General features: G+C 36.7%; 8 protein-coding genes across 13 annotated transcripts in view; 5 read left to right on the plus strand and 3 right to left on the minus strand.

The window, feature by feature from the left end:
* The first annotated feature begins 252 nt into the window (after nucleotides 1–252).
* LOC135155957 (uncharacterized) lies at nucleotides 253–28,911 on the plus strand. Its single transcript, XM_064106568.1, has 28 exons — nucleotides 253–358; nucleotides 4,452–4,502; nucleotides 4,982–5,508; nucleotides 5,752–5,962; nucleotides 6,244–6,523; nucleotides 6,755–7,022; nucleotides 7,173–7,277; nucleotides 7,412–7,797; nucleotides 8,021–8,261; nucleotides 8,540–8,800; nucleotides 9,056–9,259; nucleotides 9,471–9,673; nucleotides 9,819–10,223; nucleotides 10,501–10,661; nucleotides 11,043–11,394; nucleotides 11,643–11,880; nucleotides 12,128–12,347; nucleotides 12,623–12,867; nucleotides 13,086–13,383; nucleotides 13,824–18,694; nucleotides 19,057–21,981; nucleotides 22,320–23,013; nucleotides 23,250–23,674; nucleotides 23,931–24,798; nucleotides 25,213–25,956; nucleotides 26,201–26,607; nucleotides 26,883–27,147; nucleotides 27,716–28,911. The coding sequence occupies exons 1-28, from the start codon at nucleotides 301–303 to the stop codon at nucleotides 27,907–27,909; spliced, it is 16,107 nt and encodes a 5,368-aa protein (XP_063962638.1). The 5' UTR covers nucleotides 253–300; the 3' UTR covers nucleotides 27,910–28,911.
* Nucleotides 28,912–34,164: 5,253 nt separating this feature from the next.
* LOC129270762 (uncharacterized) lies at nucleotides 34,165–62,735 on the plus strand. The gene is made up of 28 exons (XM_064106571.1): nucleotides 34,165–34,271; nucleotides 38,327–38,377; nucleotides 38,860–39,386; nucleotides 39,630–39,840; nucleotides 40,149–40,428; nucleotides 40,660–40,927; nucleotides 41,079–41,183; nucleotides 41,336–41,721; nucleotides 41,917–42,157; nucleotides 42,438–42,698; nucleotides 42,954–43,157; nucleotides 43,368–43,570; nucleotides 43,716–44,120; nucleotides 44,398–44,558; nucleotides 44,940–45,291; nucleotides 45,540–45,777; nucleotides 46,025–46,244; nucleotides 46,521–46,765; nucleotides 46,983–47,280; nucleotides 47,631–52,501; nucleotides 52,864–55,800; nucleotides 56,140–56,833; nucleotides 57,069–57,493; nucleotides 57,750–58,617; nucleotides 59,034–59,777; nucleotides 60,023–60,429; nucleotides 60,705–60,969; nucleotides 61,538–62,735. Exons 1-28 carry the CDS (start codon nucleotides 34,214–34,216, stop codon nucleotides 61,729–61,731), a joined length of 16,119 nt encoding a protein of 5,372 aa, XP_063962641.1. The 5' UTR covers nucleotides 34,165–34,213; the 3' UTR covers nucleotides 61,732–62,735.
* A 5,287-nt stretch (nucleotides 62,736–68,022) lies between these two features.
* On the plus strand, nucleotides 68,023–96,827 carry LOC129271363 (uncharacterized). Its single transcript, XM_064106573.1, has 28 exons — nucleotides 68,023–68,109; nucleotides 72,731–72,781; nucleotides 73,261–73,787; nucleotides 74,031–74,241; nucleotides 74,550–74,829; nucleotides 75,061–75,328; nucleotides 75,480–75,584; nucleotides 75,737–76,122; nucleotides 76,318–76,558; nucleotides 76,837–77,097; nucleotides 77,353–77,556; nucleotides 77,768–77,970; nucleotides 78,116–78,520; nucleotides 78,798–78,958; nucleotides 79,340–79,691; nucleotides 79,940–80,177; nucleotides 80,425–80,644; nucleotides 80,921–81,165; nucleotides 81,383–81,680; nucleotides 82,031–86,901; nucleotides 87,266–90,202; nucleotides 90,542–91,235; nucleotides 91,471–91,895; nucleotides 92,152–93,019; nucleotides 93,432–94,175; nucleotides 94,420–94,826; nucleotides 95,102–95,366; nucleotides 95,926–96,827. The coding sequence occupies exons 1-28, from the start codon at nucleotides 68,052–68,054 to the stop codon at nucleotides 96,117–96,119; spliced, it is 16,119 nt and encodes a 5,372-aa protein (XP_063962643.1). The 5' UTR covers nucleotides 68,023–68,051; the 3' UTR covers nucleotides 96,120–96,827.
* Nucleotides 96,828–106,183: 9,356 nt separating this feature from the next.
* Nucleotides 106,184–141,793, plus strand: LOC129270763 (uncharacterized). The gene is made up of 28 exons (XM_064106578.1): nucleotides 106,184–106,281; nucleotides 107,077–107,130; nucleotides 115,286–115,821; nucleotides 115,983–116,193; nucleotides 116,325–116,604; nucleotides 116,857–117,124; nucleotides 117,268–117,372; nucleotides 117,604–117,989; nucleotides 118,176–118,416; nucleotides 118,633–118,890; nucleotides 119,153–119,356; nucleotides 119,514–119,716; nucleotides 119,867–120,271; nucleotides 120,791–120,951; nucleotides 122,339–122,690; nucleotides 122,955–123,192; nucleotides 123,504–123,723; nucleotides 124,007–124,251; nucleotides 124,561–124,858; nucleotides 125,289–130,159; nucleotides 130,517–133,378; nucleotides 133,726–134,419; nucleotides 134,675–135,099; nucleotides 135,417–136,269; nucleotides 136,684–137,427; nucleotides 137,666–138,075; nucleotides 138,296–138,560; nucleotides 138,945–141,793. The coding sequence occupies exons 1-28, from the start codon at nucleotides 106,224–106,226 to the stop codon at nucleotides 139,130–139,132; spliced, it is 16,035 nt and encodes a 5,344-aa protein (XP_063962648.1). The 5' UTR covers nucleotides 106,184–106,223; the 3' UTR covers nucleotides 139,133–141,793.
* A 1,607-nt stretch (nucleotides 141,794–143,400) lies between these two features.
* LOC129270765 (uncharacterized) lies at nucleotides 143,401–181,452 on the minus strand. 6 transcript variants are annotated; one of them, XM_064106579.1, is made up of 25 exons: nucleotides 181,297–181,429; nucleotides 176,965–177,034; nucleotides 175,780–175,907; nucleotides 173,825–173,981; nucleotides 172,907–172,969; nucleotides 171,837–171,898; nucleotides 171,341–171,418; nucleotides 170,902–171,029; nucleotides 169,457–169,630; nucleotides 168,633–168,738; nucleotides 167,413–167,531; nucleotides 165,854–166,034; nucleotides 164,931–165,059; nucleotides 164,025–164,427; nucleotides 163,133–163,153; nucleotides 159,879–160,005; nucleotides 158,933–159,065; nucleotides 157,414–157,693; nucleotides 156,542–156,722; nucleotides 155,571–155,672; nucleotides 154,901–154,966; nucleotides 150,216–150,349; nucleotides 149,489–149,705; nucleotides 148,806–148,882; nucleotides 143,401–147,060 (listed from the first exon to the last, which is right to left on the minus strand). In XM_064106579.1, the coding sequence occupies exons 1-25, from the start codon at nucleotides 181,312–181,314 to the stop codon at nucleotides 146,837–146,839; spliced, it is 3,378 nt and encodes a 1,125-aa protein (XP_063962649.1). In that variant the 5' UTR covers nucleotides 181,315–181,429; the 3' UTR covers nucleotides 143,401–146,836. The 6 variants fall into 6 exon arrangements, with proteins under 6 accessions (XP_063962649.1, XP_063962650.1, XP_063962652.1 ...); XM_064106580.1 differs by having other exon boundaries at nucleotides 169,457–169,627; nucleotides 181,297–181,426; XM_064106582.1 differs by lacking the exon at nucleotides 172,907–172,969 and having other exon boundaries at nucleotides 181,297–181,452.
* LOC129271367 (mitochondrial ribosome-associated GTPase 1-like) lies at nucleotides 181,424–198,371 on the plus strand. Its single transcript, XM_064106585.1, has 11 exons — nucleotides 181,424–181,510; nucleotides 185,094–185,242; nucleotides 185,737–185,801; nucleotides 186,393–186,497; nucleotides 187,988–188,077; nucleotides 188,309–188,456; nucleotides 191,698–191,759; nucleotides 192,620–192,716; nucleotides 193,709–193,790; nucleotides 196,381–196,487; nucleotides 197,926–198,371. Exons 2-11 carry the CDS (start codon nucleotides 185,158–185,160, stop codon nucleotides 198,018–198,020), a joined length of 936 nt encoding a protein of 311 aa, XP_063962655.1. The 5' UTR covers nucleotides 181,424–181,510; nucleotides 185,094–185,157; the 3' UTR covers nucleotides 198,021–198,371.
* A 3,402-nt stretch (nucleotides 198,372–201,773) lies between these two features.
* On the minus strand, nucleotides 201,774–259,813 carry LOC129271369 (phosphatidylinositol 3-kinase regulatory subunit alpha-like). The gene is made up of 21 exons (XM_064106586.1): nucleotides 259,293–259,813; nucleotides 257,095–257,548; nucleotides 250,077–250,136; nucleotides 248,992–249,134; nucleotides 246,557–246,691; nucleotides 238,113–238,254; nucleotides 234,844–234,960; nucleotides 229,698–229,793; nucleotides 227,292–227,390; nucleotides 223,760–223,969; nucleotides 222,471–222,657; nucleotides 219,659–219,753; nucleotides 219,041–219,143; nucleotides 216,972–217,067; nucleotides 215,384–215,564; nucleotides 213,943–214,065; nucleotides 212,426–212,544; nucleotides 210,053–210,229; nucleotides 208,007–208,069; nucleotides 207,064–207,231; nucleotides 201,774–206,455 (listed from the first exon to the last, which is right to left on the minus strand). The coding sequence occupies exons 2-21, from the start codon at nucleotides 257,402–257,404 to the stop codon at nucleotides 206,260–206,262; spliced, it is 2,820 nt and encodes a 939-aa protein (XP_063962656.1). The 5' UTR covers nucleotides 257,405–257,548; nucleotides 259,293–259,813; the 3' UTR covers nucleotides 201,774–206,259.
* Nucleotides 259,814–279,367: 19,554 nt separating this feature from the next.
* The window catches only part of LOC129270767 (uncharacterized), a 13,630-nt gene continuing 4,639 nt past the window's right edge, over nucleotides 279,368–288,358 (minus strand). The window contains exons 3-5 of the mRNA XM_064106444.1: nucleotides 285,882–285,947; nucleotides 284,585–284,839; nucleotides 279,368–281,569 (exon numbers count right to left, since the gene is read on the minus strand). Of these exons, the coding sequence (XP_063962514.1) occupies nucleotides 281,325–281,569; nucleotides 284,585–284,839; nucleotides 285,882–285,947 (566 nt within the window). The 3' untranslated portion in view covers nucleotides 279,368–281,324. The remainder of the gene's footprint in view (nucleotides 281,570–284,584; nucleotides 284,840–285,881; nucleotides 285,948–288,358) is intronic.

Below are 288,358 nucleotides of genomic sequence, written 5' to 3' on the forward strand. Positions count from 1 at the left end.
CAGATAGCGACAGCTCGCTTATTGGTGTAAAAGTTCGGTCTAATTTGCATACAACGGCATCAAACCTCCAATTAGAAGGAGCTGAATGAACGGGAGCCTCATTGCATATTCAAGGTGCGTTGACCGCAGCGAATCGGGAAGCCTTGATATACTAATCAGCTGGTCCTCTATGAGCATGCGCACCTACCATCACATGGATATCGCAAAACCAGAGAACAAAATTGTATATAAAGAGGGATTCCTCGAGCAGTTAATTGAAACCAATCTTTAGAACCAGAAGAACACAGGAATACCTCCATCATGAAGGCGGTCTTTTTCTTACTGGTTGGCCTAATACTGGCCTCAGCAGTTGTTGCAGGTAAGAAAAACTTTTTCGTCATATTTGTTTTCAACCAATCTACCAAATTTGTCTTAGCGAGCTTGGAATATTTTACCTGATGCCGATTATAAGAATGTTGTAGTTGTTATTTTAATTAGGCAAACTAGTCAGTTTTGACTATTGTTGCCTTGTTAATTTGCTTTTTTTTTTCAAAAGGAATAATTTCTTTGTTCAATCTATATAAGTTAAAAAAGTAAAGGAAAGATAGGAAAGAAAAGTTCTTAGGAAATCGTGCAAGACCACCTCTGAATGAATGGAATCGACGCTTATATACCTGGACTCATATGATATATATACTTCTGACAAGTTAATAATATTCTTTATATTATATTTTAGTGAATAGTGATCATGGGATCATACAAGATTTATATACATGTATATATTATATTGCATATGTATATATGTTCACTAAGTCTGAAGTATCTTTGTTATATTTTTGATGTGTAACGATTGTATACACGCGGTGCACATGTTATGATATGCATTTTGATAGTAGACTTTGGAATAGTATGAATATGTTTGGTGTTTGCAAAGAGTTACGGTTACGTTGTAATATTTTATTTGTCAATGTATAACGTTACTACATCTGAATGTTATAGTATTGTAATTCTTATTTGGATGCATTGTATTTCACACTTGATGAAAATTCTCTGGCTGCTGGCATTCTGTTGATTTAAACTTTTGGAAGAACGTTACATGAACGAAATAATAACAATTAATACGTACAGTTTGTGTTTTATGTCACGATATCGACACAGTAATACAGGTGTAAATTTTCTTTTACAAATTGTATCATGACAGCATGTAGTATGTAAAGTTTTCTGAAGTATTTTAATCGCTGTATACAGTGCGTATCAAAAAAAAGTTTACACTTTGAAAAAGCCCTGGGAATTAAAAAATATACAACATGTAGGTAATTTTTTCACATATTATCTTCGGTTTGGGTCTCATCTATCTAATGAAAGTAAAAGTTTTTACAGAATGTTACACTTGAGTGAGCACTGTCCATTTTTGTAAAGCTCGCAGAAATCTGTTTGCGCAGAAATGCTTGTTTTCACGCTGTGTCAAGGGGAAAGGGCGAAATCAAACTTACCCTGCGAAACATTCTCATACATTTCCCTTGCACTTTTAGTCAATTGAAATAAAACGGATGCATTCAAACATTTTGTAACAATTTTTCCGCCCAAATTTAAATTTCAACACTTAGTAAGCACAACTTTTACCCTTTTTGTGCTAGCTGGATCTGAGGACATAACTGAATCTGAACAAAAAATTATATCAGACATCTCCAGCATTTTTTTTACTAAGTCTTTATCATTTAAAGTAGGTTTACATTTCATTTTTCATTTAATACTTGTTTCTCCACACTTTTTCCAAGCTTGACAATGATTAACAAAATGAAAATCAAGCCTAAGCCATTTCATGTAAATCACAGCTCAGTGTAGAGCAAATATCGTCACAATGGCCCCGAAGTGTGGGGGACTGTGGTGGGGCACAATGCACTCTTTGAAGTGTTTTGGGCAAGGAAACAAGTTAAAAAAGGTTAAAGATATCTTCAAATAATTTTACTAGCTAAATTCCACGTGTTCTTCATGATTAAGTTCTACTTTTATTCGCATAACTATTTCAAAGTTCTGCGCAAATCATTTTTCAACAACTTTTCAAAAGTAAGTGGTGCTCACTCAAGCGGAAATATTTTTGGACAGTTATATCTTCATTTTGCTTAAATGGATCTTTACCTATGTTAAAATGTGGAAAATCTTCAAGATATTACAAATGTATAATATTACAGGATTTTTTCTAAGTGTAAACTTTTTTTTGATACGCACTGTATAGTGTACTCAATGCCCATTGTATTGTGGGTCTTCAAACGTTTTCTTTGATATGGCTCAAAATAATTCAGAATTATAACCATAAACAGTGACAAACCCGTGGACACGTACATATCATTATGGATGACTCTCACACGACTGAAGATTAAGTTCTCATGCAAATTTACATTTTATGCATGTTTTTTAAAACAAAATTTGGTGATTGAGGCTTAATTGTTAGAGGCTGGCCAGGTACTGGGATTTGATTGTTTAAACTTGTACTTCCCTTTGAGATATGCTTTAAAAATACATTGCATCCACGCAAGGAAGGAACATAATTATAGCTTTTAAAGTTCAATGGTAGGCCTATATGATGATCCAAATAGAAGGGATGGAAGTAGTCAGGAGGTATACTGACAGTTAATGGTCCAGTTAAAAACATGTTTTAATGTGTTAAGAGAGTTTGAGAGTCTTCAACTCCGCCCTTACTTGGCATAGTATGTATAGTTCGTTATATACGCTACCTTTGTGGCCTCTGTTAGTACTGAGTCTCTGCACTTGAACTCGGTCTGGAGATTGACATTTCCAAAATATACAGCGTTTCGCTTTTGTTTTCAGCCAAATACACAAATTAATCCATCCCACATCTCTCCCACAACCCTGAAACGTGCGGTCAAACACTGATATAAGTGCGTGCATTGTATGTAAATGAGATTCCTTGTGGGGGCGGTCCTTACGCCCAGGAGCGCGCCTTTTTATGGCTGTTTGTTTACATTTCTTCCTTGTTATCGAGGAATCCCATTCAAGAGGGAACGGTCAGCTGACTGATTGTTACGTCACTCCTCAAGATGACTTTCACAATGGAAGACTTTGGATGAATGGGGCGATTAGGAATGATAAGTTTAGGCCCATCATTAATGATTATTAGCCGCAGTATTCTTTCCCAGCCCAATTCAAACTTGTTCATGCGCGGTTACATTTATCTATAAAAACTTACAAATAGCGTTTCAGTCTTGAAATGAATATGGATTTCAGTCATATGATTTATCATATTGCTTGTTAAAGAATAATATTGGTTTTATTTTCTCTAGACTTTACTGAAATGGATATGTACTCATCGCCACATTTTCCCCCATATAAATGTTAAAAGGGATTTCTTATTACCGCAATATAACAACAACAACCCCCTCCCCCAATAGAATTGAAATTTATATTTAAGACAGCTAGTATACAAATCGGATATATTGCCCAAAATAAACGCAATGTATTGTCAGCAACTTAACCTGCTGAAATTGTATTCTTTTGAAATGGAATTAACGTAATTGGAAATTTAGGAAGAAAATCGAAAGATACGAAATATAAAGCTTAAAAATGGATATCATGACACACAGGTAGTTTGACCAAAAATAGATATCGGTATCATTTGTTTCAGAAAAAGAGAAAAATAGGAGATGTATAATGTGTATAGGGTATACATATATCATCATATTACAATGTTTTTTTTGTTGAAAATATAGCAATGCAGATAGAATTCAATAAATCCAGGTTTAATATCCAGGCAATAGCAATTAACCTTTGTCTAATGAAATATTAACACTTGCAGTTTCATAATTAAATTATCCTTAAACAGAATTGGTCAATGATTTGATGGTAGAGTACCATAATTCTTCAAGGGGGAGTTATACTTTAAGAGAAATTAAGTTACTTTTGATCATAACAGATAAGAGAAAAGACAGAGAAATATTTTAAAGAATGTATTACGAATATCTAAACACGAATTAACTTCTTATGTTTATCTTTTCCAAGTTTGTAACATTTTTTCTCACACCATTCTAAGAAAAGAAAAACAGTGAGAAGAAAAACGGCCGAACTGTCTGCATGTGACATCAAAATATATACATATGTATATTTGAATATCCATAACTTTGTTATCCTTTCATGGATATTCGTCAAAATTCTGAAATATTTCTTTAATTTTATGCTTTATCAAAATCATCGCGATCAAATGATGGGGGATCTCATTTAATATGATATAGGGAAATGGTTGTGGGATGGGGCAGGCCGGGGGGGGGGGGGGTGGGTAGGTAGGGTGATAATAGACTGCAAAAATTCTTTAAGTTTAGTTAGCGTTTGTCTGGTTAAGATTAGCGGATGCACAACAGTTGGCCTAATGCGATCCCACTGAAATCGCACTCTTTTTGGTAGTTGAATGTAGTTCCCTTTTCATTCATTTATATTTTTAATTTCTTACTTTTTTGCAGGTCCTCTTTTTGGATCTCAGTCAACTGTAGATGAAGCGAATGAATGCTCCGGTAAGTTAGTAACCCAAATATAAATTCCAATATTAGCTGTTATGTTTTTTGGCAGAATACTAGCTTTCATATCTTATATCGTCCATTGACGTAGACATTTTAGTTATCTAGAATTGCATATCAGAATAATAATTTATAAAACAATAAAGACCATATATTGTTTTTCTATACTACATAACTGTTATTTAATTCAAGCCCAAAAGAAAAGAAAAAAGTCAATTAATATACTGTATTAGCCGAAATTGCATATCGGAATAATCATCATGAAACAATAAATTCCATATATTTTTTTAGACAAGGGATATGTCAACATTAGTGCTTTAATTCTGATCTTTGATTTGCAGTTACCCATTTTGAATAAAGCCTATCAAAACTAATCACATAATAAATGGACATAATAATAAGATTAATTGATCTTAATATATTTCATATCCCTTGGGGAAATTGCATAACAAAGTATTTCTTCTTATTTTTTTTAGAACTAACACGCTTCAAGGAAGGTTACAGCTACACCTTCAGGTATGAGGCAGAAACAGAAAGTGGAATAAGAGGCGCTGGGCCCGAATCGACAATGACCATGACATGTGACATCATAATAGACGCACCAGAAAGATGCAGGAACGTCCTCAAGGTTAGACAATGTCTTCTGGAAAACAGCAACATTGACGAGGAGATGAGTGCCCATGACCTGGTCTTCCGCACTGAGAACGGACGTATCATCGAGGTGCTGGCTCATCCCGATGAACCCCTTCACATCCTGAACGCCAAACGTGGTATCCTCAGCATGGTCCAGCTCGACCTTGAAGCCGATGATGTTGACCAGATCACCCTGAATGAAGTCTCCGTACACGGCAACTGCAGTAGCGAGATGTCTGTTACCAGGCGTGATGACAGGCAGAGGCCACGCAAGCTCGAGGTAGTGACTGATCTCAACAACTGTATGCTCAGGAAACAACCAGAGAACATGACCAGGTGGCAGAGCTTCAAAGACATTGTCTTCAACACGGTAGGTTATTCTCACTTTGATATAGCACCTCACATCAAGAATATGAATTTGCGTGTTGATTGTCCAACGCAAACGTAATTGCAAGAAATGTTCTGTGGCATGTTCACTAACCTGTCTTAAGGTTGAATCAATGAATATCTCTAATATACAGTACACCTTTTTATCGTAAAACGTACTCAAAGTCTAGATGATTTTTTTCATTTGAATATGTAATCATTTACATTCATCTTTTCATCTTACCAGACCGTCATGGACAAGGTTATCAACTCTTCAAAGATATGCAGATACGATCTGAAAGGAACAACTGGCGAGTTCAAGGGCATTCAGTGTGAAGAAACTCACTCCTTCTGGCCACTGAACTTCAACAGTGAAAGCGGTGTCCGTACTTTCATCAGGCAGAACCTCATCAGCACAAATATTGATTGGCTCAACTCCTTCAAGGTTGATCCAGCCAGTAAGTCTTATTTATCTATTAAAGAATCATGAATTTGATTGAAGAATTTTTCTGCATTTATGAAAACTTTGAATATCATCATAAATCATGATCAAAATAAAGTTTGTAAATACAAGACTTTGTTCATGGACATATTTGGATACCAATGCCCCAAATTTTGTTTACTCATTAAAATAGTTTAGTTATGTCTAAAAATACTAGAAAGCCTTGAATATGCAGACTGGGACATACCTAACATGCCAGTAACCATAACCTGTATCACATTTCTTTCCTATTTTTAGACTCCAGATCAACGTGCCTGAGGTACGAGCATGATCCTAAGGAAATTGGACAGAAGCCCGATGATGTAACTGCTGACCAAGCCATGGACATCCTGAAGGCCCTTGTCAAGGTCTCTCGTGAGGAGGTCAAGATGGAGAGTCCCCGTCTGTTTGGCAGATGGAGGGCTGCTCTGGAGGGAATGACAAACGAGACCATCCATGAAGTCTTTGATCGTGCTTACAACTGCAGTGAATACTCACAGACCTGCCGTGACAACCCAGACAAGGAGAAGATTGCCAGGTAAAAATAACTAGTTGAAACATATTTCAAATCTTTTAGCTAATTGCTGCTGATATTTGATGCTGAAACAAATAAATTTCGAATTTTGGGGTTTCTAGTATATAATGTTTTTAGGAACAATGTTTCAGTGGATTTCTGATGGAGAAACCTTTGCAATTTTATATTATGGACAAATATTTGCTTTTAGAGTGCATCAGAAGTAATATCCTATTTCTAATTTCCATTATACAGGGAATATCTTCTTGATGGCCTCCTTCCTTGTACAACCATGGCTTGCTTCAGTGTAAAGAACTATGCCATCGCTAAGGGAATCATCCCCAAGCCTCTTGCTAATGCATGGATGGTAACCATGGCTCTTCAGAACTACCCAACCTTGGAACTGATGAGTGAGATGCTACGTATGGCTCAGTATTCACCATCACAAATTACCATCTTCCCTCTCAGTATCATGGTACACAACTACTGGGTGAATAACGAGGAGATTCACACTGCTGACGCAGTAAGTAACTTTCAGATTATCACATAATGTAATTTGACGGGTTTTTTTTCTGTAAAACACTTCTTTCAATAACTGGGCTTTTGTAAATGACATAGTTCTTTACAAATATGAAGGTGACTGAAATCTTGATGTTTTTTGTCTTTCATTTAGCTTCCAGAACCAATCATCAAGACCATCAGGTACCTCAAATCTCTCATTGGCAATGACTGCACTGTATCAGCAGAAAACCAACGTCTTGCACTTGTTGCACTGAAGGTAAATTAAGTGTTCAATAACATTTCCTTTTGAATTAAGAATATATATATTAATAATTATGTAAAATCACTTACATATCAATAAAAACGATTTTTAGAATTTAGAAATTTTTTTCAACGTTCATATTCAAACAGGCTATTGGCAACATCGGAGAGCCAGTTGAGCGATATGACCAGCTGACTTTCATCTACTCTGAAAGAGTATCTCCAGTCCTTATTGAGTGCACCAAGAACATGCAGGTCCCAAATGACATCTCCAAGGCTGCCATTCAGTCCATGCGCCGATTTGTGATGAGTGACCAGCTCCGTAGCCAAGTCACCTCCGAGCTCTTCATGGATACCTCTCTCGATGTACCACAGAGAATCGCTTCCTACCTCATTATCATTAAGTCTAACCCAAGTACTTCTGAGCTAACTCAAATCTGGAACTTCTTGAAAACAGAGCCAGTTAACCAGATCAAGGCCTTCTGCTACTCTCACATCCAGAATGTCATTGAGTCGAGCGAGCCAACTCTGCAAGAGTAAGAATTTATTATCCTAGTTTCATTAAGCAAACAACATCTGCTTCAGCTCATTATATGCCCATAATTAATGTTCTGGTCTTCTTATTAAAGCAGTTCGAAAAGAAAAAAAACTTGCAACTATATATAGCTTATTTAGCTAATTTACCAGTACAATATATATTCACTGCATACAGCATTGTCGTTTCGTGTCCAAATAACAATGAATATTTTATTTTGACAGGCTCAAGGAAAATCTGAAGACTGCCATGAATGGTGAGCAACTTCCAGAATACCCTAAGGATATCCGCAAATATTCTCGCTTCTTTGAACTTTCAAAGAACCTGACTGAACCCTGGAGGAACAACACTGTCGCTGCCCAACTTGAGAGTGGCGTCATTTTCAACCCTGAAAGCTACTTGCCTCAAGAAGTCATGTTCCACTATGTATTGAATGCTCTTGGAAAGAGCTGGGATATCTTTGAGGTAGGAAAATACAACTTTTTAAAAAATACTGTCCTATAGCTTAAGGCACTGGCTGGTTGTTTGATTTCGTATTTCAAATTGTAAAGAGACATCACTCTCCCGGAAGGCAATACGTTAAGGTTTTAAATTCAAATAGTTTGATGAATATTGTGTGAAATCGTATTTAAAGTAGTTTTGAACTCCTTTGAATTTTAGCCATTCCGATTGTTTTTTTTTCCCGCCATGACAGTTTAAAGAATGTTATGAAATCTTTATCATGTTTTCATTCCTAATTTTAGACTGGCATTGAGATGAAAGGATTCGAACCAATTGTTGAATCTGTCTTTGGACCTGAGGGTATCTTTCCAGAGGTCAGCCTCCAGACTATGTTTGAAACCATCGATGAGAAATTCTTGTCCAAGGTTCGGGAGTTTGCTGAGGCTCAACTTGAAAAGTGGGTTCCACAGCCAGCAGAGACCGAAAATGAAGTCTTCAGCAGCAAGAAGAACAAATTCGGCAAGAAGATGAAGAAGAGGCAGTCTCAAATCGGAGAGGCTCAGGTATTTCATTTTTTATTGATTATTTGACTGATATCTAAATTTGATGATGAGTGTGATGATGATTTACAAATCTATTCTTCGGAATGCCTGAGGTGACAACAGCAATGAAAATAGAGTAAAAGTGAGAAATTACCAAACTGAAATCAAAAGATTTTAAAGGGACTGGTAATTCATTAGACAATATTTACGATCAGACCTCAAAACCTACTTTGGCATTGTGTTTAAATTTCTGTGATATGTCATTTATGATTTTAGGTCATTGATGTCATCCATGAAAACACCATGAACAAGCTCAACCAGCTACACTACCTTGTTGGCATGGAACCATCTGCTACTGATGCTACTGTCTTCCTTCGTCTCCTTGGAAATGAATTTGGTTTCGTCAGTGCTGGTGATGTTCTTTCTCTAATCCCTTACACCATGGGAATTTATGAAGAATTCATGAACAAGGCAAAACAGGTTAGCTTAATAAATATTGATTATCTCAAGCTGAGAGCTCCTTGATTCATTAAAGTGTTAACAGTTTATAGACATGGAAATTAATTCATGTCCTAGACATTCTCTGTCAGAAAAGAAAAAAAAATCACTTTTTATCTAAAGTTTGCCAGTATCAATTTTACATGAACTTTGAATGATTTTTATCGATCAATAAATCTTTTGAATATTACAGATTCCACAGCTTCTGTCTCAGGGACTCAACCTCAACACAACTCGCTCTTTCGTATTTATGGACAAGACCTTTGTTTTGCCAACTGGTATGGGTATGCCACTCAACTGCAGCATAAATGGTACTGCTGTTGTCAGCCTCCGCATGAAGAGTCAGTTCAGTTTCAATCTTCCCAAGATCATTGCCGCAGGACATATTGCTCCAAGGTAGGTCTACAAGTCATTGAGTTTTTTTATTGATTGATTTGATTTATTTACTCATAATGTACATCTTCTTTCCAGTTTTCTTCGACAATTTCTTTTTCTGTAGTTCTCAGTTTTCTCAATGCTTTCTCAATTCATATATTTGCAGTGGTGCTGTAGAGGTTTTTGCTACCATGGGTATTGGTATGCCAACCAAGGTATTCACCGGGGTTATGGCCAACGCAACTGTCTTCCATTCCTCCAAGATCGAAGGAAACATCACAATTGATGGCACTCACCTCAAGATAAACCTCAACAACACCGACCGTCCAATGAACCTCTTCAACTATTCAACAACCTACAACCTGATGAAGGCTAATGGAGACATTGAATACATCCCAGGTGTTCTTCAGGATGCTGTCCGAAATCAGAGGTGTACCAATGTCAGCAGGGTATTTGGAGTTGACCTGTGTGTTTCATGGGCCTATCCCAATGCAAGCTACGTTGATGAAGCACCACGTTTCCCCTTCACTGGACCAAACAGCTTCAATGTTACCCTTGTCAACACAGACCAGTAAGTATCAATTCTATATACTCATGAAATACACAAATTTAACAATTATTTACATGTAGTATCACGTATAACACACAAATAAATTAATCAAACAGCAATTAAACCAGAACTCTTAATATGTTTAATAAATCAAAATGTATAAACACTTGGAGTGATGTTTTACTTGGGATAAGAGGATATGAAGCTACCGATTGTCATTGATAGTTACTCTATTTTATTAACATGTCAAAACTCCGCAGCTTATTTAATTCACTCTTCTTGTTTTCCCAACTTTCAGAGCTTTGAAGGCATACACCATCGATGCCCAGTACAAGCAGATCAGGGAAGGTGGTGCACCATCACCAATCTCATTCAGCTCAATTGGAAGTAGGAACAACAGAAACACTCAGGTCGCTAGCAATATCATTGATACTGTCCGTGTATCCTTCTATGCACCAGGTAAAAAAGGCTTTTTTAAACAATGGATATGTACTAAACGGAGAGCAGAGTTTACATACCTGAAACGCCTGATCTTCTTTTTTTAAGAACTATCATCAATTAAGATAACTAACATTCCTTTTTATTATCCAAAGGAATATCGTCACAAATTTCTTGCTAGATACAAAGATGGTATTGTGTAAATCTTATATTTTTTTCCATACAACCACAACACTGCGATAAAGCTGTTCAAAGTCTAAAGAAGAGCATAAAATAGAATCATGTAATAAATTTATCTATGTGATAAGGTCACTAACTTAATTAGGTAGTTCGAACATATGATGTCTGCATATCTTTTTAAAATGGAAATGACCATTGTACCTCTTATCGGTGTCTTTTTAGGAGAGGAACTTACCCGCAACATTACTTCACTCATGAGTGTTGATCGACTTCGCAAGACTGCCAAGTGGACATTCACTGTTCCAGAGGTCAAGAACTTCATCATGTTTGCTGGACTCCTAAATGAGACCACAGATTCATCCTCCTCATACAGGGCTGTCTTCAATGTTTCTGCTGCTGAGAACACAGCATCAGTCGACTTCCTTGTTAGGAACGAGACATCTGTATCACAGAAGAATCTTACAGCAGTCGTCAATGCTTCCATCAACAATTTGTACTGGGCTGCTGTTGGACAGTTTGTCAAACAGGCAGAGAGTGGTGATTGGAACGCACATGTGACTGACACACACTATTGGTAAGTCACCTTATTTCTAGCGTTTTCATTCAATTCTGGAGAAATTTTGCAAAGTTAGATTTAAAACAGTTCCTTGTTTAGAAACCTGAAAACAGTTTTTTTAGAAGTAGGAAAGATCTTCGCGCCTTTTTTGTTCTCATATGTTTGTATTTATAAACCTATGTTATGACCATGTTTGATATCATTAATATTATTTCCTCACATAAAACTATATTCTATGGTAATATTTTGTTCTTTAATTTTTGCAGGGACGATGAGACTCCATTGTACAAGCAGCTTCTCTTCCCATGGACCGGATACCAGATCAACCATGCTAAATACCAGACCTCCACCATCGCTGCCAAGAGGATCACAAGAGGACCAGTCGTTGAGCGTGACCTCAAGATGTCAACACTTGGCTGGGCATTTGACTTTGATACTGTCCAGACTGTTACAGATGAAATGAAGGAGTTTACAGTCCACACCCAAATCTCAAATTCCACATGGGTAAGAAGCATTTGTGGAACTTGTTTGCCAATAGTGTTTATTTCCCCAGTCTACATAAAAATCATGATCTTTTCACTTTTCTTCAAACACAAACACTGATTTATCTATCATCAGGATATGACACTGCTTATATTAGTTTGATTACTTCTGCAACCTAATCAGAATTCAAATTAGTTTGATTACTTTTGCCTCCTACTTTCCATTGACCTGAAATTAATAACTTTATTGTTATGGCATTGATTTACAGGAATTCCCTCTGTTGGATTTCATTCTGAGGAATGAAACTAAAGTGAATGGCTATCGTCTTGAAGGACAGGTTGCACGTAATACTCACCATGTCTTTGCTGAGTATGATGTAACCAAAGAGGAAAGAGAAACCAACCGTAACTTCAGGATGGGACTCAGGACTGACGTTCTTGTGAACAACCCTGATGCTGCCATGTTCCTTAACTCTCCAGCTCTACTTAGTAAGTGATATTTTTATGTGAACTGCATGAAATACTTACATGATACATTAGCATTCGGGTTTAAGTGAAAATATTGATATTTCTGAATATCGCGTGACAAATAATATATCAAAGCATTTGCTCAATAATACATCCTTAATATTTACAATTACTTTTCTTAATTAATGTTACCCAATATGTACATGTAAGCTTTGGTAAATAAATCTACAATTGGTTACATCGATGAAATATATTAATTGATTAATGTATTAATTGATTTATGTTTCCTCTTGCAGAGCTTTTTGGCGAGACTGCACTCATTGATGAACCTGTTGTCATTGATGGTGGTATGAACTTCAGAATCCTTGATCAATCAAGTCTGACTGAGGAACATCTTATCCAGACCAGTATCTTTGTACCTAGCCCAAGGAATCCTCAGACTCATCTTACCTATGACTTTGATCTCCGATTTGAAAATGCTACCATCAGCAACCAGAAGGACTACTCCGTGGAACTGACAACACCAATTCCTCTTCTTAAGGTAAATATATGTTCAAAGCAAGAAAAATAACAAAACGTATGTTTCTATCATTCGAAGAAGAGGGGCATAAATTGTGTCTGATTTTTTTTCCACTGATAGTTACACGGAATAAAATATATAAAATGTACAACGATTCATATTCTGTTTATTGTTAACTATACGAAATCCATAATTCATAATATTTTCATATTTCCTTTTTTTATCCAATTTTGATACAGATGAACAATGTCAACCTTCTGCATCTTTTCATTGATATGGATTCCGGAGCATCATCTTTGGACCATACTTACACCCTCTACGACACCCGTTACAGCAAACCCCAGGTTACTGTGTCTAACATCATTGCCGCTGGATGGAAGAAGCCTTCAGCAAACTGGGTAATGGACATTGAAACACCCTCAATGGTCTACTACCAGAACTATACTGCTCTGTTCTCGCGTGAAAACGGTCTGCAATTCTTTTATGAGAATAGCCAGGACAGCAGTATCTCTGATCTCCTTGATTTTACTGAAATCAGTAAGTATCCATCACCAAATGCCCTGAAAGAAAATTCAGTTTCACAATTGTGATCATGTAATTTTGAAAGCTCGCATTATTTTTATCGGTTTGTTTTCTTCTTTTATCCCAGCATTATGTTTATTATTATACTTCTTCTGAAGTTTGTCAAAGCACTCACAAATCACGATTTTAAATACCTGTATTTCATTTTCCGAAACCTGATGTTGGATAAACGAGAAATTTAGTAATTTGATTCCATATTCTACTATTTTGTTTAATCAATATCCAGAAATACATAAATCATGACTTTATTTAATATACTTTTGTACAAACTGCAATAGTAAATTGATAAATACTAACTACAAATAAAATGTGAACAAACATTAAGAATTAAGCTCTGAAACAATGTATCAAAATTATAAATTATATGTTCTATATCTTTTGTTCTTTTTCTCCAGGTAACCTTTCTGTAAGACCTTCTGCTGTTTCAATGTACTGGTCCTACCTCCACCAACTTCTATCCACCAACGTTTCAAACAGTTTGGTTATTGAGGGTCCAATCACCGAAATGAGGCCACGTGTTGTACCGATGGTTGTGCGAGATATCCTTAATAAGACCTTCAACAAGGACTTCCAAAGTGTAAAGGATCTGATTCTAAACAAGTTCATCTTTAATGTTACTTCATCATCCCTCACTTTACGTCAAAGTGCCAATATTTCTAGTCCAATCTTTGCTAATATGTCAGCGTCGCATTACATCTTTTTGAGCCAAAGTCTCTTTGATCAGCAGCTGACATTTGCAGCTGAACAGAAGCGATTAAACATTTCAGCTGGTCTCAATCACTCTCTGCTCATTGAGGATCGTGAGGTTACACTGAAGACCGAGGGAGGTCTAACAGTAAGGACGGCATTACGTATGAACACCCTAACATCAGTCAATGTTACCATCTTGAAAGAAGATACACCCTTTGATTTGGCAGCTTTGCACCACACTGAGGTTGACTCTCCTCTCATCAAATTCTCAACCCGCTCTTCATCCAATGGTGACTTTCATGGTGTTTTGAATATGGTGGCAAATCACAACACATCCATGACATCAAGGTTGGGATCTTTTGATGCGATTGGTAACTTCAACATAAATGATATGTCTTCACCAATATATTTCAACGAGATGACAGGAATTTTGACATACAACCTTCAGTCTCGTATGATCAAGTCTTCATTTAACAGCTCAGTAAGCTTCCAAACCTTCCGAAAGCTCTTCAAATTCAACAAGGTCCTTGTCAAGGCTTCCCATGATATCAGCAGCAAATTGATCAGTTGGAATGCTCATGGTAAATCTCAACTGAAAGGCTTCAGTAGTATTTCTCAGTTTGATGAGGTCAGTAGCAACTTTGAAGCAAATCTCCTCAACAAATTTGTCAATGGAAGCCACAGCTCTGGTATGATTCTTCGGGATATGAATGGTCCTCTTGTCTTTGGCCAGTTTGCAACTCATCTTAGCAATAATATTACCAGCAGATTTGTCAACAGCACTTACCAGACCCAGATAAATCTTGAGAATTCTGATGTATCTTTCACAACTCTTGATGGTTCATCCAATTACATTCTGTCTTCTCGCCTTCTGAATGTTACGGCAAATAATACCCTATTGATGAATGGTTTCCGTCGCCTTTTTAACTTCGATAGTATTATAGGAAAGCAGATCTGGTTTGTAAAGACAGCTCTTCTGAATGCTACTATGGACAACCATATTGCCCTAACAGATTTCCAGAATGCCTCATACTTTGAGGAAATTGCTGGACATGTATCTGGAAATGTTGAACTTTGCCTGGCTAGGGGAAACACCAACACCACACTGCTTGTGCAAAATGTGCGCTCGTTTACTCAGGTATCTAAAGTGGCAGTTGACTCGTCATCCACTTTCACCAGTCGTCTGATGAATTCATCACTGATTGGAGGTATGGACATCACCAATCACAGGTCTCTTCTTAACTTTGATTCAATTTCATCAAGGATGAACTATACCTCCAAGGTCTTCAGCGTTTCTACATCAATGCAAAATGAAGTAAGCTTTAATGGAGTGCGATCATTTGTCAACTTTGACTCTATCGCTCATAATTTCGGCATGGTCGCAAAGAGCCCCTATTTTGAATCTAGTCTGACTGAGGTCATCTCTCTAGAAAACTTCAGGAAATTCAACCAATTTGACTTGGCATCCGCAGAGGTTATTGCTTCCTTCAACACAATCCTCCTCAACACATCCTACCATCAAATTCACAAGGTTCAAGACATGGCAGGCTGGTTCCAATATCCTCTTGCAGAGACTGTCATTATTGGAAACCTTACTACGTCAAAACTTAATGTATCAGGATTATATGAAGGTAGAATTGTTGATATGACTGCACCATTCCAATATGCCAGCAGCATTGCCAAGGTCGAATATGGAGTAAATAATAGGTTCCTGAATATTGAAGGTTTCCATGGAGTTGAAGTGGACAGCATGAGAGGTATCTTTGACTTTACAAGAATCAATGGCACAATTTCCCATGCAGTAACTACTCCTGTTACCCGCATGAGCGTTGGTGGACTCCTTGAAATGAACAACTTCCAGAGGCTCTTTACTTTTGATCTTATGAACGTCACAACCTCCAACATATTCATTATTACACCGCTAAGAACATCATTTGCTGCCTACAATGGAGGGTTGGCTCTGCAGGGCTTTGAAAAGTTTAACAAATTTGAATCCATCACTGGAAAGTCAAAGGGTGCTGTTCTTACAAAGTGGACCAACTGGACCATGCATGTGGATTCCACCTTTGCTGGTGTCCGTTCATTCTTGAACTTCGACCGATTGGAAATTTCTGGACAAAATGAATTCACAAGTCCCTTCTTAGTTATCACTTCTAACACTACCAACTTCGTCACTGGTTCAAATGGTTTCTTCAAGGCATCAAATGCAACAACCAAGAGCATGTTTGGCCTTATATCTCGCATTGGAAAGATTGACTCTGGCGCAGCTTGGTCTGTTAGAGATATTGCAGGTCCATTAACATTTGCAGCCAATGTCTTTTCTACAAATGTGAACATCAGCACACCTATCATGAAGACCGGCTCTAAATTCGATGTCGAAATGGAAAACTGGAAGAATATCACTACTTTCGGAAAGTATGAAGTTTCTGCTGTTAATGACATCCATTCCAGAATTGCAACATGGAATGTTCTTTCACATTTCAGACTGAACAACATGGCTGGTATCCTTACCTACTCTCGAATGGAAGGATGTGCATCATCCAACTTCTCTAGCATCATCTCATCTTTGTATACAAGCGTAAATGGCAACATCAACAATCAAGCTGGGCCTCTGAACTACGAGGAAATGGTCATTGTTACTCAAGGAAACTTTAGTTCTTGGCCTATTAAGATGCAAGGTGGTACCCAGTTCAATGTCCAGAACATGGACGGCTTCATGACATATGACAGCATTACTGGTTCTGCATCAGGAGACATTACAAGCAGGTTCTTGAACACTACAGCCCAAACTAGTCTGACTGCAAATATTGGGACTGGACTCTTCAAGGTGCAACTTGCTAATGTTTCGTCAGCTCTAACTGTGAACACACCATTCACACGGGAAATCAAAGCCTCCAGCTCCGTCCAGGTTACTGATTCAAGAAACCTGTTCAAGTTTGGAAATGCAGCTATCAAGGGCGAGTTTTCTTTCTTGACATCAAAGATCAACGTGACTGGCAATGCTGACTCAACCCTTACCAACTTTGAGAACATCACGACCTTTGAATCAGTAGAATCAACTGCTGTATTTGATGTAGCAAGTAGATTCCTGAACTCTTCCTCAAGAGGCGTCATGCAGATGCATGGTTTCGAGAGGTTATTCAGATTTTCTGATGTCAAAATCGGTGGATCCACTGAAATCAAGTCTATCTTGGCAAATCTAACAACAGAATCAGGAATCGACTTCAGCAACTTCCAGAGCATCTTTACTTTTGAACGTGTCAACAGTTCAGCTCTTGTTTCCTTAAAATCTAGACTAGCAACCATCGAAAGCAAAACTGGCATGGAGATGAACAACTTCAGGGGAGTAATGGCCTTTGATCGTGTTAACGGTAGCCTTATCACCGATTTCAATAGCAAGCTAGTCAATTCCTCTACACTTGCTGACTTCGCTCTAGAGGGATTTGAATCACTCTTCACTTTTACCCGTGTTGCAGCTTCAGCTGAATCTGTTGTGAACAACAAGCTCTTTAACTCATCTGTAGTGGCAGACTTCTCAGTAAGTGACTCTACATGCTTCTGCAAGTTTGAGAGACTTGTTGCTCAATCTACTGGATCATTGACTTCTAGATTTGCAACAGGACGTGCTCTTGGCATCGTTGAAGTAAAGAATGTACGTAACCTTACCAGCTTCGATCTCATCAATGTAACATCAGAAGCCCGCTTCATTAGCAGACCAATGACTGCTATGACAGAGACCATTTACACGATAAAGAATCATCGCAGCCTTTTCAACTTCGACCAAGTGCGAAGCCGTATTTACGGCAATATTCAGAGCAAGTGGGTAAACAGCAGCACTCTGTTTGAGTCTCAGATGAACAACTCTCAGTCACTCCTCGTTTTTGATAGTGCAACAAGCCGATTGTACAACAATATCTTCAGCAGATGGATAGAGAGCAATGCAGTGTTTGAATATCAGATGAATAATTCTCGCAACATCCTCAACTTTGATGCTGCCAAATCTAAAGTGATGTTCACACTTCTTACTCCGGTAAATGATGCCCACTTCAGTGGTCAGCTAAATTTCATCAACTTTGCTAACATCACGCACTATGGAGAAGTATCTGCTATGGCTGTTGGAAATATTACAAGTCCATTTATCAGAGCTGCAGGAATTACCAAGTTCAATGTTACAAACATGGCTGGAATTATGTCTTTTGAAAAGGCTGTTATAGATTCATATGCAAATGTTGAATCACGATTTATCAACACCACACTCCAAAACTCGGTTGTATTCAAAGGTTTCAAGGGAATCACATATTCTTACATTGGCCATCGCCTTGTATTCCTTTGGGTTGATCCTATTAATGATGTCACTGTCAAAAATGGTCTAGATCTGACAACATTGAAAGACATGTCTCAGCTCTTCAATATTACCTGGGCTAACCCTAAGGGAACAGTCGTCTTCAATCAGCGCCTCAATTATGAGAATCTTGTGGCTACCATCAAGCTTCCATCCATCGGTCTGATTTCTGCTGGAGCAAATCTCAACACGTTTGGAGACAGTATGACTTTCTACATTGACCATGAATTATTGGTGAGTTTTACTTATTTTATATTTCATAATTTTAGGGTTTACGAAACACCATGCTCAATATCACAATATGAAGGAGGGCGGAAAAGATTATATCTAAGATTTTATTGATTTGATTTTCTTATTTATATTCAAAGAAGACACTTGAGATTTCGTGATTTTCTTAATCAATGCAAAGAATTAATTACGAAGATCAATTAACACTAATTCTAGGTGCAAAGACGCGTTGTCGTCAGTCTCCTTTGCAAATCACTATTAATGATAGATTTATTGTGATTCAACATTATTGGGTACATTAAGAATGAATTGATGTACATATACACTACCCACATACTTACAATCCGATTCCATTTTTGTCTTTACAGAAGGACAATTTCAAGACAGTCAATGATATCACATGGCTATTGAGATTAAATGAGAGTAATGTGATCTACAGCAACTTCAGCTGGAACCCAGAGACAGTTGCAGAGATTGTGGACATCACTGTAGGAGCAATCAACAGCCACTACAATCGTACCATCACCATTGCCAAGAGCACCATCAACAGGGTCATGGAAGTTGCTAATCGCACCCTCACACACACCAGAAGGATGACCAACTGCACCAAGTGTTTCATGCGCTATACCATGATGTTGGCTAATGAGACTCTCACTTCCACATTTTCACAGCTCAACCAAACTGCCTTCACCCAAGCTCTCAAACTGAATGAAACTCTCTTCATCCAATTGAAGAAAATGAACGAGACCTTCTACACCCAGCTCAGGGCTCTGAACCAGACATTCTGCACCCAGATGCAGAAGCTCAAAGAGACCATCACCTACGCCCGTAGCAATCCCAGGGAATTTATCAGCCAGTATGTCAACCTAACAAAGTTGAATGAAACTGTAACAAGGATCAACGCTACCATTCGGGAGCTATATGCCAAGCTCCGATACAACATTACTCATCCTAGAGAAACCATTGAGAACATCAAGATACTCATCAAGTATGAAGAGCGCCGTGAACAAATAACGTGGGTGTTGGAGAATCGAGAAATCATCAAGACCCGGGCTAAGAATTACTTGATTGAAATGAGAGCTAACATTACCAAGAAGGCTAAAGCTGCTATTGATGACTTCAAGGAGCTTATCCAGTATGAAACAAGAATGGAGAAGCTTAACAACTACATCCAAACCAGATTCAATGTTCCCAAATTCCAAGAGAAAATTATGGAATTGAAGGTAAAGTTGGGCGAGATCAAGGAAAAAATGGCTGAACTCAAAATGAGGATCGGAGAAAGGCTCAGTGAGATGAAGATGAGCATTGCCTCCCTCGACAAGGAAATGGTCAAGGCAGAAATCAAGGCACAACTGATGAAGGCCAAGAAATTCATCGCCTTCTACCTTAACAGCACCACCATTGATTCCATTTCAAGCTCTATCTTCATTAATTACAAAGATGATGCCCAAGTCCAGGAACTAATGCGCAAGGTTATCCGCATCAGACCACGCAATGTCATTGATATCATCAACCAGACAAGTGTAATGGAAACAAAGGACCTGGCCATGGAAGCGAAAGAAAATATGATCACCCAACTTGAACTGCTGAATCAAACTACTTTCCGCTATGTCAATAAGACCTACCTGAACGAAACCATCAAACAGGCTATTGAAATGCTGAAAGAATGGAATTCCATCCTCAATGAGTACGTCTACGTTGATGTCATCAAGGAAGACATGAAGCTCGTTTTCAATATCACAAAGGAAAAGGTAGTTAACATGACCAGAGCAGCAACTCTCTTTGTCAAGGCAAAGGCTGACCTTATCAAAGCATTCCTTAAGGAACAGTGGGAGGCACGCCCAAGATCTCTTGAGGAGCTCAAAGAACGTCTGATGGAAATAAAAACCATTGCAGCTGATTACATCAGAGAAAGGTACAACATTGACGTTGATCAAATAATTGAAAGGGTCATTGATGAATACAGGAACAGGAAACAACAGGTAGATGAAATCATTGTCCGTATGGGCAACGAATACATGAAGAGGAAAGAGCAGATTGATGAGGTCGTTACCAAGATCATCGCTATCTCCAAGAATGAAACCCATCCAGTGAACATGCTTCCTCTCTGCTACTTCAACAGAACCATCTATCAGATCGTTCAACCTCCTGTCGATATAACACGGAACCTAACAGTCCTCTACAGCAAGATGGCAGCAAACCTCACTAAGGTTTATAACAAGAAAGTAGCCGACAACATTGAGGTCTACAGCAAGATGGCAGTCAACCAAACCAAAGTGTATTCTCGTATCGCTCTGGACAAAATGAAGGCTCTAAGAAAGAAATATACTCCTATTGTGATGACAGAAATGCAGAAATACAAAGTGAAAGCACTTGAGAAGGGCAAGATCGTAAAGGATACATCAATCATGTATTTCAACATGGCTAAGGGAAATGCAACCCTGTTCTATGAGAAGTACGCTCCAATCGTCAATGAGACCATTCGTACCTTCATTTGTGATGCCAAGCAACGTCTCTTCAACTTTACCCTGCAGATTCGCTCTAAGACTGACCACTTTATCAACATGTCCATTGAGCTCCTTGAACCTCACGTGCAACCTTATCGTGAGAGAATAATGCAGAAAGTTGAAATGATGAGGCTCCGTGCTGCCAATTTGAAGGAACGAGTTCGTCAACTTCCTGCCCAGACTGAGGCTTACTTGATGGAGGCAGCTGAATACCACATCGAAAGATATCCAGAATATAAGCAGAAAACCATCCAAAACATTGCTGAAATGAGGATAAAGCTTGAGGAATTAAAGGTCAACCTCACAAGGTTCTACCAAGAATTGAAAGCCAACATGACAAGAATGGCTGCAGAATTGAAGGAAAATACTAGAGAGTTGTACAACAAAACCAAAGAGTTGTACGCAACCTACAAGCAGAAAGCTCATGAAATGTACAATATACGAAAAGACCAATTTAACGCACTCAAAATGCAGGCTCAGGATAAATGGGAAACATGGAGACCAATCGTCTTGAGGAAGTCTGGAAAGTACCTCAAAGCTACCAAGATGGGTATCAACAGGACAGTGGAAGCCATAATTTCTGCAACAAAAGATGAATACTCACTGATCAACGAGCTACCAATGAGATCGATGGAAAAGACCATCTTTGAACTCAGTCAAGACCTGAAAGCATACATTCAACAACTTACAGAAGATCTGGTGGAAACGGCCAAGATGAGCATCAAGGACCGAACAAGTCTGCTCAACAAGTACCCTGTGAAGTATCTCGATATGACCATCTTTGAGGTGAGTTATCATGTGAACATAATAAAAAAGAAAATATATTTCCTCAAAGCAAGTCGTAAAAACAGAAAATCAAGTAAATGCTGAAATGACAATCGAATTTGTATATATATTCAATAATAAAAATAATCCTTGTGAGAAATATTTGTGGCTATCTTGCAATCCTCTTCATTTCTAAAAAACATTAAATGTTGCATAGATATATAAAGTTACCTTTACATTCATCATACTAAGACGATCTAATCTTTTAATATGAGATACAATTTGTGTCCCTTTGATATTATTCTTTTCCGGTTAACTATATATCTCTTTTTATTTTTTTCATCCGATTTCTCAACTAGGCTGGAAACTTTTCATACGGAAAGATCCTTGTAGCTTCAAATCTGACCAGATTCTATGCAAACATGACACTGACAAGGATCAATTCTTCTTTGGTGATGGTAAACAAGACCTTCTATGATGTCTTGAATGTATCCAACACCAAACTAAGAGAGGTTGTTCTTCCCATCCTGAACCAAACTGCCAGGGACATCATGATCTTCATCAACCGCACCCGTTCTCAGCCATGGAGGGTTACCATCAATGAGACAATGTGCTTCCTCAACAGGACATCTGTCATCCTAAGGAACAAGGCCAATGAGACCTTCATCATTTTCCAAGCTAAAGCCATCGAAGCATGGCAGAATCTTACATCAGAAGAGAGCATTGCCAAAATGAAGATGTACCTAAACAACACCAAAGATCAGATCATCAGGAGTCTGAAAGTTGCCAATGAAACCATCTACATGATCCGCAACAAGAGCATCAATCTAGTCATCTATGTCAGGGATGAGACCCGTCTCCTCAATCTCTCCAAAGAATATGCACTTCTTGCCAAGGATCTGACCAAGAATTCCATCTACCAAGCCAGGAACATGACAGTACAGACAATCAACTATGCCCGTAACATGACCAACACCATCGTGACTTATATCCAGGGTCCTGCCAAGGATTTCACCATGGAATATGTGACATATGTGAACAACACAATGGCAGGTTAGAAATCTAAATTACTTGTTTACAAGGATCTCAAGTATTCTAACATATTTGCAAGCAATATAATATTTTTCACCACTTTTAATTTGACAGTTTTCCTATACAGGTTCCCCTTATGTAAATCCAATCCATTCATTTGTTTAAAAATAATTGTATTATGTTTACAGATGTATCTGAACCGTTTTTATTTCTAGAATTTCGTTAAAATATTCGTTAACTTTATCTTTTTTTTACAGGATGGGCCATTCGCTACTATGAAGTGGATCAATTCCCATCAAAGGCCAGTGCTTACATTGCTGCCATCAAGCCTGTTGAGAGGACAATCAATCTGACCATGATTGCCTTCAACCAGACCCGTCTCCTGACTGAATTGGCCTTCAACCGAAGTAAAGATATGACCCGCTATGCTCTTAACGAGACCATCGTCATGACTCAGTATGCGCTCAACCAGACTCGCATCATTACTGGCCAGGCAATTAGGAATGCTAGTATTCTTACCAGGCAGGCAATCAACCGTACCCGCACTCTCATCAGGGATACTCTCAACTCCATTGGTCGTCTTGATGACCACAGCTTTGCCATGAACATCTCTCATCCCTTCAACTGGACAAGCTTCCGGAGTTTACCAAGACTCAGCAACAACCAGATCCAGTACATCAAGGTATGTTGTCACTTCTAAACTTCATTCTCCTGTCAATAGAAAGAATCATAAAATTACTACGATGGGAATAATTCATGAAATTTATGAGAATAGCAAAAAGCATGCTGTGTAGGACATTAAACACATTATCTAAATAATACCTGAAACTGAATCTAATCAATTTTTTTCATCTGCCCTGAATAAACATATCCATATGGTGAAAAAATTGTACCTTTGAACTTCAGATTTTTGTTCTTTTGCAAATCTTCCAATTCAGGATAAGATGGCACAGCTCAACGTCACTCTACAAGAGATTCGTGTGAACATGACAGAGCGGTATTACAATTACTCAAGGATGGTGAACGATTACTATCAGCTTCAGAAGCCAATGATTGATGAGAAGATTGAGCTTTTCCGTACCAAACTCCAACAATACAGAGCCATTATCCAGGAGAAGATCGATGAGTACCAGGTCATCTTTGATGAAATCTACAATGAATACAAGCAAAAATTCAATGAGCAGAAAGACATTTACCAGCAAAAGTGGGAAACCGAATGGAAGCCTCGCCTAATGGAAAAGAAAGACCAAATCTTGACCAGTTGGAGGGAGGAGATCAAGCCTAAAATCAACGAGATGATCACCAATTTGACCAATTTCATCAAGGACCCCGAGTTGCTGACCAATCTGAAACAAATGGCCCTCCAGTTCAAGACGGAGACTCTACCTGAATGGAAGAGAGTGATCCTTGAAGAGAAATACCCCGAGCTCAAGAGGATAATCGTGGAGGAGAAGTATCCTGAAATCAAAATGGAAGTTATCGCTCAGTATGAGATTGCAAAGGAAATCTTTGAGGAGCTCAAGAACAATGCTTCTATCTTCCGACAGAAGGCAATGACCAAGGTGGAGTCTCTGAAGACAAAAGCTCTGGAGAAGTGGAATGAACTGCTTCAGAAGATCGAGGACATCAAACAAGACTGGCCAGAGACCTACAAAAAGATCAAGGCTGATATTGAGGCTATCAGGGTTGATCTCCAAACCAAACTGTCTGGATACATCAACAAGATCCTTACGCTTCTCCAAGATCTCCGCATCCCTGTTGAGCTTCTTCCTCTTGAACACATTAAGATCTACAGCCCCTGGAAATGTAAGTATTCACTTATAAGGGAAGGCTCTAGTACTATAAAGTGTATGCAAAAACATAATATATTGAATTTCGAATAGGGTACTTCATCAAGATTTTTTTTTTGGAGATTGCACCAATCAATTTGCTATGATCCAATCACATACAATGATTTGCAGTAGTTTATAGCATCTGTCGGTGAAAATAATGACAAATTTCTTTCTGAAATGATCCCAGGAATAAATTAGATATTCAAAAATTAATTTTAGATAATTCCAAGGACCGTAAAATTTGAAGAAAACTTGTAAAATCAGTTTTAAGAAAACAAGAAATTAAAACGGTATATGACGAAGTCGTATTTTGAATGGTGAGAAAACAATCTCTTCGTATGAAAACTTGATAGCTCACAATTGATTTTTTTTTCTTTTCATGTTTTAGACACTGCTATGATCTTTGGAGAGAACCATGTCATGACATTTGATGGCAAAGTATACAGCGTGCCTGCATATGCTGATGAGGTACAAACATACGTACTTGCTCATGACTACGTAGACCGAAACTTCACTCTTTTGGTACAGAAGAAGCGTGTCACCCTCGTTATCCGCAACACAAGTGTCGCAATTGATGATGAGAATGTTGTCCATGTCAATGGATTACCAAACCTACAAGAACTGCCCTACCAGACACCAATCAGCAAGGAGGTGACCATAATGGCAAAGGGTCCATGGGTAAATGTCACATCAACCAAGGGAATCGCTCTCTCCTGCCACGTTGATCACTTCTTATGTATCTTCCATTTGAGTGGTTGGTACCATGGTAAATCTCGAGGACTATTTGGCAACCTTGATACAGAGCACCACAACGACTTCATCCTGCCAGAAGGTGGTATAACAACCGATGTGGCAGAGTTCATTTCAGCTTATGATGTCTCACCATATACATCACGAAATGTTGTTCCATCTCGATTCGGAGCTTGCCGATCAAATGCCGATGAGTGCCGCAACAGGTTCCTTGCTGAAGAATCACCATTAAATGCTACCTTCAGGGACATCAACCAAGTTGAGTTCTACAATTTCTGTGTTGAAGAGACATCGAAGTGCCATACCGTATGTGAAGCCAGCAATCCTGTTGCCACCTTGGGAATGCACCTGCTTCGCGATGTCACCTATGAACAGAACTGCTGTAAGTTTTTGATATTTTGGAAGATAATTTGATATATCCAGTAGATTTGTAAAGCATTAACATTACGAAATATACAATTCTTCATAATATATCCATTGTCATGCATGGGATGCAACAGATCATTCTATCTAAGATGAATTAGTAATGAATTGTATTACATTATTTACGTATAGACGAGCAGAAACTGTAGAAGAAAACCCTTTTTTCTAAATGTTATTATTTCTTCTTAATATATTATGTATAGTGGACTGCACCCCAGGGGAAATCAGCCAAGAGAACGGACGATCTACAAGCACTGCAGACATTATCTTTGTGGTTTCTGAAACTGCTGCAATGGAGGAAGGCAATGTGATCAAGTCCAGTATGAAGACCATCATTAGCAGATTGAGCAGGAAGCTGAACGTGGATGACATAAAGTACGGAATTTCCGCATATGGTGGAGCTGACATCCATGGACGTCCACATGTCCATACACTCTGTGGTCATTTGATGGACAGCAGCCCTGACTGTGCTTCCAGTGGTGTTGACAGTTTAGTCTTTGAAGGAGCAATGCCTGGTGATGCTATGGGTGCTATCCAGCTTGCTGCCAGCTATCCATTCCGCAAGGAGGCTGCCAAGATCATCATCTTGATTGCTGATGAAGATATTATGGTATGTAAGATTTTGATGTAGAATAGATGGTCAATTTTCTAATCAGAGACGGATCAGTATGTTTCACATTTTACCACAATGCAGAGATACCCTAAATTGCAGAATAATTTGTGTATTATCCCATTAGAATTGAAAGATGAAAACAACTTGACGAGATTAAATGAAAAGAATTCATTCATTAAAATATAAATTAAGTATGTATACATTTTGACATAAGTTATATCATTGTCCTCTTCATGGTTGGGTAATGTCTGATTTTGATTATTTTTTAACAGGAGGAGAGTACCAACTATGTTGACTACCTCTTTAACATCAACAACAGCAGAACAGCTATTCAGAAGCGCCTGGAGCGTCAAGGAATCACCTTCAATGTCTTCTCATCTTACCCCACCCTGAACAAGAAGAGTACAGATTCTCCAATCTTGGGTGTCAACTACCTTGGCACACAGATCATCAACAAGAAGAACAGTGCTGAAGAGGGTACAGGTCGTCTTGCCATCCCATCCGGACAGTATGCCAAACTTGCAAAGGCCACTCGCGGTAAGTATCATTTGATGGATGATATACAGTTTGGTGAATAGTCGATGATCAAAGGATGGATGGGTGGACCACATTGTTGACATTAACATTAAATTGAAATGTTGGTTCCACTTTCCGATAGTATGCAGAAAGATTCATCTAATCTGTACCAGTTAAGAATGTCTTTGTTATTTACTATTTCTGTGTATCACTACGATGAGTCTTAAACACAGAAGACATGTCTATTGTAAAGTAATACAACAGTGTCGGCATTCAGCAATTCCCAATATTAGAGAAATAATGATAAAATAAATATTGAAATCATTAAGAGCGCTCTTTATATGGGCGTTAGAACCATAGAATATCTCTTCATAGTAAAACAAAACTAAACTATGGGGGGAAATAAGCGAGGGTGTGCTGTGCACCTTACATATGGACATTTCACACCATCTATATTCATAACAAGGCATATACTGTCGTAAATAGATCCCTTTCTTGAGAGAAAGAGATAAATGATTTCTTTCTGTTAAGGTGACGGTCAGACCGTACATGACAATCATTTCTACTTCTATATAAATTTCCGCTCCAGGTTCTGTACTTGGTCTCCGATGGATCCAGGATGGACATCGCGACCTGAACACCATGCTACCTAGACTCCTCTGGAAACAAATCCAACCCCAGGCTACCGGCCAGGTTGACTTCCTCTGCCGCTGTCAGACCGGCTGGTATGGAGAGACACGACAGGAATGCCAGATCACCCGATTTGTCGATGACGTGTATTAAGCTAACATACCTCTCCCGAAACTTTTTAAATTAATAGTCTTGGATAGGATGGACATTACAACAATATGAGGGCTGCATATTTACTCCAAACTTTTTGCCAGAAATGTTTTTAAATGCAATAGGCGATGTTGCCAAGGCTTGATAACTTCGCCTAAGACATCGATATGATGTAAATGACCAATCTTATATGTTTATCTCTTTGAACAAATCATATTTTATATATGTGTGTATTGTCCTTAACGATGAGGCGTTCAAAATATCCGAGCTATTTTCTCCTGTTGGACTATGCATTTTCCCTGACGACGACTTGTTTAACAACTAGTAGTTTGAAATGAATTTCAAAATGAAATTAGGAAAAAATAATTGCTTTGTATTCTTCAGCATGTATTTTATTAATATCCAGATCTCCGAACAACTCTTCCTGAAACATGACAATGATGATTTGAATACTCGCAGAAGTGTTACAAATAATCAAGCCTTATTCACGAAACAAGAATGTTTTCAGTTTGAATACAACTTTCGAATTCAGATTTTATTAAAGTTATTCAAATTGAGATTTTGCCTAATCTAAGCCGTAAATACTCGGTGAATTTTCGGTCCTTCTAAATGGGGATATGTGACGAATAATGTGTTTAAATGTTCCCTTTTGTTATAACCTGTGTATTTATGTATTTGAAGTGAGGTTTAATAAAAACCGAACAAAGAAAACTTATTTTCCTTTGCATTTATTCGATATCTCCAGTAATTCTTTAAAGAATCGTAGTATATTTCTTTGGTTGTGAAGCAGAGTTGTCATAACAGTTTTCACACGAGGATGTGTTTATTGTGAACTCTCTGGCACCAAAGATATTGTATTTTATATAGGCTAAGGAACCCGGGTTATGAGTTCCATTTTGACCTCCCAAACTCAAGAAGTGTGTCGTGGGGATCCCATCAAAATATAAAACCGAAAGTAAGTCAAAATCGAGACTTATAAATATAAATAATTGATTCTGGCAATAATTAATGGTGTTCTTACCTGTATCATTTATCATGTCAGAAATATGTTTGTGCAAAAATGAGAGTGAGTGATATGGTTTTAATAAATTTATTGTATAAATTGCAACTAGAAAATATCTATATATACATACATTATGGGATACATTATTAGTTTAATCACAAACTTTTAATGCATTCTACAGGGTAGTACATCGTATGGAATAATGGTTTTATAAGCATCATAATTAACGAAAAAATATAATACCGAAAATATTCTAGGATTCGCGAGTATAGAAAGGAGAGCAGGTATAAGGTAAAGCTAGGGTTACACCAGAACCGAATCCTCCCGAATAAATTCGGACCGATTCTGCCTGAATACGGCCTGATTCGGATGGTTTCGGTGGATTCGAAGTTCTCGAATTTTCTCGCATTCGCGGAGGGAGAACAGAATAGCCTACTCCCGAAACCACCCGAATACGTGTATCCGGATGAATTCGCAGTTGATTCTGTTCCGGTGTAACCCTAGCTTAAGGCTGATCGTAAAGTTACGCACGAATTTACGTACGACAAGAAGATGTTTTTAGGGGCTAGGTCAGCTACGTGATGATATATCATTTAGCACAAGAAAGGGTCAACCAGACGTACGTAAAAGCCATTCGTAACTTTATACGAACAACTTATAAAATACCCACCTGGAATGTCATACATTTTGAAGGAGGAATAGCAGAGAAGAGAGAGAGAGAAAAGAAACTCGAAAGATTATTCAGCACAATAAAAGGGAGAGTTGGTGAGATTGATCAACAGAACAAGCCCACTCTAAATTACATGGATTTAGAACGAATCCAGATCGGCTGGTAGTACTGACCAGTCAATGCTTGGATTTAGTTTGAATCCAATCTCAAATGATTTCAATCAAAATCAAAATTCAAATCTTTACAGATTTCATCCTAATCAAGAGTTCATCCGATCTGGATTCATTCAAAATCCGTGAAATTTATAGTGTGCACTGGAAACAAAAAGAAATGTGAAAGTACTTTTAAGACACTCTACTTAAATTCAGATAGATACCTAACTAGAGAGATACAGAATTTATCTTTAAAATGAAATGTTTCTTGTATAAAAAGAGTATATTTTCATCTAAACGAAGAAATTCTATCTATTTTAAAAAGAATATATTATCTTATATTCTACCATGGAGGTCTCTATTCAATACCTCCATGATTCTACTAAGTGCTCTTTGAAAAAAAGCATCTATCAAATTGTGAATAGATTGCATACAGAATGTATATAGAGACGAATGAAAAGGAGGGTATGTAAAGAAACGTTTTTTTAATACATAAAACTACTAAGAGAAAATAGAATATGTACATCTAAAAAGAACGAAAATGTACATTGGGCGAATTAGAGGGGGGAAATATTAGGAAATAGAGGGAAGGAGAAGAAGGAGTGTGAAGGAACTGTGAGTTGTGAAACTGTGAGTGGAAAATGAATGAAAAGAAATTTAAAGGTGAAATATAAGATCATAGACAATATAGGAAAGGCAAACGAGATGGATGGGGGATGAGATGAGAGTACAGAGAGAAAAGCATCGATCTGTAGTGAGGATAAGAGAGACGTGAATAAAAAGTGAGAGTAAGAAGGAGGAACAAAGACGGATCTGGAATTATATTTAGGAGTTGCGATTTCATAAAAAAATCATCAGAAAACAAAAACTGGAGGGCAATTCCATAAGAAATGATCAACCTTTTGTACCCCCATTTTTCTTAAGCCTTACTTCTCTTCATAAACTGACCAAGTCATGCGGGTCCATTGAGAACATTACAGACTGTCGAAAGAACAAGAAATCAAAGACAGAAAACTTCATGAGGGTCCCACAAATAGGGGTCGGACGTACATAATATTTGTCATGGAATTGCCCTGGAGTTTGTATGTGCATTAGAAGAAATAAGAGGGAGAGAAAGCTAACAAGAGGATGATCTGTACAAGGTCCCCTGAATAATTAAAGGACAAGTCCACCCCGACCAAAAAGTTGGTTTCAATAAAAAGAGAAAAATCCATCAAGAATAAAAATTGGAAATTTCATCAAAATCAGATGTAAAATAAGAAAGTTATGACATTTTTAAGTTTTGCTTACTTTCACAAAACAGTTATATACACATCCTGGTCGGTATGCAAATGAGGGGACTGATGATGATATCCATTCATGATTTCTTTTGTATTTTGTTATATGAAATATGATATATTCTAATTTTCTCCTCAATGTCATGTGAAACAACGAACAACTCCTCACTGAACGTGTGAAATTAGCATTGTTTAATACTATAATGGTTCAGTCAAGTCAGTCCTTATTGTCAATATGTAAAAAATGAAATATTGTTTAATTCAAACAATAAAAAACAAAGAAATAGTGAGTGAAGGACATCATCCACTGGATGATTTGCATGTCACTGAATTGTGCATATCACTATTTTGTGAAAAATAAGTGAAACTTTAAATTACATAACTTTCTTAATTTACATCTGATTTTGATGAAATTTTCAGCGTTATGCCAAATTTGATTTTTATTTATTTATTCAAATCAAGATTTTTCTGGGGTGGACTTGACCTTTAAATAAGCTGAATGCATATAAATGTATATGGGCAGAAGGAAAGGGAGGAGAGGATATTAAATGTGAGAGAAGAGAAAAAGGGAGTGAACTTCTGAAAGGTGGAAAGATGAATATGAGATATGAAAACGACAAGGGATGGGTGGATGGTAGCAGGAACAAGTACATGAATAGGGTAGACCTACGAAAGGTCGTGAGGTAATTAGAAATGAAAGAGAAATAGAATCGAAGACAAACAAGAATATGAGTCTCTCCTGCACCTGCTACTATACTCTATTCGCCGACTCAAGCCAGCCTTCTCTCTCTTATATACTCAAGCCTTCTCAAAGCCTGTTTACTACTCAGCTTTCCACTCCTTTTGGTGTACAGTTCTTTTAAGGACTACACCCATTTTGAAAATAATACTCTACTTTAAGGTATCCACTTTCTCGCCTTTCCAATTCACCTTCAATTATATCCTCTTATTATCTCAGTCCCTCCAGGACTTTACACATGGTGTACCGTAAACCTCTTCCGCCATTGCTCGTACAACCATGCAAACCTTGAAACACCATCCCAAACAAGAATATGTATAGGATTAGGGCAGAAAGTAGGAAATTAATTGAATGTGTAAGAGGGCAGATATTGAAAATGACAGTAAAATTATCATCACGCCATAGTAAAACTGGAGAACATGAAGAAATGAAGGGGAATTAAGACTACAAAGACATGTACCAGATATATATTTGATTTATTTGATTTATTTGATTTGATTTATTTATTTCCGTTTCACAATTGTACATAATATGATAAACATAACATAACAAGGTCGAAAATACTATACAAGACAAAATATAAGATATATAACATAATCATAGATTTAAGGAACACATTTCAGTAAATAAAGATATCTCAAATGACATTTGTATTTAAAAGTAAAACGGATGGACTTGCCGAAAAAAAAGCAAAGCTTGTACAAGAGACAAGCCCCTATCTTAGTTACATTAATACAAAATTACAACAAATAAATATTGGGTCTCAATAATAATTTTGTTTAAAAATAAAATATAGGAACATGTTCATGTGAAGGGGAAAAGATAGCGGGTTTTCACAAAGGGGCGCAGAGCGAATCCTAGAACACACTAAATCTATTGAAAATGCCCGTCAAATGACAATGAACAGCTGCGAGGGCTTTGTCGAAAGGAGATGAACCGAAACAGCGGTTTCATCCTGAGTTTCGGAGCTGACAAAAAATTGCAAATAATTGTCCAGAGTAAAGGACTCATGCTGTTTTGATTTACCAATTTTCGACAAAGACTTCTTAGTTGTTCTTTGTCATGATGTGCATTTAGCAATATATTTTCTCTGTCCTTGAATCCTCCTTACGTCGCTGTGCAAAAACTACCAACTACAGAATCTGAGATACCCTTCATAAAGCTATACGATTATGATCGCTTTGCATTTGGCCTATATATAACTACCAACGACATCTTGATATTCATTTTCTACGGAGTCTTGTTACCATGGTAATTTTCATAGTGGTACAGTTAATACAATCGTAAAATCTGACCAAATTGGGTAATAAATTTGCTCAATTGGATAAAAATTGCCCAAAATGTATTTTTTTACCAACATACATTACCCAACACAGTGGAAAGTATATTACCCAACATTTTTTTGCAATAATGGATAAAATGTGAATTTTGTATAGGGGGCGGAGCCCTATAATCTACATGGTGTCACTCGTCTGCCTATACACGTATCTGCGCGATTCAAAAATCAAAATGGTGAAATAATAATGTCAGGACTGTTATTTTACAACCCCTTCTGGTCAAAATCCGCGAATCGTGTGTAAAGGAAATGGGTGAGCAGATATGCAGCTCATTTTTAATGTCAACATGATAGGCCGGGTTTTTTTGTGTAGTAAACCTACCATTTCAAGCAGAATTTATTATTTAGGTTTCTCCAAAGAAAATACATTGAGACGCTTTGATGGAACATATTCAAAATTGCTTCTTACTATTCTCTCTTGTCCTTAAAATTAACATTTTGCTTTTTTTAAAGTGAAAAGACGTAAACATCGGAGTTAATTTAGCACCAGCCTAGTATATATATCGGTCCACACCAGAGAGGTGTTGAAACAACACCAGTTCAGAATCAAACCGATATTGGTTAAATAAAAGAAGTTCCTGCAGCAGAGTCTCGAGAACACCTGTAATCTTACCAGATTGCGTAATCTTACAGGAAATTGGTATTTGGTATATGTAACCTTACAAACTTCCTTTTATAAAACACCCTTTTCGATCCCCTTTTTAAACAGACCTGTTCTATGATAAAGCTATGATAAAGGGAACATATGATCGCAAATCCATGGCACAAATGGGTCATACACGTTTATTTCGGTCAGAAAACGAGCAACGACTACACCACAGCCAAATCGCTCAGATAGCGACAGCTCGCTTATTGGTGTAAAAGTTCGGTCTAATTTGCATACAACGGCATCAAACCTCCAATTAGAAGGAGCTGAATGAACGGGAGCCTCATTGCATATTCAAGGTGCGTTGACCGCAGCGAATCGGGAAGCCTTGATATACTAATCAGCTGGTCCTCTATGAGCATGCGCACTACCATCACATGGATATCGCAAAACCAGAGAACAAAATTGTATATAAAGAGGGATTCCTCGAGCAGTTAATTGAAACCAATCTTTAGAACCAGAAGAACACAGGAATACCTCCATCATGAAGGCGGTCTTTTTCTTACTGGTTGGCCTAATACTGGCCTCAGCAGTTGTTGCAGGTAAGAAAAACTTTTTCGTCATATTTGTTTTCAACCAATCTACCAAATTTGTCTTAGCGAGCTTGGAATATTTTACCTGATGCCGATTATAAGAATGTTGTAGTTGTTATTTTAATTAGGCAAACTAGTCAGTTTTGACTATTGTTGCCTTGTTAATTTGCTTTTTTTTTTTCAAAAGGAATAATTTCTTTGTTCAATCTATATAAGTTAAAAAAGTAAAGGAAAGATAGGAAAGAAAAGTTCTTAGGAAATCGTGCAAGACCACCTCTGAATGAATGGAATCGACGCTTATATACCTGGACTCATATGATATATATACTTCTGACAAGTTAATAATATTCTTTATATTATATTTTAGTGAATAGTGATCATGGGATCATACAAGATTTATATACATGTATATATTATATTGCATATGTATATATGTTCACTAAGTCTGAAGTATCTTTGTTATATTTTTGATGTGTAACGATTGTATACACGCGGTGCACATGTTATGATATGCATTTTGATAGTAGACTTTGGAATAGTATGAATATGTTTGGTGTTTGCAAAGAGTTACGGTTACGTTGTAATATTTTATTTGTCAATGTATAACGTTACTACATCTGAATGTTATAGTATTGTAATTCTTATTTGGATGCATTGTATTTCACACTTGATGAAAATTCTCTGGCTGCTGGCATTCTGTTGATTTAAACTTTTGGAAGAACGTTACATGAACGAAATAATAACAATTAATACGTACAGTTTGTGTTTTATGTCACGATATCGACACAGTAATACAGGTGTAAATTTTCTTTTACAAATTGTATCATGACAGCATGTAGTATGTAAAGTTTTCTGAAGTATTTTAATCGCTGTATACAGTGCGTATCAAAAAAAAGTTTACACTTTGAAAAAGCCCTGGGAATTAAAAAATATACAACATGTAGGTAATTTTTTCACATATTATCTTCGGTTTGGGTCTCATCTATCTAATGAAAGTAAAAGTTTTGACAGAATGTTACACTTGAGTGAGCACTGTCCATTTTTGTAAAGCTCGCAGAAATCTGTTTGCGCAGAAATGCTTGTTTTCACGCTGTGTCAAGGGGAAAGGGCGAAATCAAACTTACCCTGCGAAACATTCTCATACATTTCCCTTGCACTTTTAGTCAATTGAAATAAAACGGATGCATTCAAACATTTTGTAACAATTTTTCCGCCCAAATTTAAATTTCAACACTTAGTAAGCACAACTTTTACCCTTTTTGTGCTAGCTGGATCTGAGGACATAACTGAATCTGAACAAAAAATTATATCAGACATCTCCAGCATTTTTTTACTAAGTCTTTATCATTTAAAGTAGGTTTACATTTCATTTTTCATTTAATACTTGTTTCTCCACACTTTTTCCAAGCTTGACAATGATTAACAAAATGAAAATCAAGCCTAAGCCATTTCATGTAAATCACAGCTCAGTGTAGAGCAAATATCGTCACAATGGCCCCGAAGTGTGGGGGACTGTGGTGGGGCACAATGCACTCTTTGAAGTGTTTTGGGCAAGGAAACAAGTTAAAAAAGGTTAAAGATATCTTCAAATAATTTTACTAGCTAAATTCCACGTGTTCTTCATGATTAAGTTCTACTTTTATTCGCATAACTATTTCAAAGTTCTGCGCAAATCATTTTTCAACAACTTTTCAAAAGTAAGTGGTGCTCACTCAAGCGGAAATATTTTTGGACAGTTATATCTTCATTTTGCTTAAATGGATCTTTACCTATGTTAAAATGTGGAAAATCTTCAAGATATTACAAATGTATAATATTACAGGATTTTTTCTAAGTGTAAACTTTTTTTTGATACGCACTGTATAGTGTACTCAATGCCCATTGTATTGTGGGTCTTCAAACGTTTTCTTTGATATGGCTCAAAATAATTCAGAATTATAACCATAAACAGTGACAAACCCGTGGACACGTACATATCATTATGGATGACTCTCACACGACTGAAGATAAAGTTCTCATGCAAATTTACATTTTATGCATGTTTTTTAAAACAAAATTTGGTGATTGAGGCTTAATTGTTAGAGGCTGGCCAGGTACTGGGATTTGATTGTTTAAACTTGTACTTCCCTTTGAGATATGCTTTAAAAATACATTGCATCCACGCAAGGAAGGAACATAATTATAGCTTTTAAAGTTAAATGGTAGGCCTATATGATGATCCAAATAGAAGGGATGGAAGTAGTCAGGAGGTATACTGACAGTTAATGGTCCAGTTAATAACATGTTTTAATGTGTTAAGAGAGTTTGAGAGTCTTCCACTCCGCCCTTACTTGCCCTAGTATGTATAGTTCGTTATATACGCTACCTTTGTGGCCTCTGTTAGTACTGAGTCTCTGCACTTGAACTCGGTCTGGAGATTGACACTTCCAAAATATACAGCGTTTCGCTTTTGTTTTCAACCAAATACACAAATTAATCCATCCCACATCTCTCCCCACAACCCTGGAACGTGCGGTCAAACACTGATATAAGTGCGTGCATTGTATGTAAATGAGATTCCTTGTGGGGGCGGTCCTTACGCCCAGGAGCGCGCCTTTTTTTATGGCTACATTTCTTCCTTGTTATCGAGGAATCCCATTCAAGAGGGAACAGTCAGCTGACTGATTGTTACGTCACTCCTCAAGATGACTTTCACAATGGAAGACTTTGGATGAATGGGACGATTACGAATGATAAGTTTAGGCCCATCATTAATTATTATTAGCTGCAGTATTCCTTACCAGCCCAATTCAAACTTGTTCATGCGCGGTTACATTTATCTATAAAAAAAACTTACAAATAGCGTTTCAGTCTTGAAATGAATATGGATTTCAGTCATATGATTTATCATATTGCATGTTAAATAATAATATTGGTTTTATTTTCTCTAGACTTTACTGAAATGGATATGTACTCATCGCCACATTTTCCCTCATATAAATGTTAAAAGGGATTTCTTATTACCGCAATATAACAACAACAACCCCTCCCCCAATAGAATTGAAATTTATATTTAAGACAGCTAGTATGCAATTTGGATATATTGCCCGGTATAAACGCAATGTATTGTCAGCAACTTAACTTGCTGAAATTGTAATCTTTTGAAATGGAATTAACGTACTTGGAAATTTAGGAAGAAAATCGGAAGATACGAAAATACGAAATATAACGCTTGAAAATGGATATCATGACACACAGGTAGTTTGACCAAAAATAGATATCGGTATCATTTGTTTCAGAAAAAGAGAAAAATAGGAGATGTATAATGTGTATAGGGTATACATATATCATCATATTACGATGCTTTTTTTGTTGAAAATATAGCAATGCAGATAGAATTCAATAAATCCAGGTTTAATATCCAGGCAATAGCAATTAACTTCTGTCTAATGAAATATTAACACTTGCAGTTTCATAATTAAATTATCCTTGAACAGAATTGGCCAATGATTTGATGGTAGAGTACCATAATTCTTCAAGGGGGAGTTATACTTTGACAGAAATTAAGTTACTTTTGATCATAACAGATAAGAGAAAAGACAGAGAAATATTTTAAAGAATGTATTACGAATATTTAAACACGAATTAACTTCTTATGTTTATCTTTTCCAAGTTTGTAACATTTTTTCTCACACCATTCTAAGAAAAGAAAAACAGTGAGAAGAAAAACGGCCGAACTGTCTGCATGTGACATCAAAATATATACATATGTATATTTGAATATCCATAACTTTGTAATCCTTTCATGGATATTCGTCAAAATTCTGAAATGTTTCTTTAATTTTATGCTTTATCAAAATCATCGCGATCATATGATGGGGGATCTCATTTAATATGATATAGGGAAATGGTTGTGGGATGGGGCAGGCCGGGGGGGGGGGGGGTAGGTAGGGTGATAATAGACTGCAAAAATTCTTTAAGTTTAGTTAGCGTTTGTCTGGTTAAGATTAGCGGATGCACAACAGTTGGCCTAATGCGATCCCTTTTCATTCATTTATATTTTTAATTTCTAACTTTTTTTGCAGGTCCTCTTTTTGGATCTCAGTCAACTGTAGATGAAGCGAATGAATGCTCCGGTAAGTTAGTAACCCAAATATAAATTCCAATATTAGCTGTTATGTTTTTTGGCAGAATACTAGCTTTCATATCTTATATCGTCCATTGACGTAGACATTTTAGTTATCTAGAATTGCATATCAGAATAATAATTTATGAAACAAAAAAGACCATATATTGTTTTTTTATACTACATAACTGTTATTTAATTCAAGCCCAAAAGAAAAGAAAAAAGTCAATTAATATACTGTATTAGCCGAAATTGCATATCGGAATAATCATTCATAAAACAATAAATTCCATATATTTTTTTAAACAAGGGATATGTCAACATTAGTGCTTTAATTCTGATCTTAGATTTGCAGTTACCCATTTTGAATAAAGCCTATCAAAACTAATCACATAATAAATTGACATAATAATAAGATTAATTGATCTTAATATATTTCATATCCCTTGGGGAAATTGCATAACAAAGTATTTCTTCTTATTTTTTTTTCAGAACTAACACGCTTCAAGGAAGGTTACAGCTACACCTTCAGGTATGAGGCAGAAACAGAAAGTGGAATAAGAGGCGCTGGACCCGAGTCGACAATGACCATGACATGTGACATCATAATAGACGCACCAGAAAGATGCAGGAACGTCCTCAAGGTTAGACAATGTCTTCTGGAAAACAGCGACATTGACGAGGAGATGAGTGCCCATGACCTGGTCTTCCGCACTGAGAACGGACGTATCATCGAGGTGCTGGCTCATCCCGATGAACCCCTTCACATCCTGAACGCCAAACGTGGTATCCTCAGCATGGTCCAGCTCGACCTTGAAGCCGATGATGTTGACCAGATCACCCTGAATGAAGTCTCCGTACACGGCAACTGCAGTAGCGAGATGTCTGTTACCAGGCGTGATGACAGGCAGAGGCCACGCAAGCTCGAGGTAGTGACTGATCTCAACAACTGTATGCTCAGGAAACAACCAGAGAACATGACCAGGTGGCAGAGCTTCAAAGACATTGTCTTCAACACGGTAGGTTATTCTCACTTTGATATAGCACCTCACATCAAGAATATGAATTTGCGTGTTGATTGTCCAACGCAAACGTAATTGCAAGAAATGTTCTGTGGCATGTTCACTAACCTGTCTTAAGGTTGAATCAATGAATATCTCTAATATACAGTACACCTTTTTATCGTAAAACGTACTCAAAGTCTAGATGATTTTTTTCATTTGAATATGTAATCATTTACATTCATCTTTTCATCTCACCAGACCGTCATGGACAAGGTTATCAACTCTTCAAAGATATGCAGATACGATCTGAAAGGAACAACTGGCGAGTTCAAGGGCATTCAGTGTGAAGAAACTCACTCCTTCTGGCCACTGAACTTCAACAGTGAAAGCGGTGTCCGTACTTTCATCAGGCAGAACCTCATCAGCACAAATATTGATTGGCTCAACTCCTTCAAGGTTGATCCAGCCAGTAAGTCTTATTTATCTATTAAAGAATCATGAATTTGATTGAAGAATTTTTCTGCATTTATGAAAACTTTGAATATCATCATAAATCATGATAAAAATGAAGTTTGTAAATACAAGACTTTGTTCATGGACATATTTGGATACCAATGCCCCAAATTTTGTTCACTCATTACAATAGTTTAGTTATGTCTAAAAAGCGTTTGAACGATATCTAATTTCCAAATACTAGAAAGCCTTGAATATGCAGACTGGGACATACCTAACATGCCAGTAACCATAACCTGTATCACATTTCTTTCCTATTTTTAGACTCCAGATCAACGTGCCTAAGGTACGAGCATGATCCTAAGGAAATTGGACAGAAGCCCGATGATGTAACTGCTGACCAAGCCATGGACATCCTGAAGGCCCTTGTCAAGATCTCTCGTGAGGAGGTCAAGATGGAGAGTCCCCGTCTGTTTGGCAGATGGAGGGCTGCTCTGGAGGGAATGACAAACGAGACCATCCATGAAGTCTTTGATCGTGCTTACAACTGCAGTGAATACTCAGAGACCTGCCGTGACAACCCAGACAAGGAGAAGATTGCCAGGTAAAAATAACTAGTTGAAACATATTTCAAATCTTTTAGCTAATTGCTGCTGATATTTGATGCTGAAACAAATAAATTTTGAATTTTGGGGTTTCTAGTATATAATGTTTTTAGGAACAATGTTTCAGTGGATTTCTGATGGAGAAACCTTTGCAATTTTATATTATGGACAAATATTTGCTTTTAGAGTGCATCAGAAGTAATATCCTATTTCTAATTTCCATTATACAGGGAATATCTTCTTGATGGCCTCCTTCCTTGTACAACCATGGCTTGCTTCAGTGTAAAGAACTATGCCATCGCTAAGGGAATCATCCCCAAGCCTCTTGCTAATGCATGGATGGTAACCATGGCTCTTCAGAACTACCCAACCTTGGAACTGATGAGTGAGATGCTACGTATGGCTCAGTATTCACCATCACAAATTACCATCTTCCCTCTCAGTATCATGGTACACAACTACTGGGTGAATAACGAGGAGATTCACACTGCTGACGCAGTAAGTAACTTTCAGATTATCGCATAATGTAATTTGATGTTTTTTTCTGTAAAACACTGATTTCAATAACTGGGACTTTGTAAATGACATAATTCTTTAGAAATATGAAGGTGACTCAAGTCTTGATATTTTTGTTTTGTCTTTCATTTAGCTTCCAGAACCAATCATCAAGACCATCAGGTACCTCAAATCTCTCATTGGCAATGACTGCACTGTATCAGCAGAAAACCAACGTCTTGCACTTGTTGCACTTAAGGTAAATTAAGTATTTAATAACATTTCCTTTGAATTAATAATATATATATTAATAATTGTGTAACATCACTTACATATCAATAAAAACAATTTTTAGAATACAGTGATGGCATATTTTCAAATAATTTTTTGTTAACGTTCATATTCAAACAGGCTATTGGCAACATCGGAGAGCCAGTTGAGCGATATGACCAGCTGACTTTCATCTACTCTGAAAGAGTATCTCCAGTCCTTATTGAGTGCACCAAGAACATGCAGATCCCAAATGATATCTCCAAGGCTGCCATTCAGTCCATGCGTCGATTTGTGATGAGTGACCAGCTCCGTAGCCAAGTCACCTCCGAGCTCTTCATGGATACCTCTCTCGATGTACCACAGAGAATCGCTTCCTACCTCATTATCATTAAGTCTAACCCAAGTGCTTCTGAGCTGACTCAAATCTGGAACTTCTTAAAAACAGAGCCAGTTAACCAGATCAAGGCCTTCTGCTACTCTCACATCCAGAATGTCATTGAGTCGAGCGAGCCAACTCTGCAAGAGTAAGAATTTATTATCCTAGTTTCATTACGCAAACAACATCTGCTTCAGCTCATTATATGCCCATAATTAATTTCCTGGTCTTCTTATTAAAGCATTTCCAAAAGACAAAAAAACTTTACCAGTACAATATATATTCACTGCATACAGCATTGTCGTTTCGTGTCCAAATAACAATGAATATTTTATTTTGACAGGCTCAAGGAAAATCTGAAGACTGCCATGAATGGTGAGCAACTTCCAGAATACCCTAAGGATATCCGCAAATATTCTCGCTTCTTTGAACTTTCAAAGAACCTGACTGAACCCTGGAGGAACAACACTGTCGCTGCCCAACTTGAGAGTGGCGTCATTTTCAACCCTGAGAGCTACTTGCCTCAAGAAGTCATGTTCCACTATGTATTGAATGCTCTTGGAAAGAGCTGGGATATCTTTGAGGTAGGAAAATACAACTTTTTAAAAAATACTGTCCTATAGCTTATAAGGCACTGGCTGGTTGTTTGATTTCGTATTTCAAATTGTAAAGAGACATCACTCTCCCGGAAGGCAATACGTTAATGTTTTAAATTCAAATAGTTTGATGAATATTGTGTGAAATCGTATTTAAAGTAGTTTTGAACTCCTTTGAATTTTAGCCATTGCGATTGTTTTTTTTCCCGCGATGACAAGTTTAAAGAATGTTATGAAATCTTTATCATGTTTTCATTCCTAATTTTAGACTGGCATTGAGATGAAAGGATTCGAACCAATTGTTGAATCTGTCTTTGGACCTGAGGGTATCTTTCCAGAGGTCAGCCTCCAGACTATGTTTGAAACCATCGATGAGAAATTCTTATCCAAGGTTCGGGAGTTTGCTGAGGCTCAACTTGAAAAGTGGGATCCACAGCCAGCAGAGACCGAAAATGAAGTCTTCAGCAGCAAGAAGAACAAATTCGGCAAGAAGATGAAGAAGAGGCAGTCTCAAATCGGAGAGGCTCAGGTATTTCATTTTTTATTGATTATTTGACTGATATCTAAATTTGATGATGAGTGTGATGATGATTTACAAATCTATTCTTCGGAATGCCTGAGGTGACAACAGCAATGAAAATAGAGTAAAAGTGAGAAATGACCAAACTGAAATCAAAAGATTTTAAAGGGACTGGTAATTCATTAGACAATATTTATGATCAGACCTCAAAACTTACTTTGGCATTGTGTTTAAATTTCTGTGATATGTCATTTATGATTTCAGGTCATTGATGTCATCCATGAAAACACCATGAACAAGCTCAACCAGCTACACTACCTTGTTGGCATGGAACCATCTGCTACTGATGCGACTGTCTTCCTTCGTCTCCTTGGAAATGAATTTGGTTTCGTCAGTGCTGGTGATGTTCTTTCTCTAATCCCTTACACCATGGGAATTTATGAAGAATTCATGAACAAGGCAAAACAGGTTAGCTTTATAAATATTGATTATCGCAAGCTGAGAGCTCCTTGATTCATTAGAGTGTTAACAGTTTATAGACATGGAAATTAATTCATGTCCTAAACATTCTCTGTCAGAAAAGAAAAAAAATCACTTTTTATCTAAAGTTTGCCAGTATCAATTTTACATGAACTTTGAATGATTTTTATCGATCAATAAATCTTTTGAATATTACAGATTCCACAGCTTCTGTCTCAGGGACTCAACCTCAACACAACTCGCTCTTTCGTATTTATGGACAAGACCTTTGTTTTGCCAACTGGTATGGGTATGCCACTCAACTGCAGCATAAATGGTACTGCTGTGGTCAGCCTCCGCATGAAGAGTCAGTTCAGTTTCAATCTTCCCAAGATCATTGCCGCAGGACATATTGCTCCAAGGTAGGTCTACAAGTCATTGAGTTTTTTTATTGATTGATTTGATTTATTTACTCATAATGTACATCTTCTTTCCAGTTTTCTTCGACAATTTCTTTTTCTGTAGTTCTCAGTTTTCTCAATGCTTTCTCAATTCATATATTTGCAGTGGTGCTGTAGAGGTTCTTGCTACCATGGGTATTGGTATGCCAACCAAGGTATTCACCGGGGTTATGGCCAACGCAACTGTCTACCATTCCTCCAAGATCGAAGGAAACATCACAATTGATGGCACTCACCTCAAGATAAACCTCAACAACACCGACCGTCCAATGAACCTCTTCAACTATTCAACAACATACAACCTGATGAAGGCTAATGGAGACATTGAATACATCCCAGGTGTTCTTCAGGATGCTGTCCGAAATCAGAGGTGTACCAATGTCAGCAGGGTATTTGGAGTTGACCTGTGTGTTTCATGGGCCTATCCCAATGCAAGCTACGTTGATGAAGCACCACGTTTCCCCTTCACTGGACCAAACAGCTTCAATGTTACCCTTGTCAACACAGACCAGTAAGTATCAATTCTATATACTCATGAAATACACAAATTTAAAAATTATTTACATGTAGTATCACGTATAACACACAAATGAATTAATCAAACAGCAATTAAACCAGAACTCTTAATATGTTTAATAAATCAAAATGTATAAACACTTGGAGTGATGTTTTACTTGGGATAAGACGATATGAAGCTACCGATTGTCATTGATAGTTACTCTATTTTATTAACATGTCAAAACTCCGCAGATTATTTAATTCACTCTTCTTGTTTTCCCAACTTTCAGAGCTTTGAAGGCATACACCATCGATGCCCAGTACAAGCAGATCAGGGAAGGTGGTGCACCATCACCAATCTCATTCAGCTCAATTGGAAGTAGGAACAACAGAAACACTCAGGCCGCTAGCAATATCATTGATACTGTCCGTGTATCCTTCTATGCACCAGGTAAAAAAGGCTTTTTTAAACAATGGATATGTACTAAACGGAGAGCAGAGTTTACATACCTGAAACGTCTGATCTTCTTTTTTTAAGAACTATCATCAATTAAGATAACTAACATTCCTTTTTATTATCCAAAGGAATATCGTCACAAATTTCTTGCTAGATACAAAGATGATATTGTGTAAATCTTATATTTTTTTCCATACAACCACAACACTGCGATAAAGCTGTTCAAAGTCTAAAGAAGAGCATAAAATAGAATCATGTAATAAATTTATCTATGTGATAAGGTCACTAACTTAATTAGGTAGTTCGAACATATGATGTCTGCATATCTTTTTAAAATGGAAATGACCATTGTACCTCTTATCGGTGTCTTTTTAGGAGAGGAACTTACCCGCAACATTACTTCACTCATGAGTGTTGATCGTCTTCGCAAGACTGCCAAGTGGACATTCACTGTTCCAGAGGTCAAGAACTTCATCATGTTTGCTGGACTCCTAAATGAGACCACAGATTCATCCTCCTCATACAGGGCTGTCTTCAATGTTTCTGCTGCTGAGAACACAGCATCAGTCGACTTCCTTGTTAGGAACGAGACATCTGTATCACAGAAGAATCTTACAGCAGTCGTCAATGCTTCCATCAACAATTTGTACTGGGCTGCTGTTGGACAGTTTGTCAAACAGGCAGAGAGTGGTGATTGGAACGCACATGTTACTGACACAAACTATTGGTAAGTCACCTTATTTCTAGCGTTTTCATTCAATTCTGGAGAAATTTTGCAAAGTTAGATTTAAAACAGTTCCTTGTTTCGAAACCTGAAAACAGTTTTTTTAGAAGTAGGAAAGATCTTCGCGCCTTTTTTGTTCTCATATGTTTGTATTTATAAAGCTATGTTATGACCATGTTTGATATCATTAATATTATTTCCTCACATAAAACTATAATTTATGGTAATATTTTGTTCTTTAATTTTTGCAGGGACGATGAGACTCCATTGTACAAGCAGCTTCTCTTCCCATGGACCGGATACCAGATCAACCATGCTAAATACCAGACCTCCACCATCGCTGCCAAGAGGATCACAAGAGGACCAGTCGTTGAGCGTGACCTCAAGATGTCAACACTTGGCTGGGCATTTGACTTTGATACTGTCCAGACTGTTACAGATGAAATGAAGGAGTTTACAGTCCACACCCAAATCTCAAATTCCACTTGGGTAAGAAGCATTTGTGGAACTTGTTTGCCAATAGTGTTTATTTTCCCAGTCTACATAAAAATCATGATCTTTTCACTTTTCTTCAAACAAAAACACTGATTTATCTATCATCAGGATATGACACTGCTTATATTAGTTTGATTACTTCTGCAACCTAATCAGAATTCAAATTAGTTTGATTATTTTTGCCTCCTACTTTCCATTGACCTGAAATTAATAACTTTATTGTTATGGCATTGATTTACAGGAATTCCCTCTGTTGGATTTCATTCTGAGGAATGAAACTAAAGTGAATGGCTATCGTCTTGAAGGACAGGTTGCACGTAATACTCACCATGTCTTTGCTGAGTATGATGTAACCAAAGAGGAAAGAGAAACCAACCGTAACTTCAGGATGGGACTCAGGACTGACGTTCTTGTGAACAACCCTGATGCTGCCATGTTTCTTAACTCTCCAGCTCTACTTAGTAAGTTATATTTTTTATGTGAACTGCATGAAATACTTACATGATACATTAGCATTCGGGTTTAAGTGAAAATATTGACATTTCTGAATATCGCGTGACAAATAATATATCAAAGCATCTGCTCAATAATACATCCTTAATATTTACAATTACTTTTCTTAATTAATGTTACCCAAGATGTACATGTAAGCTTTGGTAAATAAATCTACAATTGGTTACATCGATGAAATTTATTAATTAATTAATGTATTAATTGATTTATGTTTCCTCTTGCAGAGCTTTTTGGCGAGACTGCACTCATTGATGAACCTGTTGTCATTGATGGTGGTATGAACTTCAGAATCCTTGATCAATCAAGCCTGACTGAGGAACATCTTATCCAGACCAGCATCTTTGTACCTAGCCCAAGGAATCCTCAGACTCATCTTACCTATGACTTTGATCTCCGATTTGAAAATGCTACCATCAGCAACCAGAAGGACTACTCCGTGGAACTGACAACACCAATTCCTCTTCTTAAGGTAAATATCTGTTCAAGGCAAGAAAAACAACAAAACGTATGTTTCTATCATTCGAAGAAGAGGGGCATAAATTGTGTCTGAATTTTTTCCACTGATAGTTACACGGAATAAAATATATAAAATGTACAACGATTCATATTCTGTTTATTGTTAACTATACGAAATCCATAATTCATAATCTTTTCATATTTCCTTTTTTGATCCAATTTTGATACAGATGAACAATGTCAACCTTCTGCATCTTTTCATTGATATGGATTCCGGAGCATCATCTTTGGACCATACTTACACCCTCTACGACACCCGTTACAGCAAGCCCCAGGTTACTGTGTCTAACATCATTGCCGCTGGATGGAAGAAGCCTTCAGCAAACTGGGTAATGGACATTGAAACACCCTCAATGGTCTACTACCAGAACTATACTGCTCTGTTCTCGCGTGAAAACGGTCTGCAATTCTTTTATGAGAATAGCCAGGACAGCAGTATCTCTGATCTCCTTGATTTTACTGAAATCAGTAAGTATCCATCACCAAATGCCCTGAAAGAAAATTCAGTTTCACAATTGTGATCATGTAATTTTGAAAGCTTGCATGATTTTAAATACCTGTATTTCATTTTCCGAAACCTGATGTTGGTTAAACGAGAAATTTAGTAATTTGTTTCCATATTCTACAATTTTGTTTAATCAATATCCAGAAATACATAAATCATGACTCTATATAATATACTTTTGTATAAACTGCAATAGTAAATTGATAAATACTAACTACAAATAAAATGTGAACAAACATTAAGAATTAAGCTCTGAAACATTGTATCAAAATGATAAATTATATGTTTTATATCTTTTGTTCTTTTTCTCCAGGTAACCTTTCTGTAAGACCTTCTGCTGTGTCAATGTACTGGTCCTACCTCCACCAACTTCTATCCACCAACGTTTCAAACAGTTTGGTTATTGAGGGTCCAATCACCGAAATGAGGCCACGTGTTGTACCAATGGTTGTGCGAGATATCCTTAATAAGACCTTCAACAAGGACTTCCAGAGTGTAAAGGATCTGATTCTAAACAAGTTCATCTTTAATGTTACTTCATCATCCCTCACTTTACGTCAAAGTGCCAATATCTCTAGTCCAATCTTTGCTAATATGTCAGCGTCGCATAACATCTTTTTGAGCCAAAGTATCTTTGATCAGCAGCTGACATTTGCAGCTGAACAGAAGCGATTAAACATCTCAGCTGGTCTCAATCACTCTCTGCTCATTGAGGATCGTGAGGTTACACTGAAGACCGAGGGAGGTCTAACAGTAAGGACGGCACTACGTATGAACACCCTAACATCAGTCAATGTTACCATCTTGAAAGAAGATACACCCTTTGATTTGGCAGCTTTGTACCACACTGAGGTTGACTCTCCTCTCATCAAGTTCTCAACCCGCTCTTCATCCAATGGTGACTTTCATGGTGTTTTGAATATGGTGGCAAATCACAACACATCCATGACATCAAGGTTGGGATCTTTTGATGCGATTGGTAACTTCAACATAAATGATATGTCTTCACCAATATATTTCAACGAGATAACAGGAATTTTGACATACAACCTTCAGTCTCGTATGATCAAGTCTTCATTTAACAGCTCAGTAAGCTTCCAAACCTTCCGAAAGCTCTTCAAATTCAACAAGGTCCTTGTCAAGGCTTCTCATGACATCAGCAGCAAATTGATCAGTTGGAATGCTCATGGTAAATCTCAACTGAAAGGCTTCAGTAGTATTTCTCAGTTTGATGAGGTCAGTAGCAACTTTGAAGCAAATCTCCTCAACAAATTTGTCAATGGAAGCCACAGCTCTGGTATGATTCTTCGGGATATGAATGGTCCTCTTGTCTTTGGCCAGTTTGCAACTCATCTTAGCAATAATATTACCAGCAGATTTGTCAACAGCACTTACCAGACCCAGATAAATCTTGAGAATTCTGATGTATCTTTCACAACTCTTGATGGTTCATCCAATTACATTCTGTCGTCTCGCCTTCTGAATGTTACGGCAAATAATACCCTATTGATGAATGGTTTCCGTCGCCTTTTTAACTTCGATAGTATTACAGGAAAGCAGATCTGGTTTGTAAAGACAGCTGTTCTGAATGCTACTATGGACAACCATATTGCCCTGACAGATTTCCAGAATGCCTCATACTTTGAGGAAATTGCTGGACATGTATCTGGAAATGTAGAGGTTAGCTTGGCTAGGGGAAACACCAACACCACACTGCTTGTTCAAAATGTGCGCTCGTTTACTCAGGTTTCTAAAGTGGCAGTTGACTCGTCATCCACTTTCACCAGTCGTCTGATGAATTCATCACTGATTGGAGGTATGGACATCACCAATCACAGGTCTCTTCTTAACTTTGATTCAATTTCATCAAGGATGAACTTTACCTCCAAGGTCTTCAGCGTTTCTACATCAATGCAAAATGAAGTAAGCTTTAATGGAGTGCGATCATTTGTCAACTTTGACTCTATCGCTCATAATTTCGGCATGGTCGCAAAGAGCCCCTATTTTGATTCTAGTCTGACTGAGGTCATCTCTCTAGAAAACTTCAGGAAATTCAACCAATTTGACTTGGCATCCGCAGAGGTTATTGCTTCCTTCAACACAATCCTCCTCAACACATCCTACCATCAAATTCACAAGGTTCAAGACATGGCAGGCTGGTTCCAATATCCTCTTGCAGAAACTGTCATTATTGGAAACCTTACTACGTCAAAACTGAATGTATCAGGATTATATGAAGGTAGAATTGTTGATATGACTGCACCATTCCAATATGCCAGCAGCATTGCCAAGGTCGAATATGGAGTAAATAATAGGTTCCTCAATATTGAAGGTTTCCATGGAGTTGAAGTGGACAGCATGAGAGGTATCTTTGACTTTACAAGAATCAATGGCACAATTTCCCATGCAGTAACTACTCCTGTTACCCGCATGAGCGTTGGTGGACTCCTTGAAATGAACAACTTCCAGAGGCTCTTTACTTTTGATCTTATGAACGTCACAACCTCCAACATATTCATTATTACACCGCTAAGAACAACATTTGCTGCCTACAATGGAGGGTTGGCTCTGCAGGGCTTTGAAAAGTTTAACAAATTTGAATCCATCACTGGAAAGTCAAAGGGTGCTGTTCTTACAAAGTGGACCAACTGGACCATGAATGTGGATTCCACCTTTGCTGGTGTCCGTTCATTCTTGAACTTCGACCGATTGGACATTTCTGGACAAAATGAATTCACAAGTCCCTTCTTAGTTATCACTTCTAACACTACCAATTTCGTCACTGGTTCAAATGGTTTCTTCAAGGCATCAAATGCAACAACCAAGAGCATGTTTGGCCTTATATCTCGCATTGGAAAGATTGACTCTGGCGCAGCTTGGTCTGTTAGAGATATTGCAGGTCCATTAACATTTGCAGCCAATGTCTTTTCTTCAAATGTAAATATCAGCACACCTATCATGAAGACCGGCTCTAAATTCGATGTCGAAATGGAAAACTGGAAGAATATCACTACTTTTGGAAAGTATGAAGTTTCTGCTGTTAATGACATCCATTCCAGAATTGCAACATGGAATGTTCTTTCACATTTCAGACTGAACAACATGGCTGGTATCCTTACCTACTCTCGAATGGAAGGTTGTGCATCATCCAACTTCTCTAGCATCATCTCATCTTTGTATACAAGCGTAAATGGCCACATCAACAATCAAGCTGGGCCTCTGAACTACGAAGAAATGGTCATAGTTACTCAAGGAAACTTTAGTTCTTGGCCTATTAAGATGCAAGGTGGTACCCAGTTCAATGTCCAGAACATGGCCGGCTTCATGACATATGACAGCATTACTGGTTCTGCATCAGGAGACATTACAAGCAGGTTCTTGAACACTACAGCCCAAACTAGTCTGACTGCAAATATTGGGACTGGACTCTTCAAGATGCAACTTGCTAATGTTTCGTCAGCTCTAACTGTGAACACACCATTCACACGGGAAATCAAAGCCTCCAGCTCCGTTCAGGTTACTGATTCAAGAAACCTGTTCAAGTTTGGAAATGCAGCTATCAAGGGCGAGTTTTCTTTCTTGACATCAAAGATCAACGTGACTGGCAATGCTGACTCAACCCTTACCAACTTTGAGAACATCACGACCTTTGAATCAGTAGAATCAACTGCTGTATTTGATGTAGCAAGTAGATTCCTGAACTCTTCCTCAAGAGGCGTCATGCAGATGCATGGTTTCGAGAGGTTGTTCAGATTTTCTGATGTCAAAATCGGTGGATCCACTGAAATCAAGTCTATCTTGGCAAATCTAACAACAGAATCAGGAATCGACTTCAGCAACTTCCAGAGCATCTTTACTTTTGAACGTGTCAACAGTTCAGCTCTTGTTTCCTTCAAATCTAGACTAGCAACCATCGAAAGCAAAACTGGCATGGAGATGAACAACTTCAGGGGAGTAATGGCCTTTGATCGTGTTAACGGTAGCCTTATCACCGATTTCAATAGCAAGCTAGTCAATTCCTCTACACTTGCTGACTTCGCTCTAGAGGGATTTGAATCACTCTTCACTTTTACCCGTGTTGCAGCTTCAGCTGAATCTGTTGTCAACAACAAGCTCTTTAACTCATCTGTAGTGGCAGACTTCTCAGTAAGTGACTCTACATGCTTCTGCAAGTTTGAGAGACTTGTTGCTCAATCTACTGGATCATTGACTTCTAGATTTGCAACAGGACGTGCTCTTGGCATCGTTGAAGTAAAGAATGTACGTAACCTTACCAGCTTTGATCTCTTCAATGTAACATCAGAAGCCCGCTTCATCAGCAGACCAATGACTGCTATGACAGAGACCATTTACACGATAAAGAATCATCGCAGCCTTTTCAACTTCGACCAAGTGCGAAGCCGTATTTACGGCAATATTCAGAGCAAGTGGGTAAACAGCAGCACTCTGTTTGAGTCTCAGATGAACAACTCACAGTCACTCCTCGTTTTTGATAGTGCAACAAGCCGATTGTACAGCAATGTCTTCAGCAGATGGATAGAGAGCAATGCAGTGTTTGAATATCAGATGAATAATTCTCGCAACATCCTCAACTTTGATGCTGCCAAATCTAAAGTGATGTTCACACTTCTTACTCCGGTAAATGATGCCCACTTCAGTGGTCAGCTAAATTTCATCAACTTTGCTAACATCACACACTATGGAGAAGTATCTGCTATGGCTGTTGGAAATATTACAAGTCCATTTATCAGAGCTGCAGGAATTACCAAGTTCAATGTTACAAACATGGCTGGAATTATGTCTTTTGAAAAGGCTGTTATAGATTCATATGCAAATGTTGAATCACGATTTATCAACACCACACTCCAAAACTCGGTTGTATTCAAAGGTTTCAAGGGAATCACATATTCTTACATTGGCCATCGCCTTGTATTCCTTTGGGTTGATCCTATTAATGATGTCACTGTCAAAAATGGTCTAGATCTGACAACATTGAAAGACATGTCTCAGCTCTTCAATATTACCTGGGCTAACCCTAAGGGAACAGTCGTCTTCAACCAGCGCCTCAATTATGAGAATCTTGTGGCTACCATCAAGCTTCCATCCATCGGTCTGATTTCTGCTGGAGCAAATCTCAACACGTTTGGAGACAGCTTGACTTTCTACATTGACCATGAATTATTGGTGAGTTTTACTTATTTTATATTTCATAATTTTATGGTTTACGAAACACCATGCTCAATATCATAATATGAAGGAGGGCGGAAAAGATTATATCTAAGATTTTATTGATTTGATTTTCTTATTTATATTCAAAGAAGACACTTGAGATTTCGTGATTTTCTTAATCAATGCAAAAAATTAATTACAAAGATCAATTAACACTAATTCTAGGTACAAAGACGCGTTGTCGTCAGTCTCCTTTGCAAATCACTATTAATGATAGATTTATTGTGATTCAACATTATTGGGTACATTAAGAATGAATTGATGTACATATACACTACCCACATACTTACAATCCGATTCCATTTTTGTCTTTACAGAAGGACAACTTCAAGTCAGTCAATGATATCACATGGCTATTGAGATTAAATGAGAGTAATGTGATCTACAGCAACTTCAGCTGGAACCCAGAGACAGTTGCAGAGATTGTGGACATCACTGTAGGAGCAATCAACAGCCACTACAATCGTACCATCACCATTGCCAAGAGCACCATCAACAGGGTCATGGAAGTTGCTAATCGCACCCTCACACACACCAGAAGGATGACCAACTGCACCAAGTGTTTCATGCGCTATACCATGATGTTGGCTAATGAGACTCTCACTTCCACATTTTCACAGCTCAACCAAACTGCCTTCACCCAAGCTCTCAAACTGAATGAAACTCTCTTCATCCAATTGCAGAAAATGAACGAGACCTTCTACACCCAGCTCAGGGCTCTGAACCAGACATTCTGCACCCAGATGCAGAAGCTCAAAGAGACCATCACCTACGCCCGTAGCAATCCCAGGGAATTTATCAGCCAGTATGTCAACCTAACAAAGTTGAATGAAACTGTAACAAGGATCAACGCTACCATTCGGGAGCTGTATGCCAAGCTCCGATACAACATTACTCATCCTAGAGAAACCATTGAGAACATCAAGATACTCATCAAGTATGAAGAGCGCCGTGAACAAATAATGTGGGTGTTGGAGAATCGAGAAATCATCAAGACCCGGGCTAAGAATTACTTGATTGAAATGAGAGCTAACATTACCAAGAAGGCTAAAGCTGCTATTGATGACTTCAAGGAGCTTATCCAGTATGAAGCAAGAATGGAGAAGCTTAACAACTACATCCAAACCAGATTCAATGTTCCCAAATTCCAAGAGAAAATTATGGAATTGAAGGTAAAGTTGGGCGAGATCAAGGAAAAAATGGCTGAACTCAAAATGAGGATCGGAGAAAGGCTCAGTGAGATGAAGATGAGCATTGCCTCTCTCGACAAGGAAATGATCAAGGCAGAAATCAAGGCACAACTCAATGCACAACTGATGAAGGCCAAGAAATTCATCGCCTTCTACCTTAACAGCACCACCATTGATTCCATTTCAAGCTCTATCTTCATTAATTACAAAGATGATACCCAAGTCCAGGAACTAATGCGCAAGGTTATCCGCATCAGACCACGCAATGTCATTGATATCATCAACAAGACAAGTGTAATGGAAACAAAGGACCTGGCCATGGAAGCGAAAGAAAATATGATCACCCAACTTGAACTGCTGAATCAAACTACTTTCCGCTATGTCAATAAGACCTACCTGAACGAAACCATCAAACAGGCTATTGAAATGCTGAAAGAATGGAATTCCATCCTCAATGAGTACGTCTACGTTGATGTCATCAAGGAAGACATGAAGCTCGTTTTCAATATCACAAAGGAAAAGGTAGTTAACATGACCAGAGCAGCAACTCTCTTTGTCAAGGCAAAGGCTGACCTTATCAAAGCATTCCTTAAGGAACAGTGGGAGGCACGCCCAAGATCTCTTGAGGAGCTCAAAGAACGTCTGATGGAAATAAAAACCATTGCAGCTGATTACATCAGAGAAAGGTACAACATTGACGTTGATCAAATAATTGAAAGGGTCATTGATGAATACAGGAACAGGAAACAACAGGTAGATGAAATCATTGTCCGTATGGGCAACGAGTTCATGAAGAGGAAAGAGCAGATTGATGAGGTCGTTACCAAGATCATCGCTATCTCCAAGAATGAAACCCATCCAGTGAACATGCTTCCTCTCTGCTACTTCAACAGAACCATCTATCAGATCGTTCAACCTCCTGTCGATATAACACGGAACCTAACAGTCCTCTACAGCAAGATGGCAGCAAACCTCACTAAGGTTTATAGCAAGAAAGTAGCCGACAACATTGAGGTCTACAGCAAGATGGCAGTCAACCAAACCAAAGTGTATTCTCGTATAGCTCTGGACAAAATGAAGGCTCTAAGAAAGAAATATACTCCTATTGTGATGACAGAAATGCAGAAATACAAAGTGAAAGCACTTGAGAAGGGCAAGATCGTAAAGGATACATCAATCATGTATTTCAACATGGCTAAGGGAAATGCAACCCTGTTCTATGAGAAGTACGCTCCAATCGTCAATGAGACCATTCGTACCTTCATTTGTGATGCCAAGCAACGTCTCTTCAACTTTACCCTGCAGATTCGCTCTAAGACTGACCACTTTATCAACATGTCCATTGAGCTCCTTGAACCTCACGTGCAACCTTATCGTGAGAGAATAATGCAGAAGGTTGAAATGATGAGGCTCCGTGCTGCCAATTTGAAGGAACGAGTTCGTCAACTTCCTGCCCAGACTGAGGCTTACTTGATGGAGGCAGCTGAATACCACATCGAAAGATATCCAGAATATAAGCAGAAAACCATCCAAAACATTGCTGAAATGAAGATAAAGCTTGAGGAATTAAAGGTCAACCTCACAAGGTTCTACCAAGAATTGAAAGCCAACATGACAAGAATGGCTGCAGAATTGAAGGAAAATACTAGAGAGTTGTACAACAAAACCAAAGAGTTGTACGCAACCTACAAGCAGAAAGCTCATGAAATGTACAATATACGAAAAGACCAATTTAACGCACTCAAAATGCAGGCTCAGGATAAATGGGAAACGTGGAGACCAATCATCTTGAGGAAGTCTGGAAAGTACCTCAAAGCTACCAAGATGGGTATCAACAGGACAGTGGAAGCCATAATTTCTGCAACAAAAGATGAATACTCACTGATCAACGAGCTACCAATGAGATCGATGGAAAAGACCATCTTTGAACTCAGTCAAGACCTGAAAGCATACATTCAACAACTTACAGAAGATCTGGTTGAAACGGCCAAGATGAGCATCAAGGACCGAACAAGTCTGCTCAACAAGTACCCTGTGAAGTATATCGATATGACCATCTTTGAGGTGAGTTATCATGTGAACATAATAAAAAAGAAAATATATTTCCTCAAAGCAAGTCGTAAAAACAGAAAATCAAGTAAATGCTGAAATGACAATCGAATTTGTATATATATTCAATAATAAAAAATAATCCTTGTGAGAAATATTTGTGGCTATCTTGCAATCCTCTTCATTTCTAAAAAACATTAAATGTTGCATAAATATATAAAGTTACCTTTACATTCATCATACTAAGACGATCTAATCTTTTAATATGAGATACAATTTGTGTCCCTTTGATATTATTCTTTTCCGGTTTACTATATATCTCTTTTTATTTTTTTCATCCGATTTCTAAACTAGGCTGGAAACTTTTCATACGGAAAGATCCTTGTAGCTTCAAATCTGACCAGATTCTATGCAAACATGACACTGACAAGGATCAATTCTTCTTTGGTGATGGTAAACAAGACCTTCTATGATGTCTTGAATGTATCCAACACCAAACTAAGAGAGGTTGTTCTTCCCATCCTGAACCAAACTGCCAGGGACATCATGATCTTCATCAACCGCACCCGTTCTCAGCCATGGAGGGTTACCATCAATGAGACAATGTGCTTCCTCAACAGGACATCTGTTATCCTAAGGAACAAGGCCAATGAGACCTTCATCATTTTCCAAGCTAAAGCCATCGAAGCATGGCAGAATCTTACATCAGAAGAGAGCATTGCCAAAATGAAGATGTACCTAAACAACACCAAAGATCAGATCATCAGGAGTCTGAAAGTTGCCAATGAAACCATCTACATGATCCGCAACAAGAGCATCAATCTAGTCATCTATGTCAGGGATGAGACCCGTCTCCTCAATCTCTCCAAAGAATATGCACTTATTGCCAAGGATCTGACCAAGAATTCCATCTACCAAGCCAGAAACATGTCAGTACAGACAATCAACTATGCCCGTAACATGACCAACACCATCGTGACTTATATCCAGGGTCCTGCCAAGGATTTCACCATGGAATATGTGACATATGTGAACAACACAATGGCAGGTTAGAAATCTAAATTAATTGTTTACAAGGATCTCAACTATTCTAACATATTTACAAGCAATATCATCTTTCTCACCACATTTAATTTGACAGTTTTCCTTGACGGGTCCCCTTATGTAAATCCAATCCATTCATTTGTTTAAAAATAATTGTATTATGTTTACAGATGTATCTGAACCGTTTTTATTTCTAGAATTTCGTTAAAATATTCGTTAACTTTATCTTTTTCTTACAGGATGGGCCATTCGCTACTATGAAGTGGATCAATTCCCATCAAAGGCCAGTGCTTACATTGCTGCCATCAAGCCTGTTGAGAGGACAATCAATCTGACCATGATTGCCTTCAACCAGACCCGTCTCCTGACTGAATTGGCCTTCAACCGAAGTAAAGATATGACCCGCTATGCTCTTAACGAGACCATCGTCATGACTCAGTATGCGCTCAACCAGACTCGCATCATTACTGGCCAGGCAATTAGGAATGCTAGTATTCTTACCAGGCAGGCAATCAACCGTACCCGCACTCTCATCAGGGATACTCTCAACTCCATTGGTCGTCTTGATGACCACAGCTTTGCCATGAACATCTCTCATCCCTTCAACTGGACAAGCTTCCGGAGTTTACCAAGACTCAGCAACAACCAGATCCAGTACATCAAGGTATGTTGTCACTTCTAAACTTCATTCTCCTGTCAATAGAAAGAATCATAAACTTACTACGATGGGAATAATTCATGAAATTTATGAGAATAGCAAAAAGCATGCTGTGTAGGACATTAAACACATTATCTAAATAATACCTGAAACTGAATCTAATCAATTTTTTTCATCTGCCCTGAATAAACATATCCATATGGTGAAAAAATTGTACCTTTGAACTTATGATTTTTGTTCTTTTGCAAATCTTCCAATTCAGGATAAGATGGCACAGCTCAACGTCACTCTACAAGAGATTCGTGTGAACATGACAGAGCGGTATTACAATTACTCAAGGATGGTGAACGATTACTATCAGCTTCAGAAGCCAATGATTGATGAGAAGATTGAGCTTTTCCGTACCAAACTCCAACAATACAGAGCCATTATCCAGGAGAAGATCGATGAGTACCAGGTCATCTTTGATGAAATCTACAATGAATACAAGCAAAAATTCAATGAGCAGAAAGACATTTACCAGCAAAAGTGGGAAACCGAATGGAAGCCTCGCCTAATGGAAAAGAAAGACCAAATCTTGACCAGTTGGAGGGAGGAGATCAAGCCTAAAATCAACGAGATGATCACCAATTTGACCAATTTCATCAAGGACCCCGAGTTGCTGACCAATCTGAAACAAATGGCCCTCCAGTTCAAGACGGAGACTCTACCTGAATGGAAGAGAGTGATCCTTGAAGAGAAATACCCCGAGCTCAAGAGGATAATCGTGGAGGAGAAGTATCCTGAAATCAAAATGGAAGTTATCGCTCAGTATGAGATTGCAAAGGAAATCTTTGAGGAGCTCAAGAACAATGCTTCTATCTTCCGACAGAAGGCAATGACCAAGGTGGAGTCTCTGAAGACAAAAGCTCTGGAGAAGTGGAATGAACTGCTTCAGAAGATCGAGGACATCAAACAAGACTGGCCAGAGACCTACAAAAAGATCAAGGCTGATATTGAGGCTATCAGGGTTGACCTCCAGACCAAACTGTCTGGATACATCAACAAGATCCTTACGCTTCTCCAAGATCTCCGCATCCCTGTTGAGCTTCTTCCTCTTGAACACATTAAGATCTACAGCCCCTGGAAATGTAAGTATTCACTTATAAGGGAAGGCTCTAGTACTATAAAGTGTATGCAAAAACATAATATATTGAATTTCGAATAGGGTACTTCATCAAGATTTTTTTTTTTTGAGATTGCACCAATCAATTTGCTATGATCCAATCACATACAATGATTTGCAGTAGTTTATAGCATCTGTCGGTGAAAATAATGACAAATTTCTTTCTGAAATGATCCCAGGAATAAATTAGATATTCAAAAATTAATTTTAGATAATTGCAAGGACCGTAAAATTTGAAGAAAACTTGTAAAATCAGTTTTAAGAAAACAAGAAATTAAAACGGTATATGACGAAGTCGTATTTTGAATGGTGAGAAAACAATCTCTACGTATGAAAACTTGATAGCTCACAATTGATTTTTTTTTTCTTTTCATGTTTTAGACACTGCTATGATCTTTGGAGAGAACCATGTCATGACATTTGATGGCAAAGTATACAGCGTGCCTGCATATGCTGATGAGGTACAAACATACGTACTTGCTCATGACTACGTAGACCGAAACTTCACTCTTTTGGTACAGAAGAAGCGTGTCACCCTCGTTATCCGCAACACAAGTGTCGCAATTGATGATGAGAATGTTGTCCATGTCAATGGATTACCAAACCTACAGGAACTGCCCTACCAGACACCAATCAGCAAGGAGGTGACCATAATGGCAAAGGGTCCATGGGTAAATGTCACATCAACCAAGGGAATCGCTATCTCCTGCCACGTTGATCACTTCTTATGTATCTTCCATTTGAGTGGTTGGTACCATGGTAAATCTCGAGGACTATTTGGCAACCTTGATACAGAGCACCACAACGACTTCATCCTGCCAGAAGGTGGTATAACAACCGATGTGGCAGAGTTCATTTCAGCATATGATGTCTCACCATATACATCACGAAATGTTGTTCCATCTCGATTCGGAGCTTGCCGATCAAATGCCGATGAGTGCCGCAACAGGTTCCTTGCTGAAGAATCACCATTAAATGCTACCTTCAGGGACATCAACCAAGTTGAGTTCTACAATTTCTGTGTTGAAGAGACATCGAAGTGCCATACCGTATGTGAAGCCAGCAATCCTGTTGCCACCTTGGGAATGCACCTGCTTCGCGATGTCACCTATGAACAGAACTGCTGTAAGTTTTTGATATTTTGGAAGATAATTTGATATATCCACTAGATTTGTCAAGCATTAACATTACGAAATATACAATTCTTCATAATATCTCCATTGTCATGCATGGGATGCAACAGATCATTCTATCTAAGATGAATTAGTAATGAATTGTATTACATTATTTACGTATAGACGAGCAGAAACTGTAGAAGAAAACCCTTTTTTTCTAAATGTTATTATTTCTTCTTAATATATTATGTACAGTGGACTGCACCCCAGGGGAAATCAGCCAAGAGAACGGACGATCTACAAGCACTGCAGACATTATCTTTGTGGTTTCTGAAACTGCTGCAATGGAGGAAGGCAATGTGATCAAGTCCAGTATGAAGACCATCATTAGCAGATTGAGCAGGAAGCTGAACGTGGATGACATAAAGTACGGAATTTCCGCATATGGTGGAGCTGACATCCATGGACGTCCACATGTCCATACACTCTGTGGTCATTTGATGGACAGCGGCCCTGACTGTGCTTCCAGTGGTGTTGACAGTTTAGTCTTTGAAGGAGCAATGCCTGGTGATGCTATGGGTGCTATCCAGCTTGCTGCCAGCTATCCATTCCGCAAGGAGGCTGCCAAGATCATCATCTTGATTGCTGATGAAGATATTATGGTATGTAAGATTTTGATGTAGAATAGATGGTCAATTTTCTAATCAGAGACGGATCAGTATGTTTCACATTTTACCACAATGCAGAGATACCCTAAATTGCAGAATAATTTGTGTATTATCCCATTAGAATTGAAAGATGAAAACAACTTGACGAGATTAGATGAAAAGAATTCATTCATTGAAATATTAATTAAGTATGTATACATTTTGACATAAGTTATATCATTGTCCTCTTCATGGTTGGGTAATGTCTGATTTTGATTATTTTTTAACAGGAGGAGAGTACCAACTATGTTGACTACCTCTTTAACATCAACAACAGCAGAACAGCTATTCAGAAGCGCCTGGAGCGTCAAGGAATCACCTTCAATGTCTTCTCATCTTACCCCACCCTGAACAAGAAGAGCACAGATTCTCCAATCTTGGGTGTCAACTACCTTGGCACACAGATCATCAACAAGAAGAACAGTGCTGAAGAGGGTACAGGTCGTCTTGCCATCCCATCCGGACAGTATGCCAAACTTGCAAAGGCCACTCGCGGTAGGTATCATTTGATGGATGATATACAGTTTGGTGAATAGTCGATGATCAAAGGATGGATGGGTGGACCACATTGTTGACATTAACATTAAATTGAAATGTTGGTTCCACTTTCCGATAGTATGCAGAAAGATTCATCTAATCTGTACCAGTTAAGAATGTCTTTGTTATTTACTATTACTGTGTATCACTACGATGAGTCTTAAACACAGAAGACATGTCTATTGTAAAGTAATACAACAGTGTCGGCATTCAGCAATTCCCAATATTAGAGAAATAATGATAAAATAAATATTGAAATCATTAAGAGCGCTCTTTATATGGGCGTTAGAACCATAGAATATCTCTTCATAGTAAAACAAAACTAAACTATGGGGGGAAATAAGCGAGGGTGTGCTGTGCACCTTACATATGGAAATTTCACACCATCTATATTCATAACAAGGCATATACTGTCGTAAATAGATCCCTTTCTTGAGAGAAAGATATAAATGATTTCTTTCTGTTAAGGTGACGGTCAGACCGTACATGACAATCATTTCTACTTCTATATAAATTTCCGCTCCAGGTTCTGTACTTGGTCTCCGATGGATCCAGGATGGACATCGCGACCTGAACACCATGCTACCTAGACTCCTCTGGAAACAAATCCAACCCCAGGCTACCGGCCAGGTTGACTTCCTCTGCCGCTGTCAGACCGGCTGGTATGGAGAGACACGACAGGAATGCCAGATCACCCGATTTGTCGATGACGTGTATTAAGCTAACATACCTCTCCCGAAACTTTTTAAATTAATAGTCTTGGATAGGATGGACATTACAACAATATGAGGGCTGCATATTTACTCCAAACTTTTTGCCAGAAATGTTTTTAAATGCAATAGGCGATGTTGCCAAGGCTTGATAACTTCGCCTAAGACATCGATATGATGTAAATGACCAATCTTATATGTTTATCTCTTTGAACAAATCATATTTTATATATGTGTGTATTGTCCTTAACGATGAGGCGTTCAAAATATCCGAGCTATTTTCTCCTGTTGGACTATGCATTTTCCCTGACGACGACTTGTTTAACAACTAGTAGTTTGAAATGAATTTCAAAATGAAATTAGGAAAAAATAATTGCTTTGTATTCTTCAGCATGTATTTTATTAATATCCAGATCTCCGAACAACTCTTCCTGAAACATGACAATGATGATTTGAATACTCGCAGAAGTGTTACAAATAATCAAGCCTTATTCACGAAACAAGAATGTTTTCAGTTTGAATACAACTTTCGAATTCAGATCTTATTAAAGTTATTCAAATTGAGATTTTGCCTAATCTAAGCCGTAAATACTCGGTGAATTTTCGGTCCTTCTAAATGGGGATATATGTGACGAATAATGTGTTTAAATGTTCCCTTTTGTTATAACCTGTGTATTTATGTATTTGAAGTGAGGTTTAATAAAAACCGAACAAAGAAAACTTATTTTCCTTTGCATTTATTCGATATGTCCAGTAATTCTTTAAAGAATCGTAGTATATTTCTTTGGTTGTGAAGCAGAGTTGTCATAACAGTTTTCACACGAGGATGTGTTTATTGTGAATTCTCTGGCACCAAAGATATTGTATTTTATATAGGCTAAGGAACCCGGGTTATGAGTTCCATTTTGACCTCCCAAACTCAAGAAGTGTGTCGTGGGGATCCCATCAAAATATAAAACCGAAAGTAAGTCAAAATCGAGACTTATAAATATAAATAATTGATTCTGGCAATAATTAATGGTGTTCTTACCTGTATCATTTATCATGTCAGAAATATGTTTGTGCAAAAATGAGAGTGAGTGATATGGTTTTAATAAATTTATTGTATAAATTGCAACTAGAAAATATCTATATATACATACATTATGGGATACATTATTAGTTTAATCACAAACTTTTAATGCATTCTACAGGGTAGTACATCGTATGGAATAATGGTTTTATAAGCATCATAATTAACGAAAAAATATAATACCGAAAATATTCTAGGATTCGCGAGTATAGAAAGGAGAGCAGGTATAAGGTAAAGCTAGGGTTACACCAAAACCGAATCCTCTTGAAGAAATTCGGACCGATTCTGCCTGAATACGGCCTGATTCGGATGGTTTCGGTGGATTCGAAGTTCTCGAATTTTCTCGCATTCGCGGAGGGAGAACAGAATAGCCTACTCCCGAAACCACCCGAATACGTGTATCCGGATGAATTCGCAGTTGATTCTGTTCCGGTGTAACCCTAGCTTAAGGCTGATCGTAAAGTTACGCACGAATTTACGTACGACAAGAAGATGTTTTTAGGGGCTAGGCCAGCTACGTGATGATATATCATTTAGCACAAGAAAGGGTCACCAGACGTACGTAAAAGCCATTCGTAACTTTATACGAACAACTTTATAAAATACCCACCTGGAATGTCATAAATTTTGAAGGAGGAATAGCAGAGAAGAGAGAGAGAGAGAGAAAAGAAACTCGAAAGATTATTCAGCACAATAAAAGGGAGAGTTGGTGAGATTGATCAAGAGAACAAGCCCACTCTAAATTACATGGATTTAGAACGAATCCAGATCGGCTGGTAGTACTGACCAGTCAATGCTTGGATTTAGTTTGAATCCAATCTCAAATGATTTCAATCAAAATCTTATCGGTTAAAATTCAAATCTTTACAGATTTCATCCTAATCAAGAGTTCATCCGATCTGGATTCATTCAAAATCCGTGAAATTTATAGTGTGCACTGGAAACAAAAAGAAATGTGAAAGTACTTTTAAGACACTCTACTTAAATTCAGATAGATACCTAACTAGAGAGATACAGAATTTATCTTTAAAATGAAACGTTTCTTGTATAAAAAGAGTATATTTTCATCTAAACGAAGAAATTCTATCTATTTTAAAAAGAATATATTATCTTATATTCTACCATGGAGGTCTCTATTCAATACCTCCATGATTCTACTAAGTGCTCTTTGAAAAAAAGCATCTATCAAATTGTGAATAGATTGCATACAGAATGTATATAGAGACGAATGAAAAGGAGGGTATGTAAAGAAACGTTTTTTTAATACATAAAACTACTAAGAGAAAATAGAATATGTACATCTAAAAAGAACGAAAATGTACATTGGGCGAATTAGAGGGGGGAAATATTAGGAAATAGAGGGAAGGAGAAGAAGGAGTGTGAAGGAACTGTGAGTTGTGAAACTGTGAGTGGAAAATGAATGAAAAGAAATTTAAAGGTGAAATATAAGATCATAGACGATATAGGAAAGGCAAACGAGATGGATGGGGGATGAGATGAGAGTACAGAGAGAAAAGCATCGATCTGTAGTGAGGATAAGAGAGACGTGAATAAAAAGTGAGAGTAAGAAGGAGGAACAAAGACGGATCTGGAATTATATTTAGGAGTTGCGATTTCATAAAAAAATCATCAGAAAACAAAAACTGGAGGGCAATTCCATAAGAAATGATCAACCTTTTGTACCCCCATTTTTCTTAAGCCTTACTTCTCTTCATAAACTGACCAAGTCATGCGGGTCCATTGAGAACATTACAGACTGTCGAAAGAACAAGAAATCAAAGACAGAAAACTTCATGAGGGTCCCACAAATAGGGGTCGGACGTACATAATATTTGTCATGGAATTGCCCTGGAGTTTGTATGTGCATTAGAAGAAATAAGAGGGAGAGAAAGCTAACAAGAGGATGATCTGTACAAGGTCCCCTGAATAATTAAAGGACAAGTCCACCCCGACCAAAAAGTTGGTTTCAATAAAAAGAGAAAAATCCATCAAGAATAAAAATTGGAAATTTCATCAAAATCAGATGTAAAATAAGAAAGTTATGACATTTTTAAGTTTTGCTTACTTTCACAAAACAGTTATATACACATCCTGGTCGGTATGCAAATGAGGGGACTGATGATGATATCCATTCATGATTTCTTTTGTATTTTGTTATATGAAATATGATATATTCTAATTTTCTCCTCAATGTCATGTGAAACAACGAACAACTCCTCACTGAACGTGTGAAATTAGCATTGTTTAATACTATAATGGTTCAGTCAAGTCAGTCCTTATTGTCAATATGTAAAAAATGAAATATTGTTTAATTCAAACAATAAAAAACAAAGAAATAGTGAGTGAAGGACATCATCCACTGGATGATTTGCATGTCACTGAATTGTGCATATCACTATTTTGTGAAAAATAAGTGAAACTTTAAATTACATAACTTTCTTAATTTACATCTGATTTTGATGAAATTTTCAGCGTTATGCCAAATTTGATTTTTATTTATTTATTCAAATCAAGATTTTTCTGGGGTGGACTTGACCTTTAAATAAGCTGAATGCATATAAATGTATATGGGCAGAAGGAAAGGGAGGAGAGGATATTAAATGTGAGAGAAGAGAAAAAGGGAGTGAACTTCTGAAAGGTGGAAAGATGAATATGAGATATGAAAACGACAAGGGATGGGTGGATGGTAGCAGGAACAAGTACATGAATAGGGTAGACCTACGAAAGGTCGTGAGGTAATTAGAAATGAAAGAGAAATAGAATCGAAGACAAACAAGAATATGAGTCTCTCCTGCACCTGCTACTATACTCTATTCGCCGACTCAAGCCAGCCTTCTCTCTCTTATATACTCAAGCCTTCTCAAAGCCTGTTTACTACTCAGCTTTCCACTCCTTTTGGTGTACAGTTCTTTTAAGGACTACACCCATTTCGAAAATAATACTCTACTTTAAGGTATCCACTTTCTCGCCTTTCCAATTCACCTTCAATTATATCCTCTTATTATCTCAGTCCCTCCAGGACTTTACACATGGTGTACCGTAAACCTCTTCCGCCATTGCTCGTACAACCATGCAAACCTTGAAACACCATCCCAAACAAGAATATGTATAGGATTAGGGCAGAAAGTAGGAAATTAATTGAATGTGTAAGAGGGCAGATATTGAAAATGACAGTAAAATTATCATCACGCCATAGTAAAACTGGAGAACATGAAGAAATGAAGGGGAATTAAGACTACAAAGACATGTACCAGATATATATTTGATTTATTTGATTTATTTGATTTGATTTATTTATTTCCGTTTCACAATTGTACATAATATGATAAACATAACATAACAAGGTCGAAAATACTATACAAGACAAAATATAAGATATATAACATAATCATAGATTTAAGGAACACATTTCAGTAAATAAAGATATCTCAAATGACATTTGTATTTAAAAGTAAAACGGATGGACTTGCCGAAAAAAAAAGCAAAGCTTGTACAAGAGACAAGCCCCTATCTTAGTTACATTAATACAAAATTACAACAAATAAATATTGGGTCTCAATAATAATTTTGTTTAAAAATAAAATATAGGAACATGTTCATGTGAAGGGGAAAAGATAGCGGGTTTTCACAAAGGGGCGCAGAGCGAATCCTAGAACACACTAAATCTATTGAAAATGCCCGTCAAATGACAATGAACAGCTGCGAGGGCTTTGTCGAAAGGAGATGAACCGAAACAGCGGTTTCATCCTGAGTTTCGGAGCTGACAAAAAATTGCAAATAATTGTCCAGAGTAAAGGACTCATGCTGTTTTGATTTACCAATTTTCGACAAAGACTTCTTAGTTGTTCTTTGTCATGATGTGCATTTAGCAATATATTTTCTCTGTCCTTGAATCCTCCTTACGTCGCTGTGCAAAAACTACCAACTACAGAATCTGAGATACCCTTCATAAAGCTATACGATTATGATCGCTTTGCATTTGGCCTATATATAACTACCAACGACATCTTGATATTCATTTTCTACGGAGTCTTGTTACCATGGTAATTTTCATAGTGGTACAGTTAATACAATCGTAAAATCTGACCAAATTGGGTAATAAATTTGCTCAATTGGATAAAAATTGCCCAAAATGTATTTTTTTACCAACATACATTACCCAACACAGTGGAAAGTATATTACCCAACATTTTTTTGCAATAATGGATAAAATGTGAATTTTGTATAGGGGGCGGAGCCCTATAATCTACATGGTGTCACTCGTCTGCCTATACACGTATCTGCGCGATTCAAAAATCAAAATGGTGAAATAATAATGTCAGGACTGTTATTTTACAACCCCTTCTGGTCAAAATCCGCGAATCGTGTGTAAAGGAAATGGGTGAGCAGATATGCAGCTCATTTTTAATGTCAACATGATAGGCCGGGTTTTTTTGTGTAGTAAACCTACCATTTCAAGCAGAATTTATTATTTAGGTTTCTCCAAAGAAAATACATTGAGACGCTTTGATGGAACATATTCAAAATTGCTTCTTACTATTCTCTCTTGTCCTTAAAATTAACATTTTGCTTTTTTTTAAGTGAAAAGACGTAAACATCGGAGTTAATTTAGCACCAGCCTAGTATATATATCGGTCCACACCAGAGAGGTGTTGAAACAACACCAGTTCAGAATCAAACCGATATTGGTTAAATAAAAGAAGTTCCTGCAGCAGAGTCTCGAGAACACCTGTAATCTTACCAGATTGCGTAATCTTACAGGAAATTGGTATTTGGTATATGTAACCTTACAAACTTCCTTTTATAAAACACCCTTTTCGATCCCCTTTTTAAACAGACCTGTTCTATGATAAAGCTATGATAAAGGGAACATATGATCGCAAATCCATGGCACAAATGGGTCATACACGTTTATTTCGGTCAGAAAACGAGCAACGACTACACCACAGCCAAATCGCTCAGATAGCGACAGCTCGCTTATTGGTGTAAAAGTTCGGTCTAATTTGCATACAACGGCATCAAACCTCCAATTAGAAGGAGCTGAATGAACGGGAGCCTCATTGCATATTCAAGGTGCGTTGACCGCAGCGAATCGGGAAGCCTTGATATACTAATCAGCTGGTCCTCTATGAGCATGCGCACTACCATCACATGGATATCGCAAAACCAGAGAACAAAATTGTATATAAAGAGGGATTCCTCGAGCAGTTAATTGAAACCAATCTTTAGAACCAGAAGAACACAGGAATACCTCCATCATGAAGGCGGTCTTTTTCTTACTGGTTGGCCTAATACTGGCCTCAGCAGTTGTTGCAGGTAAGAAAAACTTTTTCGTCATATTTGTTTTCAACCAATCTACCAAATTTGTCTTAGCGAGCTTGGAATATTTTACCTGATGCCGATTATAAGAATGTTGTAGTTGTTATTTTAATTAGGCAAACTAGTCAGTTTTGACTATTGTTGCCTTGTTAATTTGCTTTTTTTTTTTCAAAAGGAATAATTTCTTTGTTCAATCTATATAAGTTAAAAAAGTAAAGGAAAGATAGGAAAGAAAAGTTCTTAGGAAATCGTGCAAGACCACCTCTGAATGAATGGAATCGACGCTTATATACCTGGACTCATATGATATATATACTTCTGACAAGTTAATAATATTCTTTATATTATATTTTAGTGAATAGTGATCATGGGATCATACAAGATTTATATACATGTATATATTATATTGCATATGTATATATGTTCACTAAGTCTGAAGTATCTTTGTTATATTTTCGATGTGTAACGATTGTATACACGCGGTGCACATGTTATGATATGCATTTTGATAGTAGACTTTGGAATAGTATGAATATGTTTGGTGTTTGCAAAGAGTTACGGTTACGTTGTAATATTTTATTTGTCAATGTATAACGTTACTACATCTGAATGTTATAGTATTGTAATTCTTATTTGGATGCATTGTATTTCACACTTGATGAAAATTCTCTGGCTGCTGGCATTCTGTTGATTTAAACTTTTGGAAGAACGTTACATGAACGAAATAATAACAATTAATACGTACAGTTTGTGTTTTATGTCACGATATCGACACAGTAATACAGGTGTAAATTTTCTTTTACAAATTGTATCATGACAGCATGTAGTATGTAAAGTTTTCTGAAGTATTTTAATCGCTGTATACAGTGCGTATCAAAAAAAAGTTTACACTTTGAAAAAGCCCTGGGAATTAAAAAATATACAACATGTAGGTAATTTTTTCACATATTATCTTCGGTTTGGGTCTCATCTATCTAATGAAAGTAAAAGTTTTGACAGAATGTTACACTTGAGTGAGCACTGTCCATTTTTGTAAAGCTCGCAGAAATCTGTTTGCGCAGAAATGCTTGTTTTCACGCTGTGTCAAGGGGAAAGGGCGAAATCAAACTTACCCTGCGAAACATTCTCATACATTTCCCTTGCACTTTTAGTCAATTGAAATAAAACGGATGCATTCAAACATTTTGTAACAATTTTTCCGCCCAAATTTAAATTTCAACACTTAGTAAGCACAACTTTTACCCTTTTTGTGCTAGCTGGATCTGAGGACATAACTGAATCTGAACAAAAAATTATATCAGACATCTCCAGCATTTTTTTTACTAAGTCTTTATCATTTAAAGTAGGTTTACATTTCATTTTTCATTTAATACTTGTTTCTCCACACTTTTTCCAAGCTTGACAATGATTAACAAAATGAAAATCAAGCCTAAGCCATTTCATGTAAATCACAGCTCAGTGTAGAGCAAATATCGTCACAATGGCCCCGAAGTGTGGGGGACTGTGGTGGGGCACAATGCACTCTTTGAAGTGTTTTGGGCAAGGAAACAAGTTAAAAAAGGTTAAAGATATCTTCAAATAATTTTACTAGCTAAATTCCACGTGTTCTTCATGATTAAGTTCTACTTTTATTCGCATAACTATTTCAAAGTTCTGCGCAAATCATTTTTCAACAACTTTTCAAAAGTAAGTGGTGCTCACTCAAGCGGAAATATTTTTGGACAGTTATATCTTCATTTTGCTTAAATGGATCTTTACCTATGTTAAAATGTGGAAAATCTTCAAGATATTACAAATGTATAATATTACAGGATTTTTTCTAAGTGTAAACTTTTTTTTGATACGCACTGTATAGTGTACTCAATGCCCATTGTATTGTGGGTCTTCAAACGTTTTCTTTGATATGGCTCAAAATAATTCAGAATTATAACCATAAACAGTGACAAACCCGTGGACACGTACATATCATTATGGATGACTCTCACACGACTGAAGATTAAGTTCTCATGCAAATTTACATTTTATGCATGTTTTTTTAAACAAAATTTGGTGATTGAGGCTTAATTGTTAGAGGCTGGCCAGGTACTGGGATTTGATTGTTTAAACTTGTACTTCCCTTTGAGATATGCTTTAAAAATACATTGCATCCACGCAAGGAAGGAACATAATTATAGCTTTTAAAGTTAAATGGTAGGCCTATATGATGATCCAAATAGAAGGGATGGAAGTAGTCGGGAGGTATACTGACAGTTAATGGTCCAGTTAAAAACATGGTTTAATGTGTTAAGAGAGTTTGAGAGTCTTCCACTCCGCCCTTACTTGGCATAGTATGTATAGTTCGTTATATACGCTACCCCCGGGGGGGGGGGCACTCGACCAAAAAAGTGGTAGGGGTGTGCCGTGGGCGAGACAAAAAACGGGGGCCTTGGAGCGGGCTCATTGTAAAAAGGAGGGTCCTCGGAACGGGCTTCGGAACTACAAATGTTTGTGAAAACGGGGGTCCTTGGAACGGGTCGCCTCCGTGCGAGTGCGTATGCATCCCTATTAACGTACATGCAGCTCGCCCGGCGGCCCGACTGACGGGCGCGCTAGCGCAGAGACGATGTTCGGACAGCGAGCTGCGGCCGCTTTTCACCAAAATTGCGACCGGAACGGCGTATCGGAAAATATGCGAAGCCCTGGAGCGGATTTGTTTCTTCTTTTTTTCTCGAGAAGAAGAAAATGCTATGCTCTGGAGCGGCTTTCTTTGTTCTTTTTCTCAATAAGACAAAAATGCTATGCCTCGGAACGGAAATTTGAGTGTAAAAATGGGGGTCCCCTCCGCGGCACATACCCACTATGCAATATATACTGAGTGCCCCCCCCCCCCCCGGGACGCTACCTTTGTGGCCTCTGTTAGTACTGAGTCTCTGCACTTGAACTCGGTCTGGAGATTGACACTTCCAAAATATACAGCGTTTCGCTTTTGTTTTCAACCAAATACACAACTTAATCCATCCCACATCTCTCCCACAACCCTGGAACGTGCGGTCAAACACTGATATAAGTGCGTGCATTGTATGTAAATGAGATTCCTTGTGGGGGCGGTCCTTACGCCCAGGAGCGCGCCTTTTTCATGGCTGTTTGTTTACATTTCTTCCTTGTTATCGAGGAATCCCATTCAAGAGGGAACGGTCAGCTAACTGATTGTTACGTCACTCCTCAAGATGACTTTCACAATGGAAGACTTTGGATGAATGGGGCGATTACGAATGATAAGTTTAGGCCCATCATTAATGATTATTAGCTGCAGTATTCTTTACCAGCCCAATTCAAACTTGTTCATGCGCGGTTACATTTATCTATAAAAATACTTACAAATAGCGTTTCAGTCTTGAAATGAATATGGATTTCAGTCATATGATTTATCATATTGCTTGTTAAAGAATAATATTGGTTTTATTTTCTCTAGACTTTACTGAAATGGATATGTACTCATCGCCACATTTCCCCCCATATAAATGTTAAAAGGGATTTCTTATTACCGCAATATAACAACAACAACCCCTCCCCCAATAGAATTGAAATTTATATTTAAGACAGCTAGTATACAAATCGGATATATTGCCCGATATAAACGCAATGTATTGTCAGCAACTTAACCTGCTGAAATTGTATTCTTTTGAAATGGAATTAACGTACTTGGAAATTTAGGAAGAAAATCGGAAGATACGAAATATAACGCTTAAAAATGGATATCATGGCACACAGGTAGTTTGACCAAAAATAGATATCGGTATCATTTTTTTCAGAAAAAGAATAAAATAGGAGATGTATAATGTGTATTGGGTATACATATATCATCATATTACAATGCTTTTTTTGTTGTTGAAAATATAGCAATGCAGATAGAATTCAATAAATCCAGGTTTAATATCCAGGCAATAGCAATTAACCTTTGTCTAATGAAATATTAACACTTGCAGTTTCAGAATTAAATTATCCTTAAACAGAATTGGTCAATAATTTGATGGTAGAGTACCATAATTCTTCAAGGGGGAGTTATACTTTAAGAGAAATTAAGTTACTTTTGATCATAACAGATAAGATAAAAGACGAGAAATATTTTAAAGAATGTATTACGAATATTTAAACACGAATTAACTTCTTATGTTTATCTTTTCCAAGTTTGTAACATTTTTTCTCACACCAATCTAAGAAAAGAAAAACAGTGAGAAGAAAAACGGCCGAACTGTCTGCATGTGACATCAAAATATATACATATGTATATTTGAATATCCATAACTTTGTAATCCTTTCATGGATATTCGTCAAAATTCTGAAATGTTTCTTTAAGTTTATGCTTTATCAAAATCATCGCGATCATATAATGGGGGATCTCATTTAATATGATATAGGGAAATGGTTGTGGGATGGGGCAGGCCGGGGGGGGGGGGGTAGGTAGGGTGATAATAGACTGCACAAATTCTTTAAGTTTAGTTAGCGTTTGTCTGGTTAAGATTAGCGGATGCACAACAGTTGGCCTAATGCGATCCCACTGAAATCGCACTCTTTTTGGTAGTTGAATGTAGTTCCCTTTTCATTCATTTATATTTTTAATTCCTAACTTTTTTGGCAGGTCCTCTTTTTGGATCTCAGTCAACTGTAGATGAAGCGAATGAATGTTCCGGTAAGTTAGTAACCCAAATATAAATTCCAATATTAGCTGTTATGTTTTTTGGCAGAATACTAGCTTTCATATCTTATATCGTCCATTGACGTAGACATTTTAGTTATCTAGAATTGCATATCAGAATAATAATTTATAAAACAAAAAAGACCATATATTGTTTTTTTATACTACATAACTGTTATTTAATTCAAGCCCAAAAGAAAAGAAAAAAGTCAATTAATATACTGTATTAGCCGAAATTGCATATCGGAATAATCATTCATAAAACAATAAATTCCATATATTTTTTTAAACAAGGGATATGTCAACATTAGTGCTTTAATTCTGATCTTAGATTTGCAGTTACCCTTTTTTAATAAAGCCTATCAGAACTAATCACATAATAAATTGACATAATTATAAGATTAATTGATCTTAATATATTTCATATCCCTTGGGGAAATTGCATAACAAAGTATTTCTTCTTTTTTTTTCAGAACTAACACGCTTCAAGGAAGGTTACAGCTACACCTTCAGGTATGAGGCAGAAACAGAAAGTGGAATAAGAGGCGCTGGACCCGAATCGACAATAACCATGACATGTGACATCATAATAGACGCACCAGAAAGATGCAGGAACGTCCTCAAGGTTAGACGGTGTCTTCTGGAAAACAGCGACATTGACGAGGAGATGAGTGCCCATGACCTGGTCTTCCGCACTGAGAACGGACGTATCATCGAGGTGCTGGCTCATCCCGATGAACCCCTTCACATCCTGAACGCCAAACGTGGTATCCTCAGCATGGTCCAGCTTGACCTTGAAGCCGATGATGTTGACCAGATCACCCTGAATGAAGTCTCCGTACACGGCAACTGCAGTAGCGAGATGTCTGTTACTAGGCGTGATGACAGGCAGAGGCCACGCAAGCTCGAGGTAGTGACTGATCTCAACAACTGTATGCTCAGGAAACAACCAGAGAACATGACCAGGTGGCAGAGCTTCAAAGACATTGTCTTCAACACGGTAGGTTATTCTCACTTTGATATAGCACCTCACATCAAGAATATGAATTTGCGTGTTGATTGTCCAACGCAAACGTAATTGCAAGAAATGTTCTGTGGCATGTTCACTAACCTGTCTTAAGGTTAAATCAATGAATATCTCTAATATACAGTACACCTTTTTATCGTAAAACGTACTCAAAGTCTAGATGATTTTTTTCATTTGAATATGTAATCATTTACATTCATCTTTTCATCTCACCAGACCGTCATGGACAAGGTTATCAACTCTTCAAAGATATGCAGATACGATCTGAAAGGAACAACTGGCGAGTTCAAGGGCATTCAGTGTGAAGAAACTCACTCCTTCTGGCCACTGAACTTCAACAGTGAAAGCGGTGTCCGTACTTTCATCAGGCAGAACCTCATCAGCACAAATATTGATTGGCTCAACTCCTTCAAGGTTGATCCAGCCAGTAAGTCTTATTTATCTATTAAAGAATCATGAATTTGATTGAAGAATTTTTCTGCATTTATGAAAACTTTGAATATCATCATAAATCATGATAAAAATGAAGTTTGTAAATACAAGACTTTGTTCATGGACATATTTGGATACCAATGCCCCAAATTTTGTTCACTCATTACAATAGTTTAGTTATGTCTAAAAAGCGTTTGAACGATATCTAATTTCCAAATACTAGAAAGCCTTGAATATGAAGACTGGGACATACCTAACATGCCAGTAACCATAACCTGTATCACATTTCTTTCCTATTTTTAGACTCCAGATCAACGTGCCTGAGGTACGAGCATGATCCTAAGGAAATTGGACAGAAGCCCGATGATGTAACTGCTGACCAAGCCATGGACATCCTGAAGGCCCTTGTCAAGATCTCTCGTGAGGAGGTCAAGATGGAGAGTCCCCGTCTGTTTGGCAGATGGAGGGCTGCTCTGGAGGGAATGACAAACGAGACCATCCATGAAGTCTTTGATCGTGCTTACAACTGCAGTGAATACTCACAGACCTGCCGTGACAACCCAGACAAGGAGAAGATTGCCAGGTAAAAATAACTAGTTGAAACATATTTCAAATCTTTTAGCTAATTGCTGCTGATATTTGATGCTGAAACAAATAAATTTCGAATTTTGGGGTTTCTAGTATATAATGTTTTTAGGAACAATGTTTCAGTGGATTTCTGATGGAGAAACCTTTGCAATTTTATATTATGGACAAATATTTGCTTTTAGAGTGCATCAGAAGTAATATCCTATTTCTAATTTCCATTATACAGGGAATATCTTCTTGATGGCCTCCTTCCTTGTACAACCATGGCTTGCTTCAGTGTAAAGAACTATGCCATCGCTAAGGGAATCATCCCCAAGCCTCTTGCTAATGCATGGATGGTAACCATGGCTCTTCAGAACTACCCAACCTTGGAACTGATGAGTGAGATGCTACGTATGGCTCAGTATTCACCATCACAAATTACCATCTTCCCTCTCAGTATCATGGTACACAACTACTGGGTGAATAACGAGGAGATTCACACTGCTGACGCAGTAAGTAACTTTCAGATTATCGCATAATGTAATTTGATGTTTTTTTCTGTAAAACACTGATTTCAATAACTGGGACTTTGTAAATGACATAATTCTTTAGAAATATGAAGGTGACTCAAGTCTTGATATTTTTGTTTTGTCTTTCATTTAGCTTCCAGAACCAATCATCAAGACCATCAGGTACCTCAAATCTCTCATTGGCAATGACTGCACTGTATCAGCAGAAAACCAACGTCTTGCACTTGTTGCACTTAAGGTAAATTAAGTATATAATAACATTTCCTTTGAATTAATAATATATATATTAATAATTGTGTAACATCACTTACATATCAATAAAAACAATTTTTAGAATACAGTGATGGCATATTTTCAAATAATTTTTTGTTAACGTTCATATTCAAACAGGCTATTGGCAACATCGGAGAGCCAGTTGAGCGATATGACCAGCTGACTTTCATCTACTCTGAAAGAGTATCTCCAGTCCTTATTGAGTGCACCAAGAACATGCAGATCCCAAATGATATCTCCAAGGCTGCCATTCAGTCCATGCGTCGATTTGTGATGAGTGACCAGCTCCGTAGCCAAGTCACCTCCGAGCTCTTCATGGATACCTCTCTCGATGTACCACAGAGAATCGCTTCCTACCTCATTATCATTAAGTCTAACCCAAGTGCTTCTGAGCTGACTCAAATCTGGAACTTCTTAAAAACAGAGCCAGTTAACCAGATCAAGGCCTTCTGCTACTCTCACATCCAGAATGTCATTGAGTCGAGCGAGCCAACTCTGCAAGAGTAAGAATTTATTATCCTAGTTTCATTAAGCAAACAACATCTGCTTCAGCTCATTATATGCCCATAATTAATTTCCTGGTCTTCTTATTAAAGCATTTCCAAAAGACAAAAAAACTTTACCAGTACAATATATATTCACTGCATACAGCATTGTCGTTTCGTGTCCAAATAACAATGAATATTTTATTTTGACAGGCTCAAGGAAAATCTGAAGACTGCCATGAATGGTGAGCAACTTCCAGAATACCCTAAGGATATCCGCAAATATTCTCGCTTCTTTGAACTTTCAAAGAACCTGACTGAACCCTGGAGGAACAACACTGTCGCTGCCCAACTTGAGAGTGGCGTCATTTTCAACCCTGAGAGCTACTTGCCTCAAGAAGTCATGTTCCACTATGTATTGAATGCTCTTGGAAAGAGCTGGGATATCTTTGAGGTAGGAAAATACAACTTTTTAAAAAATACTGTCCTATAGCTTAAGGCACTGGCTGGTTGTTTGATTTCGTATTTCAAATTGTAAAGAGACATCACTCTCCCGGAAGGCAATACGTTAATGTTTTAAATTCAAATAGTTTGATGAATATTGTGTGAAATCGTATTTAAAGTAGTTTTGAACTCCTTTGAATTTTAGCCATTGCGATTGTTTTTTTTCCCGCGATGACAAGTTTAGAGAATGTTATGAAATCTTTATCATGTTTTCATTCCTAATTTTAGACTGGCATTGAGATGAAAGGATTCGAACCAATTGTTGAATCTGTCTTTGGACCTGAGGGTATCTTTCCAGAGGTCAGCCTCCAGACTATGTTTGAAACCATCGATGAGAAATTCTTGTCCAAGGTTCGGGAGTTTGCTGAGGCTCAACTTGAAAAGTGGAATCCACAGCCAGCAGAGACCGAAAATGAAGTCTTCAGCAGCAAGAAGAACAAATTCGGCAAGAAGATGAAGAAGAGGCAGTCTCAAATCGGAGAGGCTCAGGTATTTCATTTTTTATTGATTATTTGACTGATATCTAAATTTGATGATGAGTGTGATGATGATTTACAAATCTATTCTTCGGAATGCCTGAGGTGACAACAGCAATGAAAATAGAGTAAAAGTGAGAAATGACCAAACTGAAATCAAAAGATTTTAAAGGGACTGGTAATTCATTAGACAATATTTATGATCAGACCTCAAAGCTTACTTTGGCATTGTGTTTAAATTTCTGTGATATGTCATTTATGATTTCAGGTCATTGATGTCATCCATGAAAACACCATGAACAAGCTCAACCAGCTACACTACCTTGTTGGCATGGAACCATCTGCTACTGATGCTACTGTCTTCCTTCGTCTCCTTGGAAATGAATTTGGTTTCGTCAGTGCTGGTGATGTTCTTTCTCTAATCCCTTACACCATGGGAATTTATGAAGAATTCATGAACAAGGCAAAACAGGTTAGCTTAATAAATATTGATTATCTCAAGCTGAGAGCTCCTTGATTCATTAGAGTGTTAACAGTTTATAGACATGGAAATTAATTCATGTCCTAAACATTCTCTGTCAGAAAAGAAAAAAAAATCACTTTTTATCTAAAGTTTGCCAGTATCAATTTTACATGAACTTTGAATGATTTTTATCGATCAATAAATCTTTTGAATATTACAGATTCCACAGCTTCTGTCTCAGGGACTCAACCTCAACACAACTCGCTCTTTCGTATTTATGGACAAGACCTTTGTTTTGCCAACTGGTATGGGTATGCCACTCAACTGCAGCATAAATGGTACTGCTGTTGTCAGCCTCCGCATGAAGAGTCAGTTCAGTTTCAATCTTCCCAAGATCATTGCCGCAGGACATATTGCTCCAAGGTAGGTCTACAAGTCATTGAGTTTTTTTATTGATTGATTTGATTTATTTACTCATAATGTACATCTTCTTTCCAGTTTTCTTCGACAATTTCTTTTTCTGTAGTTCTCAGTTTTCTCAATGCTTTCTCAATTCATATATTTGCAGTGGTGCTGTAGAGGTTCTTGCTACCATGGGTATTGGTATGCCAACCAAGGTATTCACCGGGGTTATGGCCAACGCAACTGTCTACCATTCCTCCAAGATCGAAGGAAACATCACAATTGATGGCACTCACCTCAAGATAAACCTCAACAACACCGACCGTCCAATGAACCTCTTCAACTATTCAACAACATACAACCTGATGAAGGCTAATGGAGACATTGAATACATCCCAGGTGTTCTTCAGGATGCTGTCCGAAATCAGAGGTGTACCAATGTCAGCAGGGTATTTGGAGTTGACCTGTGTGTTTCATGGGCCTATCCCAATGCAAGCTACGTTGATGAAGCACCACGTTTCCCCTTCACTGGACCAAACAGCTTCAATGTTACCCTTGTCAACACAGACCAGTAAGTATCAATTCTATATACTCATGAAATACACAAATTTAACAATTATTTACATGTAGTATCACGTATAACACACAAATAAATTAATCAAACAGCAATTAAACCAGAACTCTTAATATGTTTAATAAATCAAAATGTATAAACACTTGGAGTGATGTTTTACTTGGGATAAGAGGATATGAAGCTACCGATTGTCATTGATAGTTACTCTATTTTATTAACATGTCAAAACTCCGCAGATTATTTAATTCACTCTTCTTGTTTTCCCAACTTTCAGAGCTTTGATGGCATACACCATCGATGCCCAGTACAAGCAGATCAGGGAAGGTGGTGCACCATCACCAATCTCATTCAGCTCTATTGGAAGGAGGAACAACAGAAACACTCAGGCCGCTAGCAATATCATTGATACTGTCCGTGTATCCTTCTATGCACCAGGTAAAAAAGGCTTTTTTAAACAATGGATATGTACTAAACGGAGAGCAGAGTTTACATACCTGAAACGCCTGATCTTCTTTTTTTAAGAACTATCATCAATTAAGATAACTAACATTCCTTTTTATTATCCAAAGGAATATCGTCACAAATTTCTTGCTAGATACAAAGATGATATTGTGTAAATCTTATATTTTTTTCCATACAACCACAACACTGCGATAAAGCTGTTCAAAGTCTAAAGAAGAGCATAAAATAGAATCATGTAATAAATGTATCTATGTGATAAGGTCACTAACTTAATTAGGTAGTTCGAACATATGATGTCTGCATATCTTTTGAAAATGGAAATGACCATTGTACCTCTTATCGGTGTCTTTTTAGGAGAGGAACTTACCCGCAACATTACTTCACTCATGAGTGTTGATCGACTTCGCAAGACTGCCAAGTGGACATTCACTGTTCCAGAGGTCAAGAACTTCATCATGTTTGCTGGACTCCTAAATGAGACCACAGATTCATCCTCCTCATACAGGGCTGTCTTCAATGTTTCTGCTGCTGAGAACACAGCATCAGTCGACTTCCTTGTTAGGAACGAGACATCTGTATCACAGAAGAATCTTACAGCAGTCGTCAATGCTTCCATCAACAATTTGTACTGGGCTGCTGTTGGACAGTTTGTCAAACAGGCAGAGAGTGGTGATTGGAACGCACATGTTACTGACACACACTATTGGTAAGTCACCTTATTTTTAGCGTTTTCATTCAATTCTGGAGAAATTTTGCAAAGTTAGATTTAAAACAGTTCCTTGTTTCGAAACCTGAAAACAGTTTTTTTAGAAGTAGGAAAGATCTTCGCGCCTTTTTTGTTCTCATATGTTTGTATTTATAAAGCTATGTTATGACCATGTTTGATATCATTAATATTATTTCCTCACATAAAACTATAATTTATGGTAATATTTTGTTCTTTAATTTTTGCAGGGACGATGAGACTCCATTGTACAAGCAGCTTCTCTTCCCATGGACCGGATACCAGATCAACCATGCTAAATACCAGACCTCCACCATCGCTGCCAAGAGGGTCACAAGAGGACCAGTCGTTGAGCGTGACCTCAAGATGTCAACACTTGGTTGGGCATTTGACTTTGATACTGTCCAGACTGTTACAGATGAAATGAAGGAGTTTACAGTCCACACCCAAATCTCAAATTCCACATGGGTAAGAAGCATTTGTGGAACTTGTTTGCCAATAGTGTTTATTTCCCCAGTCTACATAAAAATCATGATCTTTTCACTTTTCTTCAAACCAAAACACTGATTTATCTATCATCAGGATATGACACTGCTTATATTAGTTTGATTACTTCTGCAACCTAATCAGAATTCAAATTAGTTTGATTACTTTTGCCTCCTACTTTCCATTGACCTGAAATTAATAACTTTATTGTTATGGCATTGATTTACAGGAATTCCCTCTGTTGGATTTCATTCTGAGGAATGAAACTAAAGTGAATGGCTATCGTCTTGAAGGACAGGTTGCACGTAATACTCACCATGTCTTTGCTGAGTATGATGTAACCAAAGAGGAAAGAGAAACCAACCGTAACTTCAGGATGGGACTCAGGACTGACGTTCTTGTGAACAACCCCGATGCTGCCATGTTCCTTAACTCTCCAGCTCTACTTAGTAAGTTATATTTTTTATGTGAACTGCATGAAATACTTACATGATACATTAGCATTCGGGTTTAAGTGAAAATATTGACATTTCTGAATATCGCGTGACAAATAATATATCAAAGCATCTGCTCAATAATACATCCTTAATATTTACAATTACTTTTCTTAATTAATGTTACCCAAGATGTACATGTAAGCTTTGGTAAATAAATCTACAATTGGTTACATCGATGAAATTTATTAATTAATTAATGTATTAATTGATTTATGTTTCCTCTTGCAGAGCTTTTTGGCGAGACTGCACTCATTGATGAACCTGTTGTCATTGATGGTGGTATGAACTTCAGAATCCTTGATCAATCAAGCCTGACTGAGGAACATCTTATCCAGACCAGCATCTTTGTACCTAGCCCAAGGAATCCTCAGACTCATCTTACCTACGACTTTGATCTCCGATTTGAAAATGCTACCATCAGCAACCAGAAGGACTACTCCGTGGAACTGACAACACCAATTCCTCTTCTTAAGGTAAATATCTGTTCAAGGCAAGAAAAACAACAAAACGTATGTTTCTATCATTCGAAGAAGAGGGGCATAAATTGTGTCTGAATTTTTTCCACTGATAGTTACACGGAATAAAATATATAAAATGTACAACGATTCATATTCTGTTTATTGTTAATTATACGAAATCCATAATTCATAATCTTTTCATATTTCCTTTTTTGATCCAATTTTGATACAGATGAACAATGTCAACCTTCTGCATCTTTTCATTGATATGGATTCCGGAGCATCATCTTTGGACCATACTTACACCCTCTACGACACCCGTTACAGCAAGCCCCAGGTTACTGTGTCTAACATCATTGCCGCTGGATGGAAGAAGCCTTCAGCAAACTGGGTAATGGACATTGAAACACCCTCAATGGTCTACTACCAGAACTATACTGCTCTGTTCTCGCGTGAAAACGGTCTGCAATTCTTTTATGAGAATAGCCAGGACAGCAGTATCTCTGATCTCCTTGATTTTACTGAAATCAGTAAGTATCCATCACCAAATGCCCTGAAAGAAAATTCAGTTTCACAATTGTGATCATGTAATTTTGAAAGCTTGCATGATTTTAAATACCTGTATTTCATTTTCCGAAACCTGATGTTGGTTAAACGAGAAATTTAGTAATTTGTTTCCATATTCTACAATTTTGTTTAATCAATATCCAGAAATACATAAATCATGACTCTATATAATATACTTTTGTATAAACTGCAATAGTAAATTGATAAATACTAACTACAAATAAAATGTGAACAAACATTAAGAATTAAGCTCTGAAACAATGTATCAAAATGATAAATTATATGTTTTATATCTTTTGTTCTTTTTCTCCAGGTAACCTTTCTGTAAGACCTTCTGCTGTGTCAATGTACTGGTCCTACCTCCACCAACTTCTATCCACCAACGTTTCAAACAGTTTGGTTATTGAGGGTCCAATCACCGAAATGAGGCCACGTGTTGTACCAATGGTTGTGCGAGATATCCTTAATAAGACCTTCAACAAGGACTTCCAGAGTGTAAAGGATCTGATTCTAAACAAGTTCATCTTTAATGTTACTTCATCATCCCTCACTTTACGTCAAAGTGCCAATATCTCTAGTCCAATCTTTGCTAATATGTCAGCGTCGCATTACATCTTTTTGAGCCAAAGTCTCTTTGATCAGCAGCTGACATTTGCAGCTGAACAGAAGCGATTAAACATCTCAGCTGGTCTCAATCACTCTCTGCTCATTGAGGATCGTGAGGTTACACTGAAGACCGAGGGAGGTCTAACAGTAAGGACGGCACTACGTATGAACACCCTAACATCAGTCAATGTTACCATCTTGAAAGAAGATACACCCTTTGATTTGGCAGCTTTGTACCACACTGAGGTTGACTCTCCTCTCATCAAGTTCTCAACCCGCTCTTCATCCAATGGTGACTTTCATGGTGTTTTGAATATGGTGGCAAATCACAACACATCCATGACATCAAGGTTGGGATCTTTTGATGCGATTGGTAACTTCAACATAAATGATATGTCTTCACCAATATATTTCAACGAGATAACAGGAATTTTGACATACAACCTTCAGTCTCGTATGATCAAGTCTTCATTTAACAGCTCAGTAAGCTTCCAAACCTTCCGAAAGCTCTTCAAATTCAACAAGGTCCTTGTCAAGGCTTCTCATGACATCAGCAGCAAATTGATCAGTTGGAATGCTCATGGTAAATCTCAACTGAAAGGCTTCAGTAGTATTTCTCAGTTTGATGAGGTCAGTAGCAACTTTGAAGCAAATCTCCTCAACAAATTTGTCAATGGAAGCCACAGCTCTGGTATGATTCTTCGGGATATGAATGGTCCTCTTGTCTTTGGCCAGTTTGCAACTCATCTTAGCAATAATATTACCAGCAGATTTGTCAACAGCACTTACCAGACCCAGATAAATCTTGAGAATTCTGATGTATCTTTCACAACTCTTGATGGTTCATCCAATTACATTCTGTCGTCTCGCCTTCTGAATGTTACGGCAAATAATACCCTATTGATGAATGGTTTCCGTCGCCCTTTTAACTTCGATAGTATTACAGGAAAGCAGATCTGGTTTGTAAAGACAGCTCTTCTGAATGCTACTATGGACAACCATATTGCCCTGACAGATTTCCAGAATGCCTCATACTTTGAGGATATTGCTGGACATGTATCTGGAAATGTAGAGGTTAGCTTGGCTAGGGGAAACACCAACACCACACTGCTTGTTCAAAATGTGCGCTCGTTTACTCAGGTTTCTAAAGTGGCAGTTGACTCGTCATCCACTTTCACCAGTCGTCTGATGAATTCATCACTGATTGGAGGTATGGACATCACCAATCACAGGTCTCTTCTTAACTTTGATTCAATTTCATCAAGGATGAACTTTACCTCCAAGGTCTTCAGCGTTTCTACATCAATGCAAAATGAAGTAAGCTTTAATGGAGTGCGATCATTTGTCAACTTTGACTCTATCGCTCATAATTTCGGCATGGTCGCAAAGAGCCCCTATTTTGATTCTAGTCTGACTGAGGTCATCTCTCTAGAAAACTTCAGGAAATTCAACCAATTTGATTTGGCATCCGCAGAGGTTATTGCTTCCTTCAACACAATCCTCCTCAACACATCCTACCATCAAATTCACAAGGTTCAAGACATGGCAGGCTGGTTCCAATATCCTCTTGCAGAAACTGTCATTATTGGAAACCTTACTACGTCAAAACTGAATGTATCAGGATTATATGAAGGTAGAATTGTTGATATGACTGCACCATTCCAATATGCCAGCAGCATTGCCAAGGTCGAATATGGAGTAAATAATAGGTTCCTCAATATTGAAGGTTTCCATGGAGTTGAAGTGGACAGCATGAGAGGTATCTTTGACTTTACAAGAATCAATGGCACAATTTCCCATGCAGTAACTACTCCTGTTACCCGCATGAGCGTTGGTGGACTCCTTGAAATGAACAACTTCCAGAGGCTCTTTACTTTTGATCTTATGAACGTCACAACCTCCAACATATTCATTATTACACCGCTAAGAACAACATTTGCTGCCTACAATGGAGGGTTGGCTCTGCAGGGCTTTGAAAAGTTTAACAAATTTGAATCCATCACTGGAAAGTCAAAGAGTGCTGTTCTTACAAAGTGGACCAACTGGACCATGAATGTGGATTCCACCTTTGCTGGTGTCCGTTCATTCTTGAACTTCGACCGATTGGACATTTCTGGACAAAATGAATTCACAAGTCCCTTCTTAGTTATCACTTCTAACACTACCAATTTCGTCACTGGTTCAAATGGTTTCTTCAAGGCATCAAATGCAACAACCAAGAGCATGTTTGGCCTTATATCTCGCATTGGAAAGATTGACTCTGGCGCAGCTTGGTCTGTTAGAGATATTGCAGGTCCATTAACATTTGCAGCCAATGTCTTTTCTACAAATGTAAATATCAGCACACCTATCATGAAGACCGGCTCTAAATTCGATGTCGAAATGGAAAACTGGAAGAATATCACTACTTTTGGAAAGTATGAAGTTTCTGCTGTTAATGACATCCATTCCAGAATTGCAACATGGAATGTTCTTTCACATTTCAGACTGAACAACATGGCTGGTATCCTTACCTACTCTCGAATGGAAGGTTGTGCATCATCCAACTTCTCTAGCATCATCTCATCTTTGTATACAAGCGTAAATGGCCACATCAACAATCAAGCTGGGCCTCTGAACTACGAGGAAATGGTCATAGTTACTCAAGGAAACTTTAGTTCTTGGCCTATTAAGATGCAAGGTGGTACCCAGTTCAATGTCCAGAACATGGCCGGCTTCATGACATATGACAGCATTACTGGTTCTGCATCAGGAGACATTACAAGCAGGTTCTTGAACACTACAGCCCAAACTAGTCTGACTGCAAATATTGGGACTGGACTCTTCAAGATGCAACTTGCTAATGTTTCGTCAGCTCTAACTGTGAACACACCATTCACACGGGAAATCAAAGCCTCCAGCTCCGTTCAGGTTACTGATTCAAGAAACCTGTTCAAGTTTGGAAATGCAGCTATCAAGGGCGAGTTTTCTTTCTTGACATCAAAGATCAACGTGACTGGCAATGCTGACTCAACCCTTACCAACTTTGAGAACATCACGACCTTTGAATCAGTAGAATCAACTGCTGTATTTGATGTAGCAAGTAGATTCCTGAACTCTTCCTCAAGAGGCGTCATGCAGATGCATGGTTTCGAGAGGTTGTTCAGATTTTCTGATGTCAAAATCGGTGGATCCACTGAAATCAAGTCTATCTTGGCAAATCTAACAACAGAATCAGGAATCGACTTCAGCAACTTCCAGAGCATCTTTACTTTTGAACGTGTCAACAGTTCAGCTCTTGTTTCCTTCAAATCTAGACTAGCAACCATCGAAAGCAAAACTGGCATGGAGATGAACAACTTCAGGGGAGTAATGGCCTTTGATCGTGTTAACGGTAGCCTTATCACCGATTTCAATAGCAAGCTAGTCAATTCCTCTACACTTGCTGACTTCGCTCTAGAGGGATTTGAATCACTCTTCACTTTTACCCGTGTTGCAGCTTCAGCTGAATCTGTTGTGAACAACAAGCTCTTTAACTCATCTGTAGTGGCAGACTTCTCAGTAAGTGACTCTACATGCTTCTGCAAGTTTGAGAGACTTGTTGCTCAATCTACTGGATCATTGACTTCTAGATTTGCAACAGGACGTGCTCTTGGCATCGTTGAAGTAAAGAATGTACGTAACCTTACCAGCTTTGATCTCTTCAATGTAACATCAGAAGCCCGCTTCATTAGCAGACCAATGACTGCTATGACAGAGACCATTTACACGATAAAGAATCATCGCAGCCTTTTCAACTTCGACCAAGTGCGAAGCCGTATTTACGGCAATATTCAGAGCAAGTGGGTAAACAGCACCACTCTGTTTGAGTCTCAGATGAACAACTCTCAGTCACTCCTCGTTTTTGATAGTGCAACAAGCCGATTGTACAGCAATGTCTTCAGCAGATGGATCGAGAGCAATGCAGTGTTTGAATATCAGATGAATAATTCTCGCAACATCCTCAACTTTGATGCTGCCAAATCTAAAGTGATGTTCACACTTCTTACTCCGGTAAATGATGCCCACTTCAGTGGTCAGCTAAATTTCATCAACTTTGCTAACATCACGCACTATGGAGAAGTATCTGCTATGGCTGTTGGAAATATTACAAGTCCATTTATCAGAGCTGCAGGAATTACCAAGTTCAATGTTACAAACATGGCTGGAATTATGTCTTTTGAAAAGGCTGTTATAGATTCATATGCAAATGTTGAATCACGATTTATCAACACCACACTCCAAAACTCGGTTGTATTCAAAGATTTCAAGGGAATCACATATTCTTACATTGGCCATCGCCTTGTATTCCTTTGGGTTGATCCTATTAATGATGTCACTGTCAAAAATGGTCTAGATCTGACAACATTGAAAGACATGTCTCAGCTCTTCAATATTACCTGGGCTAACCCTAAGGGAACAGTCGTCTTCAACCAGCGCCTCAATTATGAGAATCTTGTGGCTACCATCAAGCTTCCATCCATCGGTCTGATTTCTGCTGGAGCAAATCTCAACACGTTTGGAGACAGCTTGACTTTCTACATTGACCATGAATTATTGGTGAGTTTTACTTATTTTATATTTCATAATTTTAGGGTTTACGAAACACCATGCTCAATATCATAATATGAAGGAGGGCGGAAAAGATTATATCTAAGATTTTATTGATTTGATTTTCTTATTTATATTCAAAGAAGACACTTGAGATTTCGTGATGTTCTTAATCAATGCAAAAAATTAATTACGAAGATCAATTAACACTAATTCTAGGTACAAAGCCGCGTTGTCGTCAGTCTCCTTTGCAAATCACTATTAATGATAGATTTATTGTGATTCAACATTATTGGGTACATTAAGAATGAATTGATGTACATATATACACTACCCACATACTTACAATCCGATTCCATTTTTGTCTTTACAGAAGGACAATTTCAAGACAGTCAATGATATCACATGGCTATTGAGATTAAATGAGAGTAATGTGATCTACAGCAACTTCAGCTGGAACCCAGAGACAGTTGCAGAGATTGTGGACATCACTGTAGGAGCAATCAACAGCCACTACAATCGTACCATCACCATTGCCAAGAGCACCATCAACAGGGTCATGGAAGTTGCTAATCGCACCCTCACACACACCAGAAGAATGACCAACTGCACCAAGTGTTTCATGCGCTATACCATGATGTTGGCTAATGAGACTCTCACTTCCACATTTTCACAGCTCAACCAAACTGCCTTCACCCAAGCTCTCAAACTGAATGAAACTCTCTTCATCCAATTGAAGAAAATAAACGAGACCTTCTACACCCAGCTCAGGGCTCTGAACCAGACATTCTGCACCCAGATGCAGAAACTCAAAGAGACCATCACCTACGCCCGTAGCAATCCCAGGGAATTTATCAGCCAGTATGTCAACCTAACAAAGTTGAATGAAACTGTAACAAGGATCAACGCTACCATTCGGGAGCTATATGCCAAGCTCCGATACAACATTACTCATCCTAGAGAAACCATTGATAACATCAAGATACTCATCAAGTATGAAGAGCGTCGTGAACAAATCATGTGGGTGTTGGAGAATCGAGAAATCATCAAGACCCGGGCTAAGAATTACTTGATTGAAATGAGAGCTAACATTACCAAGAAGGCTAAAGCTGCTATTGATGACTTCAAGGTGCTTATCCAGTATGAAGCAAGAATGGAGAAGCTTAACAACTACATCCAAACTAGATTCAATATTCCCAAATTCCAAGAGAAAATTATGGAATTGAAGGTACAGTTGGGCGAGATCAAGGAAAAAATGGCTGAACTCAAAATGAGGATCGGAGAAAGGCTCAGTGAGATGAAGATGAGCATTGCCTCACTCGACAAGGAAATGGTCAAGGCAGAAATCAAGGCACAACTCAATGCACAACTGATGAAGGCCAAGAAATTCATCGCCTACTACCTTAACAGCACCACCATTGATTCCATTTCAAGCTCTATCTTCATTAATTACAAAGATGATGCCCAAGTCCAGGAACTAATGCGCAAGGTTATCCGCATCAGACCACGCAATGTCATTGATATCATCAACAAGACAAGTGTAATGGAAACAAAGGACCTGGCCATGGAAGCGAAAGAAAATATGATCACCCAACTTGAACTGCTGAATCAAACTACTTTCCGCTATGTCAATAAGACCTACCTGAATGAAACCATCAAACAGGCTATTGAAATGCTGAAAGAATGGAATTCCATCCTCAATGAGTACGTCTACGTTGATGTCATCAAGGAAGACATGAAGCTCGTTTTCAATATCACAAAGGAAAAGGTAGTTAACATGACCAGAGCAGCAACTCTCTTTGTCAAGGCAAAGGCTGACCTTATCAAAGCATTCCTTAAGGAACAGTGGGAGGCACGCCCAAGATCTCTTGAGGAGCTCAAAGAACGTCTGATGGAAATAAAAACCATTGCAGCTGATTACATCAGAGAAAGGTACAACATTGACGTTGATCAAATAATTGAAAGGGTCATTGATGAATACAGGAACAGGAAACAACAGGTAGATGAAATCATTGTCCGTATGGGCAACGAATACATGAAGAGGAAAGAGCAGATTGATGAGGTCGTTACCAAGATCATCGCTATCTCCAAGAATGAAACCCATCCAGTGAACATGCTTCCTCTCTGCTACTTCAACAGAACCATCTATCAGATCGTTCAACCTTCTGTCGATATAACACGGAACCTAACAGTCCTCTACAGCAAGATGGCAGCAAACCTCACTAAGGTTTATAGCAAGAAAGTAGCCGACAACATTGAGGTCTACAGCAAGATGGCAGTCAACCAAACCAAAGTGTATTCTCGTATAGCTCTGGACAAAATGAAGGCTCTAAGAAAGAAATATACTCCTATTGTGATGACAGAAATGCAGAAATACAAAGTGAAAGCACTTGAGAAGGGCAAGATCGTAAAGGATACATCAATCATGTATTTCAACATGGCTAAGGGAAATGCAACCCTGTTCTATGAGAAGTACGCTCCAATCGTCAATGAGACCATTCGTACCTTCATTTGTGATGCCAAGCAACGTCTCTTCAACTTTACCCTGCAGATTCGCTCTAAGACTGACCACTTTATCAACATGTCCATTGAGCTCCTTGAACCTCACGTGCAACCTTATCGTGAGAGAATAATGCAGAAGGTTGAAATGATGAGGCTCCGTGCTGCCAATTTGAAGGAACGAGTTCGTCAACTTCCTGCCCAGACTGAGGCTTACTTGATGGAGGCAGCTGAATACCACATCGAAAGATATCCAGAATATAAGCAGAAAACCATCCAGAACATTGCTGAAATGAAGATAAAGCTTGAGGAATTAAAGGTCAACCTCACAAGGTTCTACCAAGAATTGAAAGCCAACATGACAAGAATGGCTGCAGAATTGAAGGAAAATACTAGAGAGTTGTACAACAAAACCAAAGAGTTGTACGCAACCTACAAGCAGAAAGCTCATGAAATGTACAATATACGAAAAGACCAATTTAACGCACTCAAAATGCAGGCTCAGGATAAATGGGAAACGTGGAGACCAATCATCTTGAGGAAGTCTGGAAAGTACCTCAAAGCTACCAAGATGGGTATCAACAGGACAGTGGAAGCCATAATTTCTGCAACAAAAGATGAATACTCACTGATCAACGAGCTACCAATGAGATCGATGGAAAAGACCATCTTTGAACTCAGTCAAGACCTGAAAGCATACATTCAACAACTTACAGAAGATCTGGTTGAAACGGCCAAGATGAGCATCAAGGACCGAACAAGTCTGCTCAACAAGTACCCTGTGAAGTATCTCGATATGACCATCTTTGAGGTGAGTTATCATGTGAACATAATAAAAAAGAAAATATATTTCCTCAAAGCAAGTCGTAAAAACAGAAAATCAAGTAAATGCTGAAATGACAATCGAATTTGTATATATATTCAATAATAAAAAATAATCCTTGTGAGAAATATTTGTGGCTATCTTGCAATCCTCTTCATTTCTAAAAAACATTAAATGTTGCATAAATATATAAAGTTACCTTTACATTCATCATACTAAGACGATCTAATCTTTTAATATGAGATACAATTTGTGTGCCTTTGATATTATTCTTTTCCGGTTTACTATATATCTCTTTTTATTTTTTTCATCCGATTTCTCAACTAGGCTGGAAACTTTTCATACGGAAAGATCCTTGTAGCTTCAAATCTGACCAGATTCTATGCAAACATGACACTGACAAGGATCAATTCTTCTTTGGTGATGGTAAACAAGACCTTCTATGATGTCTTGAATGTATCCAACACCAAACTAAGAGAGGTTGTTCTTCCCATCCTGAACCAAACTGCCAGGGACATCATGATCTTCATCAACCGCACCCGTTCTCAGCCATGGAGGGTTACCATCAATGAGACAATGTGCTTCCTCAACAGGACATCTGTCATCCTAAGGAACAAGGCCAATGAGACCTTCATCATTTTCCAAGCTAAAGCCATCGAAGCATGGCAGAATCTTACATCAGAAGAGAGCATTGCCAAAATGAAGATGTACCTAAACAACACCAAAGATCAGATCATCAGGAGTCTGAAAGTTGCCAATGAAACCATCTACATGATCCGCAACAAGAGCATCAATCTAGTCATCTATGTCAGGGATGAGACCCGTCTCCTCAATCTCTCCAAAGAATATGCACTTCTTGCCAAGGATCTGACCAAGAATTCCATCTACCAAGCCAGGAACATGACAGTACAGACAATCAACTATGCCCGTAACATGACCAACACCATCGTGACTTATATCCAGGGTCCTGCCAAGGATTTCACCATGGAATATGTGACATATGTGAACAACACAATGGCAGGTTAGAAATCTAAATTAATTGTTTACAAGGATCTCAACTATTCTAACATATTTACAAGCAATATAATCTTTCTCACCACATTTAATTTGACAGTTTTCCTTGACGGGTCCCCTTATGTAAATCCAATCCATTCATTTGTTTAAAAATAATTGTATTATGTTTACAGATGTATCTGAACCGTTTTTATTTTTAGAATTTCGTTAAAATATTCGTTAACTTTATCTTTTTCTTACAGGATGGGCCATTCGCTACTATGAAGTGGATCAATTCCCATCAAAGGCCAGTGCTTACATTGCTGCCATCAAGCCTGTTGAGAGGACAATCAATCTGACCATGATTGCCTTCAACCAGACCCGTCTCCTGACTGAATTGGCCTTCAACCGAAGTAAAGATATGACCCGCTATGCTCTTAACGAGACCATCGTCATGACTCAGTATGCGCTCAACCAGACTCGCATCATTACTGGCCAGGCAATTAGGAATGCTAGTATTCTTACCAGGCAGGCAATCAACCGTACCCGCACTCTCATCAGGGATACTCTCAACTCCATTGGTCGTCTTGATGACCACAGCTTTGCCATGAACATCTCTCATCCCTTCAACTGGACAAGCTTCCGGAGTTTACCAAGACTCAGCAACAACCAGATCCAGTACATCAAGGTATGTTGTCACTTCTAAACTTCATTCTCCTGTCAATAGAAAGAATCATAAAATTACTACGATGGGAATAATTCATGAAATTTATGAGAATAGCAAAAAGCATGCTGTGTAGGACATTAAACACATTATCTAAATAATACCTGAAACTGAATCTAATCAATTTTTTTCATCTGCCCTGAATAAACATATCCATATGGTGAAAAAATTGTACCTTTGAACTTCAGATTTTTGTTCTTTTGCAAATCTTCCAATTCAGGATAAGATGGCACAGCTCAACGTCACTCTACAAGAGATTCGTGTGAACATGACAGAGCGGTATTACAATTACTCAAGGATGGTGAACGATTACTATCAGCTTCAGAAGCCAATGATTGATGAGAAGATTGAGCTTTTCCGTACCAAACTCCAACAATACAGAGCCATTATCCAGGAGAAGATCGATGAGTACCAGGTCATCTTTGATGAAATCTACAATGAATACAAGCAAAAATTCAATGAGCAGAAAGACATTTACCAGCAAAAGTGGGAAACCGAATGGAAGCCTCGCCTAATGGAAAAGAAAGACCAAATCTTGACCAGTTGGAGGGAGGAGATCAAGCCTAAAATCAACGAGATGATCACCAATTTGACCAATTTCATCAAGGACCCCGAGTTGCTGACCAATCTGAAACAAATGGCCCTCCAGTTCAAGACGGAGACTCTACCTGAATGGAAGAGAGTGATCCTTGAAGAGAAATACCCCGAGCTCAAGAGGATAATCGTGGAGGAGAAGTATCCTGAAATCAAAATGGAAGTTATCGCTCAGTATGAGATTGCAAAGGAAATCTTTGAGGAGCTCAAGAACAATGCTTCTATCTTCCGACAGAAGGCAATGACCAAGGTGGAGTCTCTGAAGACAAAAGCTCTGGAGAAGTGGAATGAACTGCTTCAGAAGATCGAGGACATCAAACAAGACTGGCCAGAGACCTACAAAAAGATCAAGGCTGATATTGAGGCTATCAGGGTTGATCTCCAGACCAAACTGTCTGGATACATCAACAAGATCCTTACGCTTCTTCAAGATCTCCGCATCCCTGTTGAGCTTCTTCCTCTTGAACACATTAAGATCTACAGCCCCTGGAAATGTAAGTATTCACTTATAAGGGAAGGCTCTAGTACTATAAAGTGTATGCAAAAACATAATCTATTGAATTTCGAATAGGGTACTTCATCAAGATTTTTTTTTTGAGATTGCACCAATCAATTTGTTATGATCCAATCACATACAGTGATTTGCAGTAGTTTATAGCATCTGTCGGTGAAAATAATGACAAATTTCTTTCTGAAATGATCCCAGGAATTAATTAGATATTCAAAAATTAATTTTAGATAATTGGAAGGACCGTAAAATTTGAAGAGAACTTGTGAAATCAGTTTTAAGAAAACAAGAAATTAAAACGGTATATGACGAAGTCGTATTTTGAATGGTGAGAAAACAATCTCTCCGTATGAAAACTTGATAGCTCACAATTGATTTTTTTTCTTTTCATGTTTTAGACACTGCTATGATCTTTGGAGAGAACCATGTCATGACATTTGATGGCAAAGTATACAGCGTGCCTGCATATGCTGATGAGGTACAAACATACGTACTTGCTCATGACTACGTAGACCGAAACTTCACTCTTTTGGTACAGAAGAAGCGTGTCACCCTCGTTATCCGCAACACAAGTGTCGCAATTGATGATGAGAATGTTGTCCATGTCAATGGATTACCAAACCTACAGGAACTGCCCTACCAGACACCAATCAGCAAGGAGGTGACCATAATGGCAAAGGGTCCATGGGTAAATGTCACATCAACCAAGGGAATCGCTCTCTCCTGCCACGTTGATCACTTCTTATGTATCTTCCATTTGAGTGGTTGGTACCATGGTAAATCTCGAGGACTATTTGGCAACCTTGATACAGAGCACCACAACGACTTCATCCTGCCAGAAGGTGGTATAACAACCGATGTGGCAGAGTTCATTTCAGCATATGATGTCTCACCATATACATCACGAAATGTTGTTCCATCTCGATTCGGAGCTTGCCGATCAAATGCCGATGAGTGCCGCAACAGGTTCCTTGCTGAAGAATCACCATTAAATGCTACCTTCAGGGACATCAACCAAGTTGAGTTCTACAATTTCTGTGTTGAAGAGACATCGAAGTGCCATACCGTATGTGAAGCCAGCAATCCTGTTGCCACCTTGGGAATGCACCTGCTTCGCGATGTCACCTATGAACAGAACTGCTGTAAGTTTTTGATATTTTGGAAGATAATTTGATATATCCACTAGATTTGTAAAGCATTAACATTACGAAATATACATTTCTTCATAATATCTCCATTGTCATGCATGGGATGCAACAGATCATTCTATCTAAGATGAATTAGTAATGAATTGTATCACATTATTTACGTATAGACGAGCAGAAACTGTAGAAGAAAACCCTTTTTTCTAAATGTTATTATTTCTTCTTAATATATTATGTACAGTGGACTGCACCCCAGGGGAAATCAGCCAAGAGAACGGACGATCTACAAGCACTGCAGACATTATCTTTGTGGTTTCTGAAACTGCTGCAATGGAGGAAGGCAATGTGATCAAGTCCAGTATGAAGACCATCATTAGCAGATTGAGCAGGAAGCTGAACGTGGATGACATAAAGTACGGAATTTCCGCATATGGTGGAGCTGACATCCATGGACGTCCACATGTCCATACACTCTGTGGTCATTTGATGGACAGCAGCCCTGACTGTGCTTCCAGTGGTGTTGACAGTTTAGTCTTTGAAGGAGCAATGCCTGGTGATGCTATGGGTGCTATCCAGCTTGCTGCCAGCTATCCATTCCGCAAGGAGGCTGCCAAGATCATCATCTTGATTGCTGATGAAGATATTATGGTATGTAAGATTTTGATGTAGAATAGATGGTCAATTTTCTAATCAGAGACGGATCAGTATGTTTCACATTTTACCACAATGCAGAGATACCCTAAATTGCAGAATAATTTGTGTATTATCCCATTAGAATTGAAAGATGAAAACAACTTGACGAGATTAAATGAAAAGAATTCATTCATTAAAATATAAATTAAGTATGTATACATTTTGACATAAGTTATATCATTGTCCTCTTCATGGTTGGGTAATGTCTGATTTTGATTATTTTTTAACAGGAGGAGAGTACCAACTATGTTGACTACCTCTTTAACATCAACAACAGCAGAACAGCTATTCAGAAGCGCCTGGAGCGTCAAGGAATCACCTTCAATGTCTTCTCATCTTACCCCACCCTGAACAAGAAGAGTACAGATTCTCCAATCTTGGGTGTCAACTACCTTGGCACACAGATCATCAACAAGAAGAACAGTGCTGAAGAGGGTACAGGTCGTCTTGCCATCCCATCCGGACAGTATGCCAAACTTGCAAAGGCCACTCGCGGTAAGTATCATTTGATGGATGATATACAGTTTGGTGAATAGTCGATGATCAAAGGATGGATGGGTGGACCACATTGTTGACATTAACATTAAATTGAAATGTTGGTTCCACTTTCCGATAGTATGCAGAAAGATTCATCTAATCTGTACCAGTTAAGAATGTCTTTGTTATCTACTATTTCTGTGTATCACTACGATGAGTCTTAAACACAGAAGACATGTCTATTTTAAAGTAATACAACGGTGTCGGCATTCAGCAATTCCCAATATTAGAGAAATAATGATAAAATAAATATTGAAATCATTAAGAGCGCTCTTTATATGGGCGTTAGAACCATATAATATCTCTTCATTGTAAAACAAAACTAAACTATTGGGGGAAATAAGCGAGGGTGTGCTGTGCACCTTACATATGGAAATTTCACACCATCTATATTCATAACAAGGCATATACTGTCGTAAATAGATCCCTTTCTTGAGAGAAAGAGATAAATGATTTATTTCTGTTAAGGTGACGGTCAGACCGTACATTTCTACTTCTATATAAATTTCCGCTCCAGGTTCTGTACTTGGTCTCCGATGGATCCAGGATGGACATCGCGACCTGAACACCATGCTACCTAGACTCCTCTGGAAACAAATCCAACCCCAGGCTACCGGCCAGGTTGACTTCCTCTGCCGCTGTCAGACCGGCTGGTATGGAGAGACACGACAGGAATGCCAGATCACCCGATTTGTCGATGACGTGTATTAAGCTAACATACCTCTCCCGAAACTTTTTAAATTAATAGTCTTGGATAGGATGGACATTACAACAATATGAGGGCTGCATATTTACTCCAAACTTTTTGCCAGAAATGTTTTTAAATGCAATAGGCGATGTTGCCAAGGCTTGATAACTTCGCCTAAGACATCGTTATGATGTAAATGACCAATCTTATATGTTTATCTCTTTGAACAAATCATATTTTATATATGTGTGTATTGTCCTTAACGATGAGGCGTTCAAAATATCCGAGCTATTTTCTCCTGTTGGACTATGCATTTTCCCTGACGACGACTTGTTTAACAACTAGTAGTTTGAAATGAATTTCAAAATGAAATTAGGAAAAAATAATTGCTTTGTATTCTTCAGCATGTATTTTATTAATATCCAGATCTCCGAACAACTCTTCCTGAAACATGACAATTATGATTTGAATACTCGCAGAAGTGTTACAAATAGTCAAGCCTTATTCACGAAACAAGAATGTTTTCACTTTGAATACAACTTTCGAATTCAGATCTTATTAAAGTTATTCAAATTGAGATTTTGCCTAATCTAAGCCGTAAATACTCGGTGAATTTTCGGTCCTTCTAAATGGGGATATGTGACGAATAATGTGTTTAAGTGTTCCCTTTTGTTATAACCTGTGTATTTATGTATTTGAAGTGAGGTTTAATAAAAACCGAACAAAGAAAACTTATTTTCCTTTGCATTTATTCGATATCTCCAGTAATTCTTTAAAGAATCGTAGTATATTTCTTTGGTTGTGAAGCAGAGTTGTCATAACAGTTTTCACACGAGGATGTGTTTATTGTGAATTCTCTGGCACCAAAGATATTGTATTTTATATAGGCTAAGGAACCCGGGTTATGAGTTCCATTTTGACCTCCCAAACTCAAGAAGTCTGTCGTGGGGGATCCCATCAAAATATAAAACGAAAGTAAGTCAAAATCGAGACTTATAAATATAAATAATTGATTCTGGCAATAATTAATGGTGTTCTTACCTGTATCATTTATCATGTCAGAAATATGTTTGTGCAAAAATGAGAGTGAGTGATATGGTTTTAATAAATTTATTGTATAAATTGGAACTAGAAAATTATATATACATACATTATGGAATACATTATTAGTTTAATCACAAACTTTTAATGCATTCTACAGGGTAGTACATCGTATGGAATAATGGTTTTATAAGCATCATAATTAACGAAAAAATATAATACCGAAAATATTCTAGGATTCGTGAGTATAGAAAGGAGAGCAGGTATAAGGTAAAGCTAGGGTTACACCAAAACCGAATCCTCCCGAATAAATTCGGACCGATTCTGCCTGAATACGGCCTGATTCGGATGGTTTCGGTGGATTCGAAGTTCTCGAATTTTCTCGCATTCGCGGAGGGAGAACAGAATAGCCTACTCCCGAAACCACCCGAATACGTGTATCCGGATGAATTCGCAGCTGATTCTGTTCCGGTGTAACCCTAGCTTAGGCTGATCGTAAAGTTACGCACGAATTTACGTACGACAAGAAGATGTTTTTAGGGGCTAGGTCAGCTACGTGATGATATATCATTTAGCACAAGAAAGGGTCACCAGACGTACGTAAAAGCCATTCGTAACTTTATACGAACAACTTTATAAAATACCCACCTGGAATGTCATAAATTTTGAAGGAGGAATAGCAGAGAAGAGAGAGAGAGAAAAGAAACTCGAAAGATTATTCAGCACAATAAAAGGGAGAGTTGGTGAGATGGATCAACAGAACAAGCCCACTCTAAATTACATGGATTTAGAACGAATCCAGATCGGCTGGTAGTACTGACCAGTCAATGCTTGGATTTAGTTTGAATCCTGAAGATTTTATTTACAATCTCGAATGATTTCAATCAAAATCTTATCGGTTTAAATTCAAATCTTTACAGATTTCATCCTAATCAAGAGTTCATCCGATCTGGATTCATTCAAAATCCGTAAAATTTATAGTGTGCACTGGAAACAAAAAGAGATGTGAAAGTACTTTCAAGACACTCTACTTAAATTCAGATAGATACCTAACTAGAGGGATACAGAATTTCTCTTTAAAATGAAATGTTTCTTGTATAAAAAGAGTATATTTTCATCTAAACGGAGAAATTCTATCTATTTTAAAAAGAATATATTATCTTATATTCTACCATGGAGGTCTCTATTCAATAAATCCATGATTCTACTAAGTGCCCCTTTGAAAAAAAGGCATCTATCAAAATGTGAATAGATTGCATACAGAATGTATATAGAGACGAATGAAAAGGAGGGTATGTAAAGAAACGTTTTTTTTAATACATAAAACTACTAAGAGAAAATAGAATATGTACATCTAAAAAGAACGAAAATGTACATTGGGCGAATTAGAGGGGGGAAATATTAGGAAATAGAGGGAAGGAGTGTGAAGGAACTGTGAGTTGTGAAACTGTGAGTGGAAAATGAATGAAAAGAAATTTAAAGGTGAAATATAAGATCATAGACAATATAGGAAAGGCAAAGGAGATGGATGGGGGATGAGATGAGAGTACAGAGAGAAAAGCATCGATCTGTAGTGAGGATAAGAGAGACGAGAATAAAAAGTGAGAGTATGAAGGAGGAACAAAGACGGATCTGGAATTATATTTAGGAGTTGCGATTTCATTAAAAAATAATCAGAAAACAAAAACTGGAGGGCAATTCCATAAAAAATGATCAACCTTTTGTACCCCCATTTTTCTTAAGCCTTACTTCTCTTCATAAACTGACCAAGTCATGCGGGTCCATTGAGAACATTACAGACTGTCGAAAGAACAAGAAATCAGAGACAGAAAACTTCATGAGGGTCCCACAAATAAGGGGTCGGACGTACATAATATTTTTCATGAAATTGCCCTGGAGTTTGTATGTGCATTAGAAGAAATAAGAGGGAGAGAAAGCTAACAAGAGGATGCTCTGTACAAGGTCCCCTGAATACTTAAAGGACAAGTCCACCCCGACCAAAAGTTGGTTTCAATAAAAAGAGAAAAATCCATCAAGAATAACACTGGAAATTTCATCAAAATCAGATGTAAAATAAGAAAGTTATGACATTTTAAAGTTTTGCTTAATTTCACAAAACAGTTATATACACATCCTGGTCGGTATGCAAATGAGGGGACCGATGACGTCATCCATTCATGATTTCTTTTGTATTTTGTTATATGAAATATGATATATTCTAATTTTCTCCTCAATGTCATGTGAAACAACGAACAACTCCTCACTGAACGTGTGAAATTAGCATTGTTTAATACTATAATGGTTCAGTCAAGTCAGTCCTTATTGTCAATATGTAAAAAATGAAATATTGTTTAATTCAAACAATAAAAACAAATAAATAGTGAGTGAAGGACATCACCCACTGGATGATTTGCATGTCACTGAATTGTGCATATCACTATTTTGTGAAAAATAAGTGAAACTTTAAATTACATAACTTTCTTAATTTACATCTGATTTTGATGAAATTTTCAGCGTTATGCCAAATTAGATTTTTATTTATTTATTCAAATCAAGATTTTTCTGGGGTGGACTTGACCTTTAAATAAGCTGAATGCATATAAATGTATATGGGCAGAAGGAAAGGGAGGAGAGGATATTAAATGTGAGAGAAGAGAAAAAGAGAGTGAACTTCTGAAAGGTGGAAAGATGAAAAGGAGATATGAAAACGACAAGGGATGGGTGGATGGTAGCAGGAACAAGTACATGAATAGGGTAGACCTACGAAAGGTCGTGAGGTAATGAGAAATGAAAGAGAAATAGAATCGAAGACAAACAAGAATATGAGTCTCTCCTGCACCTGCTACTATACTCTATTCGCCGACTCAAGCCAGCCTTCTCTCTCTTATATACTCAAGCCTTCTCAAAGCCTGTTTACTACTCAGCTGTCCACTCCTTTTGGTGTACAGTTCTTTTAAGGACTACACTCATTTCGAAAATAATACTTTACTTTAAGGTCTCCACTTTCTCGCCTTTCCAATTCACCTTCAATTATATCCTCTTTTATTATCTCAGTCCCTCCAGGACTTTACACATGGTGTAACGTAAGCCTTGAAACACTATCCCAAACAAGAATATGTATAGGATTAGGGCAGAAAGTAGGAAATTAATTGAATGTGTAAGAGGGCAGATATTGAAAGATGACAGTAAAATTATCATCACGCCATAGTATAACTGGAGAACAGAAAGAAATTAAGGGAAATTAAGACTACAAAGATATGTACCAGAGATAGTGGAACATGTTCATGTGAAGGGGGAAAAGATAGCGGGTTTTCACAAAGGGGCGCAGAGCGAATCCTAGAACACACTAAATGTATTGAAAATGGCCGTCAAATGACAATGAACAGCTGCGAGGGCTTTGTCGAAGGAGATGAACCGGAACAGCGGTTTCATCCTGAGTTTCGGAGCTGACAAAAAATTGTAAATAATTGTCCAGAGTAAAGGACTCATGCTGTTTTGATTTACCAATTTTCGACAAAGACTTCTTGGTTCTTCTTTGTCATGATGTGCATTTAGCAATATATTTTCTCTGTCCTTGAATCCTCCTTACGTCGCTGTGCAAAAACTACCAACTACAGAATCTGAGATACCCTTCATAAAGCTATACGATTATGATCGCTTTGCATTTGGCCTATATAACTACCAACGACATCTTGATATTCATTTTCTACGGAGTCTTGTTACCATGGTAATTTTCATAGTGGTACAGTTAATACAATCGTAAGATCTTTTTGAGAAAGAATTCTGATCACGTTTTGATTTGTGGACGCTTTTTTCGTAAGAAAATGAAATTGTTTTGGAAAGTAGAACAATTAAGTCAGGAACAGTTATGAAATTTTTCAGTCAATCTTCCGGCCATCTAAAACCAAAATAATTCAAAATTCAAGTGGATATATAAAAAAAGGAAAATATGAGAATAAATAGAAGAGGGAGGTGTGGATTTGTTTGTAGTTTTATTTTATTTCACACAGGAGCCGGACAACAGTTTTGAAAGTAAATGTGTGTGGGGGGGGCAGAGCCAAATGCGGGGGTGGCTCTCATTGCCCCAAAATTACAAAAAGATTCTATTTTTTAACGTATTCTTTACGTTTCCTGCAAAAGTTGAAATGAAGTCCCTTCAGCCCCCCCCCCCCCCACGATTCCGCTGTCCCAGCAGCCCAGTAACATGCATTCAGCCATTTAGGTTCAGAGCCCAGGTCATGTGAATGATGCGTCTTCCTGAACAAATATTGGACATTTTTATAATACATTATTTCATACATCCTTCTCTGAACGAAAAAAAAAATGGTAACAAAATTGGACAATTTGAAAAAGAAAAGCATGGGAAAATCTTTTTTAATCAAAGTGAAAAAAAATAGAACAAAAAGCAATTAAGAAATTTTCATCCTAATCGGTAATACAAAATGGAAATCATGAAAGTTTGAAAGGCGGCATTTACTTTCTATGGTGATTCTTAAATTCGTTATGTTGCTTCAAAGTGTCAAATTTATTAGTTCAAATCTCTTTGTGTATTGTTGGTCTACATAAAAATACATAGGTTGCTCCATTATCTATTTCATGTTATTTTTTGTCACTTTCTTAGCTGAAAATAAAGTATGGAAAGCATTATTAACACAACATATGTTGAGTTTATTCACTCTTAAAATGGTTTTAACCAACCTTTTAACCAACTCTAGCCAACATACTATTCACACAACTATTAGTTAAAATCTGACCAAATTTGGTAATAAAGATCAATAATTGGGTAATAAATTTGCTCAATTTGATAAAAATTTCCCAAAATATTTTTTACCAACATACATTACCCAACACAGTGGAAAGTATGTTACCCAACATTTTTTTGCAATAATGGATAAAATGTGAACTTTGTTTAGGGGGCGGAGCCCTAATATCTACACAGTGTCACTTGTCTGCCTATACACGTATCTGCGCGATTCAAAAATCAAAATGGTGAAATAATAATGTCAGGAATGTTATTTTACAACCCCTTCTGCTCAAAATCCGCGAATCGTGTGTAAAGGAAATGGGTAAGCAGATATGCAGCTCATTTTAATGTCAACATGATAGGCCGGGTTTTTTGTATAATAAACCTACCATTTAAAGCAGAATTTATTATTTAAGTCTCTCCAAAGAAAGTAAATTGAGACGCTTTGATGGAACATATTCAAAATTGCTTCTTACTATTCTCTCTTGTCCTTAAAATTAACATTTTGCTTTTTTTTTAAAGTGAAAAGACGTAAAAATAGGAGTTAATTTAGCACCAGCCTAGTATATATATCGGTCCACACCAGACATGCCAGAGAGGTGTTGAAACAACACCAGTTCAGAATCAAACCGATATTGGTTAAACAGTAATTGGTGTTGGTTAAATGCCAAAATTGGTGTAGGTCTAACGCCAAACCGTCAACCGATGTTGTTTAAACACCTCGCTGGTGTGGACCAGATACCAGACTTGTGTTAAATTAACACCGATGTTTTTGCTCCAAACGTCCACATGCCGGATATATTTATATATATTATCAACAAAAAATAACTGACCGATTACACAATCATCTATTGCATCTGTTGAAACAAGGAGTTTTACCTCCATGATTGACATGTTATACAGAAAATATATATATATTAGAAAATATATCCTTAAATTTAAAGAAGTTCCTGAAGCAGAGTCTCGAGAACACCTGTAATCTTACCAGATTGCGTAATCTTACAGGAAATTGGTATTTGGTGTATGGAACCTTACAAATTTCCTTTAATAAAACACCCTTTTCCCCTTTTTAAACATACCTGTTCTGTTAAATTGCAGAAAAATTCCTGTTTTATGAATTTACAGAATGGTTCTGTTTTTCCGTAAAATCACGGTTTTTTAACAGTGTATGATACCTAGGCAACAATCGATGCCAGGAGAGTTACCAATTTATCTCGAATATTATTAAGAAAACTTTTGAGTGCCTATCTCAATACTCCTTAAACATTAGCTCCAATTTTAAACAAATACTTGACATAGATATCATATCGTTTGATCCTCGGCTTTGATGTTTGAAAAGCGTGTACGTGTGGGAGGAATCACGTTTAATATGGTAAACAAAATATATGTTCTGTGACTGGGGCCGCAGAAACGGGGTGGGGGTGGGCTTCAGCCCCCTTCCAAAAAAGGGTACAAAAACGTGAAAAATTGCCAGTTCATTGTAATTGTTTTGCATGGTCAGCCCCCACTTTCGGCTCAGCCCCCCCCCCCCCCCACTTTCAAAACTTTTCAGCGGCCCCAGCTGTTTCAAACAATCAATATTGATCCAGTGAATTTCGAACACACAGGTCAACATTTTACCTTTGATATTTTTGTCATTTGCATTTTCCCTTCCCAACTCATCCTCTGCCGGTTTACGCAGCACAAAAGCAATCCAATATATATCTTTTAGTAGAACATTTCAATTCAATTTAAAATTCAATGTTCACCACCCATTATATTATACTGACCTTTTATACTGTCTCTATTTGATTAATTCCAAACTATTCCAATTGTAAGCTTGTTATTAATAAACAGAGATCATCTCCACATATATTTTTCTTCACTGGAAATTACCTGGCCTACATAAATTTTCACCATAAAATATTAATTTTTTTCACGTTTTTTTTTTCTTTTCATGTTGACCCATGTTTTGTTCCTAATCCCATTTTAATTTCTTCTTCTCATGTACATTGATTTTAAAATGTTATTTCTATCTGATATATTATTCTGTGATATGAAGTTTATGTATATCTTTTATTCTTAGATGTTACCTTACAAGCCCAAGTTGGTGAGGAAAGCCTGCCATGCCTGCGGGCGAAACTAAGTTATAATTACTTTTTCCTATTCCAGGCAACCTGAACTTTACTGCAGACATCATTTTTCCTTTTCTCCTTATATGTTCTCATGTAAATTGATTTTTGTTGAAATTCTGAACAAAATAATTATAAAAGTCACTACTTCAAAAGTTTAAAAACGAAATTATTTTAAAGGAAAGTCATCACTGAGGTACAAATTGGCAACGAATTCGTGGAAATAGGGAGCTAAACCGCCCTGACTTTATCATAAAAACAAATGTAGGTCTGTCTTTATGAATTTACTCGAAAGGTATTATGTATACATGTATGGACATAAATAATCACGCCGAAAATGCAAAGATGAGGTGAACGCACAAATACAATGTTTGAAATGTATCATGCAGAGGGAAATCTGATGCGAATTCCTTGCCCGTATATATGGCAAGCAATTTGTCCCATAAAGGCGATAAACTCAGTTTATCGCCGAAAAACCTACTTTTTCGATTGAAAAACTAGGTTTTTCTTGATAAACTAAGTTTTTCAATGAAAAACTAGGTTTTTCAATGAAAAACTAGGTTTTTCAATGAAAAACTAGGTTTTTCAATGAAAAACTAGGTTTTTCAATGAAAAACTAGGTTTTTCGAGTGATAAACTTAGTTTTTCAAGCGATAAACTGAGTTTTTCATTTGATAAACAGAGTTATTTGATAAACTAAGTTTTTCAAGTGATAAACTAAGTTTTTCGAATTGAAAAACCTAGTTTATCGAAATTGAAAAACTTAGTTTATCGGCAATAAACTAGGTTTTTCAAGTGATAAACTTAGTTTTTCGCCGATAAACTAAGTTTATCACTTGAAAAACTTAGTTTTTTAAGAAACTCTGCTTTTCACTTGAAAAACCTAGTTTTTCATTGAAAAACTTAGTTTTTCGTTGAAAAACTTAGTTTTTCGCCGAAAAACTTAGTTTTTCAATTGAAAAACTAAGTTTATCAAAAAAAACCTCTCTATCAAATGAAGAACTTAGTTTTTCGGCGATAAACTTAGTTTTTCTTGATAAACTTAGTTTTTCAAGTGATAAACTTAGTTTATCGGCGAAAAACTAAGTTTATCGGCGAAGAACTTAGTTTTTCGATTGAAAGACAAGGTTTTTCGATTGATAAACTAGGTTTTTCGGCGATAAACTGAGTTTATCGTCTTTATGAAACAAATGGCTTGCCATACGTGTACGCATCGAATCTGATCGTGTAGATAGTGGAAGTACGTATGTCCAAGTTTCACATTGATGGTAATTGTAGCACAATCGTATCTTCAATATTTGTATAAAATAAGCTCGATAACTCGATGAGAACAGCTTAACCTAAGGGTGATTTTGTGACATTGTCACAGACCCACTTCTGTAAGCAGGGCCCTGGGAACGATTTTTTTTTACATTGGGAGGTGCTGATGTAAATTTGACAAGCAAAAAAAAAAGGATTTCGGTCCCGAGAAATTTGATAAGCAAATAAAAGGGGGTTCCTACAAAATGAAGGTCATTTCGGTCCGAGAAATTTGACAAGCCCCCCAAGAAAGGGGGGGGGGTGGTTTACTACAAAATGTAGGTTATTTTGGTTACATTTGTCCATTTTGCCACACCTACCAGAATGTTAGGGGGTGCTGCCTATGGAGAATAATACACGCAGCAACCCCGCTTCCCAGGGCCAGGTCTGTGAGTTATTGATTTCAAAAGAATATTCCAGAATATTCCCTTTAAGTGTGCGAAATATTAGTCACGTCGTGATGAAATTATGAGTGAAGTACTTATTGTCTCATTGAATTGTTTTTAATTCTAGTATATACAGTAGTCTAGATATGGAAAATACATTGTTCTACTAATCTGATTATAAACGAAAAGGGCAAAAGTGTTATTGCTATCTGATATATTTACCATCATGTTTTTAATAACAGGTTCAGACATTGATAAATATTTCGTTTGTTGCGAAAGTCGGATTGTATTATTACGCCATAAAGTACACATCGTCACCAAACATTCCCTTGGTATTCGGCGAATCATGTTACTGCATCCACGTCCGGACAACTCCTAAGATAACTTCATCCAATAAGGTGAGTAATTGGAGGCATGCGCAGTAAGATTCGACGGCATGACGCCGATGCTGCCCTGTTGTTTTCCCCGTATATATCCCGGGTAGATCACAGGAGTTGTCTGTTCCGAACCAAATTTCTTAACTCGTGGAATCGTACTACCTCCATCATGAAGGCGGTTAGTTTTCTGCTAGTCAGCCTTCTTCTGGCCACCGCTGTGGTCGCTGGTAAGCTATAGATTTAACCATCTCCAGTTACAGGTATTGTGGCTCAGTGGATAAGTCTCCCGACTTTGAACCACAAGGATCGGGGTTCAATTCCCACCGCAGCGCTCGCGTCCTTTGGCTAGGCGTTTATCTACATGTGCCACTCTCAACCCAGGTTTTGTCAACGGTACCCGGTAGGAAGATATTCCTTGAATGCTCGAGCGCCCGATCAGGGTAGCTGTGCTAAAGCCGAGTAATAGTATGCAGCGCTTAGGAACATTTGTATCAAGCGCTATAAATTATTATCATTAGTATTATTATTATTATTATTACAATCATAAAGTATACAATTTGAATTCAATTCTATTTTCAATTACTTTATATAACTTTGACTTTTCCGTCGTTCATTCCATTTAAGTTACATATGTTATTTTTTATCTAAAAGAAAAATACATCTTTTGTAAAATATCCACTTTACATTTGAATTAAATAGTGAATCTGTAGACAGGTATAAAAAATAACGTCGATTTAGATATCATTAAATAGCTAAGAATCACAAAGACTAATTGTTAGTGCATAGCTGAGGCATTCTGAATAAATTTCCTCGAGCCCTATATTATATGTGATACTTTTCTAATCACAATCATCAAAAGCTGACATCCGAGCTCTCAATGGGTGCATCTGGCAATATCTGGTCCTATCGAATTTTATCCACCAGGGTGCATTATAAGGATTACACAATCACTCGTAGAACATTTTAATATTCTCAGGCTGAATTACTTCACATCGGCTCATTTTCAATAATTTTTTTTCCAGGACCATTTGGATCCAGACGTGGTGAGGAGGTTGAACCCGAGTCTGAATGTTCAGGTAAGTTTTGATTGTTCTTTAATAAAAGCCATTCATTATACATAGAACACTCATGCCATAACAATTATTTATCATTGTGACTCTTGCGTTCTACGATGAAAAAAAATCCTTGGCATTATTTTATTTTCTAATACAATTTTTTTCAATTAATTAAATTTCGATTAATGTTCAATCTTTAATTCACTAGACCAAGTAGTAAAGTCGCACATACCTTGACAGACAGGCGATGAATGGTACAAAGAAAGGTGAAAGATAGGAAAGTTTGAAATCGTCGAAATTGCTCACGGAATGAATAAAAAGATATAGAACACTAATGTTGATATGAATCACTAAATAAAAAGACATATTACGTTCATAGAGCCGTATATATTACTCTGTAATCTTCCAGCTATGGTTAATTGATCGAAGCAATATCAAACACCATTTTCTTCAGATTTTTGTCAAATGAATAAACACACAAACATAAAATGCAATTGATATGGATGGTGGCTTGATTCGGATGGATGTGCAGTGTGAAAGTTTATACGAAGAATTTGACTCAGTGAAATTCAAAATTGTCGGTAATTTATTGCATCCCCTTTTATACAGAGATTTGCAATTAAAAAGGAGAATTAGATTAATCTATAGTTATAGACTAATAGTGAAGTGAGAGTATATATATGTACAGTAATAAAGTGTGAAAACCTATGACAGGAAATTCTGAACATTAAAAAAAAAGTAATCAAAAATAGTATATAAATTTCATTTGAAATTTAAGAATTCTGAAGATCAATTTTTATAACATGAAAAAATTGGAAACAAAAATATTGCATTATTTTCTAACGGTTGAGTAAGCTAAAAAAAGAAGAAATGTTTATCAGTTTTTAAATTATAAAATTGTTAAAATAATCAAATTTATTGAAAGAAAATGTTAAAATAAGATATTTTCTGCAAATTGTATTTCCATTATGTATGGACAAAGAGGTTGTAACTATATAGTCATGGTTGAGTGAGAATATTGTATAAATAGAAAAGGTCTGTTGTTTTATTGTAACCTTTTCGGGGCTCTTAATTTTGAATAAGAAATCACTCCTTTGACTATTAAAAGCAAGAGTTTAGGGTTTAATGAAGCTAGTCAATAAGGAAGTTGTTGCAACCACTACTTAATAATAATAATAATGAAACGTTTTTGTATAGCGCAAAATACATAAGCAAAGTTGCATGTCTCTAAGCGCTTTTTACAGAAGGAGTGGAGATGGAGGGGAGAGCACTGGGTTCTTACATTGTTTACAAAATGGTGAATAAATGTGTTTTCAAGCTATTTCTAAACTTTTCGTATGGTTGTATATTTCTAAGATATTCTGGCAGATTATTCCATAAAATAGCAGCTGCATGTGAAAATGATCTTTCCCCATATGACTTTGTCACCGTATGTGGGACCTGTACTAATGACTTTTTACTTGAACGTAGCATTCTGTCAGGTTTATATGGTGTTAACAATTTCAATGAGATACAATGGAGCAAACTGATGGAAACATTGGTAGGCGAATAGAAGTGCTTTGTAGTGTATGCAGGATTGGATAGGTAGCCAATGTAAGTTTTTTAAGACTGGGGAAATTGATTCATGTTTCTTTGTTCGTGTTACGAGTCGCGCTGCTGAATTTTGAACGAGCTGTAATCTTTGAATTTGACGAGACGGAAGACCAAAAAGCAAGCTATTACAAAAATCAAAATGGCACATCACAAAAGCATGAATTAAGTGCTCAGTAGTTGTCTTATTAAAAAAAGTGCGAATTTTGCCTATTTATGCAGTCCATAAGATGCTGACCGACATTTTTGTGAAACAAAATGTTCAAAGGTGAATTTATCGTCAAAAGTAACCCCTAAGTTTGTACATGTTTTGGTTGCGTGAACAAGAGTGCCATCGAGATCTAGTGTCAGTATTACGTAGACGCTTTATTGAACGTTATAAATCTATTGCTAAAAGCCCTTCATTGCAATGCAGCCTTTGTCTCTGTCTCGCCCTGGACTCTGGACAAACGACATAATTTGCAATTTTTCGTCAGTTCCGAGTCTTACGACGATCATCTGCTGTCCCGGTTGTTCACCCAATTTCGATAATGACCTCTTAATCTGCTAATTGTGATTTTTACGGGCATTTTCAATAGATTCTCAACTCTCTAGAATGCGTCTGTGTAGTGGTTGCGAAAACTCGCTAAGCCTAATGGCCCGTATTCTGAAGTCGGATTTAACTTAAACTCAGGTTTAAAGTTGTGGTTTAAGTATGGGAAGCCATGAGTATCAAAATTTTTATCAAGTTGTATGTTTGTTATGTTTACTGTGCTCTTTCCTGATTCTTCGATGGTGAAGACAATCATCTATCTATACTTCCTAGACAATTATGAATGATTTGAGAGCCAAATGAGCTGAATTATGATATCTCTACTGTTAGTGATTTATGTAACAATTGGCTATCCATACTTAAACCACAACTTTAAACCTGAGATTAAGTTAAACCCGACTTCAGAATACGGGCCAATGAGTGTAGAACCTCCCCTGTCATTTAGCTAAAACCCGTTTGATAAAAACAAATGGTAAACTGAAGAGGGGTGCGGGATGTGCGTTTTTTACATATTGGAATTTTTTATGTAGTGAGTAAATGAAAAGGGGAGAGCGGGGCTAATTCGCCCCCGGGGGCAAGTCCGCCCACCACGTGATTTTTCACTTTGCTGTGACTGGATGTAGGTTTTTTTTATGGTGTTACATTAACATTCCCAAAGGTAGCAACATACCCTGTCGAGAGGTCATCTGCTTGGAATTCCAGAAAAATTACGGCGACTCGTCTATTTCGAGGCCATTTTGTAAAAACTATTTTTTTCGAATTTCTTGTATTTTTTACAGACACTCATGAATGCAGTTATAATTTTTTTTTTGGTTAAAAAGGTATGATATTTGCTTACTGAAATATGCATTTTTTACTTCAAAATATGTTATATATTTTGCGAAAACAATATAAAAGAAAATGGCTGCCCGGGGAGCTAGTTCGCTCCTTTTGCGACGGGGCAGGCAGGTCCGCCCCTTTTATTTATCTACATATAGACCCATAGGCCTTCAAAAATATCCTTATAAACATGACATGCAAGTATGTCGGTATATGTGCTAAGTCATGATAACTTTTCATAGATTATCGAACTAGAAGTCGTAGTTGTTCCAATATAAAAAAAAAGGTTTGGTGTCTTTGAACACATCATTTTGTTTCATATATCACCGTTCGCCCTGCAGTGAAAATTTTCTTTAATGCCCATTTTTGCCAAAACCGTATGCATGTCCTCGCCGAACATAAGGTTTTAGGTAGATATAACCTAGACTTTTATACATACTAAAGCACGACCAACCTGCTAAAGAAATTACGATTCTAGAAGAGCGTGAAAAAAGGGGGCGGACTCGCCCCGCTCCCCCCTAAATATCATGTAAACGAAAATTACCACTGTACAACGATTATTCATTATCTATTATATACAGTAAACATAGGAAGTCATGGAGGTATTTTCAAATTGGGGAAAACACGATTTGACATTCTGTTATAGTGCATTAGCCGTTTCTTTACTCAAAATCTAATTTTTCTACCACGAAAATCGAATTGAAAAAAAAATGAGTTCTAAGTATCAATCTGATATTCTGATATAATTGTAATATACACTTAAGATAATGAATAAACCGAGTGAGTATATATAAAGACGAAGTCTTGAAATACCTTACGACTAATTTTTGTACAATTTTGGCAAATAATTTAGATTGATCCCCTTTTGAGGAAGCAAACGAAAGCCCTACGTATTGTTTTAAAAAGTGCTCTATCATTGAATTCATTTATTGATTAATTTACATGTCAGTGTTTTTGAGTAGATATAAAGCTACCCAACCTTTTCACTTTAATTTGGATTTTCTTGACATTATTGTGAATGTTTACATAATCTTATGTCTATGACTATTTATGATTATTGAAGCTCGATATGACAGCTGCTGTCATTGTGAATATCTAAGGTATATTATTTTGATATACATGCTTATCTGTAAGGGATTAATTTAATCGGTGTCAATTAGTCAACATGAATTGCGTCAAGTAGTTCGAATTTTAAAAAAATCCCCAAATATATGAAAGATTTTTTGATATAGAACATTTACATTTGCGTGGAATAATAACCAAGATGTCTGATAATTATTACACTCACTTATCGAAAAGTATTTAAAGGTCAAGTCCACCACAGAAAAATGTGTGAGAAAAATCCAACAAGCACAACACTGAAAATTTCATCAAAATCGGATGTAAAATAAGAAGGTTGTGACATTTTAAAGTGCCACTTATTTTTCAAAAAATAGTTAATCACATCTCAATATGATATGTAAATGAAAGAGTCGATGATGTCCCTCATTATTTCTCTTTTTTATTGTTTGAATTATACAATATTTCATTGCTTACAGATTTGACAATGATGACCAACTTTACTGAACCACAAAATGTTAAACAATATTAATTCCACATGTTACGGGGAATAAAATTTTATTACTCATGACAATGAGGAGAAAATTAGAATATTTCATATTTCGTATAACAAAATACAAAAGAAATAGTGAGTTGATGATATCATCAGTCCCCTCATTTGTATACCGATCAGGATGTGCATATAACTGTTTGTGAAATTAAGCGAAACTTTTAATGTCATAACTTTCTAATTTACATCCGATTTAGATAACCTTTAAGCGTTATGCTTGTTGGATTTTTCTCTTTTATTCAAATCAACTTTTTGTTGGGTTGGACTTGTCCTTCAAGCACTCTATATTGGATTTCAAAATCATCCCATTATTTCTTGATATGGACTGTTTTGATAGCGAACCAAAGAAGGGCGAGCGTGGATAAAAGTTGAAATTTGATTCAAAATTTTAACTGATATATCACGGGAGGTTTCTTTTGATATGATACAAAAAATGGTGATATGTAGTTAACGTGACTAAATCATCGAACAATAATTTCTTGAAACTCATTGACTCAAGAATTATTTAGTTTCCCATGAACTTGTAATCTAATTAGGCCGAATCAAAAATTAGGTTTGATTTTAACCTACAAACATGCATATACATGTACATTAAGATTTAGATATCTCATCTACTTCCTGATATGTCCCTGTGTGTATAATAATTTTCCATACGTGTATCAATCATATATGTTTACGTTTGGGACCGACCTCTAACGTCACCATTCGAAAGACGTGACAAGGGCTCGAACCTCGAACCTCTGCATCAAATTTTAAATTATCGCAATCTTTCAAATCATGTTGAAATATGCCTTTCCGAAAACAGTCTTTCTGAATAATTAAAATTACTCCAACATGTGTGGTAATTAGGGTCAAAATTAATAAATTTGACAATAATTAAGAAACTAAGACACCCAGACATATACTATATTACTAATCAATGAATGAAAGTTAATATATCAAAACCCGCAGTGGTCGACTCAACATCTTTACATAAATTCCACTGCTTTTTTATTGTTATTTTTATTTTATCTCTCGGGCCTAATTTTACTAAATGATATCATGAGATATTTGTCAATATTGACCAAATTAATATTGTCAAAAGAGATGAAAAATCTTAAGTTACACTGTCATCATAATACGGATGAATTACACCTTTTGACATTCAATGATCTCCTACCATCTGTATATACAAGCATATGTTCGCAGGAACTGCAAGTTTGACTTGAATTCAAACCACTATATCGGCGGTCATATGTGAAAAAAAATGAAATTTGGCCAAAAACCCCAATAACAAACCTAACACCATTTACTCATTAATGTGTGAGATTTGTTTTACAGGCGCGAGTGTGTGATGGGATGCCAGAGGGATAACTGTGACTATTTATGTGCATTATTTTTTTAGAAAACCAAAAGGGATGCTTTCACGCTCGCGCGTGTGTGTGTTTCGGCAAATCGGGGTGTAGGTAGTGCCCGGGGGGGGGGGGGGGCACTCGACCAAAAAAGTGGTAGGGGTGTGCCGCGGGCGAGACAAAAAACGGGGGCCTTGGAGCGGGCTCATTGTAAAAAGGAGGGTCCTCGGAACGGGCTTCAGAACTACAAATGTTTGTGAAAAAGGGGGTCCTTGGAACGGGTCGCCTGCGTGCGAGTGCGTATGCATCCCTATGGAACGTACATGCAGCTAGCCCGGCGGCACGACTGACGGGCGCGCTAGCGCAGAGGCGATGGTCGGACAGCGAGCTGCCGCCGCTTTTCACCAAAATTGCGACCGGAACGGCGTAACGGAAAATATGCGAAGCCCTGGAGCGGATTTTTTATTCTTTTTTTCTCGAGAAGAAGAAAATGCTATGCTCTGGAGCGGCTTTCTTTGTTCTTTTTCTAAATAAGACAAAAATGCTATGCCTCGGAACGGAAATTTGAGTGTAAAAATGGGGGTCCCCTCCGCGGCACATACCCACTATGCAATATATACTGAGTGCCCCCCCCCCGGGAGGTAGTGTACACGCATGGAGCTACTATACATGAAAAATAACTCCAAGATAGTTGTATCTGCTTGAGTATGAAGTCTGCGTGCGTGACAAGATGTGTACCATGCAGTTCCTCAAGCTTGTTTACCAAATTATTTCTCCCTAGATCGCAATAATTCATCGCTTTCATCTCAGTCTTATCATTACAAGAACAATCATTAATGAAGTTAATCGTCCATCCGATTATTTGTTCTGTGATTACTTTGTATGACTTATCAATCATTTTTATCAAACAATGACAGAATACAAGATCAAAACTGACATAACTAGTAAACACTTAAAAACATTAATTAGCAAAAGAAGATATGAAAATGATCTTCTCAATTAAGTGTACCTGACCTAGGTAATCGTTGAACTGTAAACCAGTTCTACACGGAACACAGATTTATATCTATGCAAATAACAATTTTTATAAATCTAATCAAAGTTGTTTTTCAAAGTATCTCTCATTTTCCCCAAAGACCACGTTCCCTTAAAGGAGAAGTACACACAAGCAATAACTGCTGATTTTAAAAGAGGAAAATTACATTCAATGGTGAAAATTTGTATCTAAGCTGGATGTCAAAGAAGAAAGTTATAACATTTCAAAGGTTCACTTAATTTCACACAACAGTTATATACACACCCTTATCAGCATGCAAATGAAGGAGCCAGTGACGTCACCCATTCTCTTCTTCTTTTGTTATCTTATTATATTAAATACGAAATGTTTTGATTTGCTCATTATATGAAACAAAATGTGATACATTCATTAAAAGGGTGGAGTTGCAACTGTTATGACCTATTTAAAAGCGACTTGATGAAAAGTCTCGACATTGTTAAATCTGCACAAATGAAATACTGTTTAATTCAAACATAACAATACAAGAGAAATATTGAGTGAGGGACATCACCAAATCTCAAATTTGCATATCAGTGTGGTGTGAATATACTGTTTTGGGTGAAAAGTGAAATTATAAAATGTTGTAAATTGTATATGGCTTTGTTTAAAGGGGATGTGCTATTAAAGTTGCCAATCCCCTTGGTAATGTCAAACTATATGCTATGCTATTTCTAAGGTCTAAAGTGCGAAGTGCCCTTATTGCAAATCGTACAATTCCATTCCGTTTAAACAGCTTACATGGATTATATTATCATTTCCCCACGGCAAACATATTTTAGTGTTGAGGAATGTTATATGGAAGATCTAATACACAAGATTTGATGGTTCCTTAATATGCAAGGACTTTGTCAGATATAGGTCTCGAATGAGGATGAAGAAGATTAAAACAAATGTTATTATAGGATAGATTGCATTTATTTATTCATTCATTTATTTATTTATTTCTAATAAAAAATGAACGTCTCTTCATGAAATATGTTATTATACAAGATTCATGAGTAATTATAGTTATGATGATGATGATTATTATTTTTGAATTTATCTTTCTTTTCAATATCACCTTGAAATACTTGTTACATGTTATAATTTGCTTTTAATATCACCTGTAATTTGCTTTCTCCTCGATGACGAATAATCTTTATCAAAATAGAAGTAAGAACTCAAAGTAGAGACATATATTATGATGAAACAGGTGTATCTTTTAATACCCATAGTAATTCCCTCATTCTTTCACACAGAGCTAACAAGATTCCGAGAAGGGTTCCGATATGAATTTGATTACACAACCGAAACCATCACTGGCATAGAAGGCGCTGGACCTGGATCAACAACCACCATGACAATGGCATGCAATGTTGCTATCGAATCACCAGAAAGGTGCAAGAATGTCCTCAAGGTCACCTCCTGTCATCTTAATGGGAACAACCGGCTTGGTGAGGAGATGAGTGCCCATGACCTGGTCTTCCGCACTAAGAATGGACGAATCATCGAGGTGCTGGCTCATCCCGATGAACCACTTCACATCCTGAACGCCAAACGTGGTATCCTCAGCATGGTCCAGCTCGACTTTGAAGCCGATGATGTTGACCAGATCACCCTGAATGAAGTCTCCGTACACGGCAACTGCAGTAGCGAGATGAATGTTACTCAGCGTGATGGAAGACAGAGGCCACGCAAGCTCGAGGTAGTGACTGATCTCAACAACTGTATGCTCAGGAAACGACCAGAGAATATGAGCAGATGGCAGAGCTTCAAGGATATTGTCTTCAACACGGTAAAAAGCTTTTCATGACACCTAACAATTTGCACGATTAACTAATTGATGTATTCAAGCATGTAATACAGATCATAATTATAAATTTTAGTAAAATCAATAAACTAAAGACTGTTCCTCCTTTCATTTATTTCACCTCTTAACATATTGATCCTCTCTAGACTGTCATGGACAAGTTCCTCAACTCTTCAAGGACATGCAGCTATGATCTGAAAGGAACTACTGCAGAATTCAAACAGATAGTATGTGAAGAAGTTCACTCCTTCTGGCCAATGAATTTCAACAGTGAGAATGGTGTTCGTACGTTCATCCGTCAGAATATGCTAAGCACAGCCATTGATAATTTGAACACAATCAAGGTTGACCCAGCAAGTAAGTTACCTTGATATCAATAATCTATAACACTGGCTAAACTACTACATACTTAATAATGATCCCTGAAATAGACCCTTTAGAGAATCAAGTGTTCTGTCATGCTAAATAACATTTTGATCTTTTCGTAGATACCAGATCAACATGCCTGAGGTATGAGCATGACCCTAAGGAAGTTGGTCAGAAGCCTAGTGATGTAACTGCTGACCAAGCCATGGATATCCTGAAGGCACTTGTCAAGATCTCTCGTGAGGAGATTAAGATGGAAAGTCCTCGACTTTTTGGCAGATGGCGGACTGCTCTGGAGGGAATGACAAACGAGACCATCCATGAAGTCTTTGATCGTGCTTACAACTGCAGTGAATACTCACAAACCTGCCGTGACAACCCAGATAAGGAGAAAATTGCCAGGTAAAATACTTATCTAAGAGAAATTTATTTTAAAATTCTTTAACCTCATTGCTCCTGATATTTGATGAACAATACTAAAAGTTTTTAAAAAACCAATTGAATTTCTAATGAGGCTATTTCTTATATTTTAGATTATCTTTATGTACAGCAAGCATGAGACTTTTTTTAATTAGAGGAAATGGAAATTTATGTTCTGTACGAACATTTGCTTTTGATTGTTAGAATATCTAGTATTACTTTTTCATCACACAGGGAATATCTTCTTGATGGCCTCCTTCCTTGTACAACCATGGCTTGCTTCAGTGTAAAGAACTATGCCATCGCTAAGGGAATCATCTCCAAGCCTCTTGCTAATGCTTGGATGGTAACCATGGCTCTTCAGAACTACCCAACATTGGAACTAATGAGCGAGATGCTACGTATGGCTCAGTATTCACCATCACAAATCACCATCTTCCCCCTTAGTATCATGGTACACAACTACTGGGTGAATAACGAGGAGATTCACACTGCTGAAGAAGTAAGTAACTTTCAAACTATCGCATAATGTAATTTGATGTTTTTTTCTGAAAAACCCTTATTTCAATAACAGGGATTTTGTGAACATTTTTGTAAAAAAATTGAAGATGACTCACATCTTTATATTTTTTGTCTTTCATTTAGCTTCCAGAATCAATCATCAAGACCATCAGATACCTGAAGTCTCTCATTGGTAATGACTGCACTGTATCAGCAGAAAACCAACGTCTTGCACTTGTTGCTCTGAAGGTAAATTAAATGTAATAATAAGCTTCCCTTGACATATCTGAAATTGACTTACATATACTGTACTTAAAATCATAACTGTAAAAAAGAGAGAGAGAGAGAGAGAGAGAAATGCCACAAAAATATATTTTGGTCCATTGTAATTATAACATCGCTCATTTCATTATTACTAATCAATCAAGATATAATAACATTTATCAAGATAGTTTATTTGTAATGTCAATCTTCATACAGGCCATAGGCAACATCGGTGGGCCAGTTGAGCGATATGACCAGCTGGCTTTCATATACTCTGAGAGAGTATCTCCAGTTCTTATTGAGTGCACCAAGAACAGGCAGATCCCAAGTGACATCTCCAAGGCTGCCATTCAGTCCATGCGCCGATTTGTGATGAGTGACCAGCTCCGTGGCCAAGTCATTTCTGAGCTATTCAAGGATACTTCTCTTGGGGTACCAGAAAGGATCGCTTCCTATCTCATCACAATGAAAGCTAATCCTAGTATCTCTGAGCTGACTGAAATCTGGAACTTCTTGAAAACAGAACCAGTTAACCAGATGAAAGCTTTCTGCTACTCTCACATCCAGAATGTCATAGAGTCAAGCGAACCAACCTTACAACGGTACGTATTTTTCTTAAAATCTTAGCAACTAAATGGAAACTTTCGACAATTAACTTCACATTGGTTTTCTGGCAACATAATAACAATTGCCAAGTTTTTCATACTTTCATCTCATTTCATGTCTGAAAACATAAACATTGAAAGATTGGATTACAAATTGTAACAAGTATTAAATATGTCTGACAGGCTCAAGGAAAATCTGAAGACTGCAATGAATGGTGAGCAACTACCAGAATATCCCAAGGATATCCGCAAGTACTCTCGCTTCTTTGAACTTTCAAAGAACCTGACTGAACCCTGGAGGAACAACACTGTCGCTGCCCAACTTGAGAGCGGCATCATTTTCAACCCTGAGAGCTACTTGCCTCAAGAAGTTATGTTTCACTATGTCCTAAATGCTCTTGGAAAGAGCTGGGATATCTTTGAGGTAAGAAAGTAAATAAACAGTGCCTCGTAACTGCCTTTAAGCTTAACCTTTTAGATAGGTAATTTGATAGTTATTTGAAATTATACAATATCTTTTTAGAAATGTAAGTAGTTTTGTGCAATAATTATACAGAAGTTGACTTTCTATGGACTTTATTTAATATCAAGTATATGGTATACTAACAGTATTACGGTACATTCTTAAATCCCTCAACAGACTGGCATTGAGATGAAAGGGTTCGAACCAATCGTTGAATCTGTCTTTGGACCTGAGGGTATCTTCCCAGAGGTCAGCCTCCAGGCTATGTTTGAAACCATCGATGAGAAATTCTTGTCCAAGGTTCGGGAGTTTGCTGAGGCTCAACTTGAAAAGTGGGTTCCACAGCCAGCAGAGACCGAAAATGAAGTCTTCAGCAAGAAGGGCAAATTCGGCAAGAAGATGAAGAAGAGGCAGTCTCAAATTGGAGAGGCTCAGGTATTTCATTTTTTTATCGATTACTTGACTGATGATATCTAAATTTGATGATAAGGATGATGATGATGATTTACAAATCTATTCTTCGGAATGCCTGAGGTGACAACAGCAATGAAAATAGAGTAAATGTGAGAAATGGCCAAACTGAAATCAAAAGATTTTAAAGGGTCGTAATTTATTAGACATAATATTTATTATCAGACCTCAAAACTTACTTTGGCATTGTGTTTAAATTTCTGTGATATGTCATTTATGATTTCAGGTCATTGATGTCATCCATGAAAACACCATGAACAAGCTCAACCAGCTACACTACCTTGTTGGCATGGAACCATCCGCTACTGATGCTACTGTCTTCCTTCGTCTCCTTGGAAATGAATTTGGTTTCGTCAGTGCTGGTGATGTTCTTTCTCTAATCCCTTACACCATGGGAATTTACGAAGAATTCATGAACAAGACAAAACAGGTCGGTTCTTATAAGGACATTAAAAAAAAAAATTGTTTAAGAAAAGTGAAAAAATTGCTCGTCTATTAAAAAACTGATTTTGTTATCAGATTTAAAACTTCATAAAAAAGATCAGAAATTGCCAATATTTCACCAGGGAATATATTGAATTTTACAGATTCCACAGCTTCTGTCACAGGGGCTCAACCTAAACACAACTCGCTCTTTTGTATTTATGGACAAGACCTTTGTTTTGCCAACTGGTATGGGTATGCCACTCAACTGCAGCATAAATGGTACTGCTGTTGTCAGCCTCCGTATGAAGAGTCAGTTCAGTTTGAATCTTCCAAGGATCATTGCCGCAGGACATATTGCTCCAAGGTAGGTCTAAAAGTCAAATTACTTTTTGTATTCATTGATTGATTTGATTTATTTACTCATAATGTACATCTTCTTTTCATATTTCTTCGATAAATCTTTTTTCTGTAGTTCTCAATTTTCTCAATGTTTTCTCAATTCATGTATTTGCAGTGGTGCAGTAGAGGTTCTTGCTACCATGGGTATTGGTATGCCAACCAAGGTATTCACTGGGGTTATGGCCAACGCAACAGTCTACCATTCCTCCAAGATCGAAGGAAACATCACAATTGATGGCACTCACCTCAAGATAAACCTTAACAACACCGACCGCCCAATGAACCTCTTCAACTATTCAACAACCTACAACCTGATGAAGGCTAATGGAGCCATTGAATACATCCCAGGTGTTCTTCAAGATGCTGTCCGAAATCAGAGGTGTACCAATGTCAGCAGGGTATTTGGAGTTGACCTGTGTGTTTCATGGGCCTATCCCAATGCAAGCTACGTTGCTGAAGCACCACGTTTCCCCTTTACTGGACCAAACAGCTTCAATGTAACCCTTGTCAACACAGACCAGTAAGTATATCACTTCTGTTCAAACAAGACATGCACAATGATATTGGAAACGACCTGAACCACACAAATGGTATGAGTGGTGCCAAAGGAAGAATAAGATCACTAATGTAGTATTATATTGAATGCACAGGTAATCGAATCAAACAATAAAACAGTGGTTCAGAGTGACAATGAATTATATGATTTATAAACATTTTTAAGAAGATAGGAAAGAAGCTTCCAGTTGCCAATGATACTTCCTACATTTTTATAAAAATGTCGACATTTGTTTCCTTCAGCAATAAATTTATCCTCACTGTGCTGCACTCAACCCAGGTGAGGTAAATGGGTACCGGCAGGAAATAATTCCTCAAAAAGCTGTTTGCAACTGAATCGGTAGCGTAGCTTAGCCGGGTGATAATAATAGCAAAGCCCGCTGGGAGAAGTTTTCAGAACTGAAGTGTCTACCCTGGGTTAGTATACCGTAATTATTATCATTATTAATGTCATTTAATTTACAGTATTTTTTTCAATTTCTAGAGCTTTGAAGGCATACACCATCGATGCCCAGTACAAGCAGATCAGGGAAGGTGGTGCACCACCACCAATCTCATTCAGCTCAATTGGAAGGAGGAACAACAGAAACACTCAGGCAGCTAGCAACATCATTGATACTGTCCGTGTATCCTTCTATGCACCAGGTAACAAAGACTTTTAAACAGATGATATCTATCTATATTGATATTTCAATGCAATTGTATTTATTTCTGTTTATTTGATTCCATTAAAGTACAAGTCTATGACCACAACAAATCTATTCAAAGTTGAGAGCAACACTTAAAACCCGGACCAAAATCCAATTGGTTTCGATTGGTTTCAATTTGTTTTAACTGGAATATAACAATTTCCAATTGAAACCGATTGGAACCAAGTCGGTAATTGAAAATCCTAACTGGAACCAGTTAGGTAACTGGAAATGTCTTTCAACTGGAAGTGACTTCTAACTGGAACCATGCAGTTGGATAACTGGTAATCCTAACTGCATGGAACCAGTTGAGTAACTGGAAATGACTTCTAACTGGAAAGTTTGGTAACTGGAAATGACTTCGATAACTGGAACCAGTTGGGTAACTGGAAATCCTAATTGGATCCAGTTGGGTAACTGGAAAAGACTTTCAATTGATTTCCAATTGGAAATATTTCTAGTTACCCAATTGGATCCAATTGAAACCAGTTGATTTGCATATATCATTTGCCAATGTGTATAGATAAATGTTTTATGTAATTTATAATCATTTTACAATGTATCTATTCCTTTTCAAGTGCCACACTTGTTTAAGATATATGTTTAGAATACTTAGTAGTGAAAACCATGTTTATAAATGTTATAGATTATAATTACAACAGATGAAAAATAATTAGTGCACCACTAGCTGTTACCAAATAACATCAAATACAAATACATATATTCGAAGCTCCTCCATGTAAAGATATATATGAAAGTTAATATTTTATCAATGCCATTTACATTGGTATTAATAGACATATAACAATGCTTCTGTGTTGGCATGAGCAATGGTTAGTGCAAATACTAACTAATTAGTAACTAATTAACTTTATTCCAACTGGATTTCCAATTAGATCCAGTTGAACAGTTGAAACAAATTGGTTTCAACTGAAACCATTTGCCTCCAATTGGTTTCAACTGGAACCAATTGAAACCAGTTGCCTCCATTTTGATTCAACTAGTTTAATAAGGAAATTGGAACAACTGGAACCAATTAAAATGCAGTTGCCTAATAACTGGAACCAATTGCCAACTGGTTCCAGTTGCCGAATTGGTTTTAGCTGGAACCAATTTGCAACTGGTTTCAATTGGAACCAGTTGTTCCAATTTCCCTATTGAAACCAGTTGGCTAACAGGTTTCAATTGGTTTTGCTCTAATTGGTTTCAACTGGATTTTGGTCCATATAAATTCATTTAAGTGAATATAAATCCAAGCGATATTGATGAATTTACTACTTTGTTTACTAACTAAAAGAGAAGATTTCTGCTCATGTTAGTTTATTGTATCAATGTCTTTCTAGGAGAGGAACATACCCGCAACATTACTTCACTCATGAGTGTTGATCGACTTCGCAAGACTGCCAAGTGGACATTCACTGTTCCAGAGGTCAAGAACTTCATCATGTTTGCTGGACTCCTAAATGAGACCACAGATTCATCCTCCTCGTACAGGGCTGTCTTCAATGTTTCTGCTGCTGAGAACACAGCATCAGTCGACTTTCTTGTTAGGAACGAGACATCTGTATCACAGAAGAATCTTACAGCAGTCTTCAATGCTTCCATCAACAATTTGTACTGGGCTGCTGTTGGACAGTTTGTCAAGCAGGAAGAGAGTGGTGATTGGAACGCACATGTGACTGACACATACTATTGGTAAGCCACATTATTCCTGGCGCCGAACGTTTTCATTCATTTCTGGAGAAAATTTACATAAGCTAGTTTTAATACGGTTCCTTGATTAGAAACGTGAAAGCAGAGTTTTAGAAATAGGATAGATCTTTGTGCCTAACAAATATGGTCTTGTGTGCTTGAATTTATGAGGCTATGTTATGACCATGTTTTAATAATCAAGATTATTTCTTCACATAAAGCTATATTTCATATATTTATGGTGGTACTTGTTCGTTAATTCTTCAGGGACGATGAAACTCCATTGTACAAGCAGTTTCTCTTCCCATGGACCGGATACCAGATCGACCATGCTAAATACCAGACCTCCACCATCACTGCCAAGAGGAGAACAAGAGGACCAGTGGTTGAGCGTGACCTCAAGATGTCAACTCTTGGCTGGGCATTGGACTTTGATACTGTCCAGACTGTTACAGATGAAATGAAGGAGTTTACAGTCCACACCCAAATCTCAAATTCAACATGGGTAAGAAACATTTGGAGGACTTATCTGAAAATAGTCTGAGACTTAAGATATTTCTGCAACATGCTTAATTTTAATTGCCCAGTCTACACTATTACGATCTTTTTATTTTTTTTCTTAATTTTTTTAATGAAAAAAATTAAGGAACATAGATTTTTGGTGTTCAATACTTACTTTATACCTAGTCTTATTGCACCTTCAGACATATCAGAAAATAACTGATTTATCTATCATTTGCTAGTTTGAGTACTTTTGCCTTCTACTTTCCATTGACTTGCAATTCATAAGTTCATTATCATGGCATTGATTTACAGGAATTTCCACTTTTGGATTTCATTATGAGGAATGAAACTAAAGTGAATGGCTATCGTCTTGAAGGACAGATTGCACGTAATACTCACCATGTCTTTGCTGAGTATGATGTTACCAAAGAGCAAAGAGAAACCAACCATAACTACAGGATGGGACTCAGGACTGATGTTCTTGTGAACAACCCTGATGCTGCCATGTTCCTTAACTCTCCAGCTCTACTTAGTAAGTACTAAGTGTTTATCATTTAAAAATATTTGTCCACTGCATGAATGATATACATGATAGATTAGCATTCAGGTTTAAGTGAAAAGCATATGAATATTCCTGAACATCTTGTGACAAATAATAAGATGTCATAACATTTGCTCAATCTTTAATATCCTTAATATTTACAATCAATTTTCTTCATTATTGTTACCTAATATGTGCTTGTAACTTTGGTAAATGAATATACAATTTATAAAATTGATAAAATGTATTAATTGATCTATGTTTCTTTTTGCAGGGCTTTTTGGCGAGACTGCACTCATTGATGAACCTGTTGTCATTGATGGTGGTATGAACTTCAGGATTCTTGATCAATCAAGCCTGACTGAGGAACATCTTATCCAGACCAGCATATTCGTACCTAGCCCAAGAAATCCTCAAAGTCATCTTACATATGACTTTAATCTCAGATTTGAAAATGCTACCATCAGCAACCAGAAGGACTACTCTGTCGAATTGACAACACCAATTCCTCTTCTTAAGGTAAATATCATCAGTTCAACTAAAACGTGTGTGTCTATCCATAGTAGGAGGGGGGGGGGGAATTTTTTGTCTGAAAATTTTAATAGTTACACAGGTCATTGCTCCTGGTAATCAGAAAATATATCAAAAGTACAATAATTGACTATGTGGAACCATACTTCATAATATTTCGTGTATCTCTGAGTAATAAAAAAATTCCTGCTGTAAGTACACATTTTCTCACTCATGACATACGACTATGAACATTTCGTTTTACCTTTTGTGGTTATTTGATTTCATATTTCTTCTTTCAATCCTATTTTAATTCAGCTCCAAAATGTCAACCTTCTGCATCTTGTTATTGATATGGAGTCCGGAGCATCGTCTTTGGACCATACTTACACCCTCTACGACACCCGTTACAACAAACCCCAGGTTACTGTGTCTAACATAATTGCCGCTGGATGGAAGAAGCCTTCTGCAAACTGGGTAATGGAAATTGAAACACCGTCAATCGTCTACTACCAGAACTATACTGCTCTGTACTCACGTGAAAACGGACTGCAATTCTATTATGAGAATAGCCAGGACAGCAGTTTCTCTGATCTCCTTGATTTTACTGAAATCAGTAAGTCTCCTTCACCAGACACTTAAGAAAATTAAGGTTCGCATTCATGATCATGTAAGTTTTTTAAGCTAACATAATTCATCTGTTTAGTTCTTTTATCTCAGCATATTTGATAATTATTCTGAAGTCTGTCAAACATCCACAAATCATGAATTTAAATAGTTTCCTTTTCAAATTTGATGTTGGTTCAAATCCAAATTGAGTAATCGATGTTTTCTTATCCTAGCATCTTGTTTGATCAATATCCAGAGGCTTTATGAAATATCCTTAAGTCATGACTCTATATATTATCATTTTATATTAATTGAAACAGTAAAATGATAAACGCTAACTACAAATAAAATTTGAACAAACATTAAGAAATAAGCTCTGAAACAATGTACTAAAGTGATAAATAACATGTATTATATCCTTTGGTCTTTTTATTCAGGTAACCTTTCTGTAAGACCATCTGCTGTGTCCTTGTACTGGTCCTACCTGCACCAACTTATATCCACCAACGTTTCAAACAGTTTGGTTATTGAGGGTCCAATCACCGAAATGAGGCTACGTGTTGTACCAATGGTTGTGCGGGATATCCTTAATAGGACCTACAACAGGGACTTCCAAATTGTAAAGGATCTGATTCTAAATAAGTTCATCTGTAATGTTACTTCATCATCTCTCACTTTACGTCAAAGTGCCAATATTTCTAGTCCAATCATTGCTAATATGTCAGCGTCGCATTACATCTTTTTGAGCCAAAGTCTCTTTGATCAGAAGCTGACATTTGCAGCTGAACAGAAGCGATTAAACATCTCAGCTGGTCTCAATCACTCTCTGCTCATTGAGGGTCGTGAGGTCACATTGAAGACCGAGGGAGGCCTAACAGTAAGGACAGTACTGCGTATGAACACCCTAACATCAGTCAATGTTACCGTCTTGAAAGAAGGTACACCTTTTGATTTGGCAGCTTTGCACCATACTGAGGTTGACTCACCTCTCATCAAATTCTCAACCCGCTCTTCATCCAATGGTGACTTTCACGGTGTTTTGAATATGGTGGCTAATCATAACACATCCATGACATCGCGGTTGGGATCTTTTGATGTAATTGGTAACTTTGACATCCATGACATGACTTCGCCAACTCAATTCAGCGAAATGACTGGAATTTTGACATACAACCTTCAGTCTCGTATGATAAATTCTTCACTGAACAGCTCAGTAAGCTTCCAAACCTTCCGAAAGCTCTTCAAATTCAGCAAGATCCTTGTTAAGGCTTCCCAGGACATCAGAAGCAACTGGGTCAATTGGAACGTTCATGGTAAATCTCAACTAAAAGGCTTCAGTAGTATTTTTGAATTTGATGAGGTCAGTAGCAGTGTTGAAGCAAATCTCCTCAACAAATTTGTCAATGGAAGCCACAGCTCTGGTATTGCTCTTCGGGATATGAATGGTCTTCTTGTCTTTAGGCAATTTGCAACTTATCTTAGCAATAATATTACCAGCAGATTTGTCAACAGCACTTACCAGACCCAGATGAATCTTGAGAATTCTGATGTATCTTTCACAACTCTTGATGGTTCATCCAATTACATTCTGTCTTCTCGCCTTCTAAATGTTACAGCAAATAATACTCTATTGATGAATGGTTTCCGTCGCCTTTTTAACTTCGATAGTATTACAGGAAAGCAGATCTGGTTTGTGAAGACAGCTTTTCTGAATGCTACGATGGACAACCATATTGCCCTGACAGATTTCCAAAATGCCTCATACTTTGAGGAAATTGCTGGCCATGTATCTGGAAATGTAGAGGTTAGCTTGGCCAGGGGAAACACCAACACCACACTGCTTGTGCAAAATGTGCGCTCGTTTACTCAGGTTTCTAAAGTGGCAGTTGACTCGTCATCCACTTTCACCAGTCGTCTGATGAATTCATCGCTAATTGGAGGTATGGACATTACCAATCACAGGTCTCTCCTTAACTTCGATTCAATTTCATCAGGTATGAACTTCACCTCCAAGATCTTCAGCATTTCTACATCAATGCAAAATGAAGTAAGCTTTAATGGAGTGCGGTCATTGGCCAACTTTGACTCCATTGCTCATAATTTCAGCATGGCTGCAAACAGCCCTTTTTTTAATTCAAGTCTGACTGAGGCCATCTCTCTAGAAAACTTCAGGAAAGTCAACCAATTTGACTTGGCATCCGCAGAGGTTATTGCTTCCTTCAACACAATCCTCCTCAACACCTCCTACCATCAAATTCACAAGGTTCAAGACATGGCAGGTTGGTTCCAATATCCTCTTGCAGAAACTGTCATTATTGGAAACCTTACTACGTCAAAGCTGAATGTATCTGGATTATATGAAGGTAGAATTGTTGATATGAATGCACCATTCCAATATGCCAGCAGCATTGCCAAGGTCGAATATGTAGTAAATAATAGGTTCCTCAATATCGAAGGTTTCCATGGAGTTGAAGTGGACAACATGAGAGGTATCTTTGACTTTACAAGAATCAATGGCACAATTTCCCATGCTGTATCTACCCCTGTTACCCGCATGAGCGTTGGTGGACTCCTTGAAATGAACAACTTCCAGAGGCTCTTTACTTTTGATCTTATGAACGTCACAACCTCGAATGAATTCATTATTACTCCGCTAAGGACAACATTTGCTGCCTACAATGGAGGGTTGTCTCTGCAGGGCTTTGAAAAGTTTAATAAATTTGAATCCATTATTGGAAAGTCAAAGGGTGCTGTTCTTACGAGGTGGACCAACTGGACCATGAATGTGGAATCTACCTTTTCTGGTGTCCGTTCATTCTTGAACTTCGACCGATTGGACATTTCTGGACAAAATGAATTCACAGGTCCCTTCTTAGTAATCACTTCTAACACTACCAACTTTGTCACTGGATCAAATGGTTTCTTCAAGGCATCAAATGCAACAACCAAGAGCATGTTTGGACTTATATCTCGCATTGGAAAGGTTGACTCCGGCGCAACTTGGTCTGTTAGAGATATCGCAGGTCCATTAACATTTGCAGCCAATGTCTTTTCTACAAATGTGAACATCAGCACACCTTTCATGAAGACTGGCTCTAAATTCGATGTTGAAATGGAAAACTGGATGAATGTCACTACTTTTGGAAAGTATGAAGCTTCTGCTGTTAATGACATCCATACCAGAATTGCAACATGGAATGTTCTTTCACATTTCAGACTGGACAACATGGCTGGTATCCTTACCTACTCTCGAATGGAAGGATGTGCATCATCCAACTTCTCTAGCATCATCTCATCTTTGTATACAAGCGTAAATGGCCACATCAACAATCAAGCTGGGCCCCTGAACTACGGGGAAATGGTCATAGTTACTCAAGGAAATTTTAGTTCTTGGCCTATTAAGATGCAAGGTGGTACCCAGTTAAATGTCCAGAACATGGCCGGCTTCATGACATATGACAGCATTACTGGTTCTGCCTCAGGAGACATTACAAACAGGTTCTTGAACACTACAGCCCAAACTAGTCTGACTGCAAATATTGGGACTGGGCTCTTCAAGGTGCAACTTGCTAATGTTTCGTCAGCTCTAACTGTGAACACATCATTCACACGGGAAATCAAAGCCTCCAGCTCCGCTCAGGTTACTGATTCAAGAAACCTGTTCAAGTTTGAAAATGCAGCTATCAAGGGCGAGTTTTCTTTCTTGACATCAAAGATCAACATGACTGGCAATGCTTACTCAACCCTTACCAACTTTGAGAACATCACGACCTTTGAATCAGTAGAATCAACTGCTGTATTTGATGTAGCAAGTAGATTCCTGAACTCTTCATCAAGAGGCGTCATGGAGATGCATGGTTTCGAGAGGTTGTTCAGATTTTCTGATGTCAAAATCGGTGGATCCACTGAAATCAAGTCTATCTTGGCAAATCTAACAACCGAAGCAGGAATCGACTTCAGCAACTTCCAGAGTGTCTTTACTTTTGAACGTGTCAACAGCTCAGCTCTTGTTTCCTTCAGATCTAGACTAGCAACCATCGAAAGCAAAACTGGCATGGAGATGAACAACTTCAGGGGAGTAATGGCCTTTGATCGTGTTAACGGTAGCCTTATCACTGATTTCAATAGCAAGCTTATCAATTCCACTACACTTGCTGACTTTGCTTTAGAGGGATTCGAATCACTCTTCATTTTTACCCGTGTTGCAGCATCAGCTGAATCTGTTGTAAACAACAAGATTTTCAACTCGTCTGTTGTGGCAGACTTCTCAGTAAGTGACTCTACATGCTTCTGCAAATTTGACAAACTTGTTGCTCGATCTACTGGATCATTGACTTCTAGATTTGCAACAGGACGTGCTATTGGCATCGTTGAAGTAAAGAATGTACGTAACCTTACCAGCTTTGATCTCTTCAATGTAACATCAGAAGCCCGCTTCACTAGCAGACCAATGACTGCTATGACAGAGGCCATTTACACCATAAAGAATCATCGCAGCCTTTTCAACTTTGACCAAGTGCGAAGCCGTATTTACGGCAATATTCAGAGCAAGTTGGTAAACAGCAGCACTCTTTTTGAGTCTCAGATGAACAACTCTCAGTCACTCCTCGTTTTTGATAGTGCAACAAGCCGATTGTACAGCAATGTCTTCAACAGATGGATAGAGAGCAGTGCAGTGTTTGAATATCAGATGAATAATTCTCGCAACATCCTCAACTTTGATGCTGCCAAATCTAAAGTGATGTTCACACTTCGTACTCCGGTAAATGATGCCCACTTTAGTGGCCAACTAAATTTCATAAACTTTGCTAACATAACGCACTATGGAGAAGTATCTGCTATGGCTATTGGAAATATTACAAGTCCACTTATCAGAGCTGCAGGAATTACCAAGGTCAATGTTACAAACATGGCTGGAATTATGTCTTTTGAAAAGGCTCTTATAGATTCATATGCAAATGTTGAATCACGACTTATCAACACCACACTCGAAAACTCGGTTGTATTAAAAGGTTTCGAGGGAATCACATATTCCTACATTGGCCATCGCCTTGTATTCCTTTGGGTTGATCCTATTAATGATGTCATTGTAAAAAATGGTCTAGATCTGACAACATTGAAAGACATATCTCAGCTCTTCAATATCACTTGGGCTACCCCTAAGGGAACAGTTGTCTTCAATCAGCGCCTCAATTATGAAACTCTGGTGGCTACCATCAAGCTTCCATCCATCGGTCTGATTTCTGCTGGAGCAAATCTCAACACGTTTGGAGACATCTTGACTTTTTACATTGACCATGAATTATTGGTGAGTTTTACCTATTTTATAATTTGGGGGTTTGCAAAACACTCTGCTCAATGTCATAATATGAAGAAGGGTGGAAAAGATTATGTCACAGATTTCAATGATTTGAATTTTTGGCTTCATTCAAAGAAGACACTTTACTATAGATTTCATGTGTTTTTTATACATGCAAAACATCAATAATCAAGATCAATTAACATTAATTCTAGGTACAAGGACACTTAGTCTTCAGTCTCCTTTGCAAATCACCATTAATGTTAGATTCATTGTGATTCATTATTACTAGGTACAATAACAATGAATTGATGTATATCAACCCTACACGCATACTTACTATCCGATTCCATTTTTGTTCTACAGAAGGACAACTTCAAGTCAGTCAATGACATCACATGGCTATTGAGATTAAATGAGAGTAATGTGATCTACAGCAACTTCAGCTGGAACCCAGAGACAGTTGCAGAGATTGTGGACATCACTGTAGGAGCAATTAACAGTAACTACAATCATACCATCTTCATTGCCAATAGCACCATCAACAGGGTCATGGAAGTTGCTAATCGCACCCTCACACACACCAGAAGGATGACCAACTGCACCAAGTGTTTCATGCACTACACCATGATGTTGGCGAATGAGACTCTCACTTCCACATTTTCACAGCTCAACCAATCTGTCTTCACCCAAGCTCTGAAACTGAATGAAACTCTCTACACCCAATTGAAGAAAATGAACCAGACCTTCTACACCCAGCTCAGAGCTCTGAACCAGACATTATGCACCCAGATGCAGAAACTCAAAGAGACCATCACCTACGCTCGAAGCAACCCCAGGGAATTTATCAGCCAGTATGTCAACCTAACAAAGTTGAATGAAACTGTAACAAGGATCAATGCTACCATTCGGGAGCTATATTCCAAGCTCCGATACAACATTACTCATCCTAAAGAAACCATTGAGAACATCAAGATACTCATCAAGTATGAAGAGCGCTGTGAACAAATCATGTGGGTGTTGGAGAATCGAGAAACCATCAAGACCCGGGCTAAGAATTACTTGAATGAAATGAGAGCTAACATTACCAAGAAGGCTAAAGCAGCTGTTGATGACTTCAAGGAGCGTATCAAGTATGACGCAAGATTGGAGAAGCTTAACAACTATATCCAAACCAGATTCAATGTTCCCAAATTCGAAGAGAAAATTATGGAATTGATGGCAAAGTTGGGCGAGATCAAGGAAAAAATAGCTGAACTCAAAACGAGGATTGGAGAAAGGCTCAGTGAGATGAAGATGAGCATTGCCTCCCTCGACAAGGAAATGGTCAAGGGAAAAATCAACGAACAACTCAATGCACGACTGATGAAGGCCAACAAATTCATCGTCTACTACCTTAACAGCACCACCACTGATTCCATTTCAAGCTCTATCTTCATTAATTACAAGGATGATGCCCAAGTCCAGGAACTAATGCGCAAGGTTATCCGCATCAGACCACGCAATGTTATTGATATCATCAACAAGACAAGTGTAATGGAAACAAAGAACCTGGCCATGGAAGTGAAAGAAAATATGATCACCCAACTTGAACTGCTGAATCAAACTACTTTCCGCTATGTCAATAAGACCTACCTGAATGAAACCATCAAACAGGCTATTGAAATACTTAAAGAATGGAATTCCACCCTCAATGAGTATGTCTATGTTGATGTTATCAAGGGAGACATGGAGCTTGTCTTCAATATCTCAAAGGAAAAGTTAGTTAACATGACCAGAGCAACAACTCTCTTTGTCAAGTCAAAGGCTGACCTTATCAAAGCATTCCTTAAGGAACAGTGGGATGCACGCCCAAGATCTCTTGAGGAGCTCAAAGAACGTCTGATGGCAATACAAACCATTGCAGCTGATTACATCAGAGGAAGGTACAACATTGACGTTGATCAAATAATTGAAAGGGTCATTGATGAATACAGGAACAGGAAACAACAGGTAGATGAAATCATTGTCCGTATGGTCAACGAGTACATGAAGAGGAAAGAGCAGATTGATGAGGTCGTAACCAAGATCATCGCTATCTCCAAGAATGAAACCCATCCAGTGAACATGCTTCCTCTCTGCTACTTCAACAGAACCATCTATCAGATCGTTCAACCTCCTGTCGATATAACACGGAACCTAACAGTCCTCTACAGCAAGATGGCAGCAAACCTCACTAAGGTTTATAGCAAGAAAGTAGCCGACAACATTGAGGTCTACAGCAAGATGGCAGTCAACCAAACCAAAGTGTATTCTCGTATCGCTCTGGACAAAATGAAGGCTCTAAGAAAGAAATATACTCCTATTGTGATGACAGAAATGCAGAAATACAAAGTGAAAGCACTTCAGAAGGGCAAGATCGTAAAGGATACATCAATCATGTATTTCAACATGGCTAAGGGAAATGCAACCCTGTTCTATGAGAAGTACGCTCCAATCGTCAATGAGACCATTCGTACCTTCATTTGTGATGCCAAGCAACGTCTCTTCAACTTTACCCTGCAGATTCGCTTTAAGACTGACCACTTTATCAACATGTCCATACAGTTCCTTGAACCTCACGTGCAACTTTATCGTGAGAGAATCTATACTGCAAATATGATGGAACGAGTTCGTCAACTTCCTGCCAAGACCGAGGCTTACTTAATGGAAGCAGCTGAATACCACATCGAAAGATATCCAGAGTATAAGCAGAAAACCATCCAAAACATTGATGAAATGAAGATAAAGCTTGAGGAATTGAAGGTCAATCTCACAAGGTTTTACCAAGAAGTGAAAGCCAACATGACAAGAATGCTTGAAGAATTGAAGGAGAATACAAAAGAGTTGTACAACAAAACCAAAGAGAAAGCTCTCGATATGTACAATATACGAAAAGACCAATTCAAAGCCCTCAAACTGCAGGCTCAGGATAAATGGCATGAATGGCAACCAATCATCTTGAAGAACATGAATATCTACTGGACAGTACAAGCCATAATTTCTGCAACAAAAGATGAATACTCACTGATCAACGAGTTACCAATGAGATTAATGGAAACAACCATCTTTGAACTCGGTCAAGACCTCAAAGCATACATCCATCAACTTGCAGAAGAACTGGTTGAAACGGCTAAGATGAGCATCAAGGACCGAACAAGTCTTCTCAACAAGTACCCTGTGAGGTACCTGGATATGACTATCTTTGAGGTGAGTTATCATGCAAACATATTTGAAAAAGACAAGATAGCATAATTTCCTCAGAGCAAGTCGTAGACAGAGAAAATCAAGTAACATGCTGAAATGGCAATCAACTGTGTATGTACATTTGAAAAAAAATTAATAATTCTTGAGAGATATATGTGGTTATCTTGCAATTCTTGTCATTTTCAAAAAATAATTAAATGTTACATAAATATATAAATTTACCTTCACATTCATCATACTAAAACCATCAAATCTTTTAAATATGAGCTAACATTTTTATCCCTTGGGCATAATTTTCTGGTTTAATATACATCTTTTTTATATTTTTTTTCATCCGATTACTCAAATAGGTTGGTAACATCTCATATGGAAAGATCCTTGTAGCTTCAAATCTGACCAGATTCTATGCAAACATGACACTGACAAGGATCAATTCTTCTTTGGTGATGGTAAACAAGACCTTCTATGATGTCTTGAATGTATCCAACACCAAACTAAGAGAGGTTGTTCTTCCCATCCTGAACCAAACTGCCAGGGACATCATTTTCTTCATCAACCGCACCCGTTCTCAGCCATGGAGGGTTACCATCAATGAGACAATGTGCTTCCTCAACAGGACATCTGCCATCCTAAGGAACAAGGCCAATGAGACCTTCATCATTTTCCAAGCTAAAGCCATCGAAGCATGGCAGAATCTTACATCAGAAGAGAGCATTGCCAAAATGAAGATGTACCTAAACAACACCAAAGATCAGATTATCAGGAGTCTGAAAGTTGCCAATGAAACCATCTACATGATACGCAACAAGAGCATCAATCTAGTCATCTATGTCAGAGATGAGACCCGTCTCCTCAATCTCTCCAAAGAGTATGCACTTCTTGCCAAGGACCTGACCAAGAATTCCATCTACCAAGCCAGGAACATGACATTGCAGACAATCAACTATGCCCGTAACATGACCAACACCATCATGACTTATATCCAGGGACCTGCCAAAGATTTCACCATGGAATATGTGACATATGTGAACAACACAATAGCAGGTTAGAAATCTAAATTCATTGTTTACACGGATCTCAACTATTCTAACATATTTTCAAGCAATAGAATTTTTATCAACACTTTTGGTTGCCTAATCTTAAATTGCCAGTTTTCCTAGAAGAGTCCCTTTATGTAAATCCAATCCATTCATTTCTTTAAAAACCATTTTCTTAAGTACATGTATACAAATGTATCTGAACAGTATTTATCTCTAGAGTTTTGTTGAAAATATATATAAATTTTATCTTCTTTTACAGGATGGGCCATTCGCTACTATGAAGTAGACCAATTCCCATCAAAGGCCAGTGCTTACATTGCTGCCATTAAGCCTGTTGAGAGGACAATCAATCTGACCATGATTGCCCTCAACCAGACCCGTCACCTGACTGAATTGGCCTTCAACCGAAGTAAAGATATGACCCGCTATGCTCTTAACGAGACCATCGTCATGACGCAGTATGCGCTCAACCAGACTCGCATCATTACTGGCCAGGCAATTAAGAATGCCAGTATTCTGACTTGGCAGGCAATCAACCGTACCCGCACTCTCATCAGAGATACTCTCAACTCCATTGGTCGTCTTGATGACCACAGCTTTGCCATGAACATCTCTCATCCATTCAACTGGACAAGCTTCCGGAGTTTACCAAGACCCAGCAACAACCAGATCCAGTACATCAAGGTGTGTTGTCACTTCTAAACTTCATTCTCCTGTCAATAGAAAGAATCATAAAATTACTACGATGGGAATAATTCATAAAATTTATGAGAATAGCAAAAAGCATGCTGTGTAGGACATTAAACACATCTAAATAATACCTGAAACTGAATCTAATCATTTTTTTTCATTTGCCCTGAATAAACATATCCATATGGTGAAAAAAATGTACCTTTGAAAGATTACAAACGACTGCGACATAATTCATCTTATATGATCATTATATTGATAATGATGTATCAGCTTCAGATATGTGTTCTTTTGCAAATCTTCCAATTCAGGATAAGATGGCACAGCTCAACGTCACTCTACAAAAGATTTGTGTGAACATGACAGAGCGATATTACAATTACTCAAGGATGGTGAACGATTACTATCAGCTTCAGAAGCCAATGATTGATGAGAAGATTGAGCTTTTCCGTACCAAACTCCAACAATACAGAGCCATTCTTGAGGAGAAGATTGATCAGTACCAGGTAATCTTTGATGAATACAAGCAAAAGTTCAAGGAGCAGAAAAACGTTTACCAGCAAAAGTGGGAAACCGAATGGAAGCCTCGCCTAATGGAAAAGAAGAACCAAATCTTGACCTGTTGGAGGGAGGAAATCAAGCCTAAAATCAACGAGATGATCACCAATTTGACCAATTTCATCAAGGACCCTGAATTGCTGACCAATCTCAAACAAATTGCTCTCCAATTCAAGACGGAGACTCTACCTGAATGGAAGAGAGTAATCCTTGAAGAGAAATACCCCGAGCTCAAGATGATAATTGTGGAGAAGTATTCTGAAATCAAAATGGAAGTCATCACTCAATATGAGATTGCTAAGGAAATCTTTGAGGAGCTCAAACTCAATGCTACTATCTTCCGACAGAAGGCAATGACCAAGGTGGAGTCTCTGAAGACAAAAGCTCTGGAGAAGTGGAATGAACTACTTCAGAAGATCGAGGATATCAAGCAGGACTGGCCAGAAACTTATAAAAAGATCAAGGCTGATATTGAGGCAGTCAGGGTTGATCTCAAGACCAAACTGTCTGGATATATCAACAAGATCCTTACACTTCTTCAAGATCTCCGCATCCCTGTTGAGCTTCTTCCCCTCGAACACATTAAGATCTACAGCCCCTGGAAATGTAAGTACTCACTTATAAGGGAAGACTCTAGTACTATAAAGTGTATGCAAAAATATAATCTATTGAATTTAAAATAGGGTAATTCAAGAATATTTCTTTGGAAGATTGCACCAACCATTTTGATATGAGCCAATCAGTTACAAAAATTTGCAGTAGCTTATAACATATGTTGGTGAAAACAATGACAAAACCCCCCTGAAGTGCTCCTAAAAATAAAATCATCTTTCAAAAAAATTAATGAGATAATTGCAAGGACCATAAAATTTTTAGAAAACTTCTGAAATAAGTTTTTAAGAAAACAAGAAATTAAAATGGAATATCATGAAATCATATATTGAATGGCGAGAACTCAATCTCTTTGTTTGAAAACTTAATAGCTCACAATTGATATTTGTTTTTCATTTCATGTTTTAGACACTGCTATGATCTTCGGGGAGAACCATGTCATGACATTTGATGGCAAGGTATACAGCCTGCCTGCATATGCTGATGAGGTACAGACCTACGTCCTTGCTCATGACTACGTAGACCGAAACTTCACTCTTTTGGTACAGAAGAAGCGTGTCACCCTCGTTATCCGCAACACAAGTGTTGCAATTGATGATGAGAATGTTGTCCATGTCAATGGATTACCAACCCTACAGGAATTGCCCTACCAGACACCAATCAGCAAGGAGGTGACCATAATGGCCAAGGGTCCATGGGTAAATGTCACATCAACAAAGGGAATCGCTCTCTCCTGCCACGTTGATCACTTCTTATGTATCTTCCATTTGAGTGGTTGGTACCATGGAAAATCTCGAGGACTATTTGGCAACATTGATACAGAGCACCACAATGACTTCATCCTGCCAGAAGGTGGTATAACAACCGATGTGGCAGAGTTCATTTCAGCATATGATGTCTCACCATATACATCACGAAATGTTGTTCCATCTCGATTCGGAGCTTGCCGATCAAATGCCGATGAGTGCCGCAACAGGTTCCTTGCTGAAGAATCACCATTGAATGCTACCTTCAGGGACATCAACCAAGTTGAGTTCTACAACTTCTGTGTTGAAGAGACATCGAAGTGCCATACCGTATGTGAAGCCACCAATCCTGTTGCCACCTTGGGAATGCACCTGCTTTGCGATGTCACCTATGAACAGAACTGCTGTAAGTTTGTTTTTTTTGGCAGATAATGGGGTATATCCACCAGATTTGTAAAGCATTAACATTAAGAAATCTACACATTCTTCATAATTTCTCCATGATTGTCATGCATGCAATGGAACAGAATATCTTAGATGAATTAGGAACGAATTGTATTCGTTTTACAAATTAATGAGCGGAAATTGTAAAAGAAAAAAAATTATCTGAATGTTATTATTTCTTCTCATTATTTTAGGCACAGTGGACTGCACCCCAGGGGAAGTTAGCCAAGAGAACATGCGATCAACAAGCACTGCAGACATTATCTTTGTGGTGTCTGAAACTGTAGCAATGGCTGAAGACAATATCATCAAGTCCAGTATGAAGAATATCATTAATGAAATGGACAGGAAGCTTCAAAACATAAATGATGTAAGGTATGGAATTTCGGCATATGGTGGAGCTGACATCCATGGACGACCACATGTCCATACACTCTGTGGCCATTTGATGGACAGCAGCCTTGACTGTGCTTCCCGTGGTGTTGACAGCTTGGTCTTCGCAGGAGCAGTGCCTGGTGATGCTATGGGTGCTATCCAGCTTGCTGTTAGCTATCCATTCCGCAAGGAGGCTGCCAAGATCATAATCTTGATTGCTGATGAAGATATTATGGTAAGATTTTGCAGTGTATAAAACATAACACTGAAAATGTCTTCACCATGCATACAGTCCAACATTAAACAACCAAATCAAAAGTACCTTTAGTGTTAAAATGAAAAAGAAATTGTTTATTTTGATACTTTCTTTCAATGATATCAACATTAACACTTTTGTTGTACTTGAATAAGATGATTTAAAAAACATTTTTATGTTTAATATTCTTTCTTGACAGGAGGAGAGTACTAACTATATTGAATACCTATTAAAGATCAACAACAGCAGAACAGCTATTCAGAAGCGCCTTGAGCGTCAAGGAATCACTTTCAACGTCTTCTCATCTTACCCCACTCTGAACAAGAAGAGTACAGATTCTCCAATCTTGGGAGTTGACTACCTTGGCACACAGATCATCGACAAGAAGAACAGTGCTGAAGAGGGTACAAGTCGTCTTGCCATCCCAACAGGACAGTATGCCAAGCTTGCTAAGGCTACTCGTGGTAAGTATTGCTTAACTATATAATCATAACACTTTATCCAGTCTAGCTAATCCGTACAAAATAAAGAACATTATATTCTAAAAGCAATAGTAGTATTGATGTATTCATTAAGGGCCCAACATTAGAAACCAGATTGGGCACAAGCTTTATGGTAGAAATTTACTATGAAATCATAGTGAAGTAAGCATGAGGTGCTTTATAAAGCAAGTAAGTATTAATGTTATTATTTTTGGTGTAGTATTGCACTGTGGATCCTTTAATGTTGGTGAGCCACATCATTGATCTTGCAAACAACACTCAGCAATGGTATAATCACTACAATAATCATTGCAATGGAGACATTTTTCTTTCCTTCCCTCAACGTCTGATGTCTTTCTATCATAGGTTCTGTACTTGGTCTCCGATGGCTACAGACAGGGCATCGTGACCTGAACACCATGCTTCCGAAACTGATTTTGTCACAGATCGAACCCCAAGCAAGTGGGCAGGTCGACTTCACCTGTCGCTGTGTGATCGGCATGTATGGAGAGTCACGCAATGAATGCCAGATCAGTCGACATGCCGACCCTTAGTTCTCAACACGACATCCCTGTAACACCAGCTGAACATTCTTGGCAATTGCATATTAACTATAATGAATGGATTATGAATATTGAATACATTTTTGTATTGGTTCTAAATCAATATCATTTTTAGATACTACTACAAAATAGATTGTGAATTACAGGGATAGGAAAAATCTCTAATGCCTCTGGGTTACCTCTTATAGTGCCCAGGCTGTATATAAGTGAAAACGGACTATATGTATTTTAAATCAAGCAATTTCTTCACTGAGAAAGATATACTTATATATATGTTGATGAAAACATATCAATGTTTATAGCATAACAGTATAATATCTCTCAATCATTGTATGCTAACAAATGATTTTTGAGAAGGAACTTACAGATCTGGGCCCCATCTTACAACGAGCTGCGATTGATCTGATCAATCTTAACTATGGAAAGCCAGCAACGCCCACATTTAAAGTGCATGTTTGTTAAAAATATTTTATAGATATGATGTGTAATTGTTTTCTTGACAATTTGGTGAGTTCGCCTTTGATTACAAAGGACATTTAGCAAATTTCATGTTGACAAAAAATTGACACTGATGGATTTCTCTAGAGTTACGATGGAATGGATCAATTGTAACTCTTTGTAAGACGGGGCCCTGGTATTGGATCATTTTTTTAGAATAAAACAGCTGCAATCGGAAACGACAGAGGACTAGCTCAGTTCTGTTTCATAACAATTTTCATGCACGAAATTTAATCAAGTACGCCTCTTTGGAATTATTTTAAAGGGCAATTTGGTTTCTGCAACTCTATGTCTAATCCATGATTTGGTAAAAACTTCTACCTAACAAAACGCCTTGGCACCACATGAGTTACAGTAAATTTGACATAAAATTGAAGATTACTATCAAAAGTGGACACCTTTGTAATTGTATTTCTTTTATCAACATCTACAGCCCTCTAGTGTCATGAGAAAAGAAGCTACCATATCAAATATCTGAAGCACTATCATTATGGTTGATTCCCCAATACCAACAATACAAAACATAGTGTAAAAATACAGAATTTCACAAATTTGGCTACAATCATTTCTTGAACGGAATTTAAGGAGTAAGCCATGTTACATTGGCACTGTCAGAAATCTCATCATAAAAGTGTCTGAAGCAATCCTACTCTTTTTAATCACTTCATATCCTATAAAATGTTTATAAAAGAAATTGCCTAGAAAAAATGGATAATAAACTGCTGCAAGTATAAAACCAAACTTTGTTGTATATCTTTATTCGGATGGTTTTACTTATGTACACACAGGCTGTGCTTACAATAAATGAACAGAACCACTGCAACTTCTTATACAATTGATGCAATTTTATCATATTAAATTACTATTTCAAGCATGGCACTGTTTCTGGATTATAGTCACTTTTTACGTAATGTAATTACCATGGAAACATTATGATTGGTTGTTGAGCCCTTTTAATGTTGATGTTTCAAAATAGCAAAATCAACCCTGAAAAAAGTTTGTTGTCAAAATAGCATAAAATATAATAAAAGACATTGGTGAATGTTTGAGGAAAATCTGTTAAAGATTTAGAAAGTTATCAGAATTTTAAGTTTTGGATTTGTGACGTCGTATAAGAGTACCTGCCGCATATGTTATGTCATATAAAATGCATAAATTTCTATTGGTTTGTGATGACTTATTTTTGTTTTCTTTTTAGGAAAAGTTGTGAAATGATTTGTCTATTGATATACTGAATGTACAGTAAAAACCATATTTTAGATTTTCTGAGAAAATGACATTTTCATTGATTTTTATCACACAATATGTAGGAAAGGTGCTCACATATGACATCACAAATCAAATGATTAAAATTCTAAGAACTTTTTAATTTTTCTCAAACCTTTTTCATTACTTTTTCTGCTAATTTTACAATAAATGTTTTGTTGTGGTAAACTTCCCTTTAATCATAAGTTCTTTATGAAATGGGCCTTTAACTTTTGGGACGAATCTGTGCCCAGTTACTTCGCGACTTTGTTTCATTGAAACTGCAATATAATGATTAAATTCATTTAAAAAAAATTGAAACGGTGGGACATGTCACTGGCTTACAGTAATCTTGTAAAAGAAATTTGGCATTCTATTTTATCTGACAAGTTATTTTTTTTAATGGCAGCAATGACCTCTTTTAAATCTCTCAGTTTTGCATTGGTGCATTTTGTCTTACAACCCTACAGTTGTAGGGGATTTCTTAAGTGTGTTGTTTGATTTGGTATTTGACCCCTTGGCTAAAAAATAAAAATGAAAATCCATATGTTATTGTTCGAAATATGAAAATTAAAAATATTCAAAAAATTCATATTGCCCTATTGATCGTGGGCCCGGCAGCCACTGTTAAGCGCCAGATCAACGAGGCTCTATCCCTTCAATGTTGAACGCATTGTGTAATCATCATATGGCTATTTTTTTTTTTCTTTCAGTGATGGTTTGCTGTACAGTCATAACTAGAAATTGTTAGAACAAAAAAGAACATAATCATTCAAGGTAGTAATGTTTGATTTGGAGCAATTCACACTTTATTCAAGTTTACGAAATGTGAAATTAAATATGTGCACATGAAGCAAACCAACATTTTCAGGGTTTCATGTACACTGACTGAATACTGGGTTGTTGATTCCATACACATATTGTATAAATAGTTATTCATATTTTCTTCACATGGTGGACGGAATACTGGAACACTTTATGTCAATTATGTACATGAGAATTTCCAAAATTTAATCTTCATTTTTCTTGTTATCACAGAACTAATGAAATCTTAAATCAAATCTGACATTCACTCTAATACAGAAATATATTTTGTAAAGATTTTAAATATAAAAAAAACTATATGATGTAAAAATCTAACCACATTTTATGGAATAGCAAAGGTTTATCACCAGAAATTGAAATACATGTATATCATTGTCCTTTAAAAGATTTTTTGTAAAAACATAAATAATCAAATAATTGTGGGCAGAAAATGAACCTATTTACAAGAAAAGGTCCTGTTGAAAATTTGATAAATCGTTTTACTTATACATGTACTAACACATTATAAATTACTAATACACGTTCTTTTACATTGCACCTTCAAATTAACTTCATAGACAAAAAAAAGGGACAATATATGGGCATTTTCATGGTAACTGACATTACACGGCACAATGTTTTCACACCTTTCATTGTGTGTATCTCTAAAACAACAAATAATGGGAGTTTGTTTTTGATAGAGTTAATAAAGTGAACCTTGCTGTATACTCTGATACTAAGTTTTCCTATGTAACCACATTTTTTAACGCATCAGCAAGCAAAAATGTGTCGGTAACTGACATTACGCAAAAGGACATGCAATTTCAGGGTGTTCATTAAAATTAAAATATCTCAGGTCCCTGAGTAGATAGAGTAATAATTTGAATATGTAAATATACCTCCGTTACTAGGTTAAGATGTGTCAAAATATTAAACAATTCGTTTTTGTCTTTTGGGGGCTATGATAGTTTTTCCACAACCATGCTGGTAACTGACATTACGGTAACTGACATTACACTTAATTTGCCATAGAGATAACACATGGAAGTCAAATGTGTGGAATCATTGCATTGTATCTTCTGTGCAGGGCTTCACATGAAAGTGAGCTTGATGTGGAAGTATACCCGAGTTTCTAGGAACATTTCAATGAAAAAACTTTTTCTTTTTCTTAATTCCTTTCTTTGATTTGAACATTTTTATCATTACTTGTCGGTAACTGACTATACACATTAACATTTACCAGTGCTATATGATTTTAAAAGGCATAATTTTCTTGGTACTTATATGTAAGGCTTTTTAAAATCATAAAAGTTTCATAATACCTCACATTTTTAATTATCAAAAGATAAGAAATGTATGTTTTACTTACTCGGGGGGGGGGGGGTGGGGTCATAGCAGCTACATGTTTTCCTATAGTAATTTAATATTGCATTGACTGTATACATGGATTTTTATGACTATACACCCATAATATATTCATCAGTTTTATATTGACTTTTTAAACCTTTTCCTTCTCCAACCTCCCCTCAAAAAAGGCAAAATGAATAAGGGTCTCCTCCCCTAGGCTACACGTACCCCTCCCCGAATGTCATGCAGCCATGTAGTTTTATTGATTTCTATTCTGGTCAGTGCAAGCAATGCTTGTTCATATCTGTCGGATTTCAATTCTCTTCATAATTTGTTTAATCATTTTTTTTGCTAATTTCTTTTTTAAGCTGTCAACAAAAAATAAACTCCAGCTTCTAAACTGAAACTGAACTATTTGTAAATTAGAAAAAAAAAACAGTTTTAGTAGATCCATGCAACATTGATCAGAACTGTCAAATTTCACTTTTCATCTATACTTGTAAACACAAAACAAAATTGTATCACACATCCACACTACTAACAGACCGTGTATAAAAACCAGGAATTTACTTTTAGCAAGGCAATGCTCAAAAGAATCCTAGAAACTAAAAAATGGACCCTGGAAATCCCCTTCATCACAATGTTAAGCTTAAAAAATGTTGCAGATTTAGGCAATAGGTTGGGAAAAGTACCCCCTACCCCCCCCCCCCCCCCCCCCGAAAACCAAACAAAGAATTGTCTGATACAAACAATTAGGTACTTGGTAAGTGCATGTACAAAACAATTTCATAGTAATTTTTTTGCACGATGGGAATGCAACTTCCTTCATAATTTCATATAGTATTCCTTGTGAACTATACCTTTTAAAAGTCAATAGCAAGCTCCTTCTGGTGTGACTTTTAAAGTGAAAGACTTAAATAACAAGTATACAATATTTCTTCACCATAAAATTGACCACATATTTGCATTTCAATATTGGTAACCAACGTTTTATCATGGTAACTGACATTACATCTCGGTAACTGACATTACATTTTCCACTTGGTAACTGACATTACATATATTTAATGGTACCCTATGGCTTCATTGTTAATTGGTAATCTTTGATTTTGGTGTAGAAGGGAGGGGTGTTACCTAGAGAGGAAATCTACCAAGTTTCATATAATATATCCTCTTTTCCAGGAAATGATAAAAAAAAGTTCATGTTTTCGGTAACTGACATTACATACCATATCACATACTTCATCAATGTTTTTTTATCAGATGAATGAATTACTGGTGTTTCTTTCTGTGGGATTTTAAAAAGTGTTATAATAGCAAGCTAAATCACAGGCAAAAACAACATGATCAAACCTGTTCTTTAAAAATCTGTCAAAACAAAATATGTATCAATATACTATTTTCAACACTAATTTGTATCCATACTTTGGCAGCCATTTTGAAATAAAAAATGGCTGCCAGAGTCGGAAAAAAATTTTGTCTCAGAAACTTCAGGTCTTGTTTTATTAAAAAACATAAAGCATTTGACATGAATATCAACTTGATTTTTTTGCCTCTGTGTCCATCTGTGGTGAAAATGCCCATATGTACATAAATTTCATAATACATGCACGCAGGCTGTACTATTCTTGTGATGTCACTCATATGCATTGTGAGAGTGTGGCCGACCAAAGTGTAATCAACACCATACATTAATCACAGTGATTACAGTGTATAAACCACATTCAAACACTTTTTCTTAATGGGATCTCGCAAATATAGTTCTACAAAGTAATCCTTGTGATTGGTATTCATCATTTAGTTAAATATTTCTTTACTTTATCAAATTCTTGCCTCCAGCCCGTCTTAGCTTTAATAGAAGAATTGGTTGACCCCAAACGGAAACCTTTCATAATAATCTATGTTGTTGGTGAATTTTATGAAAATGCATGCATCGTGTGAACTGTCTCGGTACATGTTATAGAGGTAAACTGAAGATTAAACATTAAATGTGGGTGTGATCATTAGAAAGATAAACATAAGCCTAAAATAATATAAAATCAAAATTTATCTATTGCACACAGAGATAAACGGAGAGGATCTTCCAAATTTATAAATTTACTTTTGTGTGTGATGTTATCAAAATATTTTTTCATATGATGAAAAGAAAAATTGTTATAAAAACAAACTAACAATGGCCTTTGCCCTTTGGTCTAAAAACCCTGCCATACAGTAGCAGACAATAAACATCCTAAGCTGTAACACTTGGACATAATTTATATTATACACATGTCTTAAAACAGCATACTTATACACTCAAATTAATTAAAGAGTCATTGCATTAATAGATTTTGATGAAATATTGACCAGCATTGACTCTTCCCAAAGGTGACAAAATTTGAAGGAACATATCCCAAGAAAAAAAATTTTCTCATAAAATACAGTATGCATAGAGATAATGGAATTCTTGAAGTGCACTGTTTGACAAATGAATATTTACAGTTAAAAAGTTTTGAAACAGATGTAATTTTGTAGAAATATTAGAGGAACAAATGTGTATCACAATCTAACTACAGCTCAAAATGAATAAAGACACACATATTCAGCCACAGTGGTGTTATATGAAAATGAGAATACACAGCCACTACATTCATCCTAAAATAAAATGTCAACCATAAAGAACTTTATAATTTAATCTTTAATCAAATCTAATGATCACAAAATATACAGATTATAAATATATTGCTTACAGAGAGAAACTGAACATCGGGATTAAGGTGTTAGGTATGTTATTTATACCTCACATTAAAGTCAAGATTGAAAAAAAATGAAAAATTCTGGAAAAAAATCGGGACATCTCTGCAGACAATCTTAATAGATTTAAGACTGCTTTGTGATCATACTCTCTATAAGATAGGTTTTTATTATTTACTTAACTGGAAGTAAAAAGACCCAAGAAACAAATTAAAAATAACTAAGGCAAGAAAAGTTAGGAAAGTCATAAGTGTAGGAAATGCTCTATTTCTGCAAATTACTAAGTAATCCCTTAGACATGTAAATAAAACTCATATTTTGTAAAATAAAATAGAATGATAACATGGATGCCAAAAATATTGCTGACAGTGCATTAAATGAATGACAAAATCTACTTTTGAAATGGCTGGAGAGTCAATCTGACTAACTTTTTTATCTAGTGACCAGTTGGCCCCACAGGGTACATTTCAGTTTGCAATCTTCTAAGAAGCTGAAACCATGATTTCAATGTGGCCAACACACACACAATACAAACCCACTGATATTGCTCCAGTGGTGACAAAACCATGCATCTAAAAACAGCTCAGGGTCTAGAGAAAGAAAAACATTCGCCACAGCCCTCTCCTTCAAAATGACATAAAGGTTTCATTCCTTAAAGAGAGATATGAAGTTGGATAGGATATCATATCACTTACTAGATTATTGAGTCGTATCCAGTCAAAACTCTGAAATAAAAGTTTTGTGTCGCAGTGATGATATACTGTACACTCTTCATGATTCAGTCTTCCGTAAGTAGAATTAACGGCTAAGTCACAAGACAAGAACATGCTCAAAACGTGTTCTTTACAGATTTTTGCGGTCCAACAAGATTTGACATATGCAGAACCTACTACGCCTTCTAGTTCAAAATATGAAATGGTACAAATCATTAAGTCTTGACATTCATAAGATGTGAAACCGGTTCTTTAACACTCGGGGGGAGGGGGGGGTATAATGTCTCTTGAACCTGCTGAGCACAATGAAAGGAATGATGATGTGAAGTTATGTTGCAAGCTCGAATTTAACAAATCACATAAACTTGACCGTCATCTGAAGAGGTGAAGCAGGTTTCTTTGGGCCCCCGAAGGGTGGCGTTGCAGATCTTTGGACACCTGATGGTGGGCGCGATGAGGGTGATGATGACGTGAAGTTATGTTGATGAGCTTGGTGGAGGTAGTTAGGATCAGGATCATCTTCTATATCAGCTTGAGTGAAATCAGTGGATGCAGGGGATGGAGGGGGGTGTGATGATTCTAAATGGAAGGAATGGAGATTGAAGTTTGAATATATTTGATCGCATGCAGAAAGACAAAATATTGATTTATAATCTGTCGCCAAGCCAGTTTCACAAAACAATCCTGATTGTAGAAATTATAACAATCTTTCATTTGAGTTTTACTCTGATTTTAGATGTTCATAATGATATTTCTCAGTTGTGGTATTTTGAGAACATAAGTGAAGATCACTAGGTCATCAATGGAATGTACAGGATAACAAAAACAATTGGAGCACATTGGTGATTTTAATTTCACGAACTTGTCCTTTTGAACCGATTTTAGCTGCATGATAGATTAATCTACTGTCCATATTTACGGATTAACAGATTATGATCTGGTGTCCATACTACCCCCTCATTATCCTGGGTTGGCCCCTTCATAAAAACCTAAAACCCCATGAGCTGCATGAAAGTTTGCAACTTCTTTCGCATGCGGTAACAAATCATATGTTAACATCTAAATGATTTTAACTTTAAATGGCACTTAATAACATTTTTTTTTCTTTGTTTCAAACCGATATTCATTGTGCTGCACTAAATCCATATAAAATTAAACGGGACCTTGTCAGAATTTGTTCCTCTAACTTCATGAGTCGGGATACCATAATTATTTGAAAACGGACAGATATCTACTCATAATGGGTAGGTACCTTATGTACACTTCCATTTCTTTATTAGAATCTTTACACAAAAAAGTACTGGTAAGTTCAGTTCAACACTGGATTTAGAACATTACTAGTAGTTAAGATAGGAGTTTAAATGGTACAGTTACTGTAACTTATATTCATATTGCAACATGCATTATGCTGATGAACATCATTCAAATAGCACTATCCATTGATAATATTCTTTACCTTTAGGTACCAGTATTTAAAAATGTCAGCGCTAATTTTTTTTTATGGTAAATGTATGTATACTAAGAGATTAAGGTGCAACCAAATTCAACCCCATATATCAATACCTAGTGAAAATGAAGTGAATCATGATTTCAAATAAGTGAATTTCATAATGACATGGTGCATGGATGAATACATGCATAAATATATGACAACAAGCAAAACAATGTTTTACAGCAAGCAGAGTGCCCAATCCATCTGGCAATGAGCCTAGTAATGGCAAAGAATTACTGGAATGACACTGCATACCCTAGGCTCGTAACATGCAGACTATATTTTCTATCAGCTCGGGTATAAATTGGTTGATGGATCGATCTATTTTTTGGTTGACTTTCATATTAGAATTTTCACACCGTCAGTAAAGTGAACTGTACTTAGTTGTTCCAATTGGGAAGGTTGGTTGAAATTATTTCATATACATGTAAGTCAACACATCATGTGACCAAACATGCTTGAAGTGTTCAAAATCATTCTCTTTGCTTTGTAATTTTCCTTTGGAGGTACCATTCTGCTATAAACTGCTGCAATTTGTCTTTGCCAGATGGCTTTGAGTTTCTTCCATACTTTTCATGTGATCTTTGTAATCTGAAAAATATGTTTGCAATGTAGTGCTTCCATTAGAACAATCTTGTCAATCTCCTACAGGATGGAACAAATTGTAACCTGTTTAGACAATTCTTATAACACATACAAAGAAATGACAATAAAACATTTGAAGTACACAGTTCTATTACTATAAATCTTTACAAGGTATGTTTGTTGCCTGTCGAAATTGACTTTCAAGATAATGGTAGAAGAGTAAAAGGCGAATAAGAAAAGTCTTTACCTTCATAAAAATTATGTTTTTCTCGTGGGCCTACTGCAGACTTGGCACGACGTTGCACAGTTACTGCACCTCTTGGTCTAAAACAGAAATAATAAAAAAAAATTAAAGATACAAGCACATCAAGCAACTCAATATTTTCAAGAATCAACCCTGCAAAAAATCATCAACATCTTTAAAATTTCAGGACTGACAAAACAAACAGGTTGAACCATTCTGGACATTGTATCTACAGACCAAAGCCGTCTTATTTCTTGTGACATATATGATATGATCCACACTTGTTATTTTCTGTAATTGTGGCTAGACTAATTGTTATCTGTAATAAGAATTGAAAATGGGTATCTTAGAGCATCAAACAGTGAAAACTATACATGTACAGTAAAGGGTTTAAATGCTACTCAGATTGATATGTTCTAGGGAGAGTGTTTAAGTGTTTAAGACATGTGGGTATGCCTTTACACTGCAAACCACACAGCAAAGTGTTGAGATACTACTCGGATTGACGTGTTTTGGTAAAAGTGTTTCACATTCGCTCAGCGTATACCTACTAGACAACCTCCCCGAAAAGCCAAATTCAAAGCCATCACAAGGCCAGGTAATAATTAGTGTAAAAGGTGAGAAATACATGTAAGACAGATGCAAGAATTCGCTCTAATCATCCTCATCACGTGTGCATGACTTACTTGTACTTGTGTGGTCCCACCGACTTTGGTCTCCTTGATGTCGGAGATCCCTCTATCCATCCTGGGGCATGAAAGGTCTTCATCCGATTGGTGATGCGCTCCCATGAGGCAACATCTCGTCCCCCTGCCAACCAGTGGTTACCCATTTGAATAAGGACTGGTTGGGTGGGTGTGCTAGACCTACTTTTAGCAGAGGATGCTCGTGACAATGGGCGCTCTAAACAGAATTGAATTTGAAATACAAAACTTGTAGACGTGTTGTGGCTCATTAGATAAGTTTCCAGAATTTGAACCATGGGGTCCAGGATTCAAATCCCACCACAGCACTTGTGTCCTTTGGCAGGGTATTTATCTACATTTGCCACTCTTCACGAAAGTATAACAAAGGGGTTGCCAGAAGGAAGAATTCCTGGAATGCTTGTGCTCTTGATCAGGGTAGTCATGCTAAAGCCTGGGTAATAATAGGTCAGTGTTGTCCTGGACCCTGGACTAACCTTTCTACTGTGATTTGACGGCATTTTCAATAGCTTTTGAACGTTGCAGAAAGCGTCTGCAAAGTGAATGCTTAAATACGCCAGCATGCAATAATTAGAAACATTGTATAAAATTCTGTATAAATATTGCATATTATTATTATTCATATAATGTTGGCCAATTGGCAATAATTACTGACAAGACTTGACAGCTATGAGGAAAATGTCTACCATGAGTATCTATAATCACTGACCTTTACTTCGAATTGAAGAAGACGACTTTGGTCTTTTCAGAGTGCTTCCCCAAGCTTTAGTCCTTTCCTTCTGGTACTCCGTATAAACGCCTGAATCTGGCCACACATTGAGATCCAATACATTCACTTCAGCTCTACATGAGATTAGAAAGGAATTAAGATTAGGTTAATTCCATCCATTCCACCATAAATCTACAACAGCGATTGCTCAAAGTCTAAAATTCATATGTGGGGTACATGTATATTAAATGTATAACCTTCGTTATTTCATTTATCATCACTATTGAAGAAGAAATAGTCCATTCTAAATCATATATGACACACACATATCTTTTACCACATATTGACACTATCACCTGACATGCACATGCAGCCACATGGACCTTCAAGGTCCTTCCACCCACACCCTCATGAAGCACACATTCACGATCCCCAACTGACACCTCCCATCACCCTCTAGAATACAGACCTTCACAAACACATCATTCAAAATACCCCACCCACACCCACCAAATACATCCTCTTGAATACATACCTTTAAGATCCCCTTCACACACATCCTCAAAAAGGCGATTCTTCAAATTTTATCCACCAATGTTATCAATCCCCACCTCCATGATCCCCATCACATCCATCACCCACACCCTAATGTGTGCACACCTTTAAGATTTCCTCCTCCCAAACCCTTATGAATGCACAACTTCAAGATTCCTATCACCCACACCCTCATGAATGCACACCTTCAAGATCCCCTTCACCCACACTCATGACTAACACCCTCATGAATCCCCATCTCCACACCACCCACACCCTCATAAATGTACATCTTCAAGATCCCTTCCAACTACACCCACCCACCTCACCCTCATGAATGTACACTTTTAAAGTTCCCTCTATCAACATCCTCTTCTGTACACACCTTCATGATCCCCTCCACCCATATCTACTACCCACACACTCATGAATGTATAACTACCAGATTCCCTCTACCCACACCCTCTAGAATGTACACCTGCAAGATCCCTTCCACCCACACTCACCCACCACGCCCTCATGAATGTACACCTTTAAAGTTCCCTTTACCAACATCCTTATCTATACACACCTTCATGATCCCCTCCACACACATCCAACACCCACACCTACATTAATATACTTCCTGCTACCCACACCCTCTTGAACGCACACCCTCATGATGCTCTCCTTCCACACTCACAACCCACACACCTAATGAATGCACAACTCCATGATCCCCTCCTCCCACACCCACTACCCAAACCGTCATAGACGCATAACTACCAGATTTCCTCTACCCACACCCTCATGAATGCACAATTACATGATCCCCTCCTCCCACACCCACTACCCACACCCTCATGGATGCATAACTATCAGACTCCCTGTACCCACACCCTCTTGAATGCAAACCTTCATGTTCCCTCCTCCCACACTCTCTTGAACACACACCACCATGATCCCCTCCTCCCAAACCCTCATAAATGCTTAAAGGTCAAGTCCACCCCAGAAAAATGCTGACTTAAATAAATAGAAAAAAATCAAACTAACATAGTGCTAAAAATTTCATCAAAATTGGATGTAAAATAAGAAAGTTATGACATTTTAAAGTTTCGCTTATTTTTCACAAAACAGTGATATGCACAACTAGGTGAGTCAGTCGATGATGTCCATCACTCACTATTTCTTTTGTTTTTTATTGTTTGAATTATACAATATTTCACTTTTTACAGATTTGACAATATAAGGACCAACTTGACTGAGCCATATAGTATTAAACAATGCTAATTCCACATGTTCAGGGAGGAATTAATCGTTGTATCACCTGACAATGAGGAGAAAAATAGAATATTCCCTATTTCATATAATAAAATACAAAAGAAATTGTGAGTGGATGACGTCATCAGTCTCCTCATTTGCAACCGACCAGGATGTGCATATAACTGTTTTGTGAATTTAAGCGAAACTTTAAAATGTCATAACTTTTTTATTTTACATCCGATTTTGATGAAATTTTCAGTGTTATGCTTGTTGGATTTTTCTCTTTTTATTCAAATCAACTTTTTGATGGGGTGGACTTGTCCTTTAACTACCAGATTCCCTCTACCCACGCCCTCAAGAATGCATACCTTAAAGATCCTCTTCGCCCACACTCACGACCCACATTATCATAAATCCCTTCTCATGATCCCCTCTACCCACATCCACCACCGACACCCTCATGGATACGCACCTTAGAAATTCCTCTACCTTCACCCCAATGAATGCATACATTCAGATCTCTTCCACCCACACTCACCCACCACACCCTCATGAAGTACACCTTCAAGATCCCTTCCACCTACACCCATCCATTACACCCTCATGAATATACAACTTTAAAGTTTCCTCTACCAACATCCCCTTCTATGCACACTTTCATGGTCCCCTCCACCCACGTCCAACACCCACACCCTCATGAATATACACCAAATTTCCCACTACCCACCCACACCCTCATGAATGCACACCTTCATGATCCCTCCCCACATCCACTACCCACACCCTCTTGAACACATATCTTCATGATCCCTTCCTCCCAAACCCACCATCCACACCCTCATAAATGTACATCTTCAAGATCCCTTCCAACTACACCCACCCACCTCACCCTCATGAATGTACACTTAAAGTTCCCTTTATCAACATCCTCTTCTGTACACACCTTCATGATCCCCTCCACGCATATCTACTACCCACACCCTCTAGAATGCTCATCTTCATGTTCCCCTCCACCCACACCCTCATAAATGTACACCTCCAAGATCCCTTCCACCCACCCACCACGCCCTCATGAATGTACACCTTTAAAGTTCCCTCTACCAACATCCTCATCTATACACACCTTCATGATCCCCTCCACACACATCCAACACCCACACCTACATTAATATACTTCCTGCTACCCACACCCTCTTGAACGCACACACTCATGATGCTCTCCTTCCACACTCACAACCCACACACCTTACGAATGCACAACTCCATGATCCCCTCCTCTCACACCCACTACCCACACCCTCATAAATGCTTAACTACCAGATTCCCTCTACCCACACCCTCCCATACACACGACCCACACCCTCATGAATATACACGTAAAGTTTCATCTACCATCACCCTCATCAATGCACACCTTCATGATCCCCTACACCCATATCCAACACCCTCATAATGCATAATTAACGAATGAACACCTTTAAGATCCCCTTTGTACATACTCACAACCCACACCCTCATGAATGCACACCTTCATGTTCCCCTCCTCCTACAATCACGACCCACACCCTCATGGACACACACCTCCATGATCACCTCCATGATCCCCTCCACCCACATCCACCACCCACACTCATAAATGTACACCTTCAAGATCCCCTCCTCCCACACCCAACCACCACACCCTCATGAATGTACACCTTTAAAGTTCTAAAGTTTTAAAGTTCCCTATACCAACATCCTCATCTATTCACACCTTCATGATCCCCTCCACCCACATCCACTACCCACACACTCATGAATGTATAACTACCAGATTACCTCTACCCACAACTTCATGAATGCACACATTCATGTACCCCTCCTCCCACACTCACGATCCACACCCTCTTGAATGCACACCTTCATGATCACCTTCTCCCACACCCTCTTGTATGCACACCTTTAAAATCACCATCGCCCACACTCATGACCCACACCCTCATTAATCCCCATCTTCATGATCCCCCTCCACTCATATCCACCACCCACACCCTCATGGATGTACACCTTCAAAAATTCCCTCTACCCAAACCCTCATGAATGTACACCTTAAAAATCATCCTCAACCCACAACCGCATGAATGCTCATCTTCAAGATTCCCTCCACCAACCACCTCTTGGAAGCACAACTTCAAGATTCCCTCTATCCACACCTTCATGAATGCACACCTTCATGAGCCCTCCGCCCACACCCATCACCTACAACCTCATCACCCTCAAACTGTTCTACTCCCCCAAACACACACCTTCAAAAATCTATCTGTTCATGAACTCCTTCACCCACTCACTCAAACACACAAGATGGATTCATTGTTTCATGAACACCTCCACCCGAATCATCATACATGCACACACACCCTCAAATATGTCCTTCAAGTGCCCCTTCACACATACACATACACATTTATTTTAAAAATTTAGCTTTTTTTTCAGAACAGTAGGTCCGAAAAAGAAGAAGAATTAAAAACATTTATATAGTACTCATCACAAAACATGTCTCTAAGCACTCAAGAAAAATAGGACGAAAGTAGGAAGAAAAAAAAAGAAAAAAAAGTCATTGCATAACAGAGTACTTTTGTGTTGAACGGAATATCATATATCAAGAATCATTATGAAATGTTACTATAAAACTGAGGACCTCTTACATCATTGCATATCAAGGATTTTAAAACTGTATAAAATGTATACAAGAGCATATAATTTGGGACCGTTTGCAATGGTACAGGTTCAAAGGATGTCCATGATATTGAAAATAAGTGTTGTTTTCTTTTTTTTTAATGTATAAGTGAACACATACACATTATCACACAACCATTATCTAAAACATATCCTCAGCACCCTGCCCCACAGAGTATCTAATAAATACTCACTGTGACCTGTACGAATCTGGCGCACTCTTGGCCGTGTTCGGTCTACTGGGAGCTCTCTTGGATTGGCTACAATTAATATCAAAATAATGAAATAAATAGATGCTATATGATGATGAAAAAACTTTTTTTTAATAATAAATTCACTCATAGGACATAACATGTTGAGTTGAAAACTTGGTCACCTCTTTAGAATTTTATAAGCTCTCAAACACACTAGAATTATTGAAATGAGAATCTTGTACTACAGCAAAACTCAATGCTCTACCATTTAATACACGTTTCATAAGCATAGGGTTTTAAGATTATGGTTGAGGGCATGCGAAAAGGAGTAGTGCAATATTGCCTGAAATATGTATAGTTCACAATTAACTATACTCGAAGGAATAAACATTCACTTTCATTTATGTCAAATGCGAATTCAAAAATAGTTCTCAGTTAAAATCCTTGAGAGAGCTTTCATCACATTATCAGTTCCAAGATTTTTTACTTAAATAAGTAGAAATTCACGATATTCTATTTTTCTAATAAATATTCCCTTTTGAATTGAGAGAGTTTTCTTATATACACCAATGTCAAAATTTGTATTATAGTACTACTTTTTGTGATTACTTACTTCAAGGACAAGCCTAAAATAATTTGGTTTAAAATCTTTTAAGCATATCAGTTTTACCTAAGGAGAGCCTCTGATATATCCAGGTCATCTGTAGATGCTGTATTTGCTTCCGCAACTTGATTCACCATAGATCCAGTCCTCTCTCTTTCTGTTTGATATCTGCATTTAAATTTGAGAACATAATGAGATATAAAATTCTTGCAAAATCTTGAAGACAATCTACAAAGATATGTCAAAGGTGTTCACAAAACATATCTACAAGATTATCAATAGAGATTTAGTAATTCCTGCCAATTTCTTGTCAAAGACAAAACTATTCCGTTACTCCCAGTTGACAGGACTAAGCAGGGTTTGAGTGTATATAAAAATTTGATGCCAAAATGTTCTTGGGCTGTATATGCACTTGAAAATTTAAATCTCATTTCATTGATTATTTTGTAGCAAGAGGCCTATTTTTTGTGCTTTCAAATGTTGGGTGTCAAAAAAGGTCATGGGGTCAAATGCTGGTAGAATGGTAATGTAGGAAAATTGGCACAAGCCGCATTTCCAAAACTGACATAAAGCTAGTGTCAGGATCAATAACACTTGGTGTTTAGCCATAAAATAATGTGAGTTATCATCTTTAGACAGTTCCAAAAAATTGATAAACCTTTTGAGACATCCTAACCCGTTTTTCTGTTTTTACTTCATTTCATGAGCTACTCAACTCATGATAATTTGCCAGCATTACAACTTATCATATGAACTACAAAACAATGACAACTATTTTGAGGAAGGGCATGCGTATATATAAAGTTGGAGATATACTTATTGCATTGCCCATTTATAACCCACATAAGAAGATGGTGTGACAATCAATAGCTAATTTTCACTATCAACACCAACACCGAATTTGGAATCATTCTGTGTGGTACATCATGTTAATATGGCAAACATTTTTTTTAGGGGGGTTCTCTGAAAGTGCCATCAGTTTTGACATGCATGTAAAAGCATAGACACAAACTTTGTTAAATGATTTAATTTCTGACCTTGTGTCTGAACGGGCTGAAGTAGTAGGAGTATCTGTGTTTATTTGTATTGTTTCCATGGCACAGCGTAAACAGTTATAGAGAGAATCATCAAGGCTGTGATGAGGATGCTGGTTCTCATGGTCACCCATCTTCTTGTCTTCTGTCATCCTAGCACTCAGTATCTCTGATAAAGTTGTTTCTAGAAGGAGACAGAAATCAGTGATTAGGCCATCAGGATGTATGTGTGACAAGCATTCAAATTCATAATCATTGATCAGAGACCCGTAACACAAAAATTAGCAAATTGCATTGCCTACAATGTACAATTAATCATGAAAAATCAAGCATATGATTAAACGATAACCTGTGTGTTACAGGACCCAGAACTGACAGCAGAGACCATAAAAGAATCACAGGAAAAAAAAGTGAAAAATTATACAAAATAAATGTCTTATCATGTATAAGTTGTCAACAAATAATTTAATTAGAATATCATTTGGTCAGGGTTCTTTTCAAATATTTGCCAACATTGTCATCCCATAAATTGGAAATGAATGTGAAATCTCAAAGGGGGCATTGCTAAATTAATATAGACAAATATTTGTGAACAAGGCAGAATTGCCCCCCCCCAAAAAAAAAAAAATGAAATAGGGACAGGTGACAGGTACATGTATATATGTTTTCAAATGCTAATAAAACAAATGGTTTGTTGGCTTCTGCAGCATTTTGACACATTGTTTTGCCTTATTCTTTGCACATTTGGTGTCAGATAAAGAAGAGCTTAAATTTTATGACCAAAATAATCACTGTCAGTATCAGGAATATCTTTCATTCATCTTAACATTATATTTCAGTATCCAGAAGTCACTCCGATGATCAGTTTAAAGTACCTTTATCTGCCTGCTTCGCATCAGATTGTGAATCACTTTGTTCCACTGGAGCATCGGCCTTTTGTCTACTCTCATCATCATATCCGTGATGCTCCAGAATTTCAATTTCTCCTTGGTTGATTGTTTCGTGATCTCTGTCTTGATCACCTTCATCATGTAAACTCAATGGTCTTTCTTCAGGTTCTTCAAGCATCTTTCCTTCAATGGGAATGATCTTCTCTGGACTCAGCTGCAGTTTATCCCGGAATCTCAGTGAGATAAGTCTGGGCAAGTTCTCATTCTATCAATACATTGGGGAAAAAAAATAATGCATCAATGTGATATACGAAGGTTAAAAAATGTATTTGACACCTAATTTGACATGAAAAATGCTCGTTAATATTGTGCTAGTTTAGTTTTGTATACCTCACTGAGTAAGGTCTCGGCTGGTTGTTGCTAAATGATCAATCACTGCATATCAAATGGAACGCTCTAATTCATAAGTATATAGCCTAAAAATGAATTTGCAATATGAACATTCTGACAGTTCTTTACATACTTTCTCACCAAGGATTTATAATGCATTTTGCTGTTTAAAATAAGTTTTACAGGCGAGTTTGATTTTACTGCATGCTGACCATCTCAAAATTCATCCCTGTAGTATGATTCATTTTCAGAAATCTGCTAAAAATTAAAAAAGGTGTATTAAGTTACACCAAATTAAAACATTTGGCTTATCTAATGGTTATTCATAATCTTCATTGTTTTAAGAGGACTTATGATGCCAAGTTTCTTTGTCAGGAGAGCTTTTGCAATTATATTGTTTTAAATAAATTATCCAATAATGATAATAGATTGTCAAAGATTTATACCTCATTAATGGCTCATTAATGGCTACTCATAAATTGTAATAAACACGGACAACTAGATCTACATTTTCATTTGAAATTAAGACATAAAGCTGTTGCCAATTTGAAGGAGCTTATGTGGTCAATTCATCCATCGAATTTAATCCAGCAGACAGTTACACAATTTTGAGATAAATCAGAGTAGACTAGATGCTTGATTGCACATATAGACTAATTTAATCAAACGTAAAGATAAGCCCCTAAGACTCTATCACATTGATCCGTGCAAGCCTTGCTGACGAGTTGTAGGCAATCACCTGCAGCTCATCAGCAACAAAGTTCTGAGCGTGTTCAAAACTTTTCTGTGAGCAGAGGAGATTTGCGTGCACTCCTGCGGGCAACTGCGTGCAGATTAAAGAATATTGTTAATTCATATTTAATTAGCTTGATGTAAAACCTTGTACTATTAATCAAAATATGGTTTATTACGTGGCAATCATGGGCCACTTTTCGTCATTTTATAATGGCAACATAAGGCCCAAAGAACAATCTATAGAATAAAAAGATACTGTTGATGCAGGTGGCCCGCAGGTGACCTTCGACCAATGTTACAGGGCCTTTATATTAAGTGCTAGAGCTTGTGTTATGGGGAATAGCTAATCATTAAATGGTCACCTTAAGTTGATACATACCGATTCTCTCGGTGAAGGATGAGGAGTACATTCTGTTCCTGTTTCATCTGGTGATCTGGGACTAAGGCTAGATGTTGGGCTCGATGGTGGTGGTTTGGTCTCAAAGTTGCTTTCAACAGTCTGAAGTGTAATCCTAAATATGTTTAACAGTGAGAGTGGTGAATAAAGAAGTGGTGTAATTTCACAAATTTTGCACAAGTAAGACGTTCCTCGTACTTCAATTCATATATAGTTTTTATTCAAAGTTGTCAACAGATCACATAATTTTTAAAAAAAATTGAACTTCCCCATGATCTAAAGAATTGTAGAAATATATAATCATTGATTTGCATACAATATTCTAACATATCAGAACAATCAATCATTACATATTCATAAAATCATCTGGATGTTAATGCTTAGACAACAGCTCATGATTGCTTTTTGGTATCTGTATTACTTAAATGTGATTTAAATGACAGAAAAAGAGAGGAGAGTATAATATTGTTGTTACATTGGTCAGGTCTTCAAAAAGCAAAATTCATTATATTTTTGCCCAGAAGCATACAAGCCCTCACACAAAACCACTGAAAAAAATATTGCACAATTACCAGTTTCTTCAACTAATTAAATTCAGTTTAAAAACATTCGAGCAAAAAATGAAACCATGGAGACTCATAGTGCAAGTCTGTCCAGCCAGGCTTGGTAATAATAATTTATTCAGATTATAAGAATGACCACTGTCATTGGGAATTGCAAGAAAATATTTCAATCAATTGCTAATAACTGTGGAATTTTACCAATGATACATTGATTTTACTGTAGCAAATTAGTTTACATTCCTTGATGCAAAGAAACAGATCAGCAACCAATTGAAAATAAGCAAATAATTTCAAGACAAATGATAGTCTTGCAATTGTCGCAATTTTTTGCGATTCCCCCTAAAATTGAAAAGCAAGCCACTCACCTGTCCCCAACAGTGCCAATGGGTTTCCAGTACTTGTAACGAGAGTCCCATTCCATATGAATCATATTCATATAGGCATAATGCTCATCTGTGTTTCGAGTGAAGCTAACAACAGAACCATTGGGTGCTACATTGTAGAACAACAAAAAAAGTAAAATAATTATAACAATAAAAGTCATCAATATTTATGAAGCAGGGTACACATCAATCCTGCAATGAAAGTTAAGAGTAATAGAAAGTTGAAAAGAAGATGTGATACTGAGATCACTTTGTTGAATCATAGTAAACTTTGTTCATAATTAAAGTGAACTGCACTGAAGCGAACTGAACTAAATTGAGCTACTTATATCTTCCATAACATTCCTTGACATCATTTAAAAATCAGCTCAGGGTGAAAAATCAGATCACATCATTTTCTAGGAATTTCAATAATTCAGGCTTTTTTTCAGAAGTAGCTAAATAAATACAATTATTATTTCTGCACATAGTTTTAATTGTATTTTTTTTATCACTGTACCAGGACTGCATAGTAATACAACCACTCTGATGATTGTTTTCATCCTGGATAAATATATTTGAATAGATATATTAATAAATAAATTCAGAATGTAATCCATTATTCAGAGTTTATTCATTTTAATACTAATCATAATCATTTACAATTTTTTTTGGGGGGGTGGTGGAGGGCTGTTTTTTTTTATTTGGGGTGCAGTATTTCTTCTGCTTCCTATCTCTACACCATGTACATGGACACTGTAGCTGTTACACTATTTTGAATAAAAATTTATGAAACTAGTGATCTATCTGTTTACAAAAGTATTATTCTTTTTTAAGTCACAGGATAAATCCAAAAATTCTATCAAAGAGCTGGGACATCAAATGTTCATGCTGCAACTTTTTACATGCCGTTTTCTCAACTAATAGAAAAAAAATCTAGCAAAGTCTTTTAAAACACACAAAACCAGGAGTGGCTCAATATTTATGCAGCATTAAAACAATCACTGCAAGTATAAAATTATACATCTCACCTTTGGATAACACCCCACAATCATTTAAACTCAAATTTGAACACATACTTTATACATACCTCCTGTTCATGTTTGAAAAGCTTTAAAACAGGCGCATGTACACTCAAATAAACATTTCTCATCAAAAATTATTAGGTATACAAATTATTAGGTTATGAACAATCAAAACAATTTGTTAGTGTTTGACTGCACATCTTATTAACTTCTCATTATTTTAATTTTACCTCCATATTAATATAAATCATCTTTTACAAATGACTATCAGTTCATACCTGAAGTAAGCCCACTTTATAAATCATCTATCCTTTATCTAACACATAGAAGAAAAATCTCTGATAACCATTTACATTTCATTTTAGTTACAAAATAACCCGCAAACCATAAGTACAGTATATTCATAAATAAAATCAAGTCTTGATTCCAGATGGAAACTCCAATGCAGTAAAACCAGTCACATGGCTCTTATGCAATTGCTACATAATATCTGAATAATTAAAAATTACACTAGCATTAAAAAAAAATCTGAATGAGTGTGCACAAACCATGATTAACTTGATTACAGTTAGTGGTAAGTGTGCAGGTGCATGTTTTTGGTGACATATTTATTTATAAGAATATATCTCTCAAGGTACAAAAGATCATTATAAAACTGTTTTTCATCAACGACCTGCATACACTAGAAAATAAGTCAAATTACATTTTTTTTAATTCAATTTAAAAGACAAATAATTGGAAAATTTATGAATAATATCATTAAATATCTAGATAATGAACAATGATTCTGTGACTTTCAGTTATTTTTGTATGCATAAAGGATACACATGTAATTATCATTAATACATGTATTACTATAAATGAACCAGAGGAGGCCATGGGGTTAGAATGCCTGCCTCATGGCTGGGTTGCAGGTTCAAACTACATGTAATAGTCAGATCATACTGAACCACAGGAAAAGCAATCTACTGCCTTTTTACTAGATCTCAGCATTATAAAACAGGCAGGGAAGTTGACACACCTAGCGGTACAAGTATTAATTCATTTTCATCAAGGACAAGTCCCCATAAGGCTTTAATTTTACATTTTGATTATGCCAACATCATTTGGTCAAGAGCAACTAGAACTTGCTTGAGCATGTTACAAAAACTGCAAAAAACTGCAGGGAGGATTATTTTGAAATCAAAACTTTCAGAGTACAGGCCAGTACGTGAAATTCATGATATTCTGAACTGAAATACTTAACAGAAATCTCCTGTTTATTTAAAAGAGAATGAAATTCTAAGATAATTGAGATAGCCCACAGGGAAATGGGACCAAGTTACATGTATCTTACTTAAGCCAAACAATGAAAGCTGTAAACCTAGTAAATATTATTATCCTTTTGGAAATTGGAAATAAATTACCTCTTTGTATCCAAAAACTAAACAACGTTTGAACTTACAAAAGATAAATTCTAGAAGTAACTGGAATGTTCAGGGATTCTCTGGATGGGTAGGGGAGGGGAATATCTGAATTTGCACTGCAAGTTCATACATCTTGAATTTTATATTTCTTTTTTATTGATATGCAGGAGTCACAGATATTATAATGTCAATTAATTTATTTATTTCCAGAACAGATTGCCTATTCAATCAAACCCAATTTGAAACAGGTTATCACTACGAAATAAGTTCTATATTTTGTATTAAAACATTGTTATGTTTAGATATTGTTAGATAATTATAATCATTGAATTATACAATGTATATTTTGTTTACATACTTTTAATTGTAAATAAAACCAAACCAACCAATCATAATGATAATAATGATAATACTAATCACAGTAATAATGATAATAAGGATTATAATCCTAATACTCATTACAACTGGATATCAGACAAAAGTGATATTAGTATTTATTTTTTCAGGTGCTTCTCGAATAGGTCAAATGATGTTGTGTAAATATAACTTTTAGGGATTTTGTTTAAAAACAAAGGTCAGACTAGATATTGAAACATTATAGTAGCTCCTTGATCATAATCAACTCCAATTAATTGTTTATTGAAGTTTGAGAATCTGTTTGGATCTAATACTTTAAAATACACCCATGGATAATAAATTTGATTCCATATTAAATACCCTCAGAGATTAATAAAGAAAGTCAACTGAATGTTAATGATTGAATATGTTATTATTACACAACAATATCTTATTTCACTTCATATGTTCAACCCACTAACAAACAAACCTTTCCATGTTTTAGATAGATCTGAATGAAGAGAAAGGAAGTTGAGTTATATAATTAACAAAAAGTATTTGAATCAGACTGGTAAATACAAGTAGACAAATTGATCCTGAAGACTTGCAAATTCATTTTTAAAAAATATCAAATGCACACAACAAATATTTACCAGTCTTTGGATTACATTCATGAATAAAAGATGCATAGGTGTGAATAGGTTGGGTCTATTGACTCTCTTAGATGGGCTCCACATAATCATAAAGCATGGTTTACCATATATCATACCTTTGTAGGTAATACATGTATGGCTGCTTGATATCTCATTATGATGAAGCACTAAAGGGTTTGATATTTCTTTTTAAAATGCATTCAAACATGTTCAATACTAAAGTAACTGCATGAGCTTGAGATCACATACCGAAAAAAAAGAAAATAAGAGAAAAAGATGTCAACCCAAATCCGCTATTTATAGTATATATGATCAAATAAAGTAAAATCTAAACCAATGTGTAAAAGTAATGTGAACAACAAATATTAAATGTACAATATAGGAAAGAGGATACTTTTCATTTCATATGCATAGTTAGTTTCCATGTAGACCCATTCAGAAAATATTTTTTTTAGTAGAAAGTTCAGGCATTTGTATAAAACATCTTTCTGCATATCTATATATAATATAAGTCTACAATTACTCAATGGCTTGCATTCAAAGGAGTGACTTCAATTTTGCATACTCTTTATACAGATATCATGTCAAAAGTGTCATTTATCATTTATACTAGACAGGGGGAAACTAAAGTTCTTCACCACTAAAGTAAGCAGATTATCGAGGGGGTGTATGACAAAGATCTAAGAGTGACTAAAATCACTTGAACTATCACTGAGAATGTAAGCTTACCTGGAATAGCCTCCATCTGCAGCAAAGCAACATCGTACTCTGGTAGAGCAATGATGTAAGCCAGGTTCTGGGGACCCAACAGCACCTTGTCCCCCAACCTGGGAGGCTTAGCCGGCCGCCACTCCTCCTGCTTCTTGGGGTAACGACACACCCCGGCGGAGGCAGCACGGGGCTTCATGGCCGTGGCCAGCGGTGACATGGAGGATGCTGCTGGTTGGATGCGTTCCGAGGCGGATGAGCGAACGGACGGCGCGGTGGTGGGGCGCAGGGAAAGCCTGGAGGATTGTCGACTGCTGGTGGGCCTGGAATAAGGCTTACCGACAGGACTGGGTTGGCCTACAGCCAGGAACTTACTGGCAAAGACGGGTGATGATTGTGGTCTCTTTGGCAAAGCTCTAGGCGTCTGTTATAAAGACAAGATAGTATGAGCAAGTTACATCTATGTGATGCTCCAATAGACTCATCCAAATACAACCTTGAAACTAAATAGTCATGTAAATCCAACCCTCTACAAATTTTTGGACACCCATTTATCCTGTTTTGACACTTTCTTCCAAAACATGTGCTTCAATGCTGTACAAGAGTAAGCTGCATTGCCCCCTAATTTGTAAGTATGTGGTGGGAGAGTAAAGTCACTGATGATTATTCTTTTTTCTTACCCACGCTCTCAACACACATCTAAAGATTATTCAATAAACCAGCATTTATATTTCTTTACGCTCACCAACACTATCATGTGTCTATAAGACAACACATAACTTTTTAGAATTAAAAGGCAATTTTTCTATAATGGGCAAGAGATTCAATCCATGTGGAAAAAAATCACAGAATTTGTGTTTTTTATTTGTTCTTATTTATTCCTTTATGTCTGATTTATATCAATTTGACTTCAGTTGATTGTATCACCTCTAGTACAAAGTTCGAAGAACTCTTGGAAGAGATTTTCTTTTGCAATACTTTCTTGGTGTTCCTCTGGATACTCTCCATTAGGTACTCGGACACCTCTTCAATGATACGATGGTTTGATCCCTGACCCTGTAATTACAAAATAATTGGTAAAAGCTAAACAAAGAGTAAAATATCCTCTTAGTCTTAATGTGACAATACCGATGCTTCCTAAGTTTCTGTGCACGACTTTTTTGGTGTTGTTCTGGAAGCTTTCCATTAGGTACTCTGAAACCTCTCCCATGATGATTTGAACACTGACCCTGTAATTACATTATGTGGATAAAAGCAGTACAGAGATTCAAGCATCCAACATGTAAGATTATCAAAAAAGACAAGACTAATATGTCTCAAGTTGGGCATGATTTTCCTTGGTGTTGCTCTGTACATTTGGTATTCTGAAACCGCTTGGGTATCGTGGGCAATAACGTACAATCATTAAGAGGATGACAACTTCTCCCGTCTGAAGTTTCAAATGATTATTGCTTTCGATCTTATTTTCATTTTTATATTACAATCCATTATCACCATAATCACTACCATTATTTCCATTATCATAACTATTTTCATTATCCTCATAAATATCATTATCATTACCAATAATTAGTATCATTTAATATCACTTATACTATCATTATGTTACTATGATCATTATCATTACAACTGTTACCTTCAAGGTCATGATCATAATGTTTTATTATCGTTATCATCACCATTTCATCAAGTTCATTCAGTTCCTCATCAAAGTCATGCTTTTAAAGGGAGCTTTCGAAATGAGATCATTGAGTGTGTGGATGGTAATAAAATGATTATTTTCTAAAATCCACATACATTACATACTGTGGTTTCAAAATCTCCCAGAGGTCAAGTTTACGACTTCTTACCCCTGTAAGTCGTATTCTCTCCATCACCGCTTCGACTCCCTCCATGGTTGATGCCTTCCCCGTAGCTTGGGTAACCAGATGGGAGATGGAAAGGTCTCTGTTCAGGAAGGTGTAGAAGGAAGGCACGATACACAGGAGCTGGACCACTTCAGCCGCAAGCAGAGATCGATACTCACGATAACTGAACAAAGATGTAATAGTTTATATTATCATTTATTCATTTATTTATTGAAGGTTGTTTTCATACAGGGTAGCTTCATCAGTGGTCATAAGACACTGTTTTACAGGAATCCCCTGATAAAAATTATTCTTAAATAGTGACAGGAAAAGGCATATTAAAGATGATAATTCACTCAAAAGAGTGCATATACTTGTGAGTCCTTGCTTAAAATCTTCCTAGGAAGTGGAGAAAGTGCACACATGTTGTTCGTTCTAAAACAGTGATGGGTAGGGGCATGTTCAAGCTTATCATTCTCTCAACAGTGTACATGCTATAGCTAATGACGCTTGGGAAATCTTGTTGGAATGGTCCCTAGGGAGTGGATAAAGTGCACACATCTTATTCATTCTAAAATAGTGATGGGTAGAGGCATGTTCAAGCTCATCATTCTCAACAGAGTGTACATGCTAAGCCTACACAGCTTGGGAAATCTTGTTGGAATGGTACCTAAGGAGTGGAGAAAGTGCATGCAACTTTGCCTGGTGCGGTGGATGATTGTAAATAACCAATATTGCCCTCCTCTATGTAGAAGATGAAAATAAACTAAAATTAAAACATAACATAGTCATACATAGAAGATTGAATAAAGAATTAAATAGAGAAGCTAGCCGAGAAATCGATTATTTATATGTACATGAACATAGTAGCCATGTAATACCCTGACGGAGAACATCACTACAGATAAATGCCTTAACATGTACTCACATTGGATTTGTATAAGAATGGAGACCATTGAAAGACCACTGAAAGACTTGAAATTGGTGAGGTCTTACAGCAGTCTTCAAGATCACTGAAATTTGTCATCTCTGTGGATTGGCTTAGAAAGACCCCTCAAAGAACTCTGATATTTCTTGTCTTACTGGTCTTAGACTAGTCCTATAGAGATCTTTCAATGGTCTTTCAGAGATCTTTTATGCAACAAGTTATCTTTCAGAATTCTTTCCATGGACTTTGCCTGGTCTTTGAATGATCTTTCAATGATCTTTCAATGATCTTTCATGAGTCTTACAGTGATCTCCGCAAAAAATCTTGAGAGACTGCCAAAAGATCATTGAAAGACTACTAAGACCTTTGAAAATTCAATGAAAGACCGCTGAAAGACTGCTGAAAGACCACTGAAAGTCCATTTTCCTGTAAGACCATTGTAAGACTGTTTTCAAAAAGTTTTGGAGCTCATGAAGACCACGAAGACCACTGAAAGATTAGTCAGGACTCGTGTAAGACCTCAAAGACCATTGTAGGTTCATTGAGAGACCTCTGAAAGATCAACCGGAATTCTTGTTCTCTGTGGAATGGGGGTTTAATGCCTTGACATGTATAAAGGCAGTATTATACTCACATTGGATTTGTTCTGTCAACGGACCCCTCACTCTTCTTGCTTCCAATGTTATTATGTTTGATAAGTTCAGCGACAGTGTAATACAGGCACAGGTAAAGCTTGTCGTACAATCCACCGTCCTGCATATGAAACATGTGAATCATTCATAGTTATAAGAAGCTTTAACCAGTCGAAAATTTCTTTCACAAAGATTTAAGTATGACTTAGAGTTGCACTTAAATGCCAAGTTGTGTGCATTATAAAAGGCATGACCGGATTGGTCAGATCATGCGAAGAGGACACGCACTACTGTGTATTGATCAATAAGATTGCGCGTTGCATATCATGTATGCATCGGCATTTAAGTGCACCTCTAGAATCTTTGTAAAACACCCACCTGGACCCAATACAATATCACACCTACCCGATCATGCATTAATTTCCCCATTGCATGACAAAAGTACATTACATGAAAATGATGATGCTTAATGTTTGAGCCCTGAAAAACAGAAAAATTTTCATCTCCTCCGAAACATGTGGCAAGGTGTCAAGTGATGCAATTTCCACTATTAAAAAGCCCCTAGTGACAACCTATCATATTATTTTTAGAAATAAATAAATATGTACATGTATCATAAAAATAGTAGGCTTACATGTAGCATCGCCATTTTTATGACCAATTCCTCTTCACCCTGGTAAGTGGCATTAGGATGGTGATCTGGAGAATGTATGGGATTATTTGCTTTATCTCACCTTTTTTTAAATTTAAATAGTTTGAAGAGGGTTTCTAGTCTGACGAACATTTAAACAAGCAATTTTTACACTATCGCGACAAATGATAAATCTAACATCCATCCTTGTCCATACATTGAAGTTTTCTTGTCCTAATATTTCAATAATATTGTCATATTAAGCAGCTCTAGGTGGATGGGTGACAGAACGCAGGAAATGGGGAGAGAGAAAAAGAAGAGTGGGGAGGGGGTGGGAAGAAGTCACTGGAATACCAATAAAGAGAAGGTAAATCAGAATGGGATAGAATATATACAGGAAGAAAAAGAAACAGATTTATGAGGGAAAAGTGAGCAAAATGAAATATATGTACAAGGAGATGAAAAGTTAATGGTACAAAAAATACAGCGGCAGAAAAGAAGAGTTTATGTTATAGAAAAAAAGGGAATTAATACATTAATAGATTAAATGGCATAGGAACATATAGAGAAGGGAAGTATTAAGAAAGTTACCTGATGATCATCTCTATCAGCCTTGACAGCACTGAGTAAGAGAGATAGAACCCGACACTGATGATCCTCCGACATTAGAAAGAGATCAAGACTATCAAAGTCATCTCTGCGGAATTAAGAAAATAATGATTAATATTGATTACAAAAAGCTAATCATTTCCCCTTTGACAAGTTAAAGCAACATCAGTGGCGGACCATGACCCGGAGCAAACAAAGCATTGGGGGGGCACAGCATTGTTCACAAGCAATAGTGCCCCTCCAATCATTGTCTCCTCCGGGTCACGGTCTGCCACTGAGCAACATAAACATCAACGTACAGTACATACATGTACATAGAATAATTCTCCATTTCCTAAACAGATATAATAGTTATGAGCAGTTTGAATAACAAAGAGTCAATACTTACTTTTCTAGTCATCAGCTATAGCTTCTGAAATACACTGTAGTATGCAGTGCTTAGAAACATTTGTAGTAAATGTTGCATATTATTACTATTATTCTAAGGCCATGGTCTTGTGTCATAAAGAGCACAATTTCTACAACAGGTTTACTATCAGCCAATCAAATCAACTTATTCCAGTAGCTTTTAACTGTTATTGCAAATCTGTCATTATAACAAGTTTTATGAAACAGGCTCCTGATGAGCTTTAGGGTGCATTGCCTTATCATCCTTCATTCAATTTCCTTTAAAAATAGACTTATAGTACAAACGGAAAGATCATTCTTGACAAGCATTCACAAGTAATTGTATGCACTGACATCCGTATACACCTGTGTGGAGAGAGGCAAAAGTAGATGAATGCATTGCCCATGGACATACTCACATGATGTCTCTAAGCTTGGTGACGGTCAAAGCATCCTGAAGGAGTGAAAGTGGAATATCAAACTCTAACGAAGCTACAAGCAACAGCAGGAGGACATTGCACTTTTCTCTCTCTGATGTGCGCATCTCCAGCAGCTGCTCCAGGAAATTATGGCGTGTCAACCCTGGATTTCTGCTGCAGAAATCAATGATACCGGTAATAATGATTAAAAATAAAGAGTTATATCACATTATGATTATGACATCTCTATACGCTTCCAAAGGACTTCAATATTACTCCCCCAAGCTTTGGCTTGGTGGCAGTAATTACGAACAGCGCACACGTATTTCAAGGAATTAATTCCTGTCAGGTACCCATTCACGTTTGATCACCTCGGTTAAGTGCAGCACAACGTGGATCAATTCTTTTTCAGAAGGAAACTATGCCATAGCTGGAATTTGAACCCATGACCCTCTATTTCCAAAGTCCGGAGACTAATCGACTGGGCCACAATGCTCCACACAAATTCTTAACATCAAGTATTGCCATTTGTTAACAAACAAAAAAAGTTTTTTATAGCAATACTTTTATCAAGAAATAGGATCACAAGATAAATTGGCCCATCATACGAATGTAGGAATTAGTTGCCTAAAACATCCACAGCCCTGTAACACAAAGCTTAGCAATCATCTTTACGATTGATTACATTGATATTATTAATGACATATTTACCCAGGGTAGCCACTTCAGTTCCAAAAACTGTTCTCCTAGCAGGCCCTGCTATTACTATTTCCCCGGCTTTAGCACGGCTACCTTGATCCGGCGCTCAAGCATTCGAGGAATTTCTTCCTACCGGGTACCCATTCACCTCACCTGGGTCGAGTGCAGCACAACGTGGATAAATTTCTTGCCGAAGGAAATTAGGCCATGGCTGGGATTCGAACCCACGACCCTCTGTTTCAAAGTCCGGGGACTAATCCACTGGGCCACAATGCTCCACAAGATGTACAATCAATTTTGAAATCAAGCGAACGATTAATCGCTATGTTTTGTGTTAAGGGGCCCAGATGTGACAGCCCCAAGTAATTCGGTGGATTCACAATATGGTGCGCCGTCTATAGGTTGCAGCGAACAGGCCAAATTTCTAACTTTGGGGTCGACATCGTGCACAGGCGCTGGCAGCGCACAGTGCTAGTGCTTCAAAAATGAAAATCATATGGTAAAAATGGTCTAAATTTTGCAAAGAATTAAGCGGCCAAATTTCTCTCCTACCTCCTGGGCCCTAGGAAACAGCATATCCGGTCGAGCTGCGTTGGCCAGCGCTGAAAAACCACATGCATGCATTCACTTTTGTACTAACACGCGCAACAGATGTCGACTTTTTCACATGATGCATTGCAAATTTCGGCTTGGACACTGCAACCGATAGATGGCTACTGTATTGTGAATCCACCGAATTGAATTACCTTTGCGTCTGTTGACTCTCCGTCAGGATGTCTCCTTGTATGTTGTATGCCATATACGCCAGGCGTCTGTGGTCTGTGCCAACATTCAGATCACCAGTCGTTGGGAACTTCATCATGAAGTGTGTTGTCTGTGATGTAAACGGCAATGGGGTGTTGCAATTTATTGCTAGTCAAACTTTGTTTTCGGCGGTAATACAATACATGGATTTCGGTAAATCTGACTTGAAACCTTAATATGTAATACTTGTACTCAACAAAAATGATCACAATTGAGATTCCAATCCATAATAAAAGTTATAAAATAATTAAGAACAGATACTTTCCAACAAACATACCATTGTGAGGCAAGAGCTCTCTTATATCTGAAATAATAGGAAATTTCATGTACATGATTTAGATTTTGATAAAACATGTAAGATCTACATGTACCTCTCCCTACCTTATGACCATATATTCCATGAACTTGAATCTTCTTTTGAGAACTGGGTACAAACTGATCTTTGGGAAGCTTGTGTCTCTGTAAAAACAAAAAAAATATGATGAAATAAAAGGGAATTGGGATGAAACAAACAATTGTTTTTAAACCTAAAAAACGGGTGTTTTTTTTTTAAGAGGTACATCTAACTGCAAAGTGTTCTGAGCCTATTGGGATTAAAAGTTGAAGTATACCCCCCAAAAAAAATCCAAAGGAACAAAAAGGCACATCTAGATCTCACTATTAATAAACTTACATGCATATTCAATTAAAAAACATCCTATGCCACCGAATAAATCATTACCCAAAATTTGTGTTAAAAAATAGTTCCCGTAAATCTTTATGACTCTCTGATAATAATCACTTATAATTTTTTTTGTCAACATCTTTGGCTATAACAGATTTAAGTCAAAGTATTAGATCACGATGTGAAAATCATCTTGTTGACTTAATATTTTACCACTGGGTGATCTGACACTGATGTATCCTGGAAGAAATGCTGAACCTGAATCCTCTCCGCAGCTAGAAAAAAAAAATATATATATTTTATGTTATTTAGGATGAAGGCACCCTTTCAATACTTTATTGAAATGACAATAACGACGTGATGACAATTTCCAATTCACAATATTCCTTTTCAGAAAGAAAGAAAAAGTTTATGAAACATGAGGCATCTTTAATACCAAAAGTCTGTGCTGCCTATTTCAGTAGGAGTACTGCTAAAAATGTGCTATGCATCTTTTTATAGTGGGTTTTCTGCATTCACTTTTTGTCTATGTGGAAATATGAGGATTGACAACATAAAACCAATTGCGAGATTCCTGTGTGAAAGTCACTGCTCTGGCACAGGTTTAAGCTCCCTTACTTGACCATTTATCGCTTCTTTCTTTATAGGTGTTTTTCTTAACATGAATACCATATTTTACTATTTTTTATGTACCGGTTCTTACTTTTATTTATAAAAAATCAGAAACAAAGCAAAACAATCATGCTCTACTCAGAATTTTAATGAAACAAAATAATTAACACACATATAACACAATGTTCTATTTCAGGATGGATTATGATCAACTATATTTTCTGTGGTTGTTTACTCTTCATTCTACCTCATCGCCATTATTCAGATATTCCTAGTAATGGTAATGATGATGATGATGATGGTGATGATGGTATTGATGATGATGATGGTGGTATTGATGATGACAATGATAATTTTGATGACAATGATGAGAATGATGATGATGATGGAGATGATGTACATAGAAGAGGTTCATCGTGGTGAAGGATTGAGTAGAAGAAATAACCAGTTGTCTCACGGTGTATCAAACGTAGTTCGAAGGCCTTCCAACTACGTTTGATACATCATGAGACAACTGGTTATTTCTTCTACTCGATGATGGAGATGTCAATGATGTTGATAATGATGATCATGTTAAAGGTGATGATTATCATAATGGCAGTGGTGATGAAGATGATGTTGATGATAATAATGTTGATTTATGGATCGGTTAATATACATCTGATACTCACATGTTATTAGTCTCCCGTCCAACATCCATACATTAGGAAGACAATCAATTACATGAATACGATCTAATGACAACATAAAAACAAACAAAACAGAAATCATATTAGAATACTAGGTAAAAACAACTGATAAATCACACATAAATAATAACAAAGTCCTTTTTTAATAACACATGAATTAAACATCGACCAAATAAAAAAAAAACACCTCTGATTTACTCAGAAATATAATCCAGACACATACAAGCCTGTTTCTCTCATTTCTGTCAGCTTTTAAATAACTCACATTAATATATCAGGGTAAATCCCCATCAATGCCATAAAACATCAGTTTTTAAATTAAATAACAAGATACATTACAAACTGTCTAGTATAAATGCATCCATGTCAACTCCTTGTGACCTGGAAGTGGTTTCATGTTAAAGTGACATTAAAAGACATTGCTACACAAGGAAAATAACCAACAATATGATCGCAGGGTGGGCATCATATTCCCACACATTATATCTAATGATGAATATATACACAGTATTCTTATTCTAGCAATGATCAAATGTTAACATTAAAGGGAATTCAAACCAAATGAGAGCCAGGTGCTCCACAAGCGATGACAACATTGTTTAGCATGCTGTATCATTGGGTTGTGTGGTCCAGTGGTTAGAGCATTGGACTCATAATCGCAAGGTTGTGAGTTTGAATCCCCACTCTGCCATTGTCTCCACTTTGATAAAAAAAGACCCAAGAGTAACATCTGTCGTCTATAACATCAGCCACTATGACTGATCAACCTAGACGTAAAATGCTTCAGACATGTAGGTAGTTGGTTATATACCAGCTTGGCATTAACCAACAAAAAGCTGACCATAAACAGAAACAGAAACAGAAATCATTTCCTTGATATGCTGTACAAACTGTACTTACAATAGGGATCTTTATCTAGCTTGGGGTTGCCATGGAGAGTAAGTTCCAGGATGTACATGTGTCTGATATGCCTCAGGTCCCTCCATGTTAGATTGTTCAGGCTCAGATTAAGAATGCCAAGAGCAACAAATTTACTCAAACCATCAAGATTTGTCACCTGCAATAAACACAACAAGTGGAATGCCTCTGGCCGTCTCACCTGCATCACGCGATTCAATATAGCAGCAGTGCTGATTTTGAAAACTACTATAACTCGCACAAGATGTTCAGTGATACTTGGTTACTCTTATTTCCACGTTTTATGAACTAGACCCATACACTTATAGAGATATGATGGTAATTCAACAAATACCCCCAACGTGGCCAAAGTTCATTGACCTTACATGACCTTTGACCTTGATCATGTGACCTGAAACTCGCACAGGATGTTCAGTGATACTTGATTACTCTTATGTCCAAGTTTCAAGAGAAAGATCCATCAACTTTCCAAGTTATGATGGTAATTCAACAGATACCCCCATTATGGCCAAAGTTCATTGACCTTTGACCTTGGTCATGTGACCTAAAATGCGCAAAGGATGTTCAGTGATACTTCATTACTCTTATGTCCAAGTTTTATGAACTAGACCAACACACTTTCAAAGTTATGGCGGTAATTCAACAAATACCCCAATTTGACCAAAGTTCATTGACCCTAAATGACCTTTGACCTTGATCATGTGACCTGAAACTTGCACAGGATGTTCAGTAATACTTGATTACTATTATGTCCAAGTTTCATGAATCAGATCCATAAACTTTTAAAGTTATGATGGTAAATCTACAGATACCCCCAATTCGGCCAAAGTTCATTGACCCTAAATGACCATTGACCTTGGTCATGTGACGTGAAACTCATGCAGGATGTTCAGTGATACTTGATTAACCTTATGTATAAGTTTCATGAACTAGGTCCATATATTTTCTAAGTTATGATGACATTTCAAAAACTTAACCTTAGGTTAAGATTTTGATGTTGATTCCCCCAACATGGTCTAAGTTCATTGACCCTAAATGACCATTGACCATGGTCATGTAACATGAAACTCAGGCAGGATGTTCAGTAATACTTGATTAACCTTATGGCCAAGTTTCATGAACTAGGTCCATATACTTTCTAAGTTATGCTGTCATTTCAAAAACTTAACCTCAGGTTAAGATTTGGTGTTGACGCCGCCGCCGCCGCCGTCGGAAAAGCGGCGCCTATAGTCTCACTCTGCTATGCAGGTGAGACAAAAATTGATTGGAAAGTCTTATCAGTAATTATTTTCCCACTAAGTGATGACGGCAGGTAGAAGTAGAACAGCATGAATTTATTTTCCTGTTGATTAGATTGAAATTTTTTTTTTCCAAGCTAAAAGAAAGAGCTTGATTTCAACGTTTGTGCAGTCATGCACAACTATGTTTGCTGTGTATAAATGTGAAGAGTCCAAGTGCAGTGTACGTATATGGTATTTATACATACTGTTTTGGATACACATTCCAGTGTGAAAATTGTCCGGTAAATATTTGAAATCAATTTTGATCAATATGACAGAAAAAAAGGACAGTTTTTAATTCTTACTTAATGTTGCAAAGCCAATGCCTATGATATTCCATTTACTGGGTAGGTAGGTTGGATACTTTGGTGAGTAGGATGAATTGTTGCAGGCTTCTAACAGATTCCAAAAAAAAGTTTCAAACAGATTTTAATACCTTTAAAGTCATAATTTTGTATCCTTCATTCTCATGACTCAGATATACCAGCCTTGAGACCATGATTTGAAATGACATAACATGAATAATTAATATTAATAATAATGATAATACTAATAACGTAATATTTTCCCAGGGTAGCCCCTTCAGTTCTGAAAATCGTTCTCCCAGCGGGCCCTGCTATTATTATTTATCTTTAATAAAATACAAAATAGAAATACCTGATTGTTTCCGAGATGAAGATGCCACAGGTGGTGGCATACCATAAGGTTTTGAACCAGAGTGATGTCATTGCCTTTTAAAATCAGCGTCTCTAGCTTCGGGAGTACATTCAGATTCTCTATCTTTGCTGTACAGAAATTAACAAAGAGAAATGTTAAAATTTGAAATATATATGGCACTGGGTATACCCACACTCATAGTTTCCTTAATATCAGGAGCATTATCATGAAACAAATAGGGATATTGACTAATAACTGATATGCTGAAATCATTGCTTCTAATTGGCTCGGAACAAATTTAAGTCAGTGAAAATTACTATTCACTTCATGAAACACTACAAAGTGCATGGGCATCAGCGCAGAGGATTATCCCATGTTCAGGGGGGGAGACATCTACTGTCATTGCATCCCCCCAAAAAAAAAAATCATGCTCTGCACTGACGCTCATGACCCAGGGCCTGCCTGAAACAAAAAGTGCATTTTCACCAGCAAAGCTGCTCCTTGGCTTGTAAAGAAGATTGAAATCCTAGAAACAAGTTAGCATGAATGAATTCAGAAAAAATCAATATACGATCACTGAAAGTTTGAGAACAAGTGGACATTTAGTTAAAGAAAGTTATAATCTTTAGAATTTCAAAATCACTAATGCTATGGAGTTTCTCCTTTTGACAATGCGACCAAGAATTAAGATGTCACAGCAGTACAACTCTTCCCTTTGTATACTGAAAATATACCCAAATATGTCAATTTTCCTACTTCTAATGATAAATATAGTACAAAATCTTTGACCATTAAAAATTTTATGAAATCTCTGTTAAACATCCTCACGTGAAGAAAAAAAACCTTGATCAACGAAAGGACTTGATAAAAATTACATTTTAAGTAAAATATGTAGAAAAGTAAACTTTGATTTTTATTGCATTGCCAATGGGAGGATGTCCACAACTTTAGTGATCTCAACTTTCAAATGCCCATACTGATTTTCCTGCTATTTGTATGATTTTTCTCCAAATTTCATTGATTCATTTCTTTGATGCTTCTGTTTTCATACAAGCTAATCTTTTTCCATGGCTTCATTACTACACTATTCCATCCCATATCCTATCAATGGATGTGATGGCAGTGCCCCCCCCCCCATACCTCCCTCTGGTTCATTTGAGTTTCCTAGATACAAAACAAACTTACCTAGACCACGATTTGACAAATCAACATATTTGACCTCGTTCAAGGGCCCCCTGCACCTCCTCCTCAGGAGCTGTGAAATCACAGAACAAACAGATCAGTTAGTGGGATTCACTTTATGTGGACAACTAGAGTAATAATTGTTGTATAGCGCATATCACTCACAATATCACAAAACAGAAACTAATCGGCATAAGAATGAAAAAGTAGCATTTTCTTAAATTTTTTAGCCGAAAGGCACTTAGGATAAAGTAGTTGGACACAGACACACATACCCTTCCATATTTCTCCTTAAAACTTTGTTCAGGAAAGGACTATGGATCTAGTGCATTCCCACATGTCACAATTAAAGAACAAGTCCACCCTAACAAAAAGTATATTTGAATATAAAGAGAAAAATTCAACAAGCATACCATTGAAAATTTCATCAGAATCGGATGTAAAATAAGAAAGTTTTGACATTTTTAAGTTTGGCTTAATTTCACAAAACAGTGATATGCACATCCTGGTCAGTATGCAAATGAGGAGACTGATGACGTCATCCACTCACTATTACTTTCGTATTTTATTATATGACTACTGAAATGTTCAAATTTTCTCCACTTTGTCAAGTGAAACAACGATTAATTCCTCCCTGAACATGTGGAATTAGCATTGTTTAATACTATATAGTTCATTCAAGTTGGTCCTTATTGTCAAATCTGTAAAAAATGAAATATTATATAATTCAAACAATAAAAAACAAAAGAAATAGTGAGGGACATCATCCACTGTCTTTTTTTTATATTTGCTTGTCACTGAGCTGTGCATATCACTGTTTTGTGACAAATAAGCGAAACCTTAAAATGTCTTAACTTTCTTATTTTACATCCGATTTTGATGAAATTTTCAGCGTTATGCTAGTTTCATATTTCTTTACTTTTTCAAATCAACATTTTTCTTGGGTGGACTCGACCTTTAAGGACGTTCCACAGTTAAAGTGAAATCCATGTCATTTTCACCAAACTTTGCACATAGATACTTTAGAACCTTAATATTCGAAATATGCACAAATTAACATAGGTCCATGTGCTTGATTTTTTGCTATAGAACTTCAAAGTTCACCCAAATTGATGTTCTTAAGAATTGCGCATTCAAAAGAATTTGGCATTTTTAGACCGCCCAAGATTACTACAATGAGTTTAAACCTCTATTACTCAGTCAAAATACATGAAAAGGTCATCAAATTTCGCAAGAGAGTTAATAATTGTATCGTTAGAATGGAGAATATATTTATAGTGCTATTTGTTTGCAATTTTAAGTTTAACAACACTGTCAGTTCTTAAAAATGGCGTAAAAGATTACAAAACCCCAATCTAAAAAATGTGAAATTTCAGTAACAAACTACAAAAGTACAATAAATGCTGCACTTTATTCAAAATCCATGTCATTTTCACCAAAATTTGTAGAGTTGTAGAGGAAGGTATACCTAAGAGGAACGAACATTAAAATATAGGGGTTCATGTGCTTGTTTTTAAACTATCAGTATTTTTATTAGAGCAAATGTGCTTTTTAAAACACCAAAAATGCGCCGAATGCTTTGTATCTATGTGAAGAAAAAATCAAAACCCCTCTACCATTTATACAAACTCGGGGTAATATTCGTGATTCTTGGCAGCACTGCAGAGTAAAGTATTTTGAAATTGTAGAGAATCTTTTTTTGAATGGTCCATGGAATAATTCAATTTTTTAGCTTCATGAAATAACGCATCGGATCTGCAGTTAAAGTGCAGAAGATGAGAAAAATCAGCACATACCCGCAGCTAATTAATCACCTGTTCATCCATTGTGACGTCAGCGCGCAGAGTGTAAACTATGCGCAGATCATAATGCGCACAAACATAACTGTGGAACGTCCTTAAGCAGTCCTATTGGAGGACAAAACAATAAACAGTCCCTGTGCACCAGACCATTCATGATCCTTCATGGTTTGATGAATACCGTAGACTGTTTCCATCATTTAGCCCTCCATTGCTCCAACACCGATAAAGGATAACAACAAATTTGGGAACACTCTATAGACCCATAAACCAGAGCTGAGGCAGTGCTAAAGGGCACAGGGTGTCTGAGGGAACCAACCCCCATTATTTCAAAGTCATAAGTGTAAAAAAATGAGAAAAGAGGGGTAAGGGAACAGAGAAAATTGTGAAGAGGGTCATTTTACTTTCTTTATATTCCTGCGTTATGAAATATGACATTAATGAGACATCCTCTTTGGAAAACTTTAGCCCCCTCCCTATCAAAATGCAGCCAGGCATGGCACCGCCCCTGTACTCCTGTAGAGTAAGGGGTCTTAAAGCTACGCACCACTCGTTGCGCAGCATAGGATTTCACTGACAAAAATGCATGCTCTATGTAGGGAACTCAGACTGCAGTATGACGAAGGATTCCTATTCAGATGAGGCTGTAATAAATCACAAAAATACAGTGAAATCTGCAAGTCTTACAGGTTCGGATTGATATTCACCATGCTCACTTTAGTTTTCTATTTTCCTACAATATTTTAAACAAATTTAAGAAATTGACGCATAGGAAATACAATCTATTTGCAACATATATCAAGTGCATAGCTTTAGGACCCCTTCCAATTCCGGTGGCAGTGGCATAATCGAGACATGTTCTGCAAATGCGATGGGATTTCCAATTTACTGATATTACAGTGATTGTTTAGAGTAAAAACCCCAAACTCCAGTAAAATGTCAGAAATTGTTAAATAAATCCCCAGAAACGATGGTTATTCCTGTCTAAGACTAAGTTATAAGTAACGACGTTACACTGCGGTAATCGGTATGCACGTGCTCGTAGGATGGGGGGGTCAGGTGTCCGGACACTTTATTTTTGAAGCCTTCTTTTTTTGTCTTTGGTTTACACTAAGTCTAAGAATATGAATTCAATCTTTGTAGTCATCTTCTATTTTGTTCTTTAGAATATTTCCTAACATTTTGTACTAAAATTTGCTGAAACTTCGCTTGTAAATTTTTCCAAATGACTTTCTAAAATGATCGTCCGGACACACAACCCGGCCGTCCGGACACACAACAACTGGGTATACTCGTCGTAGCTGTAGTAGGATGGGGGGTTGGGTGTCCGGACACGTAACAGAAATGAAGCCTTGTTTTTATCTCAGGAATAAACCAAAAATATAGGTTGAATATTTTTTTTTCACCATCAATATTTGTTCTTTATAATATTTTCTTATATTCTGTGCTAAAAAGAATTAAAGACATTGCTTGTAAACTTTTCAAAATTGAGAGTAAAAGTCATGTGTCCGGACACCCAACCCGTCCGGACACACAACCACTGGGTATAGTAAGCTCTCTTAGTCTAAATAAATGGAAATTGGAATAAAGACAAAACCTTAAAGGTCAAGTCCACCTCTGAAAAATGTTGATTTGAATCAATAGAGAAAAATCAGACAAGCACAATGTTGAAAATTTCATCAAAATCGGATGTAAAATAAGAAAGTTATGACATTTCAAAGTTTCGCTTATTTTTAACAAAATAGTTATATGAACGAGCCAGTTACATCCAAATGAGAGAGTCGGTGATGTCATTCACTCACTATTTCTTTTGTTTTTTATTGTTTGGATTATACAATATTTCAATTTTTATGAATTTGATGATTAGGACCTCCCTGCCTGAAGCACAAAATATTAAAATAATGGAATTCCACGTGTTCAGGGAGGAATGAAACTTCATTTCACATGACAATGATGAGAAAATCAAAATATTTCATATTTTATATAATAAAATACAAAAGAAATAGTGAGTGAGTGATGTCATCAGTTCCCTCATTTGCATACCGACCGAGATGTGCATATAGGCCTAACTGTTTTGTGAAATGAAGCGAAACTTTAAAATGTCATAACTTTCTTATTTTACATCCGATTTTGATGAAATTTTCAGTGTTATGCTTGTTGAATTTTTATCTTTTTATTCAAATCAAGTTTTTGTTGGGGTGGACTTGTCCTTTAAAAATAAGTTAAATTGAAAAATACAATTAGCTTTCTTGATTGAATCCTCAGTAAAAGTTATGTTGCTAAGCGAAAACTCCTTTATTACCGTTAGCCTTAAAGTTAAACTCGGAGCTGCAGCGGTAGACTGGATCTGGAGTGAAGCTGCAGCAGCTAGCAGCAGCCTGGCGCCGCCGCGGTGGGCCGTGGCCGCTACCGGTACCGTACCGCACCATACCTCGGCTCGGGTGAGGTCTATCATTTCAATTTAGTTCGACCCGAACTCGCGTTGAAGACCAAATAAGTAAAAATCCACGTTAATATTATATGAATTAATACTCACTGGAATAGACAAGGGCATGATCTCCTCCTACAGAACCATTATTTATTCACAATATCAAACAAAATTGTTTTTTTTCTTCATTTTTTCTAGCATCTCGCGTCCTAGCGACGGATTACCGTATGGTGTTCTCAAACGACATTTCAATTGGAAAATTGTGACGCTCTCGTCTCGTCTAACGCTCGAGTTAAGAGACTTCTTTCTTGGGCAAGGCCAGGTAAAACTTTAAGTTGTACAATTAGTGTGGTGAACAGAAATTGAATGGAAGGATTTTTAAAGTACATGATAGATTCTGTCCGTGGCAAGGGCTTGAAAAGTTGGATCTGGAATTTTGCGTCTCATCCTATCTGATATTGATAATGTACACAAAATGATTACACCGTGTGTGTTATAAAGATTAGAAGCCGCATTCGGAGTGAATCGGCACGTAGACTAATTGTATGAAGGGGGCACTGCAGCCGCAGGTGTACGTGTGTGACTGTGGCACTCATCGAGGCGTGGGCTGAGGTCTGACTGGGGCACTGTGCACCTAAACTACCGGATAAATTGAGGATTAATCATGAATATATTAATGATATTTGGCATTGCATTCCCCCAAATCGTAATTTGGGCCTAGACCTAGTAATATTAATAAGGTGTCTGGAGAAAAAAAATATTTTTCTTATTTCAAGAAACTATTACTGTAGTGTACTATTAGTATTATATTTTATTTGTGAATTTGAAGAGAAATGACCTTCCGACTGACAGAAATGTAACATAGGTCAATTTTCAGCATTTCTCTGCCATAGACTGTGTAGTTAAGAAATGGACACACACAAATCCAAATTTTTAGCTTCCGAGAGCTGTTAAAAATTCATTATTAATGCCAAAAACTTGTCCATAAAGAGTCGAATAGGATTTTTTATGCTCTTTCTGATGGTATGATTTTTATAAAGATTTGGAAACCAGATCACAATGAAAAATTGCGACAAAGTGAACAAAATTGTGCAAAACAGAAATTTCATTTTCCCATAGAAAACGCATGGGGAAATGGCAATCTCAACACACACACAAATAAGGGTTTGCAATTTATCTCTAAATCCTTTTTTCAAATAATCCTATAAACGTGTCCTTACTGTCAAAAGAGGCCCCTGAATTTAATCTTTCCATACATGCCAAACACAAGTTAATAATGAATTCAGATCACATTTTTCTAGCAGCCTGAATTTCCCGAAAAAATGTGCCATATTTCCCCTAAATCAGCCTGTTTTATGCTGACACTTTTCAGTGTGGCTTCAGACACCCTACTAGTAATATTTTATTGTTAATAGAAAGTGCATCATGCATCATCATAATTACTCAAATAAAAAAAGCAACAAAAAAAAAAGTTTTAAATGAAATTTAAAATGGCGCATCATTAATTAATTTCCCTTTTTATCCTGAATATTGTGGAAATTATTGCAAATGTTAAATTGTTATTCATACATTGTATGCGCTATGGTACTTTTTATTTTTAGCGCCTCTTAATATCCATTATTATTATTGTTTCCCCTCTTGAAAATTTTACCCCCCCCCCCTTCTTGTTGTTGTTGTTTTAGCTTATACGGCGCGTGTCATTCAGTAGTGAATATTTGCGCCAGAGGCAGAGCTTAGTGCTGCTTCAAGTTGAAGGAGCACTTACTCTGGAAGAAGAAAGGGGGGGGGGATAAAGTTCACACCTTTGACTTTTTGCCACTGCTTTTCTTTTTCATATTAATGTTTTAATTTGAGAATCCTCTTTTTTTCATTTAATTACTTTTCTAATGATCTGCTCTTTTGTTCATTTCTTTGCATTTTTTTCTTTTATTTTATATTTTATTAGGTCTATTTATTTTCTTGTTCCTTTTTTTCTTTTTCTTTTCATTTTCTTTTATTTTTTATGAGCTGTTCTTTTGTTTATGAATATTTCTTTTCATTTTTTGTTTACCTTTTTCTTGTCTTTTAATGTTGTATAGATCTATTTCTATTCTTTGTTTTTTTCTTTTCTTTATTTTCTATTTTCTTTTCTCTATTAACTTTTTTTTTTCGTTCATTTTTCTTTTTAAATTTTTAAAAATATTTGTGTTGTTTTATTTCATATGGTGCTTATCATTCAGCTAGGAATATTTGCACCTGCATAATAATTGGGGGTGATTTTGAAATAATTCTTCTAAATATATGTTATATTAAAGGGGAAATTCACCCTGAAGAAAACTTAGTTGTAAAAATAGAAAAAATAAAAAAATAGAAAAAATATTGGTGAACGTTTGAGGAAAATCCTTGAAAGATTAAAAATTTAATCTTAAGTTTTGGATTTGTGATGTAATAAACGAGTAGCTGCCCCATATGCTATGTAATATAAAATGCATAAATTTCATTTATTTTACTGGTTTGTGATGACGTAGTTTTGTTATCTGTTTAGGAACGGGTGAGAAATTATTGTCTATAATAATAATAATATAGAGTATTTATAAAGCGCCAAATCCACATTGATTATGTGCTCAAGGCACTGAAATATACTTGGTATATTATTATACTATAAGATTATATACTAAAGGTATGCTAAAAACCATTTTCAATTTACTGAGATAAGTACTTTTCATTGATTTTTTTACCATAAGTTATGGAGGAAAGTTGCTTGCATGTGATGTCACAAATCAAATAATTAAAATTCTAATAAGTTTTTTAATCTTTGATGGATTTTTCTCAAACCGTTTTTCCGCTTTTTTTTTTATTATATACTTTTAGTTAGGGTGAACTTCCCCTTTAATTTGATAAATTGAGAGCATAGCATCTGGAATCCAGCATTCCACCAAAATATGAAATTGCTTTTTTCATCTGTCATTCACTCTGCACAGTAGTAGTTTATTCCGTCAGTATGGTAGCGGGTCCTAAAGCTACGCACCACTCCATCGCGCATGCTATTCCAATGGCAAAATAAATGCGTACTCTAGCTCTGTGTGTGAAGCTGTGACTGCAGAGTGATGGACGATCCCTATTCAGTTTTTCTACAGAGCCTGCATAAATCCTTGAACGCAGAGAAAACCAGCAATTGTTTGGAATTTCGGAGTTATATTCACTTTAACTTCATATTTTCCTATAATAATATGGACATATTTTAGAAATTGAGGCACAGGAAATACTATTTTTTTGCACGATAAATAGAGTGCGTAGCTTTAGGACCCCTTCTACATCGGGTGGCAAAATCAAGAGGTGTTCGGAAAACATGGCAGGATTTTCATATTAGTTAGTTCTGTGGTATTTTCTTCTTGGTTAAGGATCTTTAGAATATTTGTTACAAATTAGTGATAGATGATTTGTTCAAAATTGGCATAGTTTTTATCATTTGAAAACAAAGTGCCTTGCTTTAGGTCCCCCATCATACAAATGGAGACTCACGCAGGGTATGCTGCAGTGTGTCTGTAGGACTATTGCACATGATGGAAACTTATGTTCCCTTCCTCGTGAACTTTACAAAAGGACAGGGTTTTTTTTTTTTTTTTTTTACATGCATGTATATCAAGGAACACAAAGAATGAAAAAATCTGACTTTTTGAAAATTGAATCACTATTGGCCTAGATACAATATGAAAAGGGATTAATTGTAGATAATTAGCAAGATTTATTCAGCTTTTTATAAAAAAAAACAGTCTTATTTTATACAACATAAAGGGAAGGGAAAAACAATAGATGTATTGTAATTAAAAATATTTTTTAACATTCATGGTTTACAGGCACACATTTTGAACAAGTATGAATTAATTATTGAATCTTTAGAATGTGACAATTTTTTCTATATACAGACTTTTCAAACTACTCGTTGAAGTTCTTGGATGAGTGAGTATCGCGAGAGTCCAGGACCACGACATGGCAGCTACCCACGTCTTTCGGGAATCCTTTGTCTTTGGGCATAAAGAACTGACGCACTGGTTTCCATCGCATATGGCTCGAAGTGAGTTTCAAGAAAATAAAAAGTAAAGGGGCTCTCTCATCCAGATGCTTTAGCCAACTTTATAGACCAATGTACATATGGCAAACAATTTACTAATTTTCCCTATTTCCTTCATATTTAGAATTGCCTTTTTGTGTACACAAAATGATTTCTTGATATCGAGAATTCAGTTTCTTGAGATTTTCTATATCAAAATGCAATCTGATCAGGAATGGAATGCTTTGTATCGAGGAAATGATTAAACGATGAGCCATACAATGAAAATAATGAAGAATAAAGATCTTAAGAACAATTTCTGATGTATTAGACTTTAATCTTCAACTCCTTTATTTCACGAGACTGTTTTACTTCTCTAACCTTCACTAAAAGTAAAAACCCTTTTAAGATGTTTTTTTCTTCTGTTAACAGGTATGCAGGCTTAGGGTTTTCTTTTGATAAAGGAGGTAGCATGATTAATCAATAAATGATAATACTTTGACTGTTTTTGTTGGCAGGTATGAAAAAGATGGAAGGTACTATGAGGAAAGTAGACTGTGTTATAGAGGTCCATGATGCGAGGGTAAGAAAACATTATATCGTATGAATTGACGTAAATAGAGATATACACTGGTGCTAATAAAGAGTTAGTGAACCCAACCAGAAAATGTACTCATTCATTCTGAGTGTTAAATGTAGAAAACAACACCAGAGAAATAAACTTGATTGAATGTAATATTTTATCTAAATCATGGCAGAACATTTTTTGATGGGGTTCACTAACTTTTAGCATCACTGTATAATGATTCCACTCTTTCAGACATATTGGGAAAGCTCATAAATTCTAGAACGTTCAAAAATAAGCGTAGGTTTCCAGAATGTCTTTGAAGTTGTATAGCTCCAATCCATAGGCTTATTCGTACTCTGAGCTCTGAAATTAAAAGTGGTTTATAGTTAAAAAAAAAATACCCAGATATATATTGTTATGACTGGGCAACCAATCAATATTTTTATGTTAAATCACTGAATACCGTGTTTTAGGGCAGTATCAAATTGGAATAGGGACACTCACTTTTGTATGGAGATTTACTAAAAAATTTCTGAATGCTTGAATCTACATGTATTAAAATGAGTGGAATAGTTTTTATAGTTTTCACTATTTTCTCTATTATAGCTTCCTTTTGCTGGTAGGAATCCAGCATTCCGAGAAAGCTTCGGCATCAAACCCCATCTTCTGATTCTTAACAAGAAAGACTTAGCAGACATGGCGTTAAGTAATGTGAGTATCTACATGTAGGCTCTACCTTTAGAACCCATTGGTCACTGAGTATTCGGGAAACCAGTTTAACTCAGGCCGTGGTCTGTTAAATTCTGGGCTTCAATTATGTGAAGCATATCAAAAATTTCATACTTCAAGGGTATAGAAAACCATTTCTGTTACATTTATATTTCCGAGGCAGTTCGGTTCCATGGCATTTGCTCCGGCGACAATTGCTCCGTTGGAAAATATGCACCTTAATCCATACATAAAATCTAACCTCCAAAACTAAATAATCCCTAATCATTATTTTTACATTATTCTGAACCCAAAACGCTATTACTCTAACCCTATGCCCTCTGAGATATTAAGACCCAGGCTTCCCAGCCCATCATGGAAAATTATTTTACTCTTTTCCAGTAAGGGAAAAAATTGGGAAATTTGATAAAAAATACCTCAAATCAGGGGAAAATGCCTCAAATGAGGGAAAAATCAGGAAATTTTAACTGGCCCAAAAGTCGAAAGCACGATAGTCAGTCTGACTCTGTTTTATTTTGTTGCACATCCAAACATCCATTGAATGACTGGTTATGGTGGTACTAATTAGTTTTACATTATTGTTTTTATACTGAAAATACTTGTAAATCAATGCAAAAACGTAGAAAACATGCAAAACTGGGAATGGGTTTAAATAGTTATCAGGGAATTTTTAAACTTCATCAGGGAAAAATCAGGCAATTTTGTTTTCTTGAAAAGCTGGGAACCCTGAAGACTGGAGCAAATGTCGTAGGAGTAACTGTCATTTCACAGGCAGTTTGGGGTGATATGAATGTCAAATGAGCTGATAAATTGAGCTTCCTGTGTTGAAGATGTGTGTTACATTTGAATAGCTATCAATAGTTACAACACCAAAGCTAGGCTCTAGACTTTCTTGTCGACAAGAAGAAGCCCTCACTAGAGACAAATAAATCTTGTCAAAGCTTCTAGGGGTGTTTCACAATGAATTAAATGTGACTACAAGTTGCACTTTAATTCCCAGTTACTTGCAGTATAAGACACATCTACACATCAGTTGGATTTTTCTCAGGGAGGGCACACTCTCACACATTAATCAATGAGATAAATATCATGGACACATTTGCGTTTACGCGTGACTGTATCAATGTCGCTCTTATGTGAAATACCCCCACCCCTGGTATCATTCATAAATTGATTTCACAGACAAAAACCCCAGGAAGACTGCCAATAGAGAAATGAAATGTCCAGCCCTGCAAAGTGAAACAAATCTCCAAAATGCTGTTGGTGACGATCTGGGTGGGAAATGGCTGTTAATAAATTGCATAACTACTGGTATTACTTTTAAATTGCTTAGAATGTTATATGTTTGCAGTGAGAAACTCTTTATCACGCTATAGGCAAATCCATATTGTACAACTCTGAACATGAATCTTAGCCAATGTCCATTAGTGTGCTTATTTTTGATGAATATTGAACTTTGCTCTTCTATATAGGATATAAGAAAACGTTTGCGGCAGGAGGAGGGGATCGAGCATGTTATGTTCACAAATTGTTTGCAGCAGAACAGTCCAAGTGCTAAAAAAGTAAGTAAACAAGGAGTGACATAATAAAACACGCATAATAATAATAATAATGATTATAAACAACATTTATATAGCGCCTCCTGGAATGACAAGAATAAAAATACCCTGGGACTATTATGGGTTCAACGGATTGCGTGCCTAAGTCTGCAATTTCGTTTAGTCAGCCTTGTAGATTAAGATATTCCTTGTATTAATACCTGATAATGTAATATTGGTATTTTTGTGATGTAGATCATACCTGCAGTGATCGATATCGTCGGGGGAAGGGAAAGATTCAATCGGGCAGAGGACCAGGAATATTCCATTATGGTTGTAGGGATCCCAAATGTTGGCAAGTCGTCCCTCATCAACGCCCTCCGAAGGATGCACGTAAAAAGAGGTGAGACTCGGGGGAATATTTTTCTTCTCAGATTTGATCAGCATTTGTGAATGTTAGAGAAAATCATTCAGCTAGGTTATGTACAGTCCTATGTGAAAAATTGCTACACAAAGAAAATTTTGTGCAGTGGTCATTCATTAAAAAATGTAGAGCAAATTGTGATGCGATATCAGGGCTCCGTCTTACAAAGAGTTTCGATTTGATCTGATCAATATACAAATAGCAAATAGGCATGAGTGCGATGGTGCGAGATTTCGCATGAGGTGAAAGAAAGATGCTCTATTCAACGAGGCGTGAGCCGAGTTGAATAGAGCGTCTCTTTCTTTCACCGAATGGTGGATATTCAAATTATCCTGAAATATCAATTGTTCTTGGGAGAGAGACAGGATGGGTTCGTCAATTCCAGCAATCTCAAGATTCTCAGCATCGAGGGTTGCACTTGTACTAGTAGTAGCAGGTCTAGATTTGGGTCTATCGATAGGAGTTCCATGTCTACTTTGTGTCTTACTGGAGACAAGACCAGATCCCAGACCAGTGTCAGTGGGACAAGTTGAAGTGTGTGGTACAGGTCTAGATCTGGATCTAACGTGAGATAGGTCTAGGCCTACGTTAGATCTGTTGCTTGGAGTTAGGCGTGGTCCTAGTCCTAATTTCTCTTCTTGCATTGATGATGCGATTTGGGCACTCATTTCTCTCTTCTTCTTCTTGCTTGTTTTTACATAGTTATTTAGAGAGGACTCTGATCTGTGTCCAGTTACTTCCATGATATCTCGGGAAGCAATGCCTGCTTGATCGAGAATGGTCACTGTAGTCGCCCGCAGGCTATGGTTGGTGTAGTGAGCTGTGCACCCAGCACTCTTTGCGCCCAACACTCTTTGCGATGTTTTTCATTTTGTTTCCTAAGCTGTTTTGTCCGAGAGGTGCTTTGTCATACCAGGGTCCATTTTCTGGGGTCTTGGACTTTGGCCTTTGCCAGAAGTTTGTCAATTCGGGATTTAGCAAAGTTAGATATTTCATCAACGAGAATACTGGACATCTTTCAGATCCTTGCACCTCATACATTCGTCCACCAAACTTTTCATCTTCATTTTCTCGTCTTGACTTTGTTAGCGTGTCCGATGCTCAAAATATCGAACTCCATCTTCGTCTTTTTGCAAGACATAATCATTAAATTTCTTGAGATGAAGATTTTCACGACATCTTTGTCCGAAATATGTCATGATATCAAGAAACACTTTGTTTTGTAGTCCAAGTGGTGTGTTTGTGTCCACTGCATCTGATTGAGCTATTTTTGCCATGTCACTATCAGATATGGCAGTTTTGTGTTGAACATACATGTATCCTTTGCCCTCCTTTTTAAGCTTTATCATCATGGCCTTGTAGATTTTCTGACTTTCTGGGAAATTCGCTGCATCTGAAATATCCACACCTCTCACGGATTTGAAATGACGACAAACGCCAAATCTAATGGCATGCATTGTCTTTTTGGCATAAAATGTGCCATCTTCCTTCCTCAGACCGGCATAGAAGCGACAAAGAAACTTGTCTAACTCATCCTTGGATAGTTTTTCCACGTCCTCAAGCGAGGTAGAAGCACATTTGGCAAATTCTTCCAGGCGACATTTTGCAAACTTGATACCGCGTTTTGTGTTTTTTGCATCCGCATCAGAGACAAGCTCCTCCAATTCTAGATCGGTTAACAGTGCAAATGTAGGTGCTGCCATGGTAATCCGATTGTAAAATGCAAATAAATAATCCAAAAGTTAGATTAAGATCTAGACCTAGGCCTAGCCCTCTTGTCCGCAACGTTAACGAGCTACTGTGAATGTGATCTAGGGCCTAGATCGTAAAAAGCTAGTTGCTAGTAGCAATGCGCATGCTTACTTGCATACCTAATTTTTGTCGTTACATAGCACGAGTATTCGCGCATTTATCTAGCTTAGTGACGTCACCTCCTAAAGCCGTGCAACGGTACATTTTGGATGGTACGTCTTTTGTGCAACGGTACGAATGTTTGACATTCAGCCTCCCATTTGCTCGTGTACAACAAGCTAAGTAGGCGTTGTACAATCACAACTATATGGATGGCCAGCAACGTCAACATCTAAAATGCAAATTTGTTCAAAATATTTTCTAGATATATATTCATACATTCCTCATTCTCTTGAAGACTCAGTTTGATTCTCTTTGTTTACTAAGGACACTGCACATTTCCTTAAGAAAAACTTCACGTTGATGGATTTCCATATACTTGAGGTTGATCGGATCTCTTTGTAAGACAGGGCCCCAGGAAAATTATTCACTGAGATTGATATTCAATGTAAAAAAAACTGCATCCACTCTTGAACTTTTTTTAATAGAGTTTTACATTTTTGCTTCCATGCATTATCACAAATAGGACATTGAAAGGAAATTCATTGCTATCAATCGCAAGTCAATTTAAAGCCTGAAATCAACCACAAGTCTTGCATTTGATTTAAATTTTCATTTTTCTTGTATCAAACATTGTGGATTGGGCTGTTTTGTATAAAACGGATCTATCACTTAAAGATTAACAACTGAAATTTGCTATCAATCACATATCTTTTAATATTGCAATACCACTTAAGCCCAACATTTGGTATGATACTTTTGCATCATAAGTACTCCCTTTGTATCACATATTTATGCAATGCATAAGGACGTTCTATGTGATAAGATTCACAAAAACATGGCTCTTGCGGGGGGGGGGACAAAAAAAGTCCCCAACAGGCATGAGGGAAGAGTAAAACCAACTACTTTGACTTGATAGAATCGAGAATAATTCTTTCTAAGGAAGCGTCGTGGTGTAGCGGTACTGACTCTCACCTTGCAGTCAGAGTGCCGTGTGTTCAAATCCCACCGTGGCCTAGCGTCCTTTGGCAAGGCGTCAATCCACACTTTGCCACTCTCCACCCAGGTGTTAAATGGGTAGCCGGTAGGATGCATAAGCCTGTAGTATGCTTAGCAATCGAGTCTTGGAACTCTTGTTGGAATGCTCCCTGGGGAGTGGAGAAAGTGCATACATTGTGTGCGGGCATGCCAGGATCCGATGACCGGGATAATAATATACATGTATCTGTAAAGCACTTAGAGACGTTTTTCTGATGTATTAAATGCTATATAAATACGGATTTTACTATTATTCTTTCTTAAAACACATTTTTGCTGTGCATTTGGAGCACAGCTTGGATGAAGTATAACTTCTATTGTTTTCTTCCAGGAAAGGGAACGAAGGTTGGAAGGCTTCCAGGGGTTACAAGATCGTTGATGCAGAGAATTCTAGTAAGTTTAAACTCCAATCAAAATAGTTCTTACATTTTTAGTACATTTTCAAAATTAAGTCTCTATTTCATAAAAATGGAATACATGTACATGTGAATAATCACTCACCGGGGAATCGTTTCATGTAAGGTTTTGTCAAATGTTTTGTCTGACAAATTCTGTCTTATCAATGGGGGCGTCGTGGTCCAGTGGTTACGAATCTCGTCTTTCAACTGTCAGTTGGTCCAGTAGCCATTTAGTCCATGGCGTATAATAACCTTTTGGTCTAATTGGATAAGTGTTAGTTGGGCAAAATGAATGAAAAGAAAGTGGGTATAAGACCAACTGGTTATGAAACAAAATGGTCATAGACAAACTCGTAATTAGACAAAGTGATTATTGGACCAAATGGTTATTGGACGAAATGGTTGTTAGACAAAATGTTGATGGATGGAATGGCATTAGATTAAATGAAGGTAGACCATGTGATGAGTGGACGAGTTGGCAATAGACGAATCAGCAATTTACCTGTTTACCTAGTAGGAAGGAATTCTTTGAGTGCTCAAGCACCAGGGGACCGTTTCATAAAGGACTTGCAACTGTTGTAACTTTGCCATTATGGCAACTACCATGGTAATCTTGATTCTGATTGGCTGCTGAGCCCTGTTGCCATGGTAGTTGCCATTGTGGCAAAGTAACAAGAGTTGCAAGTCCTTTATGAAACGGGCCCCAGATCTTGATAATTTGTGCTGAAGCCTGGGTATTAGTTTGCAACACATAGAAATATTGTATTAAACGCAGTATACATGTTGCATATTATTATTATCATTATTTGACTTTAATTTACCTGTAGTATTTACAAAAATATTCTTGTTTTTCAGGTGAGTGAGCAGCCTCGAGTCTGGTTGTTTGATACCCCCGGCATCACAACACCTTTCATTCAGAATGTTGAGATTGGTATGAAGCTTGCTATTATGGGTGAGTCGTTACTACGGTACAGGAGTACAGAGCACCGTCTTACAAAGTTGCAAATGATCCAATCAATCTCGACTGTACGGAAATCCATCAATGTCATAATTTTTGCTGCAGGAAATCTATACAAATATCCATTGTAAACAAAGAGAAGCTCATTGAATTTTTCAAGAAAATTATAAATATGTGAATACTCATCATATCTAGAAAATATTTTAAAACAAACGCATATCAGATGTTGACGTTGCTGGCTTTTCATAGTTGTGGTTGTTCGCATCAATGGCAATTCGCAACTCTTTGTAAGACTGGCCCAGGTCCCCATAACACAAAGCTTTGTAATCAATCACAGAGCTGAGATATGTGACTGATTGCATGGTCAATTGTGAAGCTTTGTGTTATGTGGCCATAACATTTCATGTGCAATGAGGGGAAGCTGCAACAACTAGAGTGGAAATGTATTTGGTTTTGGCCACTAAGGTTTCCAATTAATTGAAATCTTGACGAAATGTCACATATCTGCTTGTATCGTAAAATCTTAAAATACTCATTTTCTTCATTCTTAGTGTACATAATCTTAAAAAATGAATTAGGATCTACATTGGTGCTAAAAAAAGTTAGTTAACCCCACCAGAAAGGCACTCCTTCATGCTCAGTGTTGAATGTAGACAACAATACAATGTCCGGCGAACCTTGAGAAACAAACTTATTTGATTGTAATGTTTTATCACCTGACTTTACAATTAAATATCTAAAAGATGACAGAACTTGCACACTTTTATTTATGTTCATTTTCTGGTGGGGTTCACTATTAAACTTTTAAGCACCACTGTATATCTAGTTACTTCACAAACTAAGAATAAAAGTCGATGCACAAAGTTATTCAAAGAAATGTTTGCTTGATTGATTTACAAGAAGAACAATTGAGCCTGATTAGTCAATTGTCACTTCTGGTTTAACTGATATTAATATATTTCTTCATTTTTGCATTTCTTTCACAGGCACACTTCAAGACCACATGGTCGGAACCGAGCTGATTGCTGACTATACACTCTTTACTCTCAATAGATTGCAGAAATTTAGGTAATTTTAAAAGTAATGTAAGATTTCAGAGACCAACACCTGGGTCCCGTAACACAAAGCTTATTAATTAATCGTACTCATGATTTTTACGATTGATTATACATTGTAGGCAATGCATTCAATCGTAGAAAAATGTCCTACGATCATTGCTAAGCTTTGTGTTACGGGCCCCTGGTTATTTGAAACATGCTGCAGCATTTTAAGTGGTTTTTTTTTTTTAAAGGGGATGTTTCACAAAGAGGAGAGTGTCTTACATGACCATGGCATTTCACAGTTAATAATAATATGATGATAATTAGATATTTTTTTATGATAATAACAATAACAAACAGTTCTTGTATAGTACATATCAAACATCTCTATGCCCTTTTAAGGACTTTGATATTATAACCCGGCTTTAGCGTGGCAACCGTAATTATTTACAGTGCACACGCATTTCCAGGAATAAATTTCTGCTAAGGTACCCATTTACCTCTCCTGGGTTAAGTGCAGCACAATGTGGATAATTTTCGTGCTGAAGGAAACTGTGTTTGCGAAACTTAAATGTACCCCTTGCTTAGATGCACTCCTTTACGTTAGCCTGTGATTCATTTAAATCTTTGAATCACTAGAAATAATCTTGAATGAATGCAGTCCTTTTGCACATGCTGTTCCTTTTCCATTTCATTATGTGCCTCAAAATGTAGTTCAGTGTATGTGAATTACATTGTAATTTTTATCAATATCAATGATAATGGGCGATTCCCCCAGGGGGGCCACTTCCATTGACGAGTGGATACCATGCGCGACCATGGGGTCTCGAAAAGCACCCTAAACAAGTATTTTCCATATTCTGAAAATGCACCCCTTAAAAAGTATTGGCGTGTGAAACCCTACCCTTAACAAGTATTGGAAACAAAACGATACCCTTGGAAAGTATTCCCTGAATTGAAGCCCTAAACAAGTACAGCGATATTTTAATTGTTATATGTCATGGACGTCGGTTTTACCTTTACCTACATCACTGGGTTTAGTACGGCCACACCTCGCGCAAATCGGACTCTAAACACGTAATGTTGACTGTTGGGGCAAAAAGTGCATCCTTTATAAAATATTTTAGTCTTTTTTATACTTTTTTTACTTTTTAAAGTCTTTTTTATATTACGTTACGTACGTAACATGCCCTATCTTGAAAAAGACATCCTTTTTACGTTTTTTTTGGTCGCGCATGGTATTCACTCGTCAATGTAAGTGCCCCCCCCCCCCCCCCGGGGCGATTCCATGCTAGGTAAAATACTACTGGGTAGTCATGTAAAAAAATGGCAACCAACAAAAAGACAAAAAATCTGTTTTCCATTAATGCATTAGGGGTGAAAATGTTGCATGTCGTACGGGAAATTTCCGAGTCCCGTACGACACACAACATTTTCACCTTTAATTCACTCGTACTCAAACATTTTTTGTTGGTTATCAGTTCTCCACGTCGCAACCCACTTAACTTTATAAATGAAAAAAGGAAGTTTTATTGCTCCAGCATTCAGCTAAGAGACTATAAATTGTTGTCACAATGTCCCGTGCGCCCTATTGTTAACTAAAATGTTTGCATTGGTTTTTGGTTTTCACAGGCACACTTTAATTTTGTGAAACCACCTCCAGGGGAGCTCTCATGAAAGGACTTGTTGGACCTTTTTATCCGACTAGTCCCATTTTATTCGATAGTTACTAAGGTAACCGTGCTTCCCAGCCAATCCCATTCAAGGAAAGTTGTCAGGGTCCCGTCTTACAAAAAGTTACATTGATCCAATCAATCGCAACTATGGACGGCCAGCAGCGTCAACATCTATTATGCACGTTTGTTCAAATATTTTCTAGCTACATGTATGATGTATATTCATGCATTCATTGTTTTCTTGAAAATTCACTTTGCTTCTCTTTAATATTTACAAAGGACATTGTGCAAATTTCCTGTAGAAAAAAATCATGACACTGATGGGATGCCATAGAGTTACAATTCATTGGATCAATCGTAACTCTTTGTAAGACGGGGGCCCTGGTCAATGTCTTACGTATAATTCTGCTTGATCCAATCAATATCAACTATGGAAGTCCAACAGTGCCATAATTCTTCATATATTAGGAAATGTACAAAACATTCCTTTGAAATAAGGAGAAGCATACTGATTGGCCAAGACATTGATGAATGCTTTGGTGTACATCGATATGTAGAAAATAATTTGAATGGACGTGTGCATTCTAGGAGTTGGCATCACTGGCTTCCCATACATGACTTTGATTGGATCAATCATAACTCTCTGTAAGACTGGGCCCTGTTTCACAAAGGAACGCCAGCAACATATAAAATGCATGTTTGTTCAAAAAAAATTCTAGATATGAATGTATATCCATAAATCCATTGATTTCTTGACTGTTTGGGGTGTTCTCCTTTGTTGACAAAGGACATTTTGCAAATTTCCTGTAGAAAATATTATGACACTGATGGATTTCCATAGAGTTATGATTAATTGGATCAAGCGTAACTCTTGTAAGACGGGGCCCTGATGTTTTTAGAGTTTAGTGCCTTTCAGCTGTCTATTTCATCTTGCTTATACAGGTATGTGGATGTGTACAACATTTCTGAACCTTGTGATGATATTGACAGAGTATTAGCTGACATAGCAATCAAGTTTGGCAGAACAAGAAAGCTGAAGACCTATGAAGGTATTATTTTGTAAATGTGGTGTCTAATTTGGCGACAAGACATTATAATTATTTGCTCTCGCAACAATTGCTCCAGGCTTAATTTTGTGTAAGATGTAGGGTAAGGGTTGCAAAAGGGCAATTCCATAAAATGATCAACCTTTTTGTATGTCCGACCCCCATTTTTCTCAAGTCTTACCTCACTTTATAAACTGACCAAGTCATGGTCCTTTGAGAACATTCAGGACTGCATAAAGAACAAGAAATCAGAGACAGAAAATTTCATGAAGGTCCCACATATAGGGGGTCGAACGTACATATTTTATGAAATTGCCCAATAAGGTTTTATATTTATAGGTTTAGGGGTAGGTGTAGGGAAGGGTATAGTGTTAAACCCCATGGTTGAAGTTGGTCGTTCCATTAGTGCGTGGAATTCAGAGTGGAGCAATTGCCGCTGGAGCAAATGTCATGGAACCATACAATTTATATGTAAATTGTAGTAATGGAATGTCCTAAAATTACAAGTAGTTCAATAGAATGAAGGGACATCTCAGTATTTTCCTTGAAAAATATTCTCTAATTTAATAAAACTGCATAATCTGTAAAAAAAAATGTTAAGTTAATTTGTAGCTGTTGAAATATTATCAATCCTAGGAATAGGTTATACACGTACATGTCCATTCATCTCTATGGTATTATTAAAGGACAAGTCTACCCCAACAAAAAGTTGATTTGAATAAAAGGAGAAAAATCCAACAAGCAATCAAAATCGGATGTAAAATAAGAAAGTTATGACATTTCAAAGTTTCGCTTAATTTCACAAAACAATTATATGCACATCCTGGTTGGAATGCAAATTGGCACACTGATGACGTCACCCACTCACTACTTCTTTTGTATTTTATTATATGAAATATGAAAAGTTCTAATTTTCTCCTCATTGTCATGTGCAACAAAATTTTATTCCTCCCTGAACATGTGGAATTACCATTATTGTAACAGTTTATGGTTAAGTCAAGTTGGTCCTTATTGTCAAATCTGTAGAAATGGAAATATTTCATAATTCAAACAATAAAAAACAAAAGAAATAGTGAGTGAAGGACATCATCGACTATCTCTTTTGCATATCGCTGAGTTGGGCATTTAACTGTTTTGTGAAAAATAAGCGAAATTTAAAATGTCATAACTTTCTTATTTTACATCCAATTTCGATGAAATTTGCAGGTTATGTTTGTTTGATTTTTCTTTATTGATTCAAATCAACAATTTTCTGGGGTGGACTTGACCTTTAAGGGCCTGTATTATTTTTGTATTATTTTCAAACACAATTCATTTAGTTTTATGAGCAGAATTTTCAGAAAAGGAATGTGCAATGATTTTGAATGAAACTTACACCCCCATTCTCAACTCTTCATTACTATGCAATATTTCGTTTTAAACTTTACATTGATGTTCTTAGGATCAAGGAGGGAAGTATTGGACATTCACGCGGCTGCTTCGATCCTTGTCCGTGACTTTAGGACCGGAGTTTTAGGCCGAATATCCGTGGATTGATCTTCAACATTTGGACAGACGATAGAATAAACTGTAATCCCTTTGACTGTGGTATCATGGTGAAAACTATATCAAGTCTATGGGAATTTGGAAATATGTTGTAAAATGCTCAAGTGCAATATGTTCCTTTAGGACCTTGTGGTGAGAGCAGCCGTCGCAGTTGACCCTCTGGATTGCATTTCTATTCTTCAATGTGTGAATCCATATGAAAAGCAGCTTGCTAGCGTGGTATTTCATTGAACGAATGTATGTATGTTTATGCATGGAAATATACATACTGGTAAAATGTATATTTTTGTAAGATTTTTCGTTTGTGTCAGAATCAGATATAAATTAAACAGTGCCTTATTCAAAACTTCATGAATCCCAGGAATCTTTTCATTTTCGTATGACGTGTAGTATGAGTCAGTTGAATTGTATCACTCGTACATGTACATGTAGATGATGTTTAATTAAGCCGTTTCTAAGTTTTATGCACTACTGGGTGACACTTGTGGTAAATCAGTCTCGATGATTTGGGTTCCCATCAGCTAAAGCTTAAAATCTAATCTTTTGGGCTTAAAATTCTTCTTAACAAGGTGATGGGGGTTGGAATCCCACAGAGATCTGGGGCCCGTTTCATAATTGAAGAGTTACAACTGTTGTAACTTTGCCATTATGGCAAATACCATGGCAACAGGGCTCAGCAGCCAATCGAAATCAAGGTTACCATCATATGGTTAAGTTACAACAGTTGTAACTCTTTGTGAAACGGGCCCCAGGACTTGGTAGTAGAAGGAAAATTGGAAGATAAGTCACCTAGTAATGCAGTCTGAAAAAACGATTTAGTGACCCCCCCCCCCCCCCCCCCCTTCATGAATCTTTTGAGATTACTTTGGAATTATTATGCTAATTTATACATGATTTCATAACTTTCACAAGTCATCAGGACAGCATCCTTGCACTTTTTTAAAAAAATAGGGAATGAGAGACTGAGTAGTCCATATTAATGATGGCTAGATGAGCAAAGACAAGCTGCATATATGATAAGACCATGCATAAATCCTGATAATAAATATTTTCAATATGTACAGTGAATGAAAAATACAGTGACTACACTCAATATTTTGCATTAAGTCATTCATTTTATTAGCAAAAATTGTTTTACTATGGTATAAATTTACCTATCAGATCGCATAATCTGAGTACATAGTTCTACTGGTACATCATGTATGTATACATACTTGTCAAATATACATACATACACAGTACACACCATACAATAACATAAACTTACATATCTTGGAAGGACATTATTTAATGCATAAGAACATTTTTAAAAAGCTCATTATTTTTTCAGGAAAGGCCGAGTAACGTGTAACTACATCTTGCTTTGCTTAATTTCATACTACCTTTTTTCACTCTCTCTTACTAAGATCAGCTGTTTAATCTATCTAATTATGCTTTTTCAATTTGCTCCTGCGAATCTAAATTTCTTTGGTCTTTCAAATTCCGTGTGACTTCATGCTACAATTACAAGAACGAATTCTACTCCTACACCAATATGCCATTCAAAATGACGTAACTGATTTAATTGGTCTGGAGTATGTTATGTTGTGTGACTGCAGCGATGGGCAATTAAGAACTGGTATGCGGATAGACGTCATTGAGATGTTCCTAATAAGGTGTCAAAGAAGAACATGTATACATCTATTTATATTTATAATTGGGGTACCGATGAGAATGTACAAAATACATGTACCTTTGCTCTTTTCACATGAAGACACTGTATGTCATCTCAAGAAGAGCGACGTTTGATAACGATCCGAGAATATGCAATGGAAAAGAGTTGGTCTATGAATATTTTTTTAAGTGAAGAGAGAGGCATACAATGTATAATTGAACTCGGTGGCCCGTATTCTGAAGTCGGGTTTAATTTAAACTCTGGTCTAAAGTTGTGGTTTAACTAAGGATAGCCAATTGTGACATAAATCTCTAACAGTAGAGGTTCATTTTGTTTCACAAATCATTCTGAACTGTCTCGGAAGGATGAATAAGATGAATTTTCTTCACCATTAAAGAATCAAGAAAGAGAACCGTAAACACAAGAAACATACCGTGTGAACAAATTTTGACATGTTTGGCTTCCCATAATTTTAGAGTTAGATCAAGGTCTAAGTTAAACCGCGTTCAGGATATGGGCCATTGAGTCTCGAACCCCAGTTGTTGAAATATTTTTCTAACAAAGGAATTTCCATTTGCGATTTATAGCAAACTTTTTTGTGTGTATGGCTGCCATAGAATTGACCACTAGAATACACTTAATGTGGAAAGGCAGCTGAATCTTTTGAAGATCAAGTATTTTGTTTTCTTTGAATGGAATTTCAGATGATCATTTTCCTTAACCTTAAAATACAAATATCTCTTAACACTCAAGCAAAAACAGGTACAGTATTAGCATATCAATATGATTTTCCGAGCAAAACACTCATCAACACACAGCTTTGGACACATCGATCAAAAATTTCATTTGTTGATTGGGAACTTTGTGGTTTGATGAATAATACTAGGCATTTATATAGTGCTATCTATCTAGAAATATTCTATTCCGAAGTGCGTTATTATTATTACCCCGGCTTTAGCTCGAGCTGCCTTTCAGCGCTCGTGCATTCAAGGAATTAATCCTGCCGGGTACCCATTCACCTCACCCGGGTTGAGTGCAGCACAATGTGGATAAATTTCTTGCTGAAAGAAATTATGCCATGGCTGGGATTCAAACCCCCGACCCTCTGTTTCAAAGTCAGAAGACTAATCCACTGGGCCACAACGCCACAATGAGGTGAAACAGAAAATGGTTTATGACAAAGAAGAGAAGAAAAACCCATATGAAAAACAATACAAATGCAGGTAATAATTTTCCTGGTATCGCATCGCATTTGCTCCACATTTTTGACAGACTGCTATGCATAGACTTTTGTATAGCATATTTTTACATAGGACTGTACATGTACAATACTTAGTTGAGAGCTTTTCTCTTATGACCAAAAATGTTATTCAAATTTGAAAAGCAAAATTATTCCCTGAAATGAAGACAACCAAACAGCAGTTTAATGGTACTATCAATCTTGAATAAGAAAGTTGATGTTACTCTTGACCTGGGGGGTGTTTCACAAATATCTAAGTACAACTTAAGAGTCGTACTTAAGTGCTGACCCGTAAATGATATGCAACGCGCAATCTTCTTGATTAATACTCAGTATTGCTCGTCCTCTTGGCATGATCTGACCAATGCTGTAATGCTGTTTATAACGCACACAACTAGGCATTTTTTAAGTGCGACATTAAGTCATACTTATAAAGTAAATCTTTGTGAAACACCACCAAGTTATTGTGGTTTTTTTTGTGTGTGATTAAATTAATTCAATGACTGTTTATATATTCCTCATATATATTCTAAGTGTATTCTTACACATCCTCCTTTTTTCATTGCAGGTATCTTATCTTTACAAAGCAAATTTTTTAAAAATACATCTTGTGAACAAGGCAACGACATCCTACATCATTTTAACCCACCATGCAGCTATTTTCAATCAATTTAAATGCTTCGTGTAAGGACTAGAATTACTTCTCATATTTAATATTAAAAAACTAGTTCTCTTGCTTGAATTAACAGTTCTGAAATAAAGTAAAATAAAACTTTCTTTGTGACATCCAAATATAAGCAGATCTAATATAGAGAAATAAATGGAAAATTTAGCAAGAAAATATTTTTTTGTGAATTTTTAGTACCTCAATCAAAATATACACAATGCCTTTTCTCAGATATTCCTCATTCCTGCCCTTTTACTCCTTGCATATCAAGCAATACTATTTTAAATCATATAACCTAATTGATATCCAAATTGTTGTAGACTGGTTGAGCCAGCATTACCAAAAGAGCACACAAGAAGATAATATCGGGCATAAGAATATCGTTTACATTGATACATGTATATACTGCAGATGGATACCATAGGCATTTGAATTATAAATCTATTAGTCTAAGCATAGAAAAGGATTTATAGCAAGACTATCTCTTCCTTTTTACATTTTAAGTTTATGTATACATGTACTTAAAGATAAAAGCCAAGAGGGTAAAAGAAAGAGGCAACTTACAACAGTTCACTTATGAAAAATACAAATGAGACAGGGTATTAGGTGACCAATAGTACACATAACTTTAAACTAATGTTTCAAATTCACTTTTAGTGAATGAATAACATCAAACCTCAAATCAACTATTTCTTTTTAATGATTTCTACCCTTTGTGTAAATAACTTCATTCAAATCTTCTTTAATCTTATATTTTCCATTTTATTTAACCATGAGACTATCCCCATCACCCCGCCCCCCCAAAAAAAAAATGAAACAATGGAAAAGAGAAGTCACTGTCCAAACAAGTACATGTATGATGTACTGCTACATGGATGCTATTCCCAACACACTTGCAGTAAAATGAAGCTCATTAAAATCATCTTTCAAGGAAAACCAAGAACTAACCAAAAACAGAAGGAAGCGAGTAATATCTATAAAATAATCTACATAAGTAAATATTTTACGAGAAGAGAAATACAGCTGCACTAAAGATGTCTTGATTTTAAAGACTTACATGTACGTGTAGTATACATCTTTGATCAGATTACACATATAATTGACATTGTGTACCCTTGAAAGCCAACATTAGACAAAAGTCAATTAGAAAATGTTGATATTGGGTCATTTCTAAATTAACTTTAGATTACTGCAAACTCCTTTTATTCAAGGCAAATTTGGTCATGCCATCAGGATTAATGTAGATGGTACGGATATGTTGGTTATCATATTAGCCACAGAAGCAACAAATATATTGGAAAAGATAGAACATTAAATTTTGGGGGGAAATGATGGAAACAATATCAAGAGTGCTTAAACTACCCAGCAAGAACATGTTACTTGATCTACCCATGATGGACATTTTCAATCAAAGACCACAATATTGTGAATATGTAAGTGTGATATCAGTCTAATAAGACTTTGAAAACAGTGCGAAATTGTCCCTTAGTAACGCTAGACCCAACCATCTCTATCAAGATTAAGTCCATCTTGCTTCAGGGCACTTTGGATTGTGAGTTCACCACGATGAAAGGCAAATAAAACAAAACCGGAAAAAAATTACAAAAAAGGAAGAACAGAATACATCACATAACAGGTAACTGAAGTCATTGTCTCCACGATCTATAATATCAAATAAACAAATCAATGAGGGCATTAGTAAGAACTACCCGCACAAGGTACGTTTGAAACATGCCTGAGGCACAGCCAAGGGGGTTAAGACTGTTTAAAAGGCAACGAGTGTGGGTAATTCTAATACCCGAGCAAAATAATGTGTATTACATGTAAAGGGGAATGTAACCCTTGGAACAAGTTAGCTTGTGTGGAAACTGAAAAAACAAAGAATAAGATCAAAGAATGTTTGGACAAATAATGAGAAAGTTATGAGCATTTTAATATTGCGATCACTAATGCTATAGAGATCCTCCCATTCCATTTGATGGACTATAAAATACCCCAAAAGTCTCTTTTTGCTCTTTCTTACAGTGATACAAACTCTTAATCCATAATGTATATTTTAAAAATCTGCATTACATGCCCTCCTGTAGAAAGAGTACATGATCTACCGACAGATGTGATAAAAGAGGCAGTTTAAGTATATACAAAAGTAATGGGGAAATTATTCACATGTGACATCACACATAATTGTCACATTGCCAGTGGGAGGATCTACGGTACAATAATGATCTTATCTTCAAATGTTTATAACTTATTATTTATTCATTTTTTCTCAAAATTTTTGTTGATCTGCTTCTTTGATTTATCAGTTTTCACGCAAGCTATCTTGTTCCAAAGGTTCATTTTCCTTTAAATGTTTTATAAGATAGTGATGTGGGATGTTATTATTTGCTATACCATCCTCATCTCAAAACCATGACCGGGCGGTTAATAGAACAAGTCATTTGTACCAGTCAATAGCAGATTTGACTGATAGCTGAAATAAATGACTGGTCATGTGACAGATTTCAGCCAATCGTTTGATTAGCATCCATATCAACATTTCATATAATATAATACACAATCCTGGTCATCCCTGCCCTCTATACATTCCAGATGCAATGAAACCATTGAAGAAAACATCAGAGTTGCAGCTTATGGGCTCCTCAAACAACAAACACGTATTTGGAGAGCATCGAGAAAATAAAATAGACTTCAATTTGACTCATTTGTACAGCATGTACATCGACCGATGATAGCAATATTTTGTTTCTATACTCAAAAAATATCTTTCAACAATATATCTCTGATAATTGCATGATTAAATGTACAAATGCAATTCATTACAAATTTTGTACAAATAGAATTTTCATTCAATGATAATAAACATAAAACATATATTCGATCCATACTGTGATGCTACATGTACGTCTGGGCCAGTATTTGATTCAATACTAGGGACATAAATAAAGAGTTAACACTTTCTTTTACACTTCAGCATAATAGCATATGTACTTAATTCAATATTTTAGAATGCAATAAAAATAAGTGCCACACTCATACCATTGTTCATGAAAGTTTGAGGATGAATGTGCCACTGAAATGATTTGTGTTCCATTGGTCTACTAGCAGATAGTCCAAATCTCGGATTGTTTCAACACCATCATGGCAAAAACAAACTTGGTCTACCATCAATTTGTCACTTGGTCTAACTACTCATTTTGGCTAACTGTTTAGTAACCTTTAGCCTACTGCCCATGTGGTCTGGGGGCCGTTCATAAAGCTGTTCGTAAGTTGGGAGCGACTTTATAAACGACTGGTGATCCTTTCTCACGCGCTGAACCATCGCCTATGAATGTACCGTTTACCACTAGAAAGGATCACCGGTCGTTCTTAAAGTCGCTCTTAACTTACTAACAGCTTTATGAAACACCCACCTGGTTTCCACTTTGTCCCCTTACTCTTTTGCACATTGTCAAATGAAAAATTTTGATATTTAACACTTCATCTAATCATGTCAGCCAAGTGATGTTAGATCAAGTGGATACATTACACAAAATAGATAATAATAATAATAACAGTACATTAATATTGCGCAATTTTTATATGTATATACTCAACTGCACATTACAATAATATTATTATTGTTATTACCCGGCTATTGCCGTGCTGCCTACAGGCGCTCTGGCATTCGAGGAATTTTTTCCTACCGGGTATCCATTCACCTCACCTGGGTGGAGTGCAGCACAATGTGGGTAAATTTCTTGCGGAAGGAAATCACGCCATGGCTGGGAATGGAACCCACGTCCCCCAGATTGAAAGACGAGAGTCCTAACCACTAGACCACAACGCCTCCACATACCAAACCATGATGCCACCACAAAATTAGCAATTGGAAAATAGACAAAACAATAAATGGACGACATGGCATTTAAACAACATGGTAAGATGACAAACTGGTTGGTAGACAAACTAGGATTAGACCGTGTGGAGTTAGACCAAATGAAAAGTAGACAGAGTGGGTGTAGACCAAATGGCAATTTACTATTGAAATGAACCTCAGTAAAAAACAGTCTTTGACATTTGCTTCCTAAGTAAATAACTTGGGTCCAATTTGAGTTTAAATTCTAGAGGAAAAATACAGGCTTAATTGCCATACAGAATTACATAATTACTCAGGTCCAATATGAATTTGAATTCTAGAGGAAAAATACAGACTTCATTGCCAGACAGAGTTAATACTAGCCCAGGGACCTATGCCCTTATTCTGAAGTCCACTTCAACTTGGGCCAATATGGTCCAAGTCTGTGATAATATGGGAAACGGAAAATGTCAACACTCTGTTTACAATATATATTTCATTTGTTTACTGTGTTAACCAATGATTTCATGGTGAAAAACATTTAATTATCATTCCCAGACAATTATGAACGATATGAGCGCCAAATTTGCTGATAGACAGTAACTCTCCTGGGTCCCGTAACACAAAGGTTAGCGATTAATCGTAGGCTTGATTTTTACGATTAATTGTACATTGTAGTCAATGGAATCAATTGTAAATCAAATATTATACAATGATTGCTAAGCATTGTTTTACGGGACCCTAATAATGGTTTGTCACTTTTGGCCATCCATAGTTGAACCAGAGTTGAAATTAGACCTGAATTCAGAATACAAGCCCTAGTACGCTGCTCTATCGTGGCTGGGGGCCATAGACGGGGTAATCTAACATAGTGTCCAGCTCCTCGTTATGCTGGGCCAAGTTGATCTGTTGATAGGCCAGGACCAGTTCCAGAAGAGATGCGTACAGGTTGTAGGGCTCTGCGAATCCGTAGCCCGTTGATGTATAGTTGATCTTACAGTGGCACACTTCACCTTGGTCCTTTGCCCTGCAGGAATAGAAAAGGTCAGTCTGAAGATGTAGGTCTCAGTTATAAGAAGATGGATTCTCGACAGCATTTAGTTAAAATTTATGCTTTTGACGACATGATATGGCATAAAGATTTCAATGTCAACGCCACCGTCAAAAAAACGGCGCCTTCAGTCTCGCTGTGCTTTGCAGGCGACACAAGAACTGATAGCTAAATTTTTCAAAACTCTATTTTCATGCACACCTGAGCCGTAATTTGATAACGCTACATCTTTCGACGTAAACTTGAAAGAAATGGCGAGTCATTTCAGGGAGGTCTTCCATATAACTATTGGAAATAATGCATTTTTCTACAGAATTGTCTAGTTGTTTCCGGTTTAAATTTGACTGCATGTGACATGCACTCATACTAATCGAGAATAGTAAGTTGAAACTGAGTGTGGCAAGCATGCATAATTATGTAATTCAACATCACTAAATTAGTGTTTATAATTTGAACACTCAATTCAATTCAAGTGAGCTTTGGATGAGCAGATAATTTTTCAGTTCTGACAATACAGACTAATTGAAAATAATAAAACCTAAATATCTTTACGAGATCACAACAATATGAATACGTGTACTTACACAATGGAACAGGCCCAATCGATTTGTTCTCGGGTCCTACGTATTAGGAATGTGCCTTTAGCCTTGCCATAGAGTAACTGTTCAGCCTTTGCTCTGGTTGTATCCGGTAGCAGCCACAGAGATTCATTGTTATGATATTGCACATCTTTCTCTCCAGTTACAACCGTTCTATGGAAGAAAAACAACGATACACAAAATTACAGTTTCATATCGGGTCATTTCTGCAATATCCTCATTCACCAAATCTTAATTTGTTCACACGTCTGCTAAAAAATCTCCAGACAATTTCATAAATTTATTTCTTTGTAGCCCCAAACATTGAGGTTGAAGGAAAATGCATGAAATTGACAATCTGGGACATTTAAAAACTCTATACAAGATTCATATTTGTACAAGACCTTTGAATATAACTTTCTTTGGAGTAGTGTAACTTTTGAATGTTTATTTTTAAACATATGTATGGTGCAAAGACCATGAAGAATATTATCACCATCATCTTCATCTCCATCAGCTCGATTCTCATCCCCATCATCATTTCCACCAATAACCTTGTCATTTCCATCATCATCCTTATCATAATTATCATCAACATCATCATTATCATCATCATCATCACATCATCATCATCACATCATCACATCATCATCATCACCATCATATCATCATCATCAAAATCATCATCATCACCATCATATCCTCATCATCGTCATCATCATCATCATCATCACCACCACCATCATATCCTCATCACCATCATCTTCATCACCATCATCATAATCATCATCACCATCATCATCAACATCATCACCATCACCATCATCCCCATCACCATCATCATCATCATCATCATCATCATCATCACCATCATTACAATCATCTTCATTCATTATCATATTCATCCGCTTCATCACTATGTAAGAAATTATAAAAATTTGTCACTTACCCGTCTTGACTTTCCAACCAGCTATTGATCTTGTCTTGTCTTACACCTTTCCTTGCGAGCCAACTGTGAGATAAAGGAAAGAAAAGAACCATCGAAGTTTGGTACATTTTAACAAACACTGTTACAATTAACTTATTGAATATACTGAACAGATATTTTCATTTTTTATATTTTATGTACAATACATACTGATCTCTACAATTTAGGAAAGTAGATCCAAGATATTATAATCATATCATTATCTACTGTTCTACAGCCATAACATAACTATCCTGAAATTCAAATAGATGCACGATGTAAGTATTTAGGATATACACAAAACATCTGAGTAAATATGTTTCCATACCATAATGGCTCAGTTGAATAACAGGCCAACATCAATCAAAAGTCACTTCTGGATTTCTCATAAAAGAAGTTTTTTGGTGGGCAAGTAATTTTGAGCAAATGCAAACCATCCCAGGTTAATGCTAGATTTTGTGATTGGTTAAATAATTGGGACTCAGTCAAATCATTTCTTGTGTTGCATTGGAAATAAACTGGAAACAAATGCCATTCCGTCCATCAACAATTTGTCTACCAACCATTTGGTCCAATCATTACTTCGTCGAATCACCATTTCTCCTATGACCATTTCGTCTCATTATCAGTTGATCTAATATCCATTTCATTTTCATTCATCTTGCACGATTAACACACAGTCCAATTAGACCAAATGGTATATGGACTTAATGGCTACTGGACCAACTGGTTATTAGACGAAATGGCGAGTGGACGAAAAAGCATTTAGACCATGTGGATAGCAGACGAACTGATGGTAGACCAAATGATAGTAGACGAGCTGGCAATTGGACGAATTAGTATTAGACAAATTGGAAATAAACCCTCAAACATTACCATGGGAATCACCAGCTGGTTCTCCCACCACTCACCGGGAGTTTAAAGGAGAATGAAACTCTTGGAGCAAGTTAGCTTTTGTGAAGGCAGAAAAATCAAAGAATAAGATCAACAAAAGTTTGAGTAAAATAGGACTAGCAATAGAAGAGTTATGAGCATTTGAATGTTGAGATCACTAATGCTATGGAGATCCTCCCATTGGCAATGTGACCAAGATCTATGATGTCACAGATGAACAACTCTCCCCTTTTGGACACTGAAAATATACTTTAAAACATCTCTTTTGCTCATTCTAATCATATGACAAACGATTCATCAATGATATAATGTAGTGAAACCCCTGCACTTGTCCTCTCATAAAGAGAACACCTCACCTTGTGATAGACTCTATAAAAGTGAGAATATAAGTGAAATGAGTACTAAAGTAATGAGGGAGTTGTACGTGTGTGACATCACAGATCTTGGTCGCATTGCCAATGGGAGGATCTACATGGCATTAGTGATCTCAATATTCAAATGCTCATAACTTTCTTATTATTCATTCAATCTTCCTCAAACTTTCAACAATGTTTCTTTGATTTTTCTCTTTGATATGGATTCAGCTGGTTTCAAGGGTTTCATTCTCCTTTAAGCCCGTTATGAACCAAACTCGCTCTTGGTGGTGGGCCAGGGTTTATTTCAATTGGTCTTATGCCAGGTTGTCCAACTCGTCTACTATCGTTTGGTCCACCATCAATTCGTCCACTCTTCACATGGTCTTGTTGCCATTTTGTCCACACACCATTTCGAATAATAACCAGTTGGTCCAATTGCCATTTAATCCATTTACCATTTGGTCTCATTGGATAAGCGTTAATTGGGCGAAATGAATGAAAATAAAATGGACATTAGACCAACTGGTTATTAGACAAAATGGTCATAGACGAACTGGTGATTAGACAAAGTGCTGATTGGACCAAATGATTATTGGACCAAATGTTTGTTAGACGAAATGTTGATGGACGGAATGGCATTAGACTAAAATGAAGGTAGACCATGTGATGAGTGGACAAGTTGGCAGTAGACGAATCAGCAATCCACCATGGGCCGGCAGTGTAAAGCATCACATTCCCCTCTGACGACAGAAAAACGAAGGGTTTTACATGTACTTACACAACATACTGATCTCTTAGATTGCGTAGATCCAAGATATTAGGTTTGAGGCTGTTCATAGTCCGGTCGCACTCCCTGCTCTCCTCGATCTCTCTCTTCAGCTGTTCTTCCAAGTTTTCCCTGCTATCTTTCACTTCCTGCTGACGATTTTCTAGTCTTTCAAAGTTCTGTAGCAGCCTGAACAACGAACAAATCATCCATTAGTGCATTGACACTTGGTATATCCCCACTTTGTCCACAAAAAAAAACAATCTGTGTCATTTGGTCAATTCCTCTTGTCTAAAACCCATTGCTGAATTACCACAAGGTCTGCTCTCAAATGCCACTTTGTAAACAAGAGTGTCGCTAAGGCGGGCACATAATATGCCCGTCCGTAACATGGAAAATGGAGTTATTGGTCAAGCAAGCAAAGTGGAAGGTGGCGACTTCACCTTTGACCTTCTGACCTCAAAATCAATAGAATTGCTGAGATCTAGCCTAGTATCATACACACCAAATTATATGAGCGTAGGTTAAGTTCAACTAAAGTTATAGTGTTTACAAGTACTTCAGGAGGGTAAGATGAAAACATGTCACTGTGATCTTGACATTTTGACCTCAAAATCAATAGGCTTCCTGGGATCCATGCTAGTATCATACACACCAAATCATTTGAGCCTAGCTTAAGTTAAACTGAAGTTATCGTGTTTACAAGGACTGCAGAAGGGTAAGATGAAAACATGTCACTGTGACCTTGACCTTTGACCTTTTGACCTCAAAATCTGTAGGCTTCCTGCGATCCATGCTAGTATCATACACACCAAATCATTTGAGCCTAGCTTAAGTTAAACTGAAGTTATCGTGTTTACAAGGACTGCAGAAGGGTAAGATGAAAACATGTCACTGTGACCTTGACCTTTTGACCTCAAAACCAATAGGCTTCCTGGGCTCCATGCTAGTATTATACACATCAAATCATTTGAGCCTAGCTTAAGTTAAACTGAAGTTATCGCGTTTACAAGGACTGCAGAAGGGTAAGATGAAAACACATCACTGTGACCTTGACCTTTGGACCTCAAAAGCAATAGGCTTCCTGGGATCCATGCTACATGTAGTATCATACACACCAAATTATATGAGCCTAGGTTAAGTCAAACTGAAGTTATTGCGTTTAAAAGAAAAAGTTAACGGACGGACAGACGGACGGACACCGAGCGTGATACCATAATACGTCCCATCTAGGACGGGCGTATAAAAAACTGGTGGTATTTTGCCATTTGGTCTAACACCCATAGATAAATTTCAACTTCATATTATCTTTTGGGGGGGGGGGTTTTAGACCCATAGGTAAATTGCCCAATTGTCTACACCCTATGTGTCTAAACAATAAAAAAGCATTGAAAAAACACCACTTTGTCTAAAACCCTTTCAGTGGGACCAACAAAATCTAATCAAATTTCATCAACAGCTTTAGATCACTCAGAAAAAGAAAATGTTCTCACTAGCCTTCCCAGACAAAAAAAACCCTCAACTATCTCTAATTCCTTGAATTGTGAAGATCATTAGGCCCACAATAAGACCAACTTCTTTATGATTCTATGGAAATGTGCATTATAGAACAACCAGGGCCATGTCTTACAAAGAGTTGCATGGATTCAAATCAATCTCAATTTGTATAAGTTAAGTGCCAGTTATTTCATATCAAGCAATGGCAACTCTTTGTAAGATGGGGCTCAGCAGTTTTCCAGCGGTAGCAGCACATCGGGACCTGGGGCTGATTGCAAAAACAGATCTTTGCAAGGGCCATAGATTTTTGTCATCGAATTCTTACGATGGACCTCACAAGGCGCCATTTGCAAACTTATTCCCAACCTTTAAAATCAATTACCTCACATTCAAATCAACTTATATGAAATAAGATATTATATTATTCATAAACAACACAACTCATTAACATGAAAGGGTGAATAAAACAGGTTTGCAAATAATTCTTTGAAAGGTGTCTCACAGGGCACACCATAATACAACTGGCGCGTTGTGCTCTAGTAGTTCTGACTCTCTTCTTTCAATCAGAGGGCCGTGGGTTTGAATCCCAGCAATGGAGCGTTTACCTTCAGCAAAAAACTTATCCACATGGTGCTGCACTCAACCCAGGTGAGGTGAATGGGTACCTAGCAGGTTTAATTCCTTGCATGCACCGAGCGCTGGAAGACAGCTCCAGCTAAAGCTGGGATAATGACAACAGTGCTCCTCGGAATAGATTATTTCTAGATTGATGGCAATATATAAATGCCTATTATCATTATTCATTATCATAATATATCGGCAACAAGAAAGGCAGTCCTTGCAAATACACTTTCCTGGATTCAGCCCCTGGAACTCACTGGAACTTACATTTGTTTTTCAGCAGGATGGCAGTCTTGGTGGTAGCTCTTATGTACCTGAAGTTGTTCTTCTAACATCGTCACAATCTCGTTGAATGCATCCAGGGCTTGACGTTTTGTCTTGATCTCCTGTATCAGAAACAAAGAATGAAACAATATACAAATAATGAATGTTTAGGAGTGCAGTGGACAGAATACTTCATGGGGTGAAAGATGAAATGATCCATTCAACGAGGCGTAGCCGAGTTGAATGGATCAAACATTTCATCTTTCACCGAATTAAGTATTCTGTACATTGCACGAATGGTAAGAACATTCATTATTTGGATTATATGACACCTAAAATAGATTCTTTTTTCATATGAAGTTTATGAATTTCGATGCAAAATATGCTCATGCAGTGCGAGCTTGGTCTGTTGATTGTGGCGTACAGTATACAACATGGGCGCTGCAAACACGGGTGATGGATGGCTGCCTGCAGTCTGGGTGTGCCATGCAATTGACGAAATCGTATGGATCCAAAATTGCAGTTGTTGACGTCATTGTAAAATGGGCTGAATGATCGATATCAAACAACCAATCAAATGATAAGGATCTATCTAGGTGTCATATAATATTATATCACCAAGGTGTTCAACCGATATCAGTAAAGTTCTGTTCATACTCAAGGAGCCCATTGCAGAAAGGCTGGTGTTGAAAGGCAACTCAAAAGATCAAGATTTCCTATCATTTCTAGAGTTATGTTTGGTGTTTGACAAAGTGCATATGGTATGTAGACTGATGCCTTGCTGAAGGTCACTTGGAAAAAATGATATGATTTACACGATGACCCTATGTTCTGAAGGCAAGATTAAAATCCTCGGATGACACTTCCACTGTTAACACATTGGACAGACCGTAGTTCCAGACACTCTTTGGATGCTAAGAAAACCACATCTGGACCCTGTCTTACGAGTTACGATTGATCTAATCATTCGTAACTCTATGGAAATCCATCAGTGTCATAATTTTTTTTTACAAAAAATTTGCAAAATGTCCTTTGTAAACAAAGGAGATCACACCAAATTGTCAAGAAATCAATGAATTAATGGATATACATTCATATCTAGATTTTTTTTGGAACAAACATGCATTTTATATGTTGACTTTGCTGGCTTTCCATAGTTGCAATTGATCGGATCAATCGTACCTCTTTGTAAGACTGGGCCCATGGCCCTGTCTTTAAGAGTTGCGATTGATCCGATCAAATACAATTTGCAAAATGCAAATTTGTTCAAAATACCAATCATACATGTACATTTATTTTTCTCATGAAAATTCAGTGTGATACTCCTTGTTACCTATCAAAGGAGATTGTGCAAATTTCACGTAGAAAAAAACTATGACACTAATGGATTTCCATAGAGTTACGATTGATTAGATCAATCGTAACTCTTTGTAAGACAGGGCACTGATTAAACAAATGAGTAACATACCCAATACCACAATATAATTCCATAATTTTTTTTTTTTTTAGGTTTGACTGACCTGTGCCAATTTGTTGTACTGTTCATAAAGTTCATCGTACTGCTTGGTCTTGTCTTGATATTCCTTGTTCTTATCTTTGAGTTGTTGTATGACAATACCAATGTCATTGTCTTGCATATCCTCCTGTAAAAAAAAAAAAAAAACAATGTGATATCAGACATACACACCATGCTGTACCGATAGTATATTCACTAAAACCTAACTATACATTCTCAATATATTACAATTTATTAAAAATAACAAAGCTTTTCCTGAGAGAAACTTTCATTCCATTCAACGATTAAGAGGTGATATCCCACAAAAATGTAATAATCATAAGCACAAAATAAATGGAAACTGGACTCTATTACATGTAAGTGATCCTTTCACTTTGTTCTGATTTCAAAAATTCTCATTTTGGTTCTTTAAAATGGGCTACACATTAGGCTTATGGTGTAAAAATACCATCCCAAAATTTACCATCCCAAAAGTATCATATCTACAGGAACTATTTTAAAACTTTGGAGATGTTACCAAAGTTTGAAGATAATTGGGGATTGGTTTCAATGACTCTGTGTATACAGCAAATCTGTGCACTTCAACACATTAACTCTAGATGAACACAGCATGACCTATACATACAGTGTGTACAAGGTATACACTGAATGCAAAGTGCAGCTAATATTAGTGTGTGCATAGGAGATACACACAGCAGAAGGCAGTCAATACATCCAAACAGACTTTTTGAATTTGAGAAAACTGGGCATAAGCTGAATGAGTCCTAAAGACGGTTCTCAAAATCAGGCTAATAAATTGCTACTTGTGTCTAAATTGGAGATTTTCATCCTATATTGTGGTGTGTTTCTGGGGTTTTGGAGGACAAATACAAACACTCATACACATGTTTCATCTTGGTTTGAGAATTGTTAAAATCAGCTGCTCACAAAGTGAAATGATCCCTTTAATTCTATAAAAATTGAATTGTGAATTCTACTTCTCACAATCTAACAAGGGTTTACTGGAGGACATGTTGGATGTTTTTTACAACAAAGTATATTTTATCCAACAGTAACTATCGGCACTGTGCTCCTCAGCCAAGCAACATCAAGGAAAGTTGTCAGATCCGACAAAAATGTTGATGAAACGCTCTAAAACTTGCAAATCCCACTTTTTTTTATTTCTGCTTTTTGGTTTGCATGATGTTGAGACTAGGTAAAGATGTTTAGAGATGCACAATTTTGAGATAACACATTTCCTGACAGAACTTTCACCAAAAGATAACAAAACAGTCCTTTTAAGGACTACATAATAGCTTTAATATATGCACATACAATGTGTATCCTCAAACCTTTTAATCTAGCACATTCATGGCATAATCTGTTAACTAATCTGATCTGAATGCGAATTGCAAAAGACAAATAATCTTAAGATTTATACCATAATCTAATGTAGGCCTTAATACCTGTTCTCTCCTTGAGATTGGAGAAGTTAGTCTCACATCCAGTCTGTTGTTATATTGTGCTAAAGACACATGATGATAATGGTTGATTAGCTCCACCACCGAGTGAAACCTTAGCGGCTCAGAGAAACCATACATCCGATTCTTGTGGACAATCTTGATTAGTTTGTTGCTCCCACCGTGCCTATTTTAATGATACAAGGAAGACATACATGAGAAAGAGTTCCAGAAAGTTCTAAATGCTCAAGCTTTATATGAAAAATGATGATGAGGGGGTGCATCCCTACATGTATTTGCAATTTTTTGGCACAAATTCATGCATGTGGGGCGAATTCAACACCGGGATGTTGCTTTCCACAAAAGTATGTTAAGTTAAAAAACCTGTATGTTAAATCACATCATTCGACATCAAATGACTCATTAAAACTATGCCATTTGGCCGATTTTGACCCATGGGTTTACTTCACCCGATTTAAAGAATTGTAAATTTGAAAAATCTCAGGGATTCAATTTAACCCAAGTTCATGAATTTGGGACCTCAATGTGTTCTCAAAATGTCAATAGGGTCCCATTGTGAATTTCTTTCCAATCAGAGAAGCCTGGGGCTGAAATCATAACTCAGTTAATTACTATCTTGTGGACTTCCATCAAACAGTAATCATAATTATCTGGTTAACTATACATGTAGGAGGCATAAAGCCATACACTGCACTAATCTAAGCGCTTACAGATTCTTATAACCCCAGTCATCTGATTCAATAGGTGGGGGCGGATGTGATGTCACATCCGCTTAACGACAACAGCACCGACCTTAGTGCGATGAAAACAAAGTCTAAGAAACACAATGAAATAATGTCAGAAACAGCACTGAAAATTTCAGAAAGATTTGTAAACTTCCAGATAACGAAAGGGGTAACTCGATTATTATGACATTCAGCACAAAGTATGAATGTGACGTTTGTGTATTATGCATTGTAGGCAAGCCAAAACGCCGCGCTGCTGTACGAGTCGCAAGTGCATTGTTTTCATCAAAATCGGATAACAAATAATTAAGTTATTGAATTTTCAAGTTAAGCAATATTTCATGGAAATAATTATATGCACATCATTATTAATATTCATAAGGTGGGCTGATAAAGTCACATCTCCACTTTCCTTTTTCTTATGTTATTACATGAAATCATAATTGTTTCATTTTTTTCATACATGTGTAAATAATGTGTCTCCTTTATAATGAAATAAGTTGAAGCAATGAATATCTAATGCACTTAATCAGTTGTCAATCCATTTTTTTTTCAGCTCTTGGTAGAAAAAATTTGAATAAACTTGTTTTCATAAATAATAAAATACAAAAGAACCAGTGGGGATATGACATCATCAATTTGCTCATTGAATATTCATGAAGACATGCCTAGACCTGTTTCACCGGAACAATGCAAATCTTTAAAATGCCAAAACTTTGTTATTCCTTGTCCAATTTCGATCAAATTTTCAATGTTCTGTTTGTCTGAATTTTCTTTATCTGTTTAAATCACATTATTTTCAGCCCGGAGCATCCCTTTTAATAAATAACATTTCTAGATGAACCAACCTGAGAGTGAGAGTATAATTGCCAGGCTCTTGCTTGCTGTCTCGTACTAGAAACGTACCATCGGGCATATCCTTCAGCTTCTCATTCACCTCCTCCCTGCAATAAAAACACAATAGTTCATATGAAAAAGGTTTCAAGAATCGTCTCAATCACTCCTTCTAGTGGGACAAAATGTTACAATTGATTGGTATAAAAAATATTCTACACATTGTTTTTTTGTGTGCAAAAGCCCCCCAGGTTAAGGAGCACAATATTATATACAATGAGTTATTTCTCTTCTTTGTAGTATTGACTATCAATTCACATGATAAATTTCATGACTTTTCACATTAAGTTCCAGAATAAAGTGATGAAATATTACAATTGTTCTGCATAAAGACAATACATACAAATAGGTCATATGGAATAAGTTGTCTATATGTCATATTCACTCTTCCACTTGTGCTTGAATATTTAGACGAAATGTTTTACAATTTTTCAACATGTACAAAACAACAAAGTCTCCACACTGTTTTAGCGTGCAGAGTCCTCTTAGGCCTATACATGTAAGTGCATAAAAGTGCAATATCATCAACATAGACACACGTCACAATTTTTATTGCTTCATTCTGATAATTGATACTATTTTCTTTGAACTTTGATAAATTTTTATCTGGCTTCCAGTCTCGAATATAGCATGAGTTCTCCACAGGGTATTATTCTACAGATATTGCATTCCTAAATCTATGTAAAATTACAATTCATTGGCAGAGTTAATCTACAATGGGAATTTATTTTGCCCGAAGCATACAGCGCCGAGGGAAAATGTGGTCAGAATGGGGAAATACAGCTTCTTTGAACATGAAATAGTATGTATCAAACAGAGAGAAAAGGCAATATTGGTTATATTGCTTAGTTTTGTAGACGCACCATAAAAGTCTGCCCTGGTTAATCACACTGCTAGCTCCAGCTCTGGGTCCTGTCTTATACTTTGGTCACATTTGCTCTACGGCGGCGAGTAAAAAACAACCGTTTTATTAATTTTAATTCAAACCACCTACATGTATATACATGTATAGTTGGTACAAAAAATGTTAAAATGGCTGTTTTCGACTCGCCGTACGGCCGCCGTAGAGCAAATGTGACCAAGGTATTACTACGAGTTGTGATTGATTCAACCAACCTAAACTATATGGAAATCCATCAATGTCATAATTTTTCCTACATGAAATTTGCATTATGTCTTTGGTAAACAAAAATGGAACACTAAATTGTCAAGACATCAATGAATGAATGACTATTCATCATATCTAGAAAACATTTTGAACAAACATGCATTTTAGATGTTGGCACTGCTGGCTTTCCATAGTTGTGGTTGATCGGATCAGTCACAACTCTCTGAAAGACGAGGCCCCAATGTGTATAAGCTTATAAGCGGCAAGTGACATTGTTACATTCACTAAAGGAATATCCTTGCAGCTCAGGGCCCCGTCTTACAAAGAGCTGCGATTGATCTGATCAATCCCAACTATGGAAAGCCAGCAACGCTCACATCTAAAATGCATGTTTGTTCAAAATGTTTTTTGGATGTGATGTATATTACATAAATTCATTGTTTTCTTGACAATTCAGTGTGTTCCCCTTTGTTTTATACGAAGGACATTTTGCAAATTTCATGTAGAAAAAATTATGACACCGATGGATGTCCACAGAATTACGATTGATTGGGTTAATCATAATAATAATAATAATAATGGGCATTTATATAGCGCCATCTATCTAGAAATATTCTATTCCGTGGCGCACAAGAAAAGAAAGAAAGTTTGGATGAGTGTCAAAGTGCCAATAACTAATACTGCTAGAAAAGATAAGACTTCAGTTTGGATTTGAAGGTCTCCAGTGATGGTATAATTCTTAAATTTAACGGCAAATTATTCCAGAGAGAAGGTGCTGAGGCAGAGAAAGCTCGCGCACCATATGCTACACGTGTCTTGGGAGTCTTAAGAATTCTTTGTAAGATAGGGCCCTGGTCAAATGATGGTATCATTTGAATCTATATGACTGACCTACAGTTATAAGATTTTATTTACCTTGATATACTTCCCCAGTACCATTCAGCATCGGTGAGTGACTTGGGATAGTCATTGCTACTAGTGCTGATATAATCACCACCTCCCTTCCTTGGCGGAGGCTCTGGAAAAACAATACAATGAAGCAGATATAGAATAATTAGTTGGGCATTACTAAAAATAATAAATACTTTCTAATAATCTCATAATGAGGATTAGAAGAAACATGATTATTCCATGAAAGGAGTATCATTATAAAAAAAATACAATGCAAATGTACAATGCAAAATTGTCCAACTTTGGACTATTTGCATTGTAAGGTTTCTTTACAATTCTGTTGGCTGTGTTGACTACCTTCTTATGTGTGATGATATATTCAGGGTATATTGCATGCACTGTACATACGCCATGCTTGGTTCATCTGTTGTACAGTGTCGCTGGAACACATAGCCATTGAAACCAACCCCCACTCATTTTCATCTCCAAAGTTTTGAAAGAGTTCATGTAGATATCATGTTTTGAAAATGTTTGGACTTGTATTTTACAATGTAAGGCACATGTTTAATCCGTTTCCAAGAACCGAAATGAGAACTTTTTAAATCAGAGAAAATATATGTCTTTAATCATTGTGGGATATACCTGGTGCGTCTTCGTCCGATGAGTTTCCCCATCTCCCGTGTTCGATCAGCGTGTTAACGATCTCCTTGTGATCATTCGTGTTCCGGATGACATTTCTGAAAAACACAAATAAACATAACGTTTTAATTACATGTATTTCTGTTCAGCATGGCATTTGTAAGAAGGCTATTAAAGACTATATTGGCGTTGATTCGGCAGACTCAGTACCCAATAGGGTTTATTTAGTCAGACCAAGCCTCATGAATATTCATGGAACAGAATATAGAGTAATTTCCAATGCACCAATCAGCTCGCTTGGTGTGACGCGTTCGGTAAAACGATTCGCTATTGTGAGTTCACTGCAGTCAAGATCATTGACGTAGGTTTGAGACTCACTGTGAACGATTTTTCAGAGTTCTCTTAAAAAAGACTTTGAAGAAATACAAGTCCAAGATTTGTAGTCTGATTCGAGGCCTCTAAAACAGAGTTATCCCTTATGGTATGGTTATGAGTATGCTGAATCAACGCCAATATAGTCTTAACCTTGTAAGAACATCAATGAATAGATTTTCTTCATCATTTCATAATTCAAAGTTAAATATGATTGATCCCTGTATGGGTTTTCCTAAATTTCCACTGTACATGTCATGGAGTAAAATGTAGACCAAAGGCAAATCGCTTGGAACCACAAAAATCTATTCAACCTGGGCAAATTTTTACTTAGAAAATGCAAATAGCAAGTGCTAAGCTTCATAATAGTCTGAAAATGCGATTATTCAAATTATGGACGAGCGAAATTTACAGACTTACCTTTAAAAGTACTTTTATGCCTTTAAATTGGTTGAACCCCCCCCCCCCCCTCCCCCTAGCACCAAGACTTGAAATTACAATAAGTAATAAGCGTGGCCCGGAATAGATTATTTCTAGATAGATGTTGCTACATGTATGTAAATGCCTATTATATGATGTGCTACAGTATATAAAGCATCTAGTATTTTTTATATTTTTTTTTATTAATAAATCATCGACATACAAATCCTTTAAACATCAAAGTTCACTATAGAGATTAGTTACATAAGCATCTAGTATTACTATGACTATGTCCAGCTTATATAAGTAAAAAAAAAATATTCAAAGCAGACTCTAGGATAAAGCGGAACTGTAGCTTTAGAAATGGATCCAGAATAAATAGAATGAAAGGAAGCTTCTTGGGGAAAATCCTATTAAATTTTCTAATGAATCAGCTCATCATAAGAAATTATTATAGCCATAAGAAAGTGAAACTTATGACTGGTTGATGAGGAAAGGATAAACACTATCATTAAGTACATTCACGTGGATCTTAGCATACATCCACCTTTAATAGGTATTACGTCTTCATACACTAAACTTCGAAGTGGGGAGCCCCAAAGTATCTAAAAATATCTAACAGAAAAACATGTACATGTATTTCCAGTGTCCAAATATACTTAATGCATAATGGATTATAAAGCAAAGAGATGATGAAGGCACCCACATTTCACCAACAATTTAAACCGGACATAGAACTTTCGCTTTAGAAAGCTACATATACAACTCTTCCATGACAAGGTTTATTTTGTTCCCTTTTTAATCACATGGGATTCATCATTTTTTTCACCAAGATCGCTGATTGTGTGTCATTAATAGCTAATACCATGAATGCATGTAGATTAGTGTATAATTTAACTCGTATGGGCAAAACAGAAGGCGAGGGGCACGTAATACAAAGCTTAGCAGTGATCATAGAATATTTTCTACGATTGATTGCATTGACTACAATGTACAATCAATCGTAAAAATCAAGTTTACGATTAATCGCTAACCTTTGTGTTACGGAGCCCAGGAGCCCGTAACACAAAGCTTAGCAATGATCGTAGAACAAGTTTTCACGATTACAATGTACGATCAATCATATAAATCAAGCTTAAAATCAACCGTGAATCAAGTGTTACGGAGCCCAGGGTCCCCTAACAAAGGTTAGCGATTAATCGTACGCTTGATTGTACATTGTAGTCAATGCAATCAATCATGGAAAAATGTCATACAATCATTGCTAAGCTTTGTGTTACGGGACCAAGGTGAGTTAAACCCATCGATATCCAAAAGCCGGATAGAGCTGCAACAAGCTCTAGAAAGTACTCCAAAAGGTCAAGCGCGCACAATGTTCCACAATTTTGTCTCATGCATGTGCATGTTGTTTCTTATGCGCTGGTATGGCCCCATAGACTGTTAATTGTGTCATGGAGTACTTTCCTTTGCTTCAAGGTTGTGCGTGCAGTAGTATACAGCGCGCTCCATCCAGCTTTTTTACATCAATGGTTTAACCATAATGGTGTATTAGACATTCTGAGAATGAGCCATCGGGTAGTAGACCTGGGGCCCGTGACAGAAAACTTAGCAATGATCGTAGAATTTTTTTCTACAATTGATTCCATTGACTTCACTGTACAATCAAATGTAAAAATCAAGCGTACAATCAATCGCTAACCTTTGTGTTACGGAACCATGGACCCCGTCTTACAAAGACTTATGTTTAATCCAATCAATCGTAACTCTATGGAAATCCATCAGTGCCATAATTTTTTTCTACATGAAATTTGCAAAATGTCCTTTGTAAACAAAGGAGAACACACCAAATTGTCAAGTAATCAATGAATTTATGGATATACATTCATATGTAACGAAATTTTAGAATAAACATGCATTCTAGATTTTGACGTTGCTGGCCGTCCATAGTTGTGATTGATTGGATCAATCACAACTCTTTGTAAGACGGGCCCAAGAATGGTAACAAACCCCCTATTGCGCTTACATGAGTTCATTTTGAGGTGGTCTAAGTAGGATGTGACAGAAGACTGCTGCCAGATGCCAGGCTTGAATCTGGGTTGTGATCCGCTTGAAGTGCGCCATCAGGTAGTACAGAGTTGAATGGTGTGCTAGGGGGAGCTTCTCCACGCAGGCCAGCAAAGTGGCAATGCGGGCGTGCTTGTCGACAGTTCCTGTAGAATGGAAACGGATTCATAAGAGATAAGGGTTTCAACAAGTTTGGCAGATTTTTAAGTATCAGATTACTTAATAATACAGCTGTTGGTACTTAAAATGCCACTTTATGGTGTGGAGAATTGTTGCGTAGTGGATTAGTCTCCGGCCTTTAAAAACAAAGGTCATGGGTTCAAATTCCTGTCATAAAGTTATTTCTTTCCTTTAGCAAGAAGATGATCCGCATTGTGCTGCACTCAAACCAGGGGGAGGGGGTTTGACCCCGGGGGGGAAGGGTACTCGACCAAAAAAGTAGTAGGTATGTGCCGCGGGCGAGACAAAAAACGGGGGCCTTGGAGCGGGCTTATTGTAAAAAGGAGGGTCCTCAGAACGGGCTTCGGAACTACAAATGTTTGTGAAAACGGGGGTCCTTGGAACGGGTCGTCTGCGTTTGAGTGCGTATGCATCCCTATGGAACGTGCATGCAGCTAGCCCGGCGGCATGGGCGCCGGGTGCGCTAGCACAGAGGCGATGGTCGGACAGCGCTCTGTGGCCGCTTTTCACCAATAATGCGGCTTATTGTAGCAGATCAATGCGGACGGAACGGAAAATATGCGAAGCTTTGGAGCGGATTTCTTTCTTCTTTTGTCTCAATAAGAAAATACTATGCTTTGGAGCGGCTTTCTTTGTTCTTTTTCTCAATATGACAAAAATGCTATGCCTTGGAACGGAAATTTGAGTGTGAAAATGGGGGTCCCCTCCGCGGCACATACCCACTATGCATTATATACTGAGTGCCCCACCCCCCCCCCCCCCCGAGGGTTTGACAAATAAAGTGTGACTTGGATTCATGCTTTAGATGCTGACACGCACATGATATGTATGTATGTGTAACATGCAATCTTATTAATATGCAGTAGCGCGCATACCCTTAGACCATTTGACCAATGTGGTGATGTCTTTTACACCACATGCAACTGGGGACTTCAAGTGCAACTTGAAGACACATTTCATTTTTTTTAGCATCCCCTAGTACCTGTCAGGAATAAACACCTACAAAATTGCGCTGCAGTTGGTGTTCCATAAAAGGCTAAAATCAATCCTAAGATTGATGATACTCACTATGTGCTGTTAGGAGGCTGTCATACATTTCTATTGGAATGACTGGATTAGGCAGTTCTCGCAGATACCTCTTGAGTACCCCCGTGATACAATGGACATCGGTATAACGCGACAGATCGACAGCATCGGGATTCTCATTGAAGCTACGTTTGATATCGTTCACAGCCGACGTTGAAGAAGACACTCGATACAAACCACGCTCTCCAACACCTAAGAACGACAAACAACATCAATATGAAACTGAGAATTGAAAGAATATGTGTCAAAATTGTAACAGTACACTTTCTTTTTTAATAGTATCATGTTTTATTGTTTTATTTTTAGTCATTCAGTTTCAAATTTCATTATTTATTTCCCACGGTTTTCATGTATACAGGACTTCCATGCTTCCTCCGCAATAAAGTCTGAACAAAAATCTGCTTTTGTTCTTCAACTTGGCAACACTGGCATTCTACTTTCATTGCTACATCATTTTCCTATAAAATAAACAAATTCTGCATTGTTGTCTATATTGCTGACGGAAAGGGAGTATAATAAATTAGAATTTACAATGGTGCACTGACTAATTGATACAGAAAAGAATGGATATTAATAGGGAATGACTAGAAGTCAAGAATTTGTGAATTCCCAGGTGAAAACAGTGATTTTGAGGTTTTCATCGCACTGCCAAATTAATGGTTTTAAAGATTATTTGGATTAAAATATGTTTAACCATTATATGAAAAATACTGATACATTAAAATGGTCACAGTAAGTGTAAAAATAAATTATCTTCCCTCCAAGATATGTTATTGGAAAACCAACAAACTTGGGTCATGTTATCCTACATGTACATGTAAACTGCTTGGTTATTACAATACATGCATGATACCCAAGGCCAACTAGCAAATTAAACTAATGTGTTCTGGGTAATCTAATGTACATGTACATATATGCACCAGTACACCCATTCAAAGTCAAATCTTAATATGAAAGTATCTATATAAATGTAGCTGTATACAGACAACATAAATTAATTGAATATAAAATGTCTTTTAAATCACACGAGTGAAATTGAAATGGATAGTTAAAATAAAGTAAAAGAAACCATACATGTGTATCTTTACAAAAAATAAACTAATTGGAATAAAAGATATTCCTTTTCTAAAAAGAAAAAAAATGATTTTTTTTTTTATTCATTATTAAGTTCATCATTACATGTCTTTATCATTCAAAGAGGAACATCATTCCATCAAGAATATAAACACATATACAGTGGTGCTCAAAAGTTTGTGAACCCGACTCGAAAATAAACATATTTTAGAGCCGCCAATTTCTGCCATGTTTAGGATATTCAATTGTAATTTCAGGTGATGCTATATTACATCAAATCAAGTTTGTTTCTCTGGGCTCACAGATCATTGTAATGTTGTCGTTTACACTTTACATTTAACACTCAGCACGAAGGAGTGCATTTTGTGAAGGGGTTCACTAACTTTTGCGCACTACTGTACATGTAAACACTGATGACATCACATGATCCAGAATTGCATGAAGGTTACGGGCTTAGAAATTAATAATTTTCCCCATTTCCACTCTGAAATCTCCAGGGGAAAACAAAACAGTGTTTCGGTTTAAGTCACAGCGAGTCTCCCCTTCAAGTTCAGACTGAAAAACACCTTGATGTGGTTTCTCCGGCTAAATCACTTCTGACAACGGGGATCACAGGAACGACTTTGTTCCCTCTGTATTTTGGCAGCCAGGGCGCTGGAGATGCTAAACTTCACCTCTCCTCGAAATGTCAAAAGGGGGAAGGTCTTCCATATCAAGGGCAGGATGTCCATGTAATAGCCCCCATCCTGTTTTTGTCGCTGGCATAATTCACTTCGCCTCATGCTGGTTGCATCTCTTAAACCGATCGCATGTGAATACTTCCCGGCTTTCCTTTCCCCCATCTCTCTGTCTCTCTCTCCTCCTCTCTTACTTCTATCTTGCTATCCTCAATGACTATTACGCAAAGTGGTGTTGTTTGCATGAAAAATTCAATCCCTTACTTTACTTTACTGATGCAATAGACATGTATGTGCTATAAAGTAAACCTCTCACAAGCAGTTATATGACATAATCGTTCTATTTCTATTTCAGTTCCGCTCTCGCTCTCCCGCCTCTTCTAAATCCCTTCTAGTATGACAAAACAATGGCAAAATACTTCCTTCTCTCTCTATTTCCTTTATTCCCCCTTTCCTCTTTCTTTTGAATTCATTATAATACTAAGTACCCTAGAATCATCCCACTCCCCCTAGTCTACCTGGATCTACTGTATTACACTCTATACAATTTCCTTCTAGCAAATGAAGTGACTTTAGCAAACTAACTTACAACCCCCAACCTCTCCCTCTCCCCCTTCCTCTTTAACATTTTTTATTATTGTAATAATATTAAATAACCCTAGAAAAAACTGAAAGTACCTTTTTGCCTCCCTTTCCTCAAGCTAAGTCTATGGATGGTATTCTGATGATTAAACCTAGATTTAATCCTAGTCTTAACTAGAACATCAAATCACACTTCTATGAAATGCTGGCTTCATAATAATTCTTCCATATCTATGGCAATTTTAATTTTCCAACTAATTCATTAAATTTCATTCACAATTTTACTTTGTTTTAATCTTGCAATATCACAATTCAATCATTTTTAAAGCCTTTTGCAGCAGTATTAAGAATAATCTTTATTTTGTGAATAAGTTGACAACTGTCACTCCATAAAAGTGAGGCCTAAGTTAACTCCTAAAGGTTTAACTTTACCATGGCTATCAGAATAACCACCCTTAGGGTGTATGTCCTGTATCATACTCTCTCTTTTCCAACCTTTCTTTCTTTGAAATAACAACATAAATGATTGAAATTCAAAGAATTGTACACCCTATTAGAGGGTTTTTCACTAAAATATTTGCAAACAATTGTAAAATTCTGTTGCAATATCAGCTGTAGCAAATCAGTTTTACACTCCTAAATGCTTTTAAAACTGCACTTATTTTCCTGAACCCCAGGATATTGGTGGGGCTAGGGGGGGGTCTAAGCCCCACCAATTTCACGGGGTTAAGCTTTGATAGCCCACTTTGTTTTCACACTACGTTTTAGCAAAGTTGGCTAGCACGGTACTATCTGGCCCTGCAAAAAAGCAGGGTTAGCTGGCTAATTGCGGCGCTAAGTGATGCAGTGTGAAACGAAACCGGGCAAAGGAAGAGTGGGGCTAAGTATTAGCCACTCACTTAAGTCGCAATCACACAAATGTGTGGCAAAACCATCAATATTCATGAGCTGTGCAATAGTCCGGGTTTAAGGCATTAACCCCGGCTAAGCAAATAGTATGGGGTTAAGATAGACAGTGTGAAAAAAAAAGATAGTATGGGGTTAAGGAAATGCAATGTGAAAAGCATACTAGTTCCAAGAAGCAGAACAGTGATCAAAAGCAAACTGCAATTAATATATATTTGATTGAAGGAGCCCAAATAGATTAGCAACGCCCACGTATGTGTTTTGGTGTGACTAACCTTTACTTTCTATGGCCTCCACACACTTGACGACTACGAGAGGTGCGTGAGAATGAGATGGATCAAACTGGTCTGCAAGGCTTTGGCTGAACACATTGGCTGGAAATGAAAAAAACAAAGACTCCTCCAGAATACTCCATATATATATAATAATTAAAACGAAACATACTTTCTTGGTCCTTGAATGCAAGCAATACATAGAAATTTCACTTCCGAAATGGATTTCACACAATAAACTGAGGAACAAAAAATACACCGTATATTAAATCTTAATATCAAAAAATGTGCATAATTATCACAATTATCCATATTCATATATCCCTTTAAATTCATACAAAAATTCATACAAAACTCTGCTGTATTCAGGCTTTGTAGGAGAAAAAACACAACAGAAATATCACATGCAATCATTATTTTTAGATATAAATTGAAGACAAAAAGGAATACAAAATAAAATACATGTCAGGCATTATAACTTCATAGTATTGTTAATAGAAATTATAGTTAAAAATGAATAAAAATTAACATCATTAAATTATTGACAAGCAACCATGTCTTTACACTAGGAAAATTTGGGGTACCTAATAGTGCTCACAAAAACATATCACTAGTCCTGTATACATGTAGCTTACAGACGGCTTTATCATATAACAAAAAACGGCTTTGCCACACAGCCCTGAAACTTGTTTGAAAAATATAAATCAATGATATTCCACTTTTAAATAGCACTATATAATTACATTACGACAATGTCTCCAAGTGCTTTACATACAATATAACCCGTCATCGGAAGTTCGTAACCTAGCTTGCCCGTGCACAATGCACGCACTTTCTCCATTCTCTGGGGAGCAATCCAACAAGAGTTCAGCAGTAAACTAGGCCTAAATGATGTCAGGTATAACATTTTGACTGTATCCCTGAATTTATCTAGAAAAATGCTTTAAAAATTATTGGATGTCCTTTTTTTATACACAATATGATACCGTGAGTGACACGACATTTTGTGAGTGACACGACATTGTGAGTGACATGACACAACTTTAACAGTTAATTTTAACTTTACCTTAACACATTGGACCAAGTTACTTTATATACAATAAGGTACGGGAAAACTGTATTTGCTCCTGTACTGGGATTAATTAATTTTCAGAATGCACAGCTCTAGAAAACTTTTTGTATTTAAAACGTGAGTGACGCGACAACCAGTTTTGAAAACTTCGAAGCCCTATTTTTTCAGAAAAACACTTCAGAGTTTTTTTTTTGCTATTAGGGAGTTACATGTAGATACAATACACAGCTTCTATCTTGGAAACAAATGCGCTTCTAATACAAATTTTATATTGTGATAGGCAATGTGTGAATTTTAATGCAAAAATCAACATTTTGTAACATTAAATTTCCCTTGCACTAAATTCACTGTATCTCAAGACATAATGAATAATTTTATGTAACTGAAATGGTAAAATATACTTTAAGATGTCTAGTTTAAAAAAACATTAAAGCCTAATGATTTCTAGCAAGTTTTAATTTTCACCCCCATGTCCACTAAAAGGAGAATGAAACTCTTGGAGCAAGTTAGCTTTTGTGAAAACAGAAAAATCAAAGAATAAGATCAACAAAGTTTGAGTAAAATAGGACTAGCAATAGAAGAGTTATGAGCATTTATATGTCGAGATCACTAATGCTATGGAGATCCTCCCATTGGCAATGCGACCAAGATCTATGATGTCACAGATGAACAACTCTCCCCTTTTGGACACTGAAAATATACCCCAAACATCTCTTTTTGCTCATTCTAATCATATGACAAACGATTCATCAATGATATAATGTTGTGAAACCTCTGTACTTGTCCTCTCATAAAGAGAACACCTCACCTTGTGATAGACTCTATAAAAGTGAGAATAGAAGTGAAATAAGTACTAAAGTAATGAGGGAGTTGTACGTGTGTGACATCACAGATCTTGGTCGCATTGCCAATGGGAGGATCTACATGGCATTAGTGATCTCAATATTCAAATGCCCATAACTTTCTTATTATTCATTCAATCTTCCTCAAACTTTCAACAATATGTTTCTTTGATTTTTCTCTTTGATATGGATTCGGCTGGTTTCAAGGGTTTCATTCTCCTTTAAGTTTGAAAATAACCACATACTCTCACACCCTACCAGATATCCATTAATACTGCTTGACATTGGTATCTTCATGTTTACACAAGACCAAGAATCAGAGAAAATATCGCAAAAGAGCTACATGCTTGTAATTTCGGTTTTTGAACAGGAATTGTACTTTCATTTTCTGAAAAAAAATCTCAAAATTTATTTCCCTTACATTCACCTCCTCTTCTCCTCTGGTTCGGATGAACGCCGACGAAATTTGTTTAAAGTTGAAATTGAATTTCTTACCACGTATAGCACTATCTCTTCTCGTCCTGACCCCTGACGGGTCACATCTAGGAAGACCAGTAGCTGCACATGTACGATGGAAGATACATCCACAATCTGTTTTTTTTAAAACAAAGCAAAAACAAACAAATAATAAGAAATTAGGCCCATATACATGTATACCTTTCAAGTCTTTTCAACTCTTTGTAACATCCTCATATCTTCTGACGATTATGGAACACACTGCGTGCAGAGTTGACCAAATAATAATTAAAGGTCAAGTCCACCCCATAAATATGTTGATTTTAATCAAAGAGAAAAATAAAACAAGCATATACATGTACTGCTGAAATTTAGTTATGACATCTTAAATTTTTCACAAATTCGTTGCACAACTCAGTGATTTATATTAAAAAGAAAGAGTTGATGATATCCCTCGCTATTTCTTTTGGGGTTTTTTATAATAGATAATGAATATTATAATACTTAAATTTTTAGCTTTTTTTTAAATAATAACCTACTGGACTGAACTAAAGAATGTTTAAAAGCAACATTGGTAATTCCACATGTTCATGCAGGAATACGTGTAAATCTTTGTTTCACATGACAATGAGGAAAAATTAATTAATTAAAGAAATAGTGAGTGAGTGACGTCATCAGTCCCTTGCTTTTTTTGCATACTGACCTGGATGTCCACATAACTGTTGTGAAATCATGAAAGCGAACCTGATGTCATAACTTTCTTTAATATTTTATATCACATTTTCATTAAATCTTCAATGCTACGCTTGTTGGATTGTTCTCCTATTATTCAACTTTTTGTTAAGGGTAGACTTGTCCTCTATTAACCTTGCACCTCTCCAGCCTTCCATAAATAATTCACATCACCTCAGCATGGACGTACATGTATGTACGTAACAATTTTCCAAGAAAATCAAAAGCAACAGAGGGAAGTGACCAGGCTTGCCATGGGGGAGCTGTTTGCATTTTCTACAGTGACATTGCACACCTTTGGTGCATTTTGTGAATACAAAATACATATACAAACAGTATCCAATTCCATGAACATACCTTGAGAATGTACATACATGTATGTATTCACAAATGAAGTCATCAATATTTAGCTACTTTGAACAGGCACCAGCTGGGTTCTTGGGTAATTGGACATCTTTCTCCCACGGATCAGATTATTCCCTTTTCTTCCCAAAGCCAAGAAATAATTACCGTACTCAGAAATCAAGACAACAAAATGTGAACACAACCTTGACTTTATGCTGTTGGTCCCCCCCCCCCCCCCATCCACCCACACATGCACACACCACTATGCTGTGTTTACACGTACACTCATGCAATGTACATTTTAGACCTTTTATTTATAAAAAAAAATCTTCATAAAGCAGCATCAGGGGAGCGTTTCATGAAAGGACTTGTCAGACGTTTTATCCGACAGTTACCATAGTAACAGTGCTTCTCAGCCAATCAAAATCCAGAAAAGTTGTCAGATCTGACAACTTGTCGGACAAAAATGTTGATGAAACGCCCCCCAGAACTCAAATGAAATCTGGGATGACCGTTGATACCGCCTATCGATCGCCAGGGCTCTAATATTCCCAAAACCTTTGTACATTTGGAGTGCACAATAATGTTGCCTTTGTGCATTCTATTTTTAAAAACAAGTTGTGTTTAGATACAGGTACATTGAAAAATAGCCCTACATGTAATTGAGATAGACAAAAAATAGCCTTTAGACATTTATATTTCTATTTCAAATTTAGTTTTAAAAAATTTATTAACCCCGCTTGTATCCGGCTTGACACATTTTTAAAGTGATATTATTTCAATACACATCAAGAAAACTCACTACATGCACATACACATGTACATGTATGTATGTGCATACATGTACATAGCCATAATGTTGATACACATCAGAGTATTTGAAAATCATGGCCGAGTAAATGTTGAAGTTTTAAAGCCTACGTACATGTAAATATTGCAGAAATAGTTGTATTAATACAAAAATCAAAAAATCAAATGCAAATTCCAAATGTGCGCTCCTGATTGCTTGACAATCAAGCTCTTCACATTAACAACTTTAAAAATCAATTTTTATACAGTGTATGATGGGGGGGACCTAAAGCTACGCACTTTGTTTTCAAACAATAAAAAGTATCCCAATTTTAATATTTCAACAAATTATCTTTCAATAATTTGTGGCAAACATTCTAAAGATCGTTAACCAAGAAGAAAATATCGCAAAACTCACTAATTCGAAAATCCCGCCGTGTTTTCCGAACACATCTTGATTTCGACGCCCGATGTAGAAGGGGTCCTAACGCTACGCACTCGTTTTATCATGCAAAAAATATTTATTATTTCCTGTGCCTCAATTTCTAAAATATATTCAAATTATTATAGGATAAAATGAAATTAAAGCGAATATAACTCCAAAATTCCAAACAGTTGTTGGTCTTCTCTGCATTTAGAGATTTACTGCAGCCTCTGTTGAAAAAATTGAATAGGAATCATTCGTCACTCTGCAGTCACAGTTCCACACACAGAGTGCGCATTTGCCATTAAAACTGCATGCGCGATGAGTGGTGCGTAGCTTTAGGACCCGCGCAGCTTTAGGACCCCCTACCATACATACATGAAATTGCTGATAAACAATTGTTTGTATCAACCTGTTGCATATTAAAAGACCATGATGAAAAATAGTTTAAACGCTAGTATTGTAAAAAAGCTCTATTAAACTCAAATAATATCAATTGATGAACAAATTTTTTAAAAAACTTTGAGAGACAAAACTCACAGGTATTTCTACGTGGTGGTTTTCGAATCATGTTCCTGGGCTAGCAAGACAAAGGGGGGTTCAATATTTCCAACTATCCACCAGATTGCTAGGAAGTCAGGAAAGACTATATACCTCCAGGAAGTCTACCATTCCACATGGATCGCAAAACGGTATTAAAGGAAAGCTAGGACGGACTGCTACATACACGTACATATTCAACTGACAATGCTCGACGAGCCAGGCTAGAATGTCATTCATTATTGTATCCAAATAACCTGGCCCCTGATCAAAACTCTTACTTCAACACTCGTGAAACAAAATATTTAGACTAAAGTTGGCATGGAAAGATTTGATTTTGACATTCACCCTTGTGTATAAAATCTGTGATTGCATTGATCAGACAATGTAAAATCCTTGACATAATTACATGTACATGCACATGCATGAGTAATCTAATATGATTTTTCCATTTGTATGAAGACAGTAATTACAGTTCTTAAAGAGTAATATTTTGTAAATACTATCAAAGCACATACCTCACATGTATGTTTGCCATACATGTCCTCCCCCCTTCCACACACACACACACAAATACACTCTCATATAAATGTTCATTTCATTGACACTAGTAATTGAATGAGTAGTTCATGTAAGTAGTACAATCTGTACTTGTCATTATCTGTGTGTGTTATTGACATACTTTTTGTATGAGCGATTAGAATGTGGAATGTTGCCAAGTTTTCCCTTGTTCAACTGCATTGTATAAACTGACCATAGAGAACAATTTTCTGCTTCCACACTGCATGAAAAACAGAATGTGTACATGTACATGTGCTGTAGCTGTATAAAGCAACACCTAATCAGGGACTCAGTTATGAGGGGGGCAATAAAAAGCTCTCCTAAAACTTTTAAGGGGAGCATTAGCGGAGCACTACAAAAAGCTCTTCTTTGATATACAAGGTGAGCTCTCTTGTCCGATTTCAAAATGGATGGAAGAACGTACGCTAAGTTACAACCCACAACCAAAGGAGGCAAACAATCCGATATCGATCTATGCAATATCTATCTCATTGAACTCTTTTTAATGTCATTCTTGCAAGTGTGTTTAATTGCTTCGATACAATATTGTAATTTACAAAACATTGACAGCGAATGAAGTTTTCAAGGATGACTCGAACAGTTTGATCATTGACCGACACTCTTGTTAAGCAATTGCTGAGGCGAGTGATAAATCGCTCTACTAAAAATGGATTAAGGAGAGCGGTAGCGAGTGATCACTCTCACTCCCCTTAAAACTGAGTCCCTGCCTAATAACCACAGCAACAAGGTCACTTTTGTTGAAACTACATTCAAGTATAAAGGTTCTTTCATTCATAAATACCTTGTCATACCTACATGTATGCAAAGATCAATGTATTTTAAAATAAAACTTTATATCAAATGCTATTTGCAAAACCACAGATATCAAAATTCAACAGAATGCAATGGAGATCACATTGATTCTATGACGGGCCATTTTATAGATGTACACGTATCAAGTTGACCTATTCTTCACGGGTCAAACTGGATTGGCTTGAAATCAGGGAGAACAGCTTTGATGAAAAAACAATTATTCTTTGAACATATTGAACATCTTCTTTGTGATTGCATTTTGATTTGTGAGTCATGTCTGTGATTCTAGCTTTAGAATGAAAATCGATTGAACACATCTCATAGAAACCCACATGTGCATGCAACTTACGGAAGAGATATGTACATTGCAATGAACACATATGTAAAATACAGAAAAGATTAATACAACAGTGGCATTCACACACACAGAACAGTAGAATATATTGTTTTTTAATCGCACTTGAAAAAAAAATTCTAGGTGGGCGGGTGAGTATGTGTGAACAGAAAATTTTCAAGAACTGTCATGATCCTTATAATTGTGATTCAAATCGCAGTTCTTCCATTTTTTCTGAATAATCATTATATACCACAAGTCAGCGCATACAGTAATTGTAAACAAGTAAAATGACTTTGTAGGCCTATACAAGTACAGTACATGTAGTTTACACATGTGAATCCAACTCTTTGAAACGGGGTTAATCAGAGTTGGTCATGCAAATTCAAAATATTTCTTCCTTTTATATCAACATCACACTTTTTCTGTGAGTATGAACGGTGAAAAACAAATCAAAATTTTAATCACGATCAAAATTTCAATTTTTCTAGTGTATGAACACCCCTCATGTGATATTTCAATGTGACATGCAAAATGCACACAAGTTAAAATGTGTACATGTAAGAGTGCACACAAGTTTGAGACAAAGTATCCAACACGACTCATGAAGAAATTTAAAGAATATAAAAGCTTTGTAGAGTACGTACTTGAACATTCCAGACCTTGCTGAACGAGACCGAACATGAACTTTCCACATTTATCGCACCATTGCATGGTAGAGAATGTCCTTTCTTTTAACCTATGCTCACTATTTGGATAGGTACCTGGGGAAAACAAACAGAATTTAGGATGTCAGCAATAATAGCAATAATGTCAACAAAATAACAAATGTAATCAGAAACAAAAAATACAGGAATTTCTACCACAGTCAAAGCTGTATTAAGGACAATAGAAATCTGTTCAATCTTAAAGAGGTACATCTGAATGTTAATAGAAAATTTCTATGACTTGGGCAATTATTCGACTTTAGCCTGCCACACTTTACACAATTCAACTACAACAACAAAATTTTAAATTCCCCTTTTGCATTACATACAAAAGTTTCAAATTTAATCATTCTATTTGAAGCTTGGGCATATTAATACGAATATCAGAATTATGTTTGCTGCGAGGCTTGTAGTGGAAGCAAAGTCCAAATCGGCTTCAAATCGCAGCTACAGTAATAATGACATCATTATAACTCTTCTTTTTTTTAACTCCTACAGGGAGACTCAAAATAGACTGGAATTTGTAATCATGCCACTATTTGGAACTTTGATAAGATTTTATACATTGGATTTGGAATGTTTAAATCAAATTATTTGAACATTGGATCACAATGAATAATGTACAGTAGTGTGTGCCAGGCTAAACAGTATGGATAGTCAGCCTTTGCAGAATTTTCAAAAGATGAATGACAGCATTCATCGCTTTTTGATTCCTTGCATTGGAGAACATAAAGCAAGAGACAGAAATAGAAATAATTAGCGCCCATACTACCCAGTGAGAAAAAAAAACCCTGAAGGATGTCCTAAACAATATACAGGTACATGAATGTATATCAGTCTGTTATTTTTCTTAATTGGCCAGTGTACTATATATATTGCTTTGATAATGTCATACATGTATGCACATACACATGTGTACATAGGTGAAGTGGTTTGCACAGCACACTATGATTTTTTATTTTTTTAATATAAAAAATGATCTTTATCAGAATGTATAATGTGAGAATGAGTGAATCTGAGAAATGTTTTAATAATAAAACTGGTAAATTAGAATGATGCTAAATTTCTATGGAAGAATGTCTCAGTCGACCCAATACATGTAGCACGATTTCCATAATACATAAAACAACTATAATGTAAACAGAAAAAGTTCTATCGGATCTTTAAAACCCTGAAATACTGTGCCTTCAAGTTCCCTTTGATCCACCCTAACCCACATCCTCATTTGCTTACAACTTGACGCAAAAGAGGTATTCCCCTTTTAAATTCCCAATTCTCCGGCCATTTTTTAAAATCAATTTGTTATACACTTGCACAAAACTGCAGAATACATCATCTTTGAACGACACTTTTTTGTTTACAATTAATAACATCATTACTTTGTGGTCACGTAATGTAGATTCTCATTTAATTTTTACACATATAGGCCCATGTAGTTCAGTTAATAACTTCGGTTAAACAAGGTCACATCATCAATGGAATATAAGAAAGAAAAATACAAGGACAATTTCTGCGATACAAACAAGAACTGGTCTGCTTTATGAAAACACTTGATGAATGCTAATATCAACAAATACATGTAAAGAACAAAAGAGGATGAGAGCTACATGTACATACAGTACTTCCAATATATTATTACTCTGTAGAGATGGGTACCATCTGGGGTCTGTTAAGTTTGTACCCAGGGGGGGGGGGGGTACTCGATCAAAAAAGTAGTAGGGAATTGCCGCGGGCGAGACAAAAAACGGGGGCCTTGGAGCGGGCTTATTCTAAAAAGGAGGGTCCTCGGAACGGGTCGCCTGCGTGTGCAGAGCGTATGCATCCCTATGGAACAGGCGATAGTCGGACAGCGCTCTGTGACCGCTTTTCACCAAAATTGCGGCTCATTGTAGCAGATCAATGCGACCGGAACGGCGTAACGGAAAATATGCGAAGCTTTGGAGCGGATTTCTTTCTTCTTTTTTCACGATAAGAAGAAAATGATATGCTTTGGAGCGGCTTTCTTTGTTCTTTTTCTCAATAAGACAAAAATGCTATGCCTTGGAACGGAAAATTGAGTGTAAAAATGGGGGTCCCCTCCGCGGCACATACCTACTATGCATTATATACTGAGTGCCACCCCCGGGAGTTTGTACATGACCGAATACATGAAAAACCAAGAAAAAAAAATGTTGTTTTCTTGATATTGGTATAAAGTGTAATTTCCCACACCCTTGTTGCAAAAATACATACTACTTCAATCCAAAATTGAAAAAAAAAATCTCAATGGCATTGGAATAAAATCTCAGAAGGCAAACATTAAACATTGTTCTTTTTCAAACTCTATTTCTGTTTCGACCCTGAATCTTTTTTTCTAGACAATGTACACAGCAATGTACATTGCATGCCTAGTAAGTGTGAAGGACACTGTCTATGTTTTCCTTCAAAGAGATACATGAAGAAATAATGTGATCATATCATCATAACAACTGTGATCAAAGGTCATTAATTGCCCATGGCGTCCATCTCATCAAATAACATAGGAAATAACTACTTCAAAGATAAAAACGAACCCAAACACAAAAGCAGTTTCCATGGAGAGCGCACTTCATAAAGGACAATGTTTTGCATGAAGGAACGTGAGATGAATCTGGTTTTGATTGAGAGTAAAGTTCAGCAAGTATTCAAGTGCATAACATTTACTATAAGTTAACCATGAAGATGATGACAGGAAAATTAAGTGACAAATGTATTCTGTCCATAACCCAGCTCTCTACCTTGTAATATTGAGCCCCTATGCCACATGAAATTTCAATATGATACAGTGTTATGTTGGCCATGTTTTTTTTTTTTTCTCCTGAACATTTGACTTCTTACATAATAAATGTACAACATGTAGATGCCCCCCGCTTATTAATGTACAGTGTAACACAGAAAAATATGGCCACAAGACCATCTTCTGTATCACATGAGAACAAGCAGCAGAGCGCAACAACACTTTCTGCAGGCCCAATTCTTAATTCTGAAAAAAAAACAGACCTGTGCATGTATCAGAATTCAAATCTATCAGAGAATTAAACACAACAACAACAACAAATTACACCTTATAAACCAGGTATCAAAAATATATAAAATATTTTGTGGATCATTGCCAAAAAAGATTTTACAGAAATTATCAGCACTTGAGGTTTTACTACAGCAAAAAAAAAAAGACAGAAAGAAAGACTTACAATCTGGTGAAATGGCGAGACCATCTCCTTGATTCCTGGATGGCGTCATTCCACCACTCCTAGTCTTGGACTTTCCCCAGCACAGCTCATCACGGGCTATCAGGATGCACTGCTGATGGAACTTATCAAGGACACTGATTGACTGCAGAAATAAAACAAGACATAGGAAAATATATTAAAGGACAAGTCCACCCCATCAACAAAATGGTTTGAATAAAAAGAGAAAAATCAAACAAGCATGACACTGAAAATTTCATCCAAAAATAAGAAAACAAGAAAGTTATGCCATTTTGAAGTTTCGCTTGATTTCACAAAACAGAACTCTATATTCACATCCTGGTTACTATGCAAATGAGGAGACTAATGACATTATCCACTCACTAATATGCATTTCATCAATACACGAATATGAATTATTCTAATTTTCTCCTCATGGTCATGTGAAACAAACATTTCATCCTCCCTGAACATGTGGAATTACATTGTACATGTACCATTGTTTTTAACATTCTACGGTTCAAACAAGAGGGTCCTTATTGTTAAATCAGTAAAAATTTAATTATTCATTGTATAATTCAAACAATAAAAAATAAAAAAATGGTGAGGGACATCATCGAACAACAATAACAACAATAAGCGAAACTTTAAAATGTCATAACTTTCTTATTTTACGTCCGATTTTGATGAAATTTTCAGCGTTATGCTAGTTTGATTTTTCTCTACTATTCATATCACATTTTTCTGGGGTGGACTTGACCTTTAATCTGCATGTACATATACTGTACAACTGCAGTGGGTGGTCTTGAAATAAGAAAGAATCAGCATTGATCCCAGAGTAATTCAGAAACTGTATTTTGCATCTTGATTTATAACCCACGATTGCGTTTGAAGCTTGAAGAATCAAACTGCAAATGCGCTTTATTCTATATTAAGACAATGTTTCAGAGGCTACTTTTAGAAGTTGTACATACATAAATTTTAATTTCTACTACATGTATAAAGACTTAATTTCAAAATGTACAGCAAATTATTGTCAAGATACGATTTCTGTGCTGTAGACACTCATATACTTCAAAGTGTAACATGAGTCAATAATGGCAATAAAAAGAGCATATCGATTTTATCCAAATGGGAAATTTGATGGCAATTTGAACGTACATGTACATGTACATGTATTACTTTTACTAAATGTATAAAAATGACAATGCAAAAAAATATCTATGATAGTAGGAGTGGGCTATACATGGGTCAAAAATACTTTTTTTGTAATTTCAATATGACAACAGTTTTTTTTTATTCCTTGTAATGTATCTCAACATGAAATGACAATATTTTTTGTCTCGGGTCCGAGAAAAAAGTGTGCCGGGCCAAATTCCAAAATGGCTGCCAAAACCCCCCAAAATCACAGCTTTGGCCACAACTTCTTTATTTGGTGGTCTTTTTCTCTGGTTTTGGTGTCTATTCATATGTTTTGGGGGGCAGGCAATTTGTTTTTCCTACAATTAGTACTTTTAAACCATTATTTGTAGAGTTAAAAGGTAATTATACCTAAATTTTCCAATTTTTGTAGCCTTTTTCAGCCAAAAAGAAGGTTTTATCATCCTGGGGTTCTGGGATATTAGATGGTACGAGGTCAACAATAGCAAGCAGCTTCATATAGCTATATTGCTTTTATTCCTCTACTTTGGGTTTTACGGATATTTGTGAAATATCTTACTAAATAAAAAAATGTCAATTATCCATTGGGGCTATACAGTATACATGTACAATGTACTGTACATACATACTGCACTGCATATTAATGCATTGGCTACCATGACAGATAACAAGGCCTGTATAAACTATAGTGTCATAGAAATGAGCTCTTAGGTTTAGAATTAGATGCCTCAGAAATTGAAGATATGTTTTGTCTCAGAAATTGAGGACATGTTTTGTCAAATATGCTAATTCAGGGGGCGGAAAGAGGTAATTAACCCCACATCATGGCATTTACACTGTAGCTATTCTGGGCCCCGTTGCATAAAAATTCACCATTATCTTCACTTAAAGCTTACTTGCATGGAATCCTTGATTCTGATTGGCTGTTGATCAGCATTACCATGATAGTTACCTGACCCCATAAACATGGGCCAGTTAGACAACACAACCAGGTAAAAAAAAAGCCTCCAAATGAAGAAGGTACATGGCTAAAAATGTGATGTACGTATGTGATATAAATGTTATGTGATATTTATGTGCAATTTACGTTGTTGGTTTCATCATGTACATCAGCTGACAAGCAATCAAATTCACAATCAAATTCTAAACCTTTGAAGCCTATTTCTATGACACTATATACAGGACTTGTCATATGCCACGGTGGTCAATGCATGGATGCACACAGTGTAGTATGTTCAGTGCATTGTATACCGTATAGCCCCTATAGATAAATGACATTTTCTTTTATTTGATAAGATATATTTCGCAAATATCCATAAACCAAAATTTAGAGGAATAAAAACAATAAAGCTATATAAGCTGCCTGCTACTGTTCAACTGGTATCATATAATATCCAAGAACCACATGACGATGAAACCTACTTTTTAGCTGAAAAAAGGGCTTTAAAAATTGGTAAATTTAAGTAAAATCACCTTATAACTCTACAAATAATTATTTAGAAGTACTAATTTTAGGAAAAACAAATTGCCTGCCCCCAAAAACATATGAATAGACACCAAAACCAGAGAAAAAGACCATCAAATAAAAAAGTTGTGGCCCAAAATGTGATTTTGGGGGGATTTGGCGGCCATTTTGGATTTTGGCCCGGCACACTTTTTTCTCGGACCCGAGACAAAAAATATTGTCATTTCATGTTGAGATAAGGTAAAAGGAACACAAAAAAACTGTTGCCACAGTAAAACCAAAAATCACCCATTTATAGCCCACTCCTAATGATAGGGATCTTTTATATATCATTGTGTCACTTCTCATAAAATGCAATGATCAAGCACAATTCAATCTGCTGTTTGTTTCAGTATATTTTTAAAGATTTCAAACATAATAATACAATGGAAATCCAATGAATTATAAATCCATCCATTCTATTTATTCTATTCTATTTATCAGTACATGTATAGTAATTTGCGTTTTTCTAATGTAAAAGTTTTTTTCTATTTTTATTAGTTTATTCATGATTTGTACCTAGGATTGGCATCTTAAGTATAAATTATTCTGATTTTTTATGCAAATTCAACATAGTTTTCAGCCTGCAAGCTTTCTATTTGATACTTTACTAAATAATCCAATTCATTTCAGTTCAATTCAATTCAATGTACATACTGCAAGCATGCACATTATTGTACATGTATTATCTCTACACCTTGCCTTGGACCAGACTTTAGAATGTTACCGGTTTAGTGCATACGTATTCATCAAAACTGAAACTTTTAGTCTCAAGATTCCATTTTCTAAACAAAACAGGTGAATCAGCAAGTGTACATATACACACCTGTACCATACAAAGAAGTTACTTTTGTTTTCACAGCAAAATTAGATTAAAATGATACATGTACAAAGATTTGTGCTAAACGTGGAATAATAGTAAGCAGCACTTTATTGTGAAGGGCTCCAGTATGTAAATACATGTATAGAATACTATTCAGTTTCTAACCATGTTTCTATAAAAGCTTTACAACAAATTCATGTCATCATTGTCATGGCAAGAATCACTTTTATATTTACATTATAATGTACAGGTACGTACATGCATGCATTTTGTATTCACACAGGATATATTTGAAACATAAGTTTTGCTTTTGAAACACTCTGTAATATTTTTGTCATCATTCAACAAGGAATAGAATTAGCAGAAAAGTCTGGAATATTTTCCCTGAAAATACTTGAGTATATCCAATGCATACGTCAAGTCAACCAGACCTAACACTCGCATTATTCCTACAGCAAGGCTCCACATTAACTTTTTTTGGTGGTGGCCCGTTCGGGCCACCAAAACCATCAAATAATTTTTTTTGGTGGCCCGATATTAAAGTTTGGTGGCCCGAAAAATATAAAGAAACACATTAAAAATTACTAAAACAAACTTCTGAAATATTAATTCTGCAGCCACTACCACTAAGTTACTTTCACTTTATCATCTTGTATGTAAACCTTGTTTGCTGTTATTTTACTTTGCTAATTGGCTTGTGGTAAAATATAAATTGTTTCTATCGTTGTAAAAATGAAGTGATTGAAAGAGAATAACATATGAATTTGTTGTGTTCACTTAACGCGCACCGTGGCAAATCCCCTATTCCGGCGTCAAAAACTTGACAAAATAGACCCATTTTCGGCTCTTTTAACTCATATCTCAAAAACCGCTCGAGATTTTTCACGGGTTCAAACGGTTTCTTAATCTTAGACTTGTTCTTCATCTCATGATATCTGTCATTTTATATTCTGATTAAAAAAACAACCGTGTTTTTTTGACTGAAAATACACAGTTTCTCGTGTTTTTGTGTGAGAGAAGCACTTTTTGCACTGTTTTGGGCTCGATCTTCTCTTACAGCGTCTGACTTTCGTATCAAAATGTCTCAGTTCAACGACTATCAGATAGACAGGTTGTAACTCTTTCTTGTGATATAAGGTTCAACCTAATTGGTTGAAAAAAAACGCCGTGTTTTTTAGGTCAAACTTTACAATCCAATGAACTTTTTTTGTATTTATCACGCATAATCTACGTTAATTGATTAGTCGCACTGCGCACGATTGTCTATTTTAGTATGCCTATCAACTCTTTATACTCTTTCCTCTCCTATCAAAAATTGAAAGGGGGTACAATATCCTCGTCCTAGATATAAGAAGAAGAGAACATTTCCTTTTCATTACATGTAAAATCATGCCCATTCTTGAAAAAAAAAATTCGTCACTTCTAGGTTAAACTTTACAATGCAATTAACTTTTTTGTTCTTATCATGCACAATATCCATTAATTGGTCGCACTGTGCTCGATTGGATTTTGGTATACGATGTTCAACCTGGCAGCAGCGCGTTTTGCGTTAGATTTGGAAATCCTCGTTCCCAGACAGGGATATGTAACATGTAAGCTTTTTATACATATAAAATTCATATTGATTGATTAATATTTAGCTCCGTCAATTTTCACGTTAAATCATGCTTGTCTCATTTTAAGAAGCCAAATCCAGGGATGAATAATGTGTGCATACCGTACCGGTGCATATACGTATACGTGCAGCGCATGAACGGTGTGTATACACCACACAATACGCCGAATACCTTTCTATATGCAATAATCACGTACACACACAATGCGCGCAGTAGTAAACAACGCGTCGCTAAGACAACTGAACCTGAACTCGGGAGTACATCGAGGGAAGGAGTACAGAATCAGAGAAAATTATTCTCACTTTTTGGTCAGAAGAAAACATTTCCTTATAGTTATATGTCTATATCTTAACATAAACAGAAGCTGCTCCGTTATCCTTATGTCGTACCACAGTCAATATCATAAACAAATTACAGTGATTCTATTTTGTCACAATATATAAACTTGATTAGGGCAATTTATGCACCCCCATCAAGAAGTAGTGTTTACGGCCCGGCCTATCTCTACCACACAGACCACACAGACTTCGCACAGTTCGGTCAAGGCGGTACGCGTATCATTAACTGCCAAATACAGCCGACCCAAGCTGAATAAAACCTTCATATTAGGTGAACAAAATAGGGGGTAACAAATTCATATGTGAATTTTATTGTTCGCAGGTTGTGTGGACTTTTTTTTTAAATCTCTGTTAGACACACACTCCTAATGGTAAAGTAAATAAATAGTGCATAGAAAACTCAGATAGATGTACAAAACAATGGTTTTTCATTTCTTCCTCTTTGAATCCTAAAACCTAGATTATATGCAGGCCCCAAATCCAGTTTATTTCTGTTTTCTCTTTTGCAGCATATTATAGCAGGAGAAAATCACAGAAAAATATGCTGCAAAATTAGAACAATGCATAAAAGGGGGAAACAAATGAAAATAATTTTCAAAAAGTATATTACCAAAAGAAAACAAAAATAAAAGAAATAAGTGAAATAAAACAAAAGAAAGAAAATGAAAGAAAAAACAAAGAACAGGGAAAAAAAGAAAAGAAAAAATTTAACATTTTTAACAGCTGTGGCAACAGTCTATTTTGACTGGAATATAATTAAAAGCCAAGCAAATAATTTTCACTTACCTTCTGGGAATGGCACATTTCTATTTTTTATCCTTTAGTTTGTGTTATTTTATTATCAGTAGAAACATATTTTTTAATCAGGCATATTCAATGGGAAGGGGTATAAATGGTGTAACCACTGTAAAAAAATGAAAGAAAAAAAAAAAGAAAACGGCAAAAGTTATATCTGGAAAAAAAGTGTGAGAAAAGTCCTTCCCTATATTTGCCAAAATGTTGGAAAAATTCACATTTCATATCAATGAAATGCCTTCCCAAAGTATTTACTTTCTCAAGAGTGGTTTAAGAAGTCATTTATAAACAAGAAAGAAAGAAACTGTCTGTTTATTTTTGGCTAGAAAAGACAGCTTCGAAAGAAACCAAGTATCAACATACATACAAATGCACACGTGGGACTGTGATGTACTTGCCTATGTGTTTTTTATGTGTATTAATTCATTTAGAAATCGGTATTTTGTAGTAAAAAGAGAGGTCATAATTCCTCTTCTTAATGCTTGCAAATAATCAGGGTACACCAAATTTTCGTAATATAGACTGTAGAATGTCATTTCATTGGTGTAAAATGTGACTTTGACTCAGATTTTCAAAGTTCTGTGGAAGATTTCTTAGCAGCAACATTTTTTATCGCAGCTCCCGGAGTCTGAATAGGCCGAGTTAGATCTAGAGCACAGCTGTATGCAGTGGTTTCATGCAAAGCTCACGCCAGCCGCCCGGCGCGGCTGGCTGGATAATAGCTACTGTATGCTATAGCTGTAGGCCTAATATGCAAACTTTGTGTGTGTGTATTTGTGTGTAGATCAACAAAAAGGGCACATGACGAACTGGGTTGCAATTTGAACTGTAGAAAGTTGATAAATGCGTGCAAAATCTGGAGAAAAATTGCGCTACTTTGAAAATTATTGGTTGCCCGATTCGGGCCACCAAAACTTAACATTTTATCAATAATGGTTGCCCGAGGTGAATTTCTGGTGGCCCCGGGCCACCGGGCCACCGCTAATGTCGAGCCTTGCCTACAGAAACACTTCCCTGTTCATATCGCAATTTATGAAACGGCTCGATTTGATTGACTAATAGACTTTAATTACTTTCATATGTCATAAATCTTGGGCATGCTTCTAAGAAATACATCAGAGTCACTCAAGTACACCTTTGTAATTTGATTTGCATTAGAAAAAAACAAAGATTAATTGATCGTGATCTAACTTTCCAGTAATAATCATGTCTTTAATGGTTTGATTCTTTGAAAGAAGCGGTTATGGGCACTTTATTCAAATTTATGTTTTGGGGCGGTCTGGGCCGTCTTACGAAGAGTTATGATTGATCCAATCAACCATAACTGTATGGAAATGCATCAATGTCATGATTTTTTGTTCACAAAATGTGCACAAAGTCCTTTGCAAACAAAGCAAAGCACACTAAATTTTCAAGAAAACAGTGAATATCTAGGAAATACTTTGAACAAACATGCATTTTAGATGTTGATGTTGCTGGCTTTCCATAGTTCCGATTGATCGAATCAATCGCAACTCTTTGTAAGACAGGGGGGGGGGGCCCTGGTGTTCATCAAGATGTTTTCACTCAGCGACATACAGAGGATTTAAGAACAGAGTACTTGTTGAAAATGCCCGTCAAATGACAAAGAACAGCTTGGAGGTCTTTGTCGCAGGGAAAATGTTACACGGGGCTTGGGGCGATTTCGCCTGTGAAATGCTAAAAAAGAGCCCAGGTGGAAAATCAAAAAGGAGGAGTCCCGGAAAAGACCCATTCACTGCAATGTTACAGCTTATCCAATGTTGCAGATTCAGACAATAACTTGTGAAAAGTTCCAAATGTATCCTTTTTTCCAGAATCAAGGACTAATCTGCTGTTTCAATTCACCGTTTTTTCGACAAGGACTTCTCTGCTGTACTTTGCCATGGTTGGCATTTGACAAAACATTAGTTCAAATTCAACGTACCAAATTGAGCCCTGTCCTGGTCCATACATGTATGCAGTATAAAATGTAAGAAACATGTAGAGCATGGCAAATTTTTTACCACGCACAGCGTTATACCAAAAAAAATCATAAAATCCACTTGAACAAATTCCGAAAATCTCTAGCTGACCATCATAATACTGATTTGAGTCCGACATGTACTTCATATCAGATACCCAAATCTCCTTGGGTGGAGAACAGTAAATTTCAAAAACAATTACATCATATATGAAAAAGTTGGACATACCTGTAAGAATTCTTCGCTGAGTGAAATTAACTTAGCACCATCAATGTTTTTTGCTCTGAAAAGCTCCCCATACCGATACATGTTCGTCACTGCCATCCAATTTAATACATCTTCGACTCCCCAGTAGTCCACAAACTGCAAAAAAAGAAGAAAATCAACAAGATTGTGATGAGATAGTGTCTCAAAACTTTGGATAATAATTTTTATCCAAGTTCTTGTACAGACATGTAGGCCTATAGCAGAATATCACATTATAATCTAACGTCTGTATGTCCAAAGCAACTTTGGATATTACCAACTTACCAGGGTATTAAAATACCCTGGTAAGTCTAACCAACAATAAGTCACCAGGGAAGATTCTCTGCAAATAGCCAAAATAGTACTTTGGTCTTCAAAAATCAAATTAGAAATTTTACTCATATAAAAGAGAAATCCTTCTTCTTAACACAGTCAAAATTTGAAGTTGTATGATTAACTTAAAACAAGTGAAACGCCTCTGGCAGTCTCGCCTGTATTACGCGATTCGATATAGCAGCAGTGCTGACTTTGAAAAAAGCTATATAATAATTCACAAAAGAAAACACTCATATAATAAAATACTATGTCCATTGACCCAACATGACCTTTGACCATGATCATGGGACCTAAGACATGTGCAAAACATACTTGATTACCCTTATGTCTATGTTTCATGAACTACATGTGTAGATCCATAAACTTTCAAAGTTATGATGCCAATTCAACAAATACCCCAACACGGCCAAAGTTCATTGACCTTAAATTACCTTTGATCTTGGTCATGTGACCTGAAGGGCGCACGGGATATTCAGGGATACATGGTTACTCTTATATCAAAGTTTCATGAACTAGATCCACAAACTTTGGAAGTTATGATGACAATTCCATAAATACCCACAAAATGGTCAAAGTTCGTTGACCCTAAGTGACCTTTGACCTTGGTCATGTGACCTGAAACTCAGGCAAGATGTTCAGTGATACACTATTACCCTACATGTATGAGTTTCATGAACTACGTCCATATACTTTCCAAGTTATGACAACATTTAAAAAACTTAACCTTGGTTAAGATTTCGATATTGATTCCCCCAACATGGTCAAAGTTCCTTGACCCTAAGTGAACTTTGACCTTGGTCATGTGACCTGAAACTAAAGAAAGATGTTCAGCAATACTTGATTACCCGTATGTCCAAGTTTCATGATCTAGGTCCATATACTTTCTACAGTGTATTAGTTATGATGACATTTCAAAAACTTAACCTTGGTTAAGATTTCAATGTTGACGACGCCGCCGTCAGAAAAGCGGCGCCTATAGTCTCGCTCTGCTATGCAGGCGAGACAAAAAACAAGATAAGAGAGTTTCTTTCACACCATTTTTACAGACTGTTATCAAGTATCATCGAGACAGTACAGTTTGCACATCTCATGCGTGAGGGAAACCCAAACTTCAAACCTTGTTTTCTCTTCATTTTATTGAAGCTCCCATATCATTTCAAAGCGTAGGATGTGCTTATCAAGCTCAATGAAAATCTCGAAATACTTTTTGGGCGACTTATTGTTGGTTTTAGGGTGGCTGGTCACATGTAAACTCTGATACAAACCAGGGGCCTGTTTCATAAAGGACTTGCAACTGTTGTAACTGTGCCATAATGGTAACTACCATGGTAACCTTGATTATGATTGACTGATGAGCCCTGTTACCATGGTAGTTGCCATTACGGCCAAGTTACAACAGTTGCAAGTCCTTTATGAAACGGGCCCCTGGGCCCAGACTTACAAAGAGTTATGATTGATCCAATCAATCGTAACTCTATGGAAATCCATCAGTGTCATAATTTTTCAAGAAATCAATGGATTTAATATGGATATACATTCATATCTTATTTTATATGTTGACTTTGCTGGCTTTCCATAGTTGTGATTGATTGGATCAATCGCCACTCTTTGTAAGATGGGGCCAAGGGGCCCGTTTCATAAAGGACTTGCAACTTTGCCACAATGGCAACTACCACGGTAACAGGGCTCATCAGCCAATCAAAATCAAGGTTTCCATGGTGTAGTTGCCATAATGGCAAAGTTACAACAGTTGCAAGTCCTTTATGAAACAGGCCCCTGGACCCCGTCTTTCAAAGAGTTTAATACAATTGATCCGATCAACCTATTATATGGAACTCCAACAATGTCCTTACTTTTTCTCCAGGAAATTTGCACAATGTCCTTTGTATTATTAAAAGAAAAGCACACAGAATTTCAAGAAAACGATGAATGTATGACTTTACATCATATCTCGAAAACATCTTCGAACAAACATGCATTTTAGATGTTGACGTTGCTGGCTTTCCATAGTTGTGGTTTCAAGATTGGATCAATCATAATTCTTTGTAAGACAGGGCCCTCTTATAAGCACAGACACTCACCTCTTCCCTGTAAGGATCCTCTCCTGGTTGCAAGAATTCTTTCTCATACTTCTCAACGAAGGGTGCGCACATCTTGTGAAAAAGGTTACGACAATCGGGGTATCTGACAGCTATAGCACCACTGCCCCATATGTAATCTTGACCTGTATCAGGAAATAACATGATTTTTTTTTTAACATGAGCTTGCTTGACTTAAACAAGAGGTCATAGTGGAATTATTTTTTTTTTACCAAAGGAACACGTTCTGACTTCACATACATGTATGGTACATGCTTGAAGATTGATGCTTTGTCCATTTATCCTTTATAAAATATAAACATTGTATTCTATTCATTTGGATTTATAAGATTTATTATTACAGAGAGGCCAGTGTCCAATAACATAGAGATGAATAGCAATTGATCATGGGGTTGATTTCTGTGACTGATTGCATTGGTTATTGCGCACAATAACTTGTATAATTCAGCAACATAATCAATCGCTAAGTTTTGCTTATGAAGCCCAAGACAAAATATAGTAACAAAATGCAAAGGTTGCATCGAATGAAGGTTCATTTCATTAGAAATACTGACCAGAAACCCAACAGAATCTATCAGTATGTACATGTGTTTTCTATCCATTACAAACCTACATTGTGAGGTCCTGGAATACATGGACATTTGTAACAATATAATTTGAATATGATTATGAAGAGAAAAAAGAACAGAACTACTTGTACAGGAGAAGAATAGAAGCTTTAAAAAAAGAGAATACATTATTAAGGAATTGAGAGAAATATTAATAAAGAATGTGGAGAGGCCATAATCAGACAGAAATAGTATGAAAAGGAGGAGAAAAGGAGATGGAGGAGAAGAGGAAGAAGAAGAAAAAATGGAGGGGGGGGGAAGAAGAAAAAACATTAAAGGAGGAGCAGGAAAAACGAAGAAGTAAAAAAAACAAGAAAAAAAAAAGAAGAGAAGGAAAAGGAAAAGGTAGATATTGAGGAGGGTGGAGCAGGCAAAATAAAGAGGAAAAATATCCCCGATTTGAAAATACTAGAATTGCAGAGACTACACAACTCATGAAAATAAAGGTGATGCACTTACAGTGTTGACAAAACTCCGGAGTGACGATGCCTTGATTAATTAAACCCTCATTGGTTTCACCTGCCAATTAAAAGTGAAATATATACAGTGATTTTCATTACACAACACATTCTTATCAGTAATACTATCATGAGGAGTCATTTGCAGTATAGCAAATTACATGTACATGTACAATCAGGATGGAGGAAGAAAAAGAATCCTTACAAGAACATCATCATATTAAATGATTAACACTAATACTTTAAACTTCAGAATCCTATATGTTCATGTTCGGATCCCCTTTACCCCACCAAAACAACAAAACTTGACTTGATATCATCTAAGGTCTTCAATATTAATAACTAATAAGCAAAATTGCAAGATGTCATACAAGAAGTATTTACCTAAAACTTCTTGATGAAATTCAATTTCTGAGCCTGTGAATACAAATGCATACAATCCAGAAATGGTACACTAAACATACATGTACAGTATACAGTGCGTCCCAGAAAAAACGAAACCGAGATTAAGCGATGATTTATCATAACTTCATCACAAATACAATAGACAAGTGACCTACCAATGTAAAGCTTAGAATCTCCTCTTTCATCTGATATTACTTAGATTATTCCCCATTCACGCATGAGTGAGCAAAAACAATTTGAAGAAAGGATACCAAAAACTTATTTGGCGGGGGGGTGTCTGAATTTCAAAAAGAAAATCACATGCCTAAAAAGTTCAATATCTGCTCTTTTATTTGATACCTTAATCACAAAAAATGGTCAAGAAGTAAAAAAGTTATGTTCCCTCGAAACAATGCTTGTATTTCCATAATTTCATTAAATAAACGTGTTTTCACCGGTTTCCCACAGAAGCTATCACATGGTTAACAAAAGACTTAATGCATGGCTGATCGTCAACAAAACGTGTCAAGTGAGTTTGAACGCTAGCCTGTAGAACCCCTTAATTTTATGAAATTATTAAAATTCAAGCCTCATTTCAAATAACCTTAACTTTGTTATTTATTGACCATTTTCTGTAATTGAGGTATCAAATTAAAGAGCAGATATTGAACTTTTTAAGATTGTGGTTTTCTTTTTGAAACCCAGATACAGCCCGCCAAATGACTTTGTGGTATCCTCCCCTCTTCAAATTGTTTTTGCTCACTCATGCGTGAATGAGAAATAATCTAAGTAATTTAAGATGAAAGAGGAGATTCTATTAAAAGCTTTACAATGGTAGGTCATTTGTATATTGTATTTGTGATTAAGTTATGATAAATCTTGGTTTCGTTTTTTGTGGGACGCACTGTATAGTATAAGGAGTGTCAGTGGCTAGTTGCAAACTAAAAACAGTTTAAAGATAACAGTAATTGTGATTACCAGGTACATGTACGTTTATAACCAAGACAAAGTATTTTAACATGTACATGTAACACTCTAATTCATTGAAACCTTATTATCGATCCAAAAAAAGAATATTACCAACAGCACACACATTTATTGAGTTGATTGTGCCTAATTTCTGAATACGACTTGCAGATACATGTACATGTACATGTACGCACAAGCATGAAAACTAACCAAATTTACCAGGGCATCTTTACATAATGTACAGTACTTTACTTTTTTTCAGGGATGTCAGCTTGATCTATGATGTTTCCAGGGGGCAAAATACCTTGTAAACCTGTAATATATTTTTAAACAATGTACGGTCTATAAATGAGAGTTCGCCCATTTTTTTTTCAAAAGCCAATCAATTAGAAGTTTTGAAAAGAAAAATGAAATGGATGGGACATGCACGTATACTGAACTTATAAAACTCTGGACAGAAATCTGGACTTAGGTCTTCAAGTTCCATGAAAACCTCAATTTTTCCACATGAATGGCATAATTGAATTAAGAGTTATGCAATGTTTTGTATGTCACACGTTCACCCTGCATTTTGGTCTGTCCATGTTTTAGTGTCCAAGCAGTACTGTACTGTATACATGTACCCAATGATATAGAAAGGCAGCTTCATGGGGACCCTTTTGTTAAAAGTAACAAGTGGAATGCCTCTGGCCGTCTCACCTGCATCACGCGATTCAATATAGCAGCAGTGCTGATTTTGAAAACTACTATAACTCGCACAAGATGTTCAGTGATACTTGGTTACTCTTATTTCCACGTTTTATGAACTAGACCAATACACTTATAGAGATATGATGGCAATTCAACAAATACCCCCAACGTGGCCAAAGTTCTTTGACCTTACATGACCTTTGACCTTGATCATGTGACCTGAAACTCGCACAGGATGTTCAGTGATACTTGATTACTCTTATGTCCAAGTTTTATGAACTAGACCAACACACTTTCAAATTTATGGCTGTAATTCAACAAATACCCCAATTTGGCCAAAGTTCATTGACCCTAAATGACCTTTGACCTTGATCATGTGACCTGAAACTTGCACAGGATGTTCAGTAATACTTGATTACTATTATGTCCAAGTTTCATGAATCAGATCCATAAACTTTCAAAGTTATGATGGTAATTCAACAGATACCCCCAATTCGGCCAAAGTTCATTGACCCTAAATGACCTTTCACCTTGGTCATGTGACGTGAAACTCATGCAGGATGTTCAGTGACACTTGATTAACCTTATGTATAAGTTTCATGAACTAGGTCCATATATTTTCTAAGTTATGATGACATTTCAAAAACTTAACCTTAGGTTAAGATTTTGATGTTGATTCCCCCAACATGGTCTAAGTTCATTGACCCTAAATGACCTTTGACCTTGGTCATGTGACATGAAACTCAGGCAGGATGTTCAGTAATACTTGATTAACCTTATGGCCAAGTTTCATGAACTAGGTCCATACACTTTCTAAGTTATGCTGTCATTTCAAAAACTTAACCTCAGGTTAAGATTTGGTGTTGACGCCGCCGCCGTCGCCGTCGGAAAAGCGGCGCCTATAGTCTCACTCTGCTATGCAGGTGAGACAAAAAACCTAAATTTATTTTCAATGATTAAGTAGGGTTATCATATGCAGTATTTCCAACTTCCAAAGTTCAATGCATGAACTTATCATGTATGCATACATGTACAGTGTACATGTACAGATACGCAGCTTGCTCCTTTAAAAGGCTTTTTAGCTAAAATTTTGCAACACTAGTCTACAGGCTTCTGGTTACTGTACATCGGTAATAATTCAATTTATATACAAAATGTACATGTACATACATGATCAATTACTTGCACTATGCAGAGAATAATTTTACTTTACAAATTTGAATAGCATGTCTGGTCATAAGAGAAAAGCTCTCGAAACTAATTTATAATGTACAGTCCTATGTAAAAATATGCTATATATACAAAAGACTTTATGCATAGCAGTCTTTCAAAAATGTGGAGCAAATTGCGATGCGATACCAGGACAATTATTCCCTGACTATGTGAATAAAGAGCACAAAATATACATTCAGTTATCATGCGCTTAATAATATATCTATAAAGCATTCTCATGTTTCATGTACTTTCTCAAATTTACCTCATAATTGCTCAAATTTGGCCAGGCCAATCACAAATCAGGCCTATAAAAAAAAAGGTGCAACATAAACTGAACTACAATGTACATGTACATTTTCTGCTTCCAGGGTGGGCTTTCCCTTTAAGAAAACAAAATATAGTATGAGGTAAATCCTGGATTAGGGAACAAGGAAATATCATTCAACCACATTGCTTGCATCAAGTTGCATGATATTTGTATAGTACACTTACCAAATGATGTTTGTAAAGAGCTTAAACATACATGTAGATGCACAGTCAATTAATTAGCCAGTTGACCAGAGAGCTAACAACAAGTGTAAATGAGCAATTAATGAAGTCATATCCCTAGTACATAAACACACACTGCCAAGAAGGTGATGTCAATTCTGTGGTGTTGCATTGGACTGCTATACCCATTGGCCCATATTACGGTACATGTCCATGTAGGCCATGGTCAAACTCTTTGCTGAAACTGGGAATCTGAAAGAGCTCAATTTAGTTTGCTTTGTATTGATCAGGGTTGGGCTCAAATACAAGGTAATTGATCAATTACGTAATTAATCACATTTTTGAGTAATTGTAATTGAAGTTTCAAAAGGGAAAGTAATTGTAATTAAAAAAATTGACTTCAATTACTGTCAATTATATTCAATTACTGTATAATAAACTACTTAATTTATGATTTAATTTCATGATCTTTTTGTCAACTGCTTCAGCATCTTAAAGCCTGTTCAGACCGGCAGAGATAGCGCGATCTAGCGCGCGCTAGATCGCGCCATCTCTGCGGTGTGGAAGGTACAACGTCGTTTCGGTCCGCCCAACAGCGAGCCATGGCGAGCCAAAACGGCGTGCCACTGGAGCACCTCTTGGGGGTGGTCCACGAGAGATAGCACGGTCTAGCGCGCGCTAGATCACGCTATCTCTGCCGGTGTGAACCCGAGCTACGATAGCACGCCGGAAGTCATCGTTCTACACGCGGGGAATTTTATACTCATTCTATTTTGCACAATGTATACAACGCCATGAAATAAACGTAGGCCGGCTAGCATAATAGGCACAGCGATATCGAGCTCTCAACTAACTAGTACGGGTTCGTAATAGCGCGCGAAATCTTTGACCGCTCTGACCTCATGACGTCACGCGTCATGGCAACAGGACCTCTCAAAAAAGGGGGTGCTACGATAGACCGCGCTATCTCACTGCGGAGTGAATCCGGCGAATGCCAATGGGCGGACCGTGGATCGCGCTACGATAGCGCGATCCACGGTCCGCCCACGGTCCCCCCTTGCGGTGTGAACAGCCTCAAAGAGAGTAGGCAGAATCCCTGCTAAACCTTCATCTTGTCAGTTTCTATTATGCTTTTCACACTGCATTTCTTTAACCCCATACTATCCTTAACCCCGGACTATCCTTAACCCCATACTATCATTTTTTCGATTCACACTGTCTTCTTTATAACCCCATACTATCTGCTCAGCCAGGGATAATGCCTTAACCCCGGACTATCCCTCAGCTCATGAATATTGATGATTTTACCATACAGAGCGTGATTAACGTGCAATTCGACTTCCCTGATTGGCTTCTGCTTAGCCCCACTTTCCTTAGCCCCGTTTCGTTTTCACACTGCATCTCTTAGCACCGCAATTGTGGTGCTAGCACCACAATAAGCCGGCTAACCCTGCTTTTTCGCAGGGCCAGATAGTACCGTACTATTTACCGTGCTAGCCCACTTTGCTAAAACGTAGTGTGAAAACGAAGTGGGCTAAGCTTAACCCCGGAAAATTGGTGGGGCTAAGACCCCCCCTTAGCCCCACCAATTTCCCGGGGTTAAGGAAAAAAAGTGCAGTGTGAAAAGCATATATATGTAACTTACAATTATGTTGAAATAGGTGGTGTTATGAACAGATTAAAAAATTGGTTTCATTTAAAAAATGGCTTTTCTAGAAAGTAATTGAAATTGTAATTGGCAAAAGTAATTTATAATTGTAATTGAAAAAATGTAATCTAATTGAAAAGTAATTGTAATTGAAAAAATGTAATCTAATTGAAAAGTAATTGTAATTAAACATTTCTTCAATTACATAATTGAAGAAAGTAATTGAGCCCAACCCTGCTTTAATACTGTGCTCTTTCCTCATGCTTTGGTGAATGAAACTATTTTTATCATTACCGGATAATTCTAAATGATTTGACGTTGCTTTGGTCACGTCTGGAGCTACTTTTAGTTTAATAAATAATGTCCACAGTTTTCATTTGGCTCAGGTTCAAATTTTCATAAAGAATATTGAAGTAAAGTATGCAGAAATCAGACAGTGAAATTGGTTTTACTAGCTTTAACTACATGTATACTGTACAATGGTACTGTTATTATTTCCTGAGGTGACTTTGTACTGTTTTTTAGTAGAAAATCACCTGCGCCAAAGAGTTGACAACTTTAGGTGATTATTTGAAATAATCCCTCTTCAGACATCAGGAATCCCCTATGTCTATTTGAGCATTGATGGTTTATTCCTGAACCTTAGTGGCTCTCCTGGCTGAAAATTATATGATTTGAACAGATCTTAGGGTAAAATCAGACAAACAAAACACTGAAAATTCCATGTAGACCAATGTGTAATCATTGCTGAAGCTTATTTTGCTACAGGGGAGATATATCATACACACATGTATTGAAGAGATGATAATTCTGATAAGGATATGACATCTACATGTATCATAGGCCCACCTAGTCATGATGGCATGCACATATGAAAGTCAACAACTTTGTTAAAGGGGAATCCAGCCTTGGTCATATAATGTTATGTTGGAAAGGAGAAAATAACTAAAACAGAAAGGTGAAAGTTTGAAAGAAATTGGACTAGCAATAAGAAAGTTATGGCTACTTTAAAATTGGGATCTTTCAGACTATGTAGATTTCAAATTGGCAACTGGGTAAGTAAATTATGACAAGTGGCAAGGACAACTTTCCCATAGGCCATGTACTTAATTATCAGGGATTTGTGGTTTTCTCCTATTAAAGCAACCATTCCCCTGGGGCAGTAATCAAAATATAACCCAAGTAGTATATTGTTTTATATCCACATAAAAGAAAAATATCATTTGAAGTAAAACTTTTTAAACAAATTACATTTTAGCCATTTTATGTATTGGAGTACATGGATGAGAGGTCCTTGCCTTACATCACTATATCACATATATGTGGCCAATTTGAAGTTTCCATGGGTATAGTGATTACCTATATTTACGACTTTTATAAATTCTTAACTTTCACCTATCAACTTGTCTGATTTTTCTTATTCCTCTACCAACAAGTTTTTCTTTAGGTTGGATTCCCCTTTAATACTTGCCATCACATTTTGGTGAATTGTTCAACAGTTTGCTCAGGGAGTTAAATTACATTACTTATTTTTATAAAGGTAAACTATTTTGCAGCCCAGAGTACATGTACCCCTTTAACCTCAATCTTGTGAGATCTTTGAACAGGCCTAAAAGGTACTCACCTCCAGTTCTATCAGGCTCATGATGCGAGGGAGGCTTGGGTTTCAGACCAGCCACCACTTCATAGTTCTTAGACATAGTAATGGGTTTCCTTTCGTGAAGACTCACATAAGTTCCAGGGAAACTGCCTTTCTCTTGTGTCCTTTCATTCTTTCCTTCCAACCAACTCTCGGGTTTTTCCACCGTGCCTTTGAAGTACGGCAAACTCTGAGGATTATCAACCACCAAAATGTCTCCAGTCTTCATGATAATGTCCTGATCAGACATGGGTTCATAGTCGTGCAGCGCACGGTATTTAACTATTTCCCCCATTTTGAAATGCGGTCAGCAAAGAATATGTACAGTACACAAAATCATCTGCTACTGGGAATATCACAGGTCCACCGCGTTCAGTATCTACAATGTCCAATTTCAGTATACAGAGCCAAGGTCTATTTAAGGCAGTACTGATGTCACCTAAAAGGTAAAGAAAAAAAGAAACAAGAATTACAATAGCACATAGTAGGGTCCATTCATGATTTTTAAAAATAATTGATTGAAAGAAGTGCACATGCAGTGTTGCAGCCTCTAGTTGGTTAACAGCAGTACATGTACCACCAGATTGCTGGCCTTGTCATCTCATGCCATGGGGGCACAGGTCATTCTGTATACTCACTCATTCAATGAACAAGGTGATATAACCTTGTTCTCACTTACATGTACATCTCCATGTGTTGCAAAATAAGGGTAGCAATGTTTGGCCTATTTTCTCTTTTTCTTTGGGACAAATGCTTGATTTTTTACAGCTATTCATCATATAACTTGGCTCTTAAGAAAATTTGATTCTTTAAATTCTTTTTCTTAATTAAAAATAGAGATGCCGAATTTCAACATGAATGTGAGCATCTTATTTTTTTATATTTGGTGTATCAAAATTGAACGTCTATGAAACCTTATCAACACAAACAAATTTGTGCTCACTTTTCATTTTGAGAGGATATCTAAATCTGTGAGTACGACAGATACCTTTTTCTTTCCTTTCCTGAATTTCACCTTTTAATTTTATTTTCTAATTCTATATTCTTGCAAAAGAAATTTAGCTCAACTTTTAAAGCTTATTATAAAAAAAGAAAAATGTCATAAATTATAACTAGCTTGCCTGAAATTGAATCCTTATAGATCTTAACAAGTTAGACCCTATTTAATTTTTTTTTTCCAAATTCAAGTATTCAAGCTTTCTTTGGAAGGAGGGGGAGGAGGCTCCTAGAGAGTAAAAATCATTTACTAACATATGCTTTAATACTCTCCAGGGAGCCAGGGATTGCGTCCCATTCATGTGCGTGTACCGCAAAAAAATCTGAAACTTTCGCCCCAAGATTTATTCTTTCCTTCTACAAGATCTAGCCCTAAATCATGTAAAATGGGATACAACTTCATTTCCGACATTTTTACGTTATTGATTTCATTTTTAAACAAGAATTCCTCAAAAAATCAAGAAAAAATATAATGAAAAGACAGGGGAAACTTGCTCGAATTTTACGCTGCCATCTCGTTTCTTATTGTTCTTCGCCAATGTTACAGACGCTACTTTGTCGTCGGCGAAGAACAATAACAAACAAGATGGCCGGGCCGTGGAGAGTAAGCATACGTTAGTATACAAATAATGCATGCAGCCAAGTGCGTTAGAGGAAATGCAGAGCACGCGAGGTTTCTTTAGATAGGTGCCGCGCTGTGCATGAGCCGCTGGCGGCGAGTGCCCAGTGTGCACCATCTGAAGAAACTGAGCTTTCTCTGCATTTAGTTTTACGCACGACAGAGCAAGTGCATTATTTGTTTAATAAAATAGCAACACAGAAACAAATTCTTAAAAAGTTACAGTACAGTTTTGTTGGACTTCTCCCAAGACTTCTACCGCACTTGGTCTGCTTTCAAGAGCGTGCAATGTCATGACCAATGTCAAATTTTCATTGCACACCTTTTGCACTGCCGTGCATGCACAAAAAAAGGTTGGATGTCATGTGACGCTTAGTTATTTATTGGCCAATTGCAATGCTCAGAATCAGATGCTTGAAATAATACACTTATTTTACAATAAATGATTTTTACTCTCAGTCTAGGAGCCTCCTGGCTACCCCCCTCCTCTCCCACCCCCCCCCCCCCCCCAAAAAAAAAAATTAAGAAAAAAGGCAATTCTTTTTCCTTTCAAACAACTCTGACTCACAATTTGCAAGGCCACGGAGAGTATGGCCCAGAATATGATCCAGATCAACGGCACTTAGGCCTATGTAGATCTACTCCAACTTGATCGAGACCAGCAAATGCCATGGATTCAATAAAGTACACGCAGACTGTCGCAGTTGCAGTTGCTCTCCAGCTGAGTACCGGGAGAGTGTACGCTGCGCTCCAGACGTCGACCGGACAGGCTCTCGTGAAAATCCGTTCCCGTACGACGTCGCCGCGGCCGCGGGGCCAGGGGGAAGATGTTACACACAGATATGTTGCTGTTCCACTAGGCCTAGTTCATCAATCCACAACCCCTCGACTGCTCCGGCATTTTGTAGTAAAAAGCACTGGATTCCTGCACAACGGAACCTCGTTCCCCCTTTTCGACGTTACAAGAAGAAATTAAACATTATTCAGCATGTCCAGGAAGCAAAATGGAACGGCTGCTCAACCAGGAAGCAATGGCAAATCTCGGCAATATCTAGCTTATGTTGCATTGGGAAAGGTCATTTGACAAGCGCCATCTACCGCTGTGACACAGCGCAATGTCCGTTTTCATTTTACTCAGTCTGTTTTTTTATAAACAATATCAATTCTCGTTTTGATTCATTGAGATGTGCACAATTCCCCACTTTTTGGTAATATGAGGTAAATGTGCATCCGTCCATATCCCTGCTGTGTATGAAAAAAAAACTTTTGAGGACATAACCATGTCATAAAAGTGAAGAGATAAATAATTAATCAATAAACAAATAAAACTAGGGGAGCTAACAGTTTTTAAAAGTTTTAAGACCTCATTTGCCCCTTTGAATGGAATTTCAGAAATATGAAAATAAAGGATAAGGAAAGGAAAATGTAATAATATTTCAAGGGGGAAGAAAAAGTTAAGGGTATTGGCAGATATGGAAGAAATAACAGAATTTTTATTTACTGAGAAAAAGGATAAAACTAAAAGATCGGGCAAGTGAGAAAAGAAAAATTTACATTAGATATCGAGAGACCTGATTGCCTTTACATATTAAAATGAATCCGCAGAACAGCATGGAATTTCATTCTCTGCTCAAACTTGCCAAAGCTTAAATGAGTTTCCTGTCAATTTGATTAAAACACTTATTTGAATAAAAATCCATAGTTTGAAGAAAGACTTGAATCTAAAAATTGTGAAATTAAACCCTGGATTGAAGGTTGATGATTATTGCTTGAATTGAATGCCTAGCAATGAAATTGACAGGTATTTTGCAGAATTCGGCCGGGAAAACTTATAAAAGGCCCATGTTTGTTTTTGTAACATCGGATAAAAAATATGAATAAAGAACAATTCCAACCCGGAAATAAAGCATAGAATTGGTCAAAGCATATATCAGAAGAGATAAATCTAAGATTTGAGATGAAATATAGATGTACATCATTTCTCTTCAAATTTGTGATCAATATATATAATAACTTTTCAAAGATGACTGATCTAATATGTGCTCCTCAATCAAATACCATAGAGTTTATTGCAAATCTTTGTTTTTCATACAACATACTGAAATTATGAAGAAAATGTTTCAGTATTATATGTTCTTCAATGTTTTAATCTAGCAAAAGAATCATATTTTGTTTTTCCAGCATAATGATATGAGGCACAAAATGACAACTCATCCTCCATATCAGAATATGAAATCCAAACAAATTAGATGGAGAGTAAGACGAGATAAGTTAAGACATATCAATGCACCCGGCTGATTGCTGATCTAAGAATTTCAACCGGTTTCTTTGTGGAGCTCCATTATTTCTCTCACCACCTGTTGCTCTCTCCCCTCCCCCCATCTGTTTCTTTCTTTCTCTTTCTTTCTTTCATTTCTTCCTCTTTCATTCTATTCATCTTCTCTTAAGTCATTCTTAGTCTTTATATCATTTTTTTGTAGTCCTTTAATTCTATACCAAAGTTTTGTTGCATCAAAATACAGTAATAATGAATAAAAATAGAAAAAAGGCTCAGGAAGATTTTATACTTAACTTTTATTGATACATAAAATCAGTATTTACAATCATTGATATGCACTCATCTGGTTGAAAAATACACAGTAAAAAACATTCTTAATAAAAACAATTTACCCCCCCCCCCCCAAAAAAAAAAAAAAAAGGAAAAGATGATACAAAGAAAGTCTCAGAAATTATCAAAAGACATGATAATGAACCCACGACCATCAACCCTTAGCACGCTGATGTTGCAATTTTGCACATTCGTACAATTATATTCAACAATCGTGATTATTAGTTCTCTCCCATAGCTTCATATTAGAGAAGCTAATAAATGGCAAAAGTTCTTGGACATCTAAACAATAATCATCAGTATTAATTGTTTAAAATGAAAATCTTTATTGAAAGAAAATAACATAGAAATTGTCATTATTATTCCCCCAAAATTAATTCAGCATGCAAAGAATTAACTGAGCACCCTGAGCACTCTTAATAGGGTGATTACGATTTTGAACATGATACATTTCTTTATTATTATCATTATTAACTGTTGGATGCAAAAAGGATGTTAAATTTTTTTTTCAAATTTCTAAAGTGTGAGATACATGTACTAATACATGAAACATCCAAGTACATTTGATAATGTATTTGTGTGAAAAAGGGATCTTTTGGCAAGGAACAATATTTATTAAATGATCTCAATCTATTAAACAAGTACGATCTTTTATCCTTTGTTCAATGGTTCATGTATCTGGATTTGACATACCTAATAATCAACAATTCAGTTATATTCTGACATATGTTCTTTACATCTGGTTAAAGTTAGGTTAATATTTGATACACACACAAGCTATTCATTAATGTATAAATGATCTCAAATTCCTGTTGCCTTTTCACTTCAGGAAGATAGGTATGTTTTATTTCCATCAAATGCTTATGGTATCAAGAACGGATCATCCAGGGACGGGGGAGAACAGCCGCCCCCCCCCCCCTCCAGAGCTACCTTCTATATGTACATGTATTTGTCCATTGTCAGTTTGTGTTTCCAACAGGTAAATGGTCTCCATGAGTGTTGATAATTTGTTCCGCCCCCCCCCCCCCAAAAAAAAAAAAGGAAAATGCTCTGCAAATTAAAATTAAAATTCAAAAGTTTATTGATATAAAATCCTGACATTGAAGGATCATCATCAAAAACAAAGAAACATTAAAAAAAAAAATACAAGTTATGATAATCTCTGCACGAGTTGTGATAATCTCTTTTAATTGGGGGGGGGGGGGGTGCTGCATGAGTATCCACCCCACCCCTCTGGTTGATGCTGGACCCGCCCCTGTATTCACAAAACATGTCCACAAATGAGGACCAACTAAGAGTTCAGAAAACTGTCTGACACATCGATCCACAATCACTGTTCCATCAGACCTTGTATATAAGATTTTTTGAAAAATCACATTTTGGGTTTAATGAATGAATGATTACATAACATACATGTACGTATCAAGTGATGTCCTGTGGACACCCAAATTTTCTAGCCCAAAAAGCCGTCAAACCACGTCAAAGATGAGACTATCCGACAAACCAGGGCTTGATCCAGAAAGAGTTGTGCTTAAATGAAAGTAGAAAATATCCAACACAAGTCCCTACAATACACAACCTTCATTGGTTGGAAAATCAACTTACGTTTTTTCAGAGTTGCGTTCGATTGCAACTCTTTGTGACCCAGGCCCCAGTGCATGGTTAGCTCAAGTCTAAAATTACTCTAACTTGAATATCCACAGATATTTCATAACATGGAGAAATCTTCTTGTGCACTTAGATCTGATAAATGACTTGTGTCAGTACATGATTCATTATATCAAACAATAAATCTATTGAAATTAATTTTCCTCTTTTTTACTTTGTAATTATTGCTATATTCCACAAACATAGTTCATGGATAATACTATGTACATAATTTGAATAAACTAATCTAGAAAATGCCTGAGACTATATTATGAAGTCAATTATATTGCTACATGAGTTTTGTTTTATAAAATATCTGAGAGACATGCTTGAGAATCCACAAATGATCAATATCAATAACTAATTTATATTTCGTCTTGAAATTGCACTCTTAGCGCAAATTTCATAAAATTTCTTACAATGGGCGAAGTTAATTTAAAAAAAATACATATATGTACATGTACTGTAGCAACTGAAACATCATTAGAAGTGTTTTTAAGGTAAAATTAATAAGAACTCGATTAAAAACAGTGTATCTTTGTATCAAAATCACATTAAGAACATTTCCAGCAATAAAGATAATAATCAAAAGCAATAAATATTCTGCTGGTTTTTAAAAGTAATGTGCATGATTATTCATGAGTGAAAGTAAAAGGTATACATTCTAAATAAACAATCAAATATCCGCATGTATAATGCACATAGGAGAACTGAAGTTTGGTTTTAATTAATGCATAATGTTCAATGAATGGAATACACTACAAAATCCCATAGATCAATATAAATGATAACATATTTGAATATGAAGAATAAAATAATTTTTAAAAATTATCATAATTTTGTGATAAACATTAGAAAGATCAATGTAAAGCTTAGGAAATTAAATAGACTATACCATTTGGGAGCTTAGTGGGATAGTCGTCTTATATTATTTCCAAAACTCTAAACACTGTCGGAGCAAGATTATAAAACTCAGAGAGAAAATGATCCAATTTCATAATTTATGTTTGAACACTTAAAAAAACTCCTGGTCCATATAAACACAATGGTTTGAAAATCAGTTGTAAATCGAAGTGACCAATCAAGATCATTGTTACATGTGCATTATAATACCCGGTGTCATCCAATCAAAAACGCTGTTTGATCTTATACACCTGATCACAGAACTTTGTGTCAAAGGGCCATGATTGATTCTGAATACGCACAGCTCAATTTCTAATTTAAAGAAGAAAAGAAAAGTTATAACTCTTGCACGTCTGTTTGGGTTGACATAGCGATGTAAGACCATTATAGCTGGCTACCTTTAGAAAGGAAACATAGAAAGAGTGATTGATTTGATTTCCATCCATTTACCACAACCCAATGACACAGAGCTTGGTAATTGTTCATACCATCAATTTTTGCAAGTGAACGTACACTGTGGTCAATGCAATCAATCGTAAAAAAATTGTTCTCATATCAATTGCTAGGCTTTGTGTAACGTAGCCCCGATTAAGATGGCAGAACATTGATTTACTTGGCAGGTGATGCGAGTGATAGGTTTCACACACACCTGATATGTGTCCTGTGTGAGGAAATGTAGAAATCACTGCTTAATCAATTATTAAATGGACAAGACTCTGATGGGAAAAATGTACAGTAGTTTTACCAATTTGCCCAAAACACTTCCATCAAGCAAGCATGTCTTGCTATTGAAATTTCAGACAGAAAACTGTAATTTGTACACAGGCTAAATAGTTTTAAACACTTCAAGTTCTTGCATTTATTAACAATTCCTCATCAAATTCTCTTCATTCCACCATTAACTCCTTTTCAGGACTATCCATGAATGGTGAAATGCAGACCTCCTCGATGATATGTAATATACGCAGACATTCTTAGTTAAAGTTTTCACAAATCATAAAGCAAAATTCGTTTAAAATACTGGTGGGTATACATGGAAGACATTCATGATGCATTCTTTGTGAATGCATGAAATTTTTTGTGCAAACAGGATCTGATCATATCTACATGTATCAATATGTAAACATCATACTTTTTAATAATTCAAAATGGAAATCTGAAAAGTGATCTTGAAAAAAAATCCCAGATAAATTCAACGCATGTTTAAACTACTTGCATAAGCATGTCATGAAATAAAAATAGTTACTAAAAAGTGATACTTATTACATAATACTAAAAAATAATAATAAAAAATTGCTGTATACCATTCTTGAGCAGCTTAGTGAAAATTGTCTATAGATGTACATAACTTTGAAATGCACATATGAAATTTAAACAGATTATATTTCAGAAAATATCCAGCATTAGCCCTCAGCCAAATCAACGAAACATACTCCAAAATGATCGATCATGAAGATAAAAGCAGAGTGTTTGTAGAGTCCAAGGATTGATTGCATGTTAATTGAAATAATGTAATAGATTTGGTCGGTCTGGAGTAGTTTTTTTTTTTTTTTATGGGGGGGGGGGGGGGACATGACTTGCAGCATTAAGATGAGTGCATCCCCTTCCATTCTAGATATTCAAGAAATGTGCCTATTTACAAATTCTATGAAAATGGATTGATGTCAAAACTCCCTGACTCAAGAGAGAGAGAGAGAGAGAGAGAGAGGGGAAGTAAAGTGTAAACTAAACTAATGAACTTGACAGGTAAGATACGCCCCTACATCTGCACATGTAAACTTCGGAGTTCATGGAATAATTTTGCTTAAAATCATATATGATTTGCAAAAGAGAAAAGCACTCAACTACGTTCTGCACAGTCCTATGTAAAAAAATAAAAAATAAAATAAAATCTTAGAAACATGAGATTCTTTGTATAGTGGTCTTTAAAATTATCTAAAATTATTCCATGGAGTCATCCAACAATAACCAATACTAAAATCATCTTGCACGACCAACATTAATTCAAGTTTATAGGAAGAAGAAATTATGCATGGTATCTTTTAAAATTCTGCATTCATTGATATAAGACTTTTACTGGGATACAGACCACTGAAATTGTTTAAAATTATTCAATGGAGTCATCCAACAATAACCAATACTAAAATCTTCTTGCACGACCAACATTAATTCAAGTTTATAGGAAGAAGAAATCATGCTTGGTATCTTTTAAAATTCTGCATTCATTGATATAAGACTTTTACTGGGATACAGACCACTGAAATTGTTTAAAATTATTCCATGGAGTCATCCAACAATAACCAATAGTAAAATCCTCTTGCACGACCAACATCAATTCAAGTTTATAGGAAGAAGAAATTATGCTTGGTATCTTTTAAAATTCTTCATTCATTGATATACAACTTTCACTGGGATACAGAACATTGATCAATAATAATAAGTCTTGCACTTAAATAAATTTCAAATACATTCCTATACATGCAGTTCTTCATTCTTGATATAGAAATGCCACTATATATATAAAATATATTAGTATTATATACATTATTTACACTATTTACCACATTTTGAAGTCTATATAGTATACTAGATGACTATTGGATTCACTATTACTCCTTTTAGTTTGACTATGTATGAATCTAATATCAATATCATTTCATATTTAGCCCTGAAACCTCACTTGGAGATGAAAGAATACCCCCACATAATAAAGAAAATCTTAAGCACACTATGAATATGATTATGTACAACGAGTATCAAAGCAACATATTATACAAGTAAATGAGTATTAACGAGGAAGTTCTTCCTGATGAAAACAACATAAACAATAATAAAAGTATTGATGAAGGTTTGAGGAAAATCCACCTAAGCTTAATTTTTTTTTAAAGAATTTGTTTTTTTATTTGTGATGTCATATGCGAGCAGCTTTCCCATACATCGTGCAGTATAAAATCGATGAAATGTAATTTCTCAAAAAAATTAATGACGTTTTTCATGTACCTTCATTATATCAACAGACAAATTATTTCACACACGCTCCTGAAAGAAACAAATTTTTATTCATCATGAACCATTGAAAAATGGCAATTTATGCATTTTATATCACAAGGGGCAGCTGCTTGAATATGATATCAAAATCTTATAATTTTAAAATTCTTTTAATCAACCCTTCCCCAATATCTTTTAATGTCCTTGTATTTTTACCCACAAACAATTTTGTACGTTAACTTCCCCTTTAAAGGCATAAAATTAGTTAAAAATTTTCTCTTTATTATAATTCCCTCACACTGGCTATTTATCACACATCAGCCCCACACCGATTCAAGCTACTAGTTTTACCACATTTGATTCATGATACCGCTATTAAAATATTGACTGGCCTCGGGGCGATACGACATATAACGCCCAAACTCTATTTATATCGCCAGAGTCGTGACGAGGGCAATATATGTCCTTTCGCCCCCAGGCCAGTCAATATTGCTATTATTAACCAAATCAGACATCTAGAGCAAAAATCGTTTAAATTTAGATATTTATTAGAGTTTAAGAATGGGAATCTATTTTGTCATGTTGAGCAGACTGGGCCTCTGAACTTTACCATTGTGACGTAATTGAAATGACGCCTCCCTGGCCTGGGGACGCAGTATCCAGCGTTGTTTCAACTTGATTAACATTGTGACGTAAGCATTGCGCGGTTCAAAAACGCATAGAAAATCCGGATGTTAGCGCTGCGTTTTATTGCCCGCTGCATTTCCACGCATTGTCTCATTGACTTTTCTGAGCGGGCAATAAATCGGGCCCGTGGATAAACAATTGTAAATTTATTGACCGGCCATTTGATCCCAGTCTTAAGCAGGCAACAATGTATCAAAGTTGCCCTGCTCAGATGTCTGATACGGTTAATAATATTTAATATTTGATTATCACCAAATTGCAAAAGGGGAGTGTCAAGTCAAAACCTTCATACAGTCATTTCAGGTGCACCCTCGTTGGTTTACTAGTATATTCACTTGGTTTACAAGCAGTTCGCAGATAGTCTAATACCACATGGGCTAAAAAACCACTTGGTCTCCTATCAAAATTTGGGCTGATTGCTGTATGTTCTACACTACATTTGGTCTCACATCCAATTAGTCTAATTTTCACTTAGTATAATACCCAATATCCGGAGCGTCGTGGCCCAGTGGATTAGTCTCCGGACTTTGAAACAGAGGGTCGTCGGTTCAAATCCCAGCCATGGCGTAATTTCCTTCAGCAAAGAATTCATCCAGTGTGCTGCTCTCGACCCAGGTGAGGTAAATGGGTACCGGCAGGAAGTAATTCCTCAAACAGCTGTGTGCACTGAATAGGTAGCCTAGCTTAGCCGGGTAATAATAATACATGTAGCAGGGCCCGCTGGGAGAACAGTTTTTGGAACTGAAGTGGCTACCCTGGGTAAATATACCATTATTATTATTATCCACTTTGTCTACTTAGCATTTTTTTACTTTGTCAAATGAAATATATGGTTCATAAACAGATCATCTAAAATCACAAAGAGGTTTGCACATGACGTCACCATGGAGGACAAAACAATAGCAAACCTATGCATTATACCATACAAACAATGATTTATCATGATTTGATGCACAGGGTTTTATTTTTTTGTCCTCCAACATGGCTGCTTGAGGGAACCTTCTACAGACCAATGAGATATTAAATAAAATGGGTATAGCCTAACTGGCATTTAGACCAAGAGCTTGTTTCATTAAGGACTTACAAGTGTTGTAACTTTTCCATTATGGCAACTACCATGGTATGCTTGATTTTGATTGGCTGCTGAGCCCTGTTGCCATGGTAGTTGTCATTATGGCAAAGTTACAACAGTTGTAAGTCCTTTATGAAACGGGCCCCAAGAGTAGACAAACTGGCCGTAGACCAAATACATGTAGGGATCGGATCGTGGGAAGAGACAAAACGGATAGAAGACAAAGCAGGTGTAGACCAATCAGTAATTTACCCCCGCTTTGCGTAAACAAATGCTATTTACCTCAATATGTCATACATTTGGTGGGAGTCATAAATAATGAAATGTTTCATTGTAAAACATTTCATGAATAATGAAATGTTTTACAATGAAAGAGGATTTAGACATGTGCATAGATGGTGTTCTGACCTTACCTACTCAAATTTTTTTACTAATTCAAAATTACTCATGAATAAAATATTGTTATTTCAGTTCACATTTTCATATCATACATGTATACTTTATATCTCTTGATTCTGTGCTCACTATTTATTATTTTTCTTCATGTTTATATCATATCAAAGGTAAAATTATCTTGATTCATTGCCTTTTTCTCACTTTAAGGTCAATGAAGACCTTGTTATAATGCTGATCTGGTGAAGAACTTTATGAAATATCAGTGAACCATAGGCCCTGTTTCATAAAGACTTACGATTATGGTATTTTTTGCATAAACTGCCAATGAATCCTTGATTTTGTTTGGCTACTGAGCACTGTTCCCACGGTAGTAACAAAAAAATTAGAACATGTTTGAATGCTTCAACTTTTCAGACCAGAATCAGCATTCTCAAAACACGGTTTAACGTCCATACTTATTTTCATTTAAACGTTTCAGAATGCCTATCGCAAACTTACAAAAAGGCATGTTTCACAACGTTTTTTCTCCAGAATCAGGGTTTCTGGGGGAAGTAAAAACAAGACCGCGATCGCGATGTTTAAAAGACATCTTTTTGGTACAAGCTTCAAGTGAGATGGAAATACATGTGCATGTACGGTAAAATGGTTCTTACTGTTACAGGGAGTTACCTCCACATAATTACCTCCCAACTCCAGGTAGTTACATAACATTAGTGAACCTGGTCATAAAGACTGTCTTAAAGACTTGCGATTATGGTATTTTTGCCATAAACTACCAAGGAAGGAATCCATGATTTTGATTGGCTACCGAGCCCTGTTACCGCGTTGGTGACCATAGGGGCAAACTTTGTAATAAAACGGGTCACTGGACATCATTCGTGTAAAAAGGAAGTGCTTGTCATCATCACTGGTTGCTTGTCTTAACGACAGCTGGAAATCTTGAAGGTTCAATCCTCTACCCATGAATAGATGACATCTTTATCATAGCACAATGAAATTCTTTACACTACCTTGAAATGAGGAATACAGCATACAAGATGGAGGACAATGGATACAATTATGCAAAAATACATTCTCATCTCTGGCTTGTGGATGTGAAGACTGTACAAGTCAACTTTGATGACCTGTGCGTCTTGAAGTCCCTTTTTCAGATACTGAACTATTAAATTCGATATTCTCACATCATCTGTTGGAATTCATCCATTGCACTTTGGTCTGATGCTGCTTCACCATGATGAAGAAGTCTGGAGAAAGACAAAATAGTATACAAATAATGAATGTTTATGAGTGAATTGGACAGAATACTTCATGAGGTGAAAGATGAAATGATCCATTCAACATAGATCATTCATTTCATCTTTCACTGAATGAAGTATTTTGTCCATTGCACGAATGAAAATAACATTCATTATTTGGTGTATATGACACCAAAAAATAGATTCTTTTTCATATGAAATTTGTGAATTTCGATGCAAAATACTGTATGCTCATGCAGTGCGAGCTCAGTCTGTTATCACGTACATACAACATGCGCGCTGCAAACATGAGTGGTGCCTGGGTTCGCGCATGCAATGGACAAAATCGTATGGACCCAAAATTGCACGATGAATGGATCTAAAATTGCACGGTTGATGACGTCATTGTAAAATGGGCTAAATGATCGATCTCTAACAACCAATCAAATGACAAGGATCTATCTAGGTGTCATATAAAAGTATACAATATCCATGATAATAATAATAATAATACATGAGACTTGTATAGCGCTATTTCCATCTTGAATAGATGCTCAAGGCGCTTCAGAGCAGAACAACAACAAAACAAATTACATTTAATACATGTTTGAACAATAAGTCGATGTCTGTCAAAAAACACTCTTATACAGGTATGTTTTCAGGTGATTCAATTTGAAAGTTATTGTTGCTTCGTTCGCACACAGAAATCAGGGGAGCATTTTCAGCAAACAGTGATTTTAACTGACCATTGTTATAAGCTACTGAAATCCTTGCATCTGATTGGCTAATAGATAATTTGTGTCAGTGAAAATCACAGACAAGCTCTGTTGTGAAACGCTCTACTTAATCTTACATAATGAAGAAAAAATCCTTACTTGGTTTATTCGTATTTCAAATAGTTTATTTAGGGACCGTATTTTTATTATCGCTGGCGTTCCGCTCCACGATCCTCCACGATCCTGCATCGGAACGCGGAACGATTTAAGCTCAACCCCCTTGACAGAGTTGAAAAGGGGGAGGAGCCTAAATCGTCCGATTGCAGGAGAACTAATCCGTTCCGCTTCTTTCCGCCGCGCCGGCTGCTGCGCTGTGCTACGGCAGATCAGCGGGACACGATTCGCCCCTGTGACACACGCTCGTTGAAGCTTCTTTAAAATGGGAAGATTGCAGCGCTATAATTGAGCGTCATATCAATTAGTAACAATAAACTTACTATTCAATTCCGTGTATTTAAGATCCTGATTCTGTGAATGGCAAACCACGATGCGGGTCACGATGTATGAACTTTGATGCTCTCTTATTAAAACGCATGTAGACCCACTGTTGTGTAATGAGCATGTGTGTCTTGGGTGAAATCAGTGAATCTCATCTGGTCGGCACTCGTATTTTTAGTTTAGTTTAAAATGGATCGTGCCATGCTGGGTATTTGCCTCTGAGTGATAGAGACCCGGGTAAAGACTAAATAAATATTGGGTGTTTTACAAATTTGATACATGTAAATACATCACTCTTCATTGATTTTAACAGGCCCATATTTTTATTTGAATGATCTATTTAGAAGCTCTACTTGATTAATCATCATGTTGTGTCCTTTTCCTCCCTCCCTCCCTTTCTCTCGGTGTTGAGCTTTATAGGTTTGGTCCCCCCCTTCATTTTGTCTATGTTGAATTTATTATTAATTCGATAGCTATAGCACAGATACTCTTTGGTCACACGATATGAATAGATAATATTGTTATTGTTATAATTTCATATACCCGGTCAAAATATTGACCAGTTAACTTATATTTTTAAAATGAAGAAGAATAAAAATACCGCAGCATTCAAATCCGGATTCAAATTTCCACCGATGATTCACGAACTGATAATTACAATAACACTTTAATTCATTTAATTGATTTTCCTGTCTGCAAATAAGTACTGAAATCGATGATACATGTAGCTTGCTTTAGTATCATTTGGTAAATCTAATATCTTCTCAATAAGTTAGTGCACTCAAATCTTACTCAATAAGTTTGTGCATGGACCTATTTTTAATAGGTCCATGGTTTGTGCAATCCAGATAACTAGAGTTGAAGATGAACTCCGATTGACCTCATTTTGAACTCTGAACAAGGGCGCATAGATAAGACCATAAGATGTGTATGAAGAATAAACGGTGAGAGGAAAAAATGCAACACGCATAGAAGACGAATGGAGAGGGAAGGGGGGGGGGGTGTCGTTTAACGGTAAAAAGAGCAAAAGAGATGAAGGCGGAGAGGTGTATGGGAGATGGATTGAAAGGGTGAAGGTTGGAGAAAAGCGGGCCAATCTCATTAGCAATCAGTTTATTTTATTACTTAATTTGTAATCATACATATTTTTTCACAACCAGAATAATTTCATTCATCTGTACTGCATTATTACTAGTACCTCGATTATTTTGCCATTATTACGATTAATACCTCGGTCACATTTTTTGGAATAGCTACACATGTGGTATGAATAAAAATGCCGTTCTCGACGGCCGCCGTAGAGCAAAATGTGACCGAGGTATAAGGGAGAATAAACCAAATGCCACGCTTCCCTCAATTTTGCAAATGACGTCCTCTATTTGCAGTTTAGGCCGTCGTGATTAAAGGGATGCTCCAGGCTGGAGATATTTATATATCACTAAAAAGAATAAAATTCAAATAGCAAAATGCTGAAAATTTGATCAAAATCAGATAACAAATAAAGTTATTATTAAAGATTTGCATTATTCTGGTGAAACAGCTCTAGGCTCGTCTTCATGAATATATTCATTAGGTGGGCTGATGATGCCATGGCCCCACTGTCTTGTTCTTTTGTATTTTATTATATGAAAATTAGGTTTATAAATTCAAAAGTTTTCTACCAAGGACTTAAACAATTGGACTGATAACTGATTACGTACATTAGGTATTTCTTGCTGCAACGTATTTCATAATAATTGAGACACATCATTTACATATTTATGAAAAATGAAACAATTGTGATTTCGTGTAATGACATTTAAGAAAAAGGAAAGGATGTGACATCATCAGCCCACCCAATGAATATTCATGAAGACATGCCTAGAATTGTTTCACCAGAATACCCGGGGGGGGGGGGGAATGCAAATCTTTGAAGTTCAATAACTTAGTTATCTGATTCTAATGAAATTTTCAGCATTTGGCTCTGAATTTTATTCTATTCATCTAGATCTAAATATTTTCAGCCCGGAGCTGTTTTCTCATTCTTTGTGTTTTGGCTGAATTCGTGCACCCGCCTACCAGCGATAAACAGCTTAGCCTTGTCCATGATTTTTTTTCTCGCGGATGTTGTCCACTATCCAATGGTAGTGACCTCCGCCAAGTATACTTTTAAGGTAATTTAACAGAACTCTACTTGGCTTGAACTCAGGCCCTACGATGGAACATTTGTCTTAACCGGGGACGTGAGAACAGGGACTTACAGACGTCCCTGGTTCGACGACGGGGACACAGATTCCACTGGACATTCTAAGGTAAGGCCTGTAATTTTCATGTTCGGAATCATCAGCTCACAAGGGCACTTTTTATTATTTCTACATCTTTTTGCCCTAGATGACAAATTCCATTGTAGGCACGGATCAAAGGAGAGGGGGGGGGGGGAGGCACACCCCGTAAATTTGGAGGAAAAAATATACCCCCATTCGATTGCAAAACTGCGTTCACTTGGGACGGAGTCACGGAGGACGTTGCCCCTCCCTTCTCTCTCTGTTGAGCTTGTCATTTTTTAAGATAATTTTTTTTTCGGGAGACGAAATTAATGATCTTTATTTAAAGGACAATTAAGTCCACCACAACAAAAGTTGATTTGAATAAAAAGAGAAAATTCAAACAAGCATATAGCACTGAAAATTTCATCGAAATCGGATGTAAAAAGAAAGTTGTGGCATTTTATAGTTTCACTTAATTTTACGAAAGTTATCCTGGTCGATATGCAAATGAGAAGACTGATGACGTCATCCACTATTTCTTTTGTATTTCATTATATGAAATATGAAATATTGTATTTTTTCTCATTGTCAACATGTCGAGTTAGCATTGTTTAATACTATACGGTTGGCCCTTATTGTCAAATCTGTTTTAAAAAATGAAATATTGTATAATTCAAACAATAAAAAACAATGATGGACATCATCGACTGTCTCATTTGCATGTCACTGAGTTGTGCATATCACTTTTTCATGTTTTTTGTGAAAAATAAGCGAAACTTTAAAATGACAACTTATTTCACATATATTTTGATGAAATTTTCAGCGTTTTGCTAGTTTGATTTTTCTCTATTTATTCAAATCAACAATTTTCTGGGGTGGTCTTGACCTTTAACATCTATTGCAGTCCCCTCTTCAAAATCCTCCAACCATACATCTGCGTTGACCGCATGTAAGGTTAGAATATTTTAATAGGGTAAGCCCGCTGGTAATTGAGGACCGCTAGTCATAATGCCCGCTGGTAAAAGGGTCCGCTATTCATAATGTGTAAGTTCCTTTATAACCAAAGGTTTGCTAGTCATAAAAGAGAAAATGGGTCATTTGTCATAGTAATAAGGAGCATAAGGTCTGATATTCATAATGCAAAATGAATCATTCATAATCGAGCATGAGGGCCATCACTCTTAAGAGGGCCACTGCTCATAATACTAAAAGAGGGGCGCTAGGTAGCTTTAGTCAAAAGGAATTTTCATCTAGTCCAATACTAATTCGTCAAATTACCAACTCGTCTAATATCCGCATGGTTGCCATTTCGTCCACTCACCATTTCGTCTAATAACCAGTTGGTCAAAAAGCCAATTAGTCTTTATACAATTTATTGGTCTGAAGTGTTTATTGGGCAAAACGAATGGAAATCAAACGAGTATTAGACCAACTGGTTATGAGACGAAATGGTCATAGACCAACTGGTGATTAGACGAAGTGTCGATAGCACATAATGGTTATTATTTTGACCTATAATGGTTGTTAGACGTAATGTTGATGGACGCACGTGAGTAGATGTGTTGGCAGTGGACGAATCGGCAATTTACCTTCTTATTTAATTACCTCCTTTGAAAACTCGATTTCATGACCTGACAAACCGGACATATATATAAACACTTAGTTTTGTAACCATGAACTAATATGAGCGGAAAGCGTGTGCTATTTTTTTATGTTTAGACCCCCCAAACAGGACATTGATAGGATTTGATATCTTGAATCAAGTGGGAAGCCTGTAGTGTAAGCCATTTTTGTGATATGAAAATTTGAGATGTTAAGCGCCTTTAAATAAGGAACACACTGAGTAACCCCCCTCCCCCAAATGCTTGGCTCAAATAAATAAATAATGCGAGCGCGAAGCACGAGCAGAAATTATTTAATCTGCTGACGACAAGTATTTCTTAAGAGCAGATTCTTCTATTAAAGGGGCGCACCGTAGATAGCGGGGGGGGGGGGTCGGAAGTTTGGGTTAGAGCATTTTTTCCCCTTTTAGTAAATTTCTTTTTTCTTATTCTGTTGCGACAATTTGTTTTTGCCCCTTTCAGATAATTTGTCAGTGGACCAATTTTTGGTGAGTCAAGATTTTTTTTGCTCATATAACAAGTTTTTTTTTTTTTTATTCCAGCCCCCTCCTGGATATCTAATGGTGCGTCCCTAGTTATTCTTCATGCTCACATCAATGGCCAAGTTATCCTCTTCATAATGTTTTTAAGTCTGTGAATAAGAATTTACGGCCAATTGCGTTATTTCAAATTTTCAGGTCTGAATAAATGAAGTATCCAAAAAGAGCTCACGCTTCGACTTTGCATTTATAACTAACTTAGACATTTTGAGATGTCTTATTGGGAAAAAAAATAAATATAGTCACCCCCATAAATATTGTGACTGGTGACCTCTGGCATTATAATACTATTAATAACTAGTGACCCCCTTCTGCTTTAATGACTAGCGACCATCTTCTGTTATGACTATATATTGTGAGTCTACCGTGTCCATGTTTTACTACTGGCGACCCTTACTAACCATGCTAGCGACCCTCTTCTTCGATTATATGAATAGCGACCCCCTTTATGATGACTATTTATGTAACAGTCCTCTCGTACTTTATAGCGACACTCTTATGACTGGCGACCCTCCTCTGCTATTTGTCTAGCGACCCTCCTTTCCTAATAAAAGGTCAAGTCCATCCCAGCAAAATGTTAATTTGAATAAATATAGAAAAATCAAACTAGCATAACTCTGAAAATTTCATCAAAATCGGATGTAAAATAAGAAAGTTGTGGTATTTTAAAATTTCGCTTATTTTTCACAAAACAGTGATGTGCACAACTCGGTGACATGCAAATGAGTCAGTCCATGATGTCCATTACTCACTATTTCTTATGTTTTTCATCGTTTGAATTATACAATATTTTTTTTTTTTTTCTTTTTTTTTTTTTACAGATTTGACCATAGGGACCGACTTGACTGAACCATATAATATTAAACAATGCTAATTCCACATGTATTGGGAGGAATTAATCACTGTTTCACTTGACAATGAGAAATTTAGAATACTTAGTATTTCATATTTCGTATTATAAAATACAAAAGAAATAGTGAGTGGATGACGTCATCAGTCTCCTCGTTTGCATACCAACCAGGATGTGCATACAACTGTTTTGAAACTTTGAAATGTCATAACTTTCCTATTTTACATCCGATTTTGATGAAATTTTCAATGTTATGCATGTTGGATTTTTCTCTTTTTATTCAATTTTTTTTTGGGGGGGTGGACTTGTCCTTTAACTAGCGATACGACCCTCTACTTTTACGACTAGCGACCCTCCGATCTTATGGGGGCCGGGGGAAGGCCTGCGTTATCATACCCCCCCCCCCATTATAATTTACTGTCGATCGTGAATCATTCATTATAAACTAATGTGATCATGATCGCGCGCTTCATGCTTCTGGATTTTGCCCTTTATATATGCCATCTTGCCCCCTAAAACGTACGTACGTGAATTCTTATTACACAAATGTCACCCCAGCCCCCCACCCTTTGGTTAATCGGATACATACATGTACATGTACTTACTTTATCAATGCCAATCTGATCCTTCGTCAGGCCTTAAGACCAATGATCCTTCGTCGGGCCTTTAGTTAAGACCAATGATCCATCGTAGGGTCTTAGTGAAGACCAATGTTGGATGGTGTGATAATGGCAACAATGATAATGGTATGAAATGAGATCTCACAAAAATCGAAAATTAATTAAAATCAATAAGAACAAGTATGCAAATAAAGATAAAGATATGGAAGACAATTGTGTTTCATTTTAAGAATTAAATATATCAGCGATAATACTAGTATTATCGCGGGGTTGTCCTTAATTTTAGTTTTACATCTGTTAAAATGTCCAACTGAACCATTCGACATATTTTCATAGTATATGCAAAATAGGAGTGACGATGAATTAAGGTTAAAATGTAGATGGACTGTTCGTGCAACATTCCTGATTAATGAAATATCAATTCAAAATAAATAAATAAATAATGCGAGCGCAAAGCACGAGCAGAATGCATAAATTAGTGCATAAATTAATTATCATGTTACAGGAACATTTAGTGTCAGTTTGTAGGGGTAATAAAACTTGCATTTAGCTATAGTTAATTCAATAAATGGCGAATATAAGTGAAATGGCACGTCTTGGTTATTGCAAAACTAGGAATGTAGTGCACGGGGGTAACAAAATAGAATACATGATTAAATTTAGGGCGAATTCATGCAGGCCATGCCCATATCATTCATGGGCACTAAATTCAAACCCCTCCATCTACGTCTGTGCACTTCTAATTCTGTATGCAATCATAGCATATGCACGTCGTACACGTACGGTGTACATTCTAATACGCGCATACGATTTCACCTAATTAGTATTCATATTTTCTATTTATAGATAGAGCGCGTATACACAGCTTTGCATGCTGTATGCATGCACACACGATACACTCGTAATATACGTGTAATACATACTAGTATTGCATGTGGAGCACACTCGCAGGGGTTAATTTCTCGTTGATACTCGATCTCGCGTACCCCCCCCCCCCTCATTGTGATCACTCAGGTTTTGTCGCCTTTTAAATATTATTTCAAAATTTTAGATTCATTTGACAGAATATGATAAATTATATGTCTGACTTAAAGACGTATTTTGGACACAGCGGAATGGGTATCTCCCCCCCCCCCCCCCGGCTGCTGCTTTCATAATTGAGTGACGCTTTGTCATGCACTTTTGTTTCATTTGCATGCATTTCTTGAATATGATTTAATATTTTGTTAAAATGTATGCTATGCTTATCTATGGTCTGTCCGATCGGCCGAATAATCCGAAATGTTGATTTTGTTTTGTTTCATTCGACACAAACCTACTATGATTGATTCTCTTTTTCATGACGGAGTGTGGAATTATATGGATATTAAGAATTTTTGCGTCAATACACACCCCAGCCGTAGGCTACTCCAAGGGGCGAGCTGAAGATGTATTAAAGAGAGAGAGGGGGAGGGCGCGGCGGGGGTTGGAAATTCCCGCTCGAGATGTCTTCATAAAACTACTTTTACTCCATGGTTATGCTGAAAGTACTAGAAATGTTTGCTATCAAGGAATATATTTTTTTTATTACGAGGGAATCTTTTCTTATATAGCTCCGTTCCCCTAGTCTCGTTGGATAACATTCTGGCGATGTAAATAAAAGGTAATGATTTCTACATGTAAGACAAAATAAGCCTATATTATCGTCGCTGGTGAACCGAACCCCAGCCCCCCTTCCCCCCCCCCCCCCCAGGTTGACAAAATTCTAGTCAACCTCTGATATCCCATTTATATATCCTGCAGTCGTGTTGGACTACGTTTTAACGAAAATAGTATAAGGGTCTAATACTCTTTGGTCAACCTCAGTCACCCCCCCCCCCACAAAAATATAATAAATCAGCCCCATCTCAGAATCGGCTTGTACAAGTCACTTTTTAATCAATAAATCACACCACTTCTCGTTGATTCCACCCGTTTCCCCCTCTCCCTCCGTCAGGTCGCCCTGACCTTGCCTCCTGCCGAACGGATTTTTTTTTTCAAATTAAAGGGTATTCTAGTATGAGGTTGTTTAAAACGTATTGGTGGACTTTTTGATAAAACAACACCTTATGAAAATAACTTTATGACAGTTTACAAACCTTTAATCCTAACTGGCACTCATTTGGAAGACGCGTGATGTGGCCCATTTCTAGGCATTGGAAGCCAGATATTTTAAGTACTGGTATGTTAGGTCAAATCTTTTATGGAATGTCGCTATATTCCAATTCGTATCTTACGGTAATTAATTCAATTCATACCATGGAATTAATTTAAAGACGATAAATTGAAGGACAGTAAATCTAGACCATTCATATGAATTCATGTCAAAATAATAATCGAGGAAAGGCATACAATAATTCATCAAATGCAGAAAATAATTGTACCAAAATCATTTCATATCACAATGCTGACAATGGGAGAAAAAAAATATAATGAACCCCCCCCCCCCCCCCGCAAAAACAAAATACAACCAAAACAATACAAATTCATTCACGTCCGACGCGACACAGCTGCTAGTAGTTTGAAACATGGAGGTATATGAACACACACTTCGCCTCCATACTAGTACTCGAATCCAAAACAAAGTACGAGCCTCAGTCAAGTGTCACACATATCACATGCACGAGAAAAGGAATAAGGGAAGAAAGGATATTGATAATGGTGGTAAGCATCAACTGATAATTTAATTCTAGATTAAATTAAGGCAAGCGCACTTCTACTCGTGCCGCTGTTTTCTTGTGAGCGAGCATTCTATACCGGCCGGCGCCGAAATCCTCGGCGCACCAGTTTTGCGCGTGCGCTGTAACTAGGCGCTGTTCTGCATCGTTCCGCCGATCCTCGCCAGTTATCGCGCATGCGCTGTGACTAGGTCCTATTCCGCTTCGTTCCGACAATCTAAGTTCATTGCCACGCCCACAAGTTCATTGCCACGCCCACAAATCGTCGGAACGCGTTCTTGAATCTGTCCAGTGTTCTCCTGCACGCGAACGGACCTCATAATAAAAATACGGTCCCTTAAGTCTTGTCTCCCTTAAAAATGCAAAATGTATGGTACACAGCCTTGATGCACACATGTACACTTAAAAGAAGACTCTGCATACTACTAGTAAATGATTGTCCCTACTGTAGATTTAAAGTTAAAGGTAAATTCCAGTTCTGGTAACGATCTCAAAATGACTTTTTACAGAATCTAATATAATGACCACCCAAGTGTCTGTTTGTATGAATAAAAATATGAGCCAAAGGATTCTGGAAGAAATTGTGTAATTGCTGAGAAATAAGCCAAATAAGCGCGGATTCAGTCACTTCAGTCGGGTCTTTATTCCAGCAATAATAATACACTGTCCCACGTGTGCCTATCTGTGTAGGCGATCTTCAGTGTGATCGTATTTCAGCTTAGATTTTATGATTTCACAAAGTTCAGTTTATGTAACTGTTACAGATCTAGATCCACGATGATATAGTCATACTTAATCTTGGTTTACAGATTTTCTCACGAAATTAGTGTTTTACTGCAACTACTTTCATTTAGCTTTAAGTATCAATATAAGATGGCAATCTTTCCCACAAAAATGGTTGGCAAAGGGATATTGCATCCCATACTAATAATATAGAGTCATAGAAATTACAATTCTAAAAAGATTGGTATTCTCACAGTTGTAGTTAATTTGGGATTTTCCATGCTCCCATGGAATTCATTGAAATTCATTTCAGGCACTCCATAAAATAATATTATAATTAAAATTATAGGCATTCCATAAAATAACAATATTACAATTAAAATTACAATAACCAATTATTGATTTAATCAATGGTATCATGATTTGAGAATACCAACCAATGGAATTAGGGCCCTCCTCCCTTCTGTCTGCAAAAAGTAAAGTATGATTGAGTGCATTAAAGTCAGATGGACATAAAATACTGATACGCAATAAATCAATTTCACAGGTAAAATTTATATTACGTTTAAAATATACCTTTCTCTCCTTCTTCTTCTTTGCCACCTGAACCACCTAATGAATCCTATACTGATGATAACGGCTGCTATGAAGATGGAACCAGCAAGTATTAAACCCATTGTTACGTTTGTGATGCCTATCCTATTATGTGATGGGGTGTTGATTGTAGGGTCGCCATCCGTTATATCTGGGACTGATGGCGTTCTGGAAGAGGTCTCCATGGAGCATGCATTTGTATCACCTGCAAGAGAAAATAAACAAAATCTCAGAATCAAAACTAACTTTTCAGCAATATATTTGTGGTGACTATCCTATTATGCAAATAGGTTGTCAAATAGATTTGCCATCTGGTATATCTGGGAGTGACGGTGTTCTGTGATTTAGCATCAATTGCAAAATATATCTGGGAGTGATGGTGGTCTGTGATTGGGTGTCAAATGTAAGATATACCTATGACTGATGGCATCTTGTAATGGTTGTCAAATAGGTTGCCAACAGATATATCTTGGACTGATGGGGTTCTGTAATTGGGTGTCAAATAGGTTTGCCATCAGATATATCTTGGATGGGGTTCTGTGATTGGGTGTAAGTTGTAGGCTTGCTATCAGATATATCTGTGACTAATGGCATCTTGTGATTGGAGTCAATTGTTAAAATATGTCTAGGGACTGATGGCGGTCTGTGGTTGGGTATCAAATATAGGTTTGTCATCTTGATATATCTGGGACTGATAGGGTTCTGTGATTGTCTGTCAATTGTAGGTTTGCCATCATATATATATTTGGGACTGATGGGGTTCTGGAAAATTATCCATGGAGCATGCACTTGTGCCATCCCTGGTACAGAAAAGAACACACAAATTATACTACATGTGCAATCAACATTACTTCTCTCAAGTTGAAATTATTCCATTTAACATGGTGGCTAAATATGCTCATAATACATTTGTATTAAGCCCTATATAAATATTGCATTTTATTATCTAAGGGAGAAAATTAATAAAATCAGGATCAAAGTTCATTTAAGAAATGCTGTGTAAATATTGAAAGGTAAAGCGGTTGTTTATTTTATTATACCAAGAATGTTGTCAAAGGATTGGTGGTTATGGAATTGTGCTCATGACCCTTATTCAAAACTAAATCATTGTCATTTTAAGTAAAATATGTTTTATATGACATCCAACAAAATGTGGTAAAAATAATTTATTTTATTATTGACATGCTTCATTCATATTATCTAGAACTTGGAAGGGGGAGAGTTTCACAAAGTTCTACATATAAAAACTAAATCTAATTTATGAATGACAGGAATACAAAAGCTAGAATGGGTTTCTCGATATTTTCTTGGCACTCTGACTTAAAAAAAGTTGCAAATGTTAAATAAATTTCTTGTGCGAAGGATTGTGTTTGCCAGGATCTAAATTACTTCATCTAGCCATTATTCAGAAAGTCATGGGCTAACATAATTTTTGTATTAAAAGGCGTCAATTTTCAGTCATTTGTAAATCTCTCATAATAAACAAAAATTGAGACCCTGTTACACAAATATATTAAATAAATTGTTCAATTATTCTCTAATCTATGGGTGCACATACATGTAACAAATGCAATCAATCACAAAAAAAATCAGCCACATGATCAGACATTAAAGTTATGTGCTACTGAACCCAGGTCCAGGAAAAAACACACAAATTATACTACATGTACAATCAACATTACTTCTCTCAAGTTGAAATCATTCCATTTAACATCGTGGCTAAATATGCTCATTAACAAAACCTCACTTGAAAGAGGAATGAATGTATTGGATGTTTTTTATACAAACAGAGCTGTTGAAAGGGATTATTCTTCAAGGTTCAAGAACTGGCTTCAACAAAGAAGCTACATACATGTATGCAAGCTACACTTTCTCATTCAAAGGAACAAAAACAATGTTTCTTTTCATTGGTTCTTTAATACTGATCCCATCCCTTCATGGCTGTAATCCTAATACTATGGCTGCTTTAACTTACAAGAGATTAGATTAGAAGGCTTTCTGGATTAAAGCCAATCTCTGCAGTGAGTCATATCTGCATTGATAGGATAATTACTATAACATCATGTTTAGGCTAAAATGTGTTTTACCAAACTCAATAAAGAAACATACAGCAGTGGCTCTGAACTGGAGGGTAACTCCATTTGCTTTAATTCTTTCCCTATTAAAAGTTATTCATAGTTAAAAAAGATTTTTTCTTTCTTTCACCAGGACATGTAACAATAAACTTTACATGCTTTTCTTATGGCCCCAAGGAAAAAAAGGATCAAGGAGAAAATGACAAATTAAGTACATAACTACAGGAGAGTTGTCCTTGCCTCTTGTCACAATATAGGCCTACACATCAAGTTGCCAATTTGAAATTTATAGTCATCAATTTTTCAAAAATTCTTATCTTAGTCTCCAGATTTTGAAACAGAGGGTCGTGGGTTCGAATCCCAGCCATGGCGTAATTTCCTTCGGCAAGAAATTTATCCACATTGTGCTGCACTCAACCCAGGTGAGGTGAATGGGTACCTGGCAGGAATTTATTCTTTGAAATGCGTGTGCGCTGTAATCTTAGTAATTACGGCTGCCGAGCTACAGCTGGGGTAATAATATCCAAGTCCTTTGGAAGCGCATAGAGACATTATTCATAAAGATATGCGCTATACAAGAACTGTTTATTATTATTATTATTATTATCTTTTTACTCCTTATCCGATTTACCTTACGATTTCTCCATTCTGTTTCTCTTATTTTTCGCCTGCTATACATTCCAAACATTCATTTAATTGGGATTATTTTACACCAGATTTTAATACCAAATTCTGCAAAGTGCTCAGTGGATTTTGATGTGATAATTTGATTAACTTGAAATTCAAGAGGACTTGGCATTTTAACTAATGAGTAGCAAATGATGTTCCTGGTCAGCAGGCTAAAATTACCAGATTTGTCAAAAAAAGGCTTTATAAAATAGTATGGGAATTTCTAAACTACCAGAGATGAACGAGAACTGAATACTGTAGGCTTTGCAACATGCTGTTGTTGTTTCCATTTAATGGTATTAATTAAAAAAACAGCTTTTTACCCCTTTGCTGTTTATTTTTTTTTTCAGGTTATGTCTTGGGGTCAAGGATAATATGTTTTAGGGTCAAAGTGACAACTTGAGATAGTCTTCTGTCAAGATACACTTATTGTCTATGGTGCCCATTAGGGTCTGCACCTACAGACTATAATTTACCTTGCATGTAATGTGCTTTCAATGAGCTGACTGGCTGGCCCTGTGGAGTATCACATGTCACCCACACAGAGAGATCATCCCCATCGAAGACAACACTCAATAGATCATCAGAAGGAAGATTTGCCTTCTCCGTAACTTGACCTTTGACCTCTTGGTGAAGGACACAATTGGTGGAAGAGTATTGGAATGTAGGCTGCCACCTAACAGATGCATAGTCTAACATCAGCTCAGGTCTCCAAATACACAAGTTTATATCTGTAATAAAATACAGCATGAAAAAATGAATACTGTATATTAAAGATAAATGGCAATTGTGGTAATGATTACAAAATGAGTTTATACAGAATCCAATCAAAATAAAAAAATATGTGCACAAGGATTGAGGAAGAAATTGAAATATTGGAAAAACAATTGTGAAATTTGAGCACAAGCAATAATAATACATTGCTCCATGTGTATGTGCTTATCACAGCCCTAAATGACCTTTGAACTTGGTTATGTGACCTGAAACTCAGGCAGGATGTTTTATAGTAAATACATGTACTTCATTACCCTTATGTTTAAGTTTCATGAACTAGGTCCATATACTTTTTGAGTTATAGTGTCATTTCAAAAACTTAACCTTAGGTTAAGATTTCAATGTTAACACCGCTGCCGTCAGGAAAGCGGCACTAATAGTCTCGCTCTGCTATGCAGGCGAGGCAAAAATCAGCTATATGATCAATTACAAAGATTTGTATTACATAGCTCCAATTATGGGGAGTGTTTCATAAAACAAATAGTCTGTGAATTTCACTGAGTAATTTGCTTTGAGCCGTTCAGACACAAGTGAGAAAAAAAAACTGCAGAGTTTAAGTAAAGCTTGTAATCACTTTGAAAGAGACATTCTGTGATTAACGCATGGTGTTGAGATATAATTGTAGTCAACCATTCTATAGATCACGGTCAATAAGGACAAAATTTGTGTACATATTTGAAACACACAAAGTTTTAGACATACTTTGTGAGATTTGGGTCAATCTATTTACAGGTTTCCAAATAATTTCCTTTGATTCCACCACATTTATAATCTATTCTGAGTCTATTTGGTTACAACATTTTATTTACATAATTATTCTCAACCCTCAAGTCAGACTATTTCTTTTTTCTTTGTTTTGATCTCACAAATGTTTAATTAAAACATATACACATTTCACTCAGTATATGTTTGGAGTTTATAGTTTTGCAATGCGTTATTTTTGATTATTTTTATGGCAATGTGGAAATAAAATTTGAAGTACACTGTATTTCATCTTACCTTTTTGACCAGGAGACATACTGCCTAAACCACTATCAGAACAGATGTGGGTTGAACTCGTATTGCCTGTAAAATAAAACAAAATGATATTTACAAATATTTGCAAAAAAAACCTTGGCTATTATAACAGACAGAATTAAATTCCTTCTTTTAATCATATTTCTATAAAGAAGACATGGTCAATTCCAGCGTAACGGACATGACAGTCAGACAGATTTTTGCAATTCAAAGTTTCATTTAGTAGAATTGGCAGTCTTTGAATAATTGTTAGTGAGCTTATCAGACACATTCAAGTATCGGTTACATACACATGAAATTTCGAATCGTTTCGTTGAACAGTTGCATAGATAATGCACTCTTTGTGAGCGTAACGGACATGACACGAAATGGACGAAGCATTTTTACCTCCTATTGTTTATCAAAATTCCTGTGAATTCTTAGACTGCATGCACCTGATGATGGTGTTACTTACACCTTAAGATCATATTCTTTTCATAAAATGATGTTCAACAACAGTTTTTCAGTGCATTCTGTATTCGTAGCTCAAAATGTAGCGTAACAGACATGACACACGTAGCGTAACGGACATGACAATTTTGTCCACTTTTTGTTAGCGAATATAATTTTTTTATTACAAGATAATGTAGAAGTCTAATTGTTTACATATTAAGGTAAGAAGTTAGAGACACACATCACAACTGGTATTCTGTAATAACTTGTATAATTTTGTAATTTTAGAGGGGGGCTTTTCTTACAATGTTTATAAAACAAAAAAATATTAAGAAAATTTTCTTTCTACACCAGATAGTAATAATTAATGAATATTTTCCAGTTAATACCACCCACCACATCTAATCAAACAAAAATAAGTTGATAATAAAGGTTATTTTTATTCATGGCTTTAGTATTCGACATTACACTAGCGTAACGGACATGACACTATCATGAAGTGAACGACATCGGCACTTCTTAGTTTCACAATGAAAGAAATATGAATGATGAATGTAACAGCAAAGTACTAACTTTCTTAAGAAAAACATGTAGATCTTACTGGCAGGTTTTATTAATCTAATAGCTACAGGGGAATGTGATATTTTATATAGAATACAATGCTTATATAAAGTGATAGTACCACTACGGCACACTGAGAAGACCGAATCTCATTTTTGGGTGAAGAAAAAAAATGTACAAAACATGTATAAATCCAAGTTGAACACATCATGGAAATGTATTTTATGATAAAGAATATATACTAGTTTGTCAGTTTTTAAATTGAAAACTAACATTAAAATGCACTTTAAAGTTTAAAAGCAGTACCTGGAAACCAGTCTTTCATTAGAGTTGAAAGGAATTTGGAATGTTTGTAAATCACTTCTGAGAATTTCTTTTAAGAACTAATATCATCCTGAGTACAATCATCATCTAATCAGATCTTGGATGTTCTAAAACATCTACTACTTCATTATTTAGAAAAAATGTTTCCTTTTCATGACAGTAAGAGAATGAGTTCCCTTGTTTTCTGAAAATTTCACACCATGCCCATCTTCTTGTTAGGTGGTAACATGGGCAACAAAGTATTTTAAATTCAATTCACACAGAAGTGTTCACTTGTACTTCCGAAGAGAGGATGAAGTTGATTGTGGCTCATCATCACTGGTTATTTTAGTCTTGACTCTCCTGCTCACATTCAAAGTAGTGTATTTGTTTGTTTTAAGTTGTTTCCTATTCTCACCAGTTTAGTTTTTAATTGTGAGCCAGCACCATCAATGATCTCATGAATGCACAAGTTGCAATTTTATCATGTTCTATACTGTCCCCGCAAACACCTAAGACAATCAATTGTCTTTTTTTCAAACACAAATGATGCAGGCTGAGATCCGAGTATGTTGCCAGAGCTACATGTACAGCTGCATCTAATCCTGATATTCTGTGCCATACCAGTAATTCTCAGAAAAATCTACCAGAACAAGAGCTGAACTTTCATCATTCACCAACTTCAATTTTAGCTTGAATGATATGCAGATTTCATGAATTAATGAGTTAATAGTATTTGTATCTGACATCCAGCTACCCTCAATCAATTGAGACTGACCATCAGTCTGTTACACTGAGCCCAATATTTCGTTTTTGTGAATGCTGCCTCGTGTTATATATAAGGTGTCATGTCCGTTACGCAAAGTGTCATGTCCGTTACACAATTTTTATGAAAATGAGAATTGGTAAGGGAAAATGATTGCTACACATGGTAGGGTGTTTGATTCTAACATAGAATCTGAATTTGCAGTAACTTCAGACAAATTTCCTGTTAGCTATGAAAACTTTAAGTGAAAAACGTAACGGACATGACACTGGTAATGATAAAGAAATCGCACAAATCTGAAGATCGATTTCTCTAAAATTAATGAATGGCATAAAATTTAACAATTATTTTCTCTTGATGTAAACATTAATCAACTATTTAAAAGTTGAACAAGACC

The sequence above is a fragment of the Lytechinus pictus genome, chromosome 11, assembly GCF_037042905.1.
Source record: "Lytechinus pictus isolate F3 Inbred chromosome 11, Lp3.0, whole genome shotgun sequence".
NCBI lineage: Eukaryota > Metazoa > Echinodermata > Echinoidea > Temnopleuroida > Toxopneustidae > Lytechinus > Lytechinus pictus.

Bases quoted from the DNA above. Each gene is read 5' to 3' on its own strand.
- LOC135155957 (XM_064106568.1), top strand. From the start codon at position 301: ATGAAGGCGGTCTTTTTCTTACTGGTTGGCCTAATACTGGCCTCAGCA. The intron at 10,662-11,042 runs GTAAAAAAGGCT...GTGTCTTTTTAG, and splicing joins TGTATCCTTCTATGCACCAG to GAGAGGAACTTACCCGCAAC. The intron at 23,014-23,249 runs GTTAGAAATCTA...TTTTTTTTACAG, and splicing joins TGTGAACAACACAATGGCAG to GATGGGCCATTCGCTACTAT.
- LOC129270762 (XM_064106571.1), top strand. From the start codon at position 34,214: ATGAAGGCGGTCTTTTTCTTACTGGTTGGCCTAATACTGGCCTCAGCA. The intron at 40,928-41,078 runs GTAAGTAACTTT...TCTTTCATTTAG, and splicing joins AGATTCACACTGCTGACGCA to CTTCCAGAACCAATCATCAA. The intron at 43,571-43,715 runs GTAGGTCTACAA...ATATATTTGCAG, and splicing joins GCAGGACATATTGCTCCAAG to TGGTGCTGTAGAGGTTCTTG.
- LOC129271363 (XM_064106573.1), top strand. From the start codon at position 68,052: ATGAAGGCGGTCTTTTTCTTACTGGTTGGCCTAATACTGGCCTCAGCA. The intron at 76,559-76,836 runs GTAGGAAAATAC...TCCTAATTTTAG, and splicing joins AGAGCTGGGATATCTTTGAG to ACTGGCATTGAGATGAAAGG. The intron at 93,020-93,431 runs GTAAGTATTCAC...TTCATGTTTTAG, and splicing joins GATCTACAGCCCCTGGAAAT to ACACTGCTATGATCTTTGGA.
- LOC129270763 (XM_064106578.1), top strand. From the start codon at position 106,224: ATGAAGGCGGTTAGTTTTCTGCTAGTCAGCCTTCTTCTGGCCACCGCT. The intron at 120,952-122,338 runs GTAACAAAGACT...ATGTCTTTCTAG, and splicing joins TGTATCCTTCTATGCACCAG to GAGAGGAACATACCCGCAAC. The intron at 130,160-130,516 runs GTGAGTTTTACC...TTTGTTCTACAG, and splicing joins ACATTGACCATGAATTATTG to AAGGACAACTTCAAGTCAGT.
- LOC129270765 (XM_064106579.1), bottom strand. The intron at 149,706-150,215 runs GTCAGTGATTAT...AATTCTGTTTAG, and splicing joins TTCTTCAATTCGAAGTAAAG to AGCGCCCATTGTCACGAGCA. The intron at 148,883-149,488 runs GTAAGTCATGCA...TTTCTGTTTTAG, and splicing joins GTGGGACCACACAAGTACAA to ACCAAGAGGTGCAGTAACTG.
- LOC129271367 (XM_064106585.1), top strand. From the start codon at position 185,158: ATGGCAGCTACCCACGTCTTTCGGGAATCCTTTGTCTTTGGGCATAAA. The intron at 188,078-188,308 runs GTAAGTAAACAA...TTTGTGATGTAG, and splicing joins ACAGTCCAAGTGCTAAAAAA to ATCATACCTGCAGTGATCGA. The intron at 192,717-193,708 runs GTGAGTCGTTAC...TTTCTTTCACAG, and splicing joins TATGAAGCTTGCTATTATGG to GCACACTTCAAGACCACATG.
- LOC129271369 (XM_064106586.1), bottom strand. From the start codon at position 257,404: ATGGGGGAAATAGTTAAATACCGTGCGCTGCACGACTATGAACCCATG. The intron at 223,970-227,291 runs GTTAGTCACACC...TGTCGTTCTTAG, and splicing joins GGAGGCCATAGAAAGTAAAG to GTGTTGGAGAGCGTGGTTTG. The intron at 210,230-212,425 runs GTAAGTTCCAGT...TTCGTTGTTCAG, and splicing joins CATCCTGCTGAAAAACAAAT to GCTGCTACAGAACTTTGAAA.